Raw genomic sequence first — 288,358 nt, forward strand, 5'->3', positions numbered from 1 at the left:
GATTCAATAATTCCATTTCTCATAAGGTTAACATGGGAAACTCCAGAGCCACTGGGGCGGAGCCCGAAAGGATTTTTGAAATAAGAATATGCCTATATGTTAATCGGGAATGTGAGCTATCATCATGCCAAATTTCAGCCCAATCCGACCAGTATTTTTCGAGTTTACTTTTCCCATACACACATACACACATACAGCAACCACCTCTTTTTTATAATAGTATTATAATTATAATAGTATAGAAGATCACGTTATTGATTGATTTTTAAAGTGAGTTATTTAAAATGCCTTAATATTTAAGCTAACAAATGTTTATTTGAGAAATGGATACTCTTTTTTATTTTAAAATGGTTCTCCTTTTTCATTTCCTGTAATATAACTAGTTATTTAATGCCAGCATGTTACTTGAGAACTCGTGCACATAAATTTAAAATCTGTAATTTTCAATAGATATTATGAGTCCTGAACGGCAGGTGTGATTATCATTGTAGAAAGAAACAATATTTTAGATATATAATTTTTGTGTCTTTCGGTCAGATTATTCGTGGATTTTTGGGGTTGGTATATGGCAACATTGGCAACTGGGCTGATTTTTTTCTAGATGCTGTACAGTTTCGCAGCCAGTGGGCACTCTGGTCTTGCACTGATACAAGAACATGAATTATTTGTACACATTCATTGTATAATACTACTGAAATTATAACAAAATATGATGTGTTGCTAGCCCAGTGGTGATATTTCGGACTCAGTTTCTAACACATCTAGAAAGATGTGATGGGCTTAGCCAGCTTTCCCTTCAAAGCGTTTGCGAGTCCTCAATTTAAAAATCCTACTGGCGCAGACACTAAAAAATTCAAAGAAATTTATTCAATTTAATTGGCCAAAAAATCAGGGACGTTGTTAGTTTGCCAGTCATCTGAAGGGTGGACGCGGATGCTCAGTTTCCACCCCCACCGACTGAAACCCTTTGGGCTCTTCTAATGACGGCGTGGTTGTTGACAGGTCCAATATATATACGCAGACTGCTCTCGCAGGATCAGTCTGCTCTTCGCCATGATCGCCCTCCTCATCCTCGCCGTCGCGGCTGTCGCAGACTCCCAGTTCTTCCCTCCTCCTCCTTTCTCGGCCCCCGCTCCCTTCGCACCAAGCTTCGCATCTCCTAGCTTTGCCGCACCCCCTCCCCCACAACCCGCTTTTAACTCGTTTGCCCAACCCGCCCCCGCCTTCAGCTCTTTCCCAGCCGCTGCCCCATCCTTCGCTCAACCTAAGATCAGCATCGTTCAGAGGAACTACCAGCAGGATGACCGCGGACAGTTCACAAACTCGTAAGTTTTTTTAGGTTAACGACAGTGTTTTGTTTGTGTTTCCACGCCATTTACATGTTTTACGTTTTTTTTAATGGTATGGTCAAACCCTGCTCGTATTACTACATGATGTTGACCTGTAGTCATATATAAGAACTAATTGATAGCCTAATGGCAAAATGCATCGGGGTCCAGAAACGATTTCACTTGGAATTGAGCATTTGCAGACCACTGGTGTCTTTGGGTAAAATAGGATGGTCGAATTTATCTGCCGTACTATAAAAATTAAGATTTTTATAAATAGGGTTTGTTTTCTGTTGAAAAGTTTAAGTTTAGCTCTAATGATTAACTTAGAAACATTTAACAGTTTTTTTTTTTCATAACGAGTGTAGCTCAAATAGTCTTAGTGCAGTTCAAAAACAAACAATACCGCGAATTCAAATTATTCTAAATCACACTAAAAGTTATAGAGACGTTTTTGAGTACATCAAAGTACTTAAAACGTCAGTACAGCTTCTTTAACAATTCTGAAATATGTCACGCAAATTTACCGTTTAAAAAACTATACTGTACTCTTTTGAGGCTAAATAATATACACGTGCACTTACTTTTGCTGACAAACCTTTTTTTAACTGTTAATACGTATTTTAAGTCACTTTGGTTAGCTTTAATTAATAACTCTGATCAAAATCAATGTTCAAAATATATGTTGTTTGGATTGAAATTAAATTTGTTGAAAGTTGTAGCTGAAAGTAATGAACTGAGCTGTATTAACTAGGCTAATCTATATATTAATTTGAAACTGTTTTTCTTTGTCATAGCTATTTTGAGAGAACGGCTGGGTGTAGAAACTCGGTAGAGGTGTCTAAAGAAAGGTCTTGGTCTGTAGATGAGCCATCAAAAGAGAAACATGGTGAATTCCCTTGGGGCTCTGCCCCAGTGGCCTTTAAATTCCCATCCCATGTTATTCTTATGGAGGAAAACGGGGTTTTTGTCACAGCTAATTTGAGAGAACGGCTGGGCGTAGAAACTTGGTAGGGGTCTCTAAAGAAAGGTCTTGGTCTGTAGATGAGCCATCAAAAGAGGAACGAGGTAAATTCCCATGGGGCTCTGCCCAGAAGCCTTTAAAGTTGCTTCTTCAGATTTGTTTACATTACGACCATATGCATAATTCTACCCTACTTTTGAATGAAACAGCTGTTAATATTTAAATTGTGATTTATTGAATTTGTCAAAATGAAGTAGCCTACAGTATTTGCAATGGGTTTTTCTGATTTTAAATTGGATTTTCTTCTGCATCGTGTCTTTTTTTAATGTTCTATTACCAAATCAGTGGAAAATCCTAATATCACAGTAACTCTTGATATTCTTTGGCGTATTGCATCTGTAGACGAAACTTGGGTTGGTGAAATTATTACAATGGAAAAAAGCGAGAAATCCTGGACAATTTGATACAGGCTAAAAATAAAACTGAATTAACAATATGCTACATTTCTTGAGCAATCATTGAAATAACCGATTTGCAAACAATGGAAACATAGAAAAAGTCATAGAACACAACCAAGTAGAAGAAAAGAAATAATGTTTTTTTTGTTCATTTTCAATTGTTATTATAGACAACCTAATGCGGCTATGAGAGGGAAAAATTTGTAGAAACACTAAAAAACAAGATCAGCTTTTTGAGAAAAGATAAGATATTTACAAAAGATTTTGATTATATCTAACTGTTGTGTAGATCGTGAGTATTTCCATAATCTTCGTGAGTCGCCCTTAATGCTTCGCAATTGCTCGAATTCGAGCAACAGGTACACTAGTCTAATCTTTAAAAGAAAACACATAAATTATACTAAGCACGAGAATAACTCGAGGAATACATTTGTTTCATATTACTTCTGTATATCCTATTCATACCTTGTTGATATTATATGTTAATGACAACAATGATTGGTGCAAACCTAAGATTTATTTTTAGGTATGTCAAGTCCATAATTTTATATTTAACGAATGAATAGTTTATCTTGCGGCTAATACGATTGATTCGCAAATTGATTATTTTACAAAACGCATTTAATTAATTCACACTAATTTGGAGATAATATGTTACGGGATCTATAGCATTTTTTAATAGGCTATATGAAAAACGTACCTAAACACTTTACTTTCTAATTTTAATTTTTTTATTTTGTTTACGTTTGAATTTTGAGACCAGCACTAGCCTCCATGATCAACAACATATGTTTTTGCTATCAATTGAATCAATGAACTTGATCAATCCATTATTTTATTTTATCAGGTGGTTTCTTTAAAGAAAACTTAGTCCTCTGAAGATCTCCCTCCAAAACTACCTCTTCTCTCACTCCCGATCTCTCTGTTACAGGTACACTCAGACAGACGGTGCCAACTTCCAGGAGACCGGGGAGCTCCGCCCAACCAACGACCGCTTGGACAACGTCATCGTCAAGAAGGGTTCCTTCAGATACACCTCCCCGGAGGGTATCCCTGTGGAGATCTCTTACGTAGCTGACGAGAATGGGTTCCGCCCCGTTGGCTCTGTCATCCCCGTCTCTGTCCATAGCGTTGCCCCGTCCTTCAAGTAGTCATATTTAATTAAATGTAATTTATAAATATTGTATTCCTTAACCCACTTTCTTTTGTTTTAATTAGCTCTTAGATTAAAAGATTCACGGCTACACTTCATAAAAGGTACCGGGTGTCCGAAAAAGAACTGAAACATTTTAAAGGCGAATACTGATACCAAATAAGCGACTATGTATCATGTTTTATATATGTATTTAAAGCTTAAATTCTCAAGTTTTATTAGAAACTTAGTATCACTCGATATGAGCACCATTAGTGATCCGGCATAAATTTAAGTGAAATTTGACATCTTCTCAGGTTTTGGTCAGTATTTCAGGGGATATAAACGGTGCTATTCAATGTGACATGTTGTGGGAGTATGTTTTCCCATCGTTGGGTGACATTGAGATGGGGAATGGCCCTGACTATTTTCAACAGGATGGAGTCCCACCACACTACAGTTTGCGTGTGCGAGAAGCGCTTCATACTCGTTTCGACGATCGGTGGATCGGCGGGGAAGGGCCCATCCAATGGCCTCCAAGGAGTCCAGATATGACTTCTCTGGACTTTTCCTTTGGGGGGTGGGAAAGAATGATGTCTACTCAGTGCAGATTCGGGATCTGAATCACCTCCAACAGAGAAAAGTCGCATGTGTTGTTGCAACATTCCCTGAAGTACTGACCGATACCTGGGAAGTGGTAAAATTTCGCTCAGATTTATGCCGGGCCACTAATGGTGCTCATATTGAGTTATACTAAGTTTCTAATAAAACTTGAGAATTTAGGCTAAACTTTAAACACATATATAAAACATTAAACATGGTCTCTTATTTGGTATCAGTATTTGCATTTCAATTGCTTCAGTTCTTTTTCGGACACCCGGTACTATGAACTGTAAATTTCTTTGTTTTCCAAGTGAGTTGTTGACGTTGGAACTAAGCTGACGTTTTGGTCTCGATACAGATACCATCATCAGGGCAGTGTGTCGGGTAGTCTCACACTGTGAGAGGTACGGGGATCGTTACACGGCGCCTCCACCAATTTGTCATGATTATACTTTGGGTGACCGGGGGCGTGTTAAATAATAAAAATACTTTGGTGAGAGGTAAAAAAACGTTTAATCAGCATTCAAATAATCATTGACCATGTTAATAAATTGAGTAACAAAATTAGTAATACAAAGAGTAATAAAATTAGTTATAGGATGGATAATAAAATGATTACAGGCTCTACATAAGTAAGCAAATACACGCTAATAATTATAATTCTTCTTGACACGTTCTAATAACAAAAAAGGAAATTAATAGTTACTATTTTTATTTAATAGAAATTATAAATGAAATTAATTATGATAAGAAATGATTAGGATTAATACCAATCAATCATTGACTTGAAAAGTTTGGTTAAATATAACCAGGGCAATCAAAATTTTTAAAGTATGAATATTAATAAAGTAGTCGCCTTCAAAAAAAACCGGCGACAGGCGAAGTGTCCCCTGAGACAATCTGGGGCCCTGTGAATACCTTCTCTGCTTTCGGTCAATTAAAACCTCAGTCTCTCCAAGGTACTAATGCTGAGTCTACGGGTTCAATGGCTCGATCGATTGAGGAGGATACGTGTCATCAAGGATTCTGTCTACTAAATCCCAATGTTCTGACACTGGTATATGAATTGTGAAACCAATTTACCAAGTCTTTTACTATTGAAATATAATCCCAAGATTTTGAAAATAATGTTGGTGACTACCCGTCACAGCAGCAACAGAGCTCACCTGATTAGGGACGTGACATGGTTCTGATCTGAAATCATGATAGATTTATCAGCTCCTAGTCGTATAAAGGCTTAAATAAATATATAACATGAATAAAATCCATAACCGTGTCTTTAGTAACCTCTGCTACATCTAATATTGAATTGACTATTGAAAATGGGACAACATGTTGGTAAATCAGGGTGAGAAAAAAATCATAACATTTAATGGTAAACCAAAAGAGGGAATTGTTCACTCTAAATTCTTAACTAAAATGAATTAATTAAATTAAATGAAAAAGTTAGTACTCTATTGAATTAAAAATGCTAATTTTTGTCATCGCACACTATGTACAATGGTTTACTCCAGTATTTCCATTACAATTGACTTTAGTAGACTCATAGTTAATATTTGTACTTGTATTTGTAGCAATAGCCTTTTCGAAGTCTTTTGGGTGGAACATTTTTACAAATACCATTTATAACCAGGAAAAATATGTGCATTTTTTAATTCAGTTGATAAATAAAATCAAATGATATAACTCAAATTCCAAAAGGTGAATTAACCCCCTACGACTTTCTCACTTTCATTAAAACATTATTTTTTTATTTGTTATTAGATTCAACCCAACCGTATTCAAGATAGAGCCGTCCAAATATTGACCTATTATATTTTCCTACAGTAACCCGACAAAGTGGGCTTCCTTGCACAGTTTATAGTACCGAAAGCCTTACTTTGGCGCACACCAGTATTCCAACAAAACAACACAAAACAGCGTGATTTTATTATGCACATAATCCGTGTACGCTTGAAAATAAGTTGACAACACTTAAATATATTACGACTACGATCAACTGGTGCAGCGTTTCCCTTTTCGTTCAATGTTTGGATTTAACCTAACCTAAAAACGTGTTGTACAGTGTTTGAAAGATTAATTATTGATATGATTTATATTAACTGTAAAAAAAATAATGTGTAACACGAGTGCAAACTGCCTTAGCTGCACTCAAAAACTTTCCACACTTGCCTACGGCTCGTGCGTAAACATTTCTCTCGCGTGCAGCAAAGTACCACTTCGCCCACTAGTTATACAAATAACTTTGTATTGTAACAAATTGAGTTTTTGAAGCTACGACTCCCCAATACTAAAATGAACAAGTTAAGATGGTAAAAATATTCAACTAACGAATTGTGTTCTACTTTGGGGTTTTTTAGAACATGACGCTGGAGTCATCAGTCATAATAATGTAATTGTAGTCTTTTAATACGTTTCCTCAAAGAAACAAGCACCCCCATAAACCATATACTTAAAATGTTCGTAATGACGAATTACCTTTCGCAAAACTATCCATTGTTTCATAAATTGCCCTTTAAGATCATAATTCCTTTCTAAGGGGAACTTTCCATATTGTTTGTATTACTGCATTCTGTCTTGTTTATTTTAGCTTAATTTAACCCAATAAACTAGTACCTTTGACTATTCTAGTACCCTCTGGTGAGATGGTCCCGACCTTAATTTATTTTCTGGGCTAAAATTGTTTACATTGGATGGGAAGTTTATAATGGTTAAAGGCTCCTTTCAAACCTCCCATTGTACAAATGTAATTAAATAACCGTAATGTTTAAATGGATAGTTCAGTACCTAATCAATTAAAAAAATATTTTAGCAATACAAGACCATGAAGAAGACCCGGGCCCTATTTACTTTTTCGTTTTGATGTTCCAGAGGCCAAAAACGCCATCCGTTCAAATTCAAATACATTCAAATAAATTCAAATACAGGGTGTTCATAAAGGAACGTCACAAACTTTAGGGGCTGATAGTACTAATCAATCTAAACAAAAATTTTCATGTTAGCATAGGTAAAAAAAAATTCGTTTAGCCACTAGCCACCATTTTGTATTTTTTACAAAACAATACATATCTCAAGAATTACTTAGGCTACAGAAACCAAACTATTAAACGATACCAAGTGAAAAAATATCATGATTTTTAGAGGTAAAACGAGGCAAACCTGACTAGCTTAGCCTTATTTTACCCCATTTTAAAACTAAAAATCTTGATATTTCAGCTATTTTTTATCCGATACTTTGAACATGGTATCGTTTGTTAGGGAATTAATAACACGTTATTTATTTATATATCAATAACACCCCCAACTCACCTCGCATTTATGTTTATATATATGTGTGTGTGGTAGGTTTATACGTTTGTACAAAATTTCATCGAAATCGGGTAATTTTTGCTCGAATTATCTTGCTAACGGACACATGTACAATATATATCAATTAGCACGATAAATCGAGCAAAAATTATTCGATTTCGATTAAATTTGGTACAAATGTGTAATCCAACGTTTTTAGGATCGAGTTCACGAACCAGCTTGATCGGACCATGGGATCTAGAGGTAAAAATTTGGTTTTCTCATTTTTGACCTTCAAACTTAAAATTTCCCAATTTCTCTCCAAACTACTTTGAAAAGCTTAAAAAAATAATTTTTCCTACAGTCACCCGACAAAGTTGGCTTCCTTGTACTGTTTATAGTACAGAAAGCAGCTAATTTCTGCATATTTATACTTTGCCGTACGGTTTATACTTTGCCGCACATCAGGATTCCAACGAAACAACACAGAACAGCGTGGTTCTATTATGCACGAAATCCATGTACGCTTGGAAATAGGTTGGCAACACTTAAAGATTATAATACTATGAGCAGCTGATTGACTATTATAACTACAATTTAACTTTCATTATCGTCATTTCGTGTTTATCGTTTTGGTATTTCTGAACTTTCTGGACTTTTCTTTTAAAAGTTTTTAAAACATTCCTACGATCTTAATAAACAAGAAAATACCTTCAAAGCATTTTTTTAGGCGCGGAAACCACTTCAAATTACAAAAACATTCGGAACTATATTCTCAAAAGTGGAGCACATTTCTTGCCGAGGAAAAATAGCGGAGTGATACGGAGCGGGGGGGGGGGGGGTAGCGGATTTTTATCCCCCTGGAATTTTACCCCCTGGGCAAACGTGACGTCACAAACCAGGGGGTAAAATTCCGGCCGCGAACTTTTGAGTTTCGCGACATCAGCTCGATGGATTAAACGCGGAATTAAACATATATTTTCACGGTTGTGAGTTTAATCAGAACACATCAAATTATAAAAACCTAGAATGTACGGCCCGGATTTTTACCCCCGGAATTTTACCCCCGGAATTTTACCCCCCAGATTTCTACCCCCGGATTATAACCCCCGGAATTTTACCCCCCCGGATTTTTACCCCCGGAATTTTACCCCCTGGCCAGATATATAAATTAGTGAAAATGATTATTAATTATCTTCATTCAGTTTTTATTTAATAGTAAACATTTTATTATTAAGTAGCCTATCTTTAATTTATTTGTAACATTAACTAATCGATTAGGTTTTTATTTTTAATTTTGAGATTCGAGTATCAGGATTCGATCTTTAAAACCAACTGTTGGTTAGTATGATCAAAATAAAACAGCGAATTCTGTTTACTTAGTTGAGATTACAAAATAAATAAATAAAGATAGGCTACTAAATAATGAAATGTTTACAATTAATTAAAAACAGAAATAAGAAAATCAATCATTCAATTTCTAAAATGGGCTAGGGGGTAAAATTCCGGGGGGTAAAAATCTGGCCCGTATATCTTCAGTTGTCTAAACGCTAGTTATATGGACAGGGGGTAAAATTCCGGTTTTTATCGCTAATCTAATTAATCACGCTCTGACTATTTTCATTAGACTTCCAAATCCGCGGGGGTAAAATTCCGGCCGCAAACAACTTTTTGGCCACTCTGGTTACTACGTCATAGTGACGTCAGCTTTGCCCGGGGGGTAAAATTCCAGGGGGATAAAATTCCGGTGACCCGGAGCGGGTACTACTTTCTCTAGGGCACCATTTGTGTTGCCAGCTGAACCTAAAATCGTGTTGTATAGTGTTTGAAAGACTTATTATTTATATGCTTTATAGTGACTGTAGGAAAAATATAATGTGTAACACGAGTGCAAAAGGCCTTTGCCCACTAGTTACACAAATAACTATAGTATTTTGAAGTGTTTTGTACGGTTTTTAGTTACGGTTATTAGTTATTCTCATTTAATTTTTTATAGAGAATAACTGTTAACTGTTGTAGTTTGCTTGTTTAAGGCGATATTATGATCAAACTTGGCAAATTTATTTATTTTACACCAAGCTATTAATATTTTACTAAAGAACACACTTTTTTACCCTCCCTGTAGCAGCAAACCAAGGTACTTGTTATTCCTTATGTTATTGAAATAGGTTGAATTGAAAATCAAATCAGGCAAATGGAAATTAGTTGAGTCTGCAGGGTTGCTGCGGCGGGAGTTTTTATTTATAGTTTGTTTTTTTAATTTTTCTCTACGTTATCTTGTGATTCTCAATATGGATGTTTACATTACAATAATGTTATTAATTTGATTCTGCCTCACAGTTTAGTGTAAATGCAGAAGAGATTAATTAAAATTAGCAAGAAAGTACGGTTGAGATTTGACTGTATAATTTCTATGGTAAGTGTGTGTACCTGGATTTTACAGTAAATTTAGTGACCTACAGTATTCCCTTAAGTATTCTTGTCCCGTTGCGAAGCACGTGCAGAACAACAAGTAAATATAAAACAAGGAACTCGACATTTTGGCGAAAACGTTAAGCCGCACACCAAACATCCGCATACAGTCTACTCTTGGCAGTCCAAAAATTCGATGAATAAAAAAAAGGTTCGATAATTCAAAATAAAAGCTCTGTCATTAGATAATCTCTTGATAATTTAAATGTCACCATGTATTACTGAATCTGTAGGAGTCGGTGATACATCCTTAGAGTAATACATTTGTTTCTATCCCACGTCGACTGGGGGCAGCGCGGCGAGGCGCGGTACGCAGTTACCATGCGCAGTTACATTAAACTAGCCTACATGTAAAGAAGTATAACCATGGCAAAAATGTTGCTCGGATTCCACTATAAACTGTAGGTCCCTTAGTTGCCATTAGCTGTATAGGCTATTAATTAACAGTTGTGTCTAAGGAATAAGTTACTAACAAGACTACAAGAACGTGCCACTCATCCTAGTAATAAAATAATAATGAAGTAATAAAAAGTCCGGCGGAATTTATTTAAGGCTGTGTGGTGTGGCGGGTCTGAGTGTACGATATGCCTTTACTTATATTTCGTATATATCACAAGAATTGTCTGTCATATTTAAAATCATTCAATGTAATAAACCTTCCTGCAACTGTTAGTTAGCAAATAGTTTAGTTAGTTTTAGGTTAAGGAAAGAATGTGCGAGTTTCCAGCGGAACTTAATAATTGAACTAGCCTTATATTAGCTGATAAACTGGGGTCCGAAACATAACAATTTTACTTATTTTCTTTCAACTCTTGAACATCATTGGTCCGTTACTTTGCCACACTTGTGCTGTAAAGTAAGTAAACAATGCGGCACAAAGTGGATCTTTTCGATACTGAAAATTGAATTGAAAAGGCATGTTAAAAAAACTGTTGTAGGTAAAAGATTTTAGGATGTGATTTTTAAAAACCAACCAAAACTTGCTGGGTTTATAGGTCTGCTGCATGTGGGCATTTAAATTACACATCAAGGGGGTTTGTCTGCCATACGCGCGTGTTTAGAATGCTTTTCCAGTTTATAAATCAAACAAAAAAGCACTTGCGGGCATTTAAAGTGTGAATATGAATGTTATGATAAAACTTTAAAACGAACTAAGCCTTAATGTTTATTATACACTGATAAGAGGTTCGTTATTTTTTTGATGTTTCAGCATTGTCTTTCTTTAGCACCAATGTAGTCAATAGGCAAAGTTACGCAATTTATGATACTCGCTTAGAGTAACATTTTTGTAATATCATATAACATTATTGTACCAGAAATACGTTAAGATAGGTTTCACCTATTCAGCGACGTTAATCAACCCACCTTTCAAGGGGTGTTTAGGGGGGACAAGCAGTCATATCCTTAAGTTTAAAGTTCCACGTAAAAAATAGACAAAGTTAAGTAAAGTGTTTAACTGCTAAACAATGTCCAAACAACGGGTTTGGATGCACGTTTACTATAAAGTCCTTGGACAGTAAACATGTAAAATATACCCACTTGTGTCACTCAATTTCATCGATCCTTTCCAAACTCAAAAATCTAGTTAGGTGTGAATTTTCTTTTATGTGTCCTAATCTATGTTTTTGATACTTCTCGCTTTAGGACGGGTTCAGATTCCAGCTACAAATACGTTATTGCAACTTGTGTTATTTTCCCATAAACACCATAAAATAACAACATAATCGGATTTTGGAGAAAAGCTGGTTTTGATCAAAATTAATCTGTTATGGTCCTTATGATTCTAAAGAAAATAGTACAGCCCCCGGCATTGCCTTATCAATTTCGGTTCAAAAGTGATTGCAACTTTTGTGATTTTTCTATAAAATATCATATTTACTCTCACCGCTTATGATAAAGGTTGTTGACAAGCTTATGGGAGAAAGTATGTGTCAGATTGCTGATACCGTTTATATTTCACTTATCGTGATCAAAAATGTCCTCAAATACCTTTTAAATAACATAAACTCACTACTAAAAATCTACTCAATACCACCAAAAATGAGCAAAGAATGTTGGAGTTTTAAAACAACGCATACCGTAACAAAATGTTAAGAAAATCCTTTCTATACATGAAAAGTGTATCGAGGTTTGTGCAATTTTTTAAAACGCATCACTCTGTAGGATTTTCAACACCCTTTGTTTTCTCATGACAACCTCGACCCTCAGTTCCTCCCATTCCATCTCCACCCCAGGACCACTGGGGCTGAGTCCCCGGTATTCCCAAGCCTCAGGGGACGACGGGCGACACACAGTCATGGCCATCCGCCGGGAGTCTACCACAGCAGTATTTAAGCTCTCGCATTCTCCGGGTGTCCATTCTCGATCCTGGGTCTCTAGTCATGAACTCCTGCGTCGCTCTCCTCCTGGTCCTCGTGGCTGTGGCGTACGCCCGCCCGCAGTTCAGTCAGCTCCAGGCTACCCACCCTGTCGCTCAGATTGTCCAAAGGACGCATCTTCAGGACGACGCCGGCCAGTTCAGTTACAGGTATACCATTGACTTATTACAGGAGTAGTTATCCAATCTATATGCGCCAGCTGTAGCAAATTTTTCAAATATAATTTAGTTTGATGAGTCACTCAGTGCACTACGGCAAAAATTCGCATTTATTCCTTTAATTTTTGATGTGATATACAATGTGAAATAACAGATCCTCTAATCAAAAATACGTTATTCTTTCAATTTTGCTTGGTTAACCCGTTGGCGCATTCGATAATTCGTAATCAGTAATCAGTAATTCGTATAAGCAATCTGTCCTTGGCTTTATTCAGTTAGGTTAATTTTCATTTAACGACAAACTACTGTACAACTTTAAAACAAGGGAATATGATGTCTTCACCTTTCAATAATCAAAGGTAACTCTTTCAAGTGTGTAAAAACAATTGTGGCTAGCTTCCCACGAGGATTTTGAGAATATACAATTGAAAATATGATATAAATTTTATTTTTACACATCACTTTTGTTACTAGTTGTGATAAAAGAGCTACTTGTTTTTTTGAGACGTTAAATATTCTTTAAAGTATTTACAAATATTATCCACTGCTCACAGACATTGGTGTGCTACTTTTAGACATGTTGTGTTTATTCTTTTAACAAATTGTAATTTTCTACGACTACGATAAATCATTAATAATGTATAGGCCTACATAAACCTGATACACATGAGTTTGGTTCTATGATAAGCAAAAGTATTAAAAAGTTATAAGATTTACCAACAGAGTGCAGCACTATTATTTTTTTCTTTGCATTTATGAAAACAGCTAATTTGAACTAAGCAGCAACAAAAAGTTCTGATACGCTATGAGAACTGTCAAAGTAGGATTGTTTACAGTTGTTTATGTTTTTAATTTCATGAACAATTTGTGATATTTTGCGAATTTTTAATAAATAATTTTTCTTTATTGTTTAGGTGAAGTGGTAGAACATTATGCCTATGGTAGATGTGTAATACTATAGTATACCGTTAATTTAAAGAAGCAAATTTTATCAAACTGTGTCCGCCCCATTAAAAATGCAAAGCTTGAGAGTAACTGCAATAAGCATTTTTATACTTATATGCCAACCCCGTACGAAGGACGGGTACTCTGCTAGTGAAATATAAGCCTACATTTATTTTACTTGCAAACAATGCTTAAGTAAAATTGATTGTATTTTAACAATTTGATACGAGCCAACAAAATGTGTGTGAATACAGCAAATTAATTTATTTTTCATGAAATATTGAACCCAATTAATTAAAAGCAAAAGCTTAATTGCAAACTTGATCAGTTTAATAACTACACTAGCTAAAATATAAAATAATCGTAGTAAAGATAATTCAATTTCGAATCTTCTAATCAATTTCTTAAAGTAATTTCTTAGTAAGAAAAAAGTATATATAAAAATTATTTATAACTATGCTATCTAATTAATACTAATATGGTATGATAAATAACTAACAAGGTCAAATTTTTGTTTTTACAATTTTTTTTATCGCGCGCTACAGAACTATTTACAACTGAGATCCAAGCTATCTCAGTTAAATATCAATATGTTTAATTTATGTCAAGAAAAACCCCAGTAAATTATTGCTCGTGCTAACTTAGGGATTTATAAAAATCCTTAACTCACTTTTGCCATAGACTAACAACACAAGTAGACTTCTCATCCCAAATTTTGAAGTTCATTTTTCGTGTCTAGTTCATGTCCGGTGACACTGATCACTAGTGACAACGAAATTCTGTTTCTATTATTTTTGGGTTAATTTCATGATTTGTGCTTTACTGTTTGGTTATATGACTAGGGGACGAGTTATTGTTCATGATTAAATCGTATTTGGTCAAACGTGGTTTTAAATCACTGAAATTACAAGAAACAAATCGTAAACAAAACAAGACCTCTACAGTGCACCGGATAGAAGACAGAACTGACAATAAAATTGGCTTGAGCTGTTCCATAAGGATGAGAAATCTACTAAGGGAGTATGTTTTATCTATGCTTTTGCTTTTGTGGTTTCTTATCTGCGTTCTTTACTCCACAGCGTGCAGGGCTCCGACGGTCAGGTTCGCCAAGAGTATGGTCAACTGAAGCCCAGAGCTGATGGTAAGGGACACGTCCTCGTCTACACGGGCAGCTACTCCTACAACGACCCCGATGGCAAGCGTGTGCAGGTATGATAACATAAATAACATTGTTAACGTAAAGGAAACGGCCTAACCCTGGTCTTGTTACCATCTGACGTTCACCTTTCGTTAGATCTAGCACTCGTTAGCATAATTTAATTTGAATTGTTTCTGTTTATCTACACCACTGCCATTTCACGTTTCTGAAAAGAAAATGGTATACACCTTGGTATTGTTACAAGTCGGCCCTTTGTTGAATCGAACAATGCATAGCAAAATTTCTTAAATTGTCTAGATCCAGATTCGATCTTTCTTCTGGTCGAGTCAGAACCAGATTAGGTGAGCAATACGACCATTCGGATACAGATACAGACAATTTAATTACCCTATCAAAGTAATTTTTCACAACAAATCCTTGAAGGGGGTTGGTTTTTACTTTGAGTATACAGTAGGCCTACTAATTTCGCTTTTCTAGGACTAAATCAATTACAAAAATGGTTCCAAAGTCGCCAATCATTGTTTTTACAGATGCACTATTTTCGTTTGACTATAAAATGGTGTTTACTAATAGTTGCTTGTAATCCAATTCAGGTTGTCGTAAAAAGTTATTACGTTGCGATTTCCAATTTCCAAACGCAAATTTGTTGATTTAACATTTACAACTTAAAACTGGTAATATTAGTAACATTTAGTTCAGAACGTATATTAGTAAAAACTATTTTCATGGGAATTATTTAAATCATGTAAATATCAATAGGACCTGATAAAAAGTGTCTGAAACAAGCTAAAACTCTTTTTTATATTTGTTTAAGTCAATGGCGTTCAGATAAAATCTTCCATGATAGATAATCGTGATTTATTGCTATTGTACCGGTAGTATACAATAAATTCTAAGTATCGGTAAAACGGTAACAAGTCTACCGGTACCTGTTTTCAAATCAAGTTACGGGGCTAAAAGCCCAGACGATTAAATAAAGCACTATAACTTTTGGAAGCCGATTTAATTGTGTCTATTTAAATTGTTCCAATATCAAATTACCGTCTCCCTACAAAATTACCTAGAACAATGGTACATAATTGGCGTTTCTTAATACGTTCTTAACATCAAACGTTAAGTTTCAGACTTCTCAGATCGTTAAAGAAATCCTCTCACTAAATTCACAAATACGAATCAATTGATAAAAAATAATGTTCAAAGTACACTTTATTTTTATAGCGGGTGATGAGTGAAGCAAAGTAAGATAACAACTTGGATATTCCACCCACATTATAGTGAAGGGTAGAAAATATAAACAGATTACAGATGATTTATCTTCCTAGGGTAAACAACGACTGGCCCTTGGCTGTTGTTTACGTCTGGTTAAGTGTTTTCCACAGTTGAGTAAACGTTTAATAGATACCCTTGGGTAAAAGCAATTAAAACATGCCATGGCTTGATGTAGGATAATATAGTTTTCGTCATACTGCAGTAAAAAAACAGGTTTTAATACATGCGTTGCGGGTCTAAAGTTATAATTTTTAATCTCTAGGGAGTAAACATAATTTTTAGTCTCTAGGGAGTAAAAATTAGCTGTTTAAAACAGTTGTAGCTTTCGATTGTGGCAATCTTATCGATCAAAATTATTTATCGATTGATTTATTAAGCAAGATTTCAGCCTATAGCTGTCGATCGCTCGACCTATCGAGGGTATAATGTACTGTAATACAATCGTAATAGACGAAGTGATTGAATCACTTACTAAACAGCTGCTTATTTGTATTAGCAGAATTGAAAACAAGCTGGAAGTCGTTTTGAGAGGTTATCTTTACATATAAATTGTTTCGTTTTCCAGCTTAGTTTGTTAATTAATAATGCAATATGACGAAAAATATAGTTCACCACTCGAGAAAAAAGTGTCTTTTTAACCCTCGCTCATTTTCCGACCTCGGCTTCGCCTCGATCCTGAAACTTGACCTCGGGTCAAAAAGAGTCACTTTAGGCCCTAGTGATGAAATATACTAATTGATTTGTACCTTAGTTTGCTTAAATAATGGTGCAATATGACGAAAATATAGTTCATCACACGGGAAACAATAAGTGTCTTTCAACCCTGACTTATTTTCCGATCTTGGCTTCGCCTCGATCGAAAAGAGTCACTTTACGCCCTTAATGATGGTTGAATTTTGGGCTTGTGCTGGTATAGAATGTTGGGCATGAGTCTTGTGGTTAGCATCCAGACTTCGGTGCAAAGGGATCCCAACATTTCCGCATAAATTTAATGGATTTGGACCCCTCCCAAAAAGGGTTTAGGATAATCAATTACAAAAAAACTATTGTTGAATTTCAAAAAGACTTAATACAATAATACAAACTACACTTGTTATTTATTAGCTTCATACATTATAAACAGAAATATCGGTGATTGAAAATTCCTAATGTAATATCAGTAACATAAATAATTTATGGGTCTTTTTTTATTTTGATGCTGCAAAATGGGATAAACCCAGTTACATTGTAGCATTAATATTATTATCTAAAGGCCAGTGATAGGGATAAATTATTAAAACCCTCTCTTGTTTTTCTTTATGGGTTTGTTTAGATGCTATGAGGACTTACTCTGTCAGATTAAACGCTTCAAGAGCTCTTTTACTTTGTTCTCTCTGTTTATTAGCCTAATTTAATTTAATTTTTATTTTCAAATTTTTATTTTTTTTAATTTTTACAAATGAATATGATTACAACAAAATATTCAAATATCTTATGCTGGAGGTTGGTTAGATAGAAGCTATTTAAGGCAAAACTTTAATTTATTTGCATATTTTAAAACACCATAAATATGTGTTCATAAATATTACCTCAACTTCAAAAATTTGTTTAATTATTTTAATTTGTTGTTAATAGGTTAACTACGTTGCCGATGAGAACGGATTCCAGCCCACTGGAAATGTGATTCATCCAGCACCCGCCCCTCCCCCACCTGCCCAAACAACCTTTTAATTTGTAAATCACCCAAAGCACCATCTCATTCCTTTCTAACGTCATCATAGTGTCCAGTGTACAGACTTACATGTATTTATTTCTGAAAAATAAATTTTTATATTCTACTTATTTATGAGTTTGCAATTATTCTATCCCGTTAGTTTTTACATGTAGTGTGATAACCTTAGAAACAAAAGTGTGTTTAAAAATAAATATTGATTCATTGATTCACTTATTTTCACAATGAAAGAAGGAAAATTACAACGATTCTTCAATCAAACAGAATTCCTAGTCTATAGTTACCCCCAGCAGAGCTTCAATTTTAACCCATTTTGACTACAAACAGTGATCTTATGGTTATTAATTACAGAAGGTTAAATACCTCCCTCCTAACATAGAATTTATAACTTAAATCTATCTTGACTCATTCCATGGAGAGCTCTTAGTTAAAAATCCTAAATGTTTTATACTATGAAGTAATTAAAGTAATATTCTACCCAAGACTCCTGAAAAGCAAATTTTTCTGTATTCTTGGGTAGAACATTACTTTTAAGTACTACAATCAATAATTAATAACAAGATGGCTAGATAGCTTTTCAGTAGCCTACCTACGCTTTTACCATGTTTGCATTTATATCCAATTAGGCCTAACTGCCATAATGGTTCATCTAGGTAAATATTATCACCATACATTGTTCCATTTAAATCCTACTCGACACTTATATGCTTAGTAGTGCTCTCACTTCCCAGCTAATTACAGTTAAACACCTGCCTTGATGCTGTGTTTGCAAATACACAGGCTGTGTATTTGCTAAATTGTTCAATACCAGAGTTTCACCATTGGCTGTTTGATTTTGAAGTAGGCCTAGTTATTCCCTCAGTATGAACCAGCTGTAAATATGTTTTTGTTCAAATAAAAAGCCTTCACAGAATGTGAGGGTGCAAAATTCTTTTCCTACAGTTACCTAACAATGTACATGTTCTCTCACTGATTTGAGAAAGCAAAGTGGCCAATTCGCTCATCAGTGAGACAATGTTAACATTGTCTCACTCTAATTACTTTGTCTCACTCCAGATTTTCAACATGAAGGCACGAAATAGTGAGCGTGTAACATGCAGGCAAAGTCGTATGCGCGCGAAATACGTTGGCAGCACTGGCTGTAAATCAGCTGGTCAGCTGTACTGTTGTATTTGTCACTTCACATTAAATGTTATATTAAAAGTTCACTTCTGTGTAAAAATAGGTTATGTTTCTTAACCAATTTATTTGTTTTATGGTAACTGTAGGAAAAGTATAATGTGCAACTCGAGTTCAAAGTACAATTGCCTCACTCGAGAAACCATTCCTCACTCGCCTACGGCTCGTGAGTAAGGATTTCTCTCGAGTGAGTCAATTGCTCACTTTTCTCACTAGTTGCACAAATAACTATTGCTACACTAGTGTGAAATGACCTGTTTTTGTTATCCATGTGTTTGTCACCTACACGGTATTTAGTGACAGAATAGATCAGTGTTTAAACATAGATATGTGTTAAACAAATTTGCTACCCCCTTAAATCAAATCCAGTGAGGTCATCTACAATAATTAATTAACAGATTTAAGTTAACCTTTTAGGAAACTCACTAAAGAGGATAATCAATAAAAATCTAACAAATTTACCTTTTGATTGTTTATTTACAATTTATCAACATATTTAATCATTTAAAACATGTTCTTTACAACTCAATAATGTAATATAGAAAGTATATCAATGGTTTGTATATTATGTATAACTAATTCTAAGTACATTGCATTGATAAATGACATACAAGAATATTTCATATAACTGAAATAATATTATTAATTAACACCCCATTGAAATAATCTATAACAAAGTACCCTGTGTAAGTACCTGTCATTTATGTTGATAGATAAAAAAAGTAAACGATTAAAAAGATATATAATGAATGATGTTGGTAAAATTAAGAGGGTTACCACGTAAACATGGTCCTACAAAAAAGAACCTCGTGGCATTATTTATAAGTCTGTATTCAGTTGAAATGAACTGTAAAATATTCACAAAGATCCAAACTATGCACTGGATGAACTGAAACTTTATAATTGTTTCCTTAAGTATTTAAAAAATAATTTTGAAAATCCATAAGTTATCCTTTTTTACATGTAGTCTTAACTTCTAAATAATAGTTAAAAATTAATTTCCGCTCATCCATTGCAAGCTTTAAAATGTAAAGAGCACAAAAAGCACAACAATCATTGGAAACAGATTAGTTTTAGAAAGTTGAGAGCTTGTACAATAGGGGCATGCTCAATCCCGAACTATATTTCATCCATATAATCCGCCATCTTGAATTTAAATTCAGGCTGCTGTAGAACCCTCTTAATCTGAGAAAACCAAAGAGACCAATTAATCGAGGTAATTATATTATTTGTTTGTGAAAACCTTTTTAATACATAACCATATTATATGAACCTATATTATAAGAAAATCAACACAATAAATATTTGATATTAACCAACAATTAATTAAGGACTGAAATTTGTCTTCCTACTATGTCAAATCATTGGCTATTGGATACTCAAGTTTTATTAATAGTCAAAGGTAAAATACAAAAATTGTTTACCAACAATAATTACTTAGGTATTTTTTAACTAAATGTAACACTGTTTATAATAATTATTTATTATTCTTATTTGTCTGCAAGTTTACCTATATCGACCTTCAAGAAAAAAAAATGTAAGACTGTAATAACTGAAAATTATTAAAAGTGTTTATTTCACTCAATGATATTGATATAACATGTTGGATAGTATAAATAAATACTTTTAAAGCCATGATATTATTATGGTATTTGGTAATACGTTTAATTAGGTATAATACCTACATTTGAAGGTAATCTAAAACTGTACATATTTATAAAGCAAACAGTCTCAAAGAGTAATGTTGTAAATACTAAAAAGGACCATCATGTTTAATAATCTAAAATAATACTTACACTAAAAATATAAAACACAAAATTAATAAAATACAAAATATACAAAAACAAATTACAATTTAAGTTAAAAAATCAATACATATTGATATTACACTTGTTTAAATTAGATTGAAACATAGGCTCTAACTACAGTATATTGTGCTTGAAAAAAAAAATGTTTAGCATAACAATACTGTATGCCAGTAATAAACAAAGGATACACCAAGCTACACTGGTCACTAAGCTTGTGTACTATAAATCCCATAAAGCTAATTTATAAAATAATATGAGGCATTTGGTGTTATGAAATTATTAAAAGGCAGAAGTTACAATCTTTTAGCAATTAAATGTATTATCCCCTGTTGAAAATTTACCATGATCACCATTTTACAGGAGAATAATTCACTTCAGTAAGTCATGGTATTTCGATATAGAAAGCCACCCAAACTGATCTATTATAAACTTACCAGTTACAAACTAAATTTAATGCTTAGTTTTCCTCAAAACAAGAGTCCACAGTAAAATTAGTTTCAGGTACTAGGGCAAACTACAAATTTATTTATAAAATGTAAAAAAAAATACTTGGTAAAAGAGGACATTTTAGATCTTTATTTTACTTATAGAACTAAACTTTTGGATCAAATCAAAACAGTTTGTTTTTACTTATCAATTTTTAACACAAAAAATGATATTTAATTTGCAGAACCATGTTGACAAAGCCAGAAATTAAATGTATAAACTAAAACCTAAACAATTAACATATTCTAATTAAATAAACACTAACCAAAACTCCTCCACTGCTAATGGTTATCGTTCATACCCTTTTTGAATTACTTTAATGATTTTTTTTTCATACTGCAGCATAAACACCTGTTTTAAATACTTGTGTTATTAGAGGGCTAAAGTAGTTCTTGGGCAAGTCCTTACCACTTACCCATTGTTGCCTCAAATTGTTGTGGAAGGAAAGATAAAATTACTGTTTTAAGCTGCGTTTTCCTAGGCGCAGAAGCGGAGAGCGGAGAGAGGAACGCGGAGAGCGGAATTGAAATTAACATGGCATTCCGCTCCGCTTCTAGGAAAACAGTAACATTAAATTGCCTAAGACAAGTGGGGTCCGCTCTCCGCGTTCCTCTCTTCGCTCGCCGATTCCGCGCCTAGGAAAACCCAGCTTTAAGCACTTTGTGGCCAACTAATAAATATCCCTGACAGAATGTCTTTAAATAAAAATCTATGATTTTCAGAGACTTTCATGAACCTCTAGTAAATCCAGAGCCTTTCATGGCCAGTATCACTACCCGTAACACAAAATGATGACTTTTCCACACCCTGTAAAAGAGTTTTTCATAGGAAAAAATATTTATCCAAGGTTCATTCTAATAAATTAAACGGTATCAACCCTGACTTAATACTGTTTCCCTTCTCAATGCATGTACTAAAATTGAACCTTATCGACCATTTAAAGAATAAAAAACAACATACAGTTTTCAGGTTTCACAGGAAAACTTTTGCCAGCCATTCAGCCAGTGGAGAGGATTTAGAAGACAACTGATCACAGAAAACATTGAATACACTAAAAGGCGTTTGTGTATTTGTACGAGCTAGGTTGTACATTGTTATCTAGAGTTGGCTTGTTGCTAGCTCTTCACAGTGTCCAGGATGTAAGACGCAGCACGCTCCACACTCCAGTCGCAAGAGTTGAGAGCGACTTCACATTGATGCCTCGACGCCAAACCTAGCCTGAACACATACAAGTTGTCAGAAACCCAAGAAAATGCAAATAAATCTAAATTTTTTTAACTTAACGTGATTTTGAAATCCTTACTTTAATGTAGAAGTTTGATGTTGTGTTCAACAAAGACTATACACAAAAATGATTTCCTTGCATCAGTACAATAGTAGACTACACCAACATGGTTGGATTGAAATTGTAACAGTTGGTTGTAACTTATTTGTTTGTTGTATTTTCCTGTCCACGACATAAAAATATTCACTTTTGTGGCTCTTAAGTAGTTAAGAGTGGCATTACTGATTTACTTTACCTTGTTAGAGAGGCATAGTACTGGTTCTCAAGACTTTGCTCTACCTTGTTAGAGATTCAAATACTGTAACTAATTTGCTAGGCCTAAGTTGAAAGACAAGCAAGATCCAGTCAAATTACAAATTTGTAAGGCCAAATCTTCCTGCATGTCTCTAAACTTGACATTAAAGAGTCTAAATACTTCCAGGTCCTAAATTCAAGGGGTAGGGGAAAAATTCATATCATCGAGGTATTCTTAAGTAAGAGGTTCGTTTTATCGAGGTTTAATCAATTCTGCTGTTATTCGTCTTATAGAGGTTTCTCCTCAAGACAATGACTGAGGAAGGAAGAGAGAAGGGTGGGGGGTTTTATGTTGAGACAAGCTTCTGTTTGTTTTGAAAACTACGTACTATGGAGGTTAAGATCATGAGAAATCTGTCTTATAGAGGTCGCATTCGTCTAGTAGAGGTTTTGTGATAAGAATATTTGTTGTATAGAGGTTAATCAGTCCTAGACCATGTCACAAACAAATTCGTCTTATGGAGATTTTTTACCTGATTACTATGTTGTACAGAGGTGTTTTTAGCATTGACCTTTATGAAAGTTTCAAGGCGATTTTAAAAAATTCGTCTTATTGAGGAATTTATTTTATCGAGGTTTGTACTAACGAGGTTCGACTGTATTACTATTTTACAGGGCACTACTTCGATGAGGAGTCAAAATACTACTTTGAGGCGTGGCTACCTTCAAGAGAGCCAAACCAACAAAGCACTACTTTAAAGAGTCTCTACCTTGTTAGAGAGTCCAGTTTGAGCTGGCGCAGTGCCCGCTGTGTGTCCCACTGGTGCTGCTGTAGCGCCGCCAGACACTCCTCCTCAGCTACGCCGGCTCCAGCCTGGGCCATCACCTGGCGCACTTTGTTCACTCTAATCTCATCACCACCGGGACTGACCTACAAAAAAATGTATGATAGTTATACCCAGCATAAGTGCATGCTTACTAGGTGCATTACTTACTGGTGAAGTGTTACACCGGTCATTGTTGCCGTCGTACTATACCCAATGCACTAAAGCCGTTCACGGCCTTAAAAGAACAAAAAGTTCGCCCAAACAAAAGTTGACCCTTATAATGTTATAAGAGTATTTTCCAGAAAATAAAACAAAACATGAAACACAAAGAAATTCCAAAAGGGATCGTACACTAATTATTTTATGTTGTGTAACTACAAAAATAGGTAAAAATAACAAAACAAGTTGTTTTTGTCACTAACATAACACAACTCAAGGCTTACTTACCGTTGAGTAAGGATAGGCATAGTTAGCCTGTGAGGACGGTGTAGGAGCGTAGTTAGACTGTGAGGACGGTGTAGGAGCGTAGTTAGACTGTGACGAAGGCGTAGAGGCGTATTTAGACTTTGAAGAAGGCGTACATGCGTAGTTAGGCTGTGAGGATGGTGTAGGGGCATAATTGCTCCACGATGTATCTACAGGGTCGTATTGGTGAGGCAAAGTGCTCGATCTCTGTTCGTACTGGTACGACTGACAGTTTGTTCTCTGCTCCTTCTGAGGCTGACTATTTGTACCCTGTTCGTTCTGTTGCTGGCTAATCCACATTTTACTAACTAATGACTCGGAAAGAGTCTGATCAAAATGAACGTTCTTTGAAACACTATTTACACTGGGTGAAGACCCAAACGCATCACCAGCCGCCGCCAAGTTTCCATACCTTAGATCTTTTGACGACCCTGTACCCTGAAATGTAAAAATCAATTAGTGATTGTAGACCTCTTCCAACCATAGGAGATGTCAGGATAGTTCATGTTTAAAAGAAAATAAAACTTGGATTAACGAAACACTCAGAATAAAATAGTGCATTTTATCTATACAGTAGAATCTCGATTATACGACCTAAACCGGCCGCAGTAAGGTCGGATAAACAAAAAGTTCGGATAACACGGAAAATGACAAAAACATTGTTGCGCTGGAGCTGTTACCGCGGGATGAGTTGGCGGTCACGCCACGAACGTCTGACATGTTGACGATGGTTCCCTGATCGCGGGAGCTGTTGACATTCGCTTCGCAAACGTTGGACATGTTGACAATGGTTCCGTGATCGCAGGAGCTGTTGACGATCACCCTGCAATCGGGCATGTTGATGAAGGTTCCGTGATTGCGGGAGACGTTGACTATCGCACCGCGAACGTCGGACATGTTGAACGATGGGTGCCATGATCGCGGGATGACAATCACGCCGTGACCGCGTAATATGTTGATGATCGCGCCGCGAGCGTTGGACATGTTGGCGATGGTTCCGTGATCGCGGGAGATGTTTGTGCTGGCGGTTCCAACCGACTGTTGGAAGTCGGATAGTTCGGAAGGTCGCATAAACGAAGGTCGGATAACCGAGACTCAACTGTATTTTCAAATAGCGCCCTTAACCTTATCCTGTGACAAAAGCCTTTAACATGTTCAACAGTTACAATATAAATGCTACAGGTGTAAAAGGTTATTTACATTTAGTAAACAAATTATACCAGGGATTCAAATTTCAAAATAATTAATTTTGTTTATTCAATGACTTTAATGAATGTAACATTTATAAATGTCAAGTTTGCTATGTATAAATATTTAGCTAGATATGTAGTTAAATATTTTGCCATATGAGTTTGATGTATGTTTTATACTGAAAATACACAGTTTACACTTAAAACTTCTACACTAAAAATTGGGTTTTTATCCAAATTTTGCTATGGCAATCTTAAGGTATTAAGGTGTTAATTTTAAGGTAACTCCTTTTTATATTTTTAACTAACCCATAGCGTAATGTAATGAATGCAAACACACAGGTTAAAGAGAAAGATGTATTTTGTCGTTTGCCTATTGGGTCTGATGATGTTTTTAAAGACCAATCAAGATCAATCACCACTACCTTTATTTGTATGTATTTACCGCTTTGTTAAAACAGTATAGGTTTAAACATATGTTTCAAGTGTTATTAGATGTAGTTTTATTTAAATTACGGAGAAAGAAGGGGAAAAAATAACTGAAATTAAATAAGAAATGCAAAAGACTTTACTCAATACACAGTTACACACAAATATGAATATTTCACTTTTCCTCTAACAGCATTTTCAACCAATGGTTTGAGTTAGGAAGAGAGAGAGGTTTAGAGATAGTGAAATATTACAATTTTGTTGTCGAGTGTAAGGCTTTTTTGATTCTTGTGCCAGAGACTCTTTCCTCATTCAGGTAAGCCTACCATCTGAACAAAAATCCTTAAAACCTAGGTTAAATCCTTCAAATTAATAGGGTTTAAAAAGATTTCTAACAAGAACAATTGAAAATCTTGAACCCACCTGTTCTGTAACATTCCAATTTTGAGGCAAACAAACACTCTGCGCTCGGGAATACCGATTACTCTCGGACCTCAAGTTGACGCTCTTGGTTGACCACGAGTTCTGCACTAGGGAGCCAGCTGGTAGTGTGGCGGCTGCGTTGGACGGCTTGCGCTGCAGTCTCCCTCCCGACTGCGGTGGGGGCATCAGCGCAGGAATCGACTCTCCTGAGCCACTCTTGGCTACTACGTGGTTCCACGTGTTATGGGTGTTAGCGCTCGCCTCCTTCTGCCCAAGGTGTTTCTCCAGCTCAGTAATGAACTTGGGATCTAGTTTCTTCACTGGGGATTCCTCCAAGTCCGTGTTGGAGTAGTGTTGCATTGTCACGTTCTCAGGGGTGATTTGGGAGTAGTAACGTGATGGACTGTTGGTTGGTTGGTACACCCGAGATGTATCGAAGGGGTCGGGCATTGCGGTTGTGTTGTTCTGGTAGTTTGCGTACCCTCTCTCTTCCGTTCCAGTAAAGGAATCTGAGGTGCTCCAGCAGTCATCTTCTATGCCTGTGAATATTTTAAAAGTCAAAATGGTGATGAGCACTCTAGTGTATTATCTACTAATTCCTAATGCTTGTTTGGAGCATGTGGAAAAGGCTAAAACATTTGCTTCTAGAAATTTAATTTTAATTTTTATAATCTGACACTTTAAGGTAGGTAAGGTCTAAAGATTGATATCTGTGTCTACAACTATGCATACTGTTTAACCAAATGAAACCTGTTTTTACCAACCATCTTAAGGTACATCAAGAGGTTGTCTATCAAGCTAATGCACGAGCTGGTACGCCTGGGCAGATTCAATAATCAAACGCCACAGACTAACCAAGGCAAAAGAGGAATGCCAACTGACATGCATCTGTGTTCATAGCCTGAGCTATGATTATAACATTTAACCATATGAATTCTTACCATCCTCAGGCACATCGATGGGTTCATCTATCAAGCTCGTGCCGGGACTGTGACCCATTGGGGGCGGTGCGGGTGCTGGAGGGGGGGCGTCCCCAAAGTCTATCAACACCGCCTCTGACGGAGCCCTTACCGGGTCAGGTGGTCGCCCGGGGGCTGGTCGGGTCACCCTCGTGTCATTAGTCTTGGGCCGATGCTTGTGTTTGTGTTCATTCTGCAGCTTGGAGTACTCAAACTGACCTTTGGCGCTGTGCCTTTGTAGCAGGTGTGTTGCTTGTCCTGTCAACAAAGTATACACTTGAAGGAAAAAGGTTACTTGTTAGTTGATATTTGAGATTTACATGTTGAACATAAGTCTTAACTAAGTAGGAATCAGCGAGCACATAATAATAATAATAATAGAGAGGACACGGCGTTTAACCAAATGCACTGAAAGTGTGGCCAAATCCGCCATCTTGGTCCGTCATACAGCCTGAATCCATGACCCGCGAGCTCAGTTCGCATTAAAAACCCCGCGACAAATACACGATCATAAACAACATTAATAGTTGACAAAAAATTCTGAAATTTTGCACACTTGTAGATATGATACTGAGGAAAACGATGGTGTTAATTTAAAATTATTATTTATGATAGTAATTGAGTTATAAAAATGTTTAATACTTATGTAGTTTAATTTTTCAAATTCAGACATGAAAAAGTTGTATTGCGAGGAAATTTTTTATTTTTTGGTCAGAGAAATTTCGTCAGCGGGAAAGTTGTGGATAAATAACCAAATTTAACTATGCGATTCACCAAAATTTTTTATCATGATCGGTTTTCTAAAAAAATCAGGTACAAAGGGGATCCATTGCCGCTGCTTCGCGCCACGCCCGCTGCGCCGCCGGCCGTCTTCTATACATTTAGCGTGCAGTGTTTTAACGTTTTATACTGTTGTACTGTAATATTGTATATATAAAGCAATTTTCAAATATATTGTCTATGTAGAATTTTCAACCGTTTAGCACAACTTTTTAAGGACTAATTAGCTTTCAATATCATCCAAGATTAACTAAAGATAATTCTGTAAGTTAAGTTAAACTTCCCAAATATATTTGTAAAATTACACTCAATTTATTGTCCCAGAAAAATTACAGTTTTATTGAGATGTTGCCTGATTTTATTTTTGTGAAGACTTTCGTTACTTATTTTACAGTAGTAGGGAACTCTAACATTGGAATATTTTTGAGCAATAATTTCAATTAGTTACTAAACAAAAATGATTTTAGTCCATATTGTTTCATATCCTGAGAAATGTGTACTATTTGGAAACAAATTTACACCTACACATTGTCCAAGTACTCTGTTCGTCAAGTCCTCAATTACATTGTTTTCCTTTACACTAATATCATTAACTTTATCTGCACTATTCTCATCAAGCATAGCAGACGACTAGCGCGCTTCACACGCCGGGACTACTGTCGGGGAAATAAATATGTGCACTCGAGTTTGAGCCTAAATATCTCTTGAGATTAATTATCAGGTTTTGTTGAGACAAAAATTAAATATAATCTGGTTTAAATACATTGTACGTGGTAACAATGAAAAAAAAATCCGTTTACCAGAAAAATTTATATAGTTGAAAGATCCTAAAAAGTACCGATTTTTAAGAAACTCTGCACTAACACTGAAGTTTAAAATTTAATAGTAAACAAACTATTCAGCCAATCTTTCTGAAATAGTTATGGCTTATTGGTAGGTTTATTGTTAACAGTTCCATGCATTTTAAAATTTTTACACACAATAGTCTTTATGGTGATGTTTATTTTTAAAACGTATGCTAACATCGTTAATAAGACGTTAAAAATGTCGTTCAAAATGCCATCGTGTTTGTCGTGACACAAGAAATAAAATAACACCAATATGACAGATTTATAATGTGAACAAAGATGTTTTTTAAACAGATATATATTTGTAAACAAAAATTTCTCCGCGATAAAAAAAATCAATTTACTACGGTAAAACAATTGATTTACTTTAAGACATTTCCAACAATATACTAATACGACAATGTACTTCCAGAAAAACCTAAGTACTTTTTATACAAAAGTATTTTTACATTGAAACAAAGCCTATGTAAACAACACTGACTCGAAGCATAGCAGACGACCAGCGCGTTGCAGACGCCGGGACTAGGCTAGCGCCGCCATCTTTGTCCGTTTCGTCGGCTAGTCAGACTGCCACGCTCCTGCGCTCCGAGTAGCGCTTCTATTTTGTTATGTGTTCGCTGGTAGGAATAATAGGATGATTGAATTTTGACATCCAAAAACAATTAAAAGGAAAGTGGTAAACGGGGAGGAGATATGGAATGCACGGGAAGGCGTATGGAGGGCCTGAGAAATGGATACAAACTTGAGGAATTGGATCTTTTAAAGCCATTAAGTTCCTCAGCCTATTCGTCTAAAAGAAGAGTAGCAACAGCTGGTATAGCTTTTCTATGTAGTCATGAGATATAAGGTTCAACCGAATGCAAGGTGAGGCAGTAAAACGGCATGACTTAGAAAAAAACTATAATTTATTTAGAAAAAAAGGTAAATTGTTTTATGTTAAAACAAATAACTCCACTCATACTAAAGATTAGGATATATTGTATCCTAATCAAGTATATGAGTGGAATTATTTCTATAGCTTAAAAATGGATACTTTTTTAATACAACAGTAACAGTTAGGTGGTGTCCTTGATTTTGCACATATTGTTTAAATCTGAGATGAAGTGCACACATGTTATTTTGTAGCACTCTGTCGTGCTAGCGGTGGCTTCAAAGTTAGTCATCCAACGGAGGATAGCTTTCCTTGATTGTACAGGAGCTTGTGGCGGTAGTCTGAACTCATGACAGAAAGCGCGCTGAGCACAAACCTCACTGTCCATGTTTTTGTAATATGCCTTTACAGCAAATGCACGTTGTTCACTCTTCCAACACTTCATAGCTACTGAAATTTCCACTTTCTACGTACTTATTTCCCTTGTACTTTCTTAACCCGCCATCCCCGGACAGCTGGAGTCAGAATCGTCCTGTTTCACTGCCTCACCTAATCATTTGTATTAGATACCAAATGATTAATGTCAAAGACGGACGGGCATACCAATTGGTTTGATTTAAGTCAATTGCTTATTTTAATTTCTTACAATTCAATTTAACATGGTAAATTTTTTATATGATACTGTCATCACACTAAATGCATCAGGTTCTAGCACTGCTATGGCAAAGCTGTGTAGGATATAGAATAATTGTTAGTAGCAAGAAGAAAATTACTACAATCCCATTATCACAATATCCAATTCAAACTAACTTTCTAATCTATTACAAGTCATCTGAAGTGAAAACAGTCAACCACAATGAAAAACACACTGAGATGAACTACTAAATGATCAATGTGCTGAAAAGAAAAATCTATTATAATGAATGATGATGATAGATAAAAACAGCATTCTCTTTCCAAAACACACAGGTGTTAGTCATTGCAACAATCAAAAGCTATTGTCGATGCTGGATGAAACAGCCATTATACCCTTGAGACTAAATTTGATGATGGCGATTGCTCAAGAACAGCATTCTTCTTTCAAACACACAAATTGTTAGTCACAGCAACTTTCAATGCTGGATGAAAGAGCATTTGATGATGATAGATGAAAAAGAGCATTCTTCTTCCAAAACACAAGAATGTTAGTCACTGCAACCTTGAATGCTGGCTGACATGGCCACTATAGTTCACCTAAATGTTAGCAACACATTGTTTAATGTTAGATCACAAATTTGGTGACTTTTATTTTATTACATCAGATGAGAAGCGAAGAGTTCCGCTAATTGTGACTCTGTATTAGTGCCAATTGAAATTAAGCAGATTTTTACCATACAGTTAAATTTATGAGGCATTAAGATGTGGATTTATGATGGACTCATTCAGCATACTGGGTCAACAATTAAAAATAATAAATCCACCTCAAATTCTAGTACCCTTAAACACACCTTAAAAATTTGTAATTTTTTTTATTTTACTTTTCCCGACCAATAATTTAAAGTGAATAACTTTACTCCCGTTTTTAAGTACACAAATCAACTGGATAAGCTGCGCTCAAATTATTTCAAAGTACACAAAGAAGCCAAACATCTCTTTAAACAATCACATGAATGAATGAGATGTGCTAACTTTCCGTGAACGAAACTTGTTACTACACACAACACAGCTGCACTATTGTTAGTGTGCTCGTAAGCGTGCTGGACTGACCGTCCCGGTTACACAGAGCCGGATACTCGGCCAAAAGATGAGAGAGCCACCGAGGCAGTTCCATTTGAGGGAACTGTTCCAGCAGTCGTCTAACCCTCACTTCCCATATCTCCCTCACTCTCTCTAGTTCCTCTGAAATATCATTACCAATTAAGGATACAATTTACAATCCAAATGTGTGAAGGATAAATGCAGAATGAAGTAAGTTGCCTTGTCTAGCTGTGTCTTAGCCCGGACCATTTTATTCAACTTATTCAAACTCCAATCATCAAGGACAGCCGGGTCCGTTTCAAACCATCAAAAAAGTTTACCTTTTAATGATTACTGACACAGGAAACGGCTGAATGGGACAGAATCTGTAAATTTGGGGAAACTTGGGATTATACAGAGAAGAATATCATTTTATAGGCCTACAAAATTAAACTGGTGTAGAAGTTTAGAATATTTTTTTACCTAAAAAATACAAGAAAAATTTTTTGTACAAAAAATTGATTTAAATGTTTCCAAAGTTTACAAAAACCAGTCTTAGACTTTGATTTACCAAGATAAACTTTTGAATTAAAAGTGGGTCATGGAGTTGTAGATACACAATAACATAAGACATATCAAGGTCGCATAAGACAACAGTAAAATATCGACCCAGGGTAGAATTTATTCAGCTTAAACTGATAAGAAATATCTGCTTTAAAGTTGGAATATCTGAAATTTCAAAGGATGAGAGAACGTTTCTCATTAATTCATTCTGAGAATCCTTAAACAAGTTCAGGAGAAATAAATGTTATGTTATGTTATGTTAACTCCGTGGGTTAGTGGGATTATCTCTAGAAATAAAAGGTCTCATAATATAACACTGGTATTTCTAAAGTATAACTCCTTTTGGGAGATTGGTGAGTGAGAAATGCCCTCTCGCCTTACTCCTTAAGACTTAACTAAAAACATTTCTCATCAGATGTTCCTTGTCAATTTACCCTTCAAATAAATCACACACTAGGATGATGATAAACAAGTGTTATGTTTATAACCATTGTGTATCTATAATCCCCTGGTTTCAGATATTCTCAGGTAAGCTAGCTAAACACAATATCTTATCTTTACACAAAATATTCACCATAGCTGATGACCAGTTACATGACTAATACAGCTCTCCCTACTGTACAACAAGTTTTACCACTGATCCCCTACATCTCTACAGAAAATCTAGATGATACATTAACACACTCACGTTTGTTCTTCGGCTGAGCGAGCGGAGACAACACGTTCGGAGCGTTGCCGTTAGGTATACCCAGAACATCGGGTGGATCCATTGGGTTACGAAGGTAGACCTCGTCTATGGCTGACGGACTACCCCACGAGGGACCCCATGGATCTCCATGTCCCGTGTGAATGAAGGAGTTGGTCAGTGGCTTGCTGATATCTGTAGGGTCCTTGGGTCTCATCGGGTCTACAAGACACCTGCAAATCACGACTCATAACTTTCATTTTTATAAATTTCATAACAACTCTCGTAGATGGAGAGATGTTCCATATGTTTGTAGTGGGTGGTTTTTCTAGCTTTAGAGGGTTAAAGATACACAACTAGAACATTTTTTAACACACCACAATGATATTTTTCAATAGCTTCCAACTATTTCAGGAATAAATAAATGGTAAACCAAACTTTTTACTGGAAGATTGTTTTCCTTCTAGCAGTGGCGTAGATAGACTCTAGTCATGGGGTGGGATACCGGGGGGTCTGGGGGGTATGGAAATTTGAGGAAAATAACTTCCCTAAACACCATTTTTAAGCGTTTAGGAAGTGAAATCTGGTGTTAATACTTAATACATTTTATGCAATTTTGTTGCAACTTTTCGCTTTAATTGCAGGTGGACTAGTTTTTTTATTACATTTATTTTTAAAGTACTTAGGCTAGGCTTTTCATTGTATGATAACATTTAACGTTATGTTTCTCTAACACTTCCTTTAACACTGAATATTTTGATTAATATGTTTACGCCACACGCCCACACAACACTATTTTGATGAACTTCCCACGCAAGGATTTAGTCCAGAAAACATCTGTTTGCCGCCAGCTTAATCAAATGGGGGTTCATTGCGTACTACCATGTACTACTGTACTGTAATGAATTTTACCGGTCACCAAACAGCTGATTATACACTGTATTTGCGTGGCAATGAGTGTTTATAAACAAAAACATAACCTCTCTTAGAGATTACGACTATTGATTTTTAGTCCTTTAGTTGGTGGTCATATATAAAGATTTAGTAGTATGGCGTAAACTATTGTACGTAACTCGTCCAAAATGTGTTTGCCGAACTCGCATGGTAATCCCGTACTCGACCTCGTCTCGCACGGGAACGACCACACTCGTCCGGTAAACACTTATTTTCAGGACTAGTAACGTAATATACTATAACGTGACTTGGCCTATTAAAAAAATTTTATTTCAAAGGCGAGTATTAAAATCACTTAACTTCGTTGTTCCATTGCCACACAATCTAACGCCTCCAAATTTTCGTTTCGGGGCAAAAAACCCGATCAGTTTACTTCACAGACACTGAGACACTCAGAACACTCATGAGACACCACGGAATACGAAAACCATAAAAACCACTGAGCTAAAATTATAACTGGAGGTAGCACTGCCATGGCAGAAGTCTGTCAAAAGCGTGTCGCTGATTTTGTTAGGTTGGTATAGCATCGGGTTTTCTTTTCATAGCAAAATATGGCTTCTTATAACTAGGTTGGTATAGCAGTGAGTTTTTTGTCATAGCAATAACATGGCTTCTTATGACACCCGCCTCACGCAAACATGGCGGCTGGCGACACGCATCTTTGACATTCAGTGCTACCTCCAGTTAGAATTATAGCTCAGTGATAAAAACACACTGGCACAATAATAACACCAGACGACAGATCAAGCGTAGTTTGGGAGACGGGGTTAGAGGAGGAGGGTGTCGATGGGCGGTTGAACGCGGAACGTCCGGTGACTCACGTCTGTTTGGCGCGCAAATATCCCAACCCACCACTGCTACCGGCTACCAGAATGTAGTTTATCTGTTTCCATTTACTGTATTCATTGATAATGAAAGTATACGTACAAACAAACAAGCTTAGTACAATAGGCATGACATTTGATTAACTATTTTATTGCTCACGTTACAACGATTAATTTCAGGTAGATGTAAAAGGTGAAGTGGTGGCGGAAGGGAGAGGGGCGAGGGAGAGGGGGATAGGCTGTTGACCTTCCGTGACTTGTGTCTGTACTCTGTTTCGTGCGCAAAAACCATACTACTTTCACTGGCATTGCAGTTTATTTACGATTTATTGATATTGAAAGTATACTTACGAAAAACAAGCTTAATACAATAGAAGTAAAATTAAAAAGATTCACTATTTCATTGCATACGTTAAAACATTATTTTTTTAATGTTATTACAATTTTTTACCCATTATAGGTTGAAGGGGGGGGATATATCCCCCTGATCCCCCCCCCCCCCCGTATCTACGCCGTACGTATCTTCTAGTGGTGTATCTTAAGTAAGAACCCCTGTACTGCCAATGTTTTCTGATAACCAATAAGATTCTAATTTGAAAAGAAATCTAAGATTACAGAAAATTTCTATTTATTTCTTATTATAATCCTCTTAATTTGCTGGGTATGTTTAAACTGAACATTGATTGCAATCTACTGTAAGCCTAATCTATTGACAATCCACAGGCAGTGTTTCCGCTTTGTGGATTAACCACAGTGTCTGTGGTAAAACAACTGGTTGAGCTGACCTAGGTAGACTGTGTGGGTTAGTGTACTAGATCCATGGCAGTTCGTGGGAGTGGCAGTGGGCGACTTCGTAGAATAGGTTCTAAAAAAAAGACTCAAGGCTATTGGGTTAATGAAACTATTGTTTGAACAAAAACTTCAATGTTAACATACTAAAATAAAACTATATTTACTTTGTCAAAACTGGAATCCTTCTAGCTATTTTAGTTTTCTTTCATGTAACCGTACAAAATGTAATGTTTTTTCACTATTTCTATGCTCTAGCTTAAATGCCGGTCAATGTCACTGACCTGGGGAATCGTCCGATCTCAAAGGTGCGTAGGTTCTGTCCCAGCCACCAGTACAACTCCGGGCTGCCGTCTACAATGATGATGCTGTCCCCAGGCTCCACCGCTAGTTTCTCGGGCTCCGCTAGTCTCTGCAGTGCCTTCATGACAGGCGGGGCACTGCGGCGCAGAAGCTGCAAGATGGCGGAGAATGTGGGTCGTTCTGCAGGGTTCTTGCTCCAACACTGCAGATAAAAACACGGTTAAAATTCTTGGGTGGATCTGGATTTAAATTAAGAATTGTTAAGACGTATTGAAAAAGAATATTTCAATATCAGACACATTTTTTAAAAGTTTTTTTTTACCTGCTGGTGATGTAAAAGAGGGTGATGAATCATCCTGAAAGTAGTGTCAACCATAAAATTAGAATAAATTAATTTGTTAAACATGAGAATTTTTATGAAGGGAAATCTCCAAAACAGAAACCATCTAATAGAGAACCCCTATACGCAAGCGCCTTGCAATGGGCTCTGACCCACCGGCACTCCCACAAATAGCTTTAATTTTTTTGTGGAAAGTGGATTTCAAAAGACTTTGGTAATATTAGGAAATAGTTAATGACAATTATTAATAAGACTTTTCATAAACTGCAGCATACTGCTTGATGTGTTAAATCGTTAAACAGCTTGGTAAATTATATCCGACATTAACTGACCTGCATCATAAGTTTGTAGAACTCTGGGGAGCAAGCCTCAGGTTGCTGAAGTCGCTCTCCCTCTCGGTCTATCTTGCGAAGGATCTGCATTCCGTTGAGGCCCAGCCACGGCTCCTGGCCGAATGTGAACATCTCCCACAGAGTGACTCCAAACATCCACACGTCACTGGCGTGGCTGAACATTCTGGCCTTGAGAGACTCTGGCGCACACCACGGGAACGGCACCTGCAAACCCACACAAAGACAAAGTAGTTTGGCAATAAATAGAAGTTCCTCAAAACTCATCATCAATTTAGGAAAGTGCAAAGTAACTTTTTTATCCCTATTTAAGAGTTTGAAGTTTTTATTTAACCTTTCATTTGCCCATCACAAACAAATCAACCAAAGCAAGAAGTGGTACAGCAGAAAAATGAACGATATTGATAAATATTGGTGAAGCACCAGGTGACTAACACGGCTGCCTTGGGTTATAGATTATAGTATAGTACCTTTCTGTATTACACAGATTCACCACTTCCTCGTTGGTAGGCTATACAGTTTGTAAATTATGACCTTGTTAGTATCCAAATACGTAGTAGACTCCATTATATTTACAATGTTAAATTTAAAGAATGAGCATCAGAACAATAAACATAACAAAATTACAAAAACATTATAACACTAATGAAAAATACATGGGATTTATCATCTCTCTTCTCTGGTGTGTTACTGTTGATAGTTTAAAATTAAATTATCCAAAAAAATTTTAACCTAATAACTAGACATACATTTACATGTTGACACAATTATATCGACGCTTGCAAGATGAAGTAAGCTACGTACTTATACCCCTTCATCTTGCAAGCCACTATATCTTAAACAATTAAATCATGAGCGAGTCATTGTTAAGTAAAATCAAAGTAATCTGTCTAATTGTTAAAGTAGGGTATATACACTACCTTGCTATGTTCTGTCATGACGTAACAGTCCTCGGCTTGCGGCAGAGCCCTCATCAGCCCAAAGTCTCCAATCTTCAGCTAAACAAGAAGAATAGTAAAGAATTAACCTTTTCTAGTTGAATACTTTCATAAAAAGAGTTGAATATTGGCAATCTTTTAAAATTTAATTTAATATGAAGTTAGCTGATTGATAAATGTATAACCTAAAAACCATCATAATTTGTATTTCTTTTAAGTGTTCTTTAGCAGATTCTTTAAATTTTAGATTTAACATGATACGGATTGCTTTTGTGTGGATTTCCATACATAAGCAATTCACAACAAAATTAAGATCTGCAAAAGCATTTTTAAGGGACGTCCAAAAACAGCTGTGAACAGATTATTCATAATACTATACAGCTGAGCTAGTGTGAGTGAAAACTAGATATAATTTTCCTTATAGTGTAATTACTTACAATTCTATATTCAGTGAAAAATAAAATAACTTTGTTTAAACTGTTAACTTCCAATAGCAGTGAGAAATTGATTTTCAACTCCGACTAATAAATAGTCCTTGCTTTAAACGTGGTTTTGCTTTGTACAGCACTATGCCAGAACATTTCTACTGCGTGTAACAAGTACCTGTATGATCTAACCTAACCTAACCTCACCTTATCAACAGAGGCCAGCAGTACATTCCTACAGGCGAGGTCCCGATGTATAAACCTCTTAGTCTCCAGGTAGGCCATACCAGTAGCCACCTGCAGTCCATAGTCCCACAGCTGAGTTATGGGAATGTGGCCACTCTGTTTACGCATGTACTCCAGTACAGAGCCCAGTGTTGCCAACTCTGTCACCATCATCATGGGTTGAGTCAGCACTACACCGTACAGCCTGCAAATAGAGAAATCATTAGTTAAACTTGTGTAAAACTCAAATTAATAACATAGTGCTGATGGAATTGTGGTTTGATTTCTAAGTACACTAACCACTCATTGGGTTAAAAAACGCACATAGTGGCGTCCCCGTCTTTAATAATTGATATTGATATATGGAGAATCAAAAGCCAAATGGCTGATTGACTAGGAATAGGAATCATTTTGAAGAGGGATAGAGTCCAGGGCTAATAGATACACAGTAATACTGACAAACATTACACTAATATTCTGTACAATAAAGGGTTTTTTAGAGTCCTACCCCCCCCCCTTCTATTCCCCTTTCCATAGAATTTGAGCTAGATACAGCATTTGCAGTAAATAAGTGGTATTTATAATTTTTTTCTTTAAAACAGTTCATGATTACATAAAAGTTTTCTCTAGAGAGATAAATCCTGGCATGATGTCTCCTATGGACTGTAATTCTGAAAATATACAACAGTTGACTCTTGATATTCCTTGTGATCTTACACTATAAATATAAATGAGTCATTGACCGATACTGTCTGAGGTTCTTAAACTTCAATTTGGCTAGAAGCTTATGATTGCATAATACCATAGACAAATAGAGTAAATATAGACTGTCAAAGGAGGGTTCCATGATGTGCCGCTAGAGCGTGCTCAGTGTTCGTCGATTGACTACCGTACCATCGTTGATTCACTGTCTACTACCAGCACTACCACGTTTGCAAACGAAAAGCTACCAACGTATCAGACCCACTTTTCAATATGGGTAAAGTACAAGATTCTGAAATCCCATGACTTAAACGGAAAAGCCCATTTCTTTCAAAAAATCCCCAGAAATTTATAAAACGCAGAAAAATAACGAGACAAACTCCTACTTCCCGGATTTTAGGGATCTATCTAGAAGCTGGCGACCCTGGCTCCAACTACCAACTTGTCATGACAACGCTCGCTAGCGCTTGATGCTGCAGCGGTGTGCGCAAAAACTACACGGCACTCCTAGCGGTGGACGCCAGAATATATGCAAACCACAACACTGCAGTCGGTCTATATTTAATTCAACCACCTCATTATTCCTCCAAAATTCACAGAAAATTTAGCTTAAGTACAACTAAAGCACTTATTCAGTTGCTGGTAATTGAATTATTTTATAACAATTAGTTTAATATATCATAAAAAAACTATAGAGAGACTTGGCTCCTCCTGAAAGCCTGTCTTGAAATTAAACGTCTAAGACTATTGTCACTGACCTGATCAGTTGTGGATGGTCTAGTTGATGCATCGCCTGCACCTCCTTTACAAAGTCCTCCAGTACTCCAGGCTGTGTGAGAGCGTCTGCCTTCAGTACCTTGACTGCCACAGACACCAGCCGTCCTGTAGGGCTACTCCACTCTCCTCTCCTCACCACACCAAACGAACCGTCACCCAGCTTGTTACCTAGGCTGTACAATACCAGTTGTACATTAATATACTAGGTGTTTAAATTGGGTGCAAAACTAAACAGGTGTTTTTCTGATTGCCTTGGTTAAATCAGCTGTTAATAAAAACAATAGAAAGGTGTTTATAAGATTGATTAAATTTGGTTTTCTTTTGACACAGCTACTGGATTGATGGTAACATACCTGTTTACTAAATGACTACTAAAAAACAAGAAAAGACATTTTTAGTGCCAGAGATTGCATGAAATGAAGCTATTGTGTTTGTTCAACAAAACCCAAAATATTCAGAAAGTATCATAACATTCTTTGATGTTGTAAGTGTTTACGATGTTTCAGGATCTGAAATTCAAGTGAGAAAGTACCTATAACTTCATTTGACCTCTATTTTTACTATTTCTTTCAAGATTTTTATTTTGTGGGTTTGACTACTACACAGTTCTCTGAGGTTTTTTTTGTTATCTTCTGACTTTGAGACCTAAACTTATCATGTTTCAGGTTAAATTCTCAATAATATCTTAACTAACAAAGTATTTTCTACTGGACTGAGCTTTTACTGGTAGAAAGTGTTGATGCTCACCTGACGTCCTTCTCCTGTATAAGACATGTGAGACTGACGGCGCTGAGTGCCGTAGGAGACTCTGTGGTGCCACTGGAGCCACTCCGCTGTTTGCCCATGGTACCACCCTTGGCTGGCATCAGTTTGGTGAGGAGGCTGCGCCGTCGCTGTGCCGCACGCCGCTTCTTCACCATGTCTACCAGACGGCGTGCGGCTGGCGCACCCATACCTACTCTCTCTAGGTCCTCCACAAGCACATAGTCAAAGTGTGTGAGCCGAGTAACCTTCAAAACAAACACAAACATTAAACTAGGATACCACTTCCAGGAAATATTTTGCTAAAAGTAGTGGTCATCCACAATAAATTATGGTGTCATTACATTTGTAAATTTCAATAAGAAATCCCAAAACATGATTTTCCTTTTTCTTTTTGTAAACACAATTATTACTTTTCTTTCCAAGTAAAAAAATTCTATTTAATTATTTCTGATGGCTAAAAATCAAGATGTGCCAGTTACGCCAGTGTGAGATCTTTACAAAAATTGATATATATTTGATTTAATCTAGATTACAGTAGATTCCCTCTGGTTTATCTTTGGTTTCTTTGACAGCCGGATGTACGGCTAACCTCCAAAAGGTATCAATTTTCCCACAAATTAAGTTTCACACAGTAATTACAATCATCCAGTTGTAATGATACAATTGCAAAGTACTTAGGTTACCTAAGTTCTATCAGCTATTGTTCTCTAAACTAGGTGTATTTACTGCAAAGAATAATTTGATGAAATTTCTGTTCCATTAGTTCCTTGGGTAAAAATTTAGGTTGTTTAATTTGCTTTAACCAATTTTCTTAAGCCCTAAGGGTGTCAGAGTTAAATTTAGTGTGTTGTTTGAGCTTTATTCCTTTGTTACTTTACCTGAATTAATACACTGTTGACTAGATAAATAAAGTATAAGTATATTCTATGAAACACATTCTTAAACATCATTAATAGGTAACAATGAATTAATGATCTGAACCAATTGGAGGGCCAATTGATGAACAATCTTCTAACCATCTCAAACATGAACTCATCGATCCTGCGTGTACTAACTATATTGAAAACATTCGCTATACTGAGTGGATTTTTTTCTTGAAAATGGTTTTCGAATGCTTAGTTTACTTAAATGTGTCTATTTAAACAATTCACAGGCATATATATTGGGCATGACATTTCGTGTGCAAGATACCACGAGAGTGAATAAATATTAAGAGTTTATACTTTGACAAAATAATCACACTCTCTATTGTTAGCATATATTTTCTCTGGTACAGTATCACAAAAGACAAACGATAACCTAAACAGTGGAAAAGTTTCCGACATTTCCATTGTCTTTAGTTTTGTGATAAATTATTTAGGCACTAACACTAAAAGCCTTTCGAATTATAGGCAGCTTACCTGCCTCAGTTAGAGTATTTCAAGTTATGTGAAGGAGATAACCTGCCCTCCTATTGGTTTAGTCTAAATGCGGCTTAAAAATGATTAAAAAACAGCAAAATGTGAAGAGTTGAGACGTAAGCCACAATCATCAAGGTGTTGGCTAAAGTTTATTTTAGGTGGGCCTCTCCAAAGACAGGAAAATGCTGTTTTGTTGCACTGAAACAAGATTTGAACCCTCAACTCTAGACCAGAGTCACTGTCACTGTCTCTAGACCAGAGATATAATGTAAGATCGTAGACCATTCGGCCATCATTCCCGAAATTCAAAACTTGATTCCCAGGTAGCAGCACATATACCGCTTTCAGCGTTTATGTTGGGTTAAGCTTGTAGCCTATATCAAAAGTTAAATGCAAAGGATTGGTTATGTTACTATTACTGAAGATGAGCGATATCAACCTTTGGAGCACATAGGGTAAAAGTAGGCTTACAGTAGTAGGATTTAAGTGTATGCTTTGTTCACTTTCAACATTACCTGCAGGTCGTCTCGTATTCGTGAGAAGAATTGCTCAAGTTCTAACTCTTTCAGAAGATCATGCAACCAGGACAATCCTTCTCCCTCTTCTGTCATTATCTGTGACAAAAACATATCTTTTATAAAATTATTTGTAATTATAAACTATAACTATTATAAAACATAATATTGTTGTCATCTAGATAAACACAAATCTACTAGATGATACACACAGGAAAATTAACAACCATTTTTATTCTTTAAGGTCCATAAATAAATTACTAAAGGCTTAGATAAACTCAGTAAAATGATAAAAAATGGTCTACAAGTTTCTAATTTCTCATAATAGGGTTACATGTTCTCAAACACAACCATGCAAAGTAACCATGGGATGGGGTACGATGAACTCAATGTCGTAACGCTACACTCATCACGGTTAATGTACGCATGTTGTACATTCTGGTGGAATTGTAGGTTGACTTCTCTGAGACATTTCACTGTAATTGTCTAAGAAAACTCTCTAACCACATGACTGAAATAACTCTATTGCCAGTGTACAGAGTTTGCTACACTGGTAAAGCAGGAGATTGTTGGTGGTTTAATACCATTTATTGAAAGAAAAGGAAAAAATAAAAACATTTAAATGTAGTGTTTCAATTTTTACTCTACGTCTGGATACGAAATGTACGAACACAAAATTGGATTTAATTTATTGTAAGATGTAAAGGTGTTCATAAAGGAGAAAAAGTTCTCATTATCTTTGTTCTGCCAATGATGAAAATTGAAATAAAACCAACTGCGTAAAAAGGTAGCCTACATATTTCATTTCATGAATTTTTTAATGGACATTTTTTATTTGACTTTCAATCGGTTAAAGACCTCCTGGTGTTATTCAGAAATTAAACTACAAAAGATATAAACTATTATACATAGTAATCCACATCAAATAATGACACCAATGATTACATGTCTGGGCACTAAGTATTACTTTGTACTAAAAGTGTACTTTTCATAACATCACATTGACACTCAGCAATGTTTTCTCACTCAAAGGATTGTTTGTAACTCGCTCAACAAATTGCCTAGTTTATAATTCACTGCTAGCAGCAGCGATACAAAGGTCAAAGTGTACAAAGGATGTTTCTAGTCAGGAAACATGTACACATGTGAAACATGTGTTTTATTCAACGCGTCTTTTGGTTGACATGTGAAACCCAAAAAAGCTATACCTTGTTGATACAACTTTTAAGGGAACAAAAACATTAACATTTTGAATGGAAGACTCTAAATTAAATTTACGTGTTTGTGTTATCATGAAGATTTGCGCCTATAATAAGGAATAATTATTTAACTTATTTTTAATGCGGACTTCTTTTACAATGTTAGGCATGATGATTTCATTGATTGTAGGTAATGTACCAAAATAAGAAACAGACATACTCCGTCGCCGAATGTTCCTATATTATAGCCTACCACAAGTTTTAATTATGTTTCTAGTCAACTAAATTTGCCTTTAAACGTTTTCCTTGTGTTTTTTTCAATTTTTTCATGAGTTTTTAATTGATGTTCAAATGAACTCAAATGTGTCATGAGTTGCTCAAAGTAACATGAGTCATTCCCCTGGTCTTATGAAAGATAACTAAGTACAAGACATGTTTTGTATAGTTTATCTATACTCAAGACAGCTACAGAGATTGCCAATCATCGTTATCACCCATCACTTGCTGTGGGGCACTGAATAAAATATATTCAAGGCCAACTTCAGTTTTTAGTAAAACAGTCTACTTTTCTTAAAACCTGAAAGGATAAAATGATATGTCTATTTTTTATTCAACTTAAGTGAAAAGGAGAATAACCAATGTAGGCCCTATTTATAATTTTACTTTACCCACACATGTGACTGGATGTGTATTCCAAAACTACTGGCTATAAGTTGTTGATAAACATCTGTTCTTTTATTATTGTTTATGTTTGTATGATTCAGTTTTACAATATAATTGTGACAAATAAAGTTATATTGAAGTTTAATTAGCGAATTTCCCATATAGGGAATAAGCTATTACCGTAGTACGTGTATAGTCAATGGTAGTACTCATGGTAAGACCTGGACCCGGGACGATTTAATTTTTTGTTTTGAGGTCCTAGAGGCCAAAAAGCCATCCGTTCAAATTTATATATGGATATATATATATATCTAATATATAAAATTCTCGTGTCACAGTGTTTGTCTGCAAACTCCTCCGGAACGACTTCACCGATCGTTATGAAATTTGGTGTGTAAATTCTGTAGGTATGCGAATCGGACGTAAACTATTTCCCGTTTCGAAATTCTTAAAAGGGCTCCGCCCCAGTGGCTCTGGAGTTTCCCATGTTAACCTTATGAGAAATGGAATTAATGAATCTTAACAGCTGTTTCAATTAAACAAGTTGGTTCTGTTCTATGATGTTCAATAGCATTAAAGTTACAAGGATTACCAACAGGGTGCAGCACTATTATTTCTTTTACATTTATGACAACAGCTAATTTGCAACCAAAAGGTGAGTGAGCGTAGCGAACGAACTTCAACCTGGAGGCGAGTTAGCGTAGCGAACGAGCTAACCTGAAGGCAAGTGAGCGCAGCGAACGAGCTCCAACCTAAAGGTGAGTGAGCGTAGCGAACGAGCTCCAACCCAAAGGTGAGTGAGCGTAGCGAACAAACTTCTACCAGGACGTGATTGAGCGATGCGAACGAGATCATCTTGAAAATTAAATGTAACGGTACTTTCTTTCCATCGGTCTGTCTTAGGGGAAACCTATAACTTAGGCGATACGAAGTTCGCCGGGTCAGCTAGTATATATATATTAATATATGTGTCCGTTAGCGCGATAACTCGAGCAAAAATCATCGGATTTTGATCAAATTTGGTACAAACGTGTAAACCTACGTTTATTCTAACGAGTTCGCAAACCAGCATGATCGGACTATGTAAACATGGGTTTATGGGGTGTTTTATGGGGTAAAAATTGTATTTCCCCCCCCATTTTTGACCCTAAAAACATAAAATTTTGGAATTTCTTTCCCAACCATTTTTTAGAGCTTAAAAAAAGCAATAATTTAGTATATTGAAGCATTGTTGTAAATTTAAAATTCCCATGTTATTCTTATGGAGAAAATTGTAAACTGTTGTAGTTTGCTTGTTTATGAGCATATATTGATCAAATTTGGAAAATGCATTAATTTCATACTAAACTACAGTATTTTCATTTCACAAAAAACACCTTTTTACCCTCCCTGTTGCAGCAAACCTAAGTAAAGTTAAACTAATGCTATTTAAATAGGAAATAAATGTGATATTTTAAAGGAGACATTTTAGTGTAAATCCAATCAGGAAAATGGAAATTTGCTTAGTCTGCAGGTTTGCTGCGGCGGGGGTATTTTACAAATTACTACATCATTATGTTACTACATTATTAAAGTATCAGTAGCAAATAAATATCAGTAGGTCCTGTTATTGCAAGATGAAAAGTTGATGATATGGTAAATTTCTGTTGTTTGGTACAGAATGAAATCCAAACAGGCTCCTGAATTTCAGGGCCACTTAGTTTGCCAAGTTGGCTTTTGCTAATTAATTTTCCAAGTAGCCAGGAAAATTACAAAAATAAAATACAGTACAATAGTTACTGTTTAAAGTCTGATTATGAGCCAAATGATTTGTGGTGTTGTCTTCATGGCCAGAAGGCAACGCTGGAAGATCAAAATTCCAAAACCCTTCCATAGATTGTACCATAGACAAATAGAATAAATATAGATTGTCAAAAGGAAAGTTCTGTGATGTGCCGCTAGGAGTGCCGTGTAGTCACGTTGCACACCGCTGCAGGCATGGAGCCAAAGACCAGCATTGATTGATAGTAGAGGACCCATGCTGCTCCGCAGCGTTAAAAGAAATATAATATCTGATAAATAATCAAATTTACTAATTTTTTTTTAATACAGTATCTTGAGCTTAGCTGATTTAAACGATTAATAGCTCAAATTAAAGCCTATAATTTACTGATTATTTTAAGTCTAAAACATATAAAAAACATGAACAATATTGGTGTTATTATTCCCTTATGAAAAATGGACATGGAAGAAATACATGGAGAGCAAATTTCGTTTACGTATAAACCGAATGAGACTATAGATAATTAAATGCTGATGCTTGATGGGAAATCTGTGCGTGAATGCCTTTAATTTGAGACCTCAATCGTGAAAATCGGTTGGGTAGAAGAGCTAAACGAACTCGGCAAAAAACCCCAAATTTAACTCCCATAATACATGGAGAGCAAATTTCTTTTACGTATATTCTCTCATAAGAAATACATGGGGAGCAATTTCGTTTACGTATATGCCGAGTAGGATTAAAGATATATTTATGCCGGTGCTTCATGGCAAATCTGTACGTGCATACCTTCAATTCGAGACCTCATTCTTGAAAATCGGTCGGGTAGAAGAGCCATACGAACTCGGAAAAGAAAAACCAAATTTAACTCCCATAAGAAATACATGGGGAGCAAATTTTGTTTACATATATGTCAAGTGGGATTATAGATACAGTTATGCCGACGCTTGATGGGGAATCTGTAAATGCATACCTTCAATTCGAGACCTCAATCATGAAAATTGGTCGGGTAGAACAGCCAAACGAATTAAGAAAAAAAAAAAAAAATTTTAATATATAAGATGTTCAATTATTATAACAAGGAAAATTCCTTGCACTGGAAGCAATATATACAATTTTAAATTGTCAAAAAGGCTAGTATCCTATGATAATCTTTGGCCTCCAGAGTCCAGACAGGATAGGTCTACTGCCATTAACCAGTTAGCAGCTATTGTGGTTGACTTAACGAGCTGACATTGGCACTGATCTCAACTCTCGGCACTTCTTAGTATTTCTGACCTTAGTCTAGTTTTGCTTTACAATTTTAAATCCAAAGTAAATAAAAGTGTTTTGCATATCAACTTACTTGCTGTGAAAATAAGGTTGACGTTAACTTTCTATATCTAACCATCCAGATACTCTTCTTTAAAAAATCCGCCACAAATTATAGGGAATGAAAAATTACTAAAGAGCAAAACTATTGGTAGGTTTCGTGAAGGAAATCTCTATTTTTCTGATGAATAAAAACTAAAAGGTATTATTAGGTTAGATTGGTACAGATGATTTGTTAAGTTGTGTGATGGAGTACCTATACTTTATACTTTATACTTTCTTATGTATATAACATAAAAATTGAGTATAACCATAGACTGAGCAACTAATGGAGTATGTTTTATCTATGGTATAACATATACATATGTACTAACACATTATGTAACATTATACTATACATACTATACATTATACTATTATATTATAGCACTGTACTATATTAGATTTAACTTATAATTTGTTTATTGAAAATTTTTTCCTGTTTATAAGTTACTAGCTGTTACCAGACATAGCTTTGCTAGGATAAATAAATATAATGGTTCGTTTTGGCAAGAGCAAACATCTAAACATTTTGTCCTAGAGTAGTGCTACACAATTAAAAAGTGGATATAACTAAAACATGCATGGTTTTTACAAGGTTTTATTTTGTCCTGGAACTGTTTAAGACTGAAGTTCCACGTTCTAACAGCTCGTTCCCCAAAAACGTACGGTACTGGCAGGCCTAAGAGAATTTAAACTTCTGAAGCTGGTTGAAAAACTACTAGGTGACTAGGTGGCATGTGTAAGAACAATAGGACATTTAAACCTGTTGGGAAGCACTTACAACACATCTCAGTTATCTGCTGCAAGACTGATTCTTCCTTTCCATGAAAATTGCACAATCATCCACTATTTAAAAGGGAATCCAGGTAACATACTGGGAAATGGTTGAAGTCCTACAATTTAGGTAAAGGATAGGTTTTAGTTTAATAAAGTACTTACATGTTTAAACTAGGCCAATGTATTATTTTCATTTTAGATTTTTTTTAGGCCAATTATTTATCCATAAAATGTAATGCTTCAGCAAAATTTAGTTTCTCCCTGCAGATTTTTACAGAGAAATCAAATTAATCCCATTGTGTTGAGTATTAACATTGTAGGCTATGTTGAGAGTTTTAAGATGGGACTACTTCATAATAATCGTTATAAAGTTGTTAACCATTTAGGCATACAAAGTCATGACTTCCCTCCTTAAAAAACCCACAATACTAAATATAAATTCGGTGTAAGTCAAATTAAATTTAATAAATAATGCAATTTTGAAATGTTGTAATCCTGTACCTGCCTTAAAGTTGTTTAAAAAATGAATCTACATAGTGAAGTTTTCTATCGTGTAGATATTTTTTTACTTTTTTTATTTCATGGCACTCAAAAAAAAGATACCTTTACTGAGCTGGTAAAATAATTTTTTACTGACATATAACACAATTCTACAATCATTACAGTAATTATGTCAAAGGCTGTTCGTGTTGCCAGCATAAAGTGAGAGTAGACCACTCAAGCAGAGAGAGAAAGACAGACTAATGCCGCAATAATAAGATCCTTGTAAGCTTCACTGCTTCCTAAATCAAACACTTGGCTTCAATCACGTCCGTCTGAACAATTTCTAGCTTGTCTTTCCTGTATAGTGCAGGGTTTTATCTCCATGTGATCAACTAACTGTTGCTGTTGGGTGGGGGTTGACATCAAATCACTGTTCTCAAGCATATGTAGAAACTATCCAAACAATACTTCCAAAGCATTCCAAATTTAACTTTATTTTATATACCAACGGACATCTCCAATTTTATAGACTAGACATAACAATATTTCTCTTAAGTGACTGTATATATTTATGGTGTTTTGCTAGCCTAGGTGTTAGCATCTTAATTACTGCACTATGTGATTTCAATAATTGGATTAGCCTACTGTACTTAAAAATCCCAAAACTTTGGACTAGTTGTTGTAGTGTGCTTGTTTAGGTCTATAGAAGTATGTTGATCAATTTTGGTAAATTTATTTATTTCATCCTAACTATTAAATTTTATGGAAAACACTTTTTACATTGCCCGTAGCAGAAACCTTAGGCAGGTACTCGTTAAATAATGTTTTTGAATGGGGAATAATTATTGTCTTGTTTATAGAAATATTTATAGAAATATGGCACTACCAGTCTGCTGTGCAAACAAACAATTCAAACATGGTCTACGGACCATGAAAAACAAAGGGGACCAAATATATATATTTAACAGTTCTATATGTTAAAAACAGATTTTCTCAATTGGCGTTAACTGGTGAACACCACCACTACAATACCAGAAACAAAACCAACATTGCTCTAAACCGCCACAGATTAGAACTTTACAGTAAAAAACCAAGTTATACCGGCTCCAAATTTTACAACAAAATTCCAAATGAAATTAAATCGGCAAAAAGCATGGTCGGATTTAAGAGGGGTCTTAAAACATTTCTCATCAACAAGGTATTGTATTCCCTTGATGAACTTTAAAAGTTTTAGAAGGGGCGTGAATGTGTAATTTGTATTAACTTATGTTAGATTTTAAGAACTTTGTATCCATAGAATATAACATTGTAGGCCTAATATAAAAACATTTAAGAGAATGACACTATTCATGTACTTTGTGCTTCAATGAATAAAGAAATATTGAATTGAATTGAATATGAGCAATCCAAATAATATTCCGTAGATTATAAAGCAATTACTTATGCCATTACATTTTAGATTTTTTAGTGTGCTGCCAACTACTTTGTTTCAAGTTAAAGTACCTGCCACAAACCGCCGTAGAAATAGTATATTAAAAAAACTTTGTTCTAGGAAAAAAAACTTTTGGTTTGTTAATGTTTGGCATGTTTTGCCTTATGCATCACATGAACTTCGCCGACAGGTTTTTTAAACTTGGTGAGGCCAAGCTGTTGTAATTTCTATAATAAATATATTTTAATGTAAAATTTTGGTAAAAATCCTATCAGACAAATTAACTTCCCTCAGACAGCAGGTTTTCATTTACATTTTTTTACAGATCTACTGGTATTTTATTTGGAAAATATTGACTGGAAATGACTTGGAAATAGTGAGATTGAAAGGTGACAACCATTGGCCTTAGTTAATTAACTAAAGATAATTAAAAGATAATGAGTTTTCTTCGCCGACTTTTTTCAAATCCTAAGTTAGGTTGAGTTCAGTTTATGTTTAATTCAAAATAAATATTTGGTTTTCTTTATCCCGCAATAAAAGTAGGCCTACTTTTTACTGTTACATAATGCAATGATAGGTGAAAACTCTCCCCTACCTAACTAAAAAATGTAGAACATTATTCCGATCCGAGGACTCATGAACCCACTACATCAAGAGATAGGTGACAAATCTGACAATGCCAGATTAAAATGTGTTCAAAAATAAAGCTCATAATACATACCTTTCCTTACCAAAATTACAATCCAGATATAAACCAAGAAGACTTGCAAATACACACACTCCACATTTCTTACAATAACACGAATATAATTAAATCCATAAAACAGAACTCAAGTGAACCAAACCAAAATACACACTGAAACACATTGAAAACAAACAAAGCCTTGGGCACTTCAGCAGACAGCTCAATGGGACTATTCGTAGTAGCAGCGGCGGCGTCGTCAAGTAAAAGGAAACAGCTGTTCTGAAGGTCAAGTGACGTCTAGTCGCGGCTGAACCAGTGCAAAACAAAAATCTGGCAGATGGCAAGGCAACACATATGTTGCTGCCACCGCCCCCTCCGACAGGAATGCCAACATGCAACACGTAATAATTGAGGAATCGATATAAAATGTACATGCAATTTATAGTTTGCCTTTCGTTTTTGTTTGTAGTAGGCCTAACTGAAATTATTTGTAGAAGGCACATCGCAAAATAAAACTTTCTCGTTTAGTAATGTAAAATGAAAATCATACACAAATCAATTGAGTTAATTTACATTTTTATGAATGATGATTTGGAAAAAATATTCTTTAAATTGTAGAGAAGGAGTTTGTTGACTGACAACCACAAAACTTCATAATAATTTATTTAAATGTTGTGTAGGTACCTAACATGATGGTATTATTAATCTATAACAACTTGTGCCTTCTTCTTAATCATCCATGGTTGTCATTGATTACTAAGGTTTCTATCTATAGTCAATGAATAGAATGGACTAAACATGATCACAATGTGAATGTGGCTGTGAAATTTAAATACAAATTGGGTTAGTGAATGCCTTGATGCCTTTTTATTGTAAATTATACAGTAAACTCAATGGATAAAAATATTTAAAATGAAATTACAGTATTGGCTTGTTCTTATTTACTTCCACTTGGAATTGGCTGAGAGTATCTATTTTTACTGCTTTGAATTTCTTTATAACATTAAATTTTGTTATCAACACAAACCTGATATTACTGTACCAACTAAGGGCTTTACTAAGCTTATGATTTATGGACAATCCACAATTCATGCTTGTTGTTGATGGAGATTGTCCAATGACATAAAATTATTTATTACTTCTCAAGTCATGTTATGTGGTGTGCTTTCTTTTGTACTGTTTTGGTTAGCCTGGCCCTAACGTCATCCAGCAACATTTATATGAACGAACATAAAACACTGGAGTGTGAAAGCTGTACAAACACCTTACACTATTTCAAAAACCTGATCAGTAATTATTTTCCAGTTAGTTTAGTGGTTTACTAATACGAATAAAAAAGTTGCCAGATTAGAGAAAAGTCAGTTTTTTTATGGTTCGCAACTAGACCCAGCTGTCTCTGATTTATGTACCCCCATTTATGTTCCTGGCTAAGTAAGAGCCGGTCCTAGTTAATTACTATACAGTATTATGAAACACAATTAGCCCTACACAGAACCTAATGGATATTAATGGAGGACAAATACACACACACACACGTCTAACAATATATTTTCACTAATAAAACTATTTGATAAATAACAAATTTTCACTTTTTATAATATTCATTCCGTATAGCCTCCCTTTCTTCCACCGGGGGCAGTTCAGGCTTGATACCTTTCCATCGACGTTCTCTCCTGACTTTAGTCCAGAACTTCAAGCAGGCTTTATAGTTGGCAAAGAAATCTTGACATTTATCATTGTCGTATCCGTTTCTGTCCAAGCACTTCAGAGAAGCCTGGCTCTCTCTTAAACACGGATTATTTTGTTCCAAAGCCACATTAGTACTGTGAATGTTTCTGGCGGATCTTGGATCATTATTACTCATTTCTTGCTTCTCGGATTTTCGATCTGCAAAGAAATCCTTGTATTAGAATCCCCGAAACGAATGTTCACTTCACTCACTAGTAACACTAAACACACAATTGACTCATTGTTGAGTTTTTCACTAACTGTCGAACACTATTTTAACTCAACCACTGATGTGCTGAAAACTTATAAACGTCAAACAACAACAAACGCAAAATCAAGCAATTATAAATATTGGATAAGTTTTAGAGTGAGATGACGATTGGAGTGAAATAACATTTTGGTAACAATGTAGTACTGTAAGTACATGGTCCAATACTAAAGGCTAGTGGCAGACTTTAACTTAGGCCCCGGGGTTGAAATCTTGCTCCAAGCTTTTGTTCACAACTTCTACCTCTCGACTGAACTCCCACTTAATTGAACTGTATATGACAAAAAAACTTTCTGTAACATTACTAATAAAAATAAAACAGTGCAATATTGTGGTTCCTCTAGAAACTGCTGTTAATTTGCTACTGAATTTAACAGAAATCAGTCAACATTTACATATTTTAATCCCATCAGTGGCTGTTGGGAATAAAAATATGTCCAATGACTGATTAGTATGAAATTTGATATCAAATTAAACACAAATTTTTGGAAAACCACGATATCACTTTTGTTTTATTTTTACTTTGAACTAGTCTGGTTTAGTGTGGTTTGACTGTGTTGAGTACAAGTCAAGCGATAGGAATAAGGGACCAGCCATCGAATCTGTTAAATTTATTAATTTTTGAAGTTTTTTGAAATTGCATTAGAACAAACTTTACTACTAACCTTGTAGCAGCAAAACTAGTACTCGTTAGGTTTTAAGGGGGAATAAATCTGACAAGCCCAAGTACATATTTTAGTGAAAATCTAATCAGGCAAAATGTAGGCCTAAATTTGCTTCGTCTCCAGGTTTGCTGCAACTAGAGCATTTTTTTTTTATTTGGGATGAGTAGGGTATCCATAAAACCATTGAATAATATATACTATTTAATGTTGAAAATTTTGATTATGAAAATATCTGAATTTTGAGTGTCCTAAGTACTAAATCGCATTCATATTTTATGAATATCATACCTTTAATTTGTAATAACTCTTATTGAAAGTAAATTGTGAAGAGTAAAAACATGATACAATCAAGTTAACTTTTATTACAGTATAACATTTTACTAGTTACATCCTAGTTAGACTCGGTATGTTTAAAACTGACATATAGTAATTGTCAAACTAAACAACAAAAAATTATTTCATAGTATAAGAATAACTATTTGTGGTAAACTTACATAAAAATTACTCCCTTAATGTAATACTGGTAACCTGAGTAAATATGACAGGAAAATAAACAAAAATAATTTAGAGCATCTCAAACATTTCTTCATAGCTCAACTTCTTACTTCCATTAAACTCTCGGAGTTTTCTGTGTTTTAATTTTGATTTGAACGGGACATGGTCATCATTGCTCTCAACAAAAGTATACTGAATAGTTTGGGAATTTTCTTCAGATTCAGACACTCTGTAACTAGTCATTTGGTCCTGGTAGCTAAAATCCAAATCACTTTCATCATCAACAACCTTGAAAAATCCTTCCTCTTCATCCTTAACATCAGCGATTTCTTCTGAGTCAGGTGTAATGCTCTTGAAATTGATCCGCTTGCTTTCAAAGTCAGCTACCATCATTTCTCGTCTGCATATGTAACACAACCCTTGAACACTTATATAACAGTCGTCGCAATAGACTCCTAAGCAATCTTTAGTGGGACAGTAATACAAAGGTGGTACAACATGATTACAAATTTTACAATATGAGCCAATCAGACCTTTTCCTATTATGTAGGTAATCCATGGATATTTGGCTCTCAAGAAGTCAGCAATAGAAAATGTCCTCTTTGATTGATCAGAACTGTACTTTCCCCTTAATTTGATACTAACTACTTTTAGAAAATTCATTCTCTTGAACACTATATGATTGTAAAGCCATCTTGCTCGTCTGTCGGCAACGTCAGGGTTGTAATAGTCCATCACTACATGTCTGAATCTCAAAACAAAGGGCTTCATCGCCCAAGAAAACCATAGAACAATAAGCCAAAAATAAATTACACGGTTTGTCCAAGAATTGGGAGGCCTTGGATTGGGTATGCAAGGCATAAAGTGAGCTTGGTAAAAATTATAATCCATATAATTCAATGCTCGCACCACACGTCTACTTAGCTCCGCTAGAAAGCCAGACCCTACAATAGAGACTTCTGTTCGTGAACCAAAAGATTGCATCACAGCGAGCATAAATGTTCGACATTTTTCAGCAATAAAATATAACAAATAATCCATCCCAATAATTCCTAGATACAAGCCTGTCTTTATAGTAGTAAAAGTCGGAAAAGAGAATGATTTCCACTCCTTTTTAACAATCTTACAGCTAAACACTTTGATGTATTTGTTTGTTTCAACTCTTGTCAATGGAAATATAGATTCTCGACCAGCTAGAGCTTCAAGATGATCAATATCTTTCAATCTCCCACTCATATAGTAATTGTCAAACTCATCTCTCCGCAAGTACCTCGATCTGTAGCGATAAACAATCCACAGGAAACAAAAGTGAAATAAAAACATTGCAAGCTGTACGACACTAGCAAAATAATGCATTATGATTAAGCTTACTAAAGACGATTTTAATCTTTCTTTGATATCGCTCATGATATTCTGGCTATTTGAGTCTATGTGAAACTCGTGATGTATGTTGACTGAGAAGTACATCAATGTGTACGCTCGGTCCAATAGTCGGCTGATTCTTTGACTGACAGTAGTTACAAGCGGATCCACATTGAAGAACACCAAGTCACACAGATACTCCCCGGGTTTAACAGTACTGCAGAGGTTGCTAGCAAACTCAGTGACAGCGCACATCTTCACAAACACACTAGGCACGCTCACCTTACACTCGTCATACATCCAGGTGAAAGCATCCATGCAGTGTTGGTAAGTTGTACCGACAGTAGTCTTGCATCCGTTAATTTTACTATTGATCCATCGCGTCGCACCCTGAATGGCATCAGCTACTGTCATAACCATTCTTTTAAAACTCGTCAATATAGCTTGAATCTTGGCTACCATAGTTTTGATACCATTGACGATTTCCATCGCTGCCTGTTTAAAGGATGTAAAAGGTCCAAAAAGGATGTCCGCTATTTCAGCTGCTGCGTCAGCTACACCTTTCTGCTGGCAGGTACTAGTTTCTTGAATCACGCTCAGGTTGTGTTTAAGATTCATCAATGGCCCCGTGGTGACCAACAGTAACACGGTCCCGTGGATGTACATTTGCCCTCTAGAAGAGCATAGTTGTAGAGGCACCAGCAGTAACAAGCAACGACCAGTCTCCGTGAAGGCTAGAGACACTGTTATCAACACGAGGAGAGGAACTTTGATCATAAAACACCAAAACACATCTGCATCGCCTCTACTCACACTGCTGTAGAAGTATAGGACAGTCAACAAAGTTCCAACCAACCAACCTACAGCGGCCATCAGAAGAAAGTGTTCTAGAGTGTTAGCGGACGTGTATTTCTCTATCATCTCATAATGCTTTTCATTAAATGAATGGTACCAGTCCTTGATCCTTCGCCAGTGTTTAGTGATAGCATTTTGTGGAGGCAAATCTTCTATTCCCTTCCTACATCGATCTTTGTGCCACAAATATTTTTTCCACTTAAATTTGATTACATAATAGCGATATACAAATGTTAGGAAACACATTTTATCTGATTTCTTTTTCAATATTGGGTTTTGATTTCCTAGAACAGTAAAATTTAAGTTAGGAAAGTAATTACTAAATATTAATTTGATCATCTAATTTAAAAATACAAAAACAAAAGGCTGGTTGAAGTGGAAATATTGTTTTAAAAATAACTGAAAAGAAGTTGTATATAGCATAAATGAATAAGAGAATACAATAAAGATAAACTTAACATCTTTTGAATGATAGTTATTGGTTCTGTTAAACTAGATTCTAACAAAACACATAGCAGTTATCAGAAAGGATACCACCCACCTTTAGATAAATAACTTCCTTAAAACCACTTGTGATAATCAGTTCTGCCTATTATCAAAAACTCTTCGTTGTTTTCTTTTGATAATAAACTCATTCTTCACAACAAAATGCTGAATATGAAAATATTGTTACACAATTATCTGCAGTTTGTTGATTGTATATACTCATCTTTAATGTGAGCTGCCCCTAACACAGTACACGGGGTAATTAATAAAAATAAAATAAGATTTTGTAAGTTATTTTTAATATAGCCTATGAACACTAGGCCTATGCATACAATGAGAATATAGATTCTCAGAAACATTTCTCATTTAATAATATCATCCTAAATTGTAATAGGTATAAACACTTTGTCTCGAGGGTTTTAATCAGTGAATAAATACTTGTAAATATTTGGCCTATATACATACAAATTTCAGTCTGACCTGTTAACTTAATACACTTTTACCATTTTCTTTTTACACACACCATTTAAAAACTTAAATTTACTAATTGAATGAAATAAGTACTGTAATTCAAACAAATTTAAGTGAACATATATAATCCATCTATTGCATGGTTAGCTAAATACAGTACAGTAGTCACAAGCATGGTGGAAGTAAATATATTTACTTCCACCATGGTCACAAGTTCTAAGGGATTTTTCACAATGTTTGCTTTAATTCTCATACACAACAAATTTCTGAATATGTACTGTGAGAATTAAATGGTTTTTCATAGAGTGGTGTCCAAAGCTAGGATACTTCTGTTAACTTCCCAAAAGACCTGTGGCCTACTGTATTAAGTTTCCTTAAATAGATTCACAATCTTATGGTGAAATCATAAGACTCAATAAGAATACAGATTGGCATAATCGTTTTACTCACAGCAGTACCAGTATAAAATTTTTATAAAAATACATAAATTGCACTAATGCCCCAGATTATCATTTTCCAAAGAACTACAATGAAACAAAAATATATACATGTCAGTAAACTGCTTTGTGATGTATCACTGTAAAAATATCTCACATCTAGACTGGTATACACATTAAACAGCTTGTTCAGTATCTGATTGCATGTGGGAATGCAGCAAACTGGAATACAAACAGACCCTAATGAGAAACCAGACCCAGGAAGCTGAAGCAGGAAGTTCAACAGACTCCGTTTTGTAATTCGCTCCTCCTACTTTCTCTATTGTCTATAGCAGTAACCATGGCAATAAACAACTCTTGGGCCCCTCCAAGATTTATCTTACAGACTACTTTGTAATAATTACTTTTTTATTGGTGCTGCTATTGGTACAGGCCCAATGGGTTGTGTTATAGCCTACTCATTTTGTTCAGTTAGCCTATATAAGAAGATCTACCTCCGTAAGGGGACTATGACTGCCCATATAATATAATGTTAACTATATGCTATATATAGGCCTAGAGAGAACTATAAGAGATATAGCCTTATTTTTTTTTAAGATAGAATGTTTATCTAGTCCTTCATAGAAGATTATAAAAATATATTACTCTAAGGGTTATTTTTGGAATTTTCAAAAATTACTATTTTTCCATACAAAACTAGTACCTAATTAAACTTTTTTTACAATAATAACACGACATAACATAAAAAAAAACTTCAAAAGGATAAAAAAATATTTTTTTTTCAATCTTTGATCAGTTTTTCAGTCACAGTCCCCTTAAATGTTAAATACCAATAAATATAGTCAACTTAATAACCATCATTAAAATTCAAGACGATGGGTGAAATTTCTTTTACCTAACCCGCCATGTTAAACTTCCCTATCCCAAGCGTGATGTATACAACTTCCTTACTTCTCGAGTGATGTAAAGTTGAAAAAAACTCACTCGGTGATGTAATGAAACCCATTTAAATAACATTGAGTGGATAACTTAAAAAATATACCTCTATGGAGCCAACGACGTTCAACGCTAGAAATCAGCTGTGTGTTTGAATTTTATTGTTATGCTTTGAAGAATTTTCCTAACCAAGCTTTTGTTTGTAAATTAACGTTACTGTTAGAAGATGAGTGAAATTTATAATGAAGCATATTGCTCGTAACCTCCTGAATATTGTCGGGTCAGGTAAAATCTTGTACGTTACACGTTACGCAAGAGCGTGTTTAGATCACTTCGGTGAATTATGCAACTCGCCTTCGCTCGTTGCACAACATTCACCTGCGTGATGTAAAAACGCTCTTACTACACTTGTAATGTAAATAGCTATTAAAAAACATTAGTAACATATGTAACAAAAAGCCTAGGCTGCTGTATTAAAAAAAATTGTAATTAAATTTGGATATTGTTTGGAAAAGAAACTATTTAGGTATCTCTATAGTTTATTTGTTTTTAGCTACTTTCTCAAGAGGACTTATAGCCGAATGCAGTCTTCCTGGTCACACCCTAGGTTTAACCACATTAAGTTAAATTTTCTTGAGGGTCTCCAGAACTCAAAATCAACATTTGCTTGCAGCGCATATTTTGTGTTTTTATAGGTGAGATAGTACCAGTAGTACTGGTTCTGTCATTTTGATTACGACTGGATCAAACCTGTCTTGACCAGCATCCATTTGAACATATTTGCAATCAAGACCAATTTGAACAAAAATCTATTTAAAAAAGTTTCAAAATAACTGTTGCTATTTAATTGAGTTCCAAAATTTAACAATTTACTAAATTATTCCATTTTACTTGTCATTTAGCCTATTAATTAGGCCTATTATTACATAGAAGATTATAAAAATATATTTACTCTAAGGGTTATTTTTGAAATTTTCAAAAATTACTTTTTTTCCATAAAAAATTAGTAGGCCTACCTACCTAATTAAACTTTTTTTACAGTAATAACACGACATAGGCCTAACATAAAAAAAAAAAACTTCAAAAGGATAAGAAATTTTTTTTTCAATTTTCGATTAGTTTTTCAGTCACAGTCCCCTTAAATGTTAAATACCAATAAATATAGTCAACTTAATAACCATCATTAAGTTAAAATTCAAGATTATTATTTTGATGAAGAGTACTTTCCTTTCAGGACAACTTACGTATTCAAACACACTATTATTAATGGAATTTTAAATGTTCCGGGAATTCAATGATTAAGTTAGATTTTCAATCATCAGTTTAACAACCCATATCCGTACATAAAATTATTAAAGTAGGCCTATGTACCGTACCGGTATCTTACATAACACATAACATCAAAGAAACACTGAAATGTTTTGTTTTAAATTGAAGTTAGATGCATGTTATTTTCTTTCTTGTAAAAATGATTCACATCTACACCATTGGCATATTTAACGATTTTGTTGTTGGAACTAGGTTGGTAATAATTTTTATTTTTGACGAAACAGTGAAATTATAATTTAGGCTGAAGATAATTCGACCTACCGGTAGCCTACTATAAAAAATTGGAATCCCTGTTCCATCCTCAATTTCTCTCGTTGGCCGCTATTTCAATCTTGATTTGCTAGAAACTTAAACTTAATGATTTTGTTTCGGATAGTTTGTCAGTCATAAGGCCTAGGCCTACTCTTAAAAATGTTTCAAATAAATTTCTGAAAATGCCATGTCTATAGCAATCACAAGTGGAGTAAGTTTTAAACGACCTTCAAGAAGGAAATGGCATAAATATTAGTGAGTCGGTAGCGTCGCGGACTTCGGGCCAAGGCAGCGATGTCGTGGGTTCGGATCCTGGTCACTGCCACTAACATATATTTTTAGTGTATATCAGTACAGTTCACCTTTGTACTGTACCGGCTCACTCCTTGCTTTGCTGTAAACGTTCCACGCACAGGCAGTTAGTCTATGTGGACGGGCAAATGCAAGGTTAAAAGAGGCCGCCAACCTCTTAGAAAAAAAGAAAAAAAATAGTAATTAAATATAGAAGGCTACATGGATACTTACTTACTGTGCTGAATGACTTGGCCCACACAAAATTTGGCTTGTGTGTTGTGTCGTGTGCCTCACAGCAGGCCTTAACTAAAGTCTGACCAAAAAGGGCCGGGGCGCCACGGCCAGGGGGCGCCCGTAGCGAGGTAGCAAAGTGGCCAAGAAAAGGAAAATATTTAACGTTATAGGCTAAGTAAGGATGTTTTGATTCTCGATACCACCGATACTAGGACGTTGGTATCGGTATCGAGAATTGATTGTCCGTGACCGAGTAAGATGACACAAAGTGAGGTGATGTGTACACCGACTCTAAAACCAATTATAAGTTTAATGGTCTATGGTCTGTGGTGCTGTGCAGTTTCGCACGAAGCGTTGCCGTCCGCTCTCGTAATGTTCGAGTGGCAGTAAGATATGAGTTTTCATTTTGAATGACCGGCACTCTACTGTAACTTACCATACAAACTATGTACAAAAAAATGAATAAAGAACTATGACTATGACTATAACTTAATGTACAACTCGTACTAATAAGTCAATCTTAGAAATAGGTAGATTCATATTATAGGGTTTGTAAAAAAAAACTTAAAAGACGTTGGTTCTGTTGATGCAAAAACCCCAAATATCTCTGTTAGGGGAGGGGACAGATAAAAATCACGCCCTGGGCGTCTATCGCCCTCGAGGCGGCCCTGCTGACCAAAAAGGTAAACTGTTGGATAAACTGTAGGAAGTAAAACTGTTTCACTGTGACTATGACCCTACAGTACTGAACATTGGCTCATATTGACCAATAAGTTACCAATGTGTCCAATTGAAACTTAATTGTCAGAACTGGATGTAGACTAAAAACTTACCAGTAAGTTAGTAGGTACGGTACCTAACTTATGTTATTGTAGGCTACAAGGTTAATAAGAATGGGGGGAATTAAATAATTTAGGCCTTAGTAACAGTAGCCTAGTTCTAACTTCTACAAAAAGTGATGTTTCAAACTTAAATTACAGTATCTTGTGAGGTAAAGTTTGAATCTATGTAACACAATGCAAGTTTAGAATCTTACCTTTCAATCGGTAGCCTTCCTATGAACATTAAGTTATTCCATTTTAACTTACAGTTGTTTTGACTAAAACCATTATTTTTTAGTTAAAAAACGTGACAGATATTATAAGTTAGTCGGGCTGTTAAGTAAGGTTAACCTAACCTAACTAACCGAACGATATCGAATGAAACAATCGAATACCGTAATCAATATTTTCATTCGGTTGTTTGTGCCAACAGATATGGAAGTCTACCCCGGGCTGCCACTACAGAAACCACCCACCGCGATTATTATAGTCACGTTGTCAGTTGGAGGGTTAGGCCTGAGTCCAATCAATAATATAGGCTAAGTTAGGGAAGTATCTTGAAACCTATCTGGGGTTTAGAAGGTAAGATCATTAACTTGGACTGTGTGAATTATGGAGAGTAAGTCAACTTATGTAGCTAACAGGCCCAGGCCTATTATTGGATTCCAGAATTCGGGTACAGTTTCTTAACTGGGCTATGCTAATATTGATTGAAACTATCGAATTGAAAATATTGATTAATAATCAATATTTTTAAATATAGCCTATCTAAGTAATTATAAAATAAAACTATCATAACCTAACCTAACCAACCAAACTTGCTGATGGTTAAAAAATCGCATGAAGGTTTACTTATCGAATCGATAGTCTCAATCGATATTAGCATAGCCCAGTTAAGAAACTGTACCCCACAATTTTAACTTGTATTCTATGTAAACAGTAAGTTAGCCTATTAGGTTGCTTGCTTAACTGAAATGCCAATTAGTTACTTAGCTTATTAAAATAGTTGTTACCTTATTAGTAGCCGTACAAATTGTTCTTTAAGTCTTCGCTGTGATTTGAACCCCTTCAATAGGCCTAGGCCTATTCTAGGTTATATTTTGGTTTCTAGTAGGCCAACACCTAGCAGAATCAACGCCTAAAATAAATTATGGTAGGCCTACCTTATTAATTGGAGGTCAGAATGTGACTGTTTAATGCCAACAAAGACAATTCAAAACTAAAGACATAACATGTTTTAAAAAAACTCAGGAATTTGGCTTACCTTATTCTCAAGACAAAGGTTATTCCTGAAGAAAGGAATCACTTAAAATCTCGAAAGTCTCCTGTGCAAAAGCGCAACTAGTCTTGCACCTCTATTTAACATTAACACTGTTTATTTTAATCCACATCCACAAAATAAATAATAATAGCGATTAGCGAATGAGAATGGACAATAAAATAGACAAAACTACACTACCCCGCTCCCGCACCACTTGTTCACATTGCAGAAAGTAAAAAGCGAAAGCAGAATAAAAAATAATAGTAGAGTGTTCTTAATGGTTGTAGGGTAGTAGAGTCAGCGGTGGGGCACACGGGAGGGATTATGGCTAACATATCTAGTAGTGTCAGCGTTCGCCGTTAGAACCGCCAAGTTAAAAAAATTGAAATAATTTTATAATTTTTAGCTATAAAATTAACTTTTTAATTAATAAATTTTTTATTGTAAGATTAAACTATCATAACCTAACCTAACCAACCAAACTTGCTAATAAAATAAAAACATACCTATAAGATAAAAATCAAATGAATGTTTAATTACAACTTTTTATCATAAAATTAATTTTAAAATTTAGCATTATAAAATTAAACTATCATAACCTAACCTAACCAACCCAACTTCCTGATAATAAAAAAAATATATAAGATAAAAATCGAATAAAGGTTTACTATTAAAAAAAAGTTCTGTTCATAAATAAAATTATAAATGCTTCAAATTCTAAGTTAAGAAGTAGTCGCATTCAAAGCAAAATCTTTGGCAAATAGATAGTGTCCCCGGCTGGTTTCGAACTGGAGACCTCCTGAACACTAGTCCGAAACGCTACCATGTCACGACCGCCGCTGCCGCTGGAATCACAATGTCAATGTCTCGGGGATGCGGAATACTATCCCCCGGAAAACTACCCCCCCAGGTGAAACGTGACGTCACAAAATCTGCCAACTAACCAATATGGAAGCCGTGTCCGCGACTGGAATACTATACCCCCTAGACAAATCATGCTATTTAATTTTAATTTTAATTCGAGTAATTCCATTGGATAATAGAAAAGTCATGTTGTGAATATAAAACAGAATTTCGAAATGTTACAGCAAGTTTGGTTGGTTAGGTTAGGTTGGATTAGAACTGTTTGACAACTAAATTTGAGTGTCCGTGACTGGAAAACTGCTCCCCCGGTCTCTGACGTCAATATGACGTAGAAACCTGTTTGGGGGGGGGGGTAGTTTTCCGGGGGGCAGTCTTCCGGCGACCCAATGTCTCTTTACGGTAATTGTGTTGCCTCAAGAGAAAACATTAGTCAATATGGATATGACGTCACCACACCTTTAGCCATCGTCCCTCCCGTATGCCCATGTTAACCGATGTTCTATCTTTTGAAGTTTTCGAAATATCAGCGTTTTAACGCAAAGCGCGCCCCGCCATGTTTGCCCCCTCCCCCCACCTGATCGACCACTTTTGAAATAGGCGACATACGTAATATTTTGATCACCATAGTCCATATTACAATAATCAGCAATAACATTGCGTACTACTTTCATGCATGCTCCTCAGCTCCTGGACTATCAAAACATAACATTTTCCAACCCATTTTGTGTGTATATACACTTTTAGTATATGGTCCTTTCAACTGTAAACAAAAGGGTACAACCTCAAATGCTGTAAAACCTACGTTTCAAAAGTGATTGCAATTTTTGTAATCTTCCCCATAAAATATTTTATGTTTTGGACTACCACAATGTACTAGAGCAGTTTAGATAAGAAACTAGACACTATTTCATGTACCAAAATGTACATTTTATGAAATAAAGAATAAAATGATATCATAATGATTCCCATCGCTTTTACTGTGCTTTTACCCTTTATAAGGACTAGCCGACCCGTGCAAAGCATTCGCACTGAATCCAATCCTTCTCAAATCCGGCTTATTGAAGAACACAACATCCAGTTAATACTGCGTAGTAAGTGCGTCATTGATTTAAGTATGGGTCCTTACTTCAGGAATAGATGTGGGTTTTGGGTTTACATATTAACCTTTTCAAAATATAATGTTAAGCTATATACTTTTTTAAATGTTCACAGGACCTCTTTGAACACTACCTATGTTTGATGTAATATATCACCCCACTGGTGTAACCTTGAAGTTACGCTTAAACACACTTTTCGGCAAAGTTCTTTATTTTCATCTATGTCTTGGCAAGCTTGGCGAATGAATTCAACCATCTGATTAAGATCACGAGGTTTTTTCGATAACACCTTGTCTCTGACAACTCCCCAAAAGAAAAAAATCCATCGGTGTCAGATCGGGAGATCTTGCTGGCCATTCAACCGATCCACGAGTTAGGAAACTCCCGATTTAGTAGGTCACGCACGATTGTGGCATAGTGGGCAGGAGCTCCATCTTGTTGGAAGTAGAATTCCTCATTACTCTGCTGGATTTTGATTTGTGGTACAACGTCAGTCAGCATGTTCCTGTATGCACGTTGGTCTACAGTGTTATGAGAAGAAATGACAGGTCCAATGACACCTTTACATGAAATGCTAGCCCAAACTGTTACTCCAGGTTGATTCTGCTGTTCTTCGAATGTCAAGTGTGGATTGTCAAAACAGTAATAGACACACAGTTGTGTCAATTGACGGCACCTATGAAAGCTTCAAATTAGCTTCATCGCTCCAAATAATTTTTTGAATAATTCCCGCACCTTGAAGTTCCTTGTTTAACATTATCTCGCAAAACTGCAGTCGACAATCAGGGTTGTCCTCCAGTAGCCCATGAGTAAGTCTTGGAATGTACATTTTCAAACCTGACCGTTTCATTAGGCGTCCTAAAGATCTGCGTTCAATGCCCAGTTCAATTGATGCCTTTTCTTGACTTTTTTGGGCTTTGAACATCAAACTCTTCTCTCCATCTCTCTCGAACTCTTTCACAGTTTTCTGTCTTCCAATATTCTTTCAAAACCCACTTTCGTTGATCGTTGGTCATGTAACCAGCCATGATGACAGAAGTGTAATAATAACAACAGTAACAATGAGAAGACATTGCCAGCTGTTAGTAGCAAACTTACTACGCAGCTGATCAGGTGGCTAACTTGGGTATTACCAACCAACTAAAACTGTATACCTACTTTTGCACCCCTCTATATAGATATAGATTGTTGACAAGCTAATGGGAGAAAGTATGTGTCAGTTTTGTGATATAATTTATTACTCAAGTTAAGGTACGTTGTCACTGGTGCGGCTGGAACTGCAGTCGTTGGACAATCATCGTTGGACGATTATCGCTCGGCAATAATCGTTGCAGTAGGCATTGTCACTGGTGTGATTATTATACAATCGTTCGGTTGCTCCTTGGCTGCTACAGAGTTGAAGTAGTGATAGTAATGGATGAGCTCAAATAAAGAAGACACTATTCAGTTATTTTTTAGTTGAAGATCTAGGAGATTAAAAATTTTAGGAAATGATAAATGTTCCACGACTTAGAATACATAGTATAGTTACAAAAGTAACAGAAGAGGGCTACTTCAGAATATTAAGAAACGAACAATTGCAAGCTGATGAGAGAATGTTTTCAGACTTTCAAAATGTCAGTTTTAAGTTTTTGTCTAGTTTTATCAATGAGGATCTTTTCTAACTACATTACCTCTCCAATCACAGGAGATGAGAATTTTGATTTTACGTTAAGGAAGGGTAGTTTATTTATACTCGTTAAATTTGTCTACTCAGGTAATAAACAATTAAAATACTACAGTATTTTTTCAGAAGAAAACTTGTCCAGAATAAAAACAAAATAATACCCCAGTCAAAGCAAACCTGCGTACTCAGGGAGTTTCCAATGCAATTATGTGTGTCTTAATGCCACATAAATCCACTTACCAAGTACCATAATAATGCATCAAAAATTACCGTACGCCTACTGTAATTTTGATGCATTATTATGGTAAAGTGCAAAATCTATTGATATTTTCATACAAAAAACCATTAATTTTGTGATCCTTGTTGCAGCAAACCTGCGTACTAAGCCCCAATATCATTCTTATGGAGAATAATTAAAATGTTATAAAATATATCGCTATAGGTATACATATAACATTTTATTTATTCTCTATAAGAATATAATTGGGCTGAGTATACAGGTTTGCTGCAATAAGGATCACAAAATTAATGGTTTTTTGTATGAAAATATCAATAGATTTTGCACTTTTAATATCTCGGTAACAAATTGACCTAAAGCAATAATTGAAAGCAGTAAATTGTTTGTTTTTTTAAGCTTGATGAATACAATGGTGAAAACAAAAACTTGACTTAAGTTATACAAAGTTTATATATAGGCATTATAGGTATAATATATAGGTATATAGGTATATATCTCGGTATACAATTAATTGTATTGTATTTTATTGTAAGGAGTTAACTTAACTCATAAGTGATGATGGCAATAATGTATTATCACACAATAAAAATCCGTGAATGCATCAAAAATCGTCCAACGACTGCGACTCAGACTGCTCCAGGAGCAGACCCGTATGATAGTCGTCTACGACTGCGGCTACAGTCGCGTCAGTGACAACGGTGCCATTGAAAACAATGCTAAGCAGTCACTCTACGTTTATCGTTCAACGGCTGTCGTCCAACGATTGCAGTTCCAGCCGCACCAGTGACAACGTACCTTTAGCCGGCTGACTCACACAAGTATTGCACTCAAACATATATACATTATGCCCCAACCTCTGTATCAAGCTTTTAAGGCGTTCCAAAGGCAAACCAAAATATCTTGTTAAAAATTACCAAAACTCAAACTTACCCGATGAGCCACCATATTTTTTGCACAATGCTATTTATATTTGATAACGGTGTTTTATAGTGGATCAAAATACACTTTTTTACAGTCTAAACCTAGATGAGTAGGGTACATTGGGAAGATTGTTGATGAGGTCAGGCACTGATCAGATACACAAGTAGAACAGAACATGTTTATTACTCCATGGGCTGCGGGACCGGCTCTGTCACAGCCAGGTCTCTACACTGTGCACTCTGCAGCTCTCTGCGTATCTCTGGTGTGATGGCTGCATGAGTCTGTGTACGCAGCAAGGCTAGCAGAGCGTCTCTCTGCTCCGAGCTGATGTTGTTCTTGTACCTGAACAGAAAAATGTCGCTGTTGAAAACAATCTTTGATATTGTTATAAACGTTGATTTTAAGGTGCCTAGTTTAGGGTAAATTACCCAAAACAGATGTAACGAGTTGGTAAAAGTACTGTTAATTACAGGTGTCTCATTGACACTGCTATTTCTTAGTCCAGCCAAGGTCTAGTACGGAGACAGCCAGACTAGCGAGATACTACCGTGTTTGGTTTGCTAAACATTATTTTTTAGTAAATCAAATCATGAACAAAATGTTTACTTAAGAGTACGCACCAGGTCTGTCAGCGACTCAGTAAATCCTATTTATAATCATGTAAAGTTGTTTACCTTTGAGCAAATGTGAGGAGAGACTGATGCCATAGAACAGGTAACTCTCGTTTGTCCTTCTCAAACCTGTTAATTGAACAAAACAATAATAATTGATTAAATGGTTTTTACACAAACAGTAGTCTACCTTCAACATAACAAGATGATTAGACAAACCCAAAGCTGGAGAGTCCTAACAAAACCAGAGAATACATTGAGTGTGTTGCTAGCCTTGTGCTTAGCGTCTCAGATTTTGGTGCGAGACAGACTGGGCACATCCACAAACATATGTATTTGGACTACTTGCCCTAAAAGCCGGTACACTGAACTTTGCCTCTATGGTAAAAATGCCATTGGTGTCGACAACAAGAAGAAAAAATACCCCCGCTGCAGCAAACCTGCTGACTAAGCGAATTTCCATTTGTCTGAATTGATTTTCAATTAAATAGGCTATATTTTAATAACATTAGGTTTAACGAGTACCTAGGTTTGCTGCTACAAGAAAACTAATAAAGTGTGTTTTTTAGTAAAATATTAATAGCTTAGTACAAAATAAATAAATTTGCCAAGTTTTATCAAATTATATCCACAAACAAGCAAACTACAACATTTGACAATATTCTCCATATGAATAACATAGAAATTTTTAATTTACAATTTTTTTAATTTTCTCCGTTACTAATAACCGAACAAAAATACTTGTATATACTAAATTATTTGTTTTTTTAAGCTCTTTAAAAAGGTCTAAAGAGAAATTGGGAAATTTTGTGTTTTGAGAGTCAAAAGTGAGAAAAACCAATTTTTACCCCATAAAACCCCCCGTAAAGCCCCGTTCCCATTGTCCGATCATGCTGGTTCGCAAACTCATTCAAGTTTATCCCGCTTAACACCTTTAAACCAAATTTCATCAAAATCGGACAAAAATTACTCAAGTTATCGCGTTCACGGACGTATATATATATATATTAAAATTAAAACATATATAACAAAGTACCCTTTTAGTAATTATTTTATTTTTCATGACGACATGTTTCGGAACTAAGTCCATTGTCAAGTCATTTTTACCATAACCTCATTCTTTAAACTAACAAAATTAAAAATATAATCATATGTAAAAATAATAAAATATGTTAACTAAATCTTAATACATTTTGGTATTAATTTTTTTCATTATACTATATGAATGTTTTTCTTTCTTTCCTTAGTTTTTCAATTTTATCGTAGATAGGTTGGTTTAATTTTGGAATCATTGTGTTGAGTATGTTGTTGGGGTCCTTTTTGTTGTGTATATAAATATTTAGCTCTTCTTTTACATTAAGTTTCTCACGTTCTTTTTCAAATTCTAAAATTGTTAGATTTTCTTTCATGTTTTATAACTGTGGTCTGTTTTCATTATATGGTCGGCGAAGTTCGACTTCATTGATGTTTGATTTTTTGATTTCAATGCTTGTAGATGTTCCTTGAATCTTGTTTTAAAACTTCGAGATGTTTGACCTATATAATAATTGCTACAGTCACTACAGTTTATCTTATAGATTCCTGATTTGTTGTACTTTTCGTCTTCATTATCTTCTGTGTGTTTGATTTTTTTATTGATTAATTGGAATATATTGTTCTTAGTTCTGTAACTTACCCTTATATCCGAATTTTTAAATGTATTTCTTACTGCTTTAGTCATATATTTGTTATAAGGTATACATATATATTTCTTTTTCTCTTCATTTTCCGTTGTTTTATTTTGCTTTTGTATTTAGTTTTTCAATTTCTTCTTTATCATATTGTCTATCATTTTTGCCCTGTAGCCTATCTCCAAAAATACAATTTACAGGAGATATTCAAAAACAACAAATAAATTTTCTAGATATTACAATCTCAAAAAATAACAACAGACATACATTTAACATATTTAGAAAACCTACGACCACAGACATCATTATTCCATACTATTCTAATCATCCTTGGAGTCATAAAATCGCTACTTTACATTCACTTATCCACAGACTTATTAATATTCCCTTGAATAAAGAAAATTTCAAAAAAGAGAAAAATACCATTAAATACTTAGCAGAGAAAAATGGCTACAGGGCAAAAATGATAGACAATATGATAAAGAAGAAATTGAAAAACAAAATACAAAAGCAAAATAAAACAACGGAAAATGAAGAGAAAAAGAAATATATATGTATACCTTATAACAAATATATGACTAAAGCAGTAAGAAATACATTTAAAAATTCGGATATAAGGGTAAGTTACAGAACTAAGAACAATATATTCCAATTAATCAATAAAAAAATCAAACACACAGAAGATAATGAAGACGAAAAGTACAACAAATCAGGAATCTATAAGATAAACTGTAGTGACTGTAGCAATTATTATATAGGTCAAACATCTCGAAGTTTTAAAACAAGATTCAAGGAACATCTACAAGCATTGAAATCAAAAAATCAAACATCAATGAAGTCGAACTTCGCCGACCATATAATGAAAACAGACCACAGTTATTAAAACATGAAAGAAAATCTAACAATTTTAGAATTTGAAAAAGAAAGTGAGAAACTTAATGTAAAAGAAGAGCTAAATATTTATACACACAACAAAAAGAACCCCAACAACATACTCAACACAATGATTCCAAAATTAAACCAACCTATCTACGATAAAATTGAAAAACTAAGGAAAGAAAGATAAACATTCATATAGTATAATGAAAAAAATTAATACCAAAATGTATTAAGATTTAGTTAACATATTTTATTATTTTTACATATGATTATATTTTTAATTTTGTTAGTTTAAAGAATGAGGTTATGGTAAAAATGACTTGACAATGGACTTAGTTCCGAAACATGTCGTCATGAAAAATAAAATAATTACTAAAAGGGTACTTTGTTATATATGTTTTAATTTTATTATATTAGTAGCCCTAAAAATGCAAGAAAATAATGTATATATATATATATATAAAAATTTGAACAATTGGTGTTTTTGGCCTCTGGGGACATCAAAAAGAAAAAGTAAATCGGTCCCGGGTCTAGGACTTACCGTGCCACCTACGGTAATAGCTACTTAATAGGGAAATTCGCTAAAACAAAACTGAGTTTACCTACTTCTGTTTTTACTGGGCCTAATTATTTTCTTTAAGGATTTTTTGTTTCTATATTTCAGACTAGCTGTTTGCCCGTTCTACGTACGGGAATCTTGTAGGAAGTTGAAACCTTATATTCAGAACAGGAGTTGGTTTGCATATTTAGTGTGCATTTTTCCAGATATGCTGGCAAAACTATCACTGTATAGGAATACCTACACATAAACCTTCGCAAATACAATAACTGACAGTTTTAAATACACAGTCCACAAAAAATTTATTCGTTAACAACGCCAAGCTTTAAAAATTCATGATGGTTTGCTAAAAAATCTTTCAATAATGTTTTATCATTTCATAGCATAAACTAACATTTTGGAGTCCAGACAGAAAACGAAAAAATTATAGCCTACAGTAGGACATCAATTAAATTTAATAAGAAATACGGTGCAGCACTTACGATAACTATAGTTGTAAATAGTGATGTGTTTCTACATAAAAATGATTCTTACTGCTACCACCGGTTCTAAGGAAAAGTAGCAGTACCATAAACCAACGTTTACATTTAAGAAAAGAACTATAGTACTTACAACCAATTCAAACTCTCCTTCTAATCAAACTGTTTTATATAGGTGTTAATCCGTTGGAAAATATATAAATAAATAAATACACAGGCCACAAAACATGTAACATGTAACGTTAACAACGTAAAGCTTTCAAACTCACTATGGTTTGCTAAAAAAAAACTTTCACTTGATGTGGTGCAGTACCGAAGTTATTAATCTCCCATGGTTTTAAATGTCTTTTAAGTTTTCGAGAATCAAAGTTATTTCCCATTAATAGCATTATTTGTAAGCAACTTTCAATGTTAACATATTAATGACAGTTTGAAGAAACCACCAAAAATTGACAGAAAAGAATCCAAACAAAGGTTTCTTATGTAAAAGATTACGTAATCTCTCTCTAAACGATAATTGGTACATATATCTAGCAAACATTCGGAGGAAATGTGAAAAAAACGCACAAATCTGGGGTTTTGGACATTTGTAGTTTTACTTCCTAAGTAGGAAAAGTACCGATATCGTTGTCGAAATGTAAGTAGTAAAAACCAAAAGTTATACATTGGAAAAGCGAGTTTAGCTACATCTGTAAGTTAAACCTCAGTTACGATCACAGCAAAATCAGAAAGATCTTCCAAGATCGCAGCAACATCCACGATCACCCAGTCACCCACTGCAGTTGTGATTTTTTACTTTGCACTTTACACAACTGTCCTTGAAGCGCCGTCAATGAGTGGAAACCTTTTTTGTAAGGCACAACGTTTTTAATCTCACTTGGTTTGGATGTGCTAACAAAACTTGATCGGGAATGGTTGTGGTATTTGTAAACAACTTTTACTGTAAACATATCAGTGACAGCTAGAAGTGAGAACTAATCCAAACAGCTGATCGTTATTTCATCAAATGTAATAGTAAACATTAGGAGAAAATTTGACAAAAATCGAACAAAATTGGGTTTTTTATAACACGTTATTTTGTTTTCAAAGAAGCGAGGCCAGGTTTTTATAGCCAAAGACACTCTCACCAATCCAGTAAATACAGACAAATGATTAGAACCTTGATCGGTACTCTAGTTTTCTAGGAGTAGGCCGCGTAAAATGACATTTTGGCGTTACAGACGCAACCACAGAATGGACAGACAAACAGACATACAGACAGAAATTGAGATAAGACTCGTTTCGGCTTTCTTAGGCTATGAAACGTAAAAATAACCAAAAACTGCATGATTCTAAGCAATGTACAGACAAAACTGTAATTTTATTTATATAGATCCTAAAATCTCAAGAAAACCTATTTTTTAGTATACGTCATGGAAAAGTCCGTAAAATCCCTTAAAGCTTTGAGGTTGAATTTTTTTTCTTTTTTCAGCGAGTATAGGTTGCCATTCAAGCAGTCAGGAAAATGGCGCGCGACTACCTATACTCTCTATTCGACCGCAAAGATCAACTTATTAATTTTTTTGTTTTTATGAGTATAGATCGCCATTTTCCATCAGTTGGGAAAATGGCGAGCGGCGATCTATACTCGCCATTCGACCGCACAGGGTTAAATTACACATTAAAATGCCCTAAAACTTACTTGAGGAAGTGGAAGACGACGGCGTCAATGACTCTGTAAGGCAGAGCGTACTTCTTGTCCAGCAGGACTCTAAGGAAGATGCTGCTGGCTCCTGTGTAGTCCATCTCAGCAAGGCGGTACAATGTGGCTGCCGAGTGTAACATCGGGACTGAGTTACGAGCCAACACTGAGCCTACAATGGTCGCCTCCCGCAACGTACATGTTCCGCTCTGGAATACATACAATAACTATTTGAACTAATAGTGTTTTTGGCCACTGGGGACATCAAAATCAAAAAGTAAATCGGTCCCGGGTCTAGGTCTTACCATGCCGCCAACAGTTATAGTTTCTTCCCTATATGGAAATTCGCTAACATATAATCAAATGTAACCGATTCAACATCAATGTTATAAACCAGTACTTACATAACTTATTTTACTAAAATCATATACATCAAAGTTACTTAATAGAAGGATTTGTAATAACTTTTATTTTTTGGAAAATTGGTTTTTGTAAAACATTCATTGAAAAGCAAAAATGGTTTCACAGCCGTAAGTTAAACCATAGACAAATAGAATAAATGTAGACTGCCAAAGGAAGGCGCCCACCGCTAGGGTTTGCCGAGTAGTTACGGCGCACACCGCAGCAAGCGGGGAGCGCAGGAGCCGTATGCGACCAGCAGACGCTGCAGCCTGTAACTACACGGCAAACCCTAGCGGTGGACGCCAAAACTTCTTCTAACCGCAGCACAGCTGCCGGTCTATATTTATTCTATTTGTCTATGGTTAAACATAGATTTAAAAAATATATATATTTATTTATGGGCCTATTTAAAATTGCAATACTGAAACAAAAGATTTTTTGTAACTAATGTAAAAATAATGATGCGATTGGTAATAAGCAAATTTCAGAAGTATTATTTATCAGATTAACGTACCTCACATAAGGGCAGCAATATTCCCTTCATGAAGGCTCCTGGTTTGAAGAGAGACTTCCTCAGAGCCTGGTAGAGGTGGTAGTTGAGTCGTTTGTACTCAGCAATGTCGTCCCTCACTCTAGGCAAGAGCACCAGGTTGTAGAACCTCTGAGCCATCTTCTCCTTCAGATTGGACGCAAAGATTCTCGTTGCCATGTACATCGTAGCTGCGCTCCACCGTTCGGGATCTGCAGAAGTTAGAGCAGAGCCAATATGTGAGTTATATTGACAAAAACGATGGAAATACATGACATTTTCAGGTTTTCAGGAAAGCGTTGGTTTCAATTGGGATTTTCACAGTAATTACCTTGAATATTATAAAAATTTATGTTTCAAACTGTTACAAATTTTGTGTAGTACCCTTACCAAGGTATGTTGCCAATTATGACTTAATACGTCTTCAGAATTATTTATTTTTGTCATCAAGCAACGTTTCCATCAAAAAATGTTCAAAAACAAACAACACACTGAGAATAAACTAAGACACACACCCTCAATTATTAAGAAGGGAAAAACAATGTAAGGATTTCATACAAGGTCTAAACTGCGGAAAAATTACCTGTTCTCAACAAATATAATATTTAAGTATATTTTATCTATTTCAACCATTTCTATGAGGTAGCCTATATTCTAATAACTAATTAATAATTAGTAACCTTAAAACAGCCAAAATGCAAAATACAAAAAATCTACATAACACAAAGTGTTCAATGGAAAAAGAGAATCAAAATATACTTAGCTTATTTAAACTACCCTTGCGCTATAGCACTCTTTAAGATTGGTCCACTTAACTCCTCCACCTTGGTCAGTAAATTTTACATTCATAAATAATCTATGAAAACCAAAGTAAACATCCTTACAAAACTAATAGTACACCACACTGCATCAGAACAAAATTCCTAAAATGGAAAAACACCTTTCTAACAACTTTTTACTACACAAAACTATTTCAAAATGTGTTTCCTTACTTTTCTTTGTTATAAGATACAGCATACAAAAAATATCAAACCTGTAATGTACAAAAGTTGTTCCCAGTTTCTCACTTTAGGTAGAAGTTTGAATGCTTTCGGTAGTTTTCCGCTTCGGTATTTTGCTAACACATCTCTCACCCCTTCATACATCTTTCGTACTCGTGGGTCAATGTTTTCAACTTGAATGCCTTTAAAAAATATATTAGGGTATGATCAAGATAGTGAAACATGTAATTTAGATCAAATAGACTACATAATATTACAAATATTTTTCAAAAGGGGAAAGATTAGGGACAAAAATTCCATTACAGTAGTCAAATGATACAATGTATTTATAAAACAATAAATATTTGGGAGAGGATATACCAAAAGTGTTGGAAATCGAGTTATATTTTATATAGTACAAATTCAATAATGATCAACATCCAATATAATAATTTTTTAGTCTTTGTTTTTATGAACAGATGGTTTATTTTAATTGATTTAAAACAATTGAGAAGAGTTGTGTTAAGAATTTTACCTAACCCGTCATGTTAAACTTCCCTATCCTAAGCGTGATGTATACAACTTCCTTACTTCTCGAGTGATGTAAAGTATCAAAAAACTCACTCGGTGATGTAATGAAACCCATTTAAATAACATTGAGTGGATAACTTAAAAAATATAACTCTATGTAGACGACGTTTAACACTAGAAATCAGCTGTGTGCTTGAATTTTATTGTTATTGTTATGTTTTGGAGAATTTTCCTAACCTAGCTTTTGTTTGTAAATGAACCTTACTGTTATAAGATGAGTGAAATGGGTAATGAAAAATATTGTTCGTAACCTCCTGTATATTGTCGGGTCAGGTAAAATCTTGTACGTTACACGTTACGCAAGAGCGTGTTTACCTCACTTAGGTAAATTATGCAACTCGCTTCGCTCGTTGCACAACTTTCTTACTACACTTGTAATGTAAGTAGCTATAAGAAAGTGATCAAGAACATAACAATTTAGTTAAATAGAAATGTTATAAAATATTTGTTCTTTATCAGAATTAAAACTAGTTCTTTATTAGATAATATTTTGTAAAAGTTCTTTATTTCACACGAGTTCTAACATAGTGGCGACCGTGACAGGACATTTTTATAGTTAAAATTCAGATTTAGGACTAAGCTTATACAGTAGAGTCCCGTTAGTCCGAAATGGTTGGGACCGGGCCCATTTCGGATTACCGAATATTTCGGATTAAAAGTTTTTTTGTTTTTTTTTTAATTTTTTGAAATTTTTGAAATTTTTTTTACTTTTTTGAAATTTTTGAATTTTTTTTTTTTTTTTAATTTGTTGGGATTGTTTTTTAGATTACTTAGACCTAGTGGCTGCAGCATTATCACTTTATAAAATCCATTTGTGATTTGGGGGGATTGGAACCCTGGACGAAAATAAAAAATGTTAATAACAAAAATTGTGAAATATTTACTAAAATACTCAACAAAAAAGTCTATCTTGCCCGGCCGCTACAGAATACTTTGACGAGGTACAGCTAACTGTGTAAAAAGTTTAATAAACAAAAATTTTTAAAAAATTCCTAAATAATTTCAAAAAAATTTCAAGTTTTCAAAAAAATTTCAAAAGTTTTAAAACAAATTTCAAAAGTTTTCAAAAAAATTTCAAAAGTTAAAAAAAATCAAAAAAATTTCAAACATTTTTTAAAAAATTAAAAAAAAATTTTAAAAATTTATTTTTTGGTTTCGGATTAAGCGGACTTTCGGATTACCGAAGTTCGGATTATCGGGACTCCACTGTATTTTACTTTACAATGGATAAGCTGAAGTCATTAAAGACAAAAAGGACTCAACTAAGAAGGACTTTTACAAAGTGTAGTAATGAAATGGATAAATTACTGGCAGAGGATATTAAAGATGAAGCAGCAATTAAAAGTAATCTAAACAAGTTGCAAGATAAAGCTGATAGGCTTTTTAAGCTAGATGAAGACATCGAGGAAGCCTTGTTTGAAGATCCTGCAACAAAAGAAGAGGACTTGGAAGCTGAGTTTGATACTACAGAATCTTACAGAGACATGTTATCTTCAATGAGAGCTAAGTATGACCATTTCATTATTCAGGTTGGCCTAAGCCAACAGTCAAGAAGTGAAGTCGGAGATACCGTTCACAGTCTTAAATTAGTATCTAAGAAGGGGTTAAGTCTACCTAAATTACAATTAAACCAGTTTGATGGAGATGTAAAAAATTGGATAGGGTTTTGGGGGCAGTTTAAGAAGGTCCATGAGGATCCTGATCTAGAACCTGAGGATAAGTTCCAATACCTCATCCAATTCCCCTAGGGAATTAGTAGAAAGTTTTCCCCCATCTGGAACTAATTATGTAAAGGCCCTAGAACAATTAAAAGCAAGATTTGGTAGGGATGACTTTTTAATAGAAGTATATGTGAGGGAACTGCTCAGTTTAGTGCTCCAACAAGTAACGCTAGGTACTAATACTAAACTGTGCCGACTGTATGACAAACTAGAAACACAGTTAAGGGCACTTGAAACTTTAGGAGTCACTTCAGACAAGTACGCTTCAATGCTGTATCCTCTGGTAGAATCTGCTTTGCCCGAAGAAACATTACGAGCCTGGGAGCGGCATCGTTCAAGTAAGTTACCACACACACCCTCAACTTCTACATTGTCAGATGATAAATCAAGTAATTTTTTACAAGAACTTCTTGATTTTCTAAAGGCTGAGGTGGAGAGTGAAGAAAGGCTGGCTCTTGCTCGTTCGAGTTTTAAATCTGCCACTCCAGGGGAGAACAACAGCAAATGTAGCAGCCAAAAGAGAAGGTCAGCAGTTCACGAACCTCGTCAGGGTCAACCTACGGCAGCTGCTCTATTGACAACTGGTACAGAGGGTCATAAAGGGTTGGTGAGTAACTGCATTTACTGTTCTAAGGGAGGTCATAATGCTCAAGATTGTTCCTCATTTCAACAATTGACATTAAATGAAAGGAAGGAACATCTAACTAAGAAAAACTGCTGCTTTGTATGCTTAAGACAAGGCCACACAGCAAAAAGATGTAAGGTATTTGTAAAATGCCTCTTCTGTTGTAAAAGGCATTATGGAATCATGTGTAGGGACTTGTATGAAAGTAGATCTAAAATTGATGCTGATAAACCAGATTCTAATCTACAACAGCAAAGTAGCCCTAAGCCTAAGTCAGAGGTTCTCAGCAATTTTGAAAATAGTAAAGGAGAAACTCTATTACAGACTCTTTTAGTAAAGGTTGTGGATGATAAAGGTAAAGAATATTTGGGAAGAGCACTTTTGGATCCAGGTTCCCAGAGATCCTACATTACTAAGGACTGTGTCACTAAATTGGGTCTAAAAGAAACAGGTAGTGAAGTCATTAATCAGAGTTTGTTTGGTGGGGTAAATCTAAAACAAAAATCTCATAAAAATTACCTAGTGACTCTTCAGAATGTAAATAACTCTTTCAAGATCTCTATTCCTGTGACAGATCAAGAAACAATTTGCAACCATGTACCTAGGCTTAAGAGTGAAGAGTATTTCGACATCTTGAAAGAAAAGAACATTATTTTAACTGATGTAGGTGAAAATGTACCAGATGTAAAAATGTTACTTGGTGCAGATGTATTAGTGGATTTGTATACAGGAACTATCCAGAGGATTGACGACAAATTAGTTGCTATTGAAACGTACCTTGGATGGACCGTGATAGGGAAACAACCACTCAGTGGAAGTCGTAATACGTCTCTTCTAACTTTATTTTGCCAGAGTAAACCAGAATTCAGAGATCTAGGGAGCTTGGAGACAATCAGAAGAAGGGATCCTATTGGGGTGAAACAGAGAGACTCCATTGATGCGGAAGTGTTTCAACAGTTTAAAGAAAATGTAGCAGTGAGCGTTGGAAACAGATATGAGGTCAATTTGTCATCAAGCAAAAGACTAAATACTCCCAACAAATTAAGTGGCTGTGTTAGAGAAAATGTTTCAGATCCAGCAGAGTCGACAACGGTTCATCAATTACTGCATCACCCAGTGACAAAAGACAGTAGCTTAACTACAAAAATAAAACCAGTGTTTGATGCGTCTACAAAGAACAGAAAATGTAATTCTTTAAACAAATGTTTTGCTCCAGGACCAAATTTGGTAAATTTAATTCCATCTGGTATAATTAAATTCAGGAAGCAGTTGGATTGGAAAACCACGAAACAGAAATTTGAAATCCATCAAGTAACTTGGAAGTTCGATCCTCCGAGCACCCCATGGTGGGGAAGTATGTGGAAACAACTTGAGAAAATGATGAAAACATCGAAGAGATCAAGATTTAAGAAAAGGTATCTTGCAATGCTTGTATATGTTGAAACAGAAGATAATTCATCAACTCCTACAGAAATAAGAAGAGGGGGGAAGATAAAAATCATTAGGAAAATGGACTTGTGAACTTGAAACTTGTAAATAGTTTTGTTTGAAATTTTGATAGTGTAAAACAAAATTCCAAGGTGGGGAGGATGTTGGAAATCGAGTTATATTTTATATAGTACAAATTCAATAATGATCAACATCCAATATAATAATTTTTTAGTCTTTGTTTTTATGAACAGATGGTTTATTTTAATTGATTTAAAATAATTGAGAAGAGTTGTGTTAAGAATTTAAGAAAGTGATCAAGAACATAACAATTTAGTTAAATAGAAATGTTATAAAATATTTGTTCTTTATCAGAATTAAATCAGTTCTTTATTAGATAATATTTTGTAAAAGCTCTTTATTTCACACGAGTTCTAACAAAAAGCTTCCGGTACTAAGATTGTAATCATGGATTATAAATATTCCTACATTTATGCTAAAGGACGGTAAGGACAGAAAGCAGCCAAATGCCCTCGGTTCCTAGAAGTAAAATAGATGAATTATGGAGCACCAGCAGTTAATCTGTATGATTAATACTCTGGTTTAGTCTAATTAATGATATTATTTCTGTCGCTGTCATGAAAATGACAGCCTGTGAACTTACTTCCGTTGTCAGAGAACTGTGTTTGTATTTCTGTACGTTTCTCAGTGAACTTCTCTCGTAAGACATCTGCTAATGTCAACTGTGGCTTTGGATTCTTGCTCATAAACATTTCTAACTCCCTTTCATCTTCTTCGCTGATTTTCTACAAAAAAGAACAACATTTGAAACACTTGCTTGCTTCACATACTAATTGTATTTATATTACCTACAAAATGGCTATAATACATTTTTGGTAAATAAATATCAACTGGATGTCTGTTGCTGGATGTCGGTTACATGTATTTGATAGGTACATGCAATCAAAATGTTGAGCACTGATATACATCCCTTTCATTTTAAAATACCCCCGCATCATCAAACCTGCAGATTTTGCAAATTTCCATTTGCCTGGATTTTCACTCCAATATTTACTTAAAAAGTACTAAAAAGTAGTCAAATGTATTCTCTTTTAAATAAACAATAAACAATTTAATGAGTACAGTACTAAGGTTAGCCGCTACAGGAAAGGCAATAAAATGTGTTTATAGTACCGGTAACTTAAGCCTTAAAAATTGATAGCTTAGTATAAAATGAAAATTTAGAAATTCAAACGTTTGAATTAGCCTAAAAATTAAAATGGTTCAGAAACAAATTTCTAAGTGTTATGTTTTGAGTTTTATGTAATTACAAATTTCATCAAAATAGGATGATTTTTACTTCAGTTATCATTCTAACGGAGACATATATATGATTATAGATAGATCTCCCTACCTAAATCAGTCCCGGGTCTAGGTTTCACCATGAATCCTACAATAAAATCTAATTCCCTGCATGGGAAATTCGCTAAGAGAAAAAGTTATAGTAAAACCACAATAAAATGCAACACAAGCAGTTATTTAAATTGAATGTAAGATTTTACCTGTTGAAACTACTTTAGAATGTGAAAATAAAAAATATTCTTTGTTACTGGTACTGTTAAAAAAAGTTTGCTGTAACAAAACACTAAACCTGTATGTTACTAGCTACTAGGCTAATCCTTTTTTAAGTTTTTTTTAGGATCACAGTTAGTAAGAACCAATTTGCCAATACAGTTCAAATTCATAATTTGTACCAATTGGATAAACTAACATACCTTATAAAATGAAATTCTAAGCATATTTTACAGCTTAAATTGCTAATCCCAAAGGTTATGATTCTGAAAGGAGGCAAGAAGGCAAAAGATACAAGCTGTAGGGAAAAAATAACAACTGGCAAAATTTATTCATGTGGTTTAGGAGATTGCCACTAACCGGATTCCCGAAGTCTGCAGTGCCATCTTCTACATCGGAGGTGTCGGAGTGCTCTGATTGGTCATCTCCTAGACTAACAGCTGCTGCTCTCTGGTGGCCGGAAGCTCCATCTGTTCCCACCTCATCCTCTAACTCTTCCTGCTGTCTGCGAGCTTGTATCAGAATCCTCTGCGTAAGCTTCGAGTCGACAAACTGAAAACAGGTCCTTCTGATCAAGCAAAGAAATCAATGTTTTTAAGGCAAAACTCACTTTACTCAAACAAAGATCTGAAATTTTGCCACGTGAGCTGAAAATCCACCCAACGCCTTAATAGTTAACTTCATTAAGTTATTTTATTGAAGATTGTGGTATGATATTTTTAAATGTAGTGGATTTTTGGTTTGTGTTATAAATTGGACATATAATTAGTTTTGTTCTTACAAAAAGAAGATTATTATTAAATACCCCCGCCGCAGCAAACCTGCAGACTAGGCGAATTTCCATATACACAGCTGGAATTCCACTAAATTATTCCCTTAAAATTGTCAGATTTATTTCCTATTTAAACATCATTAATATTAATGAGTACTTAGGTTTGCTGCCACAGGGAAGAAAATAGGGGGTTTTTATTGAAATATTAATAGCTCAGTATTAAGTAAACAAAATTTCAAAATGGCATTAATATAGGCCTATGTCCATACACAAACAAGCTACAACACTGTATTTATTCTCTATAAGAATAACATGGTAATTTTAAATTTACATTATTTTGCGATTTTCCGTAACCGTTAGGCATGCAACAATGCTTCAATATACAAAATTATTTGTTTTTTTTGAGCTCTACAAAATGGTTTAGAAAGAAATTGCAAAATTTTATGTTTTCAGGGTGAAAAATTAGAAAAACCCATTTTTACCCCATAAAACCCCCCATAAACCCCTATTCCCATAGTCCGATCATGCTGGTTCGCGAACTCGTTCGAATAAATGTAGGTTTACATGTAGGTTTATATATATATATATATATGAATTTGAACGGATGGTGTTTTTGGCCTCTGGGGACCTCAAAACAAAAAAACTAAATCGGTCCCGGGTCCAGGTCTTACCATGAGACCTACGGTAATAGCTTATTCCCTATATGGGAAATTCCCTAAAAGCCAGTCAACAAAATTTGTAATTTAAGAAGATATGTTTTCTTGAACAAAAAGCAGTGGTATCATCTGAATACGACGTTAAGGAATTGGGGCAAACATAAGCACCAATGTCATTTAGACCTATACAAAGAACAAAAAGCAGAGGCACAAGAATAAGAGGCTTGAGGGAAACCATATTTAACTTCAGCGAGTTAAGAACAGCGTTCTGAGTCAACCTCAACATAGCTTCTTTCCCTGTATGGGAAATTCACTATAGGGTGAAGTGGGGTAAGTTTACGCACGGGGCAAGTGGACGCGTTGACTATAAATAAGCCATAAATAGAAAAAAAATTTTAATTCATCTTTTTATGTGATTTGAAATGTGATCTTTCAGATTCTGAAGTCAGAAATCATCATTTATAATTATTTTATACATGAAAATTAAGTTTTAAAACACCTTTGCATTTCTACTTACTACGAAAGTACCGCCTTCAAATTTTGAAAAATCATATATAATCAAAAAATAGAAATAGAAATTTGAAAATTGGTACACTGATACAGTTTTGTAAGAGGAATCCAAAAATGTGGTTTAGGCCTATGTAACTCTAAAATGTATTGTTAATCAAAATAGGGGGGGGCGTACACTTTCCCCGGGCCAAACAGTGGTTGGGGTAAGTGTACTTCCAGCCCCGGGGTAAGTGTACATAGCCCTAAATGCAACATGAAAAAAATGCATTCGATGACATCGGGCCTGTCGTTAAGTTTATAAGAAAAAAAAGGTGACAACATGTTTTACTGGCCTGAAATAGAAGACTGTTCAGTCATTCCTGAAGAGGATGTGCTCAAAATCCTACCAGAACCTACACCAGGCAGAAGGGGGGAGTTAATATTTGAGGCTTCTCTCTTTTCTGTCAACGTTCAATAAAAAAAATAATAAAAAAAACTATAGCTGTAAATATGTACCTAAATAATAAGTATTTTCAAAGCAAGTGAACAGTTCCTTAAATATAGGCTAGTGTTTGTGAAATAGTCATGTGGCCTAATATGAACTGCTTAAGAATTATTTGGCGGAATTAAAAAAAAAGTAATTTACAGTGCAGGGCCATTCCATGTCAAGTCATCCAGGGGTTGTAACCCACTAGTCACAGATTTTCATGAAAATTTGTACACATAATTTAGACATTTAGATAGGATAAAATCCAAAATTTCAGTTCATTATGTCAAACGGTTTCAGAGATATGGCTATTTGAAGTTTTGAGCGAATTTAGTTTCCGAGGTCCAATTTGACGCTAAGGGAGCGTGCATGTATTCTCGTCTTTCTATGTAGAATGGATAATTTTTAAGCTAGAGGCCTCAAATTTGACTCATATATCCAAAATTTAATGCAGAATCATATAATACAATTGAAATGATAACTATTACCTACTATAACCCAAAAAAAATTTCCTAAATACAAATAATTAGATTTTTCCGAAATCGGAACATTGAGTTACAAAAGGTTTCATAACAAAAACATGAGTGGGGTTTTGAGTATTAACATTGTTATCACACGTGAAAGTCAAAAATTAAATTTGATTAAGCTAAACATTTTATTTGATGCCGAATATGTATGATGAACTTAAATAATACAAAAGGTTCATCAATTTAATATATGTTTGTAAAAATGACTAGAAATCTAAAAATATGAAACAAAATATTAGGTCCTTAAGTTGTTATTTTTGCATGAATTAAATTTTTACTTATAAAAAGCCGTAACTAAATCGTCCTATATCCTACATTACTTTTACCTAAATAAAGGCTTATTATAGCTTTACAAGCAATTACAATTACATTTTATGCAAAATTTATAAGTTTACGACTCTCAATAACAAATAAAAAATATGTATTATTAATTTTTATAGACCAAACTTCAATAGGCCTATTAAATTATGTGTTAAAAAAATAAAAATAAAATTTTATGATATATTTAATACGGTACACAATCAGTGTTTGTAACCAGAGTTTATACCAGTGAATGTGACCAGTGTCTGTGTGTGTTGGTGTGTTGTGTTTAAAATTATCTTTCAAATGTTATAAAAATAAGAGTGGGGTTTGGAGTATTAACATTTTTATTACATGCCAAAGTCAAAAGAAAACAACTTGATTGAAACGTAAAACAAAACCAAATACAGCCTATTTTTGTAGTAAATTTTTTGTAATTTTTTTGTAAACTCTTGGTCAATATCTTCTTCACTTTCATGATATGCAGAATATTCTTCATTTTTGAACCAGTTAAAGTAAAATTTTCACAAGGAGAGTCTGACAGTTTACATACTGTATAGATCAAATTAGTTCTCACTTGACTTGGTGTAGCAATACCCTCCATGATAAACATTTTTTAACGTTTAACCGGCAATGGGGTGAAGAAGTATATGGGACTGTTCACATATGCACGGCATGTGTTGTGGTCAGTTAAATCACTTGCCCGGCTGCTGTGTATAAGTCGAGGGATGCCGGGTACCCCCTTGGCGAAGGCCGGCTGCCGGTGTCAGGTAAACAAGCCGGCTGGAGTAGTGGGTGTAGCGGCCCAATGTGACTGTTCACATATAACCGGTCACCTGCCGTCTGTCAGGTGCACCAAGTAAACTTTTAGTTCAGTTGTTTGTAGTTATTTTAAGAGTATTACTTTTGGTTAGGCCTATTTGTTCCCAAAGTTTTGGTCATGTCGGAAATAGACATTGAACTACTTGTTAATTTAGTTTAAGAGCAGAATTGAATTTTTACTCAATTTTATTTTTTTATTTTTATTTATTACACAACATTGAATTAAATTTTACTCAAATTCAAATTGAATGAAATAAAAAAAAATAATCCAAATATAAATACAGTTTCAATAAAAGTAATTTGGAAGTATCATTGCAATTGCTCCATTTCTATCCCTACGACACACAAGTTTCACAAGCTGGAGTACAACTGCCAGAGTGCCGGTGTCGGCGTAACGTGAAAGGTGCACTCATGCCAGTGCCGGTTAGAAGTCGGTTTAACGGCATGCCGGATAGATGTGAAACAAGCCTTTCATGTTTAGACTTGAATGTTTCATGTTTCATATCATCACAGGAGTGACAAACACACCAACACACACAGACACTGGTCACATTCACTGGTATAAACTCTGGTTACAAACATTGATTGTGTATTAAATATGTCATAAAATTTTATTTTTATAACATATAATTTAATATTGAAGTTTAACCTATAAAAATTAATAATGCATATTTTTTTATTTGTTATCGAGAGTGGTAAACTTATAAATTTTGCATAAAATGTAATTGTAATTGCTTGTAAAGCAATAATTAGCCTTTATTTAGGTAAAAGTAATGTAGGATATAGAACGATTTAGTTAGGGCTTTTTATAAGTAAAAATTTAATTCATACAAAAATAACAACTTAAGGACCCAATATTTTGTTTTATATTTTTTGATTTCTAGTCATTTGTACAAACATATTTAAATTGATGAACCTTTTGTATTATTTAAGTTCATCATACATATTTGGCATCAAATAAAATGTTTAGCTTAATCAAATTTAATTTTTGACTTTCACGTGTGATAACAATGTTAATACTCAAAACCCCACTCATGTTATTATACCATTTGAAAGATAATTCTATGCTCTTTCCAGTGATATATAGTTTTATAGGTTTATCTGGAGGGAGATTTTTGTTATGAAACCTTTTGTAACTCAATGTTCCGATTTCGGAAAAATCTAATTATTTGTATTTAGGAATTTTTTTGGGGTTAGCCCTCCGAGTGTCATGCGTCGCTGCAGCGACGCGTAACGCACTTTGTATAGTGTCGTGCGTCGCTACAGCGACTCGCGAACACTGTTTACGGCGAAGGTTCTATGACTAACTGAATCGGACTGTACTGGATTGAGTTAGGTATCGTTCTTTCCGTAATATTCTAAGCTTTCTCCAGAGGTCTGTCTCTAAGCACTATTCATTTTAGTTCCGAAAATATTGTAGCAGACAGCTGACTGAGCTGACGTGCGTGTATTTGTAAACAGCTAGGTTACCCTCGGACCGATGACTGATGTGTTTTATTACATTCATCATTGTTTTAGTGTTAAAAATCAAAAGTAGTGATATACGTGGTGCATTATAAGAAGATTTAAGTGGTTTTGAAGTGCTGGTTGATGATCCTGAAGAAGTAAGTAGTGATATTGATGTAAATTATCAGCCAGATTCCTAGCTATGGTTGGGCTATGCATTCTTAGCTAAACGCTATGTACTGAAATCTGTTTTTTGCCCATAACTTATTTATTTGCAAATCTACTTCCTTATATTATTATATATTTGTAATCCTCATAAAATTTAGAACAAAGTGGCTATTTTCAAATATTTATAGGCCTATAATTTATACAATTTCATTGAGCGCAAACTTTTTTTTTTTTTTTAAATTTTCGAAATTATACATTTTTTTTACCTAAAAAAATTTTTTTTTAAAAATCTTCCTTATGTTTTGTATATAATATTGAAGCCCAAGATTTTCCAAACAAAATGGTATATAGAACAGTATAATTAACATTGTTTTTAAGCTTCTCAGATCAGTTTTAATAAAACCTTGCAAATGAGCAAAAAATAGGCTGACATTAAGGCCAAAACACGTGACACTCGGAGGGTTAGGCTATAGTAGGTAATAGTTATCATTTCAATTGTATTATATGATTCTTTATTAAATTTTGGATATATGAGTCAAATTTGAAGCCCATATCTTCAAAATTGTCCTTTTTACATAGAAAGACGAGAATGTATGCATTTCAGTTTAGCGCAAAAATAAGCCTCGGAAACTGAATTTGTGTGAAACTTAAAATGGCCGTATCTCTGAAGCCCTTGGTCAGAATGAGATAAAATTTTGGATTTCTTCTTATCTATATGTATATATTATCTATGCAAAATTTTATTGAAATCAGAAAACCTTGGGTGACAAGTCTACTTTTGGCTGGATGATTTGGCGTGGAATGACCCTGCAGAATTCACCTCCAGGTAAGAATTGTATAGCCTACGTATATTTAAAATTGTGTTTTTAGATTCTAACAAGCCTACCATTATTTGTGAGATATTTAAATAAGTTTTTTACAGCATGTAATTCATTTAAAATAATTTATTAACACACTAATAATAATTATTGTAAATGTACCAACTAGCCGTTTCACGAAAATTGTATGCGGAGTTCCACAAAAAAGTTCATAACTCTTGGAACGGTTGGAGCTAATTTAACAAATAAAAATCATTTTAATCAGCAGATTCTAAGCTATGCTCCACTTTATTTATATTTTTACTTTTTGCAGCAAGTATAAAATATTTTCTTAATTTAGGTAGGCCTATTACATTTCCAAAAAGCCTGATGGATAGCTATGTTTACTCGTGAGCCTCTGATGTCAATTGTTTAAGGGTAAGTTAAACGTTCCATAACATGTTCTACTGGAAGTTTTTTCCAATGTGATCACATATTAACAATGAGTAGTTAGCTACTGCCTTCCAGCTTATTCATTGATACAAGGGCTGCACTTTACTTTAGGTCCTACACTCATTCGAATGAAAATATCGATCGATATGATATATCAATTGTTTCATTCGATATATTGTTTGGTTAGGCCCTAGTTACCCTAGGTTAACCTAACCTAACTAACCAAACAATTTATCCAATGAAACAATCGAATAATGGATATTTTCGTTCGAATGAGTGCAGGACCGAATCATTGATTATGGCTGCACTTTACTTTAAGAGTCTACGCCTCCTGTAAAAATAGAGTACTACCTTATTGTAAGAATCCTATGTTGTGCTATTAAAGTAAACTTACAGCTTCATCTTCATCATGCCTAAATCTCTCTTTCACACGATTTTTGCTTTTGGCTAGGTTATCATCTTCAAGTTGTTTATCTAAGGCAATATTTTTTACTGGCTTAGGACCTTTAATCTTTTTTACTTTACCCATTACAAATTAAAATTTTATAAAACTCAACATATAAATCGATAGTTAAGTAAGGGAATGTAATGAACAAATAAAACAAATAATGTTCATGCTAATTGACAAAATGACAATACAGACCAATCCGTCAATACCAAAAGAGGAAAGAGGTTATGTTATGTTATTCTCATGATTCACATTCACACAGCCACAGCCAGCCAGCACTCAGCAGCCAGCCCATATGTAAGAGTTTTTTTTATATCACCCAGTTCAGTGTTCAAAACGTGGGCTCCCAGATTATCGACATCCCAAGAGATCGACACTGAAATAGTCCCATATTGTCAACCACTCAAAATATTGACAGTGTCGGTAATATGGAATGTCGGTTATCTGGGATATCGATAATATGGCACAGTTGTGTAAATTTTCCCACTTTATTGACACTGGAATGTCGACAAGCAAAATAGATCGACAAAGAGCAGTAGATTCAAATTGAAGGTGAACAATTCTTATGGAAAGATAATATGGAACCCCATGGAACCCACCCAAAATGATTGAAATGTTAATCATATCATTTTGAATGTACGTAATAGAAAAAATCTGTTTGGTTGTAAACCAGGAGACGCGTTGCGTAATTATTAAGCATTAAACTGTATTATATGGTTAAAAGAAGTTTTAAATAACTGAAATAACAAGAAAAAAAATCTTGAAATCTGCCAACTAACCAATATGGGAGCCGTGTCCTCCGACTGGAACCACGGCCTCGGCCACCTTAATAGTGGCCATACTAGGATACTTACTGCTCCCCCTAGCAAAATGTGATGCTTTGTACCAAAGATAATTTCATATACGTAATATTTATCATTGTAATTTTTATTCGAGTAATTCCGTTTGATAACAGAAAGTGCTTGCAGGAAATATTAAACACAATTTTGAAATGTTACAGCAAGTTTTGGTTAGTTGGGTCAGGTTAGTTTAGAACAGTTTGACAACGGAATTTGAGTGTCCACGACTGGAACCCCTCCCCTAAAATGGATATTTATATGCATGCACTTTGGATACGATACTCCCAATGGTGTGGATTAACGTCCGCACTAGCGAACACTACGACTATCTGCAGTTAGACTGTCCTGATAATTAGACCAATATTCGTTAATACCAAGGCAAAAATGAGGTTCGGATTCCACTATAAACTGTAGGTCCCTTAGTTGCCATTAGCTGTATGGGCTATTAATAAACAGCAGTATCTAAGGAATATGTCAGCCTTAGTCACTAACAAGACTACAATATATCGCGCCACTCATCCTACACTCATCTCTATTCATACTTGGCTTGAAAGACTACTTTGTATGGTCGCCATTTCATTGAAAATTATTAAACATCACCCCCCATAAACATTCAATTATTAATCAATTATCAATTATTTAAGATGGGGACGCCATTCCTATACGTAGGATCCTGCTTGGGGGGGGGGGGGTAGTTGTCCGTGGAGCAGTCTTCCGGTGACTCCAAATTGTAAGCAAACACACGATCTCTTTAGCTAAAGTGTATGAAAGTCCTGTCCTGGATAATCCTCTCTTCCAACTCAACACTCTTATTAACCCTGAACAACATGGCTTATTTCTACGCGGTCGTTCATCCTCTACAAACCTTTTATTACAGTACCGTAGGTCTCATGGTACTGTAAGACTTGGACCCGGGACCGATTTACTTATATGTGTGTGTGTGTGTGTGTGGGTGTGGGTCCGTTTAGCACGATATCTGAAGCAAAAATGGTCCGATTTCGATGCATTAGGTACAAACGATTAACTTGTACAGAGTTTATTATATTGTTATTTTTCTGCATGTTTTATCTGTTTTCTTGGTTTTCTTGAAGTTTATTCTGCCTCTTTACTGTAGTTTCACTCGGCTACTGCTTTGCATCATTGTATTGTTCCTATACTGGTTTTGTTTTTCGAACACTGTATCTCGTTTTGTCAACTTGCTCAGATAGTTTGTTATTTATAGTTGTTACTTATAGTTTGTTGTTCATAGTTAGTTATTTATAGTTTGTTATTTATAGTTGTTATTTATCTTTTTATGTCTTGTTTTGAAGTTTTGTTTTCCAGTTTTTTTTTCACTACTCTTGTACTGACCTGTGATTTTTTTTTCTGCTTCTGATGTAAGATTATTGTATTTACATGTAAAAATGGTGCATCCGTTAATAAATAAATAAATAAATAAATAAAACGTGTAAACCTACGTTCATTCGTACGAGTTCGCGAACCAGCATGATCGGACCATGGGAACGGGGTTTTATGGGGGGATTTATGGAATAAAAACTGGTTTTATTTGAACTTGTTCATTTTATAACTTTTATCTTTTATTCTTATTCTGTGGGTTTAGGTTGTCTAATGTTATAATTTTAGCTCAGTGGTCCTAATTAATTGTTACATTCACATTCACTGTGTTACTGTCAGTTTACATTCAATCATTTCAATCACACGAGCGTCTAGGGACAGCTCCGGCTGCGTGATGTGACGTCATCCGTGACGTCAGAGTTTTCAGTCAGTTCACTCCTATAGCCTCAGGCATAAACGAATGAAACGATTTAATGAAGCGAGACTTGGGTCTTGGGTGTAGTGTATGTTGTTTCAGTCTAGTTGTTCTCGTTCTCAATCTCCTCATTTTCCTCAAGTCTCAAGTAAAGCTACAAGCCTTTACCTTTACCACCTTACCACTAAGTTACTGTGTAGAGGTTAAGTTTTTAAGGATGGTGAGGCTTTATGTGTTAATGTTGTGTTCGTTCCTCAGTTATTACGCCTATTAGGAAGTTAGTAAAATGGGTGACACAGTCGTTTGCCATTTGTGCCAGCGAAAGTTTACATTAATTAAAAATTTGAGGACCCATTGCAGAAAGAAACATCCTAACAGTCCTCTACCCACATCAAAGAAACCTGAAGGTATTTCAATCACAAATTGTATATCTTGTCCTTTGTGTCTATGTGAGTCGAGATTTTTGAAACATGAAGAGTTACTCTTGCATATAACCAGTATACACGCAATTGATGTTGAGAGGCAGTCGTATGACTTTCAAGATTATGAAACTTTTCTTTTATGGAAAGAACAGGTTGAAGAACAAACAACATCCCGCTATGTAAAAACAAGAGGCATTAGAAAATGCAAGGACTCGGAAACTATCATTTTTAGCTGTTGCCGATCAGGCCATTTTAAGTCTCGGGGCAAAGGTCTTCGCCATTTGAAGACCCAAGGGACAAGAAAAATTAATTACACTTGTCCTGCAAGGATGAATGTCAAAAGGTTCAGTGATGGAAAATGTGAAGTGGTTTTTATTAAAACTCATTTAGGTCATTCCACAGATGTAGCCCATGTAAGCCTTCTTGAAAAAGACCGAGCTTCTCTTGCCCAAAAGATATCAGAAAAAATACCCTTCCAAGCAATCTTGAACGAGTTAAGAGAGTCTCTCCTTCTAGAGACTTCTGTTGGTAGACAGCATTTAATCACAAGAAAAGATTTACATAATATAGAACAGTGTTTTAATCTGAATAATGAGTCAGTGAAACATAATAACGATTGGACAAGTGTGCAGGCATGGGTCAATGAAATGAACAGAGAAGGTGATTCCTGTGTCCTATTTTACAAACAACAAGGAAATAACTGCGAACAGTTTAAAGAATTGAATGAAGAAGATTTTTTCCTTGCCATCATGAATGATGCACAGGGAGATATGTTGAAAAAGTTTGGACACAATGTAATTTGCATTGATGCGACTCATGGCCTAAATCAATATGACTTTGAGCTAGTCACACTTTTGACCTTAGATGAAATGCATCAGGGGTTTCCTTGCGCCTTTCTGTTTTCTAACAGGACTGATGAAGTTGCTCTTGAACTATTTTACAGATTAGTAAAGAACAAAGTAGGGGAAGTGCAACCATCTGTTTTCATGAGCGATATGGCTGAAAGTTTTTATAATGGCTGGGTTTCAGTGATGAATAAGCCGTCAAAGCGCCTCTTTTGCACTTGGCATGTGATTAAGGCTTGGAAACAAAATATTAGAGAGAAAATTAGGAACAAAGAAAAACAAGAAGATGTTTTTATCAAAGTCATGACATTACTAGAAGAAACAGACTGCACTACATTCAACCAAATATCCAATAAGGTTCTTGAAGCATGGAAGGATGATCCAGAAACACATGACTTTGCTAAGTACTTTGAAACATATTATTTAAAATGTTCTGAATCCTGGGCCTTTTGCCATAGGCTGTACAGCTCGATCAATACCAATATGCAATACCAATATGAGATTTGTTTTTGTTAGGCCTATGTTTCTTTATTTTAGGCCCAGTTTGTGTTCTTTAAATTTGTGTTTAATTTTAAGTAACAGTGTAATATTTATTTGTAATATGGTGTTAACTTATCCATTATTCATATTTATATTCAACTCCTAACCTTCTCCCTCGCCCCAAAAATTCCTATGTACACTAGGTATGTACACTAGGCCATTTAATTATTTTAATTTATTATTATAGTCCTGTTGATGTTTACCCTAATCTAAAATAAATGTTTTGCTTGTACATATAAATAAATATTTTTTCTTGTACATTTTCATTTTATGGTAGGCTACTTTACTTTTAAGTTTTGTAGCCTAAATAAATATTGTTTTGCTCGTCTCTTAAATAGCCTAAATTAATATTTTTTTGCTTGTCTCTTATATAGCCTTAATTAATATTGTTTTACTTTTAAATATACATAAAGTATTGTTTTGCTTGTCTCTTATAAGTTAATAGCCTAAATAAATATCGTTTCGCTTGTCTATTATGTAGCCTAAATAAATATTGTTTTGCTTGTGTATATAAATAAATATTTTTTTTTCTTCTAAATATAAATAAATATTGTTTTGTTTGTAAATATAAACAAATAATATTGTTATTCTTATAAATATACATATAAATATTGCTTTGCTTGTCTCTTTTGTAGCCTAAATAAATATTGTTTTGCTTGTCTCTTATATAGCCTAAATATTATTGTTTTGCTTGTCTCTTATATAGCCGAAATAAATATTGTTTTACTTGTCTATTATATAGCCTAAATAAATATTGTCTTGCTTGTCTCTTATATAGCCTAAATATATATTGTTTTGCTTGTCTCTTATATAGCCTAAATAAATATTGTTTTGCTTGTCTCTTATATAGCCTAAATATATATTGTTTTGCTTGTCTCTTATATAGCCTAAATAAATATTGTTTTGCTTCTCTCTTATACAGCCTAAATATATATTGTTTTGCTTGTCTCTTATATAGCCTAAATATTGTTTTGCTTGTCTCTTATATAGCCTAAATAAATATTGTTTTGCTTGTCTCTTATATAGCCTAAATATATATTGTTTTGCTTGTCTCTTATATAGCCTAAATAAATATTGTTTTGGTTGTCTATTATGTAGCCTAAATAAACATTGTTTTTCTTGTACGTATAAATCTATATTTTTTTTCTAATAAATATTAATGAATATTGTTTTGTTTGTAAATATAAACAAAGGATATTGTTTTGCTTGTAAATATTATATAAATATTGCTTTGCTTGTCTCTTAACTCATATAGCCTAAATTTTATATTGTTTTGCTTTTCTCTTAGATAGCCTAAATAACTTAGGCTACTGTTTTCCTTGTAAATAATATATGAATAAGTTAAATATATTTTTTCTTGTACATATAGGTCTAAATAAATATTGTTTAGGCATGAAATATATTCATTATTTATCCCTATTACCTGTTCAGAACATTTTGGGGGTTATGGAGTACAGTGTAGGCTATGATAGGCCTAGTTATAGACAATGGACAATTTATTCATCGTTCAGTACCTACTTAGGCTACACAATTGCAATGGATTTCGTCAAACAGAATATATAAAATAAAGGCTAATTTTTAAAATCTATATCATTTTATATGAATTTAATATTTTAAAAATCATTTATATCGTACATTGGATTGATTTTGCACCACTTTGACAGTTTGTTAGAGATTACATTTAAAGGTTAATACAAATTAAAAGGAGAATACATTATATTGGAGGTTTTTCTTGACTGGTTAGCCTGAAAATGTTTATAATTTTCAGCTATACATTTCTATTCCATACTTTGAGTACAATTTCATGTAAGTATGATAGCCCGAGTCTAATTTTGGCAAGATTATTGTAAAAGATGTTATTATATCTTCCTGGTTATCGGTGATATTTTCCATTTTCTCTTAAGTTTAAGTCACGGCCGTAACCGATATTTGACTACAATTTAGGTAGAATCTAACTCTAACTCTAAAAAGGTCTTTTGTTGGCGTTGAAGTTGAAGGCCCTAGATTTCTTCATTCTTCGAACCGATCGTATGATACCATTCCATGACGTCATATCCTGCTCTGCTCAATGCTCAGTCTCAGTATAAAATTTCGCCCTCATGCGTTTATGGCTTAGGTTATAGGAGTGAACTGACTGAAAGCTCTGAGGTCACGGATGACGTCATAACTTACAGCCGGAGCTGTCCCTAGACGCTCGTTTTCAACCACCATTCTCACTTCTTCTTCTTCTCCTTCTTCCGTTTTGTTTAGGTCTCTATCGTTCCGTTCCATCATCAGGAAGCCTGCAGGTTAGATAAAATTGCAATACCTTTATCTGTTTTAATCAACCTAATCATAAATGCTAATATGTTTTTATATACAAGCAATACAATTTAATTCTTAAGATTGGCTTTTTGTTCAAGAGATATCTTAGCTAGTTTAAAGTTTTTATTCAAGGTCTATCAGTCAGACCAACTTACTGTATTAGGTTAGTGTCCTGATGTTTTGTCAGAATGTTAAGCTATATAAATTTCCTTGCATATTACTGTAATTATTTGAGCAAGTTTTCGGAATCGATATTACAGATATCTAGTGATCATTGAAATAACCTTCAATGTTGTACTTGTTTACAAATGACTAAATTTAGGCAAGTTAGTCCTAGGTTCCAGTGGGTAATGTCGATTACATGTCTACTTAACTTAAATCCCTTAGCCTATTCCAGCATCGGTTAGTATGTATTTTAGGGTTTGCAACCAAATTTTAAATTTCTTTTTTCAATTTTCATTTGTCTCGAAATTCAACGCTGAATCCGAATCCAGTGTTAAAACAGTCTGGAGATATGCCTAACTTTAAACTAAAAATCAACAACTGGCTGCACTTCAGTTTACAACCTACACTCATTCGAGTGAATACATCGTTCGATAGCCTATAAGTTAAGTTATCGATTATTTCATTTGATATATCAAAGTTATTTTAGTTTGGTTAACCCATTCACTTATGATTTTTTTTTTACCCGCCTAGGCCAAAACAAACGAATTTGTTGTGGCTAGTTTCATTCATTTCTGATTTAATTTTTTTTCAGGCAACATTTACTATTTATATGCAAGATATTATTATTTTCTTATTCAAAATTAAATGTAGATTCAAAATATATAAATATTTCCCCAAAAAATATAACTATAATTTTTTGTTATACCATATAAAAATAAAATAAAAAAATAAAAAAATTTAAAAAAACTTTTTTATTGGTCATTTTTAGCTACATAGGGCTCATATATGTTTTGGAACTAGTCTATAATACTGTATGACACTTATAAAAACTCACCAAATGTCAAGCAAAGTTCATTTTGGTGTGGTATGCCTTGAAACACTCTGGCATGTGAAGTGCGACAAGGCAGAGCTCACACTCCCATCGGCTGTCACTGCGCTTTCCCTGGGCACTACACACCTTACATCTTCTTGAAGGTGTTTGTTTGACTTCATTTGGAGGAATAGGCCTAGGAAAATGTCCCCAAGTTGCTGCCTGGAGCCTCAGAGGTGTTTCTGAGTTGGATGATCGTCCTCTTCGATTGTACGGTGGCAGTTGTCGCGACTCAAACATTTGCTTCACAAACCTCTCCTTGAACTCACTAAACCCCAATTTTTTTCTGGTTAATTTTTTGAACACTACATAAGAGTTAAAAAGGCCAATGTCCATTATGTAAAAGAAGATCTTCTTGTATCCCTTAGCATACCTCCTCATACTAGGAAACGACGCTAATTGCTGATCCTCGCGGTCAATTCCACCCATTGAACGATTATAGTAGATCACTGGTTCTGGCTTTGTTATAATTTCTTGGGTAACTCTGTCTTTCTTGCCAGTTGATCTTTTGTCAGCTTTTTGATGAAAGGTAGACAAAATGCAAACTTGCTTCTTGTCCTGCCACCTTACTGCTAACATATCGTGGCTATAGGCTGTCTCGTAGTCGCCCAACTTAAGTTTACCCTCTTTGAAGCTCTCTGGCATGTTTGATCTCCACCAGTTAGCTGTTCCAATTACATTGAAACCTATTTGCTTAAGTCTATAGAAGAGAAGAGGTGAGGAATACCAATTATCTATTGTCAGAGTATGTCCTTTTCCTGCCAAATCTTTTGTCATTTCAACGACTATCGCCTCACTCGTTAACAGCTTTTCCTCCTGTGTAGAATCCCCACTTCCTTCTTCAACCGGTACATTTTCTTTGACTTCAGCTCCAGTATAGATCTTAAATTTAGAACAATAACCACTTCCAGATTCACAACACTTGTAAAACTTTATGCCAAATCTGGCTCTCTTCTTAGGATTAAATTGAACATAGCCCAACCTCCCTCGGAACTTCATAAGACTCTCATCGACAGCTATGTTTTCATCAGGTATGTACAGATGGGAAAACTTCCTGTTCATGTACTCAATAACATACCTTAACTTCCACAGTTTATCATTCACAGGTTTCCTATTATTGTCTGTAAGGTGGAAAAATGTGGACAGTAGCAAAAAACGGCGGAATGGCATCACTTTACGAAAAAAAGGGGTCTCAGTTACAGCATTAGGCGACCAGTATGATTGTATGGTTCTTTTTTTTACAAGCGACATAAGGACACACAGTGTATAAAAACAAGCCATTTCATCTGCAGTTGTGTCAAACCATTCTGAGTATATAGTTTTTCCTACCCCGCCTGCTTCGTTCTTTTTCTTAATTGTTTCTTTGGCATAATTATTAGTCTCTGTCGCAACATGTTGCCAAAAGTCATTATCAAGAAACGCATTGAAAACATCTAATTCAGAGGGAGCTGAGCCTAAACTTCTAGCCAAACTTGCTCTAACACCAGGACAACCAGTAAAAGGGATTTTATTTATTATATTACTTTCTATGGTACTGGTCCACTGCCAACCCTCCTTTTTCTTCTTTTTTGGTGGAGCTGTATCGTTACTAGTTTGAGTTTTGGACCTTTTAGTAGGCTTAGATGGTTGTGAAATAGCTTTTTTTCCTATAGGCCTACCTCTTCCTCTAGACCTGCCCCTAACAGGTTTACTTTTAGGCCTAGGGTCAGGAAAGCTAGGGTCGTCAGCTTCCTCACTCGGTGTAGGTGAGAGGGCAGGCACGATTGAAGATGCAAGCTGGTCAAATAATTCAGGCCTAATAGGCAAATCTAAATCAGATTGGACATTTGGAGGGGTCATAGGCCTATGCCTGCCACTATCTATATCATTTATAGGCCTAGAGTCAGGGAAACCAGGGTCGTCAGCTTCCTCACTCGGTGTAGGCGAGAGAGAAGGCGCGCTCATACTACCGCGGTATAACCGATCAAGAAACTGGACTGATTTAGGCAATTCTTCATCACGTGATGGAGAAGATACATGCTGATCAAATATTTCAGGCCTACTAGACAAATCTGAATTATATTGGACAGTAAGGGCATCTGGAGGGGTCATAGGCCTAGCATAGCTGCAAGAAGGCTGTTCAAGCAACAACTGGTCACTTTCTAAAGGATTAGGCCTAACACAATTAGTATTATGGTCTGGGGAAACTGTGGTCTCATAATCAATAGGCGTATTAGACTTATTACTCACTTGAATTCTGCTCCCTTCCAAATCATCATCATCACTCCAACCACTCTCCTCAAACAAGTCACAATCACTGTCACTGTCACAATCCCCTATAAGTTTTATAATGTCACTTTCATCTACCTCTTTTCCACATTCATCCACGAATACCAAGTTATTTTGAAGACTCATCGTATTATACAAAAGCTTTTCAATTGAATAATATAGTAAAACAAGATACCGTAGCTCAATCTTTATCACGACGAAGTGAAACACGACATGATAGGCCTAATAACTCAGTCATTATAACGACGAAAAAGTAAAATACTGATAAAAACTTACACTAAGTAAATTCTATAACTTATTTTATAAGATAACTACACTTTTCAATAAAATAATAAAGTAAAACAAGGCTCTAACACAATGTTTACATCGTCGAAGTAAACACAACAACGTATCAGCTGTGAAACCAGTGTAGACGTCGTCAGCTGCTAAGTTGCACCATTTCAACTTCAGTTTTTTTGCCGATTGGACTGGACTGAGATGACGAAAATATAACCAAAAGAAAGCCTGGAAATCATAGAACAAGAAGCATATGCGATCTATTGGATTTCTGGGGAACTAACTCGGCACAAACAGGTTTTAATAGCGGACGGCGATTCGCCGTCGCTTCACACAATGGCTAACGGGAGCGCGACGGCGGATCGCCGTCGTTGTAAGCGAAGGGGTTAATCTAACCTAACTATAACTGATTGAAACCTACATATCTCTGAACTGGTCATTAATGATTGTAGTAAACCTGTTATTTTTGTAAAATAAAGCACTTTTCGTTTAATTTTATTTCATTTCATTAACTTGACAAATCCATGTTTCTCACACGTGGACAACTTTATGTGGCCTGCTCTCATTTTGGAAAACCAAATACTCTATATGTTTACGCACCAAAAGGTAAAACTAAAAATATTGTTTACAAAAAATTCTTGATTAATGTGTTGAAGCGAAAAGACGTTTTACTGATTAACCCTCCGAGTGTTATGTGTCGTAAAAGCGACTCATAGCACATCCGCTGTAGTGGTATGTGTCGCTTTTGCGACTCACAGACGCTGTTTACGGCGACGGCTCTGGGACTGACTGAATCGGATTGAACTGGATCTAGTTAGGTATCGTTTTATTCAGAGCTTTCTCCTGATGTCTGTTTCTATACGCTTTTCATTTTAGTTCCGAAAATATTGTAGCAGACAGCTGACTTGCGTACTTGTGAACAGCTTTGTTAAACTCGCACCGATGACAGATGTGTTTTATTACGTTTTTCATTGTTTTAGTGTTAAAAATCAAAAGTAGTGATATATACGTGGTGCATTATAAGAAGATTTAAGTGATTTTGAAGGGCTGGTTGATGATCCTGAAGAAGTAGTGTACCGGTAGTGATATTGATGTAAATTATCAGCCAGATTCCTAGCTATGGTTAGGCTATGCATTCTTAGCTAAACGCTATGTACCGAAATCTGTTGTTTTGCCCATAACTCATTTATTTGCAAACCTACTTCCTTATATTATAATATTTTTGGAATCCTCATAAAATTCTGAACAAAGTGGCTATTTTCAAATATTTATAGGCCTATATAAGTTTTTAAGATACATTTTAATAAAACTCTGCAATTGCGCAATAAATGGGCAAACATTAAGACCAAAACTAGTGACACTTGGAGGGTTAATAAAATAATAACTTAGGGTAAGTTAATTAATAATATGTATTGTTAAAAATAACATAAAATTAAGTGCTCTAAATATGTAAAAGACCTGCAGAGATTTAATATGGAATACTGGTAAAAACATAATGGTAAGCTATATACATCCGAGAAACAAAAGAACCCTGGGCCATTTTGAGCCGCGCAGGTTTGAATGTTACCTACCGGCACGAACCACGTGATCTTTTCGTTTCTGCGCAGATTTTTTTGGTCTTGGAATGTCTATAGTGTAATAAATAATACCCCCGGCTCAGCAAACCTGTCGACTAACTTAAGCGAATTTCCATTTGGCTGAATTGATTTTCAATTAAATTTATTTAATTAACATTATGTTTTATGAGTACCTACCTAGGCTTGCTGCTACAGAGAGGGTATGGTAACAAGTGTGTTTTTTTAGTAAAATATTAATAACTTAGTATAAAATAAATAAATTTTCCAAGCTTAATCAAAATATATAACAAACAAACTACGGTACAACATTTGTAGGCCAGTAAAAATAGGGTTTTGCCCGGAAATAATTCTCGGAAAGCTGGAAATCGTTTTAATCCTTTTGTTTTATATAGAAGTAAAAGGATTTGAAGTTTGTCCCATTTTTCCAGGTGAGCTTCTGACCTGGGACCACAATAATCTTGAAATTTTGGTTTTTTTTTTAGTTTTTACTAAAACGTTAAAGAACCGTCCAGCCTACAAAAAAATACGTAGTATCGGAATTGTAGAGTATAAAATTCCGCATCCATTGAGTATCTAGTGATGAATATCGAACCAATATTAAGTTATTTATAGTAATTTAAATAAAGGTATTTTATTAAGAAATTATTGAACATTGCATATTTAACATTTTTATTTCTTCTAGAAAATATATTCCAAGTACATTATTATTTACAAAGCAATTAAAACGAATTACAAATACCCTCGCCACAGCAAACCTGCAGACTAAGTGATTTTCCATTTACCTGGCTAGATTTGTACTAAAATATTCCCTAAAAATTGTCAGATTTATTTCCAATTTAATTAACATTAATTTTAGTGACTACTTAGGTTTGCTGCTACAGGGAAGATATTGAGATGTGTTTTTTATTGCAATCTCGATAGCTTAAATAAACACAATTTCCAAATTTGGTTTAAATATACCCATAAACAAGCAAAGTACAACAGTTTATTTATTCTCCATAAGAATAACATGGGAATTTAAATTAAATTTTTTTTTAATTATCCCCGTAACCGTTGGGCATACAACAACGCGTCAGTATACAAATAAATTATTTATTTGTTTAAGCTCTACAAAATGGTTCGGAGAGAAATTATGAAATTTTGTGCTTTTGGGGTCAAAAATGGGAAAATCTATTTTTACCCCATAAAAAAACTCCACAAACCCCCGCTCCCATAGTACGATTTTGATGGTTCGTGAACTCATTAGAATAAATGTAGGTTTACACGTGTCTACAAAATTTCATTAACATCCTTGTTGTATGCCCAACGGTTACGGGTATATTTAAAAAAATTGTAAATTTAAATTCCCATGATATGCTTATGGAGAATAAATAAACTGTTGAAGTTTGCTTGTTTATGGATATATTTAAACAAAATTTGAAAATTTTGTTTATTTAATACTAAGCTATCGACATTGCAATAAAAAAAAACATCTCAATATCTTCCCTGTAGCAGCAAACCTATGTAGTCACTAAAATTAATGTTAATTAAATAGGGAATAAATCTGATAATTTTTAGGGAATATTTTAGTATAAATCCAGCCAGGTAAATGGAAAATCACTTAGTCTGCAGGTTTGCTGCGGCGAGGGTATTTGTAATTCATATTAATTATTTTGTAAATAATAATGTACTTGGAATCCATTTTCTAGAAGAAATATAAATGTTAAATATGCAATGTTCAATCATTTCTTAATAAAATTACTTTTTTAAATTACTATAAATAACTTAATATTGGTTTGATATTCATCACCAGATACTCAATGGATGCGGAATTTTATGCTCTACAATTCCTTTACCATGTGTTTTTCTGTAGGCTGGACGGTTCTTTGACGTTTTAATAAAAACTAAAAAACGACCCTAAATATCAAGGTTTTTGTGGTCCCAGGTCAGAAGCTCACCTAGAAAAATGGGACAAACTTCAAATCCTTTTACTTCTATATAAAACAAAAGGATTAAAACGATTTCCAGCTTTCCGAGAATTATTTCCAGGCACAGCCAATTTTTTAACTAATTTTACTGGCCTATTGACAATTATTCCCCATAGGAATAACATGGAAATTTTAAAATAACAATTTTTTGAATTTTCTTCGTACCGGTAACCAATAATTGTACACAAACACTTTAGTATAGGCTACTAAATTTTTTTTTTTCAAGTTCTTTGAAAAGGTCTGGGAGAGAAATTGGGAAATTTTGTGTTTAGAGGGTCAAAAAATAGAAAAAACCTATTTTTACCCCTGTAAAACCCCGTTCCCATGGTACTGTGATCATGCTGGTTAGCGAACTTATTCAAGTTTATCCCGCCTTACACCTTCAAACTGGAAATTTCATCAAAATCGGACAGAAACTACTCAAGTTATCATGTTCACTGACACACAAACAACAACTTCCAACACATATACACACACATATATCAATTTCAACGAATGGTGTTTTTGGCCACCTGGGGGGGGGCAAAATGAAAAAGTCAATCGGTCCCGAGCCCAGGTCTTACCATGCCACTTATGGTAAATAGCTACTTCCCTATAGGGTAATTCGCTAATACCTATGACTTTTTAGGCTATTTAAAGAACCATTTTCTAAAAGTTGTTTTTATATGCTATTTTGGATTTCTTATAAAAAATCTTTTGTAACTTATTTTCCCAGGTACTTATTTAGGACTCCGACCTAAGCTTAAAAAAGAGACGAACATATGCAAGCGCCAAGTATGAGCCCACAACTATTGTCAGTTCATAATTGTCTTCATCATCTTGTTTTAAGTTTGTGACGCAGATCAGCTTATTGCAATTGTGATGAAGTGGTTGGACAAACTTTTTGAAATGTATGAAACACAGTTCATCTTTAAGCCTTATGTTTCAGGATGGCTCCCAGGTACGAGATTGCTGTGGGTCTCCACCGGGGTCATAGAACTTCCAAAATCGTTGTTGGAAAAAGTAAAGTTGACAAACGCCACAAGTTGAGGCCTGCTCGCCTCAAGGGGGTACGTTGACATTTCAATGGTTACTTTAATTTTAATCAGGTTTATTTTTCTGTTTAGGCGTAAGTAATAGTGTTTTAGCGAATTTCCCTATAGGGAAGTAGCTATTACCGTAGGTGGCACGGTAAGACCTAGACCCGGGACCGATTTACTTTTTCATTTTGATGTCCCCAGAGGCCAAAAACACCATTCGTTCAAATTTTTATATATGTATATATATATACGTCCGTGAATGCGATAACTTGAGTAATTTTTGTCCGATTTTGATGAAATTTGGTTTAAAGGTGTAAAGCGGGATAAACTTGAATGAGTTCGTGAACCAGCACGATCGGACCATGGGAACGGGGCTTTACGGGGGGTTTTATGGGGTAAAAATTGGTTTTTCTCACTTTTGACCCTCAAAACACAAAATTTCCCGATTTCTCTTTAGACCTTATTAAAGAGCTTAAAAAAACAAATAATTTAGCATATAAAAGTATTTTTGTTCGATTATTAGTAACGGAGAAAATTAAAAAAATTGTAAATTTAAAATTCCCATGTTATTCTTATGGAAAATATTGTCAAATGTTGTAGTTTGCTTGTTTGTGGATATATTTTGATCAAACTTGGCAAATTTATTTATTTTGTACTAAGCTATCAATATTTTACTCAAAAACACACTTTATTAGTTTCCTTGTAGCAGCAAACCTAGGTACTCGTTAAACCTAAGTTAATGTTATTAAAATATATTTAACTGAAAATCAATTCAGACAAATGGAAATTCGCTTAGTCGGCAGGTTTGCTGCGGCGGGGGTATTTTTTTCTTTAAATTGATGACTAACTAGATAGGGATGCCTATGAGCAAACATATTTTAGTCAAATGAATGTCAAGCTGACATGGTCTTGTTGTGTGGGCTACTCCGTGCATATTGATTACAGCCAGCTTTTTCTAAATTATGTTAGAGAATTTTGAATTTATGTTGACAACCTGAACCACCACAGACTTGTATTTGTAGTTTTGTGTCACTAACTAGCCAAGATTTATTTTTGTTAAATATTTCTGGGGTAATGAGGGATTCTCAGTAGGCCAATAGGGACACTAGGTCTGTAACTACAAAATGGTATTAGCTATCTATAATTCTCTTCTCATTCGTTTACAGAAGCAAACCAAGCACACCAAGTTTGTTCGTGACCTGGTCCGTGAAGTGTGCGGCCATGCTCCTTATGAGAAGAGAGCCATGGAGTTGCTGAAAGTATCCAAGGATAAGCGAGCTCTCAAGTTCCTTAAGAGGAGGGTAAGCATCTTTCTCACAATTCATAACAATATTTTCCTAATATTTTTAGTAGTAAGTAGGACTATCATGGAGAGTTCAATGTGTTTATGGTTTCATTGGTATACTAACTATTAAACATTAACTTGTAAATATTAAGTATTTCCCCCCAATTTGTATTTTGGGCACACCAGCAGTTTTTTTTTTCTTTTCAATTATAGCCTACTGGTTAATCTTTTGATCCACATTTGCAAAATCAGACATACTCTGCACCTGCCATAGTGACATACCGTACAGTAATTGTTCCGAGCTTTGCAACTCAGTGGCAAGTACTTTTAAACTTGTAGTGAATGTGTGTTTAATCTACAATGTAAAATAATACTTGCAATTTAACTTTACATTAATAGTTAGGCTAGTTCTAGTGTCGAGCCTAGAGTCACTTATCACCCAATGGTGTTAAATGTGCTAGAGGTCTCGTAAAGTAAATTCTCCTCTTATGCCCTAATTGACTTTTGTCATTTAGACACCTGAGGAAAGGGACACTATGTTTTTGTGAAGATATAAATTAATACCATGTAGCCAATCTATATAAATTAATTGTTTTACACCTAAAACTTTGCAGGTCTCCATTCAAGCTGATTCAATCAAATGAAATTATTCTGCTAATAGCTTTAAGTTATTTATGTTTAAAATGGGTTTATATTTGGCCTAAACACAGAATACTTAATACTTAGTATTTGTATCGAGCCTAGAGTCACTTTTCACCAAATGGTTATTTAGTGCTAGAGGTTTCGTAAAGAAAATTCTCCTCTTATGCCCTAATTGACTATTGTCATTTAGACACCTGAGGATAGGGACAAGTGAATTACATAATGCCAACCAGTATAAATAATGTTGTGTGAAACTTAGATTCTGAGAAAAAATTTATTTTATTAAAAATAATACCATGATGCTCTAACTAAAAGCTCATGAAGGAGGTTAAAGTAGGCCTTCTGTGATATATTTTGTGTTTGAAGTGGGAATTCATATTGTATCAATTATTTTCTTTATTTGTATCGAGCCTAGAGTCACTTTTCACCTAATGGTTATTTAGTGCTAGAGGTTTCGTAAAGAAAATTCTCCTCTTATGCCCTAATTGACTATTGTCATTTAGACACCTGAGGATAGGGACAAGTGAATTACATAATGCCAACAAGTATAAATAATGTTGTGTGAAACTTAGATTCTGAGAAACAATTTATGTTATTAAAAATAATATCATGATGCTCCAACTCTAAGAGCTCATGAAGGAGGTTAAAGTAGGCCTTCTGTGATATATTTTGTGTTTGGAGTGGGAATTCATGTTGTATCAATTATTTTCTTTATTTGTATCGAGCCTAGAGTCACTTTTCACCTAATGGTTATTTAGTGCTAGAGGTTTCGTAAAGAAAATTCTCCTCTTATGCCCTAATTGACTATTGTCATTTAGACACCTGAGGATAGGGACAAGTGAATTACATAATGCCAACAAGTACAGTGTTGTGAAACTTAGATTCTGAGAAAAAATTTATTGTGATGAAAAATAATAAGTTAACATAATAACATTTTTTAAATTTTACAATTCCTTGACCTCTATTTTTCTGTTAATATTTCTAGACGTGTGCAACAAGTTGATTTGAATATTAAAATCATAATAATATTAATTTTCAGCAAGTAATTGTTGAGTTTTACGATGTTTCAGCTGGGAACCCACATCCGAGCCAAGAGGAAGCGAGAAGAACTGAGCAACATTCTCACCCAGATGAGGAAGCAACAGGCTCACGCTCCCAAATAGGTTTACTTTATTTAATAAACTGTTTTACTTAAACAAACGCTCATTTATTGTGTAGAACCCAGTTTGTTCTTGTACTCTAGAAGTAGGTGTGGGAATAATTTACATCTAACCCATTGAGAAGGGGAATGCTCACAATTTAAGTGGATGTCACTCCGTGTAGACTGAACACAGAGACAATCCTGACTTCATGTCTGTGATTGTATCATCATTATTGTCTGAATGCTGTCCCACTTAACTCTTTGAGTGCTATGGAACGATATATTGTTGTTTACTAAAGAATTTAAAGAGGAAGGTTATTTTAACAAAAAGTAGCAAAATGGCCATTGGTGACCTGCATGTTCATTGGATTCACTATCAACCACTTAGCTAAAAGATAAGCCCGATCCGATGATTTGAGGTGTCTAAACCAAGGATTATGAACACCTCACTATGCCCCAGTGGTTGACGTATATCGCTACACACAGGTCACCAATTGTTTGCCACACAGGACGGGAATCAAACTCCAGCAAACAAATGCCACTGGCCAAGTGACATGTCACCTAGCCTTCTCGGCTTTCTGTGCTTGGAAGATTATGGAGTAAAAACTGGTATTTAAGCTGACGTCAACAATTGCTAACAGATAGCGCACCTGACGGCGCTACAACCTAGTTGTTCAATGCGGTACTAGGTAGCAGCACTAGTTAGTCTTGGCTCGGACTATTTTGATGATATTTTTCAGCTGAACCACAACAGTGAGCATAAATGGGGTTCCTGTGGCTTTACTGACAGACAGGTTTTTTTCCAAAAAGGCTTTATTATAACCTTATCAAACTAAATCAAGGTTAATTTCAATATTACGTTGTAAACTATATGTACCTATTTTGATTTTATGAGATTTTGGTTTGTTTCAAATAATGCTATCAGAACATTACAATTTATAAGAAAACTTGGACAGTTTTTTTTATGTTGACTACAAATACCAAGACTTTTCTTGTTATATATTTGTTATCGTCTTATTATTCCAAATTAGATTGATTATAGGTATAATAGTGAAAACAATACAGTTACAATTTAACAACAGGTAATGGAATTAAATTAAAAGGCAAACAAAATATGAATTATAGGCCTACCAGTCAAAGGGTTAAAATAAATACATTGAATTTAATTATTTAATAGTATTAATTAATAGCTGATTTTAACTACCTTTTAATGACCTGTTCAGAAGCAACTACTACCTTGATAAGTTGAAAGTGTTTGAGTAATGTTACTGAGGAAGATTTATCAAATTAAAATTGAAATTGTTTAGTAATAGGTTTTACGCCACACTACAATGTTTTAAGCAAGGATTTAGTCCAGAAAACAGCTGTTTGCCTTGAGCTTAATCAAATGGGGTTTCATTACGTTCTACTGAACTGTAATGAGTTTTTACCGGACACCAACCAGCTGATTGTATTTGGCAATGAGTGGTTATAAACAAAAACATGTAACCTCTCTAGAAGTAATGAGTAGTGATTGTTAGTCCTTTAGTCTGTGGGTATATATGGAGTTTTTATTGTTAAACCACCTCCACCTCTTGCACACATTTTCTTTTGTCCATCAACTTTTGATAAGCTAAAGCTTCTAGTGGGGTTGGAACCTTAGACCGCAGAGAAAGATTCATACATGGTGGGCTTTCCCCCCACACACTAGCCAATAATACGGGGAGACTAATTTTGTATAGTGCTGGGAACCCAGATTTAAACTAGCTTGCTATGTCGTGACTTGAGTTCATTGGATACATTAACTTATCAGATAACCCTTTAGTATCTGACTATTTTGAAGAATAAGTCAATCATAAAGAAAACAAATCTGAGATGTAATACCCTTTAATAACAAACTATTACAAAAAACTCTTAATAAAATACAAAGTAAGTACATATATTGTAAATCTACTTGGGTAAATAGACACTACAAGCCAAATAAATAAAAATAAATATTAGTTTTTAAAATGCGTTACCTATTAATTATTGTCATGATAAAAACATGTAACGATACACAATTTCGATACTGTGGAACAACACAGCTTAACATTCCATTTTATTTTTATATTACTGCCGCACATATTAAAATACCAAAATCCAAATCGTCATTGTGAAAAGAAAAAACAAGATAACAATAACATGTAATGGAGATAAATTAACCAAGTATTAATTGATTATGTTGTATAATAGTAAAAAAATGTATGTAAGAATATATAATATCAGAATCAGAAAGAAAACTTTTTAAACTACAGGACCTGATCTTTTTTACTTATCACGTACTTATACGTACCGTAGTTCAAAAAGTCAGTTGAGAGTTTGGGAATCAATCAGTATTTCTTTATAAAATCAAATAATTGGCCTACATGGCATACTAAATCCCTAAAAGTGTATGCAAAATTCAATCTAAAGATTAGGTCTTGTTTAGATACAGTAGACTCCCTCTTATCCGAACTCCTAGGGACCGAGGCCAGTCCGGATAACGGGTTTTCCCGTTAAGCCGACGTCCCCAAAAACTCATTAAAACGGACCGTTTACGGTGATATTCGACTTAAATTTAGGAGAGCATTGTATTTAGACATGTGATTACTGTTCTCAAATCTTTCCCACGAGAACAGTCGTTTCAGTACCGGCCACTTCCTGCCGATCTAGTCCGGTTAAACCAATGTGCTGATAAAAATTGTCCGGTTAAAGAGATGTCATTTCCATCGAGTGTAGTCCGGAAAAGAGGGAGTCTACTGTAGCTAGTATACTTTTACCTCTGCACCACTAAACTAAACATAAACTAAAACTCTTTGAGATTCTGCTACATTAAAAAATTAACGGTGATTGATTCCAAACAGGAAAACATAAGCTCAATCTTAGGAATATACTTTTTGTTTTTACAAATGGTTTAAAGCTTATCTCATATGGCACTTTATTCTTTAGATTTCTATGTACACTTGAGCGTTCAAGACACTCCAAATCTTGGTTTCAGAGTTCATCAGACTTACGATAGTTGATCGTATGAGAGCTATGTCGAGATTCATCTTCTGGAAATTCTATCAACCATTTAGTAGGATTAACACAATTCTCCTTAATGGATGTTGAACAGAAACGGTTGAATGTTGTTTCCGGAAGAAAGCCTAATACCTCTCGTTCTTCTTGGATGCGATATGTAAACGTTGATTCATAAGTACCAACAAAATATTTTGCATGTGATGCAATAATCTGGTCGATAATAGCCAATTCCGCATCTTTAAATGTTTTATTATTAGGAATTGTGTCTAAAAACCTGATGGCGAATAGATTATCTGCGTGCAACATGCTTTTGATTCTAATATATTCCTGTTCTGTTGCATCAGTAGCTACAAATACAGTGTTTAAACCTAAATCATTCAAATGTTTCTTTATTTGTTGAACTGTCTCATGGATTGTTGGGACCGCGTCGGGATGGCCTACCTTAAATTCCTGTCTTCGCAGATGTACACTGAGGTAAGGTCCTCCTTTCGCTGATCTTTGAGGAGTTTCATCTCGAAAGTCAACAGGCCTTATTGTTCCATCGTTAACATCACTTGAGTTTAAGTGAGCAGCTCGATAATTACTAGCAACTTCAACCAGTCGTTTGGCGAATCGCATACTTCGCCTGCACGTCCAGTAGTCACTGTCCCCGTACAGCATATGTGTCACTATTTCTGCCCTATCAAACATCACAGCCCTGGCGTTGGTGGATGAAACAACTGATTGTAGAAACCCTGACGTACCATGAAAAGATATGCATCTGAAATGCTTTGTCGTAATTCGCCCGTCAAAAAAGAAGAATGTTTCATCACTTTCATTTCTGTGACTGTTTCTACACTCTGAATAATTCCACCTCTCTGACCAATCAATCTCTTTGCCCTCTGTCCACGAGTAGAAATCAGGAAAGTGCTGTAATACATAGGCTTCGTCTATTTCTTTACTGTAATCAGAAATAAAATCTTCGAGTTCAATTACTGGTGCAAATAGCTGAAGACTTGGGATATCAAAAAAAATGTTCCATTGATAAGATGCATGTAAATCATTTCTCCAATGCCAAAGTTTATTCCAAGGGGGGAGAACAAGATGCCAATCAAATTCAGATTTGTTGGATAGATTATGAATAAAGATTGCCATCCTCATGTAGACATCCCGCCTCAAGTTAAAACCTTCACCAGGATTGACATCGTACAGAATATATCTTCTAATCTTTGCCTTAGGAGAATTGTCTGAACATTTTGTTAGAGTAAAAATCAAAAAGATCAAAGTTATAATTTTATACATGTTTGAAATTAAAGGATGGACCAGTCTTCAACTACACATGGTATGCAAACTTTACGTTATTCCATCTCTCATTGATTTGAGGGACCATTAAACAGCCTAATCGAAGCTACTAGCTTAACATTCATACATGTATTTAATTGAATTTTGTTCTCTTGAAGCATGAGTTGTTTTTGTGACAAAAACAGAAGCATATTCTGAAAAAAAGAAACAAATTAGTAAATGCAATATATATATATATATTATTTATAAGGTGCATTATTTTAAATAGCCTTGACGATGGCTCAATAGACCTATGCTATTGACACTGCTCGAAACTTTGCTTGGTATACCCTAATCACTTAACCATCCTTATACTGATGATTGATGAATGGATATCACAATAATGAGATACAAGGGCTGTCTGTAAATTAAGGTCTCCATCAAGCTTTCTCACAACCAAGCAGCAAAGTTCAAATCTGAAACCAACATGATGTTCCTTACTCTATTCTCTACTATTCTAGCTGATTCCTATTGCTATGAGACTATTCCATTAGTCTGGTGAACACTATTAAAAAACATGAAAGAAAATGTTAGGTTTTTGTGATCTCAGTTTTCAACCGCATTTAAGTCCATTGCCAGTTGCCTTACGTGAATTGAGTATTTGGGTTTGGACATAGGAAATGTGTACAAGGGGGGGAAGGGTTGGGTTGGGAGTGGGCGCTTAACATTTGCATAATATTTCCATTGTGGAAGTCGACTGCGGTTTTTCATCAGTCTCGTTTTCCCAAAGTAATTAGGTATTTTTCATGCAGATCATAGTGTGACTGAACAAGAGAGACTATCAAAAGAGTTTCCATAAAACCATCAAGGACTACAGTCAGCTCAGGAAGTCTAAAATATGTCAATCTGCAAGTAAAGTTTCCTCAAATCCATTCATTATCTGTTGCGATGGAAACTGATGAACACCTGCTTCCAGCCTCATTGTGCATATGTTCAGGCTTTTACATGTTCCCAAAGCCACCAATATGAATTTTCTATGTCGTAACACTCTTTTGTGAACATAATATCTGTTAATTGGCAACAGTAATCACCAGGGATTGAACCCCTTCCTACAGAAACCTAACCACAGAACACAATTCATACTTGACGATAGCTTCAGGCCAATGTTCTTCCACAACGACTTTTAATACTTACTATGACCAGACTAATTGTCACACATGGGTAGTAGGAACCAACTATAATAATAGAGAACAAAGTAAGGAACACGATGTTGGTATCAGATTTGAACTAGCTTGCTTGTTTGCGACCGGACATCGATCAAGACTTTAATTTACAGACATCCCTCGAACAAAGAATTAAAATATGGTGGCTTTGGTAACCAGCGTCAAGTTTATTTGATATATCATATATGTAAATATTGATTTTGTGTCATTTACAATATATTATCGGATGAAATATTATTAGTTCGATACTACAATACTGTATTGTATCTCGATATAATATTGATTGTATTTATTGAATAAAAACATTTTAGGTAATGTAAAGTAAAGAGATAAATGAAGATATAAAATTACAGAGAAATCAATTTGTACTTGTATCCTATTATTTACGAGTTTGTGAACGGTACATTTTGTAAATATTATTTGTTTTTATTATAAACTGAACCAACCTAACCTAAACACTGCAGCACACTACAAGAGTGGGGGGCAGCCCTCTTCATGAAAAGACCCAAAACAGAAAATCAATATTTACAACAATAAGTACTATTTACATCACATGTGATATGGAAAGCGAATAGGGACCTCTTGTAGGGAATTTTCCATTTTGAGCTAGGATATAGATTTGAATTCCTTATTAAATTCCGAATCACTTGGTCCAAGTCCCATGCATCTACGATTTTTTGTTGTTAAAAGTTATAGGATTTTTAACTTTTGTTATGGAAAAGGGTCATTTTGAGAAAAACTATTTTGAAAGTTTCAGATACGCATAAAACAGTTTTTTTTGTAATTTAAGAAACAATTTAGGTATCAAAAGAAAGCTTATAATGCCCTCTTTTGGAAGCAATACCAATTTTTGTCTTAACTCACAGTAGTTTTCATTTAAATAGTAGTTTCATCAAAGCATGTTGTAAAAATTACATTTCAGACACACATCACATTTCTCCATAAGATAAAAAAAGGAACCACTTGTCGGAACCGCAAAATTTGTGAGATATTTTGTCCTCCGTAAACTGAACTTTGTTGTAGTTCTCTAAATTTCCACTAGAATGCAGGAAAATTCATTTTTTGGACTTAAGTCTGTTTATAAAGTGAATGATAGAAATGGGAATTCGTTGTGGCGAAATAACATTGAGCGACAACAGGTACCTTTTCTCAGACCGTGCAGAGGCTAACAAAATGATTTATTTCGACCTTTTACAACTTCAATTTGATATTTCAACCAATACTGTCCCGTTCTATGTTAAATGAGGTATAAAAATCGATATAAAACCCAATTTAGATATTTTCGACCTTAATTACTTGGAACCTACCTATATCAGCCATACTGAAAATTTTGCATCACCGACAAGAGGTCCCTTTTCGCTTTCCACACCACAAAATAATGAAATATTTTCATCACTATCATAAGTTATTGCATAAAAAATATAAGTTATTTACGTTTTCTGTGGAACTGTACCCAATCACTATTATTGTTATTGCACCCGCCGCGCTAAAAACTTAATGATCTACAATCTGGAAGAATCATCTGTGGGTGATGTTGATGCCAGGAAAAAACATGATCTGGAATTGGCCATTTCCTTCTTCTCAACCCTCATTCCTAATTTCTCTAGCAATGGGATCAAAACTTTCCGTGTTGGTGGTAAAAAACCTGACAAACCTCGGCCTCTTAAAGTTGTGCTTGGCAGCAATTCCGATGTGATCACTGCAATGAAGAATTTTGCCAGCTCTGGGACCATTTCGAATCCACGATTTTCTTCCGTCAAGCTATCCAGAGACAGAACTCCCCGTGAAGCCGCCCACCTTCAAAACCTCAATGCCGAATTAAAGGAACGCACCACCCGTGGCGAAAAGGATCTCACCATAAGGTTCCTAAACAACATCCCCCAGATTGTTAAAAATTCAAAAAACGATTAATTCCCAACGGCGCACCGCATCACCTCAGTTGTTATTTTCAAAATGTGAATGGCTTAAGAAGCAAAATTTCTGAACTCTCAATCAGTGCTACAACTTCCTCCTACGATATTATCACCCTGGTTGAAACGAATCTCTTACCTGACATGAACTCTTCAGAACTTGGCCTTACTGGTTTTAACGTTTTCAGATGTGACAGATCTTTGGCCACGAGCAATAAGATCAGTGGTGGTGGTACTCTCATAGCAGTACGTGATCACCTAGCATGTCAACTTGTCCCCTTGCATGCCTGCTCCTCGGAATGCGTCTTTGTTACCTGTACTTCTGGAACCCGTCGCATCTTGTTGGGCTCTGTCTACATCCCCCCCAGCCAGCCTGCCATCGTCTATGCCGACTTCTGTGACGTGGTGGAGGATATCCTCTCATCTTCTAACTTCGTGGATGACGTGCTTATCTTCGGTGATTTTAACAAACCTGAAGCGGACTGGGGTGAGCTTGATTCCTGCGAAGGCGATTCCTCTTCAAACTACCTATGCAACTTAGCTTATACTCACAACCTCTCCCAAATCAACAAAATCCGAAATCGCAGAGGTGTCTACCTGGACCTCATTTTTTCATCTACTCCTACAACTGCAGTTATCCGCGCTGACGACCTTCTTGTTGCCGAAGACATTCATCACCCTGCGCTCTCCTGCTCAATCCTGCTGCAGAAACGCTCAGCCTCGAGGGACGTCAGGATTGTACCTGACTTCAGAAAATGCAACTTGGACGCTGTATTTCGTGATCTGCAGAACGTTAACTATCCTTCACCTTCTTCTCTACCTGATGCCGAATCTGCCTTCTCTGACTTCTGCGACCACCTTGGCTCAATCATATCTCAACATACACCCACAAAACAGCTTCAATCCTCAAGCTTTCCTGCCTGGTTTACCGAGGAGCTAAAACGACTTGTCTTAAGGAAGAAGGCCACCCATCGACTTCTTAAAACCTCAGGAAATCTTCGTCATCGTGAAAGTTTTCGCAATTTGAGAAGCCAGTGCAAGTCTTTAGCCACCAAGTGTCATCGAGACTACTTAAAAAGAATTGAAGACGACATTCCTCATAACATAAAATCTTTTTGGTCTCACGTCAACAGACTCAAGAGCAGTCCATCCCCTGCTGCTAAACTATCATTTGATGGTAGAGAAGCTGAGTGTGCTGCCGGAAAGTGCGAACTATTCTCAAACTACTTTTCATCCGTCTTCACGGAGAACCAAATTCCCTCGCCTGTCTTCGACTTTGGCTGGAACTTCTCCATCACTAAATGTGTCATCACAGCCTCAGACGTTCAACTCAAACTTGCCTCGCTTGACCCTAATAAGGGAGCCGGTCCTGATGCTATTCCTCCGTGCGTTCTTAAATACTGTGCCCCTATTTTGGCTCCTCATCTGGCTATCTGGTTTACATCCCTGCTCTCACTTGGAATCTTCCCATCGGCCCTTAAGCGTGGCTTTGTCGTCCCCATCTTCAAATCTGGTGATCGTTCAAATGTCAGAAACTATCGGCCCATTGTCATTCTCTCTGCTGTTGCCAAGGTGTACGAGAGCATTGTTTTGGACTACCTCTATTTTCATCTCCGTAAATGTATCTCCTCCTCTCAACATGGCTTCCTGCGCTCACGCTCAACAGTAACAAACCTGATGGAGTTTCAAGAATACGTCATGGCCGCTTTTGGCGATGCTCTCCAAGTTGACTGTGTTTACCTTGATCTCTCCAAAGCCTTTGACAAGGTCAATCACAACATCCTTGTGGCAAAGCTTGCCGGATATGGTGTGGGGGGGGCCCTGCTTGAGTGGTTAAACAGCTACTTGACCAACAGAACCCTTGTAGTCAAGTACGACGGGTGCCTTTCTACGCCATTCAGTGTCCTATCTGGAGTCCCGCAAGGGTCCCACCTCGGTCCCTTGCTGTTTAACCTGTTCATGAATGACATTGGCAACGTCATCCTCACCAAATTTCTCATGTTCGCCGATGATATTAAGGTATTTGGCTCGGTGTCATTGGCTTCTGACCTCGAGCGCCTCCAACTTTCTCTCACTAACATCGACGCCTGGTGCAAGGAAAACTTCATGGAGCTCAACGTCTTGAAATGTGTCGTCATCTCCTACAAACGTGGTGCAGCCCCAGTCCAATTTGACTACGTCCTCAATGGTTCTACACTGAAGAGAGTGGACAGGGTACGAGATCTCGGAGTGACAATGACCCCTTCGCTCAACCCTCACGAGCACATTGCCCACATTACAACCAAAGCTAGCTCCCTGCTTGGTTTCATATTCAGATCAACAAGGAATTTCAACTCACCCTTCACCTTGATCACGCTCTACAAGTCCCTGGTACGCCCGCTGCTGGAGTGTGGGTCAATCATCTGGTCTCCCTTCCAGAAGAACCACGTCAGCCAACTGGAGAGCATACAAACCCGCTTCATACGGATGCTTGGACCGAGACTTGGTTTTACCTACCGCACTACCCCGGTTGACGATGTGGAGAAGTCCTTCGATCTTCTGCCTTTGTCACTCCGACGTCATCATGCCGACATATTCATGCTCTACAAGCTGGTTAACGGGTTTGTCGATTGCCCCAACATCCTGAGTGGTATCGACATTACCACGCCCAGAGGCACCCGCTCCAGGACTATATTCAGCAGACGCTTTCTCCCAGCCTACTACTCTTACAACAGCGGAATTAGCCGTCTACTCAAGGCTGGTAGCACGGCGGCTGCTCAACTGGATTTCTTCGGTGAGAAGCCCCTCCGGTTCAAAAAGAAGGTCTCCCTGATCACTTGAGCAACCACACTCCAGCACATCTGCACATTTGTCTTCTCATCGTTAAAACTTGCTGTTCATATTCTTTGTTGATACTCTTTTTAGTTTATTCTTCTGTTATTAATATTTATTATTACTTTGTTATTACTATTGTTATCACTATTTGTTATTACTATTGTTATCACTATTTGTTATTACTTGCTATTACTATTTATTATCACTTTGTTATTACCATTGTTATTACTTTTCTAGTCAGTAATATTGCAAATGCCATCTAAATTGTATACACATATTTTGTAAAAAGGTGCAATCCGTTGGGAAATAAATAAATAAATAAATAAATTGTTAATAGCATTGGGTGTTAGTAGGCTATAAGTCTATGAAAACGACAACACTTGTTTTAATAATACTATCATACTTGTATGTTTTTATTCATTCATTCAACTTGATTACTTATTCTATTTTGCTTGAAAAGTGAAAGAAACTAACCAACCTAACATGTATAATATTGTAATCTGTTATACAACTTAATGTACCGTAGGCTAACTTAATAGGAAATCGATTAAGTAGAACAATGAATTTATACTATGGAGATTCTGCCATTAATATCACCTAAAATTAAGTACACTGCTCTCCTAATTTTAAAACACACTTGTCTTTTTATTTAAAGCAATCTAGGCTACACCTACCGTGATGATTGAGATCCAAATTGCCTCAGGCAAGAAGCTAGAAAGGGAGGGACTAGGCCTAGCTCTCAAAATTGCTTGGAAAATTATTGTAATTAGGGCCTACTTATTGATAATTCTTGACAAATAATAGATTATGTCCTCATAACATTTACTGAATTTATACAAAAAAATTGAACATATTTATCTATAAAACTAACCTCTTACCATGCCATTGGTAGGCAACTGAACTTGAAATGTTTATATTTGGTGGATGTTTTGATTTAGGTTAGGTAATTTGACATTTACGACTATCTGATTACCAACGGAGTAAGAACAAGAAGAAGCTATGCATAGAGTTTGTATTAAAATGCAGAACAGCTTGATTGGGACTATGGAAACGATGGAAACTTTAACGTCTACTCATACTCATCGATTCTCTCTCTTAAGACAGAACATTGGGTGACTGTGCAAATAATTACACGTTGGCATGATTGATCAAATTAATATTGTTTGATAAAATTGTTATGCAAAATGAAGACCAAAAATAATTTGAGTTTGATAATTTCAATTTCGATGTCCGTCTCTCTCTGGTCCAAATGTCCAAATCCAAAGTCCGTCGAATGATGATCATTGATCAATAATTGATGACTCGGTGTCTGTCTGATGAGTAATCTAATCTCTCTCTATTGACGTTATTCTTATTTTGTTATTGAGGTTAGTTTTATTCTACCTCAACCTCAGTGAGTGTTTAGTAGTTTTAGTAGTCCTAAGGTAGGCTAATTAATTATAGTCAATCGCTGAGAAGTGTAATTAAAGAATAGGCCAACCGGACAAAAATATTTCTTAGATGGAATAAGTTTAAACTTTGTTGCTTTTTGAAATGCTGTAGAGTCTCGATAGACACAATGATTAAGTTAACAACATGAATTTTACTCAACATAGGCCTAGATGCAGGTGAGATATGATAATTAATTGAATGAATTAGGCTTAGTCCCTAGCCCGGGTACAGTTTCTTAACTGGGCTATGCTAATAGATTGAAACTATCGGGTACAGTTTCTTAACTGGGCTATGCTAATATCGATTGAAACTATCGATTTGATGGTAATTATATCGACCTCCGGACCTCACCCGAAATTAAAATTTTTTTTTTTTAAATGGTCGAAATTTCACGCTGATTTCAAAAATGATTGTCGTTTTTTTCGGAAACGTCCCGTTTTCCCGGAAAATGGGAAAAACGGGAAAAATATTTTTTCCTCAAAACCCATGTTATGGGTACTCAAATTATGCGGAATTTCCTCCTGAACAAGAATATGTAAATTTCATTACGATCGGACCACTATTAAGTAAAATATCACAGAAAAACGGGAAAACGGGGAAATTTCTTTTTTGCTCAAAACCCATGTTTTGGGTACTCAAATTGTGCGGAATTTCATCCTGAACAAGAATATGTAGTTTTTATTACGATTGCTTTTAAGTAAAACATCACCGGACAGGTTAACTAACCTAACATAACCTAACTTAGGTTTAGATAAGTTAGGTTAGGCTAGGATAGGTTAGTTTAGGTTAGGTTAGGTTAGGTTGGTTTAGGTTAGGTTGAGTTTTGTTAGGTTAGGTTAAGTTTGGTTAGGTTAGGTTAAGTTAGGTTAGGTTTAGGTTAGGTTGAGTTTTGTTAGTTTAGGTTAGGTTAGGTTAAGTTTGGTTAGGTTAAGTTTGGTTAGGTTAGGTTATGTTATGTTAGGTTAGGTTAGGTTAGATTAGGTTAGTTTACTTACAATACTCATGTTATTAATAAACTAACCCAACCTAACCTAACTTACGAACTTAGGTTAGGTTAAGTTAGGTTAGTTTACTTACAATACTAACCTAACCTAGTTAGGTTGAGTTTTGTTAGGTTAGGTTAGGTTAAGTTTGGTTGGGTTAGGTTAGTTTACTTACAATACTCATGTTATTGATAAACTATTCTAACCTAACTTAGGAACTTAGATTAGGTTAGGTTAGGATAAGTTAGGTTAGGTTAGGTTAGTATTGTAAGTAAACTAACCTAACTTAACCTAACCTAAGTTCGTAAGTTAGGTTAGGTTGGGTTAGTTTATTAATAACATGAGTATTGTAAGTAAACTAACCTAATCTAACCTAACCTAACCTAACCTAACCTAACCTAACCTAACCTAGCCTAACCTAACCTAACCTAACAAAACTCAACCTAACCTAACTTAAGCTAACCTAACCTAACAAAACTCAACCTAACCTAAACCAACCTAACCTAACGTAACCTAACCTAACCTAACTTATCTAAAACTAAGTTAGGTTATGTTAGGTTAGTTAACCTGTCCGGTGATGTTTTACTTAAAAGCAATCGTAATAAAAACTACATATTCTTGTTCAGGATGAAATTCCGCACAATTTGAGTACCCACAACATGGGTTTTGAGCAAAAAAGAAATTTCCCCGTTTTCCCGTTTTTCGGTGATATTTTACTTAATAGTGGTCCGATCGTAATGAAATTTACATATTCTTGTTCAGGAGGAAATTCCGCATAATTTGAGTACCCACAACATGGGTTTTGAGGAAAAAATATTTTTCCCGTTTTTCCCATTTTCCGGGAAAACGGGACGTTTCCGAAAAAAACGACAATCATTTTTGAAATCAGCGTGAAATTTCGACCATTTTGAAAAAAAAAATTTTTAATTTCGGGTGAGGTCCGGAGGTCGATATAATTACCGATTTGGTTAGTAAGCCTTCATGCGATTTTTTCACCATCAGCAAGTTTGGTTGGTTAGATTAGGTTATGATAGTTTTATTTTATAATAGATATATTTAAAAATATCGATTATTAATCAATATTTTCAATTTGATAGTTTATTTTTTATTTATTTATTTGTATATGGCAAACACCATTTTACATTTCACATTGCAATTAGGGCTGCACTTTACTTTACGTCCTACACTCATTCGAATGAAAATATCAATATATATCGAATGAAACGCTCGATAAACCAATATTTTCATTCGGTTGTTTCATTCGAATGAGTGTAGGACGTAAAGTAAAGTGCAGCCCAATTAACTTATATACAGATGGCCAAAAAAAGATGACGTAATAATACATGCGTTTGACTATTACAGCTATCTACTACCTACACTTAATTAACAAAACAAAGTTGAGAAAATAAATAAATATATGATAAATATCACAGCAAGTGGCAATAAGACTAGTTACATGCAGGAATACAATAAATATTAACGAAGTAGAGACTAACAATAAGCAAACCCAAAATTATGAAACACTACAAAATAAATACAGAGTATGGAGGCAAAAACAGCAAATTTACAGAAGAGAACAATGTGCAAAAGGTAGGTACGGTAAACTCTGAAGAAAATAAAAAAAAAACAACAATAAAGGTAACAACAAGATAGACCATAAATATGAAAAAGTAATGCACAGAAGTGAGGGGAGTCGACGGCCCCAACACTACCACACACTCTTGCACAGAAACATGCACTCACTGGCTCGGAAGTGAGGGGAGTCGACGGCCCCAACACTAAGTCATCGCCACACTCCTAAAGAAAAGCTAATGAAAAAAAAAAATCAAACATGCACATGCTCCTCTGACGAGTAGAGGTTGGTTAGCTCTTTCCTAAGACGATTCTCGGAGAACTGAATCAGGTCGATGTAACTGGGCAGGCTGTTTCCCAGACGATGAAGGCGAGACAGAGCACTGTGGTAAGAATACTGTGTCGAACAATGAGCTCTCTCAAAGAGTCCTCTGGATCGAACCATCCGAGCACAACGAAAATCAACCCTGCTCAGCAATTCTGTTGAATCGACCGAGGCTGTGATGATCTTTAAGAGCAGCAGATCAAAGATTTTGCGTCTCGAACTCAGAGGAAGAAGTCCAAACCGACGTTCCATCTCATCCAGTGGTACTTCAAGGTAGCGAAAGCCCAGACTCACTCCAAGTACTCGGAGAAATTTTCTCTGTACACCCTCGAGAAGATCAACATGGAATATCAGGTATGGTGACCAAACTGGCGAGCAGTACTCCAATAAAGGGCGGACCAGCTGCACATACTAAGTCCTTAGGGCATGAGGTGAAAACCCATCTCGAGACATTCTGACAACAAATCCCAGAGCAGAATAAGCCTTCTTACTTATGTTTCTTATTTGAGGTTCTGGACTTAGATTCGAGGAAACAGTTACTCCGAGATCTTTCACTGTAGAGGATCGGTGGAGAGTCGAACCAAATAAGGTATAGTTGAACACCGTTATATTCGTGCGCCGAGAGAAAGAGAGTACAACGCACTTAGATATGTTCAACTCCATCTCATTCTCCGAGCACCACCACAGCACATTGTCCTAGTCACTCTGCAGCTCCTCACATTCAAAGTCCGTTGTTACTTCCTTATAGATTTTAGCATCGTCTGCAAACAGCAACATTCTTGAGTGCGCACTATGTGTTTATTATTCGTCGTGTGTTTGTGTAAATGTAAAAAAAACTGTTACTGACGACCTTCATATGAAGTAATTCATCCTTGTACTCACCTGATGATGACCTCCTAGCAGGTTGAAACTAGTTGTGGAGACAACAATTGGATTGCATGAATAAGGTATTTAAACCACTATCATAGTTATTATTCGCAATCCGGAGGCTACCCACACCATAATGAAATCTATATACACACTATCTACCTGGTGGTTTCTGTTGAAAGCTGAGATAATGCCGTCATGGTTTGTTATTAAGTTGGTCGTTGAGGATCTGCCACTATAGAATCCATAGAGCTGTAGACAGAAAACTTCTGGTAAAGAAAGACAGCCGAGTAAGAACCAGAGACTCAAACACTTTTGCAAGCGTTGGCTGAATCGCTATAGGCCTGTAGTTCTTGATATCCGAGGGATTGCCACTCTTTAAAATTGGTACAACAAAGCTTGTCTTCAGGCAGTTAGGAAAAACACCAGATGAAAGAAATGAATTAAAGAAGATTGTTATGTGCGGTGCAAGAATACAGCTACAGTACTTGAGTAGCGATGGAGAAATCTCATCGGGTCCTGCTCCTTTATTAGCATTCAGAGGACAAGATAAAATTAAATTTACAAATTAATTTACAAGTTTAAATCAATAATTATAATAATATTATCAATATTTTGAAATAGGCCTATATCTACTATAAAATTACTTAACTTAATCTAACCAACCAAACTTGCTGATAGTGAAAAAATCGCATGAAGGTTTACTAGGCCTAATCAAATCGATAGTTTCAATTGATATTAGCATAGCCCAGTTAAGAAACTGTACCCTAGGCTATGATAGTTTAATTTTATAATAGACATATTTTAACCCTTAGAGTGCCAGGCGATAAATAAAAGTAACGCTCAAAAAATGCCGATGATTTTTCCCGAAGGTCGCGCTAAAAATGCCGACCGCGATCTGGCGATTTTTAGGTTAAAATTTCTTAAAAATCGAATTTTCGATATTTCGACCAACGAAAATCGATGTATCGCATCTAGTAACTTTCGACTCAATGTTAATATATGGGTTAAAAGAATCCGAGTATCCATTCGGTTGCTATGACAACTGTTCGATCATTACGAAACGTCCGGTCAGCCGGACGTTGGCACTTTTGGCCCGTTCCAAAAACGTCCGGTCGGCCGGACGTCGGCACTTTTGGCTCGTTTTAAAAACGTCCGGTTCCCCGGACGTTGGCACTCAAAGGGTTAAAATATCGGTCATTAATCAATATTTTCAATTCAACAGTTTCAATCAATATTAGCGTAAATAGCCCATTAAGAAACTGTACCCTCGATGGCTAGCCACAAATGTAGGCTACCTGGAGGTCACAAATTGTGGATAGGCCTAGGATAATTACACTGGTAATTCTGAGCAATTACTTTGTCAACCCCAAACTTTTTCATATTTTACTACGGTCATATGGATGTTCTCAGAAAACAAGAAACATATAATTCAAGCCCCGCAAGGCCATCGTACAGGTTGCCGAGCGATAAGAAGGTTCAAAGTCCACGCGATAACAGTGGCTTGTGGGAGACGTGCGTAAGGCCAGTTTTGAAAGTACCGTTATGTTAGGTTAAGTTAGGTTAGGTTATGAATTAAGCTAACCTAACCCAACCTAACCTTGCTGGGCTTGAATTATATGTTTCGTTTTCTGAGAACATCCTTATGACCGTAGGCTAGTAAAATATGAAAAAGTTTGGGGTTGACCAAGTAATTGCTCAGAATTACCATTTCACTAATTCGTAGGCCTAAATTACAAGGCTAAAATGTGGTTCGGATTCCACTAAACTGTAGGTTCCTTAGTTGTTATTAGCTGTAGGTCTATGGGCTTTAATAAACACGTTCACTGCGGACCATTTACCGGTGAATTGTAGTTTCTTTTTCCGCCACCTTGAATGCTCACCCGTGAGTGGCGACATTGACTACATTCCATTCATTTTCTGCGCAGCATCACACAGAAAAGAACGGGTATTTTAAAATTTAAATTCAAACTGTTTCTTCAACCATTAAACATTAGGCTACTGTACAGTAGCCTAGTAGGCCCTAGGCTATGTCTAATATACACGTTATATAACGTTAATTAAATTAAATAAAAATATTTATGTCTGCGTTTAGCTCTATGGGTGCTTTATTGTGGTGTAGGTTGTTAGTAAATTTCCCTGTAACTTAAAATATCCTTCTGGCAAGCTTAGCAGTTAACTTATTGTCCCGTCTTTCTCCCTCCAATTGGCATACGGTATAATGGGACCGGCTATTTAGTTCCAGACAGAGCTGCTATCTGTGTTTTTCAGCAAACTATGTCGACTCTTTTTTTAACGCAGAACATCACCGCACGTCATTTGCTATTGGTCAGACTGAAACATTTGAAAGCCAAATGGGGGCTCGCTCGGTGCTGCGCTGCACCGGGCTGCCATTTTATGTGTCCGCAGCAAACGTGTTAAGTTTTAAGTCCTGTCTAAGGAACATGTCGGCCTTAGCCAGTATTACAACGAAGTAACAAGTTACAATATTATAAAGTAGGCCTACCGGTAGCCTACTCATCTTTATTCACACTTGGCTTAGAATAGGCCTACCTAACTTACCTTTTTATGATCGTCATTTCAGTTAAAAGTAAAAAGAAGTATTTTAGTTTTTAACCTATGCTTAGTTTGAGCCTACATTTTAATCCTGTAACTTAAGGTAAGCAACATCAACAGATTAAGGCTATATGACTCCACCCTTTAAATTGATTTGTCCATATTGATTGATTTTAGCAATAAACTAACTCAATGGCTGGGCTGTTAGGCCTGTCGGTTGATTTTGATTCTATAACTAACTACAGTTGGATTAATGATAGGTATGCTAAGTTACTTGTGTTAATCTATATTAGCCTAAACTTAGTTTAGCGAAGCAAGCGTACCGTAGCTCTCTTTCCTACCTGTTAAGTTAGGCTACAAATAACTTCACCAATAAACTTTGCCTAACTTAATCAGTTCATTGTTATCTCGGCGCGTAGTAAAATTTGTATACTCCGTATACTTCGAACTCTAAAAAATTAAATTTAGAGATGTCTTCTTAAAGTTTTTTGCATGCTGAATCCAAAAACGCAATAAGTTTTTGTCGGAAAGATTCCTGAGTAGCCTTAAAATTAAATAACAAATAAGTTAACAAATTGAAGTTTAATTTAGTAAACTTAATTTGGATGGTGGAGGTTTGGGGGAGTCCAAATTTTAAACTTTGCGGTGACTAGCACTTGAAGGGGAGTATGGTTTTTGGAGTGGAAACAGCTTTTAGTTTTGTTGGTGGGTTTTGCCTGGAACTACAGTTACCTATAACAAATTGTTGGAATTTGTTTAAACTTAATGATAGATTGTGGGAGTATGGTTTTCAGAATTTTACATTGAATCAAAATCACAGTTCAAAAAACAGTGCAGTTAAAGTTTATGTTATAATGAACCGATTTGTTAGTTTATGTTAGCTCCATACTGTTTTTGCACAATTAACTTAATTAAAATAATTTTGGGTACTTTCCTGTTAAAGGGAACATTCATCATTATCGATGATTTTTTTTTCGATATATCGATATTTTGTTTTCTTTTACGATACATTACAAATTGACAGCTGATCGTTAGGCTAAAACATAGTATAGATATGAAACTGTTCTAAGCTAACCTAACATAACCAACCAAACTTGCTGTATCATTTAAAAATTTTGTTTGTAACAGAAAAGACAAGTGGAGAATTTTAAACGGAGTTTCTAATTTTACATAAAGTTTGGTTAGTTTTGTTAGGTTAGTTTAGAACAGTTTCATTTCAATATTTTTTAAATTGTTGTTTCTGAACAATATTTATTTATCGTAGTTGTCAGCTGATATGTTTCAATTTGTTAATATTGATAGATCGAGAAAAAATAATCGATAATTATGAATGTTCCCTTAAACAGGAAAGTACCTAATTTTGTTAGTGAAACTCGACGAAATAACAATTTCAAAAATGTAAAACACTTAGGCCTTACACCGTACAGTCACAAATCTACTAATCTACATAAAACCTGACAAATCTTCCCCACATGCCTAAATAAGAACTGATTATTCTGTAATTGTTGCAGATCTGTATGGATCTGAATGTCATTTTTGTTTTGGTTTGTAATGTTCATGTTAACAGCTGATCTTAGTCATAGTGATGGGATAACCGAATGGTTTCCATGACCGAATAATCAATCAGTTATTTTTTGCGTCAATCGGTTATTTTTAGTTGAATGAATCACCGAATCAATTTTAGTCATTATTCACTGTCACAAAACACAACTAATTTTTATCTTATGAGAAAGTGAATGGCATTTAGTCTTTTAGCGTCAATCGGTGATTTTTAGTCGAACGAATCTCCGAATAAATTTTAGTTTCCTGATGATGTGACAAACTAAATCAACTAAATAACTAAATCACCGAATCGCTCGGTAAGACTAATTTAACCGAACCAGAATAAAATAACCGAATTAGTCTATTCAGCATCAATAACCGATTGATTCGGTTATTTTCATTCGGTGATTCCCACCACTACTTAGTCAGTAACAAGAAAGCTACACAGCGCTCACATCATGCTACACTCATCCCTCTATCATATTTTGGTTTAAATACGCACCTAGGTGACGTCTTCATTTAAATTATTGAGGGTTTAAACAATTGATAACACTTAACAGGTTTAAAAGTCCAAAGAGTTAAAAGTTCCAAAGACAAGTAAACACTGCATGTATTATATACATACACACTAATTTGTATTTTTGGTTGAAGTACCGTACCAGTGTGTGGAAAAGTAAAATGAGTGTGAGAAAGTAAGTAAATGCAGGAATCAGCTACTTTGCATGTTATAATCAGTGCAAGAACACGCTTTGTCAGCTAGGCTAACTGTAGGAAAATGTAATTTTCCTAATCAAAGTGTTTTGGCTATGTACACTTCCTATGTTTTGGAAGGGAAGGTACAAGTGCAGGAGGAAAAAATTTGGTAGGTTAGGGTTAGGTTAGATAGGTAGCCTTAATGTAGATATAAGATCACTTGAAAACAGTATGAGTTTCTTTCTCCCAAGATGTATTGTAGTCAAAACAACATTTAACGCTGAAAAAGTCAAAATGGCGTAGATTAAAATTTTAAGACAATAAATTGTCCTGCACATTTTTACCCTAATCTAGATGCTTTTGGTACATACTGTTGTCCTTGGTATTTTATTAGACTGCTCAATTTAGTTTGGACGGACATTTATCTATTTATTTATTTACCAACGGCAATACGCCAATTTACAAAGATAAAGTTTGACAGCTACAACAGTGAATGTTTGTGTTTTGTGCTAGGCATTAAAACGAGTAACAATAATAACTTAGATAATAATAAATAAATGACATTACAAAATCTTCAAAAATATTGAGCTAGAAACATTTTTGGACTTGAATATAATTTTAATCTGTATTGATGAAAGAAAAAAAAGAAAAATTGAAACCATACATTTATATGTGTAGGCGGAAATTACAAAAAAAAAAAAAAATCCTCAAGTAAATAATTGTTACTCTTTTGTTTGTTTTGAATATTTCATTTGGTAAAATAAACTAGTGTATTTAAATGAAATGGAATTAAATAAACTTATTCCTTTATTGATCACAATTATTTTACATATTATCAAAAGTCCCAAAGTTTATACGATACTTTACTTATAAAAATTGTACATAAAACCTAACAAGTAAAAACAAAGTGATCAACAAGAAGACCATTTTAGGAACTCAAGTATGCTGTTGCTTTTCCGCTAACTTATTCTGTTTCATAGTGAGTTATTGCAAGTTAATCACTGACTTTGCTTGGAAATAGTTTGCTCTGGCAGATTTTGTTAAGAAACGTCTTTCAAGTGTGTTTTATTCATGTGAGGCGGAAAGTCCCGATTGTTTAGAAAACAATGAGAGGTATTACCAGTCAGTACAAGTGTTCAGTGACGGCTTATCTCAAAATGTCACTACTTCTCCAATCAGATGTCAGACATGTTAATCTCATTGTAGGATTGCGTTGTGTACTTGTGACATTGGTTTGGTTAACTGATTTTGAAGGTTCGGCTTTTTCCAGGTAATATGTTCAAATGGAATATCTCAGATTTTATTAACACATCATTTTGCATATTACAAAAAAAATATATAACACTCTCGAAACACTATTCAGTGCCATAAACAGACATTTTTCCTGAATTTACAAATTAAATGGAATATATCAATCAGATTGTAACACATAATTTTAATATTACAAAACCTATAACACTTTCAAAACACAATTGAATGCCATAAACAGACATTTTTCCTGAATTTACAAAGTCAGTATCATATCCAAAATCTTAACTGACCTGAAATGTACCTATTTATTATGGCAACCATCATTTTGCAAAGTAACAATGGTGGTAGAATTTTAAACTATAAATAAAATCTTAGTAAACTTATACATGGAAAGGTGGCCATAACTAAGTTTAATGGCATCAATAAATTCTTATTGAGTCTTATTGAGTCTTATTGGACTGTGGGAGAAATAGAACTCTAAACTAAATCAAAATGTAGCTTTTATACAAAACAACAAAATCTTTTCTACAAAAGAAGGGATGAAACATCTGAATGCATTATATTGAAGTTAATACAATAGTACTAAACACATGTGCAATTAAATCCCCAAACATTAAAAACCCTCTTGATATTAAATGTGACAATCTATATCTATTAAAGAGGAACTATGTATGTATGTATGTGTGTATGTATATACGTTATGGACTCCGAAACCGCTCAACAGATTGTAATAAACTTTCAGGCAATATTAAGCCGGGTTTTCCTAGGCGCGGAGTCGGCCAGCGGAGAGAGGAACGCGGAGAGCGGACTCAGCTTGTCTTAGGTAATTTAATGTTACTGTTTTCCTAGCAGCGGAGCGGAATGCCATGTTAATTTCAATTCCGCTCTCCGCGTTCCTCCTCCGCTGGCCGACTCCGCGTCTAGGAAAACCCAGCTTTAAGCATCTTTCAAGGATGGTTCGAGTGAAGTTTGGTGCAGATCCGTCAAAAGCTCTGCCCCAGAGGGTTTTAAGTGGGCCAATGCAAGGCCACACCTAAAAAAACAGGCCGTAATGCTCGTCTAGCATGACGTCACGATAGAAGATGGCAATGACGTAATGTTTGCCGTTTGTGATCAGCTGCTTGTTTTAATATTTTCATCGAAAACAAAAATATAACCTTAATTACGTCATTGCCGTCTTCTACCGTGACGTCATGCTTAACGAGCATTACGGCCTGTTTTTTTAGTGTGGCCTTGGCCAATGTCAGACTTTTTTATCTACAATGTTTACAAATAAATATAATTTAAAAGCAGATGTTTACTTTCACCAACTGTTTTGAAGGTTTGAATAATCACAACATTCTGTATTAGCATTAGTCATGATTTGAAATAGTGCCACAGTGTTTCTACAGAGTGCAGCACAGAAAACTATTTTACTTTTGAATTAGTCCAAATGTATTAAACCCCAATCGCAGCACACCTGTGTACTCAACAACGTTTAAATTCTCCAATGTTAAATATTAAAACATAAAAACCTTTATCAAAGTATTATAACCAATAAAATGGATGACTTTTTTAAATTTATGACAACAGCTAATTTGCAACCTAAAGGTGAGTGAGCGTAGCGAACGCACATCAACCTGGAGGCGAGTTAGCGTAGCGAACGAGCTAACCTGAAAACAAGTGAGCGCAGCGAATGAGCTTCAACCTAAAGGTGAGTGAGCATAGCGAACGAACTTCAACCAGGACGTGATTGAGCCATACGAATACTTATAAAGTTAAACGGGGCAAAGCCCGCGAGTACAGCTAGTTTCACATAAACTGTTTAAATTGCTCCAAGACAATTTTTTAATGCAAATCAAATAGAACAAGGAAACAAAATTAAATTACAGAAAGATTAATTGAGTACTTCAATACCGTACTTCAATTCCAAATATTTCAATATTAGGCCTATATTATGTCAAGTTTATCATTCCTAGTTTATATTACTTTATTTTCTAATTATTTGTTATTACAACTTAAATAAAATAAATAAATAATTTATTGTCTTGACAATATAAATTGTATCGACAGTACAATTAGGTTTAGTATTAAATAAAACTCTTGAAATTTCAATGCATTTTTCATTGAAGTCTTAGCATGTCCTTATTTGTATTTACATTTTTTTTGGTGCTGTTGTATGAGGGTTCCCTGCTTCTAGTGTAATTGATTGATCATTGTTATGAATTATGTATACTGTATTGGGTTGACTAAGCCATTGAAGAAAAGAAGTAAGAATTAATGATTAGTTCAGCCATGATTTGGTTGCCATTAGATTAAATTTTGTTGTTGTTTCTATTTCAATAAGTGTTAAAAATGCATCTCATCAACTTCTTCTTGTTTGATTGATAGTATGACGGTTTTTGTTTAGGAATAAGGAGTACAACATTGTCCTATGACTCTTTCTAATCATTTTATCCCAAGTACATGTCTCATTTGAAATTGTTTTATTTTATTTCCATTCCTATGGCAATACCATTACAAAATTGATACAGGTGTAATTATTACAATCTTAAATGCTTATAAATAAATCAGCGATAAAAAAAATGTCATTTTAACAGGAATAAAATTAATGTTAAATAACACATAAATGTATAAATAATAATTTTACGAGTTTAACAAAACAAGACACAAGAAACACTACTCTATATGTTTACATGCACATTGGTTAATAAATATTTTTTATAGAGTATAATAATATTTGTATAGACTAGGGCCTATAATAAATCATCATAGTTGTTCAGCTGATCGTTATTTAATGTTCGTTTTTGTTGCAGGGAGCCAAGAGAACAACGATGAAGTAACTCTGATTTTATCCCGAAACAATCTCTAGTCATCATAATGCTCAGTAAGTAGCCAATATATATTTCACTGGCTTAAAAGTGTATTTTTTTAACAGGTTGTCCTGGCTTATTTCGTAGATCATGTTAATTGTGAAATAGGAGTTATTGACTGAGATAATTTCTGTATAGCTCAAAGATCCGCTTTATCGTTGCATCAAAATTGTCGAACTTGATATGCGTAGTTTGCGAGTCATATAGTCAAATTATAAGGAAACTGGTAAGCTTACAAAATTATAGATAGTATGGTGATGTCTTTAATTGTAATCTTATATGTTTAAAAAAATCGGTTTTTCTTTTCCGAGTTTGTTTGGCTTTTCTATCCGACAAATTTTTATAATTGAGGTCTAAATTGAAGGCATGCATGCACATATTTTACATCAAAATCGGCATATATTTATCTACACTACTACTCGGCTTGTACGTTTAAACAAAATTTGCTCCCCATGTATTTCTTATGGGAGTTTTTTTCTTTTCCGAGTTCGTTTGGCCCTTCTACCTGACCGATTTTCATGATAGAGGTCTCAAATTGAATGTATGCAAGCACAGATTTCACACCAAACACCGGCATATATTTATCTCCTGTATTACTCGACCAAAAAACATAAATTTTATTTTTTTTATTTTCGATTTCTTACTTCAATTTAAGATGTATTTCACCAATTATAATTATATTATCGTATATATTTTGGTCTCAGAACATTCAGTGAAATTACGGCTTTCATTTAAGCTATTATTTATTCAAATTGGACGAGGTTCAAGAAAACACAAGGTAAATAACCAACATAAAAATTATTTTTATAAGATTTTTCTATGATTAAAAATAAATAGCTCCAGTTGTCTTATTTTATTTGTTTTAGACTCACAATAATCAGTAAATTATAGGCTTTAATTTTAGCTATTGATCGTTTGAATCAGTTAAGTTAAAGTTACTGTATTAATAATTCAAAAATCACAATTTTGATTATTTCGCGAATATGATATTTATTTCAACGCTGCGGAGTAGGACGGGTCCTTTAGTGTTTAAGTACACAAGTAGTCTAGTTTTTATAGCGTTCAAATTCCATTTCCATAAAAATATATTTTTTTTTCTTGAATTGTACATCTTAACCTTTTAAATCTCAATATATGATTATAACCCAAGATGTTCTGCAAAATGGAATCTTGGAGAGGGAGGAGGGTTCTTGTCATTTTGAGTTTTACTCCCCCCCCCCCAACCACATGACTTTATTTATGTCAGTAACATAATTCAAAGGTGTTACTTAACAGGCTTTGCGTAGCTTATTTGTTTATATAAGAATAAAATAAATTAATATAAAATTTTAAATAAAAACAAATAAATTACTAAAACTATATCAGTGTTAGTGTTGAAACTCACAAAACAAGAATCTGCTGTATTGGTGTGAAACAGCATATTCCAAATTGACCATTTCCTTTACAGTTTTTTACCCGTGCAAACATTCAACAAAGGTAAAATTAGGCCACAAATTATTTTTACTGACCGTCCTTCGTCCATATTACCACTTTCACTTGAAAACTACTCGTTGTTTAAACTCATGTACTCAATCCATATTGCTTGTCTGGTAGGTAAGAGTAATTTTTATGTGTACACATTCCAGTAAATGATTATTTGATGTTAAATTGTTTATTATTTTGACTAGCATTCTCCGTTAAGTTAGGCCTATATGTAAATGATAGTTATTTGAAACTGATTATCTTTACTTAACATGTTTGTTATAGTTTGCTACACTTCAGGCTTATCCCATATCCCCACAATTACTTAGTAGGTTAATTGCTTTTTACTCTTTCCTTATCTTTTTGCATTCCCACTAACTAGGTATTCTCATTTGTAGTTTGTGGTGAATAGTGAAAGTTCTGCAGTTTTGTAAAGTTTAGTGATAATGTGGTCAACAGGATCAATAATTTAATAGAGTTGCAGATCATACATTTTTTAACTTTAATTCCATCACATCAAACCTTTTATACAGTCACTACCACATAGCTGATTGAAACAAATAAAGAATAATGTTTAGTAAAGACTAAGTAGTAAGTTTGTTAATTTTTATTGTGATAGTAAAGTTGATATTTGTCATACTGCAGCAAAAACGTTTTATTACATGTGTTCCATGCCTAAAGCAGCTTCTTTACTCTCTAGGGCAGCATTTCCCAACCTTTTTTCTATTCAGGGCACACTAACTAGAACACGTTTTTAGTCACGGCAAACTTGTCCACAAAAATAAAACTAAAAATTACACTTAGTAAGTGCATAAACACTTTTTTTTCAATTTCATTTTACTCCGTAAACCATGTTATTTGCTAGTAAATTTAAAGGTGGGTTTACCAAGGAAAAAATAAAGAAAATCACATTTGTTATACAACATGTACAGTATTAGTGTTTTTATGAAATGGAAAGTTTTAAATATGAAATTTACCAATAATTTGTGAGAAATATTTAATAATACCTGGTTTTAAATCTAGTAAACAACTTTTGCTTGGTGTTTGTTCATTAAAATTTTCTAACTTGGATGAATAGTTGACAAACAGACTCTCATATTGTCTTCCAAAGTCTTTAGTTGAGAACGGTTTATTGCGTTCTTTGATGAGAATGCAGCTTCACAAATGTACGAAGTAGAAAAGGACAATATTGCTATTATGGCCTTCATTGAAATTTACGTATACTCCCTTAGTAATGGAATCCAAAAAGATGAAATATCAATACTCACTTTAGTTTTGACCCTCGATACATAAATCTTTAACTAACTGTAGCTTTAAACCCCATCATTTTTAAAGTCGATCAGCCCACTTTCTTCATCAGTGGTAAACACTGCACATAGGGGTTGTGGCATTAACACTGAGATAAAATCCATTGGTGACTTAGCGGGGATCGAACCCGGGACCTCAGAGACTGAAGTCACGCACTCTAACCACTACACCAGCTCGCTCCCCCAAATATATATTACAATTACGTGCTTAGTAAAAGCATGCTGTTTTGTGTTGTTTGGTTGGAATACTGGATTGCAGCAAAAAAATGTGTTGTTAAAAACTTGCTAGATATGTTTCGGTGGTTTTATAACTCGTCAGGCTACAAAAAGGATCCATTTGAGTTGTCGTCAAAATAAGTTACACACATTTTACAGGTAACACAAAAACACCAAAACGCTAAAAGATAGGCCTATTAATTACACGGATGCAGTCTGCTTTTAGTCCTGCCTGCGGCAATGTACACGCAAAATAACAGATCTAAACATTAGTTATTTTTATGATATAAAATTTATATTTTGCCTAAACAGTCAAACTATCTATAAAAATCTTGGTAAAGTTATTTTCTGAAAGGACTTTTCTTCTATTATTGCCTCTTAGTATAAATATCACAAAAATATAATTAATATAAACATCACAATAATTATTACACTCTCTACATGCCATTACAAAACTGGGTTTCCCATTATGAAGAGTCTGCCTCAAATCCTGTTTCTTCTTGCAGTTGCTCCAGGGTGTCATGTGTTTAGATTCTATTGTAGGTACTAGAATTGAACACAAATAGGATTAAAGTAATACAATCATAATCTTCACTGGTTTGCCAAACATTATAACACTTAGGTTTAGTATCTCTTTTTATATCAAAATTATTTGTACCTAAGACATTGTGCCTAATTTCACAATATATATTTATGACTAGTCAATTGAAATTGGTGTTAAACCTTTACACTGTCATTTTCAAATTGAGATGAAAAACTCAGAAAAAGTAAAAATAGTTGGGCAGTCAAAAAACCTGTAGGCCTAGTTGTATTTTGTAAGTGGTATCTCTAATTGATTAAATATTCTGTTTACCATCTACAGCAGTTGCTAATACCACCTAATACCATTGTGCTGTAGAAGTTTACATCGTTATTGCAAATACTTTCCATCACGATTAGTATAAAACAATGTATGTCCGTAGTAATCAATTTGCAAATAAAAAAATTAAAATTTATGACTTAATTTTATTGTGTTCTAATCATATGAGTAAAAACAAAAAGTAAAAGTTGTTGCAAGCACATGACTTGCTATCTGGTGACCAACTGATGATCTAATTTTTTTTATGCTTGTAGAATGAAATTTATCCGTCTTCAGCCATAGCATGGTCTAGGCCTAGGCCTATATCTTTGGTAACAGAGCAGTCTTCTAAAAACTTGCACATCTTTTTTCCAAAGGATTTTAACTATTAAGTGTTGGTGGTGTTTCAGCTAGCAATAGACCAATGGTTGGACGGACGTTTGTCCTCACGCTGGCTGTTGGAATCACCTTCGGCTTCATGTTTGCCTACATCGTCTTGTCAACGACAACTTACCACATAGGAGAAATGGCTATGTTTCCTGTCAGGTAGGGTGAGAGATTTAGTAATGTAGATAAATATGATATGTTGTAGTGATATCAATAATGGTATATTATATTTGTTACTAGAAGATGAAGTGACTATTTTTTTATGATGAGTTATATTTAGCCAACTAACTAACAAAACAAAACTTTGCTGTTAGCTTAGCTCCCAAAATGGATTCTACACAGCTTATTTTCCTCTTAAAAGCAAACAACTAGAACCTAAGTATTCAAATTTGGTCCATGCCGATTGTGTTACTAGACTGTAACAATCTGTTATAATCTGTATAATCTGTAATAATCTTGTTGAATTGAATATAGATAAATCACAGTCTAACTGCCAACGAATCAACTTAATGAACTAAGTACAATCAATAGGCTACATTAAGTGAGAATGAAAGGAATGACTTTGCTCTCACATCACATTTGGGCCTGTTGAAAAAGCCCTTTTGGCTGCAGTATGAGAAAAAAATCCTTAACTACATAAAATTTCCCTAGTTAACCTCTCTTTTCTGTTCTTACAGGGAATTAGATAACGATTTTCGTGCTTCAGACCCCCACCACCATAGCCACTTGGACAACTTGCCTGAACTGAAAGGCGATGTAGGCACACACGGTCATGACGAAGAGTTCCACAAAGGTAGGTTCAAAACTTGTGTTTCGATTGAGAGTAAAATAACATCAGACTGTCACTAATCTAGTGGTGAACAGGATTTTTGTAATTACTATAACAGAGGAACAAATCAGGTGACTTTAGTTATATTGCATTTTGTGCTGGTTTATGTAGCTGAGTGGTTTTGTGGATTGTCGGTTTGATCCTGAACAAATTAACAAATTTGCAGAAGATTTTTAATGGTTTTAAACTGTACCCAACGACTGTTCTTCATCATTGGGCTTTTAAATTGAGGTTTTGAATAAGTAAGATGCATACTCTATAGAAGCTTAGTCTAAGAATACAACTGCAATTGAATCTTCTGGCACGGTTTTCTTGTGATTGAGCAAAAAAGGCTAAGTGTCTTACGAGTACCAGTCATTTTTTTTTTACAGAACCCCAGATCTTTTGCTTCCTAAATACTTGTTTACATTCATTCAGAACTGAATGTTTTAATTGATAAAGCTGTGCTTATAAAAATCAGTGCCAATCTATGTAGATAAGATTAAGTTTAATACTCTTATCTGAAGTGGCTTTGAAGGCTTGTATAGTAGTGATGTATGCAGCCAGTATTGAAATATAGTATTGAATCAATAATGCAAAGAAATCCCCTTACAAAAAACGAAGACAAAACTACACCATCCTGAAACATAACACCTGAAATATGTGTTAAAATTTATAATTTTTGGGCTTTGTCCCGTTTAACTTCATAAGGCCGGCCACACACAGAACCAGGCAAGGCAGGGCGCGACAGGGCATTTTGCCCCGAGGCGTCTTGTGCGACGGGAATTGCACGGGCGCTTATGGAGCTCCACACACAGGACCGGGCGAGGCAGGGCACGTCGAAAAGACGCCCCAGGGCGCCCTCAGGGCAAAATGCGAAGGTCTCCAAAATTATGCCCCGAGGCAAGTCGCTACCGGGCAGAACTTTCTGCGCATGCGCGGTCATGTGATTTATTCCCTTAACAGGCTAATTTTGATAAGGATTATTTTACAACTGATACAATTTACATACAAGACTGAAACAATTTATACGACCAAATATTACACCCTTTGATAAGACTATGCAGTGATGATATTACTACAGTGGTTGAATAACTAATAATTTATCTTGGTATTGATAACTGAGGAAAAAGAGGGCCAACGTTCATATCTGGGTTTCAAAAATCACTCCTCTGGAGGTATGACTTTGAATTTTGTTTTCTATTCTGCTCCCAAGTATAAAGTCAAATTTTAAAGTTGGCTAAATCGGCTCAAGGCTCAGAAATAAAAAAATCTTATATTAATTTTCAGGTTTATGGGGGCTAAACTTTTTACTTGACGTGCCCTGCCTCATTCTGTGTGTGACAGCAACAAGACAGGGCTTAAGTCAGGCGTCTCGTCGTGCCCTGTCGCGCCCCGACCCGCCTGGTTCTGTGTGTGGCCGGCCTAAGTATTCGCATGGCTCAATCACGTCCTGGTTGAAGTTCGTTTGCTACGCTCACTCACCTTTAGGTTGGAGCTCGTTCGCTGCGCTCACTTGTTTTCAGGTTCTGTACCAAACTTCACTCGAACCATCCTTGAAAGATGCTTGATAATGCCTGAAAGTTTCCTTACAATCTGTCGAGCGGTTTCGGAGTCCATAATGTATATACATATATATATACACACATACATAGTTCCTCTTTTATAGATATAGATTTATGATGCATTTGTTTCAGTCATATAATGAGAATAATTTTTACTAAAGGTTGTGTTAACAAGTTTTCTGTTGAAACTTGAGATATTGACATGACTGACATGGTGAGATTTTAGTCTGAGACCTTCATAAAATTTTATTACAGTTGATCTTTGTATAATTCTTCTCAAATTTCATAGACGTTGTCTTTCTCAAATATCTTGAGTTAAAGTATGGGACAAAATATCTGAAAACTATAATCCACTAGAGCAGCTGTCCAATTCATTAAAGCTCAATAATCAAGGACAGCTGTGCCAAGTTTCAATCCTTCTAAAAGCAACTTGACTTTTCTCAGGATCAAACCAGCAACCTTCTTATACCTTAAGAGAGCATTTGAAGCACTGACTTACCCAGCTTGTAAGTCAGCACATCTTGTAATTAAACTGTAAAATTGGTGTAAATCCGTTCCGTTGGCAAAATAAATAAATAAATAAGCTATTTTGACACTCCACTGTGATTGATAACATATCATCTATGAAAAGGTTACTAGAGAATTTGTGTAATTTTTATTTGTATTTTCCTGGTGTAGACGAAGACATAGTAGCCAAAGAGTTAGCTCAACGTGTGAGAGTGTTGTGTTGGATCATGACTTCGCCAAACAACCATCAGAAGAAGGCACGTCATGTCAAGGCTACTTGGGGGAAACGGTGCAACATCTTGCTCTTCATGAGCTCACAAAACGGTAAGATGCTTGAATCTGGGATTGGTGGAGTATTTGATTGGTTGGAGTAAAATTGTTTGGGGGCCGAGTTAGTAATGTGCTAAGGTATAATGAATGTTACTGAATGTCTATTATAATGTCCAAAGTACAGTTAGTGAAAGAAACAAGTTAGCCAATGAGCTTTGGACCTTATGAATCTTGAACATCATAGTTTAATGTGGTGCAAAACAGCAGTCTTCATATCTAAAAATCCTATTTTTTCTAGAATCTATTTTTTACCATCTTGCCATGTTAGTAATTTTTTCTATGTTACATGGTGTAACATTACTGTTACATACTTGTTCTATTTTAAATTGTATTTTGCCTATATTTTTTTACCTGCCATTAGTGGATTTTAATCTCGCCAGCTTGTTTTAACTTATTTAATTAAATGATCATTATTATTTTTTATGTAAAATATTTCATTACATTTTAAATATTATGTATGAATTTATTATGTAGCAAATGGCAAACCCCATTGCACCATAAAATGTTTAAAGGGTAATAAAGATTCATATTCTTATAGAATGAATCTTATTTAAGGTTTTCTAAACCTTTTGAATTCACAGTTGATACCTTTTAACAGAGTTTTGTCTTACATTTCTTTGTCAGCACAGAGGTTAGGTTTGATTGGAAAGGGCTCATTGCCTGAGAATTAAAGAGACAAAGGAAGGATAAGCAGGCTTACCTTAAAAATTGTAGGCAACCCAGTGAAGTGGGATGCCGACAGTTTTTAAGAAAAGCCTGCTCATCCTGCCCTTTGTCTCATTTATTATTTGTCCGCAAAGAGGGAATGTTGTTCTTACAGTTTAACTGTTGTCTATGTAGATACATCGCTGCCCTCCATAGCTTTGCCTGTGAGTGAAGGTAGGGACAATCTGTGGGCCAAGACCAAAGAAGCATTCAAGTATGTCTACACCAACTATCTGGACCAGGTGGACTGGGTGTTGAAAGCAGACGATGACACGTAAGTCGTAATCTTATATACACTCAACTCTCGCATAGCCGTAATTAGATTAACTGTGTTGCGGCTTAACCGGGACATGTTCCAGGAAAAAAAATAAGTAAAATTAAATGACAGTTCCAAGAACGTGTCACACAGTGCTATACGATACCTCGCGAGTGTGGTACAGCTGCTCATACTTTGAGAATCAAGAAGACACTCTTGCCGGCAAAATTGTCGTACGTTTCTTTAGCCAGGAATATTTATCATAAGCACAATGATTAAGAACAGCTGGGTTTTTTAAAACCATCAAAAAGCTCAGCTAATTCTCAGGATCAAATTAGTGACCTTTTGATTATCAGGCAAGCACTATAACCACTCGCTTATCAGTATAGATAAATAAAGATTAGAACCTGCATTAAAGGTTTTGAATTGGTGTGCTATTGACTTCTTACTAGACAAATTATTTTTATTTTTGTTAAAAATGAAATACTGTTTACAGCACAATTTAGACTATGAATTTCACAGGTATGTGATAGTAGAAAATCTGCGCTACCTGCTGTCAGAACACAACTCCTCTGATCCGATATACTTTGGTTGCCGGTTCCGACCCTACACCAAGCAAGGCTACATGAGTGGGGGCGCAGGTGAGTCACTAATAGGGTTTGTTAAGCATGTCACAGTATGCACAGATGTAAATTAACTTCTTCGTTGTAACCTCCCAACACTAAGAAATAGACTAATCGCTTTACCTCCTTGCTTCCATTGAAGAAAATAATAATGTGGTACTTTTAATCTACTGTAGAAACCAGTCAGGCCCACTAAATGGCCTGTGACTGTAAGGGTCATACTAACATAATTTGATGTACCGTTTTGGTTTAGGTTCAATTAACTTGTCTGACAAGATAAAATTTTAATTCTAAAAAATTTAAAGTAAGCCTAAATAATAATGGGTGTCCCAGAAAGGAATGCACTTTTAAAACGATATAACTAGAGTTAAAAATGCAACTCAGGTGTTTTCCTTTAGTTGCGATAGACCACAGAGGCAAATCAAGATCTACCTTTATGAGCTGCATCTCAAAAGTTAAGAGGTCCACTGGGTGTAGCCTGAAGGGGTTTTAAGAATTGTTGACTATGTGTGTAGGCCAGGTTCATATTCTACCCTTGCGCACAATTTCAGCCCAGTCGTTTTAGTAGTTTTTGCGTTCACCAATTTTTAACAAACCAATTTTTACAAACTAGATGGAAAAGACTTTAATGTTGTATAACAGTACGGACTTATTCACAAGATATTTTTTAGGCCTACTTCATAAAGTATAGGCTAATAATGTAATTTACAATTTTTCACAATGTTTAACTGACACAAAAATGTACTGAAAGCAGAACAAAACACACACACAAAATATTAAACATTGATTGTATACTGTGTAGAAACAGGGACATCGGGTTTGTTAGGAATAGGGATGGATTTTAAATGCGGTCTAAACAGTTGTAGAAGACTAAAATTGTTTGCAATACATTTTTTTGTGTGTGTATAAAATATAGCCTATGCAGCATGGTTGAATGTTTTTTTCATAATTTTCTTTTACACAATTAAATGAGTATATTTGTTTATAGGTTATGTTTTAAGTAAAGAAGCTGTAAGGAGGTTTGTGGAGGAGGGTCTTCCAGACAAGAAGAAATGCAGAGAGGACAGTGGAGGTGCGGAAGATGTTGAAATGGGTAAGTTGTAACCAAACCCACATGGAAATCCCTTGTCAGTCTTAACCCTTTGAACCCCACAGTTTTTAATTGATTTAATTTCGCCTACTTGATGGTCCTTCCCTTATCTTATGAAAAAATGTCAAACTACTTAAAAACATGTGTCCGTGGACTCAGACACTTGGGAAATGTAAAAGGTTGCAAGAAAGGTCTGATTTGAGGTACAACCTAGAAAGAATCCAGCCACCTTCCACAGGAGCCTCTACCACCAAACTCTGATAATTCAGATAAACTTCCCATGAGCTGCACACTAGCCCTGACCTAAAAGCGAAGCCTCAATACAGGGTGAGTCAAACTTTCGTGCACAACGGTTTGGCCCAACAAGTGTTAAAAAACTACCTTTTTTATTGAAAATCCACCATTAAAATTAAAATTTTTTTGTGGGTTACAATTTTGAAATGTCACCTAAGGCACACAAATATATGTCCTAAAAGTAATTTTAAAAACTAAAAACATGTAAAAAATCTAAGACATTGTACAGATTTTAGAATTAAGGCACTTTTAGAAGGTGAAGTAGTGCAATTTTTTAAAAACGCCTAAGAGTGTCTTGTAGAATTCCTGACTATGAAAATCTTTCAAATCTTTGCTAGCTCCTACTGTTTTGAGCTACAAGGCTACACGGTCACGGCTGGTATATGTATGTCGTGTTCAATATTGATGGATAATGTGGTGTATAGAAGTTTTTTATGTTTTTTGTCTGCTGCAGGCAAGTGTCTGGAGAGGGTGAACGTCCTTGCGATGGATTCCAGAGACTCGTTTGGTAGAGGAAGGTTCTTCCCGTTTGTCCCTGAACATCATCTTATCCCCGGACATTCGGATCCCAACTTCTGGTATTGGAAGTACGTTTACTACCCTAGTCCAGAGGTGAGTTCCATTAAGTATTACCTAAAACGTTGTTTCACAGTTTATACTAAAAATATGTTGTAGTTGGGCAACATTTTAGTTGGTTTATCATAGGATCAAGTTATTCTTTTTTTGGAATTTTACACAGAAGCAGGTATTAATGATTTAATTTATTTATCGCTGCAGGCAATTTTACTTTGTATAGCAAACTTCTTTGTACATGAACTGTAAAAGGTCTATAGTAGAATCAGAAAGGACTTGAAGGTAAAAATATTTGCCAAGGCTGATTGATACTGTTTAAAAGCATACCAATTTCAATGTGTATAGAATAATGGGTTGTCTTATATACACGGTCAACATAATCATAATCTAATAAAAAATATTTTCTATTTTTATTCATGAATTTTCAACAATTAATTTTCAAAAACCATGACCTCCACTTTTAGGTGTTTCAATATAATGTGCATAAGATACATTTCAAACTAAAATACAATGCCCATAAATAAATGAGTATAGATTTAATGTAAGATATGTTCATTCATAATTTTAAATGTCTAAACATAATGTCGTATGTCCTCCAAGTGTTTTGTGCAAAAATGAACTAATAAATCAATCTTAAACATCATGTTATCTCACAATAATCATGTTTGTTAGATTTTACTCTATCTTTACAGCATTTTCCGTTGAGCAACCAATAATAATTCTCCGTCCTGTTGTAGGGTATAGACTGCTGTTCAGACAGTGCGATATCCTTCCACTATGTCAGCCCCAACCAGATGTATGTTCTGGACTATCTCATCTACCATCTCAGGCCGTACGGTATCAACCATTATGTGAAGCCTGGCGTGACTCGTGTAACGCCGAGCAGTCCAGCTCCTCTGCGTGACAACAGGTGATACGCAATCGCGACTGACTCTCATGTGCCATAGACGCAACTGAGCTGTGAGCCCACGTGTTAATCTACTGTTCAACTAGGACTATAAGACGGCTCTAACTCACAAGTACTGTTTGGGTCTATTGTTAAACAAGTTTGTTCTAGCCTTGTTGGGAATATATAAATATTTATCTATATATATAAAAGGCAAAGCCCTCACTGACTCACTGACTGACTGACTCATTTATTATAAAATACAGATTCTTGACAATGTTAAGACACAGTACTGAGAACTTCCTCTCTCGGCCCGAACTCTTGCCTGAGCTTGTTTGGACCATCACAAGCAAATATTTTTTTAACTGAACATATCCAAAACTGAATAAAGTCATTCAATCTACAAACGGGAAAGTTCTAACTCATAAGTAGTAACTCATACAGTACAGCTAACATTCAAGTACGTAATTTTTTGCTAAACCATTCCTGCATCAGTATTCAGGGCCGGTTCTAGTAATTTTTTAGAGTTAAGCGAACACCCGAATCAGCGCCATTTAGAATTCCCCCCACCACCACACCACCAATGAACTGTAACCCTACAACAATCCTTAACCCTATTTGTGAATTTTTTTCACAAAAATGTTGGGAAGATTTTTTTTTATAAGTTTACGTTAGAAGAATACTTGCAATAAAAGACTTTTTCACCACACTATGATGTTTTAGCTGTTTTACATACGTTAATTGGTGGCTGAAAGTTACGTTTTGCTGGCCATGCCTGCTGTCATTGTCATTTGGGGACCGAGCAGGTTTTTACATCCCTAGGGCCAAAAAATCAGCTGCCCGCTTACTTTCTTAAAACATGAATGCATATTAAATACACAATCAGTATCCATAACATTGCAATAGAATTTTTTTATTGTCACCATTGCCTACCAACTATTAATTACATGTTTGCTGATTCCCCAAATAATCTCTTCACAACCTTAAAGTTGTAGTTGTGTTGACTATCAGTGTGAATTATTATTGTGATGAATAATGGTAATAGGGTATAGTGTGGTGAAAAATAGCGTTCGTACCACGGACCGAAATGGTTTTGCAGTTCTCAATTGTTTCAAGTGCTCGACTTCATCTCGAGCTTAAAAAATATCTCGAGCCGGAAAACCCTGATTTTCGGCCCTAGGTACAAAATATACTATTTTCAACTTCTGTTTATTATTCACTGAAATTTAGAATTTTACACTTTTACTCATCATATACACTTTAGCAAAACCCAAAGTTAACAATTTATTTCTAAATGTGAAATCAGTTTTTACAGGATAACTTGGATGCGATATAAGTTTTTATAGCATATTACAATGAAAAACAGGTGTAGGTAGATGACAAGAGAGGAATTTTTAATTGAATACATTAAACATGTAGAAAACATGAAAAACCAAATTGAAGTATTACCTTGCCAAAATAATACAGAATGTTCAATTTAAACAGTTCAAAAGTTACGGTGTCGTAGGCTAACTGTTGTGTTTGTGTGAACCAACTTAAGACCAAGTGAACAGCAATTTTAAGGATGAGGCCTATCAGCTGCCTGATAGCGGCGCCGCGCTGTCCGCTGCCGAGCGTCAGCTCACTACAATTCGAAACTGCAAAACAATGCCTTGAGTCTTGAGTCCTTGAGTTGAAGTGCTGTACAAGTATACGCATTTTTCAGGTGCTTTTGGTACAAACAGAATAAATGCCTTTGGTGTGGTGCTTTGGGTACTTGAACTCTGAGAAAAAAAACCAAATTAAGTTGTTCACTTGTCAGTTAAGTTGTTTCCAATTTTGTCTTATGAAAAAAAAATTGTGTCCCGTTGGCGCCACTTTTTTGTGGCGCCATATGCGACCGCGTAGTTCGCGTATAGGTTAAACCGGCCCTGTCAGTATTCAATTTGCTAACACGTTTTCTTCAGCCAAAAACTGCGAAGTTGTGAGGTAGTTAAGTAAATTCACATTCTTTGAAAAATATTTTAAATTTAAATATATGCATTATGTCCTTATCAATAAATTTGTATGTTTTATTATTATTCTCAACACGTCATTTCTTAATAAAACTTACATTTTCTGAGCTTTCAATATGTTTAATAGAGATTACCCATCAGATGATTAACAAACGGTGGTTTATTAATAAGTTATATTTTATAAACTGTTTTTGTAAATTTGTAAAATATGATTATTTTGATATTCTTAGGATAGGTGCTAAATGTTGTTATGTTTAGATGTTGTTCGTTCTTATTATATTTCAAATATATTACTGATGGAACTCGTAAACTTGCATTTTTCTGTAGGGTGTTATTAAAGATCCTGTAAAAACATTCAGTTTCTTATGTGAATACTAAAACGGTTCTTGCCATTTGTGGTAATTTGTGTCTGAATGTTTTTACACAGGTAGATTGTGTAGCCGTAGAAATAAATATTTATTCTCTTGTAATTCTATGTCGGTTGTGTTTTGAACTATGCATGCATATGTATAGTGACAACGAAAGAATACAGTAACAGTAAATATTCTCAAGTTCCTTTTTCTTTTATTTGGGATTTTCAGACACAACTGGTGTATATTTTTCATAATATCATTGATAATATCTATTTACATATTAGTGGATCTTATCTTGAAATATACTTTACAAAAGAGAAACTACATTTAACAGTTGCTTTATATAGTTTAAGTTAAATAGGGTGATTAAATTGTTTATATTTATTTAACTAGATATATAAACTATCTATACTGTCTCTTCTCTCAAACTGATCTTTGATTACCAAAGTATTTGGCACTGCCAAGTATTTGTCTTAATAAGACAAGAAAAGTGATTATCAGTAAAAAAAATCTAATGTTTATAACCTCGAGAATACAAATGCTGAATTCCGTAAATATTGCAATTGATTAGTTAATACTGTATTAAATTTAATATTTATTTAAGATGATTTTGACCTAGAAGTATCATAAATGGTATTTTTGAGATTAGCTTAAAAAATAAAAATAAAATCTAGTTACACTGAAAGTAAATTAAGGTGATTCCTAAGCTTCATCCTTAGCTAAGTACCTGTACAAGAAAACAATAATTTGATACTTTTGTACAAATTGTACAGAGCTATAAAATAAATACTGATTGCTTTTGAAGTACAATCGTAACAATACTTTTTAGATTTAATTAATTTTATGAGCATATGAATCAACTGAAACGCACATACTAGCTTTTTGTATTATGATTTGTGATATGATTGTGAACAAATCAATATTATTTATTTTGTTAAGACAAGTCATGTTATTTATGCAATGTTAGTTAGGAAGCAAAATAATAGTCTATATTTTTAATACTTTATTTACACAAATCTTAGCTTATTTTGTTGAGTCTGAACAAACTTTGCTTTAGCTTTCCAGGAACAAATTTGAGATTTGTTAATATTTTTCTACCTTTTTTCCTCAACTACCTAATCATAAGTGATGTTTTTCCTATTTTGACTGTAGTCATACGACACCAAAGATTACACATGTGTAATGTATGTTACCCACCAAAGATGTACTGTATATTACAATGTAATAAAACATGTAAAATTTATATCTGACTGATATTCATCACCTATACTCCTTTTTCTTAGAATATTAATCTGGCAATCATTCATTAATTGGGGACCAGCTGGTATTGTGGTGCAGGACTTTTGTTCTGGGCTCAAACCCCAACAGCCAGTAGCAATGAGATATTGTGGTGACCAAGTGGTTCGGACACCACCTTGAACTTTTGATCCACATTTAGTAAACAAAAATATTCCACATGCAAGGAGAACTATCCCTGTGTTGGAGAAATCCCTCCTGCTGAAACAATCTAAACAGCTAATCTTTAAACATAGGGGTAGCAGGTAGTTTTGGTTTCACATACATGAATAAAGGCACATTCTGATACTAACTACTGTAAATCATGAAACAGTTTTTCAGGAAAAAAGTGTAAATAGTTTATTCTGAACTTAAAAGTACAAACATGAAAATATGAGGTTAAGGGTGTAGCATAGAGCACAAGGGCCTAGATTTTTTTGGATTTTTTGAGAGGATAGCAGGCTTACCTGAATGGGAAAGAGTCCAAACTGGCACAGGAAACACAAAACAAAACTTTACACTATATACACAAAACATTAGAATATTTCACAACTGAAAGCATTTTCTGCTGTCAGTTTTTGCTGTCAGTGCTGACTGAAAGGAGTTTTACTCTCTCTTCCTTAGTTGAAAATGCTGTCAGTGACAGTGAAATATTCTAATGTTTTGTGTATATAGTGTAAAGATTTGTTTTGTGTTTCCTGTGCCAGTTTGGACTCTTTCCCATTCAGGTAAGCCTGCTATCCTCTCAAAAAATCCTAAAAAAATATGAAAATATATGTATTTTGTATTACAAGTATAGTTAGATATTTTTGGCTGGCAGTAACTATAGCAAAAGAATGCAACACATACCTTACTTACGCACACAATTGAGCATTACTTAACACTTTAACAATATTTTACACAAATAAACTACTGGTGCATTCTTAACTTAACTGAATACCATTTGTATAAGCTCCTGTCAATCAGGTGTCCAGATTAGGTCTGTTTCAATTAGTCAGGCTTAATGAGGGTTTTTTTCACTTGTAAGTTCAATAGTTATTGTGCTACTCGTTTGAATCACAATAAACAGTATAAACCTACTTTAAATATCAAAACTCAACCGATATTTCAGATAGGTACTCATAGTCACGTTGGCTTGAGCAAATGCATATTGACTGCCACTGCCAACTCTACGAGTCCCGGTATCAGAGAGCAGAAGAAGAAGATCCACCAGTACGAGTGGCAACTCCAGTCGTCCAATAGAGATTGTGACATGAGCACGCACGCACTCGCGTGGCAACCAACAGCTGTTTGGTATTAAGGCTTGGTATAAAAAACTGTGTGGATGAGTCTAATGTGATACATCAACAAACTAAAGCAATTAATTGGTCAGTACCCAAATGATCAATATCACAACAAACTTAGAAAAGTAATACACGCCCAATAGAAAATCTCCATTCACCCCCCCCCCCCCCCCCCCCTATAATAATTTCAACTTAGTGATGTTGATTTGTGTTTGATCGAGTGACGGATAGGGAACTGATGAAAATACACCAAGTAAAGACAAGGTGTAAAATAACGAGGATAGGTGCTTACCTAAAAATGTTAATAGTTTCTCCCAAAATGTTCCCAAAAGACATCATGGCGTATATGTAAACTAAAAATTCAATTAGTGAATCTCAATAGACTATCGTTGCATTTCTTTTCCATTTGCAAACCTTTTAGCCTTTTACCATATCCAACAGAATTTAACCCTTTTTCACCATCCAACCTCACACTACACTCACAAATACTGTACATATACTTCCTTAAAGATTCATAATCTGTTGTATATAGTGCATTTTTATGTTAACTATTTTTTCTTATCCCTTCAGTCACTTTTCAACAATTTCAATAAAATAAAATTATTTTTGTTTAACAATTAATTCCTTTTGCTTTGTACAGTAGCCCATAATAATCAAAGAGTTAAGTGTAGCCTACACTGTAAAATTTACCCTAAAAAGAAACATCAAAACTATGTTGAAATAGTACAGTCAAATGTAACCAGACATAAAACATTCTCATCGAAGAGGCCCCAGATTTACAATAGGATGGGAAGTTGACTTGGACTATTTCAAAGTCAATGGTAGTAAGCAAAGGATACACAGTGTTGCAACTGAAGGTAGAAACATGGACGTTCCGCTGAGAAAACCGAGGAACTCTATTGCGATGAGGCCGAGACCCAAATAAAGTCCAAGACGGAAACTGTAAACAATAATAATCAATAGTAAACAATAATAATTTGTTAGTTTTGAAAGTCCTAAATTATTTTCAATTTTTAGATTTATAATAGTTGAGACCGAAGGAGCTAAAAGTAGCTGATTTGCCTAGATGGGTTTTAGTGCTCGCCTAGTAACCTAAAGGTCGCTGGTTCAATCCTGAGAAAAGTTAGCAGTTTTTTGATGGTTTCAAACTGGACCCAGCAGCTCTTCATCATTAAGGCTTTTAATAAATGGTCCTTATTAATGAAACAGCTGATATTAGTCAGTAAAAAGCTACACAAAAGACATCTAACTTGTGAAACTTCATTCTACACTCATCCTTCACTCAATGAATGGCATATCATTGACTTTTGGATGTCTAGTTGTATTAATAGTCAAAGCGCATATTTAGGTCAAAATACGTACCTAGGTGGAATTTCCATATCGATTGGTATTGTAATTTCAACTTATGGTAGATGAGTGTCTAGTTTTGTCTATGTAAAACAATTATTATATTTCCTTATCTCATAAAGTAAACTAAGAGATCAGACAATATTTAGTTATAAATTTCAACTACAAAGCTTACACTTGACTTAGATTAATTGTTTTTAAACCACACACCGGACACACCAACTGTTACTTACTGAAATGATTCGGTGTCATAATCACTCTCCTCATACTCCTCTGGCAGACATGTTTTAATATTTCCATTCTGAAAAGATAAATTTTACGCAAAATGTGATTTTTACTACACTGAAGCCAGCAACCCCTAATAAAGCATGACATTTTCATTTTATCCATTCATCTACTTTTACTGAAAAATAAACTGCGACAGAGTTTTCTTTATTATAGAGTTTTTGTTCAGTTGTGTCTATAAGACAACAACCATAACGTGCTTGAATAAGGAATGATTAAGCTTTCTTAAGAACAATGATTGAGTAGAGATAAATATAACTGATTAAAACACTTATTCAAACACTCATACTGCTTGGCGTTCATTCAAATACTTTTGAATTCACAATGATTAGAAACCCACCACTGAAGAAAAACCCATTACAGTTTACTACTAGCTGTTTATATACTGTACGTAAAAAATGTCTAAGGAAAGTTAAGGCGCATAAATTCAAAACACAATATTCGTACAGTTTTCAAAATTAAGGAAACAATTCGTAGCCGCCTCACCGAACTAAAACCTGAAAACTAGAACAGCTAAGAGATAAGGCCAAGGATGTTAAAGGCTTATCTACAATAAATAACCAGTGCGTCCAACAACCCCCCTGCCCCCTCCTTATGCAACATGAACAGCTGATTTAGCAGTCGTGGTTAGGCGTCGGCTCGGGTACACGAGAGAAATCAAGTTTAATTTCCCTGAGAAAACAGTCCCGTGTTATTTTTGGTTCTGCGAAACGTCAGAGTAAATCCAAGGACGATTTTTTTTTTGTGCGTGTAGGTGTGTCTTCGTTGTGTAATTATTTTGACGAGTCCTGGATTATCAAATTAAGGTGACTGTTGAGCAATAATTGTTTTAATTAGAAAATTGCAAAAAGGATTTATAAATAAAAATTGCATGATTTACTGTAGAACCCCGGTTAACTGAAATAAAGGGGGGAGAGCCGTTTCGGATAACCAATTTTTCGGTTAACCCATCATATGCTAAAATAGCCTATGTATTACCACAGTGTGTAGGAAAAATGAAGTTCGCCACGAAATGTCTACATAATACAGTGTTTTATTTCAGATACAAAAATATGTTACAATGGGTTATGGACCTTTTCGAGAGAGGAAAAGGCCTCTCTGTTTACATATTACTTATTGTACTTATATTTTAGCCCTGTATTAATTTATGGAACCGTTTCGGTTAACCCAATTTCGGTTAACCGGGATTCTAATGTATATGAGGAATAATTTTTAAAAAAATTGAGTTTTATTACGTAACTACTTACCATGTAAGACAGTGTAACTAAGCAGATAGTCATGTGCGCCAGAAGTATCAAAAACCTAGCTGGTATTAAACTTTCACCACAGTGACTTATCATCTCCGTACCTGAAATATGATTCTAGCTAAGTATATTATAAATGTTGAGACTTTTTAATTATGTACCTTGTGGTAAACAAAAACAAATGGAACAAAATCCCAAACAACACTAAAACATGCTGTTTCTATAGGATTAAAACTAAAAAATAAACAAGATTAAAAACTGATACAAATTCCGCCACCAGAGAACTTATAGGCTCTAATTTTCTGTTAGATCTCAAGGCGAAACATTACAACTTCATCTATATATTTAAAAGGCAAAGGCCTCACTGACTGACTGACTCACTCACTCATCACTAATTCTCCCACTTCCCATTTACCTAGGAGGCTGAAATTCGGTACACCGATTCTTTGGGCATTAAATAGGAAAACTAAGTAGTTTTTATTCTGATCGGGCTTCCGGGCTCCGCCCAAGTGGCACTGGAGTTTCCCATGTTAACCTTATGATTTTTCATATTTAAAAGGAATTAATGAATCTTAACAGCTGTTTCAATTAAACAAGTTGGTTCTGTTCTGTGATGTTCAATAGCATTAAAGTTGCAAGGATTACCAACAGGGTGCAGCACTATTATTTTTTTTTAATTTATGACAACAGCTAATTTGCAACCAAAAGGTGAGTGAGCGTAGCGAACGAACTTCAACCTGGAGGCGAGTTAGCGTAGCGAAAGAGCTAACCTGAAGGCAAGTGAGCGCAGCGAACCAGCTCCAACCTAAAGGTGAGTGAGCGTAGCGAACGAAGTTCAACCAGGACTTAATTGAGCCATGCGAATACTTATGAAGTTAAACGGGGCAAAGCCCGCGGGTACAGCTAGTAAAAGATATAACTTATGTGTAGATAACAAAGCTAAAGGTGTCATCTCATTTATTAATTAATTATGAATTTTTCACTTATCTTAATTCACTTTTAAAATATGTATCGCCAGTGCTTGATCTGCGCGGGGAATGCAGCGGAATGAAGTTCCAGGGCCTCTCCTTTGTAATGATGAAAATATTGGCATAAATAGTTACTAATCATAGTATGGGTTAAGTTACAGTTCAGGCACCTCATTTTTTACAAATCTAGCACTGTGTCACAGTATGTTGGCTATCGTACAAATTCAAACTAATCTAATCATTATTTACGAACAAAACGAAAACTATAAACTAATTTAGATAATCATGGCATACGTTACCGGATACACTTTAATTATAGAGTAGGCTACCCTAGGCCCATAGGCCTACCTACTTTAATGTTTTCGAAAAGTATAAGAAATTACCTAACCCAACCACACAATTTAATAGCAATAAGTTAGGTAACACATTTAGATGACAGTTTATATGATTGTTTATTAGGCCTACCGTATAGGATCAAATTAATACTATAATTAACCCTTGTTTTATCTGCAGTGTACCTGGCACAAACACTTTTAGATAATATGAGATGAAAATGCTGTATTAGATTTTTCCTCTGCTTATATTACAATACCATAATATATCAAAAATAGGCTATTAGCCTTACACTCTTCAAGTCCCCTTTTTAATCTTCTTAATCACTTTAAAAAATGAATAAAATATATTTATTCATTTATGACGTTTGTTTGGGTTGGATTGGATTGTTTGTTCTTGTTGTCAGATCGTTGCTTAGTAACAGCCGGTTGAGTGAAGTTGGTCTAAAAAGAAGACCACAACCAACAACGGAATTAGTCACGGCCACCTTTTTAGCCCGTTGATTTTCATAATATCTAACATATCTATAACATACCTTATAACATACATACATTGCTGACCAGTAATGACTGACTCAATGGATTTAGTCAAAAAGTTGTTCTCGTCTTCTTGTATTGTGATTATGAAGTTGGTTTCTGCAGCTGAGGTTGTCTATGTTGCCCTTAACATGTACCAGCCAGTTGTAAATGAATAGTCTGTAAACAGTCATCACTCCCCAAGTCACGGAACAGTGGCCGCCTTTAACTCCAGGCCGCGGCCTTCGAACTGGCAACGTCACAAGTAGTGTTGTAACAGCTGTTTTTGTTTGGAAGCAACTAATGGTATTTGTGTATTTGCGAAAGATTGGTTACTGGACTATGACAATATTGACTCCGCTTAAAAATGTACAGATATAGATTTTAATTCATATTGTTTCAATTTTCAATTCTGTATGCTTTATTTTCAATATGTATTTTAATAAATTTATATTCATAAATCAAAAATTAAATAAATAAAGTGCGAATTAATGAGCTTATGTCACCTGTCTGCCATGTTATCTTATGGGACGTCTGTCACTGAACAACACCACTTACGATGTTGCCAATTCTACCAGGCCGCGGCCTGTAGTTAAAGGCGGCCGTGGGTCTACGCAATGTTCGTGCCTCGCGCTAGACGTTATATGGCCCTTATAGAAGGGTTTTGAGCTTTCAGAATGCTTTTGTCTCTGAAGCGTGAAGCCTCAGACAATGACACCGTATATCATTAGGCTGTGGAAGATACCATAATAGGCTAATTTTAAGGATTTCGATTGCTCAAATTTTCAGTTGGTTTAAGTGGCTACTACTCGTGATGAGGGTAGTGCCATAGTTAGTTAGTTCATAGTTCATAGTTCAATTTATCTTCTCCACGGTCATCAAGATCTGGGAATCGTCAGAATTTTCTTTTCTGATCTTCTTGTCATCGGCAAAGAATAAAATGATGGCGCTCGGATCTCGCAGACTCGCGCCGCAAATCGTACACCGACTAAAATGTAAATAAGTGTAAATATAGGATAGTGTTTTATAGTAATTGTGATAGTGATATGAAATGAAATGAAATCAAATGCTTTATTGTCATTAAAACTAAAATACAAAGTTCATGACAATAATCGTCAAAAGAAAAAGAAAAACAAAACAATCAAGATGGCAACTAAAATAACTAAAACTCTAAACCAAAGTACTCTTCATGTTTATACAGGCAAGCCTGGGTTAGAGTAGTTTTTAAAACATGTTTAAATTTTGAAACACACAGGTTTTTGATGGATGCAGGCAAGAAATTGTACATTTTTACACCTTGGTACTCAAAACTATTTTGAGTGGCTGTGACTTATGCCTTACAGATTATCTTTAGATCTAGTATCTTACAATAGTTGTGAACATCAGATATCTTTTCAAAGTGAGAAATGTTTTCTTTTACATACAACAAACTTGCCAAAACATAAACATACATGGATGGAAATGTGAGAATGTTAAGACCAGAATGTTAAGTGTGAAAGCCAAAGGACTCAGTTCATATTTAAGCTTCAAAAAAGGCTCTTCGAACTGTTTTGTTCCCTTCACCGTTGCCAATCCTGTAAATAAGTCTTCAGATCACATTTAAGTTTTAACTTTCCCTTCCATTTACATTTTATAAACATGATCATTTATGAAGAAACCCCAATCATCTTATAGCTCTCCAAGTATCCATAGAGAGTTCATACGAACTATATTTCATATAAGATTTCATAGTAGGTTATTGAACTATTGGTGTGATAGGATTATGTATCCTATCCGCAACAATTTCAATCTTTCATACCACGACACTCAACCACTTTCTTTCAGAAAAATTTCCCCTTCAAATGCAGTAAAACTTATTAATGATCTCCTTCTCCCTTTGAAAGCCGAACAGAACAAAGGAAAATTTAGGGAATGTGTTAAGTCCATCGCTGATGAATAAGGTCTGCTACAGCGTCCGCAAATTTGCTGGTAGTCTTTATTAAACAACACGGGCTTGTGCATTGAGGAAGGAAAAAACACCACCATTTTTCCTTTTTTTACACACCATGGCTTGTGTGTCACAACCGAACAATTTGTATATATTTATATATTTAGTACTTAATTAATTTCATAATAAATTAAATTTTATTCGTTTAAAGACTTGGCTAGAAAAAAGTAGTTGTTTATATCTGGCTTAATAAAGGACTTTGACTTTAGTTCGACCCGAAGACGGATAGATCCTATACGCATCTGAAACGTCGGCCTCTAGTTTTACTCTTTCAACGACGTGGTCATCACCCGAAGACCTAGATTTGGCCAGTGACCTAGCCAGGATTTTAAAATGGAGAAGGGGTTGGTTGTCGGGAAGTCTGGGGGGTATGGATTACCAGGGGGCTTGGCTGGCTGGCAGAAGGGGGTGCGGGAAAATTTTTGAAAAATATTAGGCCCTAAAAATGGCTGCTTTTAGCTCTCCTGGCATTGAAAATTAACCAGGTGGCTTACAATTTTGTACCTTAATAATAAGAAATAAAAAAAAGGAAAATTATAATTATTAAATGTCTTTCATGGCTATAAGGCATTGATTAACATACACATTGAGATTGACTGATTGACTACAGTCATGATTCACACTCCGGAAAATACAGTTTTGTGTTGATCTTAGATGAACGCGAATGCTATTTTATTGAACTACAAAAGGCATCATACTCCACTCGACATTAATCCTTCACTCCTAGACTTTTTGGGTTAAAATATGCCATAGGGGGTGTCCCCATTCCAAATTATAATGAATAATATTGAAAAACATATTTTTACTTCATACAGTATGTCTTTAAATTAAGCTAATTATAGCAAATATGTGACGAGATATAAAGGCAGTTGTACTGTTATGACTCGTCAGGTCACATGACTTTGAATCATCCAATCGCGTCATTACTGCGACCCCTATACGTGGCACGAACCACGAATCTTTTCTGTCTTGTGTCCGCCATCTTTGTTCGGTGTTGTACATCAGTGGCGTAACAAATAAAGTGACTAGGATAATCTTTCTAGTGTCTGGGTAAGGTAGGTTTCCTTTCATCATACTAGTTTTATGTGGGTCATAAACTGGCTCTTATAAGATAAATTTAACTCTGATCGTGTGGTTTTTAAAGCTAAATGAACGTTTGGGAGGAGTCGGAGATCAATCCTTATTCTACAACGGCTCTCCGGCTTACTGCTCCAAATCTATGGCGTAGACTAAAATGCTAAGAAAGGATTAATTTAGTTTTTAATAGCTTGTGTAGAAACAATGTCCATACTAGCAGATAGGATAAGACGGACGTTACTAAGATCCATTGCAACAACTACAAATCTCACAAAACTGAAAACTGTATTACTTTAGCAGCTGGTTGGCTATTGGGAGGTAGACCTAAGCTAGGCTTGATGTCAAATAAGCTAAGTAAGCTTAAGTGCTGTATTATGCTTACTCTATACAGTCACTTGTTATTAATTCAAATTATCAATGCATTTTAAGAATAGGCAAGCTATAATTCAATAAGTTAGGCCTATCAGTTAATTTTTTAAGTATAGGCTACCTAGGCCTAGGCTCTGGTTAGGGCCTAAAAGGTGTTGTAGGCCTAACCAGTTAGCGTAGTTTTACATACTCTGTGGCCGTGTAAGGATTAAGTTTAAGATTAAGTTAGGAATCACATTGGCTCGGTGACAACGTAACTTATTTACAAAAAGGTTTAATTTACTTGTTGCATCAATTGATCCTTAAGCTATAAAATAGGCTAACTACGGCCGTTTCGTGCTGCTAAGCGAACACATCTTTAATTTGTTGTTAAACTATGGTCTTCTCATCCGTGGATGGAGTCGTCAGCACATTTTTGCACACATCGCGAAACACATACAAAACATGACTGACCCGTGTTGGGAGTTGTGACCCCCTCCCCTTCTCTCCCCTTATCTTTGCTCTGGTTTCTTTTGTTTTGGTTGATAATGTGGATGGCAGTTAGTAGCCTAGGCCTATTGTAAATTATGTTTGATTTGATGGACAGCTGTTCATTTAATATATGGTCGGGATGTTGTTTTGATGCTTTGCAGATCACAAATTCTTCTATAGTACAGTACCTTAAGTTATCCATTTGTTTGCCTATATGGTATTTATTCCGTATAGGTGCCTCCAAACGAATTTTTAATTTTGATATCTTACTTTATAGTTTTTTACCTCCTGAATCCAAATATACCATTATTTTTCACCGCTGATGAATATTTCTCAAGATATCACCGTAAAAACATACCTACCTTCAAAGGACTTAAAATGCAGTCGCCAATTCACATAAAGCACGACCTACCACCCTGACATGCCTTTTCTGACATCAAAAGGAGTTTGCTTACATTCTAGAGGTTTGGTTAGGTTAGGTTATGTTAGAATAGCGCCATTTTATTATGTAATTTCTACAGGGGTGCCCAACCCCCCTTAGACTCATGACGCACCCCCCCCCCCCAAATTGAGCAACAGCCCCCCCCCCACCATAAATGATGTACACAACATTATTCCCCCGCCCAGTACTATTTGTAAAACTATAAAAGAAGTTTTATAATTTTTTTAGATATTTAAAATTCAAACCCAGTTGATATGAATAAAGTTATAGGTTTGTCTGTACATTGCTCAGAATTATACATATTTTGGGTTATTTATGTTTTATACATTGAAGAAGTTGAAACATGTCTTATCTCTATTTATGTCCGTCTGTCACGGCCCAGAAGGCATTTTTATGCAGCCTACTCTAAAGAAAACTAGAGTACCGATTATGATTCTAATGGTTTAATTGTATCCAAAGGATTGCCGAGAGAGTCCTTATAGCCATTAAAATATGGCCTCACTATTTTGGAAATAAAACAACGAACGATCAAAAACACAATTTTGTGTGTTTTTTCTAGTTTATTTTCTCCATGTTTACTACATACGTCATTAATTTATGAAATGCTAATAATCTGTTAAGAGAACACGTCATATATGAAGTTACGAACAGCTGTTATGATAAAGATTCCTTTTCCTAGCTGTCACTTATATGTTTACATAAATGTTGTTTACGAATACTGTGTAGGCCCCAACCATTTCCGATCACGTTTGTAACCATTTACGATCACGTTAGTAAGCAAATCCAAAACCAAGTGAGATTAATAACCGTGTGTGGCTTTATTTATTTATTATTTATTTATTCCAACGGCATATATCACCAATTTACAATGAGGGTACAAGAAGCCTATGTGGTACAACATGCATTTAACAGAAAACATAACAACAAACTTAAATCTATGGCAGGATCAGAGCAACATTGGTAACAAGAAATATAATCATGGCTAGGAAAGCAATAATTAACAATGAAGTACAAAATGATTGTGAAAAAGCAATAACAAAGGTAAGAATTTGGACTGGCAATGGCAATACAGTTAACAATCGATCAGCAAAAGCAAGGTAAATCTTTGGCTAGGAAAGCTTTAATATAACAATGAAGTCGAAATAGAATATGAAAAAGCAATAACAATAGTAAATATTTGATCCAACAAAACAGTATTAAACAAACGATAACATAACTCAAACATGATTAAATTTACAGAAAACGAAAAAGATAGCAAATTACGAATAACATAACAACGGGAGACACTAAGTTTCATTGGCAGGGGACCAGGATGCGGCCGCAGAACGCCTGACGGCTGCTAGGCTGTCATGAAAGAGGTCCACTGAAGCCGAGACGTAGTTGCCGGAACGCATGAGCCTTGGGATAGGGCTGTTCTGGAGGTAGGCCTAACTTCTACCTGCATGCTCCAGCTCAAATAAACGCTGCTCCCTAGTCCTGATGGTGGGCACTCTGAAATTCATCTTCTCCAGGAGGTAAGGACAAACTACCTTGCTGTTGAGGGACACATCTGCTACTCGTCTTCTACATGATAATGGCTGCAGCCCGTAGGATTCTGAGATGACGTCAATGGGGACTTCTAAGTAGTTGAACCCCTCTCGGCGTCCCAGGAACCTGATGAATCGTCTTTGGACTGACTCTAGCTGATCTGTGAGGCCGAGTTGGTATGGGGACCATACAACCGAAGCATACACAAGTAGCTGACGGACAAGGGACTTGTATAAGGGACTTTGTTGGCTTTGGCTTACATAACGGGTTTGATTTATCACGGGTACCTACTAATATGTAACTGTAAATTAAATTAAATAACTAGCCATCATCCAGATCGGGAACCGTAGATTCTGTGTGTATCAAGTTGTACTTGAATTTTGATTACAGGGAAAAGACCGTGAATCAGTGTTGTACAGGACTGGAAAACTTATCTTTCTATATAAATAAAATTAGAGTTGTATAAGTCACCTCAATTTAAGGAATTTTTTATTGCCATAATATCCATATAGCGTTCGTAACCTCTGCTTAACGAATTGTCAGCGTCTTTTCTCGATATAACGATCCCCTCTCCCTCCCTTTAGAAACATCACAGCTCACAGCTCCTTTGATGAAAATGAAATGGAAACAACGCTTGCGCCAACAATCGTCTGCTCCGTTTTACACTTCTGTCTGCTGTGCGCTATGTTACAACAGATTTCAGATACAACAGCTGGGGAATGATGACGATATAATGCTTAGTAAACTGTGATTGAGTGATTAGTATCCATGGTAACTTAAATAAGGCTGTGATTGGCCAATGAGTAGGCCTAAATATGGCAACTTGTTGAATTTGTGTATGAATTGAAGAGAAACCTATTAAAGAACAAAGAAAAAGAATAACAAGATTGTTCTCGTTACATTCTTTTTTAAGAGTGTTTTAATTATCTCTAAATGTAATTTTACACTTTTTTATTACTTATCTATCAATTCCTATGCTGTGATACAGCACCTATCGGTAGCCTATCTGTCTATCATGAGCAGTACCTTATAACACTTTCTAAAGGTTCCTTTAATATTTACGTTATTTATAGCAATGCAATGTTTGGCTGGTGATTAGTAGAGTTTGAGTTAGCTATAATTTTAAACGTTGCTGTTTGTACCGTTTGTACAACTGAACCAAGATAAATGATTTGAAATTTACAATAATAATGTTATTGCACAATAATAATGATTGTGCAATATTGAATTTTGTTTATAAAAATGATAATCGTGACGTTAATGGCTGTTTACAGCGTTTTAATGAGTTTGTCATATGTTTTTATAATATATTGGATTAACCGTATTTTTTCATTACCCCCCCCCCTCTCACTATTAACTCAGGTAATCTAGTATCTACACAATAGTGTAAAGTATTGTAGCCTATGCTACTTGATTGTATTTTAACGAGCTTTATGCCAACAAAGTGTTCTGTGCTAAGTCGCGGTGTAGCTGGACGTGTCTGTACCACGCGTTATCTTTTATCTATCACAGCAGTTGAGCCATGCGTCCCCTCCCTCTTAGATCTCACGTCTTGCTAATCTTAAATAATAACTTCCTACACGAATCCTAAACTATCCTAAAATCCTATTTTAACTAATTGAATTCAATAATATAACTATTGTTATTAATTAATCCCCTTTCTATCTGGCGACTTCGTATTATATTTTGGATTGTCGTCACGTTGAACACTGTTGCAATCAGCTTTAGCCAACCCCCCCCCATTTGAATTTTTTGAGCCCCCCCCAAGAATTTCAATGACGCAGTCTGCGTCACAGCCCCCCCTTGTGGGCACCCCTGATTTCTAAACGGCGAAATATAAATCAATAATGTATTAATAAGGATAAAATACTGGTAACAATAATACATTAATAACTTATTGGTCTTAGAAAGTGAAAAGTGTGGCTGCACTTTACTTGACGTCCTACACTCATTCGATTGTTTTTACGATTCAATGTATTTTCATTTGATTGTTTCATTCGATATATCGTTTGGTTAGTTAGGTTAGGTTAACCTTACCTAACTGACCAAACGATATATCGAATGAAGCAATCGATTAATCGATATATTGATCGATATTTTCATTCGAATGAGTGTAGGACGTCAAGTAAAGTGCAGCCAAAAGTGTAACTAAATCAGGTGATTTTTCATATTGCAGAATCAGAGTTAGCTAATTAAAGTTGTCACTTCCATTGGCTTGACTATGATTGAAAACAATCAGCTGTTGGTTTACTTAACCCATAGTTCATTCCACTTGTAAATGTCATCCATCCTACCTTGTTTATTGTAATGTTGTATATTATTACAGCGATATCTTGAGAAATATTCATCAGCTGTGAAAAATAATGGTATATTTGGATTCAGTAGGTAAAAAAACTATAAAGTAAGATATCAAAATTAAAAATTTGTTTGGAGGTACCTATACGGAATAATTACTGCCTATATTGTATAGAGGCATGATTTCTAAATTATTGTGTTTGTCGGTGTAGTTAAGTATTGTTTGAATTAATGTTTGCCTTGCTAATCACCAAGGAGTTTCTCCTTGGTTTATGATGTTCTTTGAACAGTTTGTCTGATAAAAACTCGGACAATCGTCACATTTAATTTTATTATAAACACCCATGCTGTTTTTGTCTACTTTATCAAGTGTCTTCTTTTTTCTTTCCCCGAGGAGAAAAGAGAGTTTGTTAGGTGTTTTATATGAGACTTATACTTTATGTTTCGCCATTTCTTTCCTCAGTGTGTTGTGAAGTAACTTACAACTCCGTATTCTGCAGAGACTTATTTCTGGTCGGTTCGTGTAATTGTGACGCCCAAAAAAATTAAGGACGTTTTTATCTCAGTTTCGAGGGTGAATTTTAATTTTCGGTGGACACTGTTCAGATAAGATTTTAGTAACGTGATTTGTCTTTCATTTCTGTTGAATATAATGAATGTGTCATCCACATATCGACTGTAGGTAATGTATTATTTTGTTTTTGTGGCGGTTGGAGTCTGACCACAAGAATTTATTTTCAATGTGGTTTAAGAACAGTTCTTAGAGAATGCTGGATAGGGGTGAACCCATGGTTAAACCTTCATGCTGTAGATTGTTTGTTTTCAAACGTAACATAGTTTTGTTGAAGGACGCATCTGGTTAGGTTGACTAAATGTAATTCTTGTTTGGCTTCATTTGATAAAGACAAATTTTTCTCCAAATTAGATTTCAATAGGGTCAATGGTCTCACTAATGGGCACATTTGTGAACAAGTTCATTACACAAAGTATGCTAGGCTAATAGGCCTATATAAGGGCCTTTTAATTTTATTTTTGATTATTTTGTTGACTAAATCTACAGTGTTTTTTACACTATGGTCATTCTTTAAAGCAGTTTCTTTTCTGATTAAGTTTTCAAGCTTTTTAGCAATTTTGTAAAAGTGGGAGATGGTCTATAATTTACTAATGGCCTAATTTTTGCGTGTTGGGTTTGTGAATCTTCGGTAATCCACTGAGGATGGGAGCCTGAGGATTTAGTTACTTAAGTATATTTTATTTCGTCTTTAGACACAGTAGGAGATATAGGCCTAGTGCAGGTACCTAACTTAGTTCTATGCAGGAAAGTTCAGGAATAGGCTAAAAAATCAGGTTTAATGTAGGCCTAGACCTAGTTAAGTTCTAGGCCTACTGTAAAACCAGTTCAAATGTGGGCCTAACCTTAACTTAAGTTAAAGCAATTTCGTAATTGAAGCTCTTGATACAGTGAATGAGGGTTAGGCACTTTAAATATACAAATGTATGAAATACCCCCGCCGCAGCAAACCTGCAGACTAAGCGAATTTCCATTTGACTGATTGGATTTACACTGAAATGTCTACTTAAAAATATAACATTTATTCTTGATTTAAATAGAATTAGTTTAACAAGTACTTAGGTTTGCTGCATCAGGGAGGGTAAAACTGTTTTTTTTTTTTTTGTAAAATGTGAATAGTTAGTAAAAAATAAAAACATTTTCCAAATTTGATCAAAATATGTTCACAAACAAGCAAACTACAACAGTTTACTTATTCTCCATAAGAATAACATGGGAATTTTAAATTTACAATTTTTTGGAATTTTCTCCGTAACCATTAGGCGCATAATAACGCTTCAAGATACTAAATTATTTGTTTTTTTAAGCTCTACAAAATGGTTTGGAAAGAAATTGCTAAATTTTATGTTTTTTGGGTCAAAAATGGGAAAAACCTATTTTTACCCCATAAAACCCCCCGTAAACCCCCGTTCCCATGGTCCGATCATGCTGGATCGCGAACTCGTTCGAATAAACGTACGTTTACACGTTTTTACCAAATTTCATCAAAATCGGATCATTTTTGCTCGAGTTATCGTGCTGACGGACACATATATATATATATATATATATATAAATATATATATATATATGAATTTGAACGAATGGTGTTTTTGGCCTCTAGGGACCTCAAAACGAAAAAAAAAATCGGTCCCGCGTCCAGGTCTTACCATGAGTACTACGGTAATAGCTTATTCCCTATATGGGAAATTCGCTAAAATTGAACGAATGGTGTTTTTGGCCTCTGGGGAAAATCAAAATAGCCTACAAAAGTAAATCGGTCCCGGGCCTAGGTCTTACCGTGCCACCTAGGGTAATAGCTACTTCCCTATAGGGAAATTCGCTATAGCTTAAACAAATGCCTCTGGTGTAAATTAACGAATATCAAAATTAAAAAATGTTTTTTAAGTTAGGGTAAACTTTTAAAAAGAGAGGGTCAAATAATCTTCATAATGATGCGGCGCTCCAGAAAATGCTGGAAACTGCTTTTTGTAGACCTGACCTCCAACATTGGATTCATCTAGTAGACCCTCGGAGACCTATCACTTTTTATTTCCTTTTATAATGCGCCTATGTTACGATATGACCACCCTACTTTAATTTAAGTCAACTACTGTCAGGTTATTGGTAAGTAAGTAATTGGAATTTGGTATTTTATGGAGGCCACACTTAAACAGCGCGCTGCAGTGGTGTTAGGTTGGGGGTTGGGTTATCATAATTAGAAAGTATGACTCATCTGGTATCATTCGATTCATAATGAAACAAAGAAAAAGTCATACAAAAATATTTATAATAACCCAACCTAACATAATCGCCGCAGCGCGCTGTAAAATATGTGGCCTCCGTAAAATACCAAAGTAAGTTACTTATCACTTAGGCTAATTTAAAAGTCTTAAACATCCATCCTGACATTAAAGCTAGGCATAGCCTAACTTAACATTCACTGATGTGGTCTCATCCTCAATTTTGACACTGAGGCAAAATAAACATTTGTTGTTGTTCTCTGGGATGGTTTCTACGATTAGGCCTAAACTTACCTACATAACCCTCTAGGTGCCGCATTGAACACCTGTAAATGTCACTCAATTTTCGAGACTTTTGTGGAGTTTGATTAAAAAATTAATAAAAAATCTAAATGATGACATACCAACTTAGATAACATTGTATATTTTCTTAAAACAAATAAAATTGTCTATATAAAAATGTATGATATTTGTGTCTTACCTTGTATAAAAGCATTTTGTTGGTGGTTTGGATCCAGATGTTCCAAAAAAGTTTCAATTTTTTTACATAACCTCAAATGTAAAAAATTAAAAATCGCTAGCCTATATTTACAAAAACTGAGATATACATTTTGTTCTAAATGTAATAAGGAAAAAGAAAATATATTAGTTTCTCCCTGTTTTTCTTTATAATAACTCTAAAAATCACGACACACAACAACAGTACAACGTAAACACTCGTTCCCTAGCAACATAAACAAACAATGACATATGGGAAAACTATCTCAGAACAAGAAAAAAGTTCGGGAAACGGCCGACTTTTATACTCTTCAACATGAAGCCCAGAATCTCCTGAACACGATAGTATGCCCGATGACCGGGTTTGTTCGATCTTGTGGGATTATATCAACTGAAACCGTAGGCCTGTCAAGTTGCCGTAATTACGTCGATTGGCACCTAGAGGGTTAACTACGAGTTGAGGTGTCTTGGTAATTTTGAGAAAGTACCCATTCATTATTATCAATGATTTTTTTTTCGATATGTCAATATTTTTGTTTTCTACTTTACGTTTTAGAAATTAGGCTAAGTACTCATGTGGAAAAAAATATAGGCTATGGTTAATAACTGCCTGACCGTCACACTCATAATAACAATTTTTAAGAAATCAAGACAAAGCACCTGTACATGTGATTTTTACAAGTTTATATGTTAGGCTACACCCGCAAATAAATTATCATTATGTTATCATAATCTAACGGAATTTTGAAATAGTGAACTTACAGCAAGTTTGGTTAGTTTAGAACAGTTTCATTTCAATATTTTTTCTAATTGTTCATGTTGATACTTACTGAACAATAGCTACCGGTATTGAATTTGTCAGATGAAATGTTTTAATCCGTTAATATCCTATAGGCCTATCGTATAAAAAAGTAAACTTTTGTTATATAGAAAAATTATTGATAATGAATGTTCCCTTCAACAGGAAAGTACCACTTGAAAGTAATCCTTGAAGCGTTTGTGGTGATTAGTCTAGTGTGCCATTAAATTTACCCTTAAGGCCACTTAAGTTAGTTAGGCCTAAAATGATAACATCAGTAGGCCTAGGTATCTATTTTTCAATGATTTAATATATATAGTGTAGCCTATACGTGTAGTTTAACATATGTCTTAAATAATAACTTCAGGTAAATTACATTTAGGCTATCACAAAAACGTTTTAAATAACAGACCCTTCTAAATGCCACGATTTCCACTATCTTTTAAAATAATTTGTAGACGTAGGCCTAATGTCTTCTCTGACACCCCTTGGGAAATGCAATTTGTGTAACTTGCCGACATTGTTTTGTTGTGGTTAAAAATTGTCTGCAAACTTAACAAACTCAGTTTAACTGGCCTCTTTGGCTAATTGCAATATACATGGATGAACACTTGAGCGGATAAGGTTTATAGAATAATGTGTAGACCTGTTACGTCTAAATTTAAAGACAAGCAGTGTAAAGAAGGTAAGAAATGTTATGATTTGTGGTAAGTTTTAAAAACCTTAAGTCTTTAACTTAACACAAATCTGTATTTTACAGGATAAATAACACAGTTCAAGATGGGGAATATGTTTGCAAACCTCTTCAAAGGCCTCTTCGGCAAGAAGGAAATGAGGATATTGATGGTGGGGTTGGATGCCGCTGGTAAAACAACAATCCTATACAAATTGAAACTAGGAGAAATTGTTACGACAATTCCTACTATTGGTAAGTCTAAATGATGAAATATATGTTATTTGAGTTAAGAAGGTCTATTTAAATTTGTTTGTCGTACCTGTAGAGTGAAAGTAAAAACTGTCTGTAAATGTAGTATTCTAGAGTATTACAATAATTAATGATTTAGTTTAGTTACGGTAGCTTTTCGTTCATTGATGGCAAAATCATTGAATTACTGAATTGGGACTAATATTTCCATTAAACAACATTTTGTTTCATCTGTGCAAGTTAGGCTCTGAGAATTATTCATCAGCAAATATATCCCCAGATATTATATTTTCCAAATATTTATTCTATGACGATATATTAAGACGATAAGTACCGTAACTGAGTTAGTTGAATTAAGGACGTTAATAATCTTCAGATGATTATTGTGTGATTTTTGATTAACTTCTAGCTCAGAATTAGATCGGTTTTTTCTTAGGTAACTTGGCCTACAACAAGTCCCAGTGCCATAATCAGGAACTAAGGAATAATTTTATTTTGGCAACTAATTTAGATAAAATTTTACCTTAATATTATATTTAAGTTAGGCTTGTACATATGAATGATAATGCGTGAAAAAAATGTTATAGAAAACTAACCAAATGTGTGTTATTTGTCCTGTTGCTCACTGCCCTCAGAACCAATTATAAATCTATCCAACTGTTTTTTTTTTTTTTACTGTAAAACAATAAAAAAATTACCTAAGTGAATAATTTAAATAGTTAGGCCCTACCTATTAATTATTTCATACACTAACAAGGTATAACATGATAACAATTAGTTAAATTAATTTCCATTCAGAAAAGGTAAAAAAATCACTACCTAACATTTTACCCCAGACCAAAATGGTAAATCGTGGGTCCGAATATTTATTTCCCTGTCACTGTTGGCAGCCGTGGTATTTTGTTGTAGTTAAGGATAATATGAGTCCCAAAATATCTGATATTGAAGGTATATAGGCCTAAAGCAGTATGTCTCATCCCCCCACAGTTAGAATTGGTAGGTAGGTACAGTACTGTTTGTGAAATCAATGGAACCGTTTTCATGTATTGTCGGTTGTCGAAAAGTTTAGTACTGAAAACTTAGTAACCTCAAAATGTTTCAGTTTATTTGAAAAAAATCATGATTGGCTGTAGCCTACTGTAATATTTAATAGGGTTACAAAATGTCCCGGCGCCGAGAAAAACATGGGCAACAGCATAAAACGAGTATTGTAGGTTACAGTGTGTCCACCCAACCTGGAAAATCAGGAATTGTGTGAATTTAGACAGCCGGGAAACTTAAATTGTTCGAATGAAATCCAAAAATTCCACCAATTTTTCCTTATGCGTAGCCTAGTTGAAAATCACAACTGCGGAAAACTGTCGTGATTATAGACATTTCCGAGATCACAGGAAATCGCCAAAAATTTCGCTGTTTGGTGTCAAGATGATTACAAAATGTGGCCACGATCGCAAAAGAGATAGTTGAAATTACCGCTGGAGACAATCGTAGTTGTACCACGATCGTGTGAAATCATAGCAAGTGTTTTTACGATTGTGGATTATTAGCACATTTTTTACTACGATAGTGAGAATCAATCAAAGGTGTTAACATGATCGTTTGGAAGATAAACGGATGTTGCCTCGATTGGAAGACACATCGGTTGCCTTGATCGCAAGAAATTATCACGGAATTTGCGATTGCAAGTAATGATCACCAGTGGGTTTGACATGACTACAGAAGGTGATCACAGTTGTCCAACTCGTGAGAAATATTGACGGATGTTGTTACGGTTGCATGAAATCATCATGGATTTTGCCTCGACCGCGGGACATCATCATAGATGTTATAAAATATAGTCCAGACTCTTTAATCGCTTCCGTTTCTCATCACTTCTGCGTCTCGTCGAGCACAGCCACGTTCCCGTCGCTCATTGTGCTAATTTTTGTCCTTAATTCAATAGGCCTAGGAATAGCAAATTTTTGGTCTAATTAGTTTTAAGCAGGTCTGGTTTTTTTTTGTTTTCTGCAATCTAAAAAAATGGAGAATAAATTTTTTAGCATTTGAATACCTATTGAGTTTCTTTATCCTAGTTACCTAAAAAGTTACATTACAAACTTGTAAACAACATGTCTCAAACTTTTCAGGATTTAAATAAACAACATGTGTCATAATTTTCAGGATTTAACGTGGAGACTGTAGAATACAAGAACATTAGCTTTACAGTATGGGATGTTGGTGGTCAGGACAAAATTAGGCCGTTATGGCGGCACTATTTCCAAAACACACAGGTTTGTACTTTCCTAATCACAGACGTTGTGCATCTTAATTTGTATTAAATTCCATTTTGTAGCTCCTTATTTTAATTTCTATGTATATCTAATACTATTTTAGGCCTACTTCAATGGTCTATTACTAGTTTGCAATTCAGTTGAATATTTATTTTTTTGACAATTTTCTTCTGCTCTCTAGAGTATCTCAGTCTGTGCTAACGGATTTTTAATTAGTTTAAACATTGGTTCTGAGATAGTTCCTCTAGAGTAATGATTCATCAAACCACTCGCTTGACTCATTTATTTGTCATTACCATCCATACCGTAAATATTTGCTAGTATATTGCTCATGATATTTTGTATTTAACAGGCTTACAAATTGCCACAAGTAAACTTTGATTCAAGTGTAGGTATTAGCTTCTATCCTATATAATCCAAACCCATGTTTAGCTATACAAAAAAATATACATATATATCACATAGTAACAGTTTTTGGAAGAAAAACATTGTGGAGGAAATCGATGAATAGACACAAACACAACTACACTTCCCAAGAAAAGAGTTCATGTCAGTTACCAGCACTCAACACATTTTGTAATATAATTAATTTGATATTCCACAATTAGTTTCACATTATTTAACCTTGACACAAGCTAGCTAATACGGAAAAACTTTTTTTAGAAAATAACATGGGAAAATCCAACTTTTTTAACTAAAAAAGCTTTGACAACATGCTGCAGCTATGGTACTATACCAAAATTACATTGATTTTATTATTTTAATTTTTAGGCATTTAATTTAAGTTAAAATTTGTGATGATTTTGTTGCAGGGTCTGATCTTTGTAGTTGATAGCAATGACAGGGAACGTATCGGAGAGGCACGGGAAGAACTAATGAGAATGTTAGCTGAAGATGAACTTAGGGATGCTGTACTTCTAATTTTTGCCAACAAGCAGGTAAATACTTGTGAATCCTGTTAATCCTGCATGAATGCTAGTCATTTTTGCCATTGGATGTCTGTATTTCTTTCAGTTTACAATACATTTCCATTAGCCTAAACATATTCCTTACCGCTCACTCCTGAATGAGAGGTCTTGAGTTTCATGATAACGTATTAATCACCTCAATTTGAATTTGGAATATAAATTGTTATTTGTTATTGGTTTATGTTTACTAGCTTTATTATACTTGTTTGTAACACAGTTAAACTTAAGTAAATATAAATTTCCTTTAAGGTATTGATATTAAATTGTGAAGCCAAATGTTGATGCATTGTAATTTACCATACAGACCTTTTGTGGTCTACAGGCCACTGTGTATCAGCCTACTTGTAGAGTAATTCAATTTTATCGTTTGCCTTGGTTAGAAGGTATTATAAATCCAATAAAATTTTATCATCTTTTCAGTATACTTGAAATTATTAGTCTGTTATCACACCACAATGCTCAAAATAATGTTAGGGCTCCATTATTATTGCATTTTTTCTCTAAAATATAATTGCACCTACCGGTTTCCTTTTTTGTAAATTATTTTCTTCAGAACAACGTAAATTGTAAACTTTGTTGGTTTAGGCACATTTACTGTAAAGTTGCTATTTTGTAACTAATGTTTTGAAGCTGTGCAGTTTTGTGCCAGGAAATGAATGATAAGTGTTATCTTCTTATCCTACTCTCTTTCTGTTGCTGATTATACTGAATGTGATTCTTAAATTTTAGCTGTTCTTGAGTTAACTGTATACATCTGTGTTGTTGATTGCAGGATCTGCCAAACGCAATGAACGCTGCAGAGATCACAGACAAGTTGGGGCTGCACTCACTACGCAACCGCAACTGGTACATTCAGGCTACATGTGCAACTAGTGGAGACGGTCTGTACGAAGGCCTTGATTGGCTGTCTAACCAACTCAAGAACGCCAGTCGTTAGTGAGCGTGTGATTAAATGGACAAACGAGGTCGCAAACTCGACTGTGGCGCGTCGAGCCCCCACCCTACAGAAAGAAGTATGAGACGCGCGATCCAGACTTTACGTTGGGTTTTTAATTTGTTGCATCGTGCTGTGGGGGAAAATTCGCAGCTAAGAACAGTAATCCGAGGGGGGCGGGGGAATTTTTCTGCAAAGATTTCTAAAAGATTATCCTAGTGTAGGACAGAAAACTTTTGAATAATATATATATAACAACATTCCGGCAAATGGTCTGATACGCGAGTGTCGGCTGATGTACATTTTGTCTCTTCAACAGAATCTTCAATCTAAAATTTGTTAGGATATAACGAATGTTGTACATTTTCCTTTCGCATATTTGTTATTATCGATATTTAAATATATTGTATGTTTTTGACGTTTAAACTTGGAAAGAGATGTATGTTGAGGAGACTTGTGAAATATAATAACTATGTATTTGTGCTTGATCATTTTGTTCTTTTAAGTTATTCTTAATCCTGTGAATTTACACCTTAGTTTTATATTCATATTTTGATGTATCGCTTTAGAATATTACTGTGTATTATCGTCCCTATTATTTTTTGTTATTTAACCTGTGTTGTTCTTTTGCAATTTGTTGGTTATGTTTTTAGTAAATCAAGTTAAAAGTTCCAAGCTTTAAAAGTCTACAAGCTCACCCTTATCGCCTGGCGTTCTACTTTTAATTATATATATATATAAATTTATTTATTTGAATTTTTCGTATTTAATTTTGTTTTATCTACAACTTGACTTAAAGGTGCATTTATAACACATGTAAATATAACGTAGTATCATGTACAGTTTGTTATTTCAATTCACATTCTCATTAGTGTATGTAGTTGAGAAAAGCAGTTGAAAATCCAAATTTTCCAAAGCATAAAACCGCTGGTATAAATTTGCTTGTAAATGTTGTATGAGAAAAACAAATTAAATATAAATATGATTCATATTTCAATGTTCAGTACAAACCAAATCGGAGAAAGCTCTAAATAAATTTTTTCTTTCTACTTAAGTTTGTTGTGGAATTCCCTTATTGTATTTTTTTTTTACCCTTTCTTTTTCAAATCATAGTAGGTAGTATTAACATTTATTCCCAATCGATAGCTATTTTTTTCTAGGCTTATTAAATACAATCCAACCTACAAAATAATTAGGCCCTGAATATGTTAAAGTATTGCAGAAATTCAACGCTACTATCATCTTCATCATTGCATGCGTTCTTGTCCAGCATTATCTAAATAGGAAATTGAATTTCTCTTTATTTGTTAATTTACGCTGCTAATATTGATAGTAGTGTGATGTCCTTCATTCTTACATAGCTATGAGAAAACAATCAAATAGACCCAACTCGAAGATCGATAGGCTTATATAAAAACAATCTTTAAAGCATTTTTTACTACTTTCCACTATTAAGTTTCAAGTCTTGAAGTTTTTTTTTCTTTTAATACAAGCACACAATTAAGGGTAACTATGTGAAGCCACCTCTCAAGGGTCGAGGCAACTTCAATGTTTCAGGTGTAAAAAGTAATGCCTGAACTAATTAATTGGCAAATAAAAGTTTAAAAAATTATTTTTATCTTGAAGATTACACATCAGCTATACAAGTAAGCCAACAGCTCAACACTCATTAAAACACCTAAACAAACTACGTTGGGAAAGCAACATTCGATACAACCTTCAACATAACATCAGATATGGTAAACCTTGTGTATCGTTGTTTGGTAGTTCCATATACTACGTATAGGGAGAGAAAGTAAAAAGCCAATATACAATTTTATTTTTCTATTGAAAGTTGCAAAATGTCATTTTCAATGGTATCTTACATTTATCACCCTCCAATATTTCTCTAGGTTTCTCTAGGTATTTTCTGTACACGTGTGGGCATTTTCATCCTCTAACTCTTTGAAGTTGATCTGTACCGATTCATTTGAATTGAAACAGTGCTGTCTTTGTTGTTTGTTCTTGCACATATGTTGTGACGTTGGCGTGTCAGAACTGAAAAATTTTTGTCACTTTTGATGCAAAGTTGATTACTTTTTAATTTACTTTTCCATTAATGAGGACTAATAAAATAAAACAGATAATAGCCAGACACACATTCCTCTTGAAATTAATTATTTACATTATTAAACCTTTAAAAACAGTTGCATGGTGTGGTTGAGTGAAGGTGTTTTCAAGTGTGTTTATATTGTGACCTTGACTTGTAAACAGCATTAACCATCACCCATTTTGGCAAAACAACTATTAACGCCATGGTAAAACATGAAGTAGGCCTATCATTGTTATAAAATTGCTGATTAAAAGGATGTAGCTTTGTTGATTGGGTAAGCCAATTAAAAAATAGCTGATTTGGACCTTTTTTGGAGTTATTGTATAAACTTCCAAAAGCAGGTTGACATAATTCTCACATTTGTATCATCACTGGATGCAATATGCTAAAGAATTATTGGCATATTATTGTATAACTAAATTAAATCTGAGCCCTGATTAATGATTCTATCTGCTCAATAAAATACAACTGTAAATAGAGCATCAAGCATATAAAGGTGTAATCAATCTCCTATTTCTGATGTAGGAAGACTTGTGCATCCAATATTTATGGTGGATTGCTGTCATAAACTTAAGGGACAAGAACACAAACTCAATAAATATCAGAACCTTTAATTTATTAATATACCAATATGATACAAAATATACAAAGTTTCCTTGAAATATATGATATCAATGAAACAACCATTTAAACTGGGCAAACTATATTTGCTACCCAATTATAAATGAAATCACATATCTCTTGGTGGTGGAAATCTATATTAACTTTTAAAACCTAGACTCGTCACTGTCTATATTGGTTTTATAGTAATAAATAAATATCCCTAACGTATTTACAACGTCTTAATTTACAAAGAATACATGGTAGATATGGTAATGGAATGTTTAAAGAATGTAAAATGTAGAGGAAGTACATGGGAAACTATATTGTTGTGTAAAATGAAAATATTCTAGTTACAAAGCTAAAAAAGATAGTAACCTATACGAGACTGACTTGTAATTTAGTGAATTTATTTTATTCTAATGCTACTGAAAACTTATAGAAAAATCACATAAAATGTCTTTATGCAAATAGCTCTAATAATGTTTAAAATAACTAATCAAATTAAAATTGATTCAGGATTAAGAAGAATACTGTTTTGTCAATGAAAGAACTAGCAATGCAAATTTTTTAAAATATTAATTTCTACCCATTTTTTATACTTTTATTTCACATCAAAGCAGTAGGCCTATAGGGAGCATCAATTTCACTGCTAAAATATTTCAAATTGAAATTACCTTATCAAACATAAGGAATAGATTTTGTATTGATAAAAATCCAAACTTGAAGCACCAAAGTAAAAGAAGAGGTAGGCTGTACAATATTTGGTACGGAATAATAGTCATTGAATAGTCATTCATAACATAATGTCACTATACTTAACTTAAATTTTTAATGAAATGGTTAGTAGTAACTGAAGAAACTTAAGCAACAATAATTTAACAAGAAATATTAAATGAAACAACTTATCCTGACCTAATTGATTGTGAAACTAGATTATCTATTTAATTAAAATTCATCGGTATCATGCTAGGTGTATTTTCAACATAAGATCTGCTGTTTGTACTTTGAAATTTTAGAATCAAGTTCCACACTTAAAAGAGCTTAGGTACATACTTTTTGGGCATAGCTTTCATGCACAACTTAAAACTGTTATGATCTTAAATTACAATGATCATAATGAACTATTGATAAAAGAAGCAGAGTGAAATGACAAGATGATTATCCAAAGTTCTCAAAGTGATGAATGAAGTAAGGCAGCTTTCTTCCTTTGTTGACTTCTTCGCAAGCAGACATGATACTTTTGGTAAGCGGCCTTGGCCCACAACTAAACACTCCGATCTTGCTGACCTGCAACAAAATGATCAAGGTACAGTCATCTGCTGAAGCATATTTTGGAATACATTATTTTATTTTTATCGTAAATCGTCAATTTTATATAACAATTTCTTGGATTACAGCCTCCATATGGGTATTCTTGGTTCAATTCAACTGCACACAGTCACAGTTAACTTGTAGCTGATTGTCTTTTGAATTAAGAAGTTGTAGATGCAGGCCTGCTGTATTTGCGCTCCAATTCTCTCCTTCCTTGCGAGGGAATTCTCTTCCTTGCATCCCCAATGGCCCCAAGAAACCTAAAACCTCTTGCGCCCCTGGGCTCAAGCCCATCTAGAGGCTTTGTCTAGATGTGAAGTACAATTGGTAATGTAAATATTATTTATCATAATAACATTTCTAAGACCTTGAATTGGGCACAAGTGTACAAAAAATGTTATATGATGCATTACACTTGTTTAAAAACTGGTTACTTACATAACTGTGTTTTTTCTGTACAAATTTCAAAAACGAAGACATGTCTGGGCGACCAAAGTGGTTGATTGCCTTCAAGCCAGTAAACATACTGGTTTTGGAGAGACGCTGGAAGTGGTTCTCGCAAATATACTGAAAAAAAACATATAACTCGGTATAACAAATTTAGTAGTACAATCCATATACACAAATATGTTCTAAACAAAGGCAGGGGTAATCCTAAATAATCTGTGTCCTAGGAATTTAAAATGAGAATGGAAATTTTTGGAACAACTGAAAATGTTAAACTTGTTTTGCCATGTTCTGTATCCCTTCTAACCAATTGTTTTTCCGCATGTGTAAATTTTCATTTATTTGTCCATATTTTTTACAGGAAAACCATTTATTTGATGATACTTCCACCTCTAAAAAGGATATCCATATATTTTACCATTCTCCAATGTTTGAACCAATAGCCATCTATGTATCTTTAACAATAAAAAATATATACCCTAATGACAATTAAAAATGTAAAGGAGTTGTAACTAAAATAAAATTAAATTTGTTCCCGGCACATATATACTCCAATGAATAGAATGAATATTCATACGTTGAATAGTCTAACAAAGTAAGAACACATTTTAATAATTAAGTAATATTTTAAACTAGGGGAAACCTGTCGAAATCGACGGTTACTTTCAAGGCTTACCTTAATTCATCTAACTGCGATGAATTGGGTGAAATATACATATTTTGAGCATTTAACATTGTTCAAAGAGTAATAAGTGTAAAAAATAACAATATTGCGTTAGTTGCCAAATTTGGTGGTTCATTCAATGATTAAAATATTTCCTATTCTGTACGTCATCGGAGTTATTATTAGTATGTTATATGGTATCTCTTCCTTCGGTAGAACCTTTAAATAGTATTTAAATCGTATTGGTGGATCTTGTAGTTAAACACTTCCGCGACTTCAAACTTCTCGTTTGAGAAAAAATATATGTTTGTTGAGAAGACACGTTCTAACTTCAAAGGGAGGTATATCCGTTACAGTGTAAGTTTGATTTTCCTTCGTCACGTCGCGTCAGTTCATATCGTACTTCTGTGCCAATGAATGAACCCTCTAGCATAGTTTTGAGAAATTGACTATGGGGTTACTGATAAAGCTGGAATTCCTTGACATGGGGGATGTCAGTTAGTTGTCTCGGCCTTATCAATAACATAAAGTTGTCAATATAATCTCTCTACGGAATGTTAGGTGTAGTGGAATACATGAAGTAAAGTTGGCTTTTATTCTTGAACTGTTAGGGGCCTCCTAGTTCATATGATCTTGGCGGCTTCATTGGCAATAAATAATGCAAATGACATAGCAATGGAACATTTCCAAAAAGCAAAAAAACTGTAAAATGGCTGTTACGTAGATATTGACGTTTACATATTGTTAATCAACGTAGAATAAATACTTCAATCCTTTAATACGTTTTTTTTATGGCGACCATTCATATTAGGTAAGCCAAGTATGAATAGAGATGAGTGTAGGATGAGTGGCACGATCTTGAAGTCTTGTTAGTGACTAAGGCCGACATTCCTTAGATACAGCTGTTAATTAATAGCCCATACAGCGAATGGCAACCAAGGGACCTACAGTTTATAGTTGAATTAGAACCAAATTTTTTTTGCATTGGTATTTATGAATTGGTATAATTATCAGGATAGCACTGCGGGTAGTCGTAGTACTCACTCGTGCGGACGTTAATCCACACCAGGGAGTATCGCATCCACAGTGCATTCCTATAAATATCCACAATTCGTCAACTCCTAGTAGCTGGATTACAGGACGACACCACCCGTCCCAGTCAAAGGATTATGTGATCTAGTTTAAAAGGAATATGACCTTTCTGTCATGACAGTAGCTGCTTAAATAGTATTTTCTCTTTGTACCATATTTTACAGCCAAAATGTCGTGTTATTTTCAATAATGTTACTAATTCAGTGCGCCAAAGTCCGTAATATAGGCAGGTGCAAGTAATTTGTCAAGATAGGACCATTTTAGGCAATGCTTCTAAGTTTGGATTTTATTAGACACAGAAAGAGCAGATATTTCTACATATATTTTGTAGAATAATATGATAAAATGTAGGCAAAAGTGGCGAAAAAGGCACACACCAACCCGTACAATAGATATAAGATAGTTCAATAAGATATAATTTAAGAATTTATAAATAATTTAATTGCTGTGATAAAAGAATTTTCCACTGATTTGGTAATGGAACGTTATATTGCAAAACATGGCATGATAAAGAAGAAAATCAATTTTAAAATCAGAAAATAACATTGCAAATATTTATTTGGTAGAATTCAACTCCCAATAAATATGTGAATTTAAAAATGAACAGCTTGTTTCATTAAAAAGTATTATTCTCATGGCCAAAATGTAAACAACTCTGTGGAGGGATCTTTAAAGGCTTCTGGGGCAGAGTCCTAAGGGATTTTGCTAAGTTTTTCTTTTGATAACTCATCTACAGACCAAGACCTTTCTTTGGACACCTCTACCAAGTTTCTACGCCCAACCGTTCTCTCAAATTAGTGGGGACAAAGTTTCCAATCAAATATTTAGATTCCCCCATGTTAATCTTATGGGAGAAACTCCAACTTTGATGGCCTGTGGGGCAAAGCCCGAGGATTTTTACTACATGAATTGGTGAAAGGGGGCGTCTACACAAAAAATACTTTATTTTGACACGTCGTTTGTAAAAATCCGTCCATTATTAACGGAGGAGTAGTGTTTTGTAGAAATCGCCTTCACGTATTATATTTAAGGATTTTTACAAACAAAATGTACCTACCAGCATTGTGGTCCTCAAATCGAACTTGTGGAAAAACTGTGTGATGAAGATATGAATTTCTAATACATTGGTAACATCTTTCTTCTCCACATCTCGTAAGACGTCTATGAACCACTCAAAGTGCTTGTGAGAGGGGCAGATCCACAAAAAGTAGACCTGAAAACAACACGTTATAGTGAGACAAGACTTTGTGGTAGTTTGTGAAATTGTTTAATTGCATTGGTGTATGTTGCTAGCCTAGTGGTTAGCGTCTTCAACTTTGGTGCGAGAGGAACAGTTTTAATTCCCGGCATCTCCTTTTTATTTTTGTTGTTCTAAGACGCTAGGCACGAGCCCGGAATAATTTTTCACATTGCTTCAGACTAGACCTTGTGTTGTGGTATTATCACTTAGAAGAATCCAATGGTGATTTGGTGGGATTTGAGCCCAGGACCTCCAAGGACCGAAGTCCCGTGCTCTACCACTTGACCAGCTCTCTCCGCATCCCCCGGCAAATCCTTTACCGTTGATCTAAATACATTTATCACCTCAGATAAAAATTGAAAACCAACATAAATCAACCAGAAACTAATTTGAGAAGCTACTGTATAATAAATTCAATATTTGCAATCAATTATACATATAAAACTGGTGTATTACCCTTTTGACTTACCTTCTTACAAGCGACTCCTGAGTATCGGTTTGTAGACGTCCCGAACACAAGATCATTGAGTATAGAAGCATACGGCGTGACTCCAATACCCCCTCCAACCATGACAGCCACTTCAAACTTGTACCAGTCTTGGTTACCACCTCCAAATGGTCCTTCCAACCGGATCTGTGAAACAGGGAAAAATAAGCATTAAATGTTTATGTTTTGTTATGAATACCAGAAGAACATTTCAAGTAGCTTTTCTGTTATGTACTTAATCAAGCTACAGTTTAAACACAAAAATTACAAAACTCATTAAAAAACTGGTTCTAAATTCATAAAATTATCAAAGGAAATTAATTTTGTTTATTTCTATCTAGCAAAATGTCAACCAGACAGAAGGAAGAAGACCATGTTGATGCTCCTTCTAAAAAAATTCTATTAACATTGAAAATTTATAGCATAACATTCATCAACAATAACAGACAAGATTATTTAGTAATGATTGTTTTTTTACTAGTTTCTTTTATACCTCTTTATTAAATACTCAGGTACAGTAGACTCTCTCTTATCCGGACACCTTTTAACCGGACTACACTCGGCGGAAATTACATCTCTTTAACCAGACAATTTTTATCAGCACATCGGTTTAACCGGACTAGATCGGCAGGAAGTGAGCGGTACTGAAACGACTGTTCAAATACCCACACTATTCAAGGAGACAAAACTGAAAGGACAACTTATAGTAAACTATAGCATCTGTTATGCCACACTAATTATATTACTGTAGAACCAAAAACTAAAAGAGAAAATCAAATTTTGATAGCAGAACACTCTGGGAGTGCCTCATTCAACTACAGTATGTTCCATTTAAATACAATATAAAAACAAGTCTAAAGCTAGCCCATGTAGGGAATGTCCAATATACAACAATCAATGTTACCTTAGGCTGGTCCTCGTCTGGGTTGTAGTTGCAAGGGTCGAAGTAGTTGCGCAACTTCCACGTCCACGGACCTTGCGCCTTGATGTGGCAAGAGAGGAAGTTCTCATGGGGAGCCGATGTGAGTGTGAAGCTGTGGAACTCGTCTGTGCGGAAGGCCGTACAGGCTAGTCTCACCCACTGACCCGAGAGGTACTTGAAGTTTGGCGGTCGGTAGAACTTGATCTTGATCACGTCCGAGGGCAGTAGGTCCGTCTCGAGTACGTCCAGCGCAAGGTACTTTGTGCGCAGACTGACAATCTATTGGAGAGAAAAGATTTCAAGTTATAGATTGAACATTAATTGTACAAAAGGATTCTGAGAAACAATGCAGCTTGAATTGGAACACCATTAGCACATAATCAAGGAAGTGGATCGATCAAACAAAATGTATGATGCTGGTCAATATACCTAAATGATTAAAGCATTCAGTGAGAAAGAAAGTAACTAACACTCTCCATATAAAAATGAATAACTCCTGCACCATCACACATATCCTTAAAGAGTAATCGGTACTTAGCTAATTTTTTAGGAGTACACACCTTTATCATTGTCACAACAATACAGTGCTACAAGTGAATTTATGTCTAAAGTGGAACACTTCTGATACCTGTACATAGAGTTAAAATTCCTTTCCTTAAAATTTTTTAAACAAAATTGAAGCATGATTATGTATGACTAGTCTGTGGATATTGTATTTCCATTAACCGATATGTTAGGTCCGTTGAGAGACCTTACGAAGAAATCTCTAAGCCTCTTAAACTTTGATTACCTTATCCAGAGTAAAGATGATCCCAGGAATTATGAAGAACATCCAGAACCGGGGCGGTCCTGTGATCCGAGCCAATCCATGGATCAGACAGAGCAAATACAGCAATACATAGAGACTGTGGGTCAACCAGAAGAACTTGTAGGCTTTCTTACGGATCAACGGATGAGCAAACACAAAGATGATGATGATCACGCAGAACAACAACACTCCTGTGATACCTGTAGAAGGTTTAAACACGTTAGTTTGGTTTTTGAAGATCACTTGACTTGAAAATACATGAAGGAAGTAAGGAAGAATGGAAATGGGTCCAAAAATAACTTACCTAAGAAAAGAAGTAATTTGTAAATGGCATTGTAGGTAAAAAAGAATCAAATTAATTCTAGTTTTTGTGTGCTATGCACGGCTAGGAACTCTTTCCTTAGGCAAGCTAGTTCTTTTTTGAAAAAAATGATAAATTTTAATTGGTTGGCGGTATTTTATACTCTTGATAGGTAATTGAAATGCAAATATTGAAAGTAAAACTATATAAGGACCAACACATTGTATAGTCGTGTTTAAAAAGTTACTGGGGTCATTTTAAAATCATAATTTTTGTAAACAAAATAAAATATTTATGACTGGTGATATTGAATCTGATCTTCAGTTATAGTATACTTAGGTGCTGTGAGGTGTCTGGAGAAGGAGTCAACTACATTTCGTCATATCATGTATGTTTGTGGTTTGGCTGAAAACTGTTTACAGAAGCAGGTAATTGTACTCATGTAGCTACTAAAAAATTCTTTTTCTAAATTTAACTCATTTCAAAGGCAATTTAAATTCACCAATTTCTGTACCTGTTATAGTTTGAAACAGCCAAAACGTGATCCCCGGCTTGTAATCTGATGGGAAGTGAACTTCACTTGTTAGACAATGGATATGTTCCAACGGTTGCATCGACACATGGTAGAAGTTGACAATGTGACCGACAGTATGCAGTAGAGAGAAGAAGAAGGCAGTGCAAGCTGCGATCTTGTGGAACTGGATGTGAGCATCAAGAGGAATATACTGCTGGACGGAAAACTCCTGCGAACACAAGTATGTCGTTAGAACATAGCGATTATTTCAATATACTGTAACACTATAAAATATGTCAATGACGTAAGAAAGTGTTTAGTTTAAGACGACGATCTATGTGTGCCTTCAGGGAAGGCAGGTGATCTCTTCTAAGTAAGTAGGTACTAAATTTGGAAATCAACTATGCTTTGAAAGGCATCTCAGCTAGTGCATCCAAGATAAATCTATGTGACTTATAGAATATCATAACAACTAGGCTACATCTGGTACTCATTGCTGTGATGTCTACTACAGTGTCGATTCTCTTACCTTCAGCTTGGTGAGCAAGTTGCGAGACATGGTGATCAGCAGTAGACAGTAGCAGAAGGATAGAGATGCTGCAGAGCCTCGGGTGATTGCAATACCAACTCCCATGATGTGACGCAAGTCCGTGTGTTCAGCCAAGAACGAGTAGTCTGTATATTTTATTTTAATAATTATTTGGCAATTTGTTATGGAATTTGCTCTGATATCAATTATGGTAGGTACTGATTTATTTCAGGATAACAAAATTCATTCAAACTATCTATACAGGGTGTTTTTTTAAAAACTTGCATCTTTATTTATGTAAAAACCGCAGTAGATAGAAATATGCAATTTGCGGGAATCATCTATTGACGTAGGGGGCACAACTTTTTTGAATTCAACGTTACATTTACATTCCCCCCCCTTTCCCCCCCATCCCCCAACTTAATTTTTTTAAATAGCAAGGTACCCCTTGTGACATATCAAATAAAAGAGCATGAAAAAAGAAAATGTTTGATGAAAAAAAATTGAAAATCGGTTCATAAATTTGCGAGATATATCACTCCCCCTCCCCAGAACTTAATTTTTTTTTATCGCAAGGTACCCCTTGTGACATATCAAATGAAAGAGCATGAAAAAAGAAAATTTTTGGTGAAATTTATTTTTTATTTGATACGTCACAAGGGGGGGGGTACCTTGCTATTAAAAAAAAGTTATGGGTAGGGGAAAAGGGGGGGGATTATCTCACAAATTCATGCGCTGATTTTAAATTTTTAAGTCAAAGGCAATACTTGGTCAACTCTTTTAACATCATGGAATATTCTGACAAATGTTAAAAACACACTTCACTTTACAATCCAGTTTTATTTTTCTGATGGAGTTTATTGTCACAACAGTCGATCATTAACTTACACCCCCTACCATAACATTGCGTTTTCATAAAATTCATTGATCACATTTTTTACTCAAAATATATATAGAGTACATTTTCTTGAATACTTACGAATAAATCTTTCAACAAAGAGAGCGATGGTGATAACGTAGAACACAAACAGGTAGAAAATGTTCTGTCTGTTTTCCTCGAGGTAGGTAGTGACACAGTCGATATGTCTTCTGAACCAACCTTTGTCCATGTCTGATACTGGGTCGATGTGGAAACTTGTCATCCTGGTACAACAAGTATTGACTTTAATTCCACCCAATGGGCATTAAAATAAGAAAACAATTGTTTTAAAATTTGTTTAAACTCATATTTGAACTGTTGTTAACATGGCTAAACTTGGTGTGTGGTGATACAAATTGTATCACAAAGTATAGCCTTAAAAATATCAGACCCTAGATAATTAACTATGCGTTTTGACTGTTTTGAGTTAGTTTTTTTTTGCATTTGAACGCTTGGTTTTAGCGTTGTCAAATATAGCTAAAAGCAGTTGGAGACTGTCAGGATTTAGACATATGTCCTGTGTTCTTGTCATCTTCTGCGCCCCCTATGTTTTAACTAAATGAACTATTCTCATTAAGGATATATTGTGAAAATATTGAACCCTTACTATGACCACTCACCTAGCTACGTTTGTAGATGTGTCAAGGAAATTCTGTTTCGCTCCTTTGCAGTCTAAACCGATTGCGACAAAATCACCCTTGTATTCTTTCATCATCAACTTGAAGTCAGCGTAAGTCAGGAAATCTTTTCTTTCAAGTCCGGCATTCTAAAATCAGGAATAAAACAAAAATTAATTCAACTAAGAAAGATAAAAAAGTTTATCTTACACGACGGTACTTTTTAACATAGTTCTGGCAACAATACACTTTATTGAATGGATTTTCCACTCCATGACTGCACTACACTATTAAATCTAGATTATAAAATTAGACAAAAACACACTCCTATAGCACATATTTCAAAACAAAATTTTGTAGTAAATATTAAAACTTAACAATTACTAAATCTCACCTGGAACATTCCGTCAATCAGCTCAGTAACATGAGCGTCAGACAGACTCGTAGTTCTCGCTATCTCCACCAGAGACCTAAGCATTTCCGAGAGTTCCCCTTTGTCTATTACACCGTTGCGATCATTGTCACACATGTCAAATATGATCCTCAACTTGTCCTCGGTCTTTCCTCTTGAAAACAGCACGACTGTATCCAAAAATTCCTACGGAAAACAAGACGTAATGTGAATATTTGTAGAATAATGCAGAGCATTGAATAAATGCTCTCTTAGACTGTGGAATGATGCATGTTTTATTTCAAACACATCTGTATCTGGGTTTGCGCCTTGAAAAACCAACTACGGTAATACAAATGTTTATATGTTCTTAGTTTAATTTAAATGATTGTGTTTTTTATTAGTATATTTTATTTTTGAGACAGTGATGCACACATATTTAAGCTCAATTTGTACGAAGAACGAGTGTAAAATGAGTGGGATGTTTACAATGGGGGGCCACCAGTTGACCGACAAGATACTTGGTCGTCTTGCCACTAGACCGTCTTTTTTAATTAAATAGATAAATACTGAAAACCAGTACGTCGACAAGTTATTTCATCGTCAGTCCAGTTGACCGGCCTGTAAATCTAAATTATTATATACGAGAAACCAACTTGTCGTCAATCCTCCCGACCGACTTACCACTTGCTCGTCTTTTAGGTGGGGATGTGTTGAGCGGCAGTGCCAGCGGCGCGCGCAGCTGTGGAGGGCACTGCAGGCGTACCAACTTCTGTATCTTGTAGCGGCGGTTTTCATTCCGACGATTTTCAGCTATCACAATGCAGCGGACTAGCGAGGTTCTTATTACGTGTAATTGTTTGTTTCTCAATCGATATTTTGTTATACACAGTACAGTGAATATAAATAGGCCTATATTAGTTTACTTCAATGAAATAAATGTTTTATTTAGCTAAATAAATAAAAATACGCCGATTGAACAAATAAAATTGTTACAGACAACAGGAAGTCCTTAATATGATCAAAAAAGTGTTTATCTTTATTAAAAAATTACTGAAATTTGTAAACTTACTGCTGGCGACAAGGGTGGTGCCATACATAGGTTTATCAATAAATAAGATAAACATGGACAACCTTATGCAGCTATAAGTCAGGAAACATTTGTAGAAACATTAAAAAGCAATACCAATTTATGAAATATGATAAAATATTTACAGGAAATGTCGATTACTGTATATACATCGTGAGTTGACAGCAGTTACACACTGGTGATCTTTGAGTTGACTCTTTTAAACTCATTGATTATTACTTTTTTTCGTTTTGAAATAAATTCTGTATTACTTTGAAATTGCTCGAATTCGAGCAACATGTACACGAGTTTGAATATTAAATTAACTAACATATTTATGTAATAGGAGGGTCAAATATTGTTAACAGTGGTGAGGTAACTACCGTTACATTTATTCAATTGAGAGATAAATACAAATTGATAATACCGGTTATTTAAAGCTTTGTTGTCTATTTTTCCCTCTCTTAAAAAATAAAATAGAGAATGAATTTAGACTTTTGGTGACATTAGTTTGTACTATTTCTCCTTAAATGACACTGCTGTCTTGGTAAGCAATAGTTATCTCGGTAAACTATTTATTTGCTGAAGTGCACAGTGTGCTACTTAGCCTGAGAAACATCTTTTGTTTTATGATTTTGTTGTAGGCCTATTGAAAACCTTGTCTAGAAGGAATTCCCATTGCCTGTGTTACCGGGGAGAAGTTTTTCTTAGTAAAGTCTGTAGACGTCTTCGGTTTTACACAGAAACATGTAATTATAATTGAAGAAGTACATGTTTTATCCTCTCACGTTGTTGCGTGGACAATACTATGGTGAATCAATTCTGTGTACTTCAATTGTCTAACTGGCCCTAACTGACGCATCCTTGTTTTTTTTTTTACTAAATAATGTAGTCTTTACTTCCGTGGATCTTTGCTTTTTATTGTTTAACTGTCCTCAAGTAAGTCTGTGTTCTGAGTAAGTACTTCAAATGCACGGCACTACTGTATATTCAGATTTTCTAATGAACTATCATAGATAAAAGGAGTATAGACATGTATGTATGACAGAGTATGTCTACTCCTTTTATCTATGGTACTATTTCCAAGTTCATCTGGACGACCCTGCAAATCGTTTCTATTAAAAAAAATTGTATTTGGTTTATGTTTATGAACTTGTATGAGTGTTGTTAACTAAAGCTAAATTCACATCAAATTAATTAATTTAATTTATTTTAATAGTATTTCTAATTAATTTCAGTTTTAAGAACATATAGTAAATAAATCCTTGTTGAAACGGCTGTACTATCCATGCAATTATTGTCAAACTATATGTTCAAAGATTCCTGGACGGCAATGTTATAATACTAGTTGGAGCAGAGGTACTGGATCTAGGGTTAATACAGTTTTGTGACGTGTAAGGTATATCACTGCAGAAGTAGTTAGCTCAAGAATTATGACGCGGATGACAAAGATTGGTAGCTTTTGCTATAATTATAAAAAAAAACCAAGTACATAAAATCATTCACAGTTTTTTTTCACAGTCTATTGAATAGCCTGCAGTTAAGTTCACTCTAATGAAGAATATAGACGTGGCCAGAGTTCCAAACGATTTAAGCAACAACTGTTTACATGAACTATCCTATATGTAAGTTTTTTTTATAGTGTGCAATGTACTTATTGAATTTTCATTAGTAATATATCATGGCTATATCGTTTATGTAAAAGTATCAAAAGATAGTAAAACGAAAACGAAACAATCAACCAAGACCAGTGACCGAAACAAGTGTCGAGCTGGCGGCGCCGCGCCTACCTCGGGATTCCCCGAGGGCAATAATTCATCTTTGAAGTAACACCGGTAACACTGACTCACTGGCCGACACGGATACCCGCCTACCACCCCCTTTGTGTCGTCACCCTATGACCACCGGTCGGTCGGCCACCCATCCAAGGAAACTCTAGACATCGGCGGCTCTTTGTCGTTCGTTGACCAGCGTATTTTCTAGAGTTGAATGTATACCCTCACTCACACCAGGGAATAAGTAAACTGTAGTAGTTTTCTTGTTTATGAAAATATTTGCATTAAATTAGAAAAAAATCATTTATTTATTTATAAAATGTTATTATTTTACAAAAAAACACACACTTTTACCCTCCCTGTTGCAGCAAACCTAAGTACTTGTTAAACTTATTCTATTTAAATATGGAATAACTGTGATATTTTCAAAAAGTCATTTTAGTGTAAATCCAATCAGGCAAATAGAAATTTGCTTAGTCTGCAGGTTTGTTGCGGTGGGGGTATATTTCGTCATAAACTCTTTTGCCACTTAAGAATCTTCAATAGTAAAGTGGCAACTAAAACGCGACTCCAGCGACCCAATTCTGGCGGCGCTCTAGAACTACCCGAAGGCCTTTTCCGGTATTACGCGTGCCGCATCACACAAGTTAGTAGTTTTCCCACGCCCCTATTCAAACGCTTGTAGGCGAAGAAAAAGAAAGCGAGTTGACGACCGAGGCTAGGTCGACCCGATCGACTTCGACAGCTGTTTTACTGTCTCTCTCCCTCTCTCTCTCTCTGTCTTTGGATGTGTAGGGTTGGCGAGGGTTGTAAAATTGCTGAAAGTGAAAGGGACGTGGCTGGCGCTACGTTCCTAGTTTTTGGCCTCTTGATGCTAACACTGGGTCGGCTACTCGAGATCAAACAACAGCGTGTGTTTAGTACAAAATTGGGTCCACAGTCACATCTATCTATACTTATTTAATACGCAAGCAGGATTTTTGTGACAATTATTCCTCCGAAACTACTGAACCGATTGACATGTTTTTGGTGTCATTGGAAAGAGCGTAACGTGAAGTTGTGCAGGAAACTTTCTTTTTAGGTAAATAATTAGAGAGTGAGGCCCTGGGACCCTTTAAAGTTTCGTATTTCTCCATAACATTAACACGGGAAACAAACATTGTTTTGAAACTCCAGCTGTTGTCAGGAATTAAATATTAATAATTAGTTGCTCCCCATGGAAGCATGAGAGTTCTGTAGAGTTTGTAGCCTACACCTTATTGTCTACAAATTGGTTAAATAACTTAGGTACAGTACATTATAAAAGCTGACAGACTTTTTATTTTGACTTAAATTGTAAGCTTACCATTTCCCGTCCATGGGCAGTTTGATAGTTAAAAAATAACCCTTTAAACTGGAATAGGACTGTTATGTAAATTGTGATTATTTCCATTAGTTAATAATCTTTTAGTTGACTCTTTTAAACTCATCGGAAATTATGACTGTTATTAGTTTTTTAACAAGTCATTTGTTTATATGTAACTCCTGTACTTCTTTGCAATTGCTCGATTTCGAGCAACATGTACACTAGTTAAGCTATAATTTTATACAATAGCTAAGATATTCCACATCGTGTCGTAACACTTCGGCCCAAGTAACACTTCGGCCCAGTAACATTTCGGCCCGAAACCCTCAGATGTGGCCTACGGTCCAACTCTCTACCTGCCCACTAGTAACACTTCGTCCCAACAAAATATTTGACAGGTTAGGTTAGGTTAGGTTAGGTTAGGTAAGATTCCACCGATTCTCCGTCATGTGAGGTCAGAGGATGCAAGGGGTGACGGTTGGGCGACATTCCACCAGAGGGTGGTTGCAAAGTATACAGGTCATGTACCTCTTACTACCTGAACTGCGTTCCTCAACCCTTGTCAATTTTTCGCCGGGCCGAAATGTTACTCCATTAGCTTATTTAATCATCTGTAAAAGCGAATGGGACGAAGTGATACTGTTTTTCTAAGAAATTTGAGTTTGGCCGAAATGTTACTGGGCCGAAGTGTTACTACATCTTCCACATTCCAACCAAATATCTGGCCGAAAGTAGTTTTTGATTGCATTTTAATTGAATAATTTGTAACGAATCGAATTAAACCACGAATCGGACATACCATGATCCGTATGTCAAAATGTAAAACATAGGTGAGGAATCCGATTATGGTATTTTTAAACTTTCGAAAATGTATGGTTTAGGCTGTAGAGATAAAATTACGGTGAAAATCAAATATATAATTTAAACGATTTTTGTGTTGAAATTCTAAAATAAAATTCTTAACTCCTACCCCAAAATATACCGATTCATAATGTGTATTACAACTATGATTGATGATGTAGCCATAAGGTCGATACAAATTCTTATATTTCGCGCGACGAATATGAAAATATATAGATTTTTATTAAGGAACGGATTGTACAAATATATTGATCCGTATGTCGAAATGTATGTTTTAGTAGGTGAGGAATACGATTTTGGTATTTTCAAAGTTTCGAAAATGTATGGTTTAAGCTGTAGAGAGAAAATTACGGGGAAAATGAAATATTGATTTTAAAAGATTTTTTGTGTTGAAATTCAAATATAAAATTCTTAACTCCTACCCCAAAATATGCCGATTCATAATGTTTATTACAACTATGATCGATAATGTAGCCATAAGGTCAATACAAATTCTTATATTTCGCGCGACGATTATGAAAATATATAGGTTTTTATTAAGGAACGGATTGTACAAATATATTGATCCGTATGTCGAAATGTATGTTTTAGTAGGTGAGGAATACGATTTTGGTATTTTCAAAGTTTCGAAAATGTATGGTTTAAGCTGTAGAGAGAAAATTACGGAGAAAATCAAATATTGATTTTAAAAGATTTTTTGCGTTGAAATTCAAATATAAAATTCTTAACTCCTACCCCAAAATATGCCGATTCATAATGTTTATTACAACTAACTATGATCGAAATTTAAACTGTGTCTATTTAAACTGTGCGTGACACAATGATGATAATATCTTACTTTTGTCATTTTTGGCTAAGCCACTACGGATGATTATTGTCATGATTGTAATACTCTGTTTATTTCTTATGTACTGTACTGTAAAATATTTATGGCTGCTTCACCGCAGGTGAAGCCTTGGGTTGTATTTACTATGCCATTAGATAAGCTAATACGATAAAAATCAATGGCAGCGTTATTAAGAAATGTAAGCATTTCAAGTTGATCGAATAGTGGAACTAATTATGTGGAATGTTTGCTGAATAGCATTAGACACTGTGACGTTTGACTTATTTCCAAAGTCAACGAACACTGATAACCAGTGCAAATTTTAATCCAATATACCATGTGGTCCTATTGTGGTTTAATGTCAAATGCTCTTTCATTTTCAAGATGAGCTCGCTCGCATCAATCAAACACGTCCTGGTTGATGTTCGTTTACTACGCTCAATCCGGATATTGTGGCTACACAAATACCAATAAAAATAACCAATTATAATCAGCTATTCGCTTAGTTAATTTTGAAATATTTAAATTGTTCAGATCAGACAAATTGACAACAAAAATTGCGTTGTAAAAAGTCACTATGAGATATTGCTGATGAAGGTATGCGAAGGGGTGGCAAGGTCATCCAACGCGGCTTCTCTTTCATCTACGCAGTTCTAGGCTTCTCTGGACTTCCCCAATACTTTCGTTCTCACGCCGATGAAGGACAGGTCAGGTTGATTGGAAATGGAAAGAAGTTGTAAAAGGTGCTTGTCATATTTATGATAGTCTCTATTCATTTAGGGCTTATAAGGGTGTTGTTAAGTTAGGGAAAGCAGACGCGGTGGCGTTCTTTTGAAGATATTGACCGCCCTAGTGACGAGTCCTGCATCCGTGGACTTTCCCCGAGGCTTCGGTTCTCACAGTGATGTACGTCCAGAGAATTGTAAATTAAAACTGATTTATATAAGTTCCTCGTTATTTTTACGATAGTACCTTACCTATTCGGTGAAGGTTTTTAGGGGTGTTCTTAAGTAAGAGAATAGGGATGACAGACACGGTGGCGTTCTTTAGAAGTGGTAGGTCCCGCTCCCGTCAACTTAAATATTTGAAGGGTTTGGTATTTTTTTTGTTTGGAGCAAATATAAGCATTTGTCAATTATATAAGGCAAGGACTATACAGATCTTAGCATACACAGCATATACAGACATTATTTTCTTCCGCGTTCTCTTCCCATTGCGATTACTTATATAGTTAAGTCTTTTTTGTTTTACTTGCGATATCAGTAATGCTCCATATTTATTATGTTGCCAATTTATTGTTAATTTGTATTTTTCAAGTTTCTTTCTATGTTAGTTTTACCTGATATTATCACAGCAATGGCCTTTTCGAACAGAAACAAGTAATATTGGCACGGGCTTGGAAATATGTTTCAAATCAGGCAAAAGTACTTGGAATCACACGATTAGCCGACATTTATGTTATAGAAAGGATTTCATGTGTTCTAAATAACAATCTCTCTAGACATCGCCAGAAGTTATTTTACCATCCATGCGATTCGGGCAACTTTGTCTAGCGATCCTTTAAGCTCGTGATACCCAACATCTGTTGACCGTTATTAAGTCACTGGTATCGCGGTTGGTTAGTAAGTATTCCTTTGGTTAGTAATACATCATAAAACCCAAATACATTAAATAATCAATGCTCAATAGCATTCATAGGAATGCCCTTTTCCTTTGTATTGTATTTTGTAATTTGTTACTCTAGTATAGACTAGTTGTTTCCAGTTAATATTAACTATACAGTACCTATTTAAAAATCATTAAAAAAATTTAATTACCTTTTAACTTCTCAATACAAAAAAAGGAAGAATTTTAAGCGCTTAACTTTTAACTAACCGTAAATAAAAATCTTAAGCTCAATACTGTTTTAATAAAGGTTTTAACAGAGTAGGCTTAGAATACTGACTGACAGACCAGTTAAAATGTTTATCTTACTTTTGAAATGTTAAATAAGAAACTCTTCACATACCATGTCTTTTTGTAAACACTCTAACGTCTTCAGCCAAATGACCTTGGTTTCGTTGTTCTTTAACCATTATTTTTAGATCATCAAAAGCGCGGTATCTTGAAATTGTTACGTACAATTCCCCATGCTGTAAGCAGGGGATGCAGCTCTAGCAGATAAAGACCAACTTTTCGAGGACGAATTTTAGAGGAACACTCGTTTTCCAGCTGAACTTCAAGTAATAATTTCAAGACTTCATCATTCATAACTTTCGCCATTAATCTGGTTCTATTAACCAGTCCTTTTTTTGGATTTAATTTTCTTAGTAAAATTACAATTACACCTTTTTTGACATAACTTGCGAGGAGGTAAACCCTTATCGAGGAGGAAAATATGTCATTCTGAACAGTGTACAGACAAAACTCTAATTTTATTTGGAGATATTTTATATACAGCACCATTTGATTAACTGTATTTTTTCACTTCTATAACAGATTTCGTTTCTCATGACGCTTGATGAACGACTTATACACCTAATAACAACTTACTTAAATAGACAATGCTAACGAACTACTGTTGCAGTAAACTTAACTGTTACACATGTTTGAAATTTACAACATCTTGCATAATTACAATACTTTGTGCCTGTTGGCTACTATGAATCGTTTGGATTAATTTAAGATATTAAACTTTTTTGATATAGGCCTACACAAGGTAAATTGACCTCCATGTTACCCAAAATTATACACAGGTCCTATATATATACTAGTGTACATGTTGCTCAAATTCAAGCAATTGCAAAGTATTACAGGGGTTATTTCAAAACCAATAACAGTCATATTTAAAAAAGTTTAACTCAAAGTTTAAAAAGAGTTTAAAAAGAGTCAACTCAAATATTACCATTGTGTAACTCAGACCCTGATTACCTAAATCCCTGATCTTCGTTATTGATAAACCTTAAGCATTCCGGCTGGTTTTCTCCTTCTCAAAATGCCTCGCTGTACAGGCAACACATGTCATTGATAGAGGGTCAAATTGAGAACGAAAAGTCTTTTAGGGGTAGTGTTAGCTCGCATTCGTAACCTAATAGTTGAGATTGTCCAGGGTCAGGTGCTGACGTGTACGCCTCCTTTCTATGTTTCGTTGTTGTCGCGTCGGAGGCATTTAAAAGAAAAAAAACAACAAATAAACAAATTATAGCTACACAAAACAACGATAAATGCACAAATTTAAGTTACAATCATGCTAACACGATCTGTCATAGCGACACAAAGCAACGATAAATATATAAATTCAAGATACAACCATACTAACACGGTCCGTTTTCGTTTTGGGGGTTATGTTTACACAAACTCAAATAGTAAATAAATTTACTCAATGCGTTTCATTGAATCGAAAAATAAATAACAGTAATTAAATTATACAGCTGATCAAAATGTAAACAATTATGTTCTTCATAAGGATAACATGGGAACTTTCAAAGCCACTGGGGCAGAACCCAAGGGACTTTGTAAAAAATGTAAGGCCAGTTGGCAAATCTACGCGACACGCTCTTTCCAATGAGATGTCAATGGATAAAATCGGTTAAGAAATGGCGGAGGAGTTCAACCGACAAAGTTTCATGTAGCGTATTAATTATATATATATACACCATATTACCACACTACAAATGTAATTCTACAATATACGGTACGTAGTTTTATCCAAACAAACTATCAAAACCCCCTAATGATATTGTTATTTGATTCAATAGTCAATGCACATAAGCGAGTCTTATCTTTCAAAGCAGATTAAATAATACAAAGGCAGAGGAATGCGCGAGAACGAGGTCACTTCACGGTTGCTATAGAAACGACGAAACTATCCATTAGAATTGCGCGCCAACGTCAACTAAACTCCAGACTGTATAAACACGCCGAGTGTGTAGTGTTCGACGGAGCTAGGCTACTTTCAGTTGGCAAGACTGGCTTCTAGCCTCGAGCGACGTGGTTCAACCACGAGAAGCGCCTCAAACTCCTGGGTAATCCCCGGTTAGCTCCTCCCACTCTGCCCCCTATCCCCACCTAAAAGACGAGCAAGTGGTAAGTCGGTCGGGTCGATTGACGACAAGTAGGTTTCTCGTATATAATAATTTAGTTTTACAGGCCGGTCAACTGGAATGACGATGAAATAACTTGTCGACGTACTGGTTTTCAGTATTTATCTATTTAATTAAAAAAGACGGTCTAGTGGCCAGACGACCAAGTATCTTGTCGGTCTACTGGTAGACTCCCGTTTACAATAGTCCTACAATACAAATATGAAGTGAGCCGAAAACATGAATTAAATTGGGAGAGGCAAAAAGTTATAAATTGCAAACAACCAGATTGTTATAGGGGTTGTAGATGAGGCTTGATGATGATGATTACCACACAAATTTGCTTTCCAAACCAAAATGTTACCTGGAATGAAATTCGTCCATCTCCATCTTTGTCCACGATGTTGAACATCATCCTGACAAACACAGCGTCTGCTTTCATCCCAAGAGCACTTGCAAACTCCGAGCTGGACAGAGATGTACGCATCACAACTTCTCCGTTCTCTTCTTCCCTGCGTCGTTTCTCCCCAGGTTTGAGACCGAAAGTCAGAGCATACGCCTCTCGGAAAAAGTGTTCCAACTTCTTTTGTCTCCTCTCCCTGGTTTCTGCTTTGGCCAGCATCAAATCTCGTGGAGCCTGGAACAGTGATGTTCCAATTCCAAAAAAGAATGTATGGAAATACTCGGCTGTTGTGATTTGTTTATTTTTAGAAAATTTACAAACAAAAATATATGTGGGATAGTCTTTTCCATCATAAAAGAATGTATTGATGATCAAATGTACTTAATTTTTACATAGTATTAAGGTACTGAAGTATTTGGACTAGGATAGGAAAGTAATTAACATTAGGAAGTTAAATACACTTTCTAGTTGACTGTCAAGTTTTAAATTACAGTGTTGTCCACAGTTGAAAATTGCTTGTGCAAGAAACATTTTTGCCAACGAGTTTTGTTCTTCTACCATAGACAATTTTACAAAACTGCTTGATTCCTGAAAACTGTGGAGCTCTGTCCATTTAACTTGATTCCAGAAAATTTGTCTAAAGAATCATTTCTAACTGTTAGGTCAATACACCTACCTGAAGAGCTATAAGATGCTTTTTGTGAGAACTGAGGAAAGATTCAAATTTGGACATGAACTTCCGTCTTGAAGACACTGAGTCAAACTCCAAAACCAAATCATGGTCTCGAGGAACTCGTATAAGGACAAGGGGACGCTTCTTCTTTCCTCTGTCAGGTACCTGTGTGAAACATGTGTTGGTTAATCATCAATGTATTTCGATAGAAGCAAAATGATTGATTCAGCACATTAAACAAAAAGGACTCCAGCCTGATCTGACCTTTGAAAGTGAAGTTTTGAGCCCATAGAGTGCTGCAACAGGGGTACCTATTATTCTAGTTTTCTATCACTATGTTGGTATTGATACTTAGTTAATTGATTTAAATGCTACTGTTAAGAATCAGAAACCTATTAGAACATGCGGCTAGTTAAGAGATTACAGCAAGGATTTTGTTCTTGAAAAGGTGCTCCTGAATTTTCTTATCTGATTAATAAATTACTATTTGTGAATTAATTGACAGTGCCTTGATTTGGTAAACCGTATACCTTTCTGAAAATTCTGTGTGAAACAGTTGCAGGCTTGTGTCCTGCTATATAATATGCAAGAGATTTATTAGTGACGAGATCTATTGAGAAAACTTTTGTCTGCAGTTTGTAATTGATAAGACTTTCTGTTTCTATAGCATTTGTCAAGACAAGACCGTTACCTGAGACTCTTCTACTGTTACGGAATCTCCTTGTTTGAACGAGACAGTTCGCAGCTTCTCTCCCTTCCGATCAACTGTGTGTAGCGCAGCTTCAGGACCAAAGCGGAGTTTTACTATTCGACGATGGTTTGCATGAAGCCACTCTCTGAAAGTAAAACAAATTAGTTATAAATCAACAGTTAGATAAAGGCACCACAAAAAATATTCAAATTTATTGAAATGGATAAATATCCTGAACAGGAAAATACCATTCTTCCTAAAAAAATATAAAGGTGCAGCAATGTATTCAAAAATGTAAATGCGTATCTCATGGTAATAAAACCAACCAAACACACACTGCAAAATTTACGCTAAGAAGAAAAAACATTTATACATTTTCTACTCTCAAAAAGGTCCTACTACAAAAGCACAAGATGTTTAATATTTATGGGTTCATTAATTGTTCAGTGTGTTTAACTACTATTTAGTGTGGTTTGCGTTTAAAATTTTTGTAAGACGACAGGTTAAGTCCTAGTTTTACTACGATCTAACTTTGAGGAATTTTTGGTTGGGTAGCACCATTAATTGATAGCCCAGTGACAATATATTGCATCTTGGTCCCTTTGAATCGAACCTTCAGATTTAAAGACACCGCTATAATGCTCTTCTACTCAGACTATACTGTAGATTGTACCTGACGGCCATTTTGTCAACAGAAGCTGCTGCGTTGTTGCCCTTATTGCCAGTCTTCTGTTCCTCCTGCAGCATGCGCAGCTGACGTCGTCTGCGGTTCTGCAGCTTGATGACTCCGTACCCAGCTCCTCCGCAGACAAGCGGCACGAAGCCCAGGAACACGCAAGCGTAAACATAAGCCAGTTCACTGCCCTGTGGCACATAGAAATGATTTTGGTAAATCCTGTGATTCAATTTCCATGAATGAAGGAGTGAGTGTAGAATGGAGTGTGATTGGTGTGGCTTTGTTATTGTCTAATCCCAGCTTTTTCTAGCTCAGACATTGCTGGTTAAAGATCAGCCTACTGTACTCTTTAAGAGTTGTTACTGGTTTGTGATTTAAACCACAATGGCACTGAAAGATCTATGGTGACATGTAGTTAATATTGAAAAAAAATAATATTTATTGATTCAACCTGAAGTAAATACATTTATAATGTTAGGGAAGACTGCATATGGGGTAGTGGATGATTTCTAGTTCTTACTCCAACAAGAAATATGTTTCTGTTCAAAATCCAGTCAGAAAAAGTGACAAAAATGGGCGATGGGTTTAAATGTGTATAGGTTTGAACAGTAAAGTTTCTGTCATCACTCGACACATATTTCCACCATAACTGATTTTGTGCAAACTAATATCTCTAAAATGAGGGAAAACAGTCCTGATAAGTACAAAGAGTATCAAATTGAGGCTTATTTAAACTGTAACTTTTATGTTCACCAACATATTACTCTGGTTTGATAATGATTTTTTCATGCTCGACTGTCCAGGTCAAGTTGACAATCTACTTGCTTGCAAACTAGCAGCAAATTGCATTTAAGCTAGCCCTGCCTAATTAAGTACAGTATACTAGCTTGCTTTTAACTTATAGGCCTACAAAACTGGTGAAAAAATTGTATACCTAAATAGTTCACACATGTTTCTTTGCAGCTTGCAAATTCGCTTGTATAAATTAACAATATTTAATCGTAATTGTCTATGCCGAAGTGAAGTGGCTAGTGACAGGCATTGGTCATGTAATCTTAACTGTATCTCCTTTTTCTCTTTGTTTAAAAAATCAATTTCATCACTCGACATTCTATATATACCTACCTCTTCTTCAAACCTCTCGACAGTGAGTTTCAATTGTGCCACAATACTGCTTCCTTAAACTATTAGAGTGACATATTTCAAAATACCTGTATCCTACCTCGAAGTAGTCATATCCCTTGAGGTAAGAGCAAGGCTCTAGCTGGGAAGTGTTGAGCTGGAAGGGCTGAGGACACGGGTCTCCATCGACAAAGAAGAACACCTCTTTCTGCAGCTCTCCGGGCACAATATCCGTTGCATTCACGAGAATATCCCACATGGTGATCTGTTTTAGCTCTTCTATCTCATCCGGTGTGAAAATACTGTGAATGAATCAACGTTAGTAATAAATAAATCAAGTTATGTGAGAATATAAGCACAGGTAGTCCTCACTTTTTGGTCACTGTTTGCTGTTTGTAATTTTGATTTTATGCTATTCACAAAAATCCTAAGAAAATATACAGAGCTTTATATGTATGCACATCTGCAGGATTGTTTGCTTTTGTGCCAGAGTTTTCTCCTGTTCGGCTGGAGATTTTTAAAATTTGTTTGAATCTGCTAGTATTATTTACAGCATGGAGATAACATGAGTATACAGCTTGTTAAAAAGGGCTGCAAATTTTGCTGTAAGGGTTGATTTTTCACTGCTAGCAAAGATTATAGATAGTTCAAGCTTTACACAGTTTTGCTTAGGGAAGCACTTTAACATATGAGCAAGTGCTACCATGATGGTTAGATTAATTCAAACTATACCCAGTGCTCGATTTGCGGGGGAACGAGGCAGAACGGAGTTCCAGTACCTCTCTTTTGGAAAGATAAAAATATTGGCATAAATAGGAACAAACCATATTAAATAGGTGACAGTTCCGGCACCTCATATTTTACAAATCGAGCACTGACTATACCTACGGTTCTATAAAACCATGAAAAATAATCTTTTGACTCTATACCATCTACATACCATATTGCAAAGTAGCCAGTGGTGGAGTTACAGTAACTTTTGGCTCAATTTAGATACTAAAAGAAATATTATAGAGTTAATATTGTAAAACATGATATTTTTTCTTACACTCCAACATTAGAATTATATGTCTTGCAGAAACGGAAGCTTATTGTAATCTATACTATCTTGTATATCCCCATTAACTGTCACAATAAGAAAAACTGAATGAGGTATTATGGAGATTGAGGTAGCACATACTAAGAAAGACTCATTTAACTATGTTATCATTGAGTCAAATGGGTCAAAATTGGAACAAAAGGGAGAAATAGGTACTTAAAAATAGAGTGCTTTAGAACTTTTACAGAAGACCATATTAATTTTGGATATTACGATATACAGTAGACTCTCAGTAATCCGGCAGATATAGTGAAAATGCCAGATAACAGGCAAAACACTTAAAATGCACTTAAAACACGTCTACAAAGTTCCGCTTTTGATAATCATAATTTAACTTGATCGTGCATGACGACAATGACGTTTCCGTTACCGCAGGGGCGATGATAACGTTTAGATGTCCGTGGGTGATGTTCATGATTTTGCCGCGATCGTGGAAGACAATGATAATGTCTAAACGGCTGTGGGAGATGTTCATGATTTCCCACGATCGCACATGACGACGAAGTCGTTTCCGTGACCGTGGAAGGCGATAATAATGTCTGATTTTGCCGCTATCATGAAAGACGACGATGACGTTTCCGTGACCGCAAGAGTGGATGTTGATGTCTAGACGGCTGCAGAAGATAATCAGAATTTTGCCGCGATTGCGGAAGACCTCCCCCGTCAGAAGACGCCGGATTATTGGAGTGCCGGATTAGGGAGGGTCTACTGTAGTTATAAAAGGTAAGAGAATTTGGTGGCTTGATGGCAAATAGAAGAGAGTGTATTATAGTTATTCTCCAGACAACTTACCCGTTTTCAGCGTTCTCGAACCAGAAACGGTCAGCTTGTCGTAACCTCACAAACTGTTCCTTGATAACTGCCGTGAACAGTTCACCTGGTCCATCTTGGGACTCCAACATTCCTCCAATATAGAGGTCGATGTTGTTAACGTCTCCTTTGTAAGCCGTCTTCAAACTCTCCAACAGTTCCTGATTTTTTTCAAAGAACTCTGGATTGATGTCCGTCCAGGTTTTCTTCTTCGGTAGACCGTAGTACATTCGCACCTGTGGAAAAAAAGTTGTAAGTAATTGTTTGGTAAATCAGGTGTTGAAATATCGTGAGATTGCATATTTATGTTTCAATTACTTCCCAATAATACAGAGAGAAAGGAATAACCTGCTTCAGTATACGATTAACTGAAATCTAAGAAAGACAAAAACTGTTACTGTACTTTTAAAAGAAAACGCAATAAACTATAGCCTACCAAATCTGTGATATTTCTTGTTTTTATGTTTTTGAGTCGTGTGTAATCTGTGTTCAAGTTTTCCTTTATCTAACAACTTCTTAAGAAGTGGATTTTATTGTAGTCAGACGTTGGCAGAGTGCATATAAATGTCATAACATATGTAGCAAGTTTTAATTCACTCTAATTACTTTCATATCATGGATTCTCTGGGGCGAGATATGTTTGAACTATTATTTGTAATAGAGTTTACCGAGTTGTAGTCTGGGACTCCGTTGTCTCTGCCCCTCATGATGTTGAGCGCCCCGAGGTCCCGACGGCTGAACTCGTTGGGTCCAAACAGTTTGTCTCTGACATCAGAACACAACACTGTGTCTTCCTTCTCGGCCAGCTGAGAAGCCATTCCCAGCATCAGCTCTTCTAGGCTGGTCTCATGCATTACATCCTGCACAATCATATGGTTGTATAGAGAAGGATGGAACAAGTATATAGCATGTTATACCTAACTGCAAGGAATGTTATGTTTGCTATGCTCTTCCTCTAATATTATTGCCATAGACATTATTTTAAAGTACTTGCTGTAAAATTAACCCTAGAATAGAAAAGTATTCTTTCAACATAACATAACTGGAAATGAATCACACATCAACAGCTTTTGGTTTAACAATAGGATGAGAAGTCAATGGTCAAACTCACCCCAGAGTCCCACCAATGGGCACACAGTCGCAGGGCCGGGTTGCCCATGTGAGTCTTGCGGTAGTTGCACTTCCCATCCCGTCTGTAGATCCCGGGAGGAATCATGGTGTGGCCGAAGCGGAAGGCTGAACTCTGGAAAGCGTGGGTGATGCCAGGATGAGTGTCGAGCTTGTAGCCTTCGTACTCTGGCAACTCCTCTCCCAGGAACGCTGGCAAATACTCGTACATGATGATGTTCTGGAAGGGGGAAATGATCATGTTCCATTTACTCGTTTCAATTTTATAGGGTAAAAAGGCAAATAAAATTAAATATATTTCTCTAGAGACTTATCATTATGGACTAGCTGAAGATAATTATAACTTAAACAGAGGAGAAAAATCAATCTTGCGTGTATACATGTTTATACATATAAATAATTAGAAATGCTTCCTCTTAGACATCCTAATGGATCTTCTGAAGATAATATAAGTAAGCATAGGAGATAGAATAATAAAAATTACTCCCTAAATATGTCCTATCTTTATGAAAGAGATGAAGACAATTGCCCCTAGTGAAAAAAACAATAGAAAATCATTAGACATTTAAATGATATCACTACATATTGTATTGATATCATTAGATACATAGTGATGTCAATAGATGTCTAATGATATCAAGTGGTATCCACCAGGAGACTTAAAACATCTGGGGAGCCTAGCTTAGGGAGATTCAACAGAAATGAATAGACCTTTGGATGATGATCAACTTGGTCTGACAGATGGACACACATACAGAAACCACCTGTGATGGATTTTAGTTACTTGCGGCCCTTGGCCAAACTAACATGAGCAGTTCTTGTACAAACTCGCTGGCAATAAAACCACCCCATCTTTATTATATTCAATAGAAACAGAAAGTAAAATCAAAAAATCTAATAACACATTTCTTAGCATCAAAGTTTTATTCTGATACTACAAAATATGCATTGCCATGTTACTAACCTGTAAACTAGCAATGACTATTCTCCGAGCCCTCTGGAAGACTTCCTCGTCGTTCCACTCCGGGTGATCGGCTTGTACCCGACCAGCCACTACATTGTGCCATCTGAAGAAGAGGATACCAAAGGACAACAGCGCTGGGTTCTGGTTGCTTCTGGGGTCTCCCAGCACTGAAAATGAAATGACATGTGACATAATTTTTATTGTAACTGTTTTGATGAATATACAGTTTTTTTAATGCCCCAGGAAAAGAAGGAAAAAATAAATTATTGAAAGTAAGGTACCGGTAACAGAATATTATTTTAGAAAAATAATGCTGTACGGTGTTTGATTTACTTTACTTCATTCAATTTTGGAAAGTGATTTAAAGTTAAATGCTTGTTTTTGCAACTATCAAAAAAACCTCATGATATACTACCACGATTTTCGTGCAACTAATTGTATTTGAAACCCAAATATGAATTTAAAAACTCACAATATTGCATTAACTGATCTATTGGTACATAGTAAATATCTGATTATCTGATGATCTGAGCTATGGTATAACAACAATGATAGTAAAGCAACTCAATACTGAGAAATGATAATCTTACACAACCAGAGCATCTTTTGATTCTTGTTAAAAGACTTAAGTAAACTATACAACTCTTGTTATCTTATCAGGTAGTTTCTTGAGTTAACTACTCTAGTTTGCAACTGTTCATTCAGTTACTTACAAAAGAGTCTCTCAGGGCTGAGTGTCCGCAGCACATGAGGCACTGGTTGGTTGAAGAGAGGAACTCGCATTGTGTTGCGGACAGGCCACTTGCCCGTCGTGTCACTCATGAATGTTCCGTTCTGGAACGATCTCATAGCATTCACCCACGCCTCGCTGGTGCTGTAGATGAAACTACCATCGATCCAGCTTGAGACTCGGTTGATCTGGAAAAGAAACATTTATCGTGAATAAAGTGCATTTGACAATTCATTGATCTAAAATCAATTTAAGTAAATTCTATATCTGGTAGGTTTCTAACGTTAGTTTACGAGTATTGATTAGTATTACAAATGGAAGTTTGTAGATATGTCAGTAGATTTCAAATTCAACCTGGACAATTTGCAAAAGACAACAAAAGACATTTGGGATGGGCTGGACAAGTTATAAAAGAATATGCAACGCTATAATCAAACAAACAAAGGAGAGAAAACTTGGAAAGAGGAAAACTCCCTGGGTTGCATCAGACTAAGCTAATTATATCAATGGTTTTTCAATAACTTCAAACTCAAGTAGTAAAAAAATACAGCATCAAAGTGTATACTAAAAAAAGTTATTTAGCATAAGCTAGCTATTCCATTCATTTGAAACTTGCCTCTCCTCATACTCAAACATAGAGCAAGTTCCACTAGAGTTAATCAGTCAGAGGTCTTCAACCTGTCGAGAAGAAATTCATGAGAGATATGTTCTGACACTGCAGAGTAGTCTTGTACTTGTAGGTACAGTCTGGTCTGTGATCTGACTCACAAGTACAGTCTGTTACATCTCTGATCATCAGCCATCTCACGCACACACCACACAACTACTCGTCTTCTGCCCTCAGATATGGGCAAAGCCCTTACATAGACACCCTCACACTTCCACAGTTGGTTATAGCAAGGATGAGTTTAGAAAATGATATACAATTAGAGATTTATACTTTTAGGTTACATCGTTTTACTGTACTTATTACCTTTTTATGGTCAGTAAACGTGGAATGGAGTAGAATTTGCATCAATGTACAACAAATCATGTGCATTAGTTAAGTTATATTCATAGGATAAACTTCTTTTGTAGTAAAATGTGGATCGATGTTATTGCGTGTTTTCTAAGCCAATGGCATTTTTTACGTTTTGAATGTGGAACACTCCAAGCAATGTTAAATAGTTTAATGTAAAAACTAAAAGGATCCTTTGAAACATAATTTATTCTAGATTGATTTAAAAACTGAATGGAGTCCATGTAATAACTGTATGTTGAATCTAAGGTAAATTAGTATTGAGACTTGTGCTTGTCTTCAAAATTTAATTTGAGTTTGTTTGGAGAGTAATATCTTCAGAAGGGGAGGTTATCCCTAGGAGGATTAAACATGTTAATCCTCACCGGGCATCACAGATGTGGATTCAATTTGACTGCAGGGTGATTGTGCTGAAATGTCCAATAGCACACAGATCATAGAACAATAACCAATAGTAAACAGGAGGAGCTAAAATTAAATCAGGCAATGATGGATAAAACGAGAGAGCAAGTGATGTCTCGATTTTACGTTGAAATTTGAAATATTTTGCCTATCTGTTTTCCCCACAATTATCAATCCACTGCTGTTAACACTTAACACAAAAGTTTTACCATCTCATAGAGGACTTAGGGACTTGCCTGTTCTCGAGGACTGTTGGGGCTCATGCCTGTCTTCCTGTCGTAGCCAGCTCGGTGGAAGGGGATGGACTTTCCTCCCTCACACTCCCTGTCGTACATCTCGTCACATTTCTCTATCTCTATGTTGTGCACCTCTATGGGACACCCAGACTCACTGGCCATGACAATCTCCGAGCTCACCACCTGACCTGAATGGAAAAGGTTGGATCATTGTTTTGCTGAAATTAATTCTGTAAGTTTAAAGTATTTTTTGTCTTCAACCAACAAAGGTACAGTTAAGCGTGATTTTTAAAAATTTAGAAACGAGATATCAACGCTTGCAAAACGATGGAGCATAAGACCATGTGATAAGTCAATGTACTAGCGCCCCTTTGTATTGCAAGTGACGATATACAAAACACTAAACACAATCTGGATTAAGACCTTCGTCCAATATGATGTAAAATCTACTTGGGAGCTGTTTTATCAATGAAAATACTTGGAGAACAGCATATAATAGAAATGTTTCTGGTAGGACATAGAACTAAGTAATTGATTTAAAAAAATCAACCTCTGGCTTGGTTTAGCTAAAAATAAAGCAGAATAAAATAATGTAACAAGTAGATTAAAATATTCTGATGGAGTGAGCATTTACCACTCAACCATTAGTAAGCATAACAAATATTAGAAGTGTGAAAACCAACATAGTACTTCTAAAGTTACAGTATCAGTAAACAGAAACCTATTTTATATATCAGTAGTATGTTCTCTTAACTAAGTAAATGCTCAATCAATGCTATTCAGAAAAAGCGAACGAGTGCCGGCTGACGAGTTTCTTTCAAGTAACATTTGACTGTCACTGATGGTAATTACTACATTGCCGATTCTGTTCTCTGGTGTCTCAATCAGTTCTGGACCAGCCTGATTATGCAGGTCAGTACAAGAGATATTGTGCAACCAGTCAATCAGCTGTCAGAGGCTAAAACATCTGTTTGTAGCCTCATCAATAATGGATCAGCTGTTTGATCTGCCCTCGATCAACTTACACTTAACCTCTTTTATTAAAATGAACCTAAGCAAAAATCTGGGCTAATGAAACGATGCTTGGAGGTGTAAAGCGATTTCTTCTGTCTTCTTTCTTCAAACTGGTTTTAAATTAGTGGTTTGCTTTAAGAAAAACATAGGTTGAAAGATAAAACATATTTTTGTTGTTATTCCACAAGACTACGTATTGATCTGTAGATACCAGAAAGGTTAGGGTATTTCGTACTTTACTTAAGTAAATGATACAATAACCTGTCTGATATATTTCCCCCACATTCTTCTATTCTTCAGAAGATGAAGGTAGGTACCTAAAATGGCAAGGGTGCCACTTGAAACCCGTCAGTTAGTTCCATACATCTATCCTTCTTCAGTTTATCACAGTTGTGTTGGCGTCTTTTGGAAATTAAAAAATCAAAATCATAATTCTTTGAATAACAATTTTCTTTCCTATTTTCTGAATGACTCAACCAAATCATTGAGGCAACCAAGAATAATCTTTCAATATTCCATATTTATGGAACGAATCGTTTTCACAAGTGAACTAAAAAGTGAGAAACCAAAACCTTGTAAGGTTGAGCAGATCCAATCATGCAATCCAAATTAATGACTATATCCACGAAATTCCACCTGAAATACTGAAGATTCATAGTGCAGATATGTCTTATTAACTACATCTTCTGATTAGTTACATTAATTATTCATGTTGATTCTAACCACTTGAGACTTCAGAGTGAGTGGCGACTACATTAGGAACAAGTTCTTGTCCATTAGCATAAGTAAAAGTAACCGCACTTGGCCCAAGAGGCCAGTAAAACGGGCATTTTATGAACTAATAGAGTTAGCTGACTTTGCTGGAGGGAATGTGAAAAGCAGAACATTTAGCAGAAACGTGTAATTTTAAACAGCTTCAAGTTTTGCACTTGGTTATGGATCCTCAATACTGCAGCAACATTATGAAAAAAATAGAAAGGTAAACACTATTTTTCAACTTGGTTTTTGATAGTAAGTTTGCGTTGTTTAAGAATTATTGCAGACATTTTCCATCACTCATTGGCAAAACATAAGTTTCACCATCTTTCATGATGTTTTAGAATATGGAACCTCATCTGGTCTTCATAAGGGATGTGGAGAATGGTTAATATTTTTACACAAACCTTGCATCACCAGGAAACTTGATAGTTGAACGCAACAAATATTTAAATCAAAAAAGTATTTCATAAAGCAAATTTTAGCAAGAAGCTCAGTTACCACTTTCTACATAGAAAAGACTGGGAGACCTGGGATCCGAGCTCGGGAAAGAACATTAGTATACCCTGAAAATATTCTTTGCTCATTGTAATTTCTCCAAATAGGTATTCTTTTGCAGTCTATTTGTTATTTGTACAAATACAGGGTGTCCCTGAACTCTCGACAGACCGGACCAAAGACAAACTGAAATATCAAGTTAAAAATTTCTGAAAACCAAAAATTACCTCTACAGCCACCACTTTGTTTTTTCACAAACCTTGTTTTAATTTGATAACTTTTTTTGTAGTGAATTAAAATTCGGTGCATAGATTAATGACGCCAATCAATTGACATTGCGACATATATTATCAAGGCAGCTTCCCCATTGTGACTTCTACCATTGTGACAGTTACCATTGTGACATGTACCATTGTGATAGCTACCTTTGTAACAGCTACCATTGTGACAACTACCAATGTGACAGCTACCATTGTGACATCTACCATCGTGACAGCTACCATTGTGATACGTGTGGTTTTGTATATCTAGATATTGTAAATATAATTTTTTTTAGCTGTAGCACACTACATTTCAAAATATTTATAATTTTTTTCAAAATCCTATTACCTGTCTGAATCATAAATAATTGTCAGATGTACCTGCAATCATACAAAGTCTTGAAACTTACCGAAGAAGGCGAGCAGAGCAGTTCTGTTCTTGGCGGAGCCCATGCCGTCGTCTCCCTTCATGAAGAGAGTGCTGAGTTTCCTAGGACTGGGCCGGTCCTGGCCCGCCAGCATGTACACACCATCACTGTACGCTGGCGGACTCCTCCTGGTCATGTGACCATCTGTAACAAGACAACAGAGTAAGGAGGAAGAATTTATGAGTTTTACTACATCTGCGGGCTATGCAAATCAAGCTTCTATAAAACTATGTAATCATCGTTGAGCTATATGAGAACTCCAAAACAATTGCCGAATTGTAGTATTGGGATTCAATACTAGGCCCAGCTGTCCTTCGGAATTCGTTGGTACTGTAGATTTCATGGGAGAATTTCTGTTGGAATTGACTAAGAAGCTCCTGGATACAATTGTAAATGAAGAAGTTCTCTCATAGTTTAACTTAAGTAGTCACATATGTTTAACTTAAATCTTCATGAGCAAAGCCACGACAAGCGAGGATGGTCATCTTACCGGTACTTCATCACTCATGCTTAAGCTGTGCACAATGAGCTTGTTTATCTTATTAAGGTATTAAAGCTAATGTAATAAAGCCTTGCACGCTTTCCTTTGTGTGGAGATGAGCTGTTGAATAAATATCCTTTGGAATTGAATCAACTAGACCATAGAAAACCCCTCTTTTTATAGATTCTTGATCTTTTTGGATTGGCTGAAGAAAGTTGTAAAAGTTTTTGGTTGTTTGTTAATTGTCTGTGCTGGAATATGTTTTGGTACGGTATTTAATTAGTTCTGTAAACTTTAAAACGTTTCAAAAATGTATGTAATGTTTTTCTAAAATGGATAGAAACCTGTAATTGTAATTAGCACCATCTAGAATTCTAGATTTACAGAACATTAAACACACTTCAGAAATTGCTTCAGATTTCACAATAGTTTGAGCAGTATCCAATGAAGTATAAGTAATTAATTGGAAGAAGGATAAATGTATAAATTTAGATCTCTTTTGGCATTTGAGCCATCTACAAAATTTGGTACTTAAAGTTATATAGACTATTTGAGTTGTATGTACATACTCAAATAGTCTGTATGTATGAAATACTAGTAAATTTAAAAAGTAAAATTGCTGACAGTGATTTGAAAGCTCATTTGTCAAGGAATGTAGGAAGGGACTTAAACATTTTTTAAATCAAGAAAGTACTCCAAGGTACACCAAACTCGTCTTATTTTTGCTACAAACAATTAATGTCACCAACAAGTCAAATCAAGACAAAATCTGAAACCTTCAATTTCAGCTTGCACAAATAACCACTAGCACAAGAAATAGCTTTGGTTACTATTTTATACCAAGTGAAAATTTCAAATTCAAATTTGTAAGACCCTTTTTTGTGAGGTCGTTACGGATAGGAATCAGCCAAGACAAGTCCACTACCCTACTTGGCCAAGATAGTAGAACGGCTTATCAGTTTTAATTGCAGATTCCAAGCGCACATCCCCTACCAGTTAGCAACTTGCAAACAGCTGGTCTTGCCTTTCTTGTGTAGAACTCGTGTCTTGTTCAGGAAGGTCAAAAGATCAGAAGTAGTTTACTGTGGTATTGTAATTCGTAAAGGGGGTTTGTTTCTAGACGGAGGAGAACACGCTTAGAGTCAAACACTTGTAAATGAAACAACTCCTAGTAGAAGTTGTAAATTAGGTAGTTGATGCGATGGGTATTAAGAGAAGACTTGAGGAATTTACCTAGGTCAAGAGATTAAAGTAGTTAACCAGGAAACTCTTGGCAGAGTTATAAACTTGTAAAGTCAATTACAGCTCTTAGTATTTACCAACTTTGTAAATGAATGTATTTGATGTGTTTGAAATAAGACTTGTGGTCTTTGCACAATTTAAAAAAACTCACTATAAAACTATAAAGAAAGCATTTGTAGATGCATTGATTGTGGTTTGGATAGTAAAGTTTCGATAACAACACCCTATTGTAAGCTAGAGGCGTCGGATATGTTTTTGTAATATTTTGATTTAGATAGAATAAAATGTTTGGATAAGAACGCAATTTTTATTAAAAGTAATGCGCGAATAGCCTATCATTCACGAATTGTACTTAGGCTACATAAATCTTATTGAAAACATAACATTTTTACCTTTTCAATATGAAGAGTTTGTAAAAAAAAGTGATTTATGCAAATGAATTCGGTAGTTATGAAAGATGGGCGTGGATTATGAAATTGATCTGAAGTGTGGTTATAATGAACTTAAATTAACATTCTTGTTTGACCCGGTTTTTGAGGGATCACATATTCGGAAGAACCAGTTGCAAGACAGTCTAAATATCACATCACTGGAAATTACACAACTATCAATTAACTGAGACATGTTGTTTGTGCTTGAAACAGAAAACTAATATTGAAAATGTACACCAATCTCAATAAAGCACAAAATAATAATACAGATAAAATTAATGCTTCAATCCACGAAAAGTGGGGTTTTCCACTTGTTGATGGTTCATGATGCCAAGTTTGGAACATTAAAAAATCTACCACCTTTCTCAGGATCGAACATTGTCAAAAACTAAACAATGAGGTACCTTTAATTTATTTTCAATGTTTACAATTTTAACGATCCCAATAATTGTGTCAAATGATTTATTAAGTGTACTTGTTGTTAGGGAGTTTTTGTAGCCAGTATTAACTAGTCATTCTCAATTCAAATTCAAAGGAGCGCCGTTGTAGACGGCGTGTATATGTCAATCAAATACGGCGAAACTGCCTTTTCAGCATCTGAAATGACCATGCGAGTTCTTAATTGGTTAGACATTTACTGTAAGCACAAAAGTGTTCTCATAACTTACTGATACAAAAATAATTGAGTCAGCAACCTGTTTAACTACTATTATTAATTATTATCTACATTATTATTATTTTCTAAGATGCAAAGAATAACAACACTATCCGTGTAGGAATGTAACAAAATACAACTCCTCTTTCAGCCTTTCATTCGCCCACTAAAGAACAATCAAAACATAACAAATTTAAATTAAATTATAATTAGATTGATAATATTGTTGTTGCACAATTGTTTATCTGAACTAAAATTTCCGTAAAAGGTATTTGTAAGGTGTTTTATAAAAAGGTTCCAAAATGTTATTACAATGGATACATCCCATTTATTCACTTTAACATGGATAAAAACTGTGCGTAAGCCAGTGTAAAAGAGATAGTGTATATAAAACTACTTACTTAATGGGTTTTACTCAATCAGCTTGGCCCAATACCTTAATATGTGACTTTAACTGATAAAGTCTTTTACTATGTTTGCAGATATATGAAATAAGGAAGGGATAATTTAATCATCGGTGTACGTATATAAATAATAAATACTAAACCTCATACTGTTACAAATAATGCTCAGAAAAAAACACATGCTTCAGTCAGCTGATTGTTCTATTATTGTCCGTTTCTATCCACAGCCTGTATGATTATACGATGACGCATCCATTGTTGAAACGATGAATTGAAATATTGCAGTGGAGCTTTCAAAGATTATAGTTCGATTATTTACTATGCGATTGTTTTTGTTGTGGGATTGTGTAGTGGGAAGCAGATTATCCAGAACAATACTAGCAGCATATACATCTCAAAGATAAAATATGCAGTGTTATGATTCCTATTGTTATTTGGTAGATAGTCATAGAATATACTAACATTTTTCTTTTAGCGGATTTAACTAATTACTCATTCACAAATATTTAAGGAGGTTTAAATAATAAAAGGCAATTTATCATTGATAAAAACAAAAAATTGAATCGATGATATAAATCTATATTGCCGATTAACTTATTGATTTCTTTGTATTCGAGATCACTATCACATGTATTACTACATCTATTTTGCTTTTAATGTTTTATATATTTACTGTTTTATGGTATTCTCAGCCTCAACGTCTCAAATTTGTGTTTTGCATGGTGAAGTTCATCTGGTGATTGTGCAAATAACGTTATAGCATTAAATATAGAAAAAAAACCTAAGAGCGTTTGAACTGCGATGGTTCCGTGCCACGTTACAGATGTCAAATATTAATTTTTACATTCCCTCTCCCCTTATAATGAAGAAAGTATTGTTTTCGTCAAAATTTTCGAGTTTGAGTTTTGGGTGTAAATATACGTTTCAAGTCCTCCTGAACCATACAATTTTCCAGTTTTTTTTAAATTTTGATTTTTAATTGTAATTTTCCAGTAAAATAAGGAAAAATTAGATAACAAAAACGGTATGAATTGTTTTGATAGAAATTTAGTACTGTATGCTATGGTTATTTTAGCTCTAAACCAAATGGTACAACCTTTAATGCTGTAAAAATTACGGTTCGGAAGTTATTGTAAGCTTGTGATTTTCCCATTACAAAAACTTCTAGTTACTCCCACCACCTATGGTAAGGGGCAAGGGTTGTTTGACAAGCTAGTGGGAAAAAGTTTTGTCATATTATACAGTTTAATTAAAGAATTCCGCCGCAACGCCCGCTATTTGTTCACTCACGTTCACGTATGTCTAGTCCCAGGTCATGATCCAGTTCCCAAGCCTAAGTCAAGAGCTGCAATTAGCAATTACGTCGTACCCTAATGAATGTTCCCGCTCTCCCAATATGGCGACCATAGATAATCCCCGACGCTAATCTACCATTTGTTACGATTCTGATAATCCCACTTGCCTTCTTACACTGATACTCGTTGGATTGCGTTAGCGCCTTGCGACAAGGACTTCGAGAGAGGGATTGTAAATCTTCCATTTGTTAGTGGGCCAAAAGTAGGTTGAGCTGTTATTAGGTTGTCGAGATAAGATTTGTCGTGGGTGGAAGTTATGATTAATTGTTGGTACAATGAACTACGATGACGGACATTTAAGCGGTTTTGGATTATGTAGTGATTGATCAGATTTTAGGTATATTTTGCAGTTTTATTCGTCTACAGTTTTGTTTAAAAAATATCAATCATATTTTTATGTTTAGGTAGCCTAAGTGCAATTGGGACGAACTTGAATCTTGCTTGCTAGAATGTAAAAGTAACGTTCCTCTAAGTTCTGACCAAACGAAAGAAAAGATAATCCAAACTACGATTACGTACTGAAATATTTATGTGCACGTATTTTTCCTAATCCAAAACACTGAACATTAATGGGCAGACGTCTGAACATTAGTAACAAGCTATGATTGGGAATCAAAATTACTTGAATAAAGAACACACCTAAGTGTCTATTAAGCAATGCAGTTTGTTTTGTTAGAGTACATTCATATAGTAAAGTCATGACAGGGTGCAAAAAGCAATAATGGTATTACCATAGATTAAACAAGGGAGTATGTTTGATCTATGACATTACTGAGTCAAAATTATATATTGATATTTGAAGTGAACCGCTTTCTATGTACGTTAGGCTCTCTTGGTCTCAAGACTAGACTATACTTTGGTGAATGTTGCTATCTTATTATTTGGAGTTTCTTTGATAAGCAGTCCCTTTACTTTTGATATTTTACACAAGGGCCTTATAAAAAAAAGTTATATAATTTTGTCCCCAATGAATTCAAATCGAACTTTAGACAAATAAAATTTGCAAAAAGTGTGGGCCGCAGTCTGAAATAAAGGGATTTGATGGGAAAATACGGAATCGAGCCCCATAATGTGAAATTGGACGTAGTTGCTTTAAATGAAATAATCTTAATGAGGGACGTTTACTTAAAAATAACTTCGGGACATACACTGCGCAAAAGAAAGGTGCATTTGAGTTTCACTGCATTCGTGACCAACCACTGCCCGTTCCTAACTCCTAGACCGATACATTCTCGGTCACCTGACCGTGTCATGTATCACAAGTCATGGTGGGGCGGAACCCAGGGGTCCATGACAGATGACTCCACAGGAGGTTGGTAGTCTGTCCGCCAACAAACAGCTGGTTGTACGGGCGACAAATCGCACTCATTATTCTTACCAGCTGGCATTAATATCAGCTGATTGTAATGAGGACATGCTGGGACTCTAGATCAGCTGATCTTGTAACTTCGCACAGTGTTTATTCTACACGAGTAATGGGATTGATTGCCTTGTTTTATAAATGGTTTGCATATTTTTATTGTGTTGCAAAAAAATATATTCTGATTTTAGAAAAGTTATACACATAGTTTGAATTCGGCATAGGCTAAGTCTGCTAAAAATAATCGTATACATTTACAAAACACCTAACAGGATTCAAAATAAAAAATACAATCAGCTGTCAAAAGGAGCCAGTTAAACAGAGATTATCTAAATGACATCATTGGTCTTTGGTTTTATACAAGTCGATCACGTGAGAAGTTACTACTTGTTTAAAATATAATTTTAAAACTTCAAAAGTCGTATATGAAAAAAATCATTCAACCTGCAAAGATAAATTGAAAGTGACATGCAGCAAGTCAAGGAAACGAAGTCAATTGCACCACTTGAGTGGGACTTTTTACATTCATAAACAATTTCTAAACATTCAAACAGTTTTTCAGGTGCTATGATAGTTGACGCACACTATACAGTATGTGGGCATTGAATTAGTTCATTTAATGGTATGGGGCAACACAGACTTTGCATCTAATCAAGGAAGACGAAACCATGATATTTCATAGATTCCAGTACATTGTGTTCACAATTTTAAGACATAAAAAATATGCGAAATATTTCAAGTGCAAGATTAATGGCGTCTTCATGGAGTGGAGTTGGCAGTTGACACATGTAGTTAAGCAATTACGGAAGACTAAATCATGTTAAATCTTAATTCGCAATGTTTGAATTTGCTGATATTTTCTTAGTTCATCAGCTAAATGTTACAGGTGCCAAGTCAGACGGCACCCACTATAGTCTTCATGCTGTGTGGTGTCGGGGTGTCGACACAGACAATGTGGCCAATCAACGGAGACGAGACCACGTTTGTTTGTGAAATTATCCCTTCATTGTACGGTAAAACCTTGACCCATAGCCTACCAGGCTGAGGAGTTAGTTTGGCGATACTACCAAGCCTTGGTGTCATCTAGAATGGTGACCAATAGCAATTTATCAAACCGATGTAGCATTGTGTAATAGAAGTTTGTAAGGTTGTGTGGTTTTCTATGTGGAGATAAATCAATGTTCATGGGTTTTTGGGAGTTGTCCAAACCTGGATAAGGAAAAATAAATGGGGAGTACAAAAAACAAGGCCTTGCTCCTAAATAGGGAGTTAAAGCTCCCTAGGAAATAGGACTTCGAAGAGTTTCTGTCTAAGAAAAGTGTAACTAATTTTTCAGCACCCATTTAAAATGGGTACTTAACTAACTTCTCTGAGCCACATTTGGTAAATGTATACAACCAATTATATTTTTCATGTAGGAAAGGTGTACACTGTAGTCTACATTAAAACTAATAGCATCTTCTAAGAAATTTTGACAACCAATAGTGGTTACATAAAACTAAAGTTAGCACGTAGGTTTGGCTACTATTTGGTAACCTACTTGTAGTAAGTTTTACAGCTACAACATCTTGCAATCTACTTCACCATAAACTAAACACAGTAAACCCATAAATTGATACAAATTTCTATTTGACTTCTGACGATAGTTTTACCTAACATAAACCTAGTTGGAATAGCCTAGTAGATATACGATCGCAACAGAATATCTTATTGTTATGTGTGCAGAGTAAATTGAAAACTAGAATAGATTGAGGTGTCATTGGACTGCGGTTAAGATTCATGGCATGATGTGAAAGGGAACTGTACGGGCGGTGGATATATACTGCGGTAGTGCGATGGTTATATACTGCAGTAGATAGTGCAGTAGAGGCAGTAAAACTAGCTGTTACCAGTTACTGCGCGGTGTTGGACTTTAGATGAAAAGATATGTGTTCGAAGTGTGGGGAGTTTATAATTTCTTATACAATGAAGGTTTCTAAGGGTTCAGTGATTTTAATTATAAGAGGAGGGGATTTGAATGATATAAACTGTATTTTATGGAATTTTGTATGAATGTTTGTTCTTGGGCTCGGCTGATAGTTAGAGTAGGCTACTTAGATTGGGGATTTCTGTTGTGATATAGGTTCAATTACTGCCAATCGCCAACCTCTATACTATTTTATACTACCGTGACCAGTGGTTCAGTGTAAAACTCCAAGTAAATCCATTTAAAAGAAGGATGGATCTCTCAGAGTAGGGAAACATTATTTGCTGTGGAAAATGCCCTCCACTAAAAGACATAAGTTCAAATGATTAATTGTATTATATTTGTATTGCTTGTAAATGTTGGATTCATCTTCAAATTTATATTTAACATGTTTTAATATGAGTGCAAGGAACATATCTTTGAATAGTTTATAAAAAATAGATTATATGATTTGAGACCGTGCAATATGATAACGTGAAGTTTATTTCAAATAATCCCTATAGCAATTTGATTTAATTGCTTACGAAATTCTATTTAATTATTCAGCTAAGTGTCTTTAAGGAAATATTCATTTTGGTTTCTGATATACGAAATCATATTGATTGTATTCAGTTGTAAAAGTGACTTGAACGATGGGTTGGAAGATGTCTGATAAACTATGAAAATTCGGTGACATTTCATGGTTCCTGTAACTTACAAAATATTTTCTGGTTAAATCACCTAAGCCATTAAAAGTTTACATTACTACACTGTTACGTTATCAGTATTTGTACTATTTGGAAACTATCTACAGAGGATTAGAACTAAACAAGTCTGTCTATAATTTACAATCGAACAAATTGATTACAAACAATGGGAAGGCGGCGACAAGCTGTCGGTGTCCTGATAGTGTTGAGTAATGTGTCCATTGAGTGGGATAAGGAAAGTGTAGGGGGGTCTGGTACCCCACAGATCGTCATCTCAGAAAAACAGGGGGGGGGAATCTACCTCCACGATTCGCTCACGAAATTTACATTTCTCGCTGTTTTGTAGATTGAAATGCTAGTGTAAGACAAAGTATGTAAATTTTAATCGGATTCAATTTCTAAACTCAAATATTTTACTTATACATGTAAAGTAATGACATGAATATTATACCCTACTTTTTATGAAATTAGCTATTAATTCTCGTAATCCATAGCTAGGCTTCGCTTCTCGCCTCAATCGCCTTAATCGTAAGATTTCAAAACAGCTGTTGGCAACAACCATGGATATTATATCAGTAACGGTATGGACCATAAACATAAACAAACTACGTCACTGACCTGAATCTAATACGAATAACCATAACAGCTGGTTTAAACTTTCATTCAAATAACAATACAGACATGATTTTCTCCATATATTGAACGACATTGGGCGTGTTCTGGGAACATGTACCGGTGCACCGGTGCAGATTAACCGGTGACTTATTCACCGGTACCGCCCCGGTTTAAGAGTCTTGGTATCCCAGAACGGTTATTCACCGGTTTATGGTACACATCGGATTATAATTTACACATTCAACTATTATTTACTTTAAAATATTTAAACCAAACAAACTTGTCCTCACAGAATAAACTATTTGAAAATTATTCACTTAATACGTAATTTAACCCACTCATAGAATAAATTATTCACTCATTACGCAACATAACCTATAAAACTGATGAACATTATTCGATGGCCCGCCATCTTGCCGTAGCTGCAAGCTGTTGAAGCTGTTGTCCAAGAAACAGACCAATCAGAGACCGCCGGTGTATTATGCACCGTAAAATTTCTCCGGTGCATAAATCTTGCACCGGTGGAGGAAAAAGAGGAAATAGCTGTCTGCTAGGTTAACTCACCGGTCTCCCAGAACGACACATTTTTTGCACCGGGGCAACACCGGTGCACCGGTGCATGTTCCCAGAACGCGCTCAATGTGATTCTCAAAGGTATTGTATACATAAAAAAATCATACAATCTATTTTACGCTGGTTTAAAAAAAATGAAACACACACACAAACTTCATTCGAAATTGTTTGAGTAGTAACTCAAAACAAAGCTAAATTTAACTCAATGCCCATTATGAACGAAAGGACCCAGTATGGACTCTGGAATCTCGAACAAAATTATTTGTTAATTTTTGAAATTTAGATTCACCGGTAGGCCTACCTATTTCATGAGTAAAACACGCTTGAACAAAAAGGAAAAAAAAATACGCCTGAAAATGTTCTGTTGAGTCTCTAATTTTGAGAGAAAACAAAACTATCTAAACACAGGAGAGGATGCTAAAAAATGTATTAAACAATTATTTAACATACTAAAAATATAATTCACATACATCCATATAGATAAGTTTGGTTTAAACAAGTCCTTATAACTTACAGCGAGAACAAAAAAAAACATCTGAAGGAATGTTCCTTGTTTTTTTTTTTCAAATAAAGCTAGACTCATCATGAGCATTTAAAAAATTAACCTGACAACACAATATACAAAGATTAGTGGTTTAAAAACGAATTATTTACCCAACGTTTAGACATAACATTTCAGAGAACTTAGGAAATGTTGGCAAAGCAAGACAGTGATCTATTTAATTGCTGGATAGCAATTAGTGTTTCACCATGTAGTTGAACCGGTTACCACTGTTTACTCCAATTACCACTAAGCACAAGATCTATTCCTTGTTTAGAGGTGTATTATGGGAGTTTTATAGGACGATAAAACAAGTTTACTGTACAATTAGTAGTATGGCTACCAACATGTGATAGTTCTTCGGTGCTTCTGTTCCTTTGAAGTATCATGTCTGTTTTTGCACGTTTCGTAAGTGATTTAGTATTTTAGGTTGTTTACTATTATTACGCGCCGGTTTTGACTAGGGATAGAATATCCACTCTCATTTTATTTTGTTTATTTTGTTAATGTTTCATTTCATATAATTGAGCCACCGACGGACTGTGCTGTTGTCAACTAAAGATTTTGTTGAATACCCCAACTTTTATCCGAACTAAACTTAAATGGCAATCTATTGTAAACTTAAGCGTGTTTATCGTCTCATTGCCTATAATAATATTAAAAACGTGAGAACAGAATACATTTAGACAATATTAAAATCCTTGAGATGATTCAACAATGAATTTTTCGGATAATATAAAATTCCCCAGCTGTTGCAGCATCCACATGTCACTGGTTCTGGTTTGAAGCTTAAGTTCTTAGATTTCAGATAGAATAAACCTAACCTTATGCTCAATTTTGGGAAGTTATTTTAGGCCTACTATTTAATTGAATTGGAAAACCCCGTTTAAGGGATTTATTGGCTAGAGTTCTGTGGATATTAAAAATGTTTTGTGTCGCCGTTTAGAGAATCGTGTGATGTTTGTGTAGATGGGATTCAATAAAAAGGTTTAAAGGGAACCTACCACCCGTCCGAGGATTAAACCCTTTTACGTACTCACAATATATGCATAGGAATAGTGGTTAATTTTAAATTCACCAATGTGAAAGATACGATAAAGTATGTTAAATAATATAGGTACGTTGATATTATACCGTTCACAACGAAAAATCGACTTACAAATATGATTTGAATTAGTTTAAAATACAAAATCTTAACCTAACATAACCTAAGCCAACCCAACCCGACCCAACCTAACCTAAGGGTTTTATCGTTTAAGTGTGGTCGGTATAATACCAAAGTACCATAATATAATCGGTAAAGACCTGTTGCTTGATATTTAACTTGTCGACTACCTAACCTTGCATTATTTACTACATGTTCGATAGTTTCACAAACTTCGTTGCAATTCACACGCTAGTTTTACAGCGTTACACGATCATTAGTCGTATATCAACAATGAAATACAGCGCACTCTAGGTGGAGACGGAGACATAAACTGTGGAAACTAAGAGTAAATTGACACGTTAACACACAGGATACCCCAGCTGACTGGTAAATAACTATGGAAATGTCAATTGAATCTTTAACTGCAACCACATCCGATTGCTGTCCATGGTAGTAGTAATGTGCAATTAGAGCCTGGGTCTAGCTATACGTCATGTCTGTGCGAACATTAGAAAGTAAACCAGGATGGTAATTATTGGTGGTAAATGTATGAACAGTCCTTTAGTAATTAATAGAATGCATCTGTCAGTTAGATTTACTGACTCTGTTAATTTTTTCATTTTGACTAATCAGCTTACAGTTTTTATAGCTCCGGCTAAGCCCACAGTATTTGTTAACTTAATTTACCATCATCGAACCTAAATTTACATTCATAATGTTTTTCTCGAGCTTGACCAATCAAATGTTTTCAACCAGAGACGAGAATTTTATTAGTTTGTTTAATGAGATTTTATCTATAAAAAATAAACCACCACCCTTTTACCGACTTAGTATGTAAAAAAATATGTAATAACTTTAGATCATAAATGTTTACTTAGGTTTGGAAGCCAATGATTGTTTATTTTATTTTAAGAGCTTGTAACCAAAATAAATTAGGAACATTTTTGAAGAAATCAACATACAACCTAACTACAGTAAGTCATTTGTTCTCTTTTAATATAACACTAGAGGTAGTCCAGTGGTCGAAAATTTGACCAAAATATGTAATGTGCAGAATTCTCTATTTCCCCCCCCCCACGCTGTAAATAAAACACGTGATTGGAATTTCTTTCATTTGTTTTGATTTTATGTTTATGTTTCGTTGTTATTTCGTCACCAACATAGCAACCCATAAGGACCATGTTAATTTTTTAAAATTTAAAATTATTTTGTTGTGCTTATTTTTGAGCCTATTTTAACTTATAAAGGGATTCTGCACATCTACAGGAAAACATCTTTCTAACAGTATGCGTAGATTTCCCCTGCGATGTACACGAGCTGAGAAAAAAGGTTAACATGGTTTCCTATTAATATAAAGATAGCAGAGATCATGTACATTTATGTACATGTATATTTATTAAATTCAATATTTTGTTTCACTAAGTGTAATGTTTTTATATAATATACTAAATTGTGTTTATAAGCTGGTTTGAATGATTCTTTTTTATTGTTTGAGAATATATACACTTATCTTGCTACATGGAAATTTCTTAATTTCCTGCCACTAACTTCCATCTAAATTTACTCCATATACTGCTCTCACACAATCACAATACATCAACAGCCTACCTCAGGGTGGACCAAACCCATTAAAAAATGAGGTCACCCATCACTATTGGGCAAAGTGATCCAGTTGTCCTCGAAAACAGTACAAAACACAACCGATCACGATAAATATCTCAGAATAGGTGAAGCAATAATTGCAAGACAACAGAATTAAATTTATCACGCCCGAAGCTCATTCAGTCCAATACAGATCTAGTATGCGATAAGCCTAGACATGGAATGTAGTGCTGGATAAATCAGGTTTAACCGTCTTAACCACCTGTTAACTCTGTTGAGCGGAGTTATGTATTAGGTGATGTTGACATTCTGCAGGGACGGGCGGTGTCGCCGTATTTAAATGTCTATGATTATTAATTTATACCCTGGAGAGTAGAAATGTTAAGATTTCATAATTAAAAACATTGTAACTTATCGATTAGTCATTTTATTAATGAAAGATAATTTTTTAAGGTATGTTTCTGAGTGTATAGTGTGTTATATATAATTTATATTTACTTTTGTATTAAACCTATTTAAAAACAATTACGCCCATGGATACATATTTATTGACAAACCACTGTTTGTCCGTGGTGGTTTCACTCAAGACCAAAAACGTAGTCCAAAAATTAGCGAAATAAGTTTAGTCAATACAGCATTCAAACGTAACCCAAATATAGTAGTACGTTTTCTGTGCCCAAAGCGAAACACACAAAAGAAGTTTAGATATGTTGAGAGGTTTCATAGCAGTACTCGTACTCTGTCCAAAGTCAATGGAGTTATCTGTTGGCATCCTCATAACCAAAGTATTAGAATTTACTTTTAAATACTTATTTTTACGATGTGTTATATTTTAAGGGACAGTAAGATGGTAAATTAAGATTTTTGTTATCAATTTATTACATTTTCAGAAGGATTTTTTACATAATTTTTTACATTTTTTTGCATTTTTTACATGATGGATTGCATGTAAAAATGTCAAACTGTATGCACTGCCGTTTTTATATGCAATTTTGAAAATATGGTATTGTAACACAACAGTAAGATATTTAATAACCATCATATTCTTGGCCAAATATTCTTTGAAATCATAGACCAAGACCATTAATGGCAGTTTGAAACTGAAATCAAAGTAAACTCGGTCAAAATAATTTAGTACTAAGAGAAATATTCTGTAAGGTTAGATTCTTAATGAACCTACTATTCAGGTGACACTGTTTCAGAAAGCCAAACAACTTTGCATATGTATAACGTTTTAGAGTTATATTTCATAGTAGAAACCAGCAGTAAAATGTAGCACAGAGTTTGGCCTCACTTCAACTTTGTATATCTTATAATATATGTAAGGTGAGTTATAATATATGCAAGGTGTGAGGTGATTGTATTTGAACAATCACAAATACGGTTGGCACTCCTACATTTTCCTAGCGAGTCTATTTAATACAGCTGATTTCTGATTATCATAGATATAGGTCTAACTAGTACTACAGTACTGTAACATTGATATACAAGCAAAGTCATATGCAAATACAACCGTTACCAACTTAAAGTGTTGGCGGGACACTTTTTCTAATGCACTTTCTTGACAAGCGTTGTATTAAACCAGAAGATTATGTACATATTTACGTATATACGGTTACGTCAAGTTGAGTTCTTCTCTTTAGTCTGACGTGCAATAGGGCCTAAATACTTCGTACGGGTTTGTTTAATGAATTTCACAACAAACGTTTCTAGAGAAAATTGCTTGGTAAGAAATAATAACACTGTTCTCTATTCCACGCTAATCTTGCACGTTTTTAGAAATATAGAAAGAATGCAGCTGCTTCAATATCGCGCACATAACCGTAAGTAGATATTGATTTGTTGCACCTATAACAATTTAGTGCACAATTTTGAATGTTCGGATACACTAATTTTTTCTCCGATTTTGATGAGCAAATTGACTTTGCTGACGGACAGAATTAAATGAAGAATAGGCCTATAGCTGTTTCATCGCAAAAAATGCATGAACAATTGCTTATTACTTAATTTGACAATTCAGATACATACATAATTTATTAATTTTTATATTTTTGATATACTGTTTTACTCCAATATTTTATCCAGCGAAATGATTAGAAATATAGAAACAAATGTTTCACACACCTATAGAAGATGATTAAATTATTATAAAATCTTGATTATTTGGGGTGTGTTGCTAGTCTAGTGGTTAGCGTCTCGGACTTCGGCGCAGGAGGGACAGGTTTGATTCCCGGCAAACCCACAATACATTAATGGGTTTGGACCGCTTTCCCTTGAAAGTGTTTAACTTTACTTCATTGTTGCAAAGAAAACTAAAATCAAAGATAAAATAATAACACAAAAATCGTGTTTACAAAGAACACAACGCCCGACCTCACCCAACGGTAGTCACAGTAGGAAGTCAACCGCCTTGGCTGATATCATCTGTGTTACCCTGAATACATATGAATATCCCAGGTGACCTTGCTCAGCTGTGGAATTCGAGCGATGTTCTCAAACTACGGGAGTGTCCTAAAGAATTACATAACAGCATCAATTTTCTTTGTTTGACATTAATTTTTCTGATGTATTTGAGGTATATTCCCTAACCTTAAATTCTTCATTGGGGGATTTTTATTGTTCACGTATTTTAGGCCAATGAAGACATTTTTAACATGATTTTTGAATGAAATAATCTTACTAACGGTGATAGAAACGTTTGGCAATAAACCCAAAACGTTTCGATTTAATAGAATAGTTTTGTAGAATAAATCAACAAAATGTTCAATGATTCATTTGGTCTAACGTAAATTATTTTATTCCACCAATTAGAAGATCGTTTGGGTGAAAAGTACCTATTGTGTTATACCTAATTTTAATTTCATCGAAGAGAAACTCGTCACAACTATGACAGTACCTTGTAGTGCAATTGTTGTTCTATAACTATTTTATGCACCACAAAACTGAAAAAGTCTTCAACGTAGAACATGAAGGTGCTGACGAATCTCACATATTTAAGTTCGTTTTAGTTTTAGCGTTGGTTCCAACTGTGGAAAAATTCGATTGGTGAATTACCTTATTAGTATAGAAAATTTAACTGTCACTACCCTTTTGCATATTAAAAGTTCATTGAGTCTAAACGAACAAAAGTTTACTATGCCTGTCTGATGCAATTCTTGACGGTTCATTTACAGTTTTTAGGATATCTTAAGACTTTGGATTAAACCATATTAAATATAGTTAAGTAGATTTTCCTCAATGCAAAATGAAGCCAAGGCAACTCACTGTTAGGTAGTGAGGTCAGTTTACTTTACTTATCCGATCTATCGACGTACGAAAGACACCGAAAATATACGAAAGTATCGACGTATAGGCCTACATGCTTTGTAATACAACCGTTTTGTTCAGCACTTAAGTTATTTAAAAGATAAAATGAAAACGAATAAGGATTCAAACATTAACTTAATCCTGCAGGACTGTAAACCCTTCGCTTTATTACGATTATAACTTGCAGTGTCGAAGATAAACCGATTCCTGGGAATTGACATTTATTTTGAGGACAGTTCCAAATCGGGCATCGGTATCGGCGAAACTTGTTTCTGGTATTTTGTGTGACAGCCAAAAGGTAACGCATTTCTTTCTTTTGGATCAAGGTAAGGTTGGAGTGGTACACGTCTTTCAGAATTCTTTGTATATGCAGTTAAGTAACTTAGAGTCTTGAATGATTTGAAACTGACAGAATCCGTGCGTAACGTAAGGTGAAATTCAAAAGTGACTCTCATTCACAAATATCGAGACAATACCTTAGTGTGTAATCATTCAGAAGAAGAATTAAGAAGAAAATTCACATTTCTTCAGCTCTCGTTGTTTAGGAAATATTAAAACAACCAAGAGAGTATTCAAGAGGTAGCCTATGTGGCCTAATTTAAAACGTACTTTTACCTTTAGACATGACCTCAAAGTCATTTAGGTGGAACGTATACCACACAAAGCAAGGAGTGAATCGGTTCAGCACAAGACTAACTGTAAAGTACCATTGAATAGATTACATTACATTACATACATTACATTCATTACATTATTTGAATAGATTACAAATAGACTGCAAAAGAAGATTTGGATAAGAGTAGACTAACGAGTTTCCCCGAGCAAAGCTCGGTCCCCAACTAAAACATCTTCGCCATGGTCTAACAGTCTCTGCGCTACCAACTGAGCGAACAATTTAGTTATGTGATTCAATAATATACACCTGAGTATCTAGACTAGATAGCATGATCTCCTAGCATAAGTGACAATGCATTGACATAATTTTAATTTATATCAACTAACTATAATCTTTTTTAGTTTTAACCAGTTAAGTAAAGGAAAGTTACATATCTGTCGATTAGGAATACAGATAGCGTTCACGCCGGTCCTAGCGTATCAATCGATCCATATGTCTTTGGAAAGTCTCAAACCTTAACATTTTCTTCGTCTTCGGACTGAAAAGCATGATATTTACCAAAAAAATAGCAAGTAAATTACGAAAAATAAGCTTTTGATGGGTTTTATTTGGGAACATATTAGGTTTTTCAGTTAGTTTTAAAACGAAGAAAATGTTAGGTTTGAGGTCTTACAAAAACCGATGGACCTTGTATCCCGTACTCCTGCACTAGGATCGGCGTGAACGCTCGCGCCTACTCAAACAAATGATATATTGTAGCTGGCACAAAAAAAAAAAACGCTCTATAAGTTCAATGTACTTTACTGAAATGTTGATTTGTATATATTTTATGAACAGTAATCGATACAGCAATAATTTATGCAAAGTGAAGATCTAAATTTGTGCTACTGTCAGAATTTATGCCATGCAATTCCGTTACAGTCGTAACTCTGCTTGGATTACGCAAAATAGACAAGGCCAAAAGTCCTGACTCAAGTTCCCTGAATTGCCACGTTTCCGGTACATGGGTGACGCAAGCGGTAGGACTGACGAGGAGTAGGTGTCGGGGACCTTGGAGTAGCAGAGGCAGTCAGTCTGAGTCAGCGATCTAGAGCAAGGTCATCGTCACATCTCATCATGCAACTAATAATCAGTCTACCTACTGACTTACACCTCGGTACTGGTTATACAATAAAGTAGTATAGCTGTCACAGTCTTCAAATTGAAAGCTAAATTTGACCTATGATGTAACCACAAAAAAGGCACTCGCTCACTATCCTATAATCATGCCTTGGAATTATTGTTTGTATGTTTTATATTAAGTCAAAACTCCAAATATAGTGCATATTTTAAAATACTACATACTACCATGTTACAAATCAATTTAATTTTTTATATCTATCTACGATAAGGAATTGTTCTTACATCCAATCGGCTTTATATTTATGTTAGATTTATAATAAGTAACATACACGAAGAAGATATTCAAGTAGGATAAAACTAATAATTAAAGTTCCAAGTAAGTTAATTTTCTTTTATCTCTAATCATCGCATTGGAAAAAAACACTTTAATTTGAATAAGAATTACAACAAGCCCAATAACATTGTCTTTACAGATATCTGGAGTTTTTGTTCAATGACTGGAGTGATGTAACGTTAACGACTGGTGGAGTTTAACTAGTAAAGCAATCCAATGCTGTTCTACAGATGCTATCAACACAGATGCTTATCAAATGCCGTTCTGCAGATGCTGATCAGTAATCACGTGACTGAGGCCGGGAGATGAGCGACCTTGATGCCAGGAGACTGGCGGCCTCAGTGCGGCCTTGAGGCCAAACCTCGGCCCATCTCTCATTGTCTCGTTCACGCGACTAGGTACTACAGGTTGCTGGGTGCTGAAGGTTTACTGGGATGCTGAGTAAGTTAGGCACGTTTACTGGGAAGCTAAAAGCTGGTTACTCCAGGTTGTTGGGTGCTGAAGGTTACCGGGATGCTGAGTACTGGGTACTGACTATTAGTTAGCACGTTTACTGGGAAGCTAAAAGCTGGTTACTCCAGGTTGTTGGGTGCTGAAGGTTACCGGGATGCTGAGTACTGGGTACTGACTATTAGTTAGCACGTTTACTGGGAAGCTAAAAGCTGGGTACTGAATGTTGCTGGGTGCTGAAGGTTACCGGGATGCTGAGTACTGAGTACTGACTATTAGTTAGCACGTTTACTGGGAAGCTAAAAGCTGGGTACTGAATGTTGCTGGGTGCTGAAGATTTACTGGGATGCTGAGTACTGAGTACTGACTATTAGTTGGGCACGTTTACTGGGAAGCTAAACGCTGGGAATTGCAGGTGTACTGAACTGGTAACTGAGATCCGAGTACTGACACAGAGATTTAAACTACAGAGGAATCGTACACACTTGAGTGGTGTCTAGCGCTCGTCGCTGGTGTCTAGGACAAAGTCTCAAACCACCCCCCTCGCCATCACGTACTACCATCGATGTATGACGTCTATACATCGATGTGTACCACAACACTCACAGTGATGACATACCCTGTAACCTGTGCAATAGGAACTACCGCATAATGCTCTCCGCTCGGGTCCTAGCTCCTCACAATTATATATTTTCACAACATACAAGAGGTTAAAGGACATTGTCGTCCCATAAGCGAGTTTCCTCTGCCCCTCACTTCCTCTGTAGTACTGAGTACCGAGTACAAGGGTCTGCTAATTTACAGGGAAACTGAAAATTAAGTAATTGGGTAAACCTAGAGGACTGCAGCATTATACCATAGGTAAAGCCCATTGGCGTTTGCTGTGATTTGAGCTCAGGATTTTAGAGATTGCCCTTCTTTCTACTATATACTATAGCAACTCACTCTCTATAGTTCAACAATTTCGTTAAACAAATGGTTTTACTTTGGAAATGCTGATTTTAAACACCTTACCCTTACAGTTTTCATTAAAACAGCACGGCCAGTTCCTTCTTCTCCACACGTACCTGTATTTCACTACACCACCCACCACTCCCCCACTCCCCCACGGCCAACAATAAAATGGATGAATATTTATAAAAGTGGGCACCACCATATTGTATACATCGTTAAGTTTTATGTAGCAGTTAGGTTGTATTGTTGCGGTGTTTGTTTATACTAGGAGTCGAGGGCGTTGTATTCAGGCTAGAGGTCAAGTGAGATACTATCTACAGCGATACTGACCACGATCACAAGGCTAGGTAAGGTGGACACCACGGTGTTAACACATCAAGAATACAAGGTGTTTTTGTAATCTATATAAGAAAATGAAAGATAACTTGTATTGCCAGGAAAATTAATTATTTATAAACCAGGGCTATGCCATACGTGTGTGTGTAATCAATATTCCGAGCATGAACACCATGGCGAGCTCATAGAAAGCGCAGTCAGGAGGTGCAATTTTCAGACACGATTTTTTCCAACTAAGCTTACGGTTGAAAACCTTAGAGTTCTAAATGGAAAAAGTAAGGGGGTGTTTTATATCTATCCTACCGCTTTAAAATAACCATGTTAATATTACATATAAGAAAACATTGATTCGTGCCGACCGCAGCATAAATTTCGACAGAATGACAATTAACTGCGCAGAATATATAGTTGACTCCCTCTTTTACAGCGAATGAGAAACCGATCTCTTCATACTATGGTACGTACAAAATAATCACAAAATACGCAATGGGTTTCGAACAATGTAAAACAATACCTTCCTTCACAATGATTTGTTAAAACCGTATGATTGATTGAGCTACTAGAGACAGCTTTCTTGTTATTTACATTCGAACAGGAATCTTTATGATTGGTGTAAGGCAATGGACCTTTAGTCATATACTACGCATGTTAAATATAAAAATCTTTAAATAACGTCAACAAGTAAAGTTCTACGTTTTTATGTTACTCACAAAACAGTTGAAAACAAATTCTGAGCACATACCTGAAACAAGAGAAAATACATTAATATGAATCAAAGCACTAAAGGAAACGTCAAAACAAACTTAGAAGAAAATACTAAAAAGGTAAATAGTTGCAAATACCTAACACTTTATCTTGAAGCACGATAATATTATTTATGATAGTCATCTTGATCATAACCTGGCAACAGCTTTATGATACCCGCATCACTGTTACGCCCGCCACGTCTATCAATATGGATCTTATGATAATGTGAAGATAGCAGTGGACTCTTGTAACTATAATTTGAAATATGCATGATTTTACAAACATTGGGGGTGTTCAAGAGATGATTTATAATGACTGATTTGAGCTTGAGTTCTGCAAAGTTACCGTACGAAAAATTACCTATCTTAGATGAAAATCGAAGAAGTAATTAACATTCCATGGATAGTGAAAAATTTACTGAAAAAGAAAAATTTCACTAGGTAACAAGTAAATTACCATTACAGAATTTAACTATAGAAATGTTAAAATGAATTGATAACTAATTTAAAAATAATTTAAAACACAGTAAATGTAAAACTACGATTTCTTGTGCTGCACAATAACCTGTGGGGAGCGAATTACAACGGGAAAATTTTAGAACATTTCGCATGCTATTTTTTTCAAATTATAGACATTATTTTTTTTTAGTGGGGAACCAAGTAATGTTTCTGGAGCTAACTAACTGTTTAAGTGTTGGAAAATGCAATGTGTTGTAAGATTTTAAAAATCCGACGAAAATTATGTACCTAAACGTGCAAACAGACGTGCATATCTTTTTCTAAAGTTTAAAACCACCCCTAAAATTAAACAACTAATCAAATTATTTAAAGGGGTGGTGAGAAAGTGGAAAATAAGGAGTCAAATTAAAATGTTGTAAGGTGTGAGCTAAGAAAAGGTTCAATGGGGTAGGCCTATTATAACTCTTACGTGTCAAGGTTTCTCAAGATGTCAAGATATAAACTAAAGACTTGCACAACAAATGCACTAAATGTGATAAAGCTTACAAAATGAGTGAACGATAGTAAAGGGAACCGAGGAGGAATGCAGGGATAGATGGTTATCAGCTGGTCAATCTGTGATCGACTGAGGTCACAGGTCATACAAGACAGGTCGACACTCCCTAGGTGTGTACTTGTCGAAATCGAGCTTGGTAATCTAATTCCGACAATGCTATTGGAAATGCGCCAGAATTCTATCAGTGTACTAAAAGTAAAACAAGTAAGAAAAATTACAGAAACACCTTTAGTATTATAAGCATAAACCAATTTTAAGGTTAATTGGAATAGCGCCATTTTAGTCTAAATAAACATATTGAAACAATAAATAGTAGCATATGAAATTAAAACATTAATTTTTTAGTCTATATATATGATTTTAAAACAAACAACCGTTCTATGTAGGATCTACTTGTTAACTGAGGGAAAGAACTTTATGTTACGATTCAACTATAAACAACAAATAGTTTTAATTTTTTTTTTTTTTTAGCAGCTTAACGTTAACATTTTCTAAGGTAAATTTTGTAAGGTGTAAATGTTGTAATTAATTACAGATTAGTGTACATGTAAACATAGCGAAAAACTACTATGTCAAATCTTGTTAAACTAAAACAATAAAGATCCAACTGTCTTCTTTTATTGCAAAAACTAGGTTCAAGTTTAAAACAGTCAAAATTCTAATTTTTTTTGCAAGAAATAAAGTCTGAATGATGGAACCTGTAGCCTTAAAACTACTCGTAACTTATGGCCTTAACTCATTGGCCAGTTCCCCAGGTAAACGGAGGGTCAGAAGACAGGTTCCATCATAAAGACTATAGTAACATTTACTTTCTATCGATCAATTCTACATATCATGTTGTTAAGCTACTTTACTGTGAGCTGCAGAAATTTCCATAACACTGGATAATGCTATGAAATGTTGTTAAAAAAAAACCATAATAATGGGAGTGTAGCCTATCCATTGGTTTCTATAGTAGTAAGATCAACATTGTTATATCTTATTTGTCATAGCTTAAAAGTGTTTTGTGACGAATTGTGCTTGTAATTTAAACACGCCAAGCCGGATTTTCAGTTGAATTATAAACTGGTTCACATCAGTCTGGTAATGAAGGCAAGCGGCTTTCACAAGTATAAACAAGCTACCAAATTCATTAAACGAGTCGCAAGTTTTTGCGGATTGCATTCGGCGATAAAAATGCTGAAAGTGCATTCTTAGCGCAGGCCTTAAATTGTACGGGTCCTGCAATTTAAACAGCTTTTAAATTAGCGAGGAGGTAAGTTAATGTGTCCAAGAAGGCATCGCAATCTTATTATGCTTGTAAGTAGGAGTTTTTGCACATGTGAGTTACAAGTAAATATCCTGATGGCAGGTAGGTACATAACACATTTAAATCGAGTATTTTCATTATTTATGTGTTATTTATGACTCAGGGAATCCAAATGACATAAAGGATAAAACATATATTTCCAATAGGATATGTCACATACAGGATTGCAAGTTAGATCACTCCTGTTTGACATTCTTGGAACATCAACATAGAGCTGGAAGCTGCATATCCGTATACATTATTCATTATCAGCATCTCTTACATGGAAATTTATAACAGATGCACTGAAGGCCGTGCGAAGTAGGCTAGTGATACGTTGATAAATCAGACGTGGGGAAACCCTTTTTCTGGAAATCCTAAAATAATTGGTAACGTTGATTAATAAAAAAAAAAAACATTTAGTACTAGAGGAATTCAGTTTGGAAAAATCTGAAGCAGAGGAAATTCTATGATTTCCGTTCAATATATGTTTTTTTAGGATTGCCTAAAAATAATGATCTTCGCGTCCTCACTTAGACTTTTTTACTTTTCGCCTTTCTGTAATTGTAGTTCCCACAGATATTATCATAGTAACATAGCGATTGTGAAACACACAGAAGTTTTTTGTGTAACTTAACAGTTTAAAATGAACATAGTTTTTTTTTATTTTGTGTGTTTTTACGCCAGTGGCATTTTTTACGTTTTGAAAGGGAACGGTCCAAACACTGGTATTGTTACTGTTCAATCGAACCCTACCATTACAAGGGCCTGTTGTTGTTCATTTTGTTGGCATGAATAAATGTGTTTGTCATAAGTCTGTTTATAATATCCATAAATTAGTAGAACTTTATCATCTTTAGAATTTTTATCATCACGTTGACTATTATTTGGAAAGTGTGCATCCTGAATCAAAATTACAGTCTAGTGAAATATTAATTTTTTCACATAAATGAGTGTATCTAAAACCAACGTTAGAACCCTCTCCAAAAATTCGTAAAATCAACATAGAAATTTCATGGAGATAGAATAATATCATAATGGCGGATTACTCAAAACTCTGAAAAATCACATCTATGTAATGATTATATGACAATTCTTACTTGATTATTACTTGAGATTATCTTACTTGATGCACAGAAAATTTGTTCTTGAATTTGAATTTCCTTGTGATTCCGTCCAGGTGGCAGCAATAATTGTTATTTAAATACTAAACGAGTACTGTCAGTATAGATTCCGTACCAATAGTGTGTTCCGTACCGTGTTAGGATAATTTATTTTTGTAAAAAATACAACCGACTTCAAAACGCTCTAAAAAGAATGAAATAATTTTAATAAAGTAAACTTTTGTATTAGGCAAGCTCACGTATTTTAAGTCGGCGCGGCTCTATGATGATTTTTGATACAAAATTGAAAGAGGGTGTCCATATTGCAGGTGACTATCTATAACTAAAGGAGTTAATCTGCAGTCTTTTTCATAGTTATGCGTTAAGTGTTATTTTATTACCGTAATCAGAGATCGGCATTATAGTGGTATTAAACGAGTATCTTTAAAAAGATTATAACGTATTTAAATGTTTCTAACTTGGATAAGTAACGTTTTAATACTAAACTAGCTTCTTTTCCCTATCATAATATCAAACTAAATTATTTTCCTATTCATATAGAACATTTGTGTGTGTTATTTTCATAATGCATTTATTCTGAAGTAAACATAAAATACAAGAAAACATTTCCTTTAATAAATAAAACAGTTCGGTATGTTTTTTTATATATTTATGTTATCCAGCTACAATTTATTGATTTTCATAATACACACACAATATTTAATTTCAATCATATTTGCAGTTTGAGCCGCGCCGACTTGAAATACGTGAGCTTGCCTAATACAAAAGTTTACTTTATTAAAATTATTTCATTCTTTTTAGAGCGTTTTGAAGTCGGTTGTATTTTTTACAAAAATAAATTATTTCATGATTTTTAGTGACTGTATAATTTTTTATATATTAATTACTTGAGGTTTTTGATAAGCAAAACTGTTTGAAACAATCAAAAGTTCCACAGAACAATCATTATTTTAAAACTGCTTGAGTCACCTTTTCAGGTTACATAATCAATGGGTATGAAAATAAACATTTTTAGATATTCCTTAAGAAAGAAAGAGTTGTCCATTACATTAGGCCTAGTGAAAAAACTAATTGTCTTTTCTAGACACATTGAAATGTCAGACATCATCGTTTCCTGCAATCGGTGTACTTCTACATTATAAAAAGAAATACAGTAACGTCTCAAGCCTTTTGGAACAATATGAAAGTTATTCCTCAGCCACCAGCACTAAAAAATCTCTCAAAAGTGGAAAATTGGTCGTTAACACGTATAGGACCTTTGGAAAGTATTATATGAAAGATTGATTCAGCTAAAAGTGGTGTAAGTCATGTAGGGGGTTTTGTTTTCTCAATATATAGCCCAGTCGAAATTGCAAATCAGCTTCCTCTAGTACTTTCCGAAGCAGGCATAATAGTATTGATATGTTATAGTAACTGGGTAGAGAATATCAATAAACATTCCACATCTGCAAATGAAATATGTATATGAAAGATTGGTTCAGCTAAAAGTGGTGCAAGCCATGTAGGTGGTTTTGTTTGATCAAGATATAGCCTAGTCGAAATTGCAAATCATTTTCCTCTAGGACTTTCCGAAGCAGGCATAATAGTATTGATATGATATAGTAACTGGGTAGAGAATATCAATAAACATTCCACATCTGCAAATGCATGTTTAGTAATTAAAATATTTAACACTTTTAAGACAATTGACGATTATGCACTGTCACACTTCTTAGGTCGTGTAAGGAATAATTGCATTTAATTTATATTTAGACCTGTTTTACGAATGCTTTGGTTTTCACAATACACCTTTATTTGTCAATATCATACAGCTATTCACTGAAACATATATGTTTTTGTAAGTCAGAATATTCAATACTAAAAACAGAATTACTGTATACACAAATCAGGTCAAACGTTAAAAATACATTTTTTATAGTAAGCAAAACAAAATGCATTTTTCTCAATGTAATTCAATTTGGCTCCATGGCAAGAAATAGTTTATTGATCAATTTGAAGCAACTGTTTCATGAAGAATTGTCTGTAGCTTCATTTAAATGGTTTTAACTAACAGCTGTAGGAATGTTATTATTATTTATTGCCTTCTCTGCACAAATGTAAACAATCTGCACAAATGTATACAAAATAAATGTTGAATATTTAAGGTTTTCAGAATTTTTCACCGAAACAAATATTATACTTAAACATAATATATAAGGTACCAAATAGAAACTCTCCTGGTTATTTTGGTGGTGGAACCACACTGATCGGTAAAAGAATCACAGAGAAATTGGTGAACATACATAGAAAAAAAAAACATCGCCACAAACAAATTGAGAACCTCCTCCTTTTGTTGGTAGTGGGGAAGTCGGTTAAAAATACACGCAAACCATGCAAAACATACCAGCTATAATTATCTACATCGGGAATTAGCAAATAAAGTTCAACGATAATATATCAAACACAGAAAAACGGGAGGTCTTGTTCAGTAAGTGGGTCATTCAGAGTGATTTATTCAGTTAGACTGAAATTTCAATTAGACCGAAGGCAGCCTGCTGGGCGTTCCTCGCAGGACGAATTGTTCGCTGGTTGATGTTGGTATTCACCAGCAGACACGCCAGTCACGCGTGATCTATTGAGCAAAGACTCAACTAGAGGTTTGTTTATGATAATGTTGAATGTCGGCTCAATGTCGTGATGAAAATGAGTCGGAGTGTAGACCACAACACACTCGGTCACATGGTTGGTAAACTTGTTCGGTGCGAAAGAAATAGTTCTGGGTGCGTAATGGTAAGTAAGAATTCACTGTCTGACGTATTTATTGTTATGTACGTTGTTGGTAATTTGTTGAAGTGTTGACAAGGGGATCGACTGAGATCGTAGTATAGTAAGATAGGTGCATTTAGTAGTGGTTTACTCAGTGCTATGAGGATTGATAGGGTTTTTTGATTGTCGCCATTGGAATCTCCTGGGCTCGTACTTGTCAGCAAGAAACGTTTACAGAGAGGCTGTTGTATTTGATGGTATGGAAATAGTTAGCAGATATGTAAATTTTCAACGAAGGAAACGCCTGGATTTTTACTAACGAGTAAAAAAGAGTGAGCACTACATCAGCTCAGATTTCTCAGAACGATCATACGATGTTGCTTATTAACGCCGGTCGCCGATGATCCTATACTATTGTACTGAACAGTGCCACGAAGAGCGCTTGCAAGAATTTTGAATCTGGGTGATTACATTGTTATCCTTCAACCTAACTGTAGTGTTTTGAAGAATATATTGCACTTCACCCGTTTGTTATTTTTTCACTCATTAAATATTTGTATGCGTTAAAATTTGGTAAAAAGACGCGTATTTTAACATTTTTACCAACCTTTTAGAGCAATAGTTTTGTAAAATATAAACAGCGCAGAACCTACAATAATATTTAAGGAAAAATATGACACCAAGATATTTAAAATCGGTTCACAATTGGGGCTACAAACAGTAAAAACCAAAACCCTTACATTAGCACGCACCAGACGGGTAGAGCGCAACGTCCAATGTTTTCGGTGATATGCATTTGACTTAGGCCACTAAATTTACCATTTCATTACTAATTTTACAGTTATACACTTAGATTTTGCAAAAGTAAAAAATATACACGTTAAAACAGAACGTTATATAGTTGTTGTAATATCTCGACACTTTCAGAAAATCAATCGTTTGTGAAAACACCCATTGTATTGTCAGGAGCTTATTCTTGTCCACAAAGCATTGGCGGTGTTGACAGCAGGAAAGCCGAGAAAGATAAGTGGCCCCAAGCCCGAGCCTTGCGGTACCCCTCACAATGGACGAAACAATGTGTGTAATTGTATTGAATAGAGGGTAATGAATCCGGTGAAGTCACATTAGGCAAATGATTGCCACTTCCTCGCCAGCACGGCCTTACAAGTAATGAAAAGTAATGGGGTGTTTGGGTGGGGACAATGGGCGCTTAAGGCCAACTTCAGAATATGTCAGTTGGTGGTAATGACAGAAAAGTTTTCGAAACATGTATTAATTCTTCTCACCTAGTTAAGTTTAGTGTTATTGGGACAAAATAAATTCTTTTTGGTTTTTGGGACGAAATAATGCACATCATATGAACAAACCCAGAAATTGGGGTGCCACAATCAAATGGGCTTAGTCAAACGTTCAGAGAAGGTTCTCGGACGAATCCTGTGATATTTGGGTAGCCTACCTTTGAAACTATGTCATTCAAGTATTGAAATCACTGAGCCATTAAAACTTTCTTGTGCAAGAATCTTTTCCATCAGAAATCGAGGGTGGGTTCAGCATAACTATTTAAGTATGTGATCATTGAAATTGTCAGATACAAAAGATATTGTGTAGAGATATATTAGAAAGAGACAGAAACTCGACGAAGGAGGAAAGAGAAATGGAAGGGGCGACTAATGGGCTGTGAGACCCGTGAGAATGAAATGACAGATCAACGACTGTAGACATTGGCGTGATTAGGCAACATTCAGCGTTCCTGGAAAATGTAATAGCCTCTCTGTATTTTAACACTTGCGATTTTATATTTCATGGCCGACATAAAGGACAAGAGAGAATAGAGGTTCGCGTCTATTCTTTGGATGGAGGTCAAAAGGTTTTTGATGGCGGTAAACTCTCTGGAGACCTTCTGATGAAAAGTAGGATCGTCGATGTAGGTAAATATCTGGCAATATGTGATGCGTCATGAATACACGTGGTTTGAGAAGGGTCATAACTGATTTTCATTTTAAAATTAAAAGGCTTTTATAGGCAGAAACACTTTTCTCTGAACATCATTCGTTCAGAAAATCTACGACTGCCAAATTATAGTTTTAAGACAAAAAAAATTATACCACCTTCTATATGGATTGAAGACTATACTACGTCAACGATTTTAACGTTCATCTTACAATTTAAGTGTGAGCTAAGTAGACTTTTAGCCTCATCAGACAGTACAAAAGTTTCAGGACCAATTTTAGAATAAGCCTAGTCATCGCATGTGTGTGCCCCAAAATATGACTTCCTTTAAGTTCCCTTCATTAAAATTACACGGGTGGCACTAACTTTTACTCTTTATTTTCTTATGCAGATTTCATAATGCAGTTTAATTGTAGGGACCGATTTAGTACGTATCTTTAATTTAATAATTTATCACATTGTTTTTACACGTATTTTTGAGGTGTCATAAAGCAGAAAATAAATTATATTTTATTGAAATTTTTTTGTTTGGAATGAAAAAAGGGGGAAGGATTATAAACAAAAATCATTAAATCCAGATGGAAAAATGGAATCTTTATTAGAATTTTTTTACCACAAGAGGTCGGACCATTAAACTGAACATATAGACTACGTATTAAAATGGTTCTATTGTCTGTACGAAATAATTGTACAAATTACACATCCTACACATCAATACCTTGGCAAATACCTCAAGCCTCCTACTCCACTAACACTCGACACAGATAGAGCGAGGTTGTGGAGGCCAAGGGGCCTAATATCGCTAGTTGATATGCATCACTCACTTCGCGCTATCTGGGGCTAGTCCTCCCGGGCTTTGCAGCAACCGGTTACAGCTGATGATGTCATAGCAATCAGCAAATATGAGGGTGTTTATTGCTGATAACCGGGTTTTAGCAACGTATCATTTCATTCAAAGAGCAGAGCAGTATTTTCCTCATAGTCTGGGTTAGGTCGTAGTAGTCGTTGCTGACACTTGTTTTGAGGAATTTTTTAGACAAGCTTAGCATTCTATTTCACAAACATTTGCCAGCTTGCGAGCTTTTGTCTTTGAACAAAACAATATAAATTATCTCGTGGACGTAATAATAAAGATCACCCTAAATTTGCTCTATTGTAACTTTTTTAGAGGTTGAGGCCTATTTTAACATTGCTTTGCCCTCTTTCCGCGGAACGTATCCAGCAAGGCAAGGATATAGTGCACGAATGCACTAAACTAATAAATATTAGCGATGGCACCGGTAAGTGAACCCACGACATTGCCACCTTGATTAGTAATCCAGATCGCAGATTACCAATGCCAGTGATTCAATTTTCATGTTGCTTACAGTACGTCCAATTGTGTCTCGAAGGGATTATAACAAATTTAATTCCTGATTAGTATTGGTTTGTATTTGACCATTCTCGTCGGAAATGTTGACACATGAAATCTTCATTTGTCTGATTTAAAACCATTATCATATTAGTTTTGACCTGTGGTCCGTAAAAAATGAGAGCATAATTTTAGAATTAATTTCTTAAAGTGTTGGTAAAATCTTGTTCTTCGTTATTCCTTTCTATATATCTCACCACTAAATACCTGCCAAGGCTTATTTCCCCCCAGCTCCAGTGCAGTTTTAGCGGACTCACACTAGGAGCTCACAGTCACCAAAACTTTACTTTATTTTTTATTTCTAACAAACCTTATCTTTTCACTTTCACATGTACTCCAAATTGTTATCTTTTAGGACTTATCTAAACCGTATACTATCTCACTGTCTCCAGATGACAAAATGTCGATCATAACTCCAGGCATAGAGAGAGGTGGTAATATTTCTAAATGTTATAGATAAATGGGCCATAGACAGTCACCCTACCCTGTGGTACGCTGACATTACATATATTGAGCAATGTAAGGGTTATGCCTTGCAGTCTAGGCGTAACTGATGGGGGACATTCCCCCCCAGTTCACTTTCTAATTGCACCCTTGCAACGAATGCGCTTACATTTGCATATGAAATGCAACAACGCGTGGCAACTTTTCATTATGCACCTTATGAACTCGTAGTAAAGCCATTTGAAAAGAAATGTACGCTAGATTTGTAACTGAGACCGTGATTTGTGGTGTTTACGAGCATGATTTAACACTTGGATTAACAATGGATTCTGTTAGGCGATCATGGAATTTTCAAATTGGTGTTTCCCATTACACTATAAGTGAATAGTTTTGATTTGGGTAAAAATATGTTATGTGCTGATTTCTGTTAACCACTCTTTAGTACTCCCGGTTTCAGTTAGTATTGACTTTGGTTACTGCAAGTAGACTTCTTATCCTATTGTGAAACCTTATGCATATTTATGCACGTATTTGTAGTCTGATTATATTGGGTTAGGTCATATTAACTAAATGATTCTATTGACTAGGGTCATTGTTAGGTTTTACAATTTTTTTTTGTCAATAACAAACTATGATATCATTCAAAAAGTACTTCAGCAGTTTTCGCCGTAATTTACGCTCCCAGGTGACTGAGTCATATACATATTTTTAATCTAATTCGCATTTCGTTAATTTAAATTGTACGTAGACCAAATCACGTAGTAAGTTAGCGTAGGTAGACTAAGACCAAACATAATTGAAATTGACACATCACGCATATTCTCGTCTAATAAATTTGAAATAATAAAATAAAAATACTGAGTTGTAGCTTTTTGTAGTTAAGTCATTTGAGGTGAAGTGGTGAAGCTCTAACATCCATGGCCGTGAGTCACTCTATAAAGCAAATAACATTATTCCACTGCACAAGTACATAGAGTTTCAACAGAAGACATGACCTCGCCAGAACAACCAACAATGGTAGAAACAGCTGTTTTTGACATTCTGGTGAACTTTAAATGTCAAAGACAATAAGTGCTGAGAGCACCATTGTCATTAGATGATTGTTGAAGAGCGATTTATTCGTCTTTGTTTTTTAGATGTAGCGACAGTAGCGATAAATATATTGGTGAGTCGATCTATTTGTCTGATCTGTCGTGTCAAATATGGGTTACTATGCTGGAGATCATTCAGCAAAATACCGTTCTTGTACAAAACATTCTAGTCCTTTTTAAAACATTCACTCTGGTCATTGATTAACGTAGACTTAACTGTAGCTTAGTGATACAATAAATACCCCCTAAATTTGTGTTTAGGAAAAGTACCTAAGGTAATACACAACAGGCCGAATATCGCTGGTTGATATGCACAACTCCATTCCCACTTTTCCCGCTATCTGGGGAAGTTATAGGACCCCGGCGTTTTTTGTGTTGCTCTTTGCAGTTCTGTATGAGGCGTTTTTAAGCAACAAAAAACAAGTAACTGTTTTAAAACTAACTTTTAAAGGTTAGGCACCTTACATATCACTATGGAATCGCTTTAAAATACATGTTCAGAAATTAAAAAAATTATGGAAATCATATGTGATCTGTTACAGTTTTTGAGTAGCAGTTTTTTTATGGACTCGACTTTGTTTGAAACATTTTTTTATATAGGTATACTCTTCTGAAGTTTATGATGTTATCACGCTTTTGTTCTCTTATGAATACTCAGTGTGACGTTTATTAGGCAATCAAAAATTATAACAGATACCGATAATGTTATATCAACAGTTCATTCCGAGAAGTATTCTTGTCGTTTAAAAATCGATTTCTTGAGCAAAAACTGCCGAGTACACAACAATTATGCAGTACATTGAACGTTCGGAAACTCATAGAAAAATGATTTAGCACGATTACAAAGTATCGATTAATACAGAAACAGACTAGCTTGAAATCATTGAAATGCAAGGTTTCCATACCCTAAAGCGGAACCAACAATCTGAATAAACTACAGCATTGCCAAGGCCCAACCGAATCAATGACATAACTTAGCAATCGATTACAACCGGATGATATCGAACCGACATTGTATTACGTGCAACCTCTGATAATCCATGTAATCGATCGTGCACACTTGATTACAGAGGAAGCGAAAACCTACAATTAGTTCAGAGATTCGATACGCCCTGCTGAACCCATGATGAATATGATTAATGCTTGGTAGGATCAGGGACAGGCTACCTAGTTGTTGCCACTAATATAAATGTTGCTCGAAATCGAGCAAATTGCTAATGCTAGGTCAGGAACTATATTAGTATGTTCCGTCATTATTCTGGATTAAATTACTTCCCTTACAATGTCTTAGTAATGCATGGTTACTGTGATACTTTGCATTCCTAAATAAACGGATTTATAATTTAATAAAAAACTTGATAATATATTAAAATGTGAGGACACAGACTTAAAAAAATCCTCGTTATATTTATAAAAGTTAATTGTGAGCAGCATCAAATCCTAATCATAAAAATAGCTAAGTTATCGAGAACACAGAAACAGAACAGAAAACTAAACGTGTAAGGCTACTTAAAAGAATTTGCATTGCGTTAGTAACGAAACAGAAGATAGACATTGACTGCTTGGCCAATTACACATTGGTAACAACAGAGCACCAAGTAAGAATAAATACTTTTCTAGTTTTTTTTTTTCATGAAAGATTCTTTAAGAAACTAAAATAATAGCACCTTGTACGATTTTAAAAGCACTAGAACAATTAATTAGGCAACTGAATTAGAAAAACACATAGATCTGAAATTCCTCCAGCAAGGTGACATTTCCAAATAATCGTGCTAATAAGTGCATACTGCGCACCTCACAAATCAGCTCTGGTTTGAAATGCCAGCGAACATTCCCAAGTGGAGTGCTAACGATCAAAGTGTGAGAAACTCTCGAATGAGAGACGACATTCCGACTGGGGACCAAGCGTTGCTTAGAGAAACGTACGTTGACCATTGTCAAATATCATATCATTGAGTTGCCCCTTAGAAATGGAGTTGCCCTATTATCGAGAACATTCGTTTTCTATAGATGTGAATATTTAGTTTAAAGTAATTTTTAAACCACAGGGTCTTGGTAAAGCCCATAGCAAAAACCCATGGGCAGGATTAAGTGCATGAAGAACAGAAGACCCAATCCGTCCTCTATTAATTCCACCCACCCTCGAAACTAGTCTGGTACGATTCAAATGGTGAAAATCACATCCTCTTAGTAGGAACCCTCCTTAAATCGAATCCGAACCCATAAATTTGAAAAGTACCGAGTAAAAAAAATCTATCTATCTATCACATAATAATGATAGATTTATCAACAGCGGACTATCACAGAAGAGGTCTGTGATAGACTATCACAGCGGACCATGGTGCGCTTAACACTATGGACATTTCTCACCCAGTTTAGTTGTGTTTCAGTTCACAGCTATGTAACAAAGATATATAACCGTTGAGTCATGATACTCTAGGACAATTCATATTTAAAATATCTTTAGGAATCCCACATTGTAGAATCTGCACATCATCCGCACGCTATTTGTCACCCAGTGTAGCTGTGTTCAATGTTCAATGGCGGTCCAACAAAGACATCTTAACCTCGAGTTGTGAATGACCGTCCCTGAGACAGAAGATAAATCAAGTTATAAATTCGGGCGCGCGTCAGCGACACCTACGCCCAGGGCTTGTGGGCGCGACACCTTGCTCCGGAACGGATTAGGCTAGACAACAAGTGAATTTGAATATTTGTTTGTTCGTGGTTTCATCACAAGGATAGAATCTAGACGAAGCTTTCCACGCACGTAATAAGGTGTCATTGCTGCTGTTTGAGAAGTGCCAAGTTTAACTAGCGTGCCATTGATTGGTGGGAAAAGACGGTCTCTTGAACCAGGAACCAGGAACAGTAGCTCATTGTGGATTTACGTACGATGGATTTAATTAACTTATTTCCAACTAGTAGGTATTTGATACTATATAATTCCTTAAAAAATATTTCCTAATTGAAGTGGATAGTGTGAAAATCCTGGATTTTACTTCTGTACTCCTTGAATCTACGTCCTACGGTATTGGCTTATACTAAGTTCGATTGTTCAAACCTATCGTAGATTAGGTCCACTAGGATATAGATGGGAACTAAATCAATTTTAATCATTGACCACAATTGTCAATAGAAGCATAAATTAAGTAGTAGGCTTATGCAGTTCAATATAGATGACAATTAAAGAAATAACAACGTATCTCAAACAAATTTTAGTATGACGGCAAATCATGTAAAGAATTGTAAACTATATTTAAAGGGTTAAGTAAAATAAAACATGACTCTTTTTGTAAATACTTGCACATGATTGTTGTTAATCCACGAAGAAAAATTTTGGACCAGATCAAGAGCTTAGGTTATATTTAATGAAAAACTATGACTAATTTATATTAGAATCATTTGCATTATTTATACTTGTGGCTGAAACATATCAAGCAAAGCAAAGTATAAATTCTGTACCACACATCCTGAGGCGGCAGGAGTCAGGTTTAAAATCGTCAATCTGCGACTCCTGCATTTGTACGGTCCGCAACCCGCACGGCTAGTTTCTGACCTTGAGCCTATTGATCGTAACTTCCATGGATAGAGCAGTGTTGAAAAATCAACAGTTCGTACATTTCTAAATGGTGCAATACTGTGGCCGACGCGACGGGTCGAATGAATCTGTCTTTTTACACAAACAAACATTCGGCCTGCAATGCTACGCTAATTTTTAACGTACAAATTTAATTTATACGTTTTAAAATTTTATTTTTTTAGTTTTAAAATGTATGTAGTGCGTGCGAGAAGCCGGTAATTATTACTATATTATTTTGGTAAAACTGAATTAAATTTGAAATTTTACGTTTATGCAAATATGCAATTTATTTCATAGCTTTATTTATTTATTACTTTATTTATTTCATAAATGAGATACCATAATTAATTGTTGTTTTTCAATTTATGTTTTATTACATTACGTTAAAAGTTCTTCTATGGAATTGAGTTTTCATTTACACTCAATTTATATAACTGAGTTTAAATAATTTGATGGAAATGGGTATGGTCAATTCAATACTCATGTTTTCCTTTAGAAAACTATTTATTTCGGCTTTACAATGTAGTTGATTTTAATGAGTCTTTTCCAAAAAAAATCAAAACAAACATGTATTAAAAATAATTATATGTACAAAAATGAATGATCATTTTACAAGCTATGATGACATTTAACCATCGCTTTTGTTTGTCTTCTTAGATGCTTTTTGCTTTTCCTGGGCATTAACAATATACGACGGATTTCGGATTTCCATTGATCTGCAATGGCGGGGATCAATTAATTCAGGTAGAATGCAATTGAGATAAAATCTCTCTAACTTAGGGACCATGTTATTTTGCCAGAACTCATCATCTCGTTCGATTTTTTCCATTTTTATTCCTTTAGTTGTCCACAGCACAAACTGGCAATAACGTCGTTTTGTAATGCTCAACTGGCCTTGCATTTGGTAGTAAAAGTCATGCCCCTTATTTATTTCACCAATCGTTCCATTCTTTTCCTTTTTCCAAAATGTACATTTTCTGGAGATGACTGCTTCATCCGGTGTCAGGTTTTTGCATGAAGATGGGCATTTGATCTCAATCAAGCCATCATCGTCGATTAACCCATCAGGAGATGCCCCTAAAAAAGGTTTTTCGTCGTCGATAAACAAGCCGCATGGTTGTATCGTTTTCTGTAATAAAGAAGCAGCTTCTTCTCTGGCCACCGGTTCATTTTGGCGGCCGTAGGCCATTGACTCACAGTCAAAAGTAGAGTATAATAATTGCTTTACCAACGAACCACAACCGGTCGTTGGTTTCATTTTACATACACGCCCAAAATTAGAGGCGGTCAATAGGTTACGGCGTATTTCAAGCCACTCTCCACTGTCACTCTGTTCGACAGTGGCTCGCTCGATTCGAATTCTTTCCTCTTCTGATCGTTGAAGTTTTTTTAGAAATTCTTCGGTTTCCATTTTCATTGTTTCCTCGTCGATGTCCGGCTTTTGGGCTGCTACGCCATAATCCGCATCGTTGTTAGAGCTCACCTGAAACAATGTCTTTCTTGATTTTTTTCTGTCCCTGTCCTTTCTCAACCTTTCTTTTTCTTTTCAAACCTGTACTTTTGGTATAATATCCAGGGCTAGCTTTGTACATGTGCTTGTGGAGTACGTAGTGGGTGTTTCCTGTATTATGTTGAAGAACTGCCGCTGAACACCGTCCTTGGTACGATCCTCTCATGGCGAAGTTCACCCGTTTTCCTCCTATGTACTTAGCCACGATCGAATTGTAGTGCTCAACTGCATTAGAGGTTACATCCGTGATTAAACTCCGTGAATGGCGGCTCAGGTCACGAATAACATCACAGATTAAATTATACAATCCAGCGGACACTAACTGTGGAACAAAATTTCCTTCACTATTTACATCTTGCGCTTCCTTTGTACAAAAGTATCCCCTTTCTCTACAATGCTCATGCTGTCCAAATACATGACTGGGTACATTCAAAATATCCAGCCTCAGCTGTTTAATCTTTTCTACGTTTGGCAAATCTTGTTTCTTCCTGTATTCCTGGGCTTTTTGGACAGCCATTCTACAACGGAAAACGTTTTCACCCAATTTTTTTCTCATAAGGATACTGTTTTTGTTTTTGTTCGATGTAACTGCAATTTGCCTTAGCTTGTTGGAGAAGTTTCGCAGCAAATGGTTCTTACATTCTATTTTTTCAACAGTAATACTTTTATATGGTCTGCTCTCTCTAATCCTTTTGTATACGCTACTGTCGCCGTCTGCGATAAGACGAGCGTATCTCACTCCATACATCTCTTCACTACGTTGAAAGCCGTCTGCGATGATGGCAGGTTCCATGCTAGAAGAGCTCTGGGTTGACTCCCAGTTTTTGTAGCAGGTATGCTCTGTTGGCTCCTTTCCTAAAGATGCAGCTCGGGAGCATGGAGTGCAATATTTATTCTTCACTCCCATGTACAGCACCTTTTTTGTATTGTGGCCGACAATAGCCGCCTGTAAATAAAAACCTTAGTAGTACACATTACATACACGCGTTAGTTGCCAATTTTTTATAATAGAGAATTATTTTCTTTTGAGAACAGATATATACCCTCGTAGCAATAAACCTGTCACACCCAATTTGATGTGATGGAGTGAATGAGGTGATTATTCGCTAGCCCATGTAGCACAGATGGTTGGGCCAACGTTGGTAAATTGTGGATGGTAGAAATGCCATCTCTTTGAACTGTTTTCCAACCAACCATTCTCCAACAATGGCCCAACCATCCAAAAATACTGATGGCCGGGGACGTAACTAGGCTATTCAGTACCCGGGGCAAACACCTATTTTGGCGCCCCCCCTTCAATTGGACTGAACCCAATTCCTTACAAATCTTCTTAAAAAATGTGTGGTGTGTCCATCGGTTCAATACATTAATACAACAGTATTTAGATCTTAAAATGCTTAACCCCAAGTTCAAGGTATTAAGGCCTAGATACTGTATAGGTGGAAAATAATTGAATGCAATATGGTTCGTATTTTCAATGACAAATATTTTATTTGAAAACGAAATGATTCACGAAAATAATATTGCTAGTAACTAATAATATTACTAGTATTGCTAGTGTTGTGTTTGTAGTATGTGTGTGTGTGTGTGCGTGGTGACTGGTGTGAGGGATGGTGTGCGGAGGGGTAGGTGGGTTTCGGGAGGGGTGTGGAAGTGTTTTGACGCCGCGCCGGCGCCGTCCTAGTGACTCATCGACGACAGACAGATAACGGCAGTATGCTTATCCTCATTCTCGCACCGTACAAGTTCATACGTACCGTTATGATTCGTAAACAGTAAAATAACAGTTATATAGCATTTATCATTCACCCCCCCCTCCCCTAGTTACGTCCCTGCTGATGGCTAACTAACCATAACAAAACTGATATCCAACCAACCGTTTAATTTAACACAAAATAATAAAAGATTTTGTATGAAAAGCTTACGGTAATTATTAGTTGAGTAAATTGATTAAATATTTCGTAAAAAAAATTATAAAAAAACTAGCACAACATTTGTTTGCCCAGACGGCCTCAAACCTACTTACCACTCCTGACAGTGACGAGTAATTAGATCTGTAGGACCTTTTGCACCAGCTGCCATCAGCAACGACAGTGAGAAGCGGCGTGCCATCTTCGTCAACCTCTCCATTTTCTACTGCGTGTCTTGCTTCTTCCTGTGCTGCTTCTTTCATTTCACACTCAGCTGTAGCTACCAACTCCGAGATTACCTAAAAGGTAGTTATATAATTAAATATTAACTATTGTACATATAAAAAAAAAAAATAATAATAACTACAACTTAGTAACGGTCTCCAATATACGACGTTATTGTAGCAAATGGCTAATCTTGAATAATAATAATAATTTTACATCAAATAAAGTTAATAATAGTGATAAACAAACAGCCGTAAAATGAATTATATGATTAATGGATAAAGGATTGGTTAAACTTTTTAACTTACGTTATATCCAAAGCAAATAAGTGGACATACAGTAAATGTTTCCCTAAAATAATTTACATTTACCTTGTCCTCTATTTTCTTAAAGGTTTTGTTGCTCATCGGGGGAATGTCCATTGTGGAAAAAACTTCCTCTAATTGAGCATGGCCTCCACCTGTTGCCATAGTTCCACTAACAGCACTTGTATTTACATCCATCAAATCATTTTTCTTTGTTTCTGACCAAATAACCTTCGTTATGTTGCACATGGAACATTTAAATACAAAACCACTCTTCAGCCCAACTCTCTTTTCCCGCAAAAATGTCAAATCTTTGAAACTACAACCTGTGGGACTATGATTATATAATTCTTTCACTTGATCAAAAATATCTTTAATTGTCACTATTCTACGACCACACAGCATTGAGACGTGAGAAGTTTCTGTTGCGTCTTTCTCCCCATCGTGACTTGGTTCTTTCCTGAAAATACAAGAGATATGATGGTACAATGCTAATGCGTCAAACGTCAAACTGACAAAAAATATATATATTTTTTAAGTTTGGACAGTAAATACCTACTACAAATTATTGTAGGCCTCATTTAAAAGTCCCTCTTAAGTCACAGTGAAGTTAATTGAATTGCACATAATTATTTTTTGAATTACAGTACTAATACCACAATAAGTCTCCTATATAGTATCCAGGCATATTCTAAAATCAAGACTAAATATTATGCATACTTACTTCTTATCATCAAAGTATTTTTTTTACATAGGAAGGCAGCTTCCGCTTTTTCGTCCTCGACGGGAACTTCTTCAGATGACCCATCACGGTTTGATAGAAACAACTCAATAATACTGACACTGCCAAAATTGTTGATCTTCCGATGTAGACTTTGCTAAGTGTGGGTTTATACTAAAATTTGTATTTTGCGCGCCTTTTCTTTCACATCGACGCTAGTGCTATCTGTGTGGAGAACGCTGAACTGTTACGCCGCCCCGCGCTGCGCGTGAGGGGGTTGCAGTTGTAGAGTTATTTTAAAACAACGAAAAACATTGAAACCAATTCACTTTTCAAGAAAACTAAAAAGTAGTTTTAAGACTGAATATATAAGGTTACTTGTAAGCCAAATTTCACAATTTTACGATAACGTTTACCTACTGTAACATTGAACTAGTTCTGTCAAATCCTTATGGAAAATAATATTTTTTATTTCAACAAAAACAAATTAAAAAAATTTTTTTTTTTTTATGTTTTTGCATGCTACACGTAGGTTAAGTTATGCTTTTTAATACTACTTTTTGATCCATGCCAAATACGCAATCGTTTAATTGCAGTTAAGTGAAAAGTAAATTAGTCCCATGTTAAATAGCAGGCCCTGCCAGTAGCGTGGTGGTTGACTCCTGCCGCCTCTTAATAAACAATCCTATTACGTAATCTTTGCAGACGACAACGTGACACATGTGGCTACATTGCTGTAGATCCCCGCAGTGTGCCACGCTTCCAACCCACCTAGCCAAAATACCTCATAAAACCGATATTATATTGGTTAAATACCGATATTTAACCAAAAACGGTTTAATTTGAGGTACCTACTAAGTTTTGTAGAATTTGTTGATTCAACCAATATTTTCCCACTCCAAAGTTCCAAACTGACTACCACCAAAAATTTTTGAAAAATAAGATGTCAACTCAAAAAAGTCAAACGTAGCAAACTACCTGAGGCAGGGGTGGAGGAAAAGGCGGGAAAATCTGGCGCCAAACACCAGGTTTATCCCGGATCCGATTTCAAGCCCTTGGTCTACTTGGTGGCGTCCACCTGGTCTAATTGATAGCTGTCATGTGGGCCAAGGTCATCGATATGATTATGTCTCGCACATTCCACCGTTGTGTCCGTAGGGAAACGTTGACTAAAGATGACGCAACCTAATTGGATCCATTACTGGCAAATTAACTTTAGGTTGTGTATTACACGGATACAATCACGTATAAGGAGATTTGTAATTACTTGATTGTTTTCACATTCTTGCGATTTATATGGTGGGTTGCGATTCTAATTAACATTGGTTGTGTTGTGTAGTATCGGTACGACATTGTTGCGTCATAATGTTTTAGTTCTTCGAGAATTCCTTTCGTCGGTTTCGAGTAAGTAAACAGTATAACCACAGTCGTGAGATAGGCCAGTCATATAGTGCATATAGTCATATGGATAAAAACCACGTAAGTATTACCTGTAGGTATATATAGTCAATGGTATTACGAAAGAATATGATATGAATGTTTAAAACATATGCTCTAAATCATTATGTTTTTAGGTTACTATGGTCCATCCATCAACACTTGCCGTTTTTTTTTTAGCTCGAAATGCTTGTACTGTAGTTAGATGTTAATTTTATTTAAGTGCAACAAATTATGATAAAAAGATAAAAAATAAGCACCAAGATAAAAGTAAAACATTCTGAAGCGAAGTATTCTAGACCTATAATATGATAAATAGTGGAACGTCCTAAACAGAAAATTTAAATATATTTGAGTGAAAATCTAATCAGGCAAATGGAATTTGCTTAGTCAGCAGGTTTACTGGATATTTAACAATAGACGTAGCTAAAAAGATATCCACGATAATTTAAATATATTTTTATATTATTATTGATGCCAAACGGAAAGTGTCGGTATAGACGCATGCGCGTGATGCATACCGAGCGTATTAACATGTTCAACCAATTACACCATTTAATAGAGCACTCAATTTGTCAAACGTCAAACATGGCTGATCGACATTAACACTAGTACAGTGTCAGGTGAAATGTTGGTGACTTTGGTTCTCGGTTTAGTGCTACTGAATGTATCGAACGTGGATGGATACGCCAGCAATTCAATCGAAGAACTGATACGATCCGTGCGCACAGCAGCACAGAACACACTCAAGTTCGTCGGTGAATGGATTCAATCTGTACGCACAAAAGCACGGAACACCGTCGAGTTAATCGGGGAACGGATCAAATCCGCACGCACAGAAGCGGAGAAACATCTCGAATACCCAGAGGAAGTTAAAACTAAGAGAGATAAACACAAGTTTAACTGGGAGATGTTCGTCACGTTTGTGAACAAATACCACGACAACCGGAAAGCGCACATGGCAGCTCTAGACGGAGTTATGGACGCAGCAACGGTCACGATAAGAAAAGTGCTAAAGAAGGAAACAGATTTGTTTGCGCTAGAAGAACTCGAGGAAAACTCATATTTCTGCACCAATTTCGGGCGTTTTGGAAATCTCAAAACTATCAGGAAGGTTGCCATTAACGATTACGTATGGAACGACGACAAATCCGTCGATATAACTGTTTACTACGACATCGCTGACTTTTACATGGACTACGGCACGTTCTACGTCAGCATTATCGAACCCCACACCAAAACGACTGTGAAGGAAATTCGTGGAAGTATGAGAATAAAATTTGCACAAAACAGACTATCGGTTAAAATACGCCTCGTGCATTGGAAACAAGCTATAAAGGTGTTGAAAGACAAATCGGACACCGGCGGTTGCGTCGCGCAAGTGAAAAGCTTCAATTGGGACATACTCGAAGGGATGAAGATAAGTACCAAAAGTGACAGCAGACTTGCCAAAGGCGATCGCATCGGTAGGGTGTTGAACCACGTAAAGAGCAAAAGAGAACACATCAAGAAACAGATGCAGCGGAACGTGCTGATGGAGCTGTACAACAATCTGCCGAAGAAGCCGGTCTGCAGACACGCGGATCTGGAGCAGCAAGCGAAGGAACACGACGCCGACAAGCCGAGGACCTTCACTACTGAGTTCGACAGCAAATGCAGCATTCTGTGGAAGTCCCAGAAGGACACGGGACCTGACGCGGTAGATCTGGACGAGGATTCGGGAAGCAAACGCTAAATCAGTAAGTGACGATTGCGGATTGAACTTGAACTATCTGTTTGACGCTAATTCCTTTAACTTGTCAATTGTCAACACTGTAATCTGCCAAATGAATATTCAACAAATAAACCCTTAGACCACGGTATTTATAAATTTTACTTTAATGTTAGCAATTTACATTCACCCTATAATCTGTACCTATTGCGTCTACACAACTGATTCGTTTACTTTGGAAAACCTCAGAGAAGAAGTACAAATTAGTTTCAAAATACACTTATCGAACTTTTAATATTGCAGCAATTCTAGAGAACAGTAACTGTTGACACTAAACATTTAAAAAATCAAATTAGTTTTGGAGCAATTAAACTACTGTAAATGGATTTATAAGCTATTTTCATACAGCCATGGCTCCCTTGTGTTGGTTAGCACTTTTTTAATACTTTACTTTAATACTTTCAATTGAAATGGGGACCATACAAAGTAGGTATTTAAGCCAAGTATGAATGGAGATGAGTGTAGGAGTGGTCTATGAGGCAACCAATTATTTTTTTACTAAAATATACCTCCTATCTATATGGACCAGCTATGGTGAGTTAATTTCTAAGAAAAGATTGAGTTGTGTGGCTACAGTTGAATGAGCACTCACCCAGAGCATTAAACTGTCCTGTATTCTATTTCCCCCTTATTTTTAACACCATGGTGGTCAAAATTATCCATATATAAAGCCTAAAGTACCCATGAACTTTTGAGAAAACCACAAGTCACACCCCCATAAACCATATACTTAAAATGTTCGTCATGGCGAGAAACCTTGCGCAAAACTATCCATTATTTCATAAATTGCCCTTTAGGTCATAACTGCTTTCTAAAGGGAACTTTCCATATACATAATGTTAAAAATACCTCAGAAGCTGAGGTACTGAGTACATAAAAAATCAGTACAGCTGCTGTACTGATTTGTATGTTACTCTTCAATTTTTACCTTATTAAAATCAGGTGTGATTATTTTTAAGACTGTATTTTATTTTGTTTATTTCAGCTTAACTTAATAAATCAATAGTTTTGGAATACTTATGAAGTCAAACGGGGTGAAGCCCAAGGGGCTAGTCTAAATACCTAAATACTAAATACTATACCTAAATAGATACTATAGTTCCACTAAGTTGTACATCAGGTTTTTCTTGGTTAACAGTTGAGCATCCATTTTCATTCTAAAACGAGCCACAGTTTTAACATGGGATGGGATATCTTTTTCGGGAAACGGAAGCCTGGCGGGGCTTACCCCAACTCCGCGCGGTGGTCAGAAATCTGTCAAAACCGACTGCCCAACTCCGCGCAGTGGTCACTTCGGGTCCCTCGCGGCACATGCCCAACTCCGCGCAGTGGTCAATTTTGGCTCTCACAGCCCTGACGGATGAGAGTTTGTGCTCTAAGTTTGAAATTATGATATATTTTCATCATTTATAAGAAAGGAAAAGTAAAATGTATATGCCTACCCAAAACAGGAGACGAAGCTTAAAAACCACTAATATAAGAAGTTTTAAAAAGCCCGTGAGAAAGAGTGACTGTAAATGTATATGTTCCAAAGTCTACAATACTCAATCATTCTTTTTAGCACTTGGTTTATGAGCTTGCTGATAAACTTAAGTACCAAATTCAAAAATGTTAGTCTTGTAAACAACCACAGATTGCTTCAACAAATTGGCTGTAATCTCTGTTTCATAAAACAGTTAGCTATACACCTCAAATTGAGCTGAAAATTGGCTGAAATTGGTTTACGAGCATATTTCTTTTACACCTTATTAAAATTGGCGAATTTTACGTCTATGAAGAGGGTTTTCATTGAATCTAGACCCAGACCAAGGTTTTAGCGAATTTCCCATATATAGGGAATAAGCTATTACCGTAGGTCTCATGGTAAGACCTGGACTCACTGATTAAATTTTTCGTTTTTATTTCCCAAAGGCCGAAAACACCATCCGTTCAAATTCATATATATATATATATACCGGTATATATATTTTATGTGTATATATGTAAGTCTGTTAGCACGATAACTCGAGCAAAATGATCTGATTTTGATTAAATTTGGCGTGAACGTGTAAACCGTTTATTCGAACGAGTTCACAAACCAGCACGATTGAACCATGTGAACTGGGGCTTATGTATATATTATGAAAGTATAACGTTTTTAAATTTCTTTTGAAACCACTTTGTAAAGCTTAAAAACAAATAATTCAGTATATCGAAGCGTAAAAGCGCCAGAATAGTTACAGAAGAAATGCCAAAGAATTCTTTTTTTTTTATTCTTATGTTATTCTTATGGAGAATGAGTAAACTGTTGTAAAATCCTGTAAAAGGAACATATTTTGATTAAATTGTCAAATGAATTTATTTTACACTTAACTATTGACATTTTACACTTTTTACCCTGTCTCAAACACTTTTTGATGGGTCTGTAATTGAAGGGTAACCTTAATATTACAAGTGGCCACCGCGCGGAGTTGGAATTGGCCCTAAAAGTGACCACCGCGCGGAGTTGGGCTGAACCCTTCGGGGGCCATAAAACTTTTCCTCGGATTAAATTTGACCACTGCGCGGAGTTGGGCAATCCCCGCCTGGCGAGCTCTGGCCCTAATCCGGGGTCGAACCCTTTTACGCTTCATTAGGCTTCAGTTCGCACACCAACTAGCTTTCCCCCCAAGAATACCTCTCTCCCCAAAAAGTACCTGACCCGTGGGTAAGAGGAGAGGATGACTTTGGTGCCCCGGTGGGGGGAGGGGTGCAAAGGGCAATGGCTCTGGGGAAGAAACACTTCCGTTACTGAGAGGGCAACTGATGGGATAGTGACCTTCCTTGAATTGAATTCTTATTGTTGAGATATTAAGTTAAACAAAATGTATTGCAGCCAATTCTTTGAATCGGAGAGTAATATCATAAAGACGATTCAGGAAATGAGCTAGTTATTTCCGTCTTAAATTAAACTTAAGCATGAGTAATATATGGACGGCTCAGGAAATTGCCAAATAGTTTCTAATACATAGTTGTTTCTAGCCTTTATATTTTCTGCTCCCTTAGTGCACTGTTTTATTTTACAATAAAAACCAAAAACTTAGCTGTGTTTTTTGGGGAATTTTATTATCACTTCTTTATTGTTGTATATTTGTTATTGTGAATATTGTTTTATATAATCTATCATCTAATTAGTCAATCAAATTCATAAGAACAATAAATAGTTTTATATACCTTGTTGAGTTCACAATAAAAGTATCTTTAATTTTGACCGTATTTAAATAATGATGATTAAATTTAAAACAATAACGTAGGCCTAGTAACTATACTGTGAATTTTCTTGTGCTTTGCCTTGAAACAAAAATTAGTTATATATGAGCGGTCTCTGGAAGATCACGCGGGTTTGGATGAATAGTTTAATGATGCCTATTGATTTGTTTCTATTGTTTCAGTACAAATTTATCAGTTTGTTAAACGAATTTTCTATTCAAAGGTATAGGCTACTAGCTATTACTGGAGATCTCGTTGTAAGACTCCCAAGACCGATGTACTTTTTAGTTTTGAAGGGTCATAACAGCCAAAAACACCACCCGTCCACATTTTTAAATATATGTCCGTCAGCACGATAACTCAAGAAAATATAATCTGATGTCGAAGAAATGTGGTATAAACGTGTAAACTTTCGTTAAATAATAAAATAGGGATTTCCCATTTTTGACCCTAAAACATACAGTTTTTCTATTTCTTTCTAAACCATTTTGTAGGGCTTATAAAAAAAATCATTTAGTACCACAAAGCGTTGGTTGTACGCCTAACGGGGAGATAAAATTCAATAAAAATGGTAAAGTAAATATTACTCTTTGTTATTTTTATTTTTTTAATAAACTGTTGTAGTTTGCTTGTTTATTGACGGATACTAATCGGGGAAATTTGTTTATTTCATACCAAGCTATCGACATTTTAACCAGCAAACACACCTCTTTACTATCACTTTAGCAGCAAACTTAGGTAATCATTAAATCACTATCATTAGACAGTTTTAAGGGAATATTTTTGTGTAAATCTTGCTAGGTAAGCGAAAATTAGCTTAGTCTGCAGGTTTACTGCGGCGGGAGTAGGTTATTTTATTATGAGATTGAATTTGTCTGTTGAAATGACATATTATGGAAGTACGTTGTTCATACAATTGAAATTTTTATAGTATTACATTTCATACCATTCGTAAGGTAGTGTTAATTTCCCCATTATGTGTAATTTTAATATTTAATTCCCTTATTAAATGTTCCCTACACTTAATTTGTCCTCACATATTTGTAATTTGTAAATAAACCTAATGTTGACAAATATTCTTTTCAAGCCAGGACAATACCAACTCCCAAATATAATTATTTTAAGAACCACTGAACATCTTAGTAATAATCCTACAGTATATTATTTACTAGCAGAGTACCTGTCCTTCTTACGGGGCTGGCGTATAAGTATGAAATGCTTATTGCAGTTATACTCGTAAATAATATACTACAGTATTTCGTCAATTCGGTAAATTCCGAATAGGTAGGCCTAAATATAATAACAGTTAAAGCAAAGTTGGAGAGGTTAAATTATAATTTATTTTTTACATTTTAAATTGACATGTTTGCTTTAATATTACGGTTTAAACTTCCGCGAGGGCCACGTACATTTCCTAATCATGTACTTTTCACTGCTTACGCTTCTTCGAAACTGACCAAAGTATACATTTCATTATCTAAATCATCGTATAACATCATAGTAGCCACTAGTACTCTCTCCCGTGAACTTATTTTACGCACCAACCATGTATATTGTACGCAGTCTAGGAAACCACTCACGGCAGCTGCGTTTTGGGACCTGGACAAAAGCCGCAGCGCATCTTTACGCGTCTAGGAAACCACAGCTTACGACTACGATCAGAAGGTGCAGCGTTTCCCATTTCGTTCGATGTTTGGATTTAACTTAACCTAAAAAAATGTTTGAAAGACTAACTATTATGATTTGTAGGGAAAATATAATGTGTAACACGAGTGCAAACTACCTCTGCCGCACTCGATAAACTTTCAACACTCGCCCACGGAACATGCGTAAACATTTCTCTCGTGTGCAACAATGCGCCACTTCGCCCACTAGTTACACAAATAGGAATAATAATAAGCATATAAAATGATCTATCATCATGCGAAATTTCAAACCCAATTCGAGTCATATCTTGATTGAGTCCCAAACAAATAACGAACACACACACACTTACAGCTTTATAATATTAGTACGGTTTATAATGATGTTTCGATTGCCAATGGACTAATGCTGCCCAGGTTCTTTAATAAAGTCCTATAACAAGTACAGTTGGATTTTTTTAGCTAGAAGCAGTTAAGGTGTGGTGGAATATCTTTGAAGATGAACCTATTTGGCAGTAGTGTGATCATGTGTTCAGACCTGTCAAATTTTGAGGTTAAATAAAAACAAACAAACTGACACAATAATTCTTGGAATTGACAATAGTTAAATATACTTTAAACTTACTCTAGCCTACTTTTATATAACTACTTGGCAATATATAGAATATTTACTGTGAAATAGAGACGTGATTCCTAATTCCAAATCAGCTAATGAATAAGTTGATACTTAATTATTTTCTCCAAATTATAGGTGATGGTTGCTTTGATAATAGTTAATTATATGAGTTAGTATAAAAATACTGAATCTTCTTGCATAAGCTAATTAATTTCGATCATTATATTAATAGAATATGGTTGCTGTGACTGGGATACACATAAAATAACTGTTGGGACATACAGTAATGATTATTTACGTTTAGTTTTGAAATATCTTAACATCTAAATATAGACTCGCCTTTTGGGTTTCATGTTAGAGATCAGAATTTAATACTCTTGAGATGACGAGATGAACCTTTATAGACTCACGTTTTGACCCATATAAATTATAATTAACAGCTAATTGTATTGCTGATAATTCATTAATGCAATCACTAATCAAATAAGTTCACCTCATACAAACAGGATAACATTATACAATAGGCCAAGGAAGCAATATTCGAGTTTGGTTTATAAAATGCAGTAGCCTAAAAACAGATTTTTTTCTTATAAATTAAACAATGAAATATACTAAATCATTTCATTTGATCTTAAATGGCAATTCTTTCGTAAGTAATACAACCCGGCCTCTAAACGCTTAATTATTGATTGCAAACATGCCTGTTTGTTTGTTTTGATTTAACCTCAAAATTTGACACATATAAACACACTAGCTGTACCCGCGAGCTTTGCCCCGTTTTACTTCATAAGTGAGCTCGTTCGCATGGCTAAATCACATCCTGGTTGAAGATCGCACTACAGCTAGATAGGTTCATCTTCAAAGATATTCCACCACACCTTAACTGCTTCTAGCTAAAAAATCCAACTGTAGGTAAGAATATTTTTGTATATATACGCCTAATAGGCTACACATGTATTATTAAAATTATATAACAAAAAAATGTTCTATAATTTTAGCATTAGTATTGACTGTCAAACGCCAATCAATAGATACTTTATTGGAAGCTCTGTTTCCTGTTTAGAAACTACTTTGCACCTACTTGTAGTGCATACAACACACGGCCACGCTCTCGTATTGTTCTCCTCTCGCCACAGATCACATTCACTTCACTCTCCTCACCCTCTCTCTCCTTCTCCCGCCCCTCTTTACTCGACCACCCCTTTCTCCCAGCGAAATACCCGGTATAGTACTGTTGGGGAGAATAGGCTTATGTCAGGTAGTCTTCTCCACTCGCCTCGACATTCTAATGACCCATTAATTTACAAGTTCGATCCTTCTAGTCAAAGCAACATTTTCAAACCTCCTAGCAACCGTCTTGGACTGAACATATGATCAATCGTAGTTGCAATCAGACCATGAATGGAGTCAGCTGATTTCTCAGAGCTACTGATTCCCTCCAATTGTTACCGCCCATCACCTGTGGGCGCGCCCATGTGCTGAGTCAACTTGTAAATCCTGAGGTAAGCTTTAATTAATTACCTTGAGCAACCGAAATTCGACCTTTGAACCTTTAATCAGCGCTAATTTACGGAGGTCAAACACTTTCCGATTTAGGGTACATCGCGTGTATAAATCCCCGTTGCGAAATTTGTTGACAGTTTTTGGCGATTATAAATTTTTGGACGCATTGACGTTTCAAGGCGTTACGAAGGGAACAAGGGAAAGTCTATTAGGCAATTCACCTAGGGTCAATTGCTTTGGTGTGTGTATGGGTGTGCGTGTGTGCGTATGTGTGTTTTGAACGTTGTGTAGCCGCTGTCATACTACCATATGTTTGGCAGTTGTTAATTTTATGAGGTTGATTGTGGTATAGTAACTATAACTGTCTCTGGCAACGCTATGATTGTCGTAGTTACAATCTTCACTGAAAATTGTATCATTATAACAGAACACATTTGCGCTGGAATTGTACAGTAGTAACAATTCTCAATAGTTGTAACAGGTAGCAATAATTTTCACTTTAATTTACTCTAGTGTCAAGTGGCGACGACAAATTGCTAGCGATTATAATATACTGAAAAAATCTAAGTAAAGTGATATCGAATATAACTAACAATCCAAGTGTTAATTGTGAGAAAACAAATTTATGTGAAGCTAATTGTATGACAATCAAAGAAACGTTTACTGTACTCTATTGATGTTGAAGTTAGAAAGATTTAAGTGTTATGAGGGGTGGAACAATCTAAGTGATGTTGAATGTAGGAATAATGTTTTGGGATTTAGAACAATCAAAGTGTTATAGACTGTCTATGAGTTCTATGTGACTTATCTAGGCTGCTGAACCATGTTAAGAACTCAGATGAAGTGGGTTGTTGAACGTTTTAAATGGTCTAGACTGAAGAACAATGAATGCTGTATTATTAATGTATGTATAAAACACATTTCAACATTTTCTTTAGTTTAAAGGTACGTGGATAGTATGTCTCTGTAAAAGAAATTCTATTAGCAATAGATCACTATCTTAATCATATGCTCGATCTAGAATAATTTAAATGGACTTTTGCAATTTGAATGGTGTAGATCGATACGCTTTAATTAAAATTTCATCATGAGTTCGACAGGGCGTTGCGACATCTTGCTGGACCGCTTTGAAGATATCTCGGATCAGCAGCAAACACCTTAGCGTTGATTAATAACCTCGTTTATAGTTAATTGTCCAATATCCCTATGATTAAATGTTGGCCACCGCACCGAATCGCAGCTTATATTACTTATATGGGTGGGTGAGTTGTTTTAGTGTATACCTTCGCATGTTCGATTCTCAGCGAAATAATTTTTTAACAAATTGCGTTTTCCGTTGAACTATCAATCCATTCCAAAAACTAGCAATGAAATTTCTTTAAATTGGATGAAAATATTCACTAAAATTATCCTGTATTTCCTGAACCACAAGCTATAAATTACATTGTTACCAAACTATAAAGAAATATATCATTAGATAAATCATTAAAACGATGTAGTACTCTCTTATTAGATGCGAAAAATAAATACTAGATTATCTCAGCAAAAACCTTAGGTTTACGTATACTAATAAACTATAGGCTAGCTACCAAATTTCTAACCTTTATTTAGTCAAAATCTTAACATATTGTTTAAACCTAAATTGTAGGCCTAATAGACATTGCATAAATACTTATTGGTGTTAGTTTTCAGATTTTAAACGAGTAGAACTAGGGGCGCTATTTCACCTCAGTAAAAGTTGTTAAAGCCGATTCAGACGATATCTTACTAGGCTAATCCTTATGTACAGCAGCGGTGAATTCCTCTGCGACCAGAAGTTATTTTAATTGGTACTTATTTGTAGGCTGAGCACTCGTTATCTAGTTCCCATAGCCTTAGAACGAGTGTGAAAGTTGACTATCAGCTAAGCCCGCGATAAGCAACAAGTAAGACTAGTACGGGACTGGTAGCAATGTAAACACTTTATAAGTGCCAGATATTGGTTTTGTTTGTACAATGCAAATAAAGATTACACAAATACATTTCGGTGCATGGTTCTATAGAGGTGATAGAGGTAAATTTTATATACATTGTCAAAGAGTTAACTTAGACGAAACGTTTGTGACAAGCTCCAAACTTAACACAAAATGTCATTAAAGAAGTCTTTGGTAAGACCGGGGGGGGGGGGGGGGGGCATCGTGAAATAAAAATAAGGGTATTCCAGTCCGTTCGTTGTACTACTATAACGTATGGTTTGAAACTGATCATTCTCAAAGCGTTTTCCTAATCAACTTATGTATGACCTTAAACATTTCACTTGAATAAGTTGTGCACTTTATATGAATTGAGTATGGAATCCAGGATGAGTTTAAGCAGAGTGGATGATCAGAAAACATTTTTACTGACTAACCTGTTTCATTACCCAGGACCATTCATTGAAAGGATGATCAAGAACATATGTAGGCCTATTCAAGTTGTAACATATCAAACTAAAATCTTGACTGTAACCAAAAACATGAATTATTTTGAAAGGTAACCGTCTAAACTGAGAACCGTTTGATAACCGAGTAATTTTTATTTACTTTTAGTTTCATCAAAGTTCTGGCAGAAAACTTCCCTAAGGACTTGGTTGACGCCAGAAATCAAATTCTGATCGAAATTCTGATTCTGAATTGCGAAAGCCCACGGGGGTTGGCCAACTTGGCCAACTCTTATTTAAAGATAGGGGAATCTACTGATAAGGCGTTGGGAGTCGAAAATTATACAAATGAAAAAAATATAGAAAGCACTTACCGACAGCGCCCCACGATGGGTGAGCCAAATTGTTGAACCATCCATCATAACGCTGCTTCTCTGTGAAACTGTAGCGCTTTTCTGCAACAGAAAACATAATTAGAATGTTTGCATGATATTAATAGTAACACGTATCTACCTTCTATAGGTACTTATAATACTCAAATACCACCCACCGACTCACAGATCAATCTATCTCAAAAACTACTAACCATAAGAACTCAGGAATTGGCAGGGAGATTCTAATTTGGCTCTAGGTGTGCAATAAGAAGCGTTTTCACAAAATTCCATCAGGGCTCTGCCCCAGTGGCCAATAAAGTTCTCATGATATCCTTATGGAGAAACGGTTTGTTTATGTTTGAATGGATGATATTTTTTATTTTTCTAAGGGAACAGCTGGTTGTATTTATTTGATTGAAGTTTATATATAGGTAAGAAAATGAGTCAACTGAAATCACTCATCGTAAATATTTTATATGTTAATTTTGTGAACGAGAAACGAACTTTCAGGACAACCCATTCCCTTCAAGATAAACAACGAACTTAAATAAATATTTTGATAACTTTAATGCCATTATTTATCAAGAAATAAGGAAGGAGTTTCGCTAACAATAAGCAGCTTCGCGTATGTAATAATAATGAAGGAGGGTGCGTCGATGTGTCTTGGCTTTGATAGATTCTATGTACAGTTTTTTACTTTAAAATAAATTCCACTAACAAATTAATGTAAGTTCATTCAAATTTAATAAGAGTTGGATATACTTTATCTCGTGCATTGATGTTCTTAAAATACCAAACACAACAATAAGTTATTGAAATTTTACAAGACAATACAAATAACTAGTTAAACTAAAACTTGCAGAAATCTTCTGCAAAAAATATCCTTGACACTATTACCACAACATTATTGAAAAGAACGCAGATGATCATTTTGTTGCAATGGCAAAACAGCTGAGTATAATCAGCTGTGAAGGTTGGTGCTCACTGCTCACTTGATCTCGGTAGTGCTTATTGCCCAGTATGGTCAATGACACCGCCTGCATGATATACTGAGGTTTGACACGACCGCTGTTCTGTATACTGTATAATGTGATACACGTGTCTCGTTGTTCTAGCCACATTTCACTGTCAGCTGTTTGTTTATATGCTGACTGGTTCCAATTCCAATCGCTAGCGCGTGTAGAACAAAACGAAGTTACAACCGTTCACTGTACCAAATAGACTCACTTTAAAGTAAATAAGTTATGATGCATGGATTTAAATAGTTATTGATTTATCGTTCTTATGGATTATCTTAAGTAATTGCTGAAGCAATGACTTAGTTTGTATTTTGATTGGGCGTTAAAAGAATACAACTAATGAAGGTATATGATAATAAAATGTATTTATTCTTAAATACTTTCTTATGAAATGGCGACCTTACGAATGTAGGTATTTTGAGCCAAATGAATGGAGATGAGTGTAGGATGAGTGGCATGATCTTATAATAGTGTTGTTAGTGACTAAGGTCGACTTGTTCCTTATACACAGCTGTTAATTAATAGCCCAGCGAATTGCAACCAAGATCCTTGGCTATCCTACAGTTTATAGTGGAATTTGAACCACATTGAAACCATATTGAAATTTTACAATGTCTGCCACTACAGTGTTAGTATATGACATGGATTCAACACTTGTATCTTGCACACCTGTTTTGAACACACGTTTAGTATGATTTAAAGTAGACGTAAAATTCTGCCTTTCTGCTTTACAGAAAAATCATTGTAGGCCTAGCTTAAATTATCGTCTAGCAAAGAAACAAAAAAAATCATTGTTTTAGTCCTAGCTTAAACTATCGTAAACCATTGTTTTAGCCATTGTTGATCTTAGCTTAACCATTCCAAAAATATTTGTTTCAATTTGATAATACTAGCCGCATAAAAAAAATACCCCCACCGCAGCAAACCTGCAGACTAAGCGAATTTCCATTTGACTGATTGGATTTACACTGAAATGTCTACTTAAAAATATAACATTTATTCTTGATTTAAATAGAATTAGTTTAACAAGTACTTAGGTTTGCTGCATCAGGGAGGGTAAAACTGTTTTTTTTTTTGTAAAATGTGAATAGTTAGTAAGAAATAAAAACATTTTCCAAATTTGATCAAAATATGTTCACAAACAAGCAATAAACTACAACAGTTTACTTATTCTCCATAAGAATAACCTGGGAATTTTAAATTTACAATTTTTTGGAATTTTCTCCGTAACCATTAGGCGCATAATAACGCTTCAATATACTAAATTATTTGTTTTTTTAAGCTCTACAAAATGGTTTGGAAAGAAATTGCTAAATTTTATATTTTTTGAGTCAAAAGTGGGAGAAACCTATTTTTACCCCATAAAACCCCCCGTAAACCCCCGTTCCCATGGTCCGATCATGCTGGATCGCGAACTCGTTCGAATAAACGTACATTTACACGTTTGTACCAAATTTAATCAAAATCGGATAATTTTTGCTCGAGTTATCGTGCTGACGGACACTCACACACACATATATATATACATATACACACACACACACACATATATATATATATATATATATATAATCGGTCCCGCGTCCAGGTCTTACCATGAGTACTACGGTAATAGCTTATTCCCTATATGGGAAATTCGCTAAAACTTACCATTTCTGAAAGTATACATCAAGTAAATTTATATGGACATAGATTTTCAATACAAAGCTGTCAATTGTATAAGCCATCAAGAGTAATAAAATGGACTATGAAGAAGAAATTGAAGAATGAATAAATTCTATTTTCTAAAAAAATAAGCATAACAAATAGTACACTCTCTGAAATGAATCAACCACGTTTTCCAATAGTTGTGGTCAGTGTACACAAAAGCTCATAGTTATCAACATAAATAAAGATATATTAATTCTTCTTACTACAAGATGGTTATTATCATGAACTCATTCAATGGAAAATCAAAATTGAATACATCTTTTGTCAACTTTTAGGAGTTAACGTCTGCGTATAAGTCAATAAATCACTAATCTTCTCAAAAAATTTTGGAAATTTTAATACATAACTGTTACTTTAACTACAATTACGTGGCGCCAGCTGTTCTGCAAATAAATCTACAATTTGCGCTAAACGCAGACTCACGTATTGCGCCGATAGAGCAATTGCAACGTCCACGGCCTGTTTTATTGCGGCTATAAAATTACTGCCTAGACACACATGCAATTACGAAGGCGCGTTGTTCATAAGTCATAAATAACAGTACACATTCGTGTCATAGAACGACGCTCTCAGCTGTGGACGCTTACACTTCGCACTAACGAGCGTTGAGGTAAGTGGGATGGTTGTTGTTGTTGTTATTGTGTGCTGTAAGTGGTGGAAGCTGTACAGAGAGGGCTCTCTTGGTTAGAAATAAATCGCCTTTTAAGGATAATATATTATACGGTAACTCTTACTTAAATATAAGTAGCTGCGTGGATTTAATGCCGGACTGGAAATCAAAAGGTCGACAGGTTAATCCTGAGAAAATGTATTATGTGGTTTAAAACTGGAGTACCTGGGGACCGAGCCATGGCTCGTTATAGTTTATATCCATCAATTGTATTAGCAAAATACAGGAAACTCACGTTTTATTTACAAATAATTTTGGCTTTTATTATTTAAGTTTCAGGGGAATTTCAATTTATTAGTGCAAATTTTAACCTGGCAATCCACCCCACATTCATTTATTTTACAGTCGATGTAGCTAATTTGAAAAAACATGGTATTAAAAACCAAGTGACAGAAGCACAATGTCATTTTAACCTATTTATTTTAATAATTTCCAACGATCCATGAGACAAACTTAAGTTAATTAATAGTTATGAGTATTGGTTGGATTTTAACATAAGTAGTTTTTTATGCTGAATAGATTTTAATAACGAAGAATAGGAAGTTAGAAGAGGACATTGGGATATTATCCTCAAATGGGGAAATAAGATAGAACAGTGTTGTAGTCTGGTAATCAGCTTAGAGACTAAATCATAAATGGACGCTTAAACAAGATGATTGACTCAAGCAAACAAAACGTTAGGAACTTAGGTAAAATATGGTGAATGACTTAGTATCGTTAAGTTGTTTGAAAAGACAAACACAAAACTGTCAATAACTTTGCTTACTTTGTAATGCAGGAGATTTGGCCGATTATAAGAACAGAAAAAGTATATAGATTTAAAATTAAAGAGTCGTTTGAAATATATTTTCTATATACCAATACAAACACAAGTATGTCAGTATTACTCGTCGAAGTGAGTCGTCGGGGAGCTTTGGTTCTCACGACAAAAAACAAATTAAAATGAAATGAAATGAAATGAAGTCAGTATTACCTTTGACTATTAATACAACGGTCAATGGTATTACATAGAAATTATTTTTGTTACTTGGGCAAAATTGATATAAGGTTATGTGATGTAGTTACAGTATGATCCGCATGTTATATATTCATAAATTCTTTAGATGTGTATTAAAACCAATCATAGATATTCAATGGCAGTATTTATTTATTCTATGGTTCTAGTGTACGAATTATTGAACCTGTTTGATATTTTAATTCATATAACACACTACATTTAAACATGAACTTTATGCAATGCTATATTGTAGAAAAATACACGAAAGAAAAAAACCATCATAACCATCATAATCATAATCATGGTTATTTGTGTAGCTAGTGTGCGAAGTGGAACTTTGCTGCACACTAGAGAAATGTTTACGCACGAGACGCAGGTGAGTGTGGAAAGTTTCTCGAGGCAGTTTGCACTCCCGTTACAGATTATATTTTTCCTACAGTTACTATAAAGTATATAAATAATGAGTCTTTCAATCACCAAACAACACGTTTTAGGTTAGGTTAAATCCAAGCGTTGAACAAAATGCAAAATACTCTAACAGCTGATCGTAATCGTAGTATGTATCGAATTGCCATTTTCAAACGTACACGTATTACGTGCCTAATAAAATCACACTTATTTGTGTTGTTTGGTTGGAATACTGGAGTACGGCAAAAAATTATTGTGGAAAAAGTAAAATTAGTGCGGCAAAAGTAAGTAAACACAGCAATTGGCTACTTTGCGTGACATAAACAGTACAAGAAAGTCCGCTTTGTCAGGTAACTGTAGGGAAAATAATAAGTATAACATGGTCAACGAAGTACAGCCCCCTACTGTTGCACAACACGTTATAACCTAATATTTTTTTTGCGAAAAACAATACCTCTTTAATGAGTCATCCTTGATAACACGTCCGATCATTTAAATTTGTGTAATCTAAGAAACCATACAAAATAATATGCCATTGCGTATTGGATGCAATTCATTATGAACCGATACGCACCAATACCTTATTGATTAGCAATACTCTATGTTAAGATAAGATAACCCCGATAGTAAGTTTTATTTGAACGTGCTATCGAGGTTCATCAGTACACACGTAAGCTAGGTCGGCGCAGAGGTTCATAAAGTATCTCTAATTGCTCCAATTATCCGCTGCTTGCGCGTTATTTATGTTCGTCCGCGTTGTCATTAATTGATAAAGCTTGTTATCTCAGTCGTAAAGGCTTTGCCCCTTAGCGGTTTTTGCTCGACAATTATCCAATGCGGGAAGATGAATGTGGCGAGCTAGTGGCAAGTCGAGGACTGCGAATGTGTAAGGTTAATAAAGTTCAATTGAGTTGGAACCAAGTTTAATTTTGTAGGAATTAGAAAGTTTAGGTTTTTTATTTTAATTCACTAATTGAAATGAAATAACGATTTGAGAATCTTTCATTTAGGAGGCAAAATTAGAACAGGTTAAGGCTTCCCTACCTAACCTAAGGGGAACGTTGCAACCTCTATCAAAATAAGTTACTTTAACAAGGCAAAGTAAATAAATTATAATAATTTAACGTTATGGTTAAAATATAACTTGATACATGAAAACGTCATTTTTGTGAGAAATATTTTTTTTTTTGTACGACAGTAGTCTCTGGTCTCCTTAGATGTAAAATGCCACTATGTTTCAAAGTAAGGACAAAAGTAAGCACAAATCAGCTTGAATATTTCTTATAAATTCAAAATACATCCAGCCTTAACTAATTCCATTTTCAATGTTGAAAAAGGAACATTTTTGAAGCCTACATAATAAAGTATAATTACATTCATATTACTTTGCATTTCTTTATTTATTGTTTTCTTGCCGATAAACTTTTATTATTATATTTTATTTATTATATTATATTTTGCACAATTTATTACGTACACACGTAACATGGTTACTTAGTCAATGATAAAACTCTCCACGAAAATCGGAATACAGCTTGCTGCTTTTATTCTAAAATAACGAAACATGTTGGTGTCTTAGCAAGTGCCAACGCCATGCTCTTAGTCTAAATCATTAGTTATTGCACGACCATACATTTTGTTGTTAAAAATAACACTTTAAGAGAAGAAAGCCGTTTTATATTGCATGGAAAACTTTAATTCCTTAGACTATAAGCTTTGACTATTGCTAATCAATTTGTTATTATATCAGAAACCCTCCAAAAGCCCCTACAAATGAAATATCTAAGAGTCTCCTGGATTAATATCTGCAGAAAAAGTTGCTGGTATTCCAACCATGCATGAACGAAAACAAAACATTTATTTTATCAATGATCACTTAATCCTGGAGAAACACCTTACATACACGAAGTGTTGCAAAATTACTCCATCACAGAACACTGACCACATTTACATTGTCAATGATCGCTGAACGCTGGAGATTTAATGGGAATAAATCAACCAGTAGCCATTGGACCGTAGCGACTCCACATGCATATGCATGACACACCCTGTAAACATGGGCTGTGTGGTTAACCGGCTCTTGGTGACTCTATCTCCACGGCCTCTCGGATCTTAATCGTCTTCTTACAGTAATCTAAACTTAGGTTTACTATAGATTATTTAGTAGCTTATAAGTCTTACATGTTAATTGATTAACCATTCACAACTACTCTCAAACACTTCTTTTTGTTATTTTATGAAAAACTAGTCAAGTGGTATTTTTATGTTTTTTGTAAGGGAAGGTGCAAATGCTGGTCTTGTTAATCCCTAACGTTGAAAATTTGTTGTATATAGATTAGATTAGAACCTTGGTTGAACCAATTGTTGTGAACAGTCATTCTTTACTTCATTAGAAGTATGTTAGTTTACTGTTGCCGTTTGTGTGATAGGGAAATCTTGCTAAAATTCTAATTCTAATAATTCTATAATTCTAACTGCGTTAATAACAAGAGACTTCATATAGGTATACACCACAACTTTTCATAACAAATTCAAGAACGTCTTAAAATCTTTCATACTTTTTTTTCGACAACTACGTGGGGATCAAAAAGTCACATCCAACTGAAAACCGTTTCAAGACAGCCCAATTCAAAATTTACTCTGATTTAAACACAAAATCACGAGATTAGTCCTCTTCGTTAAGTGACTCCAACCAGTTTGGCAAACGTTAACAATCAGAAACAAAAACACCAAGGTTGGTACGACTGTCAGATATGTAGGGCGCTGCGAAGATCAGTTATTGATGACCAATGTTCCAGTTCTGGTCAGGCAGGTTTACACCCACGGTCGACTGTAGTGGAGTAACATGACTGTAGGCTATGTTTTTAAATGAACGTACAGTGTCTCATGAGTGCAATCAAAACAAACGGCAAGTCGGTACCACGACTGAGAAAACAGCAGCTACGTCGTGGGTTGACGTTCTGTTGCCACCATTAGAAAAATAAACCATCAAACTAATTGATCACCACACATCTGGAAGATTTAAGCCAATCAATCTGTTTTTTTGAAATGGGGACGCCACCTAGGCATGTATTTTAACCCAAATATGAGTGAAGGATGAGTGCATATTGATGTGTAGATTTGTATAGCTTTTTTACTGACTAAGATCAGCTGGTTTATTGGTCAGGATCATTTATTTCATGCCCACACCTGGGTCCAACTGTGATTTGTACACTAATGTACTGCAAATGTTTCATATCTGTTTCCCGCGGTAGATTTAAATTTAAAAACTAATTAAAACCCACATTATTATCATTATCTTTTTAGTGCCCACCTTGTTCCAAAGCACAGACCAAGAAAAAGCTTACGTTACAACATTTAAAAATTAAATCGTGCCGTAACATAGGGTCAAAATCAAATAAAATAATGATAAAAATCCCTTTCTTCTTTTTCAAATTAGATTAGCAGTATAATTAATTTCATCAAACGTATTGGTGTTCTCGAATCAGACCCCCGAGAATTATCGTAGATATGTCAAAACAAGTCGCTTAGTTTCGACACAGGTGACAGGGTATAAAGAATGAGCTCCGTGGCATGACGATGTGAGGTGCCATACATCTACACTCCACACTCGACCTGACACCATAACTCCTCACCATGGGGGGGTTACGGGGGGGGGGGTTCGGACGATGACGCAAGACCGGGTCAGATTTTGTCTTTCGACCTTGTACGTGTTGCTCCAGTTGGAGGGAACGTATGTGTATCATGTTGATGTATTGATGAAATAATATTACAGTAGAACCTCGATAACAAGTCACCCTTGATGAAAAAGCTAATTTTTAAATCCCCTTGTAATTACCCCTAATCACATGTTATTGAAAACCTCGATTAGAAGTCAACCTTGATAACAAGTCTTATTTTATAATCCCAATGAGAGTCTTGTTATCAAGGTCCTTCTGTATATCCATACTGTATGCATTTATAAAATAACGTATTGGAACAATATTGTATTGTAGCATTGAATAGGATTAAGGGTTTACAGAATATGATTGTTGTATGTAAAAAGCGTAAAAAGTTTCGTGGGTAAACAAGTTTTTTTACTTTAAGTGGATTTTAAGTGGATTTTTAAGTGGATTTTTAAGTAATACATTAAATGAGAAATGAACCTTGTATTGTTTCTGAGGAATTGGGTTTTTATGTGTTCTTGCAGGTGTGTTACATAACTATGAGTGGGACGGGTGGCGTCGTCCTGTAAATCCAACTACTAGGAGTTCACGAGTTCTGGATATTTATAGGCAAGCACTGTGGATGCGATACTCCCTGGTGTGGATTAATGTCCGCACTAGAGAGTAAACTACAACTACCCGCAGTACTATCCTGATAATTATACCAATTCGTTAATACCAAGGCAAAAATGTGGTCCGGATTCCACTATTAACTGTAGGTTCCTTAGTTGCCATTGGCTGTATGGGCTATTAATTAATAGCTGTGTCTAAGGAACATGTCGGCCTTAGTCCCTAACAAGACTACAAGATCGCGCCACTTATGCTACACTCATATTTGAGTTCAAATTGGTTCAAATACGCACCTATACTACTGGCGTCCACAGCTTAAATAATTGATCATTGGTAGGCTATGATTGATAGTTTTGATTGATATTGATATATTTCATATGGGGCGCTAATTCTTAGATTCGTGGACAAAGCCTAGCTTAGTAAAAATTATATCTATATAAATAAAATTAGAGTTTTGTCTGTACATTGCTCAGAATTATATATTTTTAGGTTATTTTTACGTCTTATACATTAAATAAGCAGAAACGAGTCTTATCTCAATTTCTGTCTGTCTGTCTGTCTTTCCCTTTGTCTGTAACACTCAAGATGGCATTTACGCTATCTTCTCCTGGAAAACGAGAGTACCTATCAAGATCCAAGTCATTTTAATGTATTCACTGGATTGGCGAGATTGTCTTTAGCCATTAAAATATGGCCTCACTACTTTGTAAATAATATTACGAACGTTCAAAAATGTAGTTTTGTGCGATTTATGTCAAGTTTTCGTCCAATTTTTATTGCATAATCATCTATGAAATAACGAACAGCTGTTCGGATCAAGATTATTTTTCCTATCTGTCACTGATATGTTTGTTGTTTACAAATGTTGAAACAAATGTTGTTTACAAATACCGCAACCTTTTTCAATCACGTTTTGAATGTAAATCCCAAGTGATTAAAAGCGTTTTTCTTACATAACGGATTTAATTAATCGAAAGTGCAATAATATAGTGTAATAGTGTAACCGTGTAAATGAAATTAAATAACTAGGCATCATCCAGTTCAGGAACCAGAGATTCTTTGTGTATAAATTGTTCTTGAGTTTTGATAACCAGAAAGAAGACCTTGAATCAGTGTTGTATACGGCTGGGAAACTTTAAATTTAATAATGATCGTCACCAATGGCTTAGAAATATGGTTTCCACTCATTGACACGGCGCTTCAATGGCGGTTGTGAAAGTGGTAAGTAAAAAATCACAACTGCAGTGGTTGATTGTAACAGAGGTTTACGGATGATGCTAAACTCGCTTTTCTAATATGTTATTTTCTGTTCCTACCATTGACTATATAGTCAATAGTACCTACTCACCGTGTGATGCAATCGCTGGACCATACAGCCATGCTCTTGGGTACGTACGCCTACCCAATTATTCATAACAAACTGTTCGACGACGATCCTTGATACCGGTACTTTTCCCTAGAATACACGGCCTACCTACTTAAGAAATAAAATTACAAACGTCCAAAAACCCAACGTTGTGTGATTTTTGTCACATTTCCTTCTAATGTTATTAGATAGCCTTTACCAATCATTGTTTAGAGAATAGGTACGTAGGGCCTAATCTATTAAATAACAAAAAGTTGTTTGTATGAGGTTGTTTTTTTTTTTAAACTGACACCGATAAGTTTACATTAAAAGTTGTTTACAAATAAAGCAATTATTGGGAAATAACTTTGATTGCCGTCTTAAAACGTTTTACGAGAAAATCAAAAACCAAGAGATCAATAACCTCGGGACTTGATTAACTCATATAATTGGTCGGCTGTACTATAGTTCTCAACTGTGAACGTTGGTTTTTGGTACCGGTTCTATTCCTTAGAACCGTTGGTACTGTTGGTAGTAGCAAGAATCATTTTTAAGTACCAACACATCACTGTACTTTACAAATTAGTTATCGTTGGTGTTGCACCTTATTTATTATTACAGGCGTATTCAATTTAATTGATGTCTTAACTGTACAATTTTTGCTTTTTCTTTCTTGATTCCAAAATGTTAGTTTATGCTAAGAAAACGATAACGCACTTTAGTAAAACATTTATTCAGCTAACCATAATGAATTGTTTAAACGCTTTACGTTGTTTATGTATCAATAGTTCGTGGCCTATTTTGGTAATATTTACTATAAATTACCAATCGTCTATACAAGGGTGGCTTGACCACCCTGGACCAGTCGTCTTCATTTCATATAGTAAGCCGTCATTTCGGGTCATCATCGGTCCAAGCAAATATACATTGTTATGATGAAATTTGATGACATTAACAAAATATTTTAGATACCGGTACTAATTTTACAAGTACTTTGTTATGCTTAAAGCGTAGCAAACCCCCTAATTAAGTTCTGTATTTTTGTGTGTATGTCTGTTAGTAAAGCATTAATATCCTTATTTCTCAGTGTTTCACGGAAAGGACAAAAGTACCTTTATAATGAAAATGTCAACACGAATAAAGTGTTAAATTGGGAGGTTGAAGTAGTACCTTAAATACTTTTAACCATTGTGGAAGGTAACTTTCAATTATAGGCCTACATTAGGGCTATGCCTCATAGATCTATAAAGCATTTTTTAGTTTAATCATTGGATTTAACATATAGACCAACACGACCCAGGTTACATTTAAGTTCGAAGCATTTGTTTTGGCTTGAAACTGTCAGATACTGTATTTGCGAAGGTTTATATACTGTATAATAGTTTTGCCAGCATATCTGAAAATATGCAAACCAAATTCTGTTCTTAATAAAAAGGTTTCAATAACTGACTACAATAAGATCCCCGTGCGTAGAACGGGCACACAGCTAGTCTACTAAACAGTTATTTTCAGGATGTCTATTTGCAAATCATCGATATGAATTATAAAATATTAGGCCTAGCACTAGTGCATGCCGAAGACAATTAAATACTACACAGACGGCTGTATTAATTTCTAAAATGTTGAGGATTTTAGTGTTGAACCGAAATAGACAGGAATATGACAGTAAAACCACACACTATATCTATATAAGTCTATACTGAAGAATTATGTAATTACAATGGCCATATGAGGAAAAGTTATGTAAATCTCTATAGATTTACTGCCGTTAATTAGACATTTATTTCCCATGTTAAAGTTTAACCAGTTTAAGAAAAAATGGCTGCAGAAATATAATGTGTCCTTCCATACAAACGTTTCTAAAAATTTTAATCGTGTAAGACTGAAAACGGATACCATAGCAGTTCTAACGTCCTGACTCCCGGTTAGCTGTCATTGTTTAAGCCCAGAAGTTAGCGTCTCATACTCCAAGAGGGACGGGTTTAATCCCCGACATCTATATATATAAAAGGCAAAGCCCTCACTGACTCACTCACTCACTCACTCATCACTAATTCTCCCACTTCCCATTTACCTAGGAGGCTGAAATTTGGTACACTGATTCTTTAGGCATTAAATAGGAAAACTAAGTGGTTTTTATTCTGATCGGGCTCTCGGGCCCCGCCCCAGTGGCTCTGGAGTTTCCTTATGTTCCTCATGTTAACCTTATGAGTACTCATATTTAAATGGAATTAATGTATCTTAACAGCTGTTTCAATTAAACAAGTTGGTTCTGTTCTATGATGTGCAATAGCATTAAAGTTACAAGGATTACCAACAGGGTTCAGCACTATTATTATTTTTTAAATTTATGACAACAGCTAATTTGCAACCAAAAGGTGAGTGAGCGTAGCGAACGAACTTCAACCCGGAGGCGAGTTAGCGTAGCGAACGAGCTAACCTGAAGGCAAGTGAGCGCAGCGAACGAGCTCCAACCTAAAGGTGAGTGAGCGTAGCGAACAAACTTCAACCAGGACGTGATTGAGCCATGCGAACGAGCTCACTTATGAAGTAAAACGGGGCAAAGCCCGCGGGTACAGCTAGTATCAACATAAATCTACAGGGCTTGTACCACTTCCTCCAAAAGGATTTTTTACTTCTTCCATACATGATGCCACTGTCATAAACAATACCTCGAACTAAAAACCCTTAAACTAAACCGCCAACTACATCCCAGGTACAAGTTGATAGCAGTTTATTCAGGTATACATTTACAATAGTTTAGGCAGGTACATAAACTTAACAGGTGCATGTCGTTAAGTTTGCCATTGACTTCTGACACAATCGGCACCGCAAGTTGTTGATAAGATCAGTTGCGACAGAATGGCGCGCTCTATTTGTCAGCGCAGGAACCATAACTCCATTGTTGAGCAGGTGTAAGCCATTGAGATAAGTGGAGGTTATTTCAGTAGAGTGTAGGTCGTCTAAGGCAAACTGACTTGTGCTTGAGCTGTCTATGGGCATTTCAACACTTCATGCTCGAAGACTTTTCCACAGGGATTTACCGAATAGGTACGGTAGGCACGTGCCTAGGGCGCGAGGGAATTGGCTTTTTTGGGGGGCGCCAAAAAATTGGAAACTAAAAAAATGGTGTTTGTATTTGCATGCGATCGCGTTAAATTTATGATAATCTCTCGCGGCCATGTGCAGACCATGGACCAACTTATGGTCTACTGATTGTGATATAACTAAGAAAAGCGAAGTCATATCATTCGTTGATTGACCCACAATATGTAAGGAATCGTGTAAGCCAACAATATACCTTCTTTCTCTATTAGGAAATCTAAATAGAAACATGGCTTCCACGGATGGTTAATTTCATATACTCTTTATATTTATTTACTCGATTTATTACTCACTATGAAGACTACAGAAATAGCTACCTCCATCTTGAAAATCGGCCGAAAACAAGAACACTTTTCTCATTGCGCATTCCACACAAATCCCGCAAACGTGGCAGAAAACTGGGCTAATAGCTGGTTAAAGTTGGGCAACAATGAAAGATCGTGTTTTGATAAGGTCGGTTTCTTTGAGGCGGGCGACGTGTACGTTTTCGCCCATCTGTTGTAGGTGGCAGTAAAGAAGGTGGCCTCCACCTAAATGTACACCTACCCGACCGGAAAACTAGAGCGGGTTGTCAGTGCACCTATAATTAGCTGGGGGACTGTCAGGTAAAATTAATTTCAACCCGGTTTTGAAAAGAATACAAGTATTTGTGATCGAAGAAATAGTCGTAATATTTCAGAAATCCCACCCGACCAGAAAGCCAGAATGGGTCATCGAAAATAGAACGTCGTGCACGCTAAGCCACATTTTTACGTTTTATTTCAGTTTTTATTCCCCTCTCTATCTCCGTCAGAATAGGTGCTGAGACTAAAGTTAATTTTAACCGTATGAAATAATGTGTCTGAGATAGAATAACTAGGTGTAAGAAATTTTAATTTCTACCCAAACGGAAAGCCACAGTGGTTTTTTAGTGTATCTTAGCTGTAACTGACTGATAGAATTAATTTTATACCAAACAAGAGGATCTGCGATAGCAGCTGTAACAAAATCGCTGTTGTGAAAATCAAGATATTAATGCTCTGTGGCTGGGTAAAAAACAACAAATCTAATTTTAAACTTAACTTTTTCAAACTGGCAGAGGGCAACATAAAGAAAGATTTCAAACTCGGGCGGTGAAGCAAGTTAGTATCAAAACCTAATGTTAGATTGATAACAAGGTTCTGAAAATGCCCGATAGATTGTCCTCTTTTAGCTCATATAAAGGGATTCCCTTCGCAAAATTTGATCAGGGTTTGGCTCAGGTAGGCTAAAGTTGTAAAATTTGTTCATGCCTTACTGATTTTGCTTGAAACGTCTAAAAGGTACGACCTAAACGGTATACATTAGACAAATAAGTCTTGCATTTATAGAGGCTTCTCCAAACATGGATATTTGTCAGAGAACGAAAAGTAGCGAGTCTTTGTGTCGTTGTTTAAAAGGCTGTTTACGAGGTTGAAGTGTTCTGATGATCTCACGAACGTTATCTGCTCTAATATTGGTGGAGAATCTGAAATTACACGTCTTGCGTGTAATTATACCTGGGTTACAAACGCACGTGTTTATATCACCTCTAGCCTGCAGCTTGCACACCTCTGAGCAAATTAGTATTCCAGATTGCGAAAAATCGAGTTCGTACATTCTGCAGCGTTCAATTACAACAGGTAATATTCATCAGGGAATATTAATTATGAAATTAGTTAGGTTGGCAGCATTGCGGCGTGGAACACGTGGGAGCGTAATTAGACAAGCAGCTGATAAATATGGCGGGTAAAAGGTAGAGTAATGGCGGGACTTTCCTTGGATGTCTGCCAGACTGGAACACGCAGGTCGGCTGAGGTGAGGGGTCGCTGGGAAATGTTAAGTGGTAAATAGACTAAGAGTAAATGAAGAGTAATCAATTGACGTTACGCTACTTGAAGTGAATAATTGTTGTGTGCTTCACGTACGAAACATGAATTTCGTAGCGTGTCCTTCAAAACGTTATTAACTAATATCTGAAAAAGATGAAGAATCGCAAACATGGGTTACGGAGCTTAAACTCACTTAGTAATTACAGTTTAATGTTTTTTTTGAATAGCTGACTCATTCCGTGGGTAAGTGTTAGTGTATCTTACACTATAAAGCGATATCGGTAAGAAACTTCTAGCAATAAGTTGTATTAGGATCTACTTTACGCAACGATCACTTTATTGTAAAACATGAAATCTTTCAAATCCAAATTTATTTATTTCCCAAAGTTACGCACCCATAACTACTAAACACAAAGGAATAATGGTTTTTGTGACTTAACCGACTATTGAGGCTACAATATACATTAGGGGCAAAGTCGATACAAAGATAATATTTTCTAACACGGCTTCTCCCACAAATCCGTATGACACAATTTAAACAATTTGTAATTAAATTTTAATATACTAAAGGTGTAAGGATATTTTTTAACAAGTAAACAAAAACTAACATTATGAATAGGCCCTAAATGATAAAAGATTAGCACTATAACTCGAGGCCTCAGATTGTATGTTTTGGTCAATGTTACACAATCTTTTTATGTATGGAAATATTCTTAGTAGTGTTGTTTTCTGCTGTTGTTTCTCCAAATTTGTCTACTAATATTGTCCACGTTCTCAAGTACCCTCTCACTCCTAAATGCGAGGTGAAATTGCAGATCCCGAAACTTGTTTTTCCCTAATCAGGGATGAAGATACATCTACAGTAATCCTTTGTTCGTCTTAAACCATCATCAACCACAATAAACTGTACCCAAGAGTTACTACAATAGTTACTACTACAAGTAACAGATCCTCGTGGGAATTCTATAGAAAGCAGTTTCCAACTCAAAGGCCTTCGTACGACACAAGGAGCACGATCGTAGCTAACCATCTGATCTCTAATTTATTACAGTAGCATTGTACATGTACATTATAGTGTGTCCGTAAGTTAGATATTGTAGCAGGTCTCCAACATTTTTCTTCATTACCAAACCAGCGAAGACAGCTACAAGTAGTTCACCAGTGAAACATGAATTATGGAACTCAATTATGATAAACTCTCTAGACTATAATGTTAAATATCACCTTATGCAAAGTAGTGTTTGAAGTGAACCACGAACAGTTTAAAGGTGGTTAACTACCTAAAATTGGCTGAACATTACAGGACATATAATGCGCATAATGTATCGAGTATTTTAATTTGGCCTCGAATAGATAATTATTGGATTTTACATCTATTAAATTATTAAGTTAATTACACTGTGACCTGAGGTATGATAACTAATTCATAGTTTAAGGTGTACTATTATTTTTTAGTAATAAAGAAAACCTTTTTTTAATAATTAAGTCCCCTATTTAGTTATATTTAGCAATTTTGTACTTGGAGTAGTTTCGAAAAAAAGGTTGTTTTATTAATGACTTGACTAATAATTTTTATGTCTTTGTTTTTACTGTGTTTTAGGAGCTCGGAACAGTTTTAAGATGTTTTCAATTGATATAATTGGTTTACTGTTTATTTACTGTGACATGGGGCAAGTTCTAAGATACAATATTTTTTTCTTTCTCTTCTATTACGGGCAATTTTTGTTTTTAAGCAAACTGGATGTAATTTCAATTCAACCATTGCACTTATTGGATACTACATTATAAAATTTATGATTTTACCGTTAAATTTGCAGCCCTTTTTGGATGCATTTAATGTAATCTTGGTATGTTCTCTTTTTTAGGGATGATTTGCCGGCTTAGTTTTAATTTATAGTTATAACGCCATAGAACAAACAATAGCTGACACCTAAATTATTTAGTTTGGTTAATTTCATTTTGAAATGGAAACAACAAGTAAATGGTAATAATGCAAAAAGTAATGGTAGTAATTGCACTTTACAAACCGCACATAAATACATCTTAAAACTAACATTTCATAAGGATGACTAATCCGTAAGGGATGAATGCTTAATCAACGATAACCTAAAAATGTTCATTCAAACAAACATTTTAACCCCAACAAACAGTTGGTAAGACTGTATAATTGTGAGACATTTTATTCCACACACACACACAACGACCACCTTCGTCACAGCTGACAGTTTGTTTGATCTAGCGGACAGGTGTCTGTCAAACTCAGCTACTAAGGTAATTGTGGAACAACAAACAGGGTTGCCAATTGAAACTGGGACAAAAACTAATTGATCACGACCCAGTCGTTGTGGTCATGGTGGCACCAGTGGTGCTGACTGTACTTCACTAACAACAACACTGCAAACGGCAACACCGACTCACGTGTGGTGTTATTTATTTACTTTGTTTGGTAATAGATTTATGAATGCCAATTAAGATTGCGACAGAGTTGTACATTTGATTACGTATAGTTTTCATTTTGGGTACCGGGACTTGTACAGTACCAAAAAATTGGCGAATGAACTTTTTCTTTGCAATGTGTCAACTTGTGGAGGAAAAATTTAATGTTGATGTTTATGTATTTATCCATCTACAAATTACTCCACTCGACAGGAAAATCAAATGTGTCATCGTAGTTAAAACTGTGATCGTGAAAACCCCGTGGCAAATAGTACTATACAAAAAAACATTCTAAACTGTAAATAATGTTTCAACACGCAGTAACATGAAGGTGTACGTTTACATAGCTAAATAGTACATACACTATCTCATTTAAGTAGTAAAACATAAAAGCTAAAACTAGAAAACTAGAACTTATTTTTTCTGGTCTTTTAAGCCTTCGTCGCAAAATATTCAATTGCAATCACATTAATCGATATTCAGTCATAGGTCTTTTACCTAACTTTAAATTTGTATTGGTGTTGTTTTAATTCACTAATAGAGAGAAATGAAAGCTGATTTATTACAGAGGCGATAATCTAATTATAAGAATTTATATTAATGAAAAATAACTCAATTTATTTAACTAAATATTAATATGGACTTAATACAAATAAATGATACATATATACAGTCCAATGTTTTGTTATTCTCATGCAATTTGCAGATAACGATTTTAAGAAACTCAAGTAATAAAACACAACAATGTTACCCGTAATCAAAAGTTTGGCAGGATCTGGAAGCAATTTAAACTTTTATTTAATCGTTTAAAACAAATCTCAACAAATCGTTTAAATCGGACGATTGATAAAAACTATGTTCCTGGAGACTCTACCCGAACATCACTTGCTTCGGATATAAGTCTTCGAAAGACCACTGAAGTAGCCACTTCTCTTCATGCAAATTCACTAACATAACCTTTAACATCTAGAAGGTAAACGATGAAGTAGTTATGAGGTATACACGATAACTGCATTAACATCCATGTTTTCAAATGCACCCAAGGCAGACTAAGAGCCATATCGTGAACAACAAATGATTAATGAGGGTAATAACACCAGATAAATCACCCGTTGCCCGATGTCACGTTCGTGACGAGCTAATGCGGTGGTTTTACGCTTGACTGAGAAATAATTTTGTTATTTCATTCAGAGATGTAGCAGTTCCTTCGTATATTGATAGCTATATACACTTTTACCGGATATTATAATTCCTGACGTCAAATTGAATTGCTACCAAGTAAACCTAAAATATGTTTAGTTTGCTAAAATATTCAGCTTCGTCAATCTCCTGATGTTCCAGTCCAGTGAGCTGAAACCCTACTACTGGACTGAGGCAGTTTTAGGATTATGTCCTCTTCAGTCAGGGAAAGGATTGCAGCTGCAGCCGCTGGTCGGGGATAGGTTGGTTGGTTGGGTTATCTTTTGAGTGAGGTTTTCTGTGGGTTCGTACATGGTTTGTCGGGTGGGTTGTTATGATGGGATTGGGTGTTCAGGCATAAACCAAATTCAACAAGTCGGTGCGATTCTTACTCATAATCAAAGAAAGTAAAATCTCATAATAAGTAAAATCTTGTGACAAGGAAGTGTTCATCCTAGTAGAACAATTATTTTATAGTTTGATATTTTGTTATGTAAAATATCTATGTATTGGCACAGTGCAAAATAGTTTATTAATCGAGCACGCCCGGTAAAGTGAAAGCTGTAGAGCAAGTGTCTCAATGCACGAATGCATTTGTTACTGTCCAAGTAATGTAATGCCATGGGTTTAAATTGTTCATTGCGAACTGTTAACTTTATTTTCTTAGAGGTCATGGGAGTGAAAGAATGGTGAGAGTCAAACCTCTAATATATTGTGCAAAACTTTACTTTATGAGGTACAGTAATTTTGATTTATTTTTGTTTTAGCACCATTGGAATATTTTGAGTTATTTCGTAAGTGAACTGCCTGATCTCTGGTTTTGTTACCCAACGTAGATCTTCTGTTATTGATATCACAATGATAAATGATATTTAGTTCCTGAATTTATCTTACTTGAACCACTCGGGTGAACGGTAACATTTTTATGATATTCTCTGTAGATCGCCATCAGTAACCACAAAAATATTCTTTAGAATTTATCGGGTAATTTCAACTTACGCAACTCATGGTCGGGTGAGAAACATGTGGAAAAGTTAGCAAATCAGTATTTTCACAAGTATGAAGTATGGTTTGGGATCTCTCGTTATAAGCCACAAATCAAGATATTAGGAAAAGTAATTTGGTAGTCCTACGGGCGTAGCCTCGTCCTAAATACACGGCTGTGGTCGTTTAGTGGTAATAGAACTCAAGACCGCATTTGGGTCGCCACGAGACCGGTAAACAGATACTTAGCGAACAAACGAGCAAGCAGCTGTACAGCTTGACAGCTTATTATGGGATACAACTTGTAATGTGTATAGCTAGGCGATTTATCAGGGGAATAGCTTTTAATACGAAATAAGCTATAGTGTGTAGCTGATACATGCATCTGGAGAATATCTGGACCACACAACTTGGTTAAGTGGTCAGTTAGTATTTTCATTTTCAAACGACAAGATTGTTTTATTATGTTAATTTTTAATGGATATAAATCCATTTATAACATAATATGACTTGTCCATTCATAAGGAGAATAGTTTTTAAGATTTAAGCTTCAAGTAGTTTAAGTAGTTATTTAGGTATTTAAATAGTTGGGTGATTATCAGAAAAAAATATTGTAATAGGTTTCAAGCTATAGCATACAGGTATGCATTAGGGGTATAGCTTTCAATATAACCTAAGCTATAACGTATAGATGATACATTTATTTGTTGTAGTAGTTGTTGAGTAGTTTACTATGGCGTATAGCTTGAAAAATTTGCTTAAACTACATAGTGTGACAGAATGATATGTTATAAAAACTAGCTAGTTATATGATTTAAGCTATAGTATGTAGCTAGGAAATTCATTCAGAAAAATAGCTTAAACTATATAAAATACTATAGCTTAAGCTACAGTGTATAGCTTGGAGATTCATTAAAGAAAATGGTATTTAATAGGCCTATTGAGTGTTCTTCAGTGAGTAGTTGAGAGATTACTTAGTGAAAAATATAGCTTAAACCACAGCAAATAGCTAGGGTAAATAACAAAATAAATAGCTTGTAAATTACTCAATCTACAAAATGTAATCGAGTGATTAGTTGTGGAAAATAGCTCGTAATAATCCAAAGTGACAGTATCTTAGTAATTGATTGATCGAGGTAAATATCTTGTAAAATTACTCAATCTGCAGAATCTATTTATGTGATTCAAGTAAAAATGCATAAGTTTTAAAGCTTAAAATATGCTGAATTTTTAGTATTGATATCAATATATTCTTGTCCACAAAAATAGTCAAGACATAAATCTAAAATTTACCTTATAACCTAAAAAAAGGAATTCTGTGGTCGCTGAAAAGGAATGCATCACGTTTATAGGAAATGGTTCCACATAATTGATTCCTCCGAAAACTATTTGATGACTGTTTCACTAATTGAATACGTGAAAATTTCCAGACTTAGCTAAATACAACTATAAACGTTAATCCTTCTGGATGGCCATTGACTTGAGTAGGATTTTTCCACAGTTAGGAGGATTATACCATTGACTGTTGAATCAATAGTCAATGATTGTACGTTAGGACAGTTTCATTCATAGGGTTCTTATTATTTTGATTCTGTAGAGTAATGTATGAGTCTATAAAATCAAATAATTTACCCTAACTTTATTTAAATTATTTGTTTTCTATGAAAACAGTAAGAAATTAAGAATATGATCGTATGTAGTACTTTGATTTTAAAGTTTCGGTTTATTTCCAAATTAAATCTGGTAAACATTTTTTACTATGCCTACATAAATTCATTTAGTTTATAAATTTCACCACCAAATCAGGTTGATTAACCTTGGTGGTTATTGTTTCGTCTACTGTAATATTTCTGAATTGTACAGTTCTATGTAATACTGAAACAATAAAGATTTTTCTAATAATAATTTAAGGAAACAAATATTTGCACAATTTTTTTATTAAAATTCTGTAGTTCTTTATTTTGTAGTTGTACCAGAGTTACTGAAGGCAATTACCCAGGGACTAAGTACTAGTATATAAGAATAAGGTAATAGGCCAATTTCCATGCTGGCTGTTCAGCAGTTTCATCGGATTTTTACTATGGATTTAAATGTAGGTGTGAATAACATGAAAACCACATCTTACCATTAAAATAATTCTAATAAGTTGAACACAAAATGCATAACACTCGAAAATAATTATGAACACTCAAACAAGTCTTTGAAACAACTCAACCCAAATTAGTAATTTTATCATTACTTGAATACGGTTATTAATAGCATTCAAGAAAAAATCACTTTGAAAATATGTCCTGTGTTTGAAAGTAACCCATCAAAGAACTGATCATTCTCAGATGGGTCCGGTTACGTCAAAGACAAATATTTCGGCCCCGCCTTAAATTATACGGCGACCTCCAAATATAATAGCTGGAATGCTAAATATGTAATCAAGTCTTGAGAGCTGATTCATGGGGAGAAAATTGGATATAATTTTAAATTGTTTTAACTACCAGTTAACAAGGCCAGTAGCAATTCGCGTTTCGTTTTGCACTATAAATGATGTTTCTACAAATTAGAGATGATACTGTATAACATTTCATAATGCTTTGACTTTGTAATTTGCAAAATAAAAAGATGAGTTATATTCGTAAGGATCTATCAATTTTTACATTACATTGCTGGCTAACTAAAATGTATCTTACAATTATTTAAGATTAATGTGGATTAAAACATAATAACCAAACAGTGTTCTGTTGATAATTTTGAATGACTTTTTTGTAATTTGCAAACCTTCTTTCTTATATTCCTTGTACCTGAACATTTTCTATGTAAGCACAAACCTTGACCTAACAAGCCTTCAGAAGATTATTTTTTATTTAAAATGTTTACTAGCATGGTTCATTTAGTAAAATCTGTTTCTAACCAAAGTGTACATTTTGTGGGTCATCTCGGGGGGCGAAAGTGCTTGCTGAATTATTGGCAATGAATAAAACCAAATTTTGTAAACATTTTAAAGGTAAGAAACCTTTAGTTTTGTACTAACTAACTGTTTATTGATAGGCTATACGATGTTAAGTGTTTTCTTCAGGTTAATTGGTTTTAAAAACGATGATTTAAAAATAATTGTATTCATATTCTGCTAACCTGAATTATTTAGGCTCTCGTTGTCACTTCATTTAGAGTATTGCATTTTGAATTACCTCACAGTTAACAAGAGGTTATGTTACCTTTATGTGCTACAGGATTAATTTAACAGAAAGGTTACTAAGACTCTTGTTGATAATAACCTTTGTCAGTTAAGTTGTATTTTTATTCAGGTTTAAATTATTTAAAAATACGCTATATTTTGTCTAATTTACAACTTAATTACACAACTTATCAGAAATCAAAGAAAATTTGAAAAGATGCAAGGACCTTCTGAACATGCATTTTATCTCTATAGTTGCATGATTTCCTGAACTCGTTGAATCACTTGGACAGAAGGAGTTCAATAATCGAGCACAACGTTCGCAGATTTAAGTGAAAGGTGTATAGCAAGTGTCTTGCTGCACGAATGCATTACTTAACGCCCCCCCCCCCCCCCGACATACGCCCTTGCTACAGGCACCCCCGCGGTAATACACACCTACAGCACCGCGATTTGTCATAAATGCTATTGCTCTTGCACGTAGCTGTAAAAGTATTAATTAGCTGGCAGTAGGGAAATATTTCGCAAGGGATTACGAAACTTACTACTCCATCTGTGAAGCTGTGATATTCACTGGCCACAGGGCAAAACAGTTTTATAATCAAATTTTGAAACATTTGATGTCTTTTTGGGTGTTGCTATGTTAATTCTAGAGAAAAATTGGGTAACTTGAAGGTAGTCACTATGATGCTAGAAGGTAATATCTTTGACTATTAATACAACACAACAACTAGACATTCCATCCCCATGTTAAAGTTGTAGCCAGGTTTTTAATAAAATTTGTCTTAGTTGATGTGAGCCACCTACAGATTGCGCTGATCTGAATTACTCATTTCTACCGATAACATGATTGTTTTTACCAAGTCAAACTGATGGAATGACTTATTATGTGCTATAGCAACTATTGTGACCCAGCAACTACGTCAGTAATGAAAAATAAGGTACAAAATAGAGTTTTTGACACTAGCGCAATCTGTGACTGGCTCACACAACTACATTCTTTTTTAGTAAAAAATTGGCAACAGCTGATCCATATGGATGGGATGTCTTGGTAATATCTACTGTGCTAACACCGACTTCCATCTATTTACGTTCTGTTCATTCTTGATCGTACCAACTCAGTCATTGGTTTTTATATAATATTCTACGATCAGGCAATGAAATGAAATGGATGGATTTAAAAGACTTTCCTAATTAACATGGACAGCATGGTCCTTACTGTTAAACTTTGATGGTAAGAGGCTACATTTAAATAAAGAATCACGCATTAAATGGAGGTCACCCAATTTAAAACTGGGCACTGGGTCGTATACAAATGCCATTTCAATCGGAAAGTATCTTAATAAGACGATCGAGTAAGCTCTTCTCTTAATGGCAGGACAATTTGTACCTATTAACCGGTCTGTAGATGTTTTGTAAAAATAAACTAAAACAACAACGAAGTTATGCATATAGAATTCTATTAGACAAACAATTACGAAAATAACTTTTTTGGTGGAACAAATTTTTTTCTTCAGGATTATGACTACAATCAACCTAGGACATTTTCCCGGACGCAAGCTTGAAACTTAACCCATCTGGTAAATTCCGGACGTCTGATATGTCTTAGTAAAGTTCATATCCGTCAGAATACACTAATGAAACACATAACCCAACAGTGTGACAGATATAGATTCCAATGCGTCCTTCAACGACAGCTTCTTAGACTGACGTCATCGTCTTGTTATAGTAGAGCTTAAGATGATTGGCTCCAGGATCTGTCACTATGTCAGGATCCTGCAGCGGATGTTATTATCAAGTCGAGTCTCGGGTGACAAAGGAATATTTATTGTTGGAGAGTAAAAGGATGTCCGGCAACTGGGAAAACTGTGAAGAAACATTCAGAACTCGGGCTCTATATTTCTTTTAAACTCGTGTTACCATGACTGGTTGAGAGAGTTGTCAAACGCAAGGACCATCATAAAAGACACACATTTTTCATTGAAATTTAAAACTTAAACTTAAGGTTTGAATCATCAGGTGGTTTTATCAAATGCGCAAAAGCCTTTGAAAAACAAGATATTCAGGCTACGGAAATACTTTCTAACCGACAACGAGATTTTAATGCCACTTTACTTTTGATTTGATTTGAAGAATTTAGGGCTATTTATGTTTGGATATTAAAATAATTAGCTTCGATAATGATCGTAAAGAAATGACTAACCCTCCTTTCTTATGAAACTTTGTCGGAAAAATAGGACGATCTTCTAGATATAACATTAAATAAAAATATGAAAAAATAAAACATTTTTGGTTTAAAATATCCGCCGATTACCAATGTATGTGCCATATGGTTTGAGAAGCCGTTTCAGTATAGACGAGAGCTTGCCCCGTGGTCGAAAACTCCACCAAAAGTATGTTTTGTGCAAACTTCTCTATTTTCAACCCACGCTAAATAAAACATGTGATTGGAATTTCATTAATTTGTTTTGATTTTCAATTTATATTTTGTTGTTATTTCGTCACCAACATGACAACCCATAAGGCCCATGTTATTTTTTTTAATTTAAAATAAATTTTTTGTGTATATTTTTGGGTCTATTTCAATTTATAAAGTGATTCTGCACATCTACAGGAAAATATCTTTCATTTGGTACCAACCGCGTGTGATTGGGTCCAGTAGTATGGTCAACCTAGCTGTCGTAAGTCTTGCAAACGTTTTTTAGTATATAAGATATCCCAAGACACTGCTTTTTAAACAATTTATTTTACAATTGATTTGAGCTGTTTAATGCACTGCCCGCTCCTCTGAAGATGGAAACCAATGCGGAAAAATTTGGCAAAGGAGTATCTTCTTTTATCTCGATGTTTCTACAGTGACGAGGACAACGAGGAGTGACGGGATTCCTGTAGCTATTTGTTCTTAACAATGGTTTTTTAGTTTTATATTTTGTCTATAAGAACCTGTTGTTTTTACTAGTTTGATGGAAATATTTGTTGACGCAATTATGCGTTAAAAATAAAGATATTTGAGTTTTAATTTGAGTTAATGCTTTAATATCTGGTATAAATTCTGCCATAAAAATTCTAAAAACGTTTAAACATAATAATTACTTCAAGATCTTAGCAAATGGTCTTTAAGTATAAGTAGTAAAAACTATTTTATCACAACCAGTCAAATACAATGGTCTAAGTATTGCCAATAAAATTCCACATTTTAATATGTCGAATATCCTAACATATTGTAAATTTGAGACATAACATTGATTTATGCACATCATTAATTAATTAACTACTTTGATATAAAATGTCTTTACCTTTCCCCTCTCTGAAAAAGGCCAGCTGATAATAATTAAATGCCAATGAGAAAGAGTGTCCAATTCGAGACAAAAATGAAAGAACGGTAGTCAAAGTTCAAGGTGGGAATCAACGCTTCTGTATAGTAGTTGCAGCGCCATCTGTACAACTGGCCGTTAAAGTCTCCATGAACGTATTCCAGCAAAATGCGTCATAAATAACCATTTAAGTGCAGTTAATTTGTGTTTAACAAGTTTCCCTTCTAAATTATTGCATAATAACATGTAAATGTTCACTCCTAAACGGATTGTATCACTGTCTCGACCAAAACATAAATTTATGATTGTTAAATCAGAAAATTCAATTAGAATTAGGTTATCAGTCTTATTAAGTGGTTTGTCTTACAGGAACTTAAGTATCCAAAAAAACTTTACGGTAAATAACTTTGTATTACATTAAAACACACTGTAAGGTAAGTAAAATAAGGGAATGGCTTTAAACTAATGTAACTGCTATGTAAGTCATATAACTAAAACGGGGCTTACGAGTTAGAAAATTTGTTTTAAATATAAAACCCATTTTTATATTTAGTACCCATTTAATACCCATTTTTAACATAGATATATGTTTATTTTGTTGATATTTTTTTTTTTGTTAAAATTAAATGTGTTTTGTCATATCCAAAGTAATTTGTCTGTTGAGTATGTTTTTAATCTTCACTGAATGAATCAAGCTATTACGCCGTTATTTCATGATTATGACTTAGAAAACTTAAAAACTTAATAATTATTTTTTAGTAATTAGTTATTAATACTTGATTAAATTAGTACTATTTTGATTTCAATAGAGTGGTCACATAATTTTGCATGGCATGGTGTTTATTATATGATTGACGAATAAATTGTAGAAAAATGTAGGCTATCAGTATTAAGTTGACCATATTACATCAATAAATTACATTTACCAGCTCCATCAGATAAATAAATGAAATCGTTTGTCAGTATGTTACTTCTTCGTGAATTGTGTGTTGGATTGTTCACATCACTGAAACTTTGCAAACTTGATTTTTAAATTATTTGACAACTTTTCAGTTTTCTTGTGTGGTACAACTCACTTTATACTTCCAAACGTACAGTGTAACTATCTAAAGAAATTAGAAAATGTCAAAAATGTTCTCCCATGTTCAATTTAATTCGATTAAAAACTACATTTGTTTGGAAATCTGTTGCAACGAGTGGGTAGATGTAACCATAAAACAATGAATCACCCAATACGTGAGGTCTACATCTACCCATAAGTCAATATTGAGCCTATAAAGCCCGATTGCGCCATACAACATGCAATCGACATGCCCGATAGTGGCGAACAGTGTAATCAAACCAACAAATGGCTACATTCGAACACACGACAACCAGCCGTCGTTATCAGCGAGTAAATCACAGGTGAAAGTCGTTCGAAGGACTTATCTCTGATTTAAGACCTCTGACAAGGTGATCTCAAACACAAGACTAAAGTTACAATGTTACGAGACTTACCAGAGTCCACGCCCTAAACTGGACAACTGTTGTTATTGGTTAAAGTTAATGTCAAAGAGGATGAGAGACTTTGATGGAAGCTTCGGGATATATCCAAAACACTTCACCTAACTTTATCATCTCAGTTTCTTACAACACACATAAGGTAAAACATTTGTCAAAACCCTCTTATGATAAGACAGGAACGAAGTTTGGTGTTTAAAACCCATTCATCCGTCAACAAATGATATGGGCTTTTATCATCTTAGCTAAGACGTTAAAACTCCATTCATGAGAAGCTAGGAAAGTTTCATATTTCAGGACTCGGAAAACCCGTCCACATCATCGTCAGGAATTCTTTCATTGATAAATGTATCGTTTCCTTTATCTAATCTGACAATGCGATTTACACCGAAAATAAATTGATGCGTTCCGACATGACCACTTAGCATACATCTTCTAAACATACTGTAACTTTAAAAATTGTATCCATAAACATTTTTCTTATAAAATTTATTTAACATGCAAGGTTTGGTGTTTGAAAATCCCATTTACACCAAGTTCAATGAGTGACCCTTTTTCATCTTTTAAGTTTTCAATTATCCGTAGGTATTGCGATTTTGTGGAGGTATTTTGTGATTAGAAATCAAGATTATTAATTAAAACCATTAAATATAAGTATCATACTAGATTGATCTATGTAGTTTTTTATAACATAATACAATTCAAAGGTTCATTTGATATTCAATTAAATGGGATCCCGTGTTAGTGTATTGCTAAAAACATTTTAATATCTACAACTCACGATCATTGGAGACTTCATTACCTGAAAATAAAAATAACATTATCAATGTACCAGAGTTAAATATGTAAACACAACAGTAAAATAGGAGAGAACAGTTGTTATCCTTCCGCTTCCGTAGATTTCTCAGAGCTTGGTAGTATTGTTTAAAGTGGTGTAATTATTGCAAAAAGTTACTTTAAAATAGTAACTAACCAGACACTCATTGTGCTATACAAAACATATGTAAAATATTCCGTGTATTTCTTGTCGCAATAATTAATTTCTAACTTTTGGTAAAAGAAGATTGTAGATGTCATTTCTTCATAGTGGGTTATGTCATCATACTATCAAGTAGAGCTATTTTCACCATGTAGCCTACCGCTTTACTATAATGAACAAGATAACTGGTAAATCGACATTACTAGTAATGCCAGCAATACTAGTCTCCCCACACCGTATATGGCTGCCTATTACATTACCTTTACTATTACACTTACACGAGCACCTGGTGTTGCTTGTGTGAAAACAGCGAGAAAATTGCTAAAATTATACACTTAGAATTTCAACATGACTTCATGAATTTCACGCAATACGCTAGTAAAAACCGTGTAAAATAAATTTAATTTAACAGTGGGAAAGTAGCAATGTCTCGTAGAATAGGCGTGAAATGGATATAGGCACACTAGAGAAATATACACCAAACAATTAATCTTGAAAACATAAACTGAAATTCCACAACTTAAAAATATTATTTTATTGAGCAATCTTCCTTGAAGATGTGTAAGTTAAATTATGCCTAGTTTGAAGGAATAACTCGTAAATATTACATAAATAACCTAAGATATTACATAAATAGCCTAGGATATTTTTCAGGCATAAAATAAAGGACTCCCAATTTCCATAACAATTCAGGTGGAATCCCTTTTTGATTTAACGTTCTACATGGCAAGGTTTAGTCTAGCCCATCGATGTTTATAGTCTAACTCTAACCTAACAGTTAACACTTTTCTGCTTCCGAGCACAGCAGGGTTTAATTGGTTGTGTGTTCTACATAAAATTGAAATGAATAATCGTACTCTTTACTGTTAAGTATTTGTTCTTTTTTATGATTAAATGCTTAAATGTTTTTGTAGATGAATTGATGAACAAAATTTGCTAACATATCCAGAAGTTATCACCAACATGAGACTTAAACACCAATTCAAAAAGATTTAAAATCTTACAAAAACACTGTTTATTTATGAAAATTTCCACCTTAATGTCTCCAACAAAATAGTAATCGAATACCATAGCCAAAAAATTACAACTGTTCCATGTGTTCTATTCACAATGAGTTGCGACATAACCGTGTCAGCATGAAATACGATGACTGTACAGCTCGGCGAATCCTACCTTAGTCGGGAGCTTCAACTACGGTTAAAATCAATTCTCATAATCTTTACAGCCCTAGTCCAGTGGAAGTTGTCCTTATGCGAACTGTCAATAAAAACCCAGTCCTGATCCGCGTTCCTTCGTTCCTTGGACCGACTCTGGTTCCACTAGTGTCGTTGGACACGGGTACGACGGTTATGACCACATCGTTAGTTGGCTACAAGATCGTGACACTATTCGATACG

The 288,358-nt window shown here is 35.1% G+C and overlaps 12 protein-coding genes across 19 annotated transcripts in view; 6 read left to right on the forward strand and 6 right to left on the reverse strand.

Annotated features, from left to right (window-relative positions):
* Positions 1-455: 455 nt before the first annotated feature.
* Positions 456-3,901, forward strand: LOC129003640 (larval cuticle protein 1-like). Its single transcript, XM_054431938.1, has 3 exons — positions 456-473; positions 1,003-1,325; positions 3,682-3,901. The coding sequence occupies exons 1-3, from the start codon at positions 456-458 to the stop codon at positions 3,899-3,901; spliced, it is 561 nt and encodes a 186-aa protein (XP_054287913.1).
* An 8,725-nt stretch (positions 3,902-12,626) lies between these two features.
* Positions 12,627-17,864, forward strand: LOC129003641 (endocuticle structural glycoprotein ABD-5-like). The gene is made up of 3 exons (XM_054431939.1): positions 12,627-12,772; positions 14,806-14,935; positions 17,769-17,864. The coding sequence occupies exons 1-3, from the start codon at positions 12,627-12,629 to the stop codon at positions 17,862-17,864; spliced, it is 372 nt and encodes a 123-aa protein (XP_054287914.1).
* Positions 17,865-19,520: 1,656 nt separating this feature from the next.
* Positions 19,521-62,428, reverse strand: LOC129002471 (activated Cdc42 kinase Ack-like). Of its 3 annotated transcripts, none has more exons than XM_054430303.1 (15): positions 62,170-62,428; positions 41,922-42,020; positions 39,989-40,251; positions 39,223-39,414; positions 37,745-37,967; positions 37,095-37,172; positions 36,157-36,381; positions 35,466-35,686; positions 32,618-32,847; positions 31,396-31,527; positions 27,133-27,408; positions 26,192-26,730; positions 24,132-24,587; positions 23,628-23,788; positions 19,521-22,556 (listed from the first exon to the last, which is right to left on the reverse strand). In XM_054430303.1, exons 2-15 carry the CDS (start codon positions 42,015-42,017, stop codon positions 22,454-22,456), a joined length of 3,195 nt encoding a protein of 1,064 aa, XP_054286278.1. In that variant the 5' UTR covers positions 42,018-42,020; positions 62,170-62,428; the 3' UTR covers positions 19,521-22,453. The 3 variants fall into 3 exon arrangements, with proteins under 3 accessions (XP_054286278.1, XP_054286279.1, XP_054286280.1); XM_054430304.1 differs by lacking the exon at positions 62,170-62,428 and adding an exon at positions 50,309-50,463; XM_054430305.1 differs by lacking the exon at positions 31,396-31,527 and having other exon boundaries at positions 62,170-62,426.
* LOC129003642 (DC-STAMP domain-containing protein 2-like) lies at positions 53,444-55,711 on the reverse strand. The gene has a single exon (XM_054431941.1). It carries the CDS (start codon positions 55,709-55,711, stop codon positions 53,498-53,500), a length of 2,214 nt encoding a protein of 737 aa, XP_054287916.1. The 3' UTR covers positions 53,444-53,497.
* Positions 62,429-67,116: 4,688 nt separating the features above from the next.
* Positions 67,117-88,269, reverse strand: LOC129002650 (bystin-like). The gene is made up of 8 exons (XM_054430622.1): positions 87,991-88,269; positions 81,040-81,231; positions 79,772-79,913; positions 74,796-74,945; positions 73,748-73,974; positions 72,832-73,040; positions 67,627-67,692; positions 67,117-67,294 (listed from the first exon to the last, which is right to left on the reverse strand). Exons 1-8 carry the CDS (start codon positions 88,123-88,125, stop codon positions 67,135-67,137), a joined length of 1,281 nt encoding a protein of 426 aa, XP_054286597.1. The 5' UTR covers positions 88,126-88,269; the 3' UTR covers positions 67,117-67,134.
* Positions 88,270-90,795: 2,526 nt separating this feature from the next.
* On the forward strand, positions 90,796-92,416 carry LOC129003643 (uncharacterized). The gene has a single exon (XM_054431942.1). The coding sequence runs from the start codon at positions 90,920-90,922 to the stop codon at positions 92,414-92,416; it is 1,497 nt and encodes a 498-aa protein (XP_054287917.1). The 5' UTR covers positions 90,796-90,919.
* A 2,240-nt stretch (positions 92,417-94,656) lies between these two features.
* LOC129003959 (60S ribosomal protein L36-like) lies at positions 94,657-106,014 on the forward strand. Its single transcript, XM_054432312.1, has 4 exons — positions 94,657-94,728; positions 102,797-102,917; positions 104,054-104,188; positions 105,885-106,014. The coding sequence occupies exons 2-4, from the start codon at positions 102,798-102,800 to the stop codon at positions 105,975-105,977; spliced, it is 348 nt and encodes a 115-aa protein (XP_054288287.1). The 5' UTR covers positions 94,657-94,728; position 102,797; the 3' UTR covers positions 105,978-106,014.
* Positions 106,015-107,861: 1,847 nt separating this feature from the next.
* On the reverse strand, positions 107,862-117,155 carry LOC129004184 (GDP-fucose protein O-fucosyltransferase 2-like). 3 transcript variants are annotated; one of them, XM_054432647.1, is made up of 2 exons: positions 117,052-117,155; positions 107,862-110,448 (listed from the first exon to the last, which is right to left on the reverse strand). In XM_054432647.1, the coding sequence occupies exon 2, from the start codon at positions 110,252-110,254 to the stop codon at positions 108,947-108,949; it is 1,308 nt and encodes a 435-aa protein (XP_054288622.1). In that variant the 5' UTR covers positions 110,255-110,448; positions 117,052-117,155; the 3' UTR covers positions 107,862-108,946. The 3 variants fall into 3 exon arrangements, with proteins under 3 accessions (XP_054288622.1, XP_054288621.1, XP_054288620.1); XM_054432646.1 differs by having other exon boundaries at positions 117,059-117,151; XM_054432645.1 differs by having other exon boundaries at positions 116,855-117,139.
* A 396-nt stretch (positions 117,156-117,551) lies between these two features.
* LOC129002826 (glycoprotein-N-acetylgalactosamine 3-beta-galactosyltransferase 1-like) lies at positions 117,552-145,688 on the forward strand. Of its 2 annotated transcripts, none has more exons than XM_054430904.1 (10): positions 117,552-117,787; positions 130,196-130,266; positions 134,485-134,620; positions 135,139-135,254; positions 137,513-137,665; positions 138,512-138,650; positions 139,155-139,273; positions 140,244-140,348; positions 141,094-141,251; positions 141,950-145,688. In XM_054430904.1, the coding sequence occupies exons 2-10, from the start codon at positions 130,260-130,262 to the stop codon at positions 142,124-142,126; spliced, it is 1,110 nt and encodes a 369-aa protein (XP_054286879.1). In that variant the 5' UTR covers positions 117,552-117,787; positions 130,196-130,259; the 3' UTR covers positions 142,127-145,688. The 2 variants fall into 2 exon arrangements, with proteins under 2 accessions (XP_054286879.1, XP_054286880.1); XM_054430905.1 differs by lacking the exon at positions 117,552-117,787 and adding an exon at positions 127,340-127,419.
* A 781-nt stretch (positions 145,689-146,469) lies between these two features.
* Positions 146,470-151,541, reverse strand: LOC129004400 (transmembrane protein 107-like). 2 transcript variants are annotated; one of them, XM_054432970.1, is made up of 5 exons: positions 151,473-151,541; positions 149,883-149,983; positions 148,584-148,651; positions 147,843-147,943; positions 146,470-147,006 (listed from the first exon to the last, which is right to left on the reverse strand). In XM_054432970.1, exons 2-5 carry the CDS (start codon positions 149,973-149,975, stop codon positions 146,846-146,848), a joined length of 423 nt encoding a protein of 140 aa, XP_054288945.1. In that variant the 5' UTR covers positions 149,976-149,983; positions 151,473-151,541; the 3' UTR covers positions 146,470-146,845. The 2 variants fall into 2 exon arrangements, with proteins under 2 accessions (XP_054288945.1, XP_054288944.1); XM_054432969.1 differs by having other exon boundaries at positions 151,366-151,518.
* Positions 151,542-154,610: 3,069 nt separating this feature from the next.
* LOC129002227 (ADP-ribosylation factor 1) lies at positions 154,611-169,645 on the forward strand. Of its 2 annotated transcripts, none has more exons than XM_054429875.1 (5): positions 154,611-154,737; positions 164,714-164,881; positions 167,039-167,148; positions 167,961-168,086; positions 168,889-169,645. In XM_054429875.1, the coding sequence occupies exons 2-5, from the start codon at positions 164,734-164,736 to the stop codon at positions 169,051-169,053; spliced, it is 549 nt and encodes a 182-aa protein (XP_054285850.1). In that variant the 5' UTR covers positions 154,611-154,737; positions 164,714-164,733; the 3' UTR covers positions 169,054-169,645. The 2 variants fall into 2 exon arrangements, with proteins under 2 accessions (XP_054285850.1, XP_054285849.1); XM_054429874.1 differs by having other exon boundaries at positions 154,623-154,732.
* A 2,092-nt stretch (positions 169,646-171,737) lies between these two features.
* Positions 171,738-288,358, reverse strand: part of LOC129002045 (dual oxidase-like) — a 131,081-nt gene continuing 14,460 nt past the window's right edge. The window contains exons 2-25 of the mRNA XM_054429555.1: positions 258,047-258,127; positions 204,815-204,976; positions 201,877-202,064; positions 200,204-200,408; positions 199,491-199,657; positions 198,510-198,746; positions 198,067-198,258; positions 197,381-197,634; positions 195,590-195,791; positions 194,365-194,555; positions 193,692-193,836; positions 193,004-193,165; positions 192,289-192,561; positions 181,991-182,194; positions 181,600-181,745; positions 181,040-181,203; positions 180,061-180,206; positions 179,532-179,760; positions 178,699-178,916; positions 177,891-178,187; positions 176,969-177,133; positions 176,317-176,472; positions 173,495-173,623; positions 171,738-173,032 (exon numbers count right to left, since the gene is read on the reverse strand). Of these exons, the coding sequence (XP_054285530.1) occupies positions 172,904-173,032; positions 173,495-173,623; positions 176,317-176,472; positions 176,969-177,133; positions 177,891-178,187; positions 178,699-178,916; positions 179,532-179,760; positions 180,061-180,206; positions 181,040-181,203; positions 181,600-181,745; positions 181,991-182,194; positions 192,289-192,561; positions 193,004-193,165; positions 193,692-193,836; positions 194,365-194,555; positions 195,590-195,791; positions 197,381-197,634; positions 198,067-198,258; positions 198,510-198,746; positions 199,491-199,657; positions 200,204-200,408; positions 201,877-202,064; positions 204,815-204,976; positions 258,047-258,127 (4,442 nt within the window). The 3' untranslated portion in view covers positions 171,738-172,903. The remainder of the gene's footprint in view (positions 173,033-173,494; positions 173,624-176,316; positions 176,473-176,968; positions 177,134-177,890; positions 178,188-178,698; positions 178,917-179,531; positions 179,761-180,060; positions 180,207-181,039; positions 181,204-181,599; positions 181,746-181,990; positions 182,195-192,288; positions 192,562-193,003; positions 193,166-193,691; positions 193,837-194,364; positions 194,556-195,589; positions 195,792-197,380; positions 197,635-198,066; positions 198,259-198,509; positions 198,747-199,490; positions 199,658-200,203; positions 200,409-201,876; positions 202,065-204,814; positions 204,977-258,046; positions 258,128-288,358) is intronic.

The sequence above is a fragment of the Macrosteles quadrilineatus genome, unplaced genomic scaffold (assembly GCF_028750875.1).
Source record: "Macrosteles quadrilineatus isolate MER2022 unplaced genomic scaffold, UCM_ALF_1.0 Scaffold_9__3_contigs__length_116548681, whole genome shotgun sequence".
In the NCBI taxonomy this organism is placed as follows: domain Eukaryota; kingdom Metazoa; phylum Arthropoda; class Insecta; order Hemiptera; family Cicadellidae; genus Macrosteles; species Macrosteles quadrilineatus.

Bases quoted from the DNA above. Each gene is read 5' to 3' on its own strand.
- LOC129003640 (XM_054431938.1), top strand. The intron at 1,326-3,681 runs GTAAGTTTTTTT...TCTCTGTTACAG, and splicing joins CGCGGACAGTTCACAAACTC to GTACACTCAGACAGACGGTG.
- LOC129003959 (XM_054432312.1), top strand. From the start codon at position 102,798: ATGGCTCCCAGGTACGAGATTGCTGTGGGTCTCCACCGGGGTCATAGA. The intron at 102,918-104,053 runs GTACGTTGACAT...ATTCGTTTACAG, and splicing joins GGCCTGCTCGCCTCAAGGGG to AAGCAAACCAAGCACACCAA. The intron at 104,189-105,884 runs GTAAGCATCTTT...ACGATGTTTCAG, and splicing joins TCAAGTTCCTTAAGAGGAGG to CTGGGAACCCACATCCGAGC.
- LOC129002471 (XM_054430303.1), bottom strand. From the start codon at position 42,017: ATGACAGAAGAGGGAGAAGGATTGTCCTGGTTGCATGATCTTCTGAAA. The intron at 39,415-39,988 runs GTGAGCATCAAC...GGTATTGTACAG, and splicing joins ATACAGGAGAAGGACGTCAG to CCTAGGTAACAAGCTGGGTG. The intron at 22,557-23,627 runs GTAGAGACTCTT...GTATGTGTTCAG, and splicing joins AAACTGGACTCTCTAACAAG to GCTAGGTTTGGCGTCGAGGC.
- LOC129004184 (XM_054432647.1), bottom strand. From the start codon at position 110,254: ATGTATAAAATTATAACTTTGATCTTTTTGATTTTTACTCTAACAAAA.
- LOC129003642 (XM_054431941.1), bottom strand. From the start codon at position 55,711: ATGATAGAGAAATACACGTCCGCTAACACTCTAGAACACTTTCTTCTG.
- LOC129002227 (XM_054429875.1), top strand. From the start codon at position 164,734: ATGGGGAATATGTTTGCAAACCTCTTCAAAGGCCTCTTCGGCAAGAAG. The intron at 164,882-167,038 runs GTAAGTCTAAAT...CATAATTTTCAG, and splicing joins TACGACAATTCCTACTATTG to GATTTAACGTGGAGACTGTA. The intron at 167,149-167,960 runs GTTTGTACTTTC...ATTTTGTTGCAG, and splicing joins ACTATTTCCAAAACACACAG to GGTCTGATCTTTGTAGTTGA.
- LOC129002826 (XM_054430904.1), top strand. The intron at 137,666-138,511 runs GTAAGATGCTTG...TTGTCTATGTAG, and splicing joins CTTCATGAGCTCACAAAACG to ATACATCGCTGCCCTCCATA. The intron at 139,274-140,243 runs GTGAGTCACTAA...ATTTGTTTATAG, and splicing joins CTACATGAGTGGGGGCGCAG to GTTATGTTTTAAGTAAAGAA.
- LOC129004400 (XM_054432970.1), bottom strand. From the start codon at position 149,975: ATGATAAGTCACTGTGGTGAAAGTTTAATACCAGCTAGGTTTTTGATA. The intron at 147,944-148,583 runs GTAAGTAACAGT...TATTGTTTACAG, and splicing joins TATGACACCGAATCATTTCA to TTTCCGTCTTGGACTTTATT. The intron at 147,007-147,842 runs GTATCCTTTGCT...AATACCAAACAG, and splicing joins ACCTTCAGTTGCAACACTGT to CTGTTGGTTGCCACGCGAGT.
- LOC129003643 (XM_054431942.1), top strand. From the start codon at position 90,920: ATGGGTGACACAGTCGTTTGCCATTTGTGCCAGCGAAAGTTTACATTA.
- LOC129003641 (XM_054431939.1), top strand. From the start codon at position 12,627: ATGAACTCCTGCGTCGCTCTCCTCCTGGTCCTCGTGGCTGTGGCGTAC. The intron at 12,773-14,805 runs GTATACCATTGA...TTTACTCCACAG, and splicing joins GCCGGCCAGTTCAGTTACAG to CGTGCAGGGCTCCGACGGTC. The intron at 14,936-17,768 runs GTATGATAACAT...TGTTGTTAATAG, and splicing joins CCGATGGCAAGCGTGTGCAG to GTTAACTACGTTGCCGATGA.
- LOC129002650 (XM_054430622.1), bottom strand. From the start codon at position 88,125: ATGGGTAAAGTAAAAAAGATTAAAGGTCCTAAGCCAGTAAAAAATATT. The intron at 74,946-79,771 runs GTAAGTTCACAG...TATTTTTTAAAG, and splicing joins ACAGTTCTCTGACAACGGAA to GCATTCAAGTTGAAAACATT. The intron at 73,041-73,747 runs GTACGTTAATCT...TATGTATTCCAG, and splicing joins TATTGCTGCCCTTATGTGAG to AGCGGAACATGTACGTTGCG.